The 260,105-nt window shown below is 39.8% G+C and overlaps 6 protein-coding genes across 18 annotated transcripts; 2 read left to right on the forward strand and 4 right to left on the reverse strand.

The window, feature by feature from the left end:
• Positions 1-9,537: 9,537 nt before the first annotated feature.
• On the reverse strand, positions 9,538-10,461 carry LOC113256241 (olfactory receptor 5AC1-like). The gene has a single exon (XM_026499991.3). The coding sequence runs from the start codon at positions 10,459-10,461 to the stop codon at positions 9,538-9,540; it is 924 nt and encodes a 307-aa protein (XP_026355776.2).
• Positions 10,462-20,405: 9,944 nt separating this feature from the next.
• On the reverse strand, positions 20,406-21,329 carry LOC113256231 (olfactory receptor 5AC1-like). The gene has a single exon (XM_026499979.2). It carries the CDS (start codon positions 21,327-21,329, stop codon positions 20,406-20,408), a length of 924 nt encoding a protein of 307 aa, XP_026355764.2.
• Positions 21,330-35,463: 14,134 nt separating this feature from the next.
• LOC113256223 (olfactory receptor 5AC1-like) lies at positions 35,464-36,387 on the reverse strand. The gene has a single exon (XM_026499971.2). It carries the CDS (start codon positions 36,385-36,387, stop codon positions 35,464-35,466), a length of 924 nt encoding a protein of 307 aa, XP_026355756.2.
• Positions 36,388-54,072: 17,685 nt separating this feature from the next.
• GABRR3 (gamma-aminobutyric acid type A receptor subunit rho3) lies at positions 54,073-99,928 on the forward strand. Its single transcript, XM_026499957.3, has 9 exons — positions 54,073-54,197; positions 63,832-63,941; positions 70,878-70,945; positions 73,350-73,573; positions 77,504-77,586; positions 78,599-78,739; positions 85,281-85,430; positions 94,844-95,040; positions 99,614-99,928. The coding sequence occupies exons 1-9, from the start codon at positions 54,073-54,075 to the stop codon at positions 99,926-99,928; spliced, it is 1,413 nt and encodes a 470-aa protein (XP_026355742.2).
• Positions 99,929-112,299: 12,371 nt separating this feature from the next.
• RIOX2 (ribosomal oxygenase 2) lies at positions 112,300-152,346 on the forward strand. 11 transcript variants are annotated; one of them, XR_008957404.1, is made up of 13 exons: positions 112,450-112,612; positions 117,465-117,936; positions 121,719-121,838; positions 122,928-123,056; positions 127,867-127,970; positions 131,152-131,254; positions 131,659-131,827; positions 133,613-133,701; positions 134,941-135,027; positions 135,468-135,617; positions 144,173-144,294; positions 145,399-145,518; positions 151,974-152,346. XR_008957404.1 is itself a non-coding variant. In XM_048214855.2 (11 exons), the coding sequence occupies exons 2-11, from the start codon at positions 117,502-117,504 to the stop codon at positions 145,429-145,431; spliced, it is 1,419 nt and encodes a 472-aa protein (XP_048070812.1). In that variant the 5' UTR covers positions 112,300-112,349; positions 117,465-117,501; the 3' UTR covers positions 145,432-152,346. The 11 variants fall into 11 exon arrangements, 4 of the variants coding, with proteins under 4 accessions (XP_048070812.1, XP_048070814.1, XP_057162892.1 ...); XR_006408737.3 differs by lacking the exon at positions 112,450-112,612 and adding an exon at positions 112,300-112,349 and having other exon boundaries at positions 145,399-152,346; XR_008957407.1 differs by lacking the exons at positions 112,450-112,612; positions 144,173-144,294 and adding an exon at positions 112,300-112,349.
• On the reverse strand, positions 135,842-241,572 carry CRYBG3 (crystallin beta-gamma domain containing 3). Of its 3 annotated transcripts, none has more exons than XM_026491664.4 (22): positions 241,230-241,572; positions 224,631-224,697; positions 209,693-210,123; positions 194,986-201,178; positions 193,583-193,627; positions 192,894-193,009; positions 191,809-191,956; positions 186,818-186,954; positions 185,386-185,500; positions 184,234-184,269; positions 181,796-181,929; positions 178,368-178,494; positions 170,310-170,452; positions 170,074-170,200; positions 169,158-169,190; positions 163,224-163,333; positions 159,495-159,621; positions 146,712-146,851; positions 143,908-144,031; positions 139,492-139,650; positions 138,284-138,443; positions 135,842-137,532 (listed from the first exon to the last, which is right to left on the reverse strand). In XM_026491664.4, exons 1-22 carry the CDS (start codon positions 241,376-241,378, stop codon positions 137,444-137,446), a joined length of 8,910 nt encoding a protein of 2,969 aa, XP_026347449.1. In that variant the 5' UTR covers positions 241,379-241,572; the 3' UTR covers positions 135,842-137,443. The 3 variants fall into 3 exon arrangements, with proteins under 3 accessions (XP_026347449.1, XP_026347459.1, XP_048070810.1); XM_026491674.4 differs by lacking the exon at positions 241,230-241,572 and adding an exon at positions 240,792-241,030; XM_048214853.2 differs by lacking the exons at positions 135,842-137,532; positions 138,284-138,443; positions 139,492-139,650; ... (5 more) ...; positions 170,074-170,200; positions 170,310-170,452 and adding an exon at positions 174,543-175,662.
• Between the last annotated feature and the right edge of the window lie 18,533 nt (positions 241,573-260,105).

Here is a 260,105-nt window from a genome sequence, read left to right on the forward strand (position 1 = left end):
GAGAATAATATTTGCAGTAGGCTTTTCATAGATGGCTTTTATGAGATTGAGAAATGTACCTTCTATTCCTACACTCTGAAGGGTTTTAATCAGGAAAGGATGCTGTATTTTGTCAAATGCTTTTTCGGCATCGATTGAGAGGATCATATGGTTCTTGAGTCTTTTCTTGTTGATATGATGTATCACGCTGATTGATTTGCGAATATTGAACCACGCTTGCATCCCAGGTATGAATCCCACTTGATCGTGGTGGATAATCCTTTTAATGAACTGTTGGATTCTATTAGCAAGTATCTTGTTGAGGATTTTGGCGTCCATATTCATTAGGGAAATCGGTCTGTAATTCTCCTTTTTGTGGGGGTCTTTGCCTGGTTTGGGGATCAAGGTAATATTGGCCTCATAGAATGAGTTTGGTAGCTTTCCTTCTGTTTCTATTTTTTGAAATAGCTTTAGGAGAATAGGTATTATTTCTTCTTTGAATGTTTGGTAGAATTCCCCAGGAAAACCGTCCGGGCCTGGAGTTTTGTTATTTGGAAGGTTGTTTATCACTGACTCAATCTCTTCATAATTAATTGGCCTGTTTAAGAAATCAATTTCTTCCTGTTTCAATCTTGGTAGTTTATAGGTTTCCAGGAAGGATTCCATCTCTTCCAGATTGCTTAGTTTATTGGCATATAGCTGTTGATAAAAATTACTAATAATCCTTCCAATTTCAATGGTGTTCGTCGTGACCTCTCCTTTTTCATTCATAATTTTAATAATCTGGGTCCTTTCTCTTTTCTTTTGGATAAGTCTTGCCAGTGGTCTGTCAATTTTATTGATTCTCTCCAAGAACCAGCTTCTAGTCCTGTTGATCTGCTCTACTGTACTTCTGGTTTCTGCTTGATTGATTTCAGCTCTAATTTTGGTCAACTGCTTCCTCGTGCGTGGATTAGGCCTGTCCCTCTGTTGCTGTTCCAGCTTCTTGAGGTGAGAATATAAAAACTGCATTTTAGATTTTTCTATTCTTTTGAGTGAGGCTTGGATGGCTATGTATTTCCCCCTTAGGACTACCTTTGCAGTATCCCACAGGTTTTGGACTGTTGTATTTTCATTCTCATTGGTCTCCATAAATTGTTTAATTTGATTTTTGATTTCCTGGTTTATGGAGTCATTCCTGAGCAGGATGGTTCTTAGTCTCCAAGTGTTTGAGTTTCTTCCAAATTTTTCCTTGTGGTTGAGTTCCAGTTTCAGAGCGTTGTGGTCTGAGAATATGCAGGGGATAATTTCAATCTTTTGGTATCAGCTGAGACCTGTTTGTGTCCCAGAACATGGTCTATTCTTGAAAATGTTCCATGGGCATTAGAATAGAATGAGTATTCTTTGGTTCTGGGGTGTAGTGTTCTATATATATCTAAGAGGTCCAACTCGTCGAGTATGGCATTCAAAGCCTTTGATTCTTTGCTTAGTTTTTGCCAGGGTGTTCTGTCTATTTCTGAGAGTGGAGTGTTGAGGTCCCCTACTATTAATGTATTTTTATTTATACGTCTCTTTATTCTGGTTAAGAGTTGGCTTGTGTATCTTGCTGCTCCCCTGTTGGGGGCATATATATTTATAATTGTCATATCCACTTGTTGAATACTTCCTTTAAGAATAATATAGTGCCCTTCTGCGTCTCTAACTATAGTCTGTAGTTTAAAATCCAGTTTATCTGATATGAGAATTGCTACCCCAGCTTTCTTTTGAGGTCCATTTGCGTGAAAGATGGTACTCCATCCCCTTACTCTCAGTCTGAATGCATCTTTGGGTTCAAAATGAGTCTCTTGTAGACAGCAAATGGATGGGTCATTTCTTTTTATCCAATCTGCAACCCTGTGGCGTTTAAAGCAAGAATTTAAACCATTAATGTTAAGACTGAACACTGAGAGATATGCTTTTAATTCTGCCATGTTGTCAGTAAAGTCTTTGTTTGTATTGGCTGTGACTTTCTGTTTTGTATCACTCTTGGGGCCTTTTTATTTTTATAGAACCCCCCGTAATACCTCCTGTAGGGCTGGTTTCGTGGTTACGAAATTGGCTAGTGACTGTCAATTCTGAAATGTCTTTATTTCTCCATCAATTCTGAATGACAGCCTTGCTGGATAAAGGATCCTTGGCTGCATGTTTTTCTCTGAAAGAGCTTTAAAAATGCTCCCCCAACCCTTTCTCTCATTCCAGGTCTGTGTAGACAGGTCTGACGTAATTCTGATGCCTTTGCCTTGGTACGTGAGAAATTTCTTTGCCCTGGCCGCTTTCAATACTGTATCCTTGGATCTCATATTTGCGAATTGCACTATGACGTGACGTGGTGTAGGTCTGTCATGGTTGAGCTTGGGAGGGGTCCTCTCTGCCTCTTGGACACGAATGTTTGTTTCCCTTGCTAGATTAGGGAAGTTTTCAGCTACAATTTGTTCAAATATCTCTTCTAGACCTCTGTTTTTCTCCACCCCCTCGGGGATGCCGATGATTCTAACATTGGATCGTTTCATTGAGTCAGTAATCTCCCGCAACCTACATTCGTGGGCGTGGATTTTTTTAAGACCATCTTCTATTTTTATTTTTTCCTCTATTAACCCATCCTCCAATTCACTAACCCTTTCCTCTGCTTCCGTGACCCTGGCCGTCAAAGCCTCTAGTTTTGCCTGCATTTGGCTCATAGAATTTTTAATTTCTGTCAAATTCGCTCTCATTTCCGCCCTTAGGGATTCTATATTCTCAGTAACATTTTCCTTAATACTTTTTTCAAGTCTACTCATTATCTTGACCATTGTTACTCTGAATTCCATTTCTGATAATTTGGTTACATCATTATCCATTACTTCTGTGGCAGAGGCCACAGACTCACTGTCTTTTCTTTGCTGGGGGGGGCTTCTCCTTCTTGTCATTCTAATGAGGAGAGGTTGCGGGGTTCTCCAGAGCCCAAATTATTGACTGGGTCCCAGGCCGTGCCCCTTGTTTTATAGGGATCTTAGAGATGTGGGCTTCTTCTTTAAAGATTTTATTTATTTACTTATCTGAGAGAGGGAGACAGACAGTCAGCAAGAACGGAACAGAAGCAGGGGAGTGGGAGAGGAAGAAGCAGGCTCCCAGCGGAAGAGCCCGATGAGGGACTCCTTTCCGGAACGCCGGGATCACGCCCTAAGCCGGAGACAGGCGCTCAATGACTGCGCCACCCAGGCGCCTCGGGTTGTGGGCTTCTTGATTTTTCAGCCTGCCTTCTGTGTTCTGGGGGAGGGGCCTGCCGCGCCGATACTCAGGCAGCCCTGTTTGGTTAGAGTCTCCGTGTCCCCTGCGAGGGAGGATGGGGATGGGCGCGCTCTGAGCCGGTATTTCCAGGCTTTTGTTCTCTGGCGGCTTTCCCTGGAGGTTTGCTGTGCCTCTTCTGAGGGTCAGAGCAGCAGAGGCTGCATTGTCGCAGAACAGAGGGATTGCGGCCCGTTCTCCACTGATGTTCTGGCCACTTTAACTCTGTTTCTGTTGGTGCTGCTCAACCCTGCGGCGTCCCGGGATGTGCGCCCCACACCCGGCGTCCCTGCCCTCACTTCCAGGGCCGGCGCGTCTCTGTCCTTTGTGTTTCTAACGCCGCCAGCCGCCGGCCGCCCCGCGCGCTCCCGGGTCTCCCGGTCTCAGTCTATGCCCGGTGAGCACACCTCGATTCCGGAGTTCCGTGAGAAGCCTGGTGGCGCGCGCACCCGGTTCAGGGTCTCAGTCTGCTGTTTCGCGGGTGCCGACCGCGAGTCCGCCCGCTCCCCCGTGCAGGTGGCCCACCAGCCGCCAGCCGCCCCGCGCGCGCTCCGGGAGTTCCCGGTCTCAGTCTGGATACCGTGAGCACACCGGGATTCCGGTGTTCCGGGAGATGCCTGGTGGCGCGCGTTCACGGCTCACCGGTCTCAGTCCGCTCGCTCTCTCGCGGTGCCCTCTGTGAGTCCGCCCGCTCCCCCGTGCAGGTGGCTGCCGCTTCCCAGCACCCAAACGCGGCAGCTCCCTCCCCCTTCCGTTTATCTTCTGATATCTGTGCACGGTTTACAGCTCCCCTCTTCGTACCTCAATACTCAGTGCTGGAGATGTTCATTTGTAGAGATCCAGATGCATCATCCTGCGTCTCAGGCTGATTCCGTGGTTATTTAGGCTGGTCTGGTACCTATCCAGCTTGACTCAGGGGACCGGCTGAAAAAGGGGTCCCCTACTCCTCCGCCACTTAACTCCCTCAAGATACGTTTCAAATGAATTTTTTTGAAGTAGAGAAAACCTTCATTCCCTCATTCCTATCTTTATATCTCAGCAACCTGACAAAGGTATCCCCCACTTTACTAAGCCATCATCAATGACTATCCCTATACACACTCTTTCCATTTAATTAATGAGCTCTGTTGAATTGTCTCATTCTGGAGGACATTTCTCTGACATTGCTTATACACAGTAGTTGTCTCAAGTTTTAAAATTATCTGCTGTCTTTCTATTTCCACCAGAGCCTAATAACCAACTGCCTTTAGCTTTCAAAAGGGCTGTTCCTTGCTGTGCATCAAATAATTTCTAATATCCCCAATGGATGCCATTTGTGTGGTAGCATTGATGTTTGCCAGAGACTCCAATCTTCATGTAACTGAATAACAGATACCCCCAAAATCACTTGTGACTTAGGATGATGTGATTCCAGAAAGACTATTTGGGTTCACTTTAAGTCTCAAAGTTTTTTTTTCTCCCAACTCCATTAAAATTCAGATTCCTTTGAGTAACTCAATACAGGGCTTAATAAAATGCTCAAGTGCAGTATATACACTCACCAACTTGGAAATAGCCCTCTTCTTATCTAGAGGTCCTGAAAAGACAGTAATTAATTCTGTACTATCTTTAAAATGTCTATTATGGTCCCAGTTCAAATTATCCTCCCAAATTTTACAGATTGGTCAAGGCCCTATATTTTAGCTGAATAGCTAAAACTGGTTACATTTTACATTTTGGATTAGTCATGTGTCGCCACAATTCGTAGTTCCTAGGTGTCTTCCTCTTCTCAGAGATAAATTATGATAGAATATATTTGCATTGTAATGAGCTAGCATCCTCTTTATAAGGACTGAATCTATATCTTATCTAACCAAGTTGTGTGGCTACACTGGAGTGATTAACCTATTTCAAACATGTATCGAAGGCTTTGTCAAATGAAAGAAAATTGTTTGATTTTCAAAATTCTTCTGAAACTTGAATAAAAACATAAATCCTTGGCCAACTCTATAGTAGTGTACCAGTCACCCTTAGTTCTCTGGATTTCTTCTTAAATGGCTTTTACCATACCTAGTGAAGAGAAGCTTATCAGTGGAACTATTTTATTTAGTCCTCAGTATTCATAGTAGATCTTCATTAACTCTTTTTTCCTAGATACCAGACAGGGCCTTTATATAATTAGTCAATAAGGGATTAGTATCCCTGTTTCTAGCATCTCTTAAAACAGGAATGGATTATTGCCCTCCAAGGGTTTGGTATTGTTTAATATTCACTACAGAGGAGAGTTTCTGCAATTCTATATGTCCTATTTGTGTGTCGATTTAGAAATGGGTGGTGGCAGACTTGACCTGATTAGACATTTGCAGGCAATGACAAAAACCTCCAGTCTTAAAACATATCGAATCTGATAAAACATTCTGATAGAGTTGAAATTTCTACAGGCTATTCTTACACTCACATATTCCAATTTGTAATTTACTATAACTCTGGTACCTACTACCACAGCATCACATTGTCCTCTGAGTCTTATCTTGGGCTCTCCAATGTTGTCCTCTCTCTCTTGCCGATATCATCATGTTCATGTTATAGATTCTGGTAATCCCAGAAAACTCTATTCATCAAATCTTTGGATTTCCATGCTGATATTTTGCAAGTAGAGCTCAATCTTCTTATTCTATTGCCTTAACAAATGGAGTATTCCCACACCTTGCTCACTCACTTTACCAAGTACGCTTTGACATATCCCAAACAACATATTCCTTACAACAAGTCTGTCTGGTTCTTTTTAGCAAGGCAAGTGCAGTTGCCCAAACTATCAGGTGTTTTCCACCTCCCAGCCCGTGATCACCATCAGATTTTATATAGCACCTTCACCAATTTATTTCTTTTTCATCCAACTTTCGTGAGGCACCAAAATAATTCCATGTGACTATGCCATAATTAGTGATTCCTTTTCTTTTGAAAAGCACAGAACTTTTTTCTATCACTGAGATCCAGGAAGAGGAGATTGCTAACAAGTTTTCCATAGCTGTCTGCATATTTTTTTCTCCTACAAGACTGTATAAGGGTACCAAGCATAATGAACTGTCCTTGTCATTGAATTTCTCAAAGGTTGCATGGAGGCATTCTTCATTAGGAGTGATATTATTGTTATCCATATACAACCAAAGTACCTGCAGTTAGAACATTTCTACTACAATTTCTGCAAGAATCTTTTATGTACCATTAAGCGAAAAAATTGGGCAGGTACCCTTTTCAATGTAAGCTTGTTAGATTTCTACCTTAACCGTGGTAGTATCATTATTTGGAAAGAAAAATGTATACTAAAGTCCATACTTGTCAGGCCATTTAATTCTCTCCATTCAGACTCGATGGATTCTCTACCATTGAAATACTATGCCCTTGATCATGTGGTCTGAGTGTCTGGACTAACTAAAACTCATAAGGTTGCTAGCGTTTATTTGTTGGGAAGATGTCGCAATTATTAACAATGTCCCCCCATTTCCATGGTTACCTGGTCTTGTGCTCCATTCTCAAGGACAGTGAGTATGTTGGCTTCTATGGGAATATACTATCTGCCAAGCATAAAACCTCATGACTCATTTTCTATTTTATATATTTATCTCATCTCTTCTAAGTCAGTCTACTCCTTTGTGTTCTGATAGAATTTCCATTTTGTTAATGCTACCGACAACACACGAGCAATGTTTGTAGCCATTTCCCCCTCTGCCTTTGTTTATAAACCACCCATTTTGCTAAATCCTAGATGTCTGAAACCATATAACCTAAATTCCATTGATAAGATATATACTGTAATTTGCCTCAAAAAAACTTCCACTATCATGAATGAGGGATTAGTTTGAGCTATCACAGCACCAAAGTCTCAAAAGACCTTCCCTACCCCATCCTTCTTCACAAAGGCCGTTTAGGTAAATTTCAAATGTAGAATGACACCAAATTCACAAGATGAAACAGGCTTACCCAGTGTTTATTTACCAAAGTTTATCGTCAAGTTCACTTAGCTTTAAGCAAGAATACAGAACACGTAAAGCAGCAGCATGCATAGCAGCAACATGACGGAAGCTTCAGACACTCTGATAGTTTCCGAGGCCTCATTCACTGAATGCAAACTGTTCTATGTACAGATCACTCAGCACAGGGAAGGTGCAGGGTTGGGGTTTCTCAGCTTAAGTAACTGGCTTATAACCTAGCACCTAGAGGGATGTTTGCCTCACATCCAATTTTAGTGCAGCTGCATTCCATAAAAACAAGCTTTACAATAAACAATCTTGGTGTACTTGACACACTTGATACACAACATACTTAGGAACGTTTTGGATCAGCAATCAGTTCATACCAACCTCAGCAAGAATCTAATTTATCCCAAGTTAATGCATCTATTGAGTTGGCTTTGGAAGACTGTATAAATGTCAATTTCTTAGAAGGCCCTCGAGCTGGAATAAAATATTACAGTTCAACTCTTAACCCTTTATTTCCAAAGTAATATAATACCCAGGATATTGCTGAAAATAATCCTGATAAAATCATATATTACTTGTGAAGTTATGAAGCTAGTAAAAGAGTGTAAATATCATAGCATGTAATTGTTTTTGAAGATACTTCAAACAAAACATGTTCTACATACATTAAGAAATAAGTATACTTACACTTACATAAATTTAAAAAAGTACTTTTAAAAGACCAATAGTAATTATAGAAAAAGAGTTTAATCGAAAAGAAAATTAAAATGTTAAAGAAACAGATGTAGTTTACAGTGCTTGTAAAATGAGTCACAAATACTGTGAAATTGCTGAAAATCACCCTAAAAATATAGATGGTTTTTAAAGAGAATAAACTTAATCATGTGGAATATTTTTCAAGAGAGATTTTGTTACTGGGGACCAGTTGGAATTAATTTTAAGACCATACAAACAAGTTGACTTTTTCCAATAATGTTTATATGAGAGATAAATAAATTTAAGTGGTAAGAGATATTTATCATATGTCTACATTTTTAGATAATACTTTTAGTATATTTGTTGGAACTATTGCAAGATCTAAAGTGTTTTAAAAATACTAGAACAACAGGCATAGTTTCATTCTTCTACAACTTAAACTTAGTTCTCATTTTGTATAATTGTTTTTCCTAAGTGAATGTGTTCAAAAAAGAAAAAAAAAAACAGTGTTCAAGAAATATAATTGTTTTGCCAAAAGAAGAATTCAATCACCTTTGCCTATATAATTCTAAAGTAAATTAGATTGTGTATGTATGTGTATATAGGTATATATACATGTACGTATGTGTGCATATGTATATATGCATATATGTATGTGTGTGTATAGATATAGATAGATATAGATATAGATATAGATATAGATATAGATATAGATATATAGATATATTTTTTAAGTGATCACGTCCCTGAATTGGAAGTAAATTAGTGGGAGAGAACTCACTGACAGTTTTATACCCCGACATGCAAAGTCAGATTCTTGTCTTTGATCCAGCCTGCTCGCCTTTTCCCTAGTCAGCTCCTACTAAAACTGATAGGAATAGAAATGCAACCACAAGGCTGATCGAAATTGCTTTTTATTACACTCAAATATTCCTAAGTTTATAAATTTTTAATATCATGCTGCATGAAGTATCCCTTATTTAAAAAAAAAACTGTGCATGGAATTACAACTATGAGCTGTGGTTAATTTTGATGTTTCATTCTTTAACTCATGCCAACTTTCATTTTCTTCCTAACATCCACAAATTTCTTTAGAAATTTTCATTTTTTCCTAACTTTATCACCAAACAGTACATTTCTTCTCAGGAACTATTCTGCCAAGAAGCAGAATTTTATTTTATTAGTCAACTGGAGTTACTGTGTATGGCAGAAAACAACAAAGCCTTATTAACTTGCAGGTCCAGAGAAGTGGGCTGGGCTCATTTATGACAACAAAATGACTAACCCTATATGCCAGGCTCTATTACAGCTATTTCTCACTATAATTGTCTTGTTTCTACCTGGAATTTTGGAAAGCCCTAGAAAATAACTAATTTGCAAAAGCTAAATGCGCAGATAAAAATAAAGCACAATGTTTCTAAATAAGCTAGTTCTATAGGCAATGTTCCCACTTTCACTTTCCAAGAAAGCATAATAGGAAGCTGGGATGCTTCACACAGAACCTATGAACTCTTCTGACCATTAGCCTTCTGGTGGAATGGCAGTCTTGGTTTTATAGGACGTGAGGCTTTTTTCAGCAGATGATTAAAAAGATACATTTTGAAAATTGTCTAGCAACTATTTATTTCTTCATTATTCTTCTCAAGGCACCTATAACTTCTTTGTTCCTCAGGCTGTAAATAAAAGGATTTAGCAGGGGAATTATTATTGTGTAAAATAAAGAATACATTTTGTCATGATCTTCAGTGTGACCAGACCCAGGACGCACATACATGAAGAAGAGAGTACCATAGAACAAGGAAACAGAGAGCAGGTGGGAGCTGCATGTGGAGAAGGTTTTGCTCCTGCCCTTTTCAGACTTCTTTTTCATGATGGCAAAGAGGATACAGATATAAGAAACCACGATGGTCATAAAAGTAAAGACTTGTATAAAGGCTGAAAAGATTAAAACCAGAAGTGTATTAACTGTAGGATCAGTGCAAGAAATTTTGAAAAGTTGTAGAATTTCACAGTAGAAATAATGGATTTCATTGGACCTGCAGAAGGTTAATCTAAATAACAGACCCACATGGATTGCTGAATGTAGAAAACCAATAAAATATGAAACACCAATGAACTGAGTACAGAGGTTATTAGACATCATGACTGGATAAAGCAAAGGGTTGCATATGGCTACGTAGCGGTCATAAGCCATCACTACCAGGAGGAAACACTCTGTGGTGGCACTGGACCCAAAAATGTAAAATTGAGCCATACAGTCAAAAAGTGATATCACATGATTCTTGGATAAAAAATGTGTAAGCATCCTGGGAGTTACAGAGGATGAGGTACAAGCATCTGCAAAGGCCAAACTGCCGAGGGATAAGTACATGGGGGTGTGAAGGTGGGGGTCCTTCCAGATGAGAGCAACCACACCAAGGTTGCCCACCATGGTGGTGAGGTAGATGACCAAGAACACCAGGAACAGGGGGACCTGCAGCCCTGGACGATCTGTAAGGCCGGTGAGAACAAACTCAGCCACAAGTGTCTTATTTTCTTCTGCCATATCTGACCTGGCCAGACAACAAAACAAAAGAAAAAGTGTTGAAACAGTCACAAAAGAATCATAAAAAGAGTATATTTTTTGTGTAACTGATGTATTTCTAAAAGGTGCTTCTCATGGAATTGGCAATTTTTAAATTTTTACCTTTATGTCTACTTTAATATACATTCAAAATTTTCCATAATAAGAAGTTTTAAAATGATAATTCACCTAAAGTAACAAGTAAATTTAATACAAATCCTTCTCAATCCAACAGAGGTTTTAAGAACTATATACGCTCATCTTAAAATTTGTATGAAAGAAAAAATTTTCCCATCCTACCCAAGAAAAATGTATAGTAAGAACAGTCAAGAGTACCTTAATTTCTATTGAACTGTAACATAAAGATATAATAATGAAAACATTAAGATAGTGGAATAAGAATAGACAAGAGGGTCAATGCAATAATAGGCAGCCAGCTCAGAAATAGATTCCATGATATACAGAAATGTGGCATAAGACATATATGATGTTTCAATTCAGCAGGAAAAAGATGATGGATTTAATGGATTGTGCTGCCACTGTTGGTTGTCTGGATATAAATAAGGTTAGGCTCCTACCTCACAGCATAGATGTTTCCTAAGAAATTTAGGAGGCAACAATATAACACAGTGATTAGAGAAATTCTTATCCAAGAGAAGAAAGCCAGTACTAAGCATCGCTACTATGTAATTTTAATGACTAGCAAAAGAGTATTGAACAGAGTCAGAGGGCATATAATAATAGGTCGGGAAATACATTTTACTATGTATATGAACGATAGAGGTTTATGAATAATATAATATGTAAGATAAGAATAAAGTAGATAAGAAAAAGGCAAACAATCTAAAAGAAGAATGAATAAAGGATATGAACAAGCAAGTTTACAGATAAATGAATCAAAATGACCAACAAATAAAATGAAAAGATGCCTCGCTTTCTCTGTGTCGCACATATACACACATGTGCAAGTGCAGGCGTGCACACACACATACAGGTGCTTCCTTTCTCACATATCAGATTAGCAGAAATTAAAATGAATACATACCGCTGACTGAGGTGAGAAAAGTGCTTCTTTTGTGTTACTTGTGGATATATGAACTGCACCAGCTTTTTTGAAAAAGCCATTTTATATGATACCATTTAAATTTTTAATAAATATATATACCCTTCGATTCACCATTTTGCCTTACATATACCCTAGAAATAAAAGCACAACTATACAAAGATAAATATACAAAGAATATCCAATGCATTATTTTTCAAGGTGGCAAAGACCAGACACATCTACAGTGAGATGGTTAAATAAATCATGGTTATGTGCATTCATATTTTGTACCATAATTCAGCCATGAAAAAAAAAGTATTATTCCACTTGAATTGGGAATTTTCACAATGTATTGTTACCTGAGAAGAATATGATACAGAGAAGTGTAAGTAAGATTTCATTACTGTAAAGTAAGCAATGCATTTTTAAATCTTTTACCTGGGGAAAAATGTGGATAATAGAAATTAATTTTATAGCGTTGGTTTTCTAGAATAGAAGTAGAAGTAGAAATGAGGGAAATGGAGAAGAGGAAAAGGGAGAAGTCAAGATAAAAGTTCTACAATTACAGTAGCATATATATTATGATCTCTTTCTCATAAAATTATGTAATTGATTTATTTGTGTGTATATCTATGTAGGTCTTTATACATACGTAAACAGATGTGTGAAAGAATAGTCTCCAACATGTTAATAATGGAGAAAAGAAACAAGAATGATGAAATCCTATCGTTCCCTTTTTCAAGATGTTTTGTCACTGAAAAGTCTGTTGTAAAATTGGGGTGCAATCATCTCTTAATTTTTGCACATAAATATCAGTTAAAGACAGAAATAGCCTTCAGGGAAATCAGCATTTTCTTTTGGAAATTGTCAATGGGAGTCAACTTTTAACCACTGAGAGTAGATAGAATTTTTTTAATACCCCAAAGTTATCGTAATTGTATAAGATAGGGATTCAAATAGAACAAGAGTTTTTTAGAGGGTTTTTTTGTAATTTTAGTAATTTTTTTATTAAACATTTCTCTGTACTTATTCTTTAGTCACTGTTGTGAATTTAACATGTGGTGTTTGCATGACATCTCTGAAAAAAGTCTAAAAAGGAGTTTTCCAGTGAATATGGTTTCTTTTATATTACCATAAAAAGAAAAATAAAAAAATTCAGGTATACAGATTGTTATGGTATTTCCTGGTATGAAAAAACATTTTCATAATTTTGTAGTCATATCTCTCAATACTGATGGAACATAAAATTTTTACCATGAGAATATATTAGAAGAACTGAGTTTGTCTAATGTAGAAATAGGAACAAATGCTCTTTTTCAATGAATCAGTGATCGGCATAAGAGAAGACTGTGAGATATTATTCTATCTCAACTAAAAATAAAGGAAAAATTCATGAGCTTTGGAATTTTTACTTTTGAAAGTATACCCACCAGGAACCCCAATATATATACAACACAGGCAAAATATTAATTGAAAATTAAGAACTTAGATTTTTGCCCTGCATAAACTGGTCCAACTTTCTTTATAACATCGAATAACCAAGTGTTTGTTTTTCCTAGTTTTAGTTCCTACAGTAACTTGGCCAAGAATTATAATCTCTGTGAATTTTGTCTCAAGAGTTATGTGATAAATGAGACAAGGAGCATTTAGAAGTTACCACCAGTGGGGCGCCTGGGTGGCGCAGTCATTAAGCGTCTGCCTTCGGCTCAGGGCGTGATCCTGGTGTTCTGGGATCGAGCCCCACATCAGGCTCCTCTGCTAGGAGCCTGTTTCTTCCTCTCCCACTCCCCCTGCTTGTGTTCCCTCTCTCACTGGCTGTCTCTCTCTGTCAAATAAATAAATAAAATCTTAAAAAAAAAAATGAAGTTACCACCAGTGACTTTAGCCCCTATTCTCGTGATTTCATGAAATTAAAGATTTGTATTGTACTCAGCCACAAACCTTAAACCAGAATTTCCGAGTCTGAAAAAATTACAAATAAGCTAGATTTGAGCTGCATATCTTATTTATCAATTAAGCAAACTTCACATAATGAAATGAACTCTGAATTTTTCTTACCACTATTATTGAATTTTTCTATTTTTCATTCTTCTATTAACCAAAGTTTATTATTTAAAAACTCCCCCCAAAATATGTTATCTACAGAGTAAAAATTCTAACTGAAAAATACATGTTCAGACAGACATTTACTTCTGTCTGTCTAGGTTTTGGTTGCTGGTTTAAAAAAGAAAAAACGCCTGTCCAGGATGTTAATTTCTTACTTAGATGTTTGTTATACAGACAAATTACAACACTATATTAATGAAAATTATGAAAATCTCTGCACTCTCACCTACTTCCTGTAAATCATGGGAAATTGGAAATGTTTTCTCGGAGTAACATAAAAGATACAAAAATGAAGATACAGTATTATTTGTGCATTCGTTTTCCTTGGAAACTCCAAACTGGAGGGAGATAGCATTTCTTCCTTCTATCTGCAAATCTGTTCTTTAAAAAATTCTGAAATTTCCTTAGTGCTTCAAAAGGATTCCCAGGAGGGTGAAGTCAAAGCTGTTCTACTGGGCCTTGTGAGCTCATCATCAAATCATCTATACACAGCCAGTTTTAACAGTTAAAGCTGTACATTGCGTCCTCAGGGCTCACCATAGGGGCATGTTTATAAAATGTCACTGAATGGAGTTTAGAAGAAGCTTGTTTTCCTTCCTCGTCTCTTTTCATGTTCCCACTACCCAAATACCTACTTGTCCACTTGGAAATCCCAAAGGTACATTAGAATTAACATGTCCAAATCAGAAATTAAGATCTTCCTCTATTCCAAACCTGGTATTCTTCCAGTGTTCCCTGTCTCAGGAAATAGGGCCTGCAAACAAGTATTTGTGCACACATAAATCAGGAACATATTCATGAAACTAACTTCTCCCTCAATTCCATTTTTTTGACTACTGCTTCCAGATTTTATGTACTAAAGATGTCTTAAATCTAATTATTTCTTTCTGTTTGTACAGTTAATCTTAAAATCCATAATGCATTCATCTCTTGCCTGGGCTTATTAAATAACTTCCTAACAAACACTATCTGCATCTGCTAACGCAATCATCCACTCCATTTTCCACACTGATTTTTATAAAATGTACACCATTTGACCATCATCCCATACACACTCTCCGCATTTGACATGGATAAATAACTTCTCCTTCCACAAACAGCAACAACTAAAATTGGTAAGCCTAAATATGCATGCCCCTGCACCGAGAAATATACAGTAGAAGAGGGGTTTTTTTGCATTTCATGTATATATTATTTACAGTAACACTAACTGAACTTAAAAATAATTACCAATATTTTAGTGGATCGACATAATAGTTTAGTTCTCCTTTATGGTAAGTATGAAGCACATGTTCTTAACTGAACAAGTGTTCATTCCATTTGGTGATTCAGAGTCCCAAACTCTTTCCAACCTGTCACTCAAGCATTTCCCACACATAATTTCCTTCCGGGTTTGTGTTTTCATCTGGATCAAGCTAGAAGGGGAAAGTTCATGGGGAATTCCAAATGTGGAGTGCTCATGCCAGAAATATAAGTGGTATATATATCACTCTCAATTCTAAACTCAATCATATCACTACAGTCAACTGAAAAGGGCGGCTGTGTGTCTAGGATGAAAAGAAAATAGATTTGTGGTCACCTGACAGTTTCTTCTGATTCTACTACCGTTTCTGATTGTCATTTACCTGTTTTAGCCTCCTTCCCATGTAGACAACACTTTCAGCATCTTCCCAAGGGAGTCAAACCTAATTCCCATCTAGCCTGCAATCCAAGAAAAAGCTAGAATCTCTAGTTGGTACTCTGGTCTCTCCATCAAATCCAGCTATAGCTGTTCTTTGGGAACAAAGAACCCTTTTAGTATTTTACCAAATGTTATAATTACACATGGCAATATGCAAATTTTGTAAGATTTATCTGTCATCATGTGGAAAACACGAACTTTGCAAAGGTATCCAGAGTCTTTATCAACATAATATTATCAATATAAATGAACCAGCCTGCATTCTACAAAATGTCCCCAAAATAAATATTCCTTCTGTCCTCTTAACCATTACCTTCTCTTCTTAGCAAACGTCAGTCCACTCAGAAGACTTACTCTTGGGCATGCCTGGGTGGCTCAGTCAGTTAAGCATCTGCCTTTAGCTCAGGTCATGATCCCAGGGTCTTGGGATCAAGCCCCACACCAGGCTCTCTGCTCAACGTGGAGCCTGCTTCTCCCTCTCCCTCTGTGCTCCCCCTGCTTGTGCTTTCTCCCTCTCTCTCTGTAAAATAAATAAATAAAATATTTAGAAATAAAAGAAAGACTTACTCTTTTTGAGGAATCTATCCACTGCAAGAAGACCTCTGTCCTTAATCTGATTTTCTGACTGTGTTACAGACTATCAGTATTTGGCTAAGTAAAACTGGATTTTGGGTGTTCAGAAGCTGCCTCCATCCCCAGTATTTAGCCTGTTTCTATTCCAGGGATCTCAGCTACACAGCCAGCAAGGCCACCCTTGTGTAGGCATAAATATAGGGTGGGTCTGAAATATCTGGAGATTTGGTGGTTGTTTCTGATAAGGTGTCAGAAAGTGTAGAATGTCACCCCAACCCCAATTTCTCTGTGAGTTCTCCTCTCCTACATGCACATCCCTACCCCCTAGTTGTAACCCCATCTCTGGTTACCTGTATGGATTGAGTGAAAACAGGTGCCAGATGAGCTGATTGTTGGAAGATTCATATGACTTCACTTGCTAATTTCACAGGATTTCCCACACTGGCTTTGGTTCTGCCTGACAAGCTTCAGGTTCTCTTTCAGACTTGTCTAGAGACTCTGGTCCTGCCCTCCCACATCTGGTCTTCACAAATATGTCCCAGGCTGCCTCTTTGAATGGAGCTAACACTGTTGGAATTGGGCTGTTCTCATGAACAAGTGACTCTCAAAAATTCAGTGTCCAAGAAGGGGATTTGATTGGTTGTCCCTTGTCTTGCTATGTCCCATTCTTTCTTGTCATGAGGTCATGTCCTCAGCCTGGAGATGACCTAGGTCTTTAATTCTAGTCAATGATTTGTTGAGCAATCCATGGAATCGGTATAGCAATATCCACTACATCCTACATGGCAGAAAAGAAATTAATTTAAATCTTTTTTGTCTTTGTGTCTGAGATGGTATGTGAAATATGGGGGTGGGGAGATAGCATGTGAGATGTTGGAAGTGGAAAGAAGGTCCCTAAGACCTTCTGTCTTACTAATATCCTCACACTCTAATGGACTGTTCATTTTTTCAGCTTTTGCAGCCAAAGTCAAGGCCTGTTGGAACTTGTGTTCTGGTCTCTTAAATGGAAGAGGGCTTGGCTGTCCTGAAAGGCTTTCTGCCTCTCCCAGATCTCTTTGGTGTGGTAACCCCTTAGGGACTCCATTTTACCCTCTATCTACATGCCGCAGCCCATCCCCTACAGTCACTTTTCTGGAGTGAGTCTCTCAGCCACTCTCAGACACTGTGGGAATTTCCAGGTGTTGGCCACACAATGCAGTAATGGGAAGCAGCCTCCAGAGCTAAACATCAAGGCTGTCCTGCCTGCACACTCTGCAGGACCAAGTTCATTTTGATGTAGCCAGATATGGAAGGAACACAGTCAGAAATAATTTTTTTCCAGTGCCTGAAATGGGAATCTAGGCAGAAATTGTTTTCTTCTAAGGCTACCTATGATAGACAAAATAATGGCCATTGATGCCATGAACCTGAAAATATATTAGGTTGCATGGAAAAGGAGAATGAAGATTGTAGATAGAATTACAGTTGCTTATCAGCTGACCTTAAAATAGATTATCCTGGATCATCTAGAAAGGTCTAATGCAACACAAAGGTCCTTAAAGTGGAAGAGGGAGGCGGAAGAATCAGGGTCTAAGGAAACTGTGACTACAAAAGGCAGAGAAGCAACCTGGCTGGCTTCGAAGGTGCAAGAAAGGGCCCACAAGCCAAAGGATGAAGGCAACTTTTTGAAGTTGGAAAAGGGGAGGAAACAAAGTCTCACCCAAAGCTTCTCACCCTGCTAACACTTTGACTCTAGTCCAATGAGATTCATGACAGACTTCTGCACTACAGAACAATACAATAAATGTGTATTTCTTAAAGCCACTGTTCAAGGGTGTTTGTTAACAGCAATAGAAAACACACTACCTCATCCTATCAATTTGCCTTGCTGTCTTCCAAATCCCAGTCCTCCAGAGGGGGAAATTAAAACCTACACGTCTGATTCTTCCTCTCTGTCTCCCTCATAACCTCCTAGGGCCACAAGAGGTGCCCTTGTCCCCTTTTAGGACATGTCCTCCTTGTAACAGAGTAGCAAGTTTAAGACCCTCTAGTCACAGACAGAAAAAACAAACAAACAAACAAAAAACACCCAAGAAGATGTGAGTTCACCAAATCTGGTATATCTCCGGTGAAAGGAAGGAAATAAATAAATTTAGAAAGTCTCCTCTTAAAGAATCTCTAAAAAGTCAAGTACTAGCTTTTCCCAACTTTAATACCATGAAAACAACCATAAATGGGACATTTACTTATTTATTTTAAAGACTTTATTTATGTATTTTTCAGAGAGAGAGAGCACGCTTATGTGAGAGAGAGAGAGGGCAGGGGGAGCTGCTGGCAGAGGGAGAGAGAAAAGCAGACTCCCCGCTGAGCAAGAAATCCGATGTGGGACTTGATCCCAGGAGCCTGGGGTCACGACCTGAGCCAAAAGCAGATGCTTAACTGACTGAGCCGCCCAGGTGTTCCTAAAATGGGATATTTAAATTACATGGTTTAATATTGGCAAAAAATTTATCGCCACGGACTGTGGAACTTCCTGTGGCTGTTTTTGCAGGGCAACTGTGAAGATGACATCCTGCCGTATATCAGCCTGTGAGGACAACGGCATAGAGAATGTAACGATCTGCTACTGGATTGCACCCCACCTTAGTAACAGTGCTGTTAGAAAAACCAGAGAAGACGAAGAACATCTATATATTGACAGATAGCAATTATACACAGCCAGTACCTAAAACAGTCTGCATGGCACATATGGGGGAAAAGAGAAAGTTCGCCACTGGCCTGGAGTGTAGAGAGGTGGTAACAGAAAGCTAACTGAGACTTGGCACCCAAGGAGAACAACATGGTTCGAATGAGCCCACACAGCAGAAGCAGGGCTCAGATGCAACGAGAGGAGCAGGGTCTGAGGAAACTGAGCCCCAAACACACAGTGCTGAAGCCAGTCAGCCCCGCCATGCGCTTTATTGTTCAATGACTCAACAAATGATGGGCCAGGGGTTAGAGGGATGTGTCATGTATGTGGGGATATCTTTTCATATTTTTCACTACAACAGTCACAAGTCCATATGGAATAGTCAGAAAGCCAGACAGAAAACATAGATAACTTTTGTAAGGAAAAAAAATTGATTTAAGTTACATAGTTATGAAATGATCAAGCATACCTGAGATTCAGGTAGTTGTCAATTCCAGGGGGGAAAGGTATTCAACTGGTATATTTGTGCTGGAAACTAGGTGCCTGCTGAGCTTATTCAATAAATTAAAAAGCACAAATTTTTAAAGAGCTCAGAACCATTCATTATATTGCAGGAAAAGTAATTAAGTATTTAATTGCTAAAGTGTTGTATCAATGAATACAATGCAAATATATGTTAATTGTCAAAATTACTTATTACCTATAAGTTACCTATAAATCTCCTAGATTTATTTGTATTAAATGCCTCACGAGGAATATATGTTGTCATATTTAGGCTAACAGTATTACTTTCACATATATAGTGTTTGCATCATTATAAACATCTATCAAAGATATTATATCTACAAAATCCTGAAAATTATTTGCTGCAACATGGACGGGACTGGAGGAGATAATGCTAAGCGAAATAAGTCAAGCAGAGAAAGACAATTATCATATGGTTTCACTCATTTATGGAACATAAGAAATAGGAAGATCGGTAGGAGAAGAAAGGGAAGAAGAAAGGGGGGTAAACAGAAGGGGGAATGAACCATGAGAGATTATGGACTCTGGGAAACAAACCGAGGGCTTCAGAGGGGAGGGGAGTGGGGGAATGGGATAGGCTGGTGATGGGTATTAAGGAGGGCACGTATTGCATGGTGCACTGGGTGTTATACGCAAGTAATGAATCATCGAACTTTACATCAAAAACCGGGAATGTACTGTATGGTGACTAACACAATATAATAATAATAAAAAAAGAATTATCTAGGAGGGCATTAGTAGTTTTTAAACAGGGGATATATACAGGCTAATTCTTCCTATAAAAGATTATAAGTTCAGGGGTACCTGGGTGGCTCAGTGGGTTGAGTGTCCAACTCTTGATCTTGGCTCAGGCCATGATCTCAGGGTCATGGGATCGAGCCCTGCACTGAGCTCCATGCTCAGTGGGGAGTCTGCTCGAGAGTCTTTCTCTCCTTCTGCCTCTGCCTGTCCCTCCACTTGTGTTCTCTCCCTCCCTCAAAAAAAAAAAAAAGAATATAAGTTCAAAAAGATTTAAAATGTGTGTATCTGGAAACACAAAAGCTCATTCAAGTTACAAAGATACAGTAATTTAGAGATTTCTGTTTCACTTTTATCCATGAGGATAGATTCAAAACAACAGAAGGTAAGTGGAGTCCATCCTTATCATGCTCACTAAATATTTGGATGACCGCAAGAACTTAGGATGAAAACAAGTCTATCTACTCTAAACCTCTTCTTCATTCACCTAACAAGTACATATTAAGGTCCTACTATGTGCAAAACCAGGGACACATGTTTTATTTGAAGAGTAAAATCTAAGGAATAACGAAAGCTTTCCTGAGAAATATTTATTTCTTTATCATTTTTCTCAGTGCACCTAAAACTTCCTTGTTTCTTAGGCTGTAAATAAAGGGGTTGAGCAGGGGGATGATAATCGTGTAAAACAGTGAGTACATTTTATCCTGATATTGATCTGGGCCAGACCCAGGGCGCACATACATGAAGAAGAGAGTGCCATAGAACAAGGAAACAGAGAGCAGGTGGGCGCTGCACGTGGAGAAGGCTTTGCTCCTGCCCTTTTCAGACTTCTTTTTCAGGATGGCAAAGAGGACACGGGTATAAGATACTATGATGGTCATAAATGTAAAAGCTTGTATAAAAGCAGCAAAAATAAAAACCACCAATGCATTAATAGATGGGTCAGTGCAAGAAATTATATATAGTAGCAAAATTTCACAGTAGAAATGGTGTATCATATTGGACCTGCAGAAGGTTAATCTGAATAATAATCCTACATGAATTGTGGGATGCAGAAAACCAATCACATAAGACAAACTTATCAACCAAGCACAGAGCCTGTTGGACATCACCACTGGATAAAGCAAGGGGTTGCATATGGCTACGTAGCGGTCATAGGCCATCACTACCAGGAGAAAACACTCTGTGGTGGCACTGGAACCAAAAAAATAATATTGGGCCATGCATTCAAAGAGGGATATCATTTGACTTTTGTCTAAGATGTTGACAAGCATCCTGGGAATCACAGAGGATGAGGAACAAGCATCTGCAAAGGCCAAACTGCCAAGGAGTAAGTACATGGGGGTGTGAAGATGGGGGTCTTTCCGGATGAGAAAAATCAGTCCGAGGTTGCCCACCATGGTGGTGAGGTAGATGACCAAGAACACCAGGAACAGGGGGACCTGCAGGCCTGGACGATCTGTAAGGCCGGTGAGAACAAACTCAGTCACCTGCGTCTTGTTTGCCTCCATCATATGCACTCGGGCTGATCACTGCCATGAGAGAAGAGGTAAAGGAAAAAAACAATCAAGGGTCAGGAAAACTGGTATTATGTGGAAATGTCATATTCCTCTATTTCAGATGGCCCTTACTCAACAAATACTAAAGTTTAGAGTTTCTCTCTTTTAAAACACACTAATAATGTTAAATATATTATAAGTAATTTCAAGAAGTAAAACTTGGTTAAAAAGACGTGTGTGTGTGTGTGTGTGTGTGTGTGTGTGTGTGTTGTATAATTACTTGAAGGGTGATAGAGACACTGGTTCAGGTTCAAGGGTATTTTCACCTTTTCTCGGAAACTCTTTCATATCTTTTCTACTGAACAAAAACTGGACTATAACTTTGGTATTGATTATACATATCATTCTCTCCCTCTAATACATTATTGTGTAGAATAATATAATAATAATAATTAATAATAAGTTAAAATCCCATTTCATCTATTTTCTGTCCATTACCATTACGTTATTTGATTCTATATTCATCAGAATCTCCTCAAATTCCTAACAGATCCTTTTGGTTATACATTCTTCAAAGCCATTCCAAATTTCTAATACAATCTTTAATTTTCCCAATAAATTGTCATATATGAATTCATTCAGATAACAAGTATTTATCTAGTGACTCCTGCATTAAAGCACTATCATTCTTAGCTCCGTCACAAACAGATCTTCTAATTCTGGTGTTACACTTGAGACGCTAAAATAACCACTCTTTCAAGACTAGAGAAGAAACAAAAACACTAGCCAGCTTATTTGCACATTTGGAATGGATCTGAGAACTCCCATCAAACATGCCAATGGAGACAATTATCATGCAGTTAACCAAGAATGTTTTTAACATTTTAGAGGCTCATAATTCTTTTTTTTAGAGGCTCATAATTCTAAAATGATTAAAAGGATTTTTCTTTTCCTGCCCTTTTTGAGATTGCAAGTGGGACTATCAAAGTCAGGGTGAAAGAAACGTTACAAATGGCACCACAGTTGAAAAAAATAACCAGTGTTTTGAAAAGGTGGATTCAATTTAAATAGTAAAAAAAAAATTATAAATTCTGTTTAAAAGGCAAATCAAATGAGAAAAGATGAATCACAGTAACAGGCAATGACTAACATAAAGACAGTCAAGGCAGATAAGAGCCCCAAACGACAAATGGATCCACGAGTTTTATAAGCCTGGGACGCAAGTGAGAAGGCTAGGTCCTGTGGAGACCCGAGAGAAAAAACCTCAGCCCTCATCATCACAATGTCATCAATGACAAATTATGCACAAGTCTGAACATAAAATATGTCTTATGTATTCCAATCTCTCTCTTAGTATCTAAAGCGGGGTCTACCCATTTACAAACAGCTGATTAAGTATATAACCATTCAAGGGACTATTTACCAGTCTTGGATTCACAGCTCTCAGGCTTTTACGACAAGACCACCCAAGTGGGTGTCATTCCAACACAGACGTTTACTTCTACACCAATTCTGCATAGATGTAGCTGAAGATTCCCTCCCTAAGTCTGTGTTAGCCTGAAATATCTCAAAGCTCCCACTTGGTAATTTCTGAGTTACCAAGAATAACAGTATTTGTGAAAAATTCAATCCTGATGAAAATAATCTTTGAACACTAAAAATATATAGAATTGAGATATTTTCTATAAAAAGGCACCTGGAGTTTTTCCCCTTTAAAAGAGAGGCTATTTTGAGGAGACCAGTTCTTTCTCTCCACTGGAAAAAGCGAAAATTTGGGATTGATTTTAGACATGAAGAAACATCAGCAGAGAGGCTGGTCACAGTGGCAGTAATCATCTAGTAAGCACGCTGCTGTCAAGTCACTGCAAGTACCAGATTATCCTTATTTCACACTCTTCCGAGAATCTGACAGTAAGGTGTGGCTCTCAGCAGATGTGGTGAATTCTTTTCTGCGAATTTCCAGAAAAGTACTACCTAAACAAGAGCCACATGGAAGGAGAAAACATAGACTCTCTTCAAAAGTCCCATAACTCTTTAATTCTTAACTAGTGGAAAATTTCCCTGCTTCTGTGAGGTTTCCATAACAAAGTGAAAGCCAGAGTGAATTTTACTTTTAAAGACACAAATTATTAAATAGATTGACTCTATAATCCATTGTCCTGGCAAAGAAAATGTTAACAGGCATGTAACAAATTTTCAAAAGCTTGAGTCTCAATTCCGCCTCTAAATTACTAAGTGATGGGTCTAAACCACTTTATGGCCTCATTTTAAGGTTCTCTTCTGTAGAGCACTGGATTTTCTGAGGTGCATTTCTGCCCACGGTCTGCGAGACTATAACTAGTCTTTGCTATTCAGTAGGTAGCCTAGCATGGTGGTGAAGCACACAGACAGTATAGTAGCATGAGTTCAAATCTTCATTCTACAAATATATAGCCTTCTATCCACAAGGAGTTAAAGGAGTCAAACATGATTTTTATTTAGCTGTTCAGTTAAGATTCCTTTCTGTTCCATTTGATAGATAAATCATCTCAAAAATTTTTTCAGATATTTTGACAGCTCATGAGAAACTCTTGGTACTAAAGTGATATGTTCTATCATTTTTGGTGGAAAGAATAATGACAATAAAATAAAGCACTGTATTCTCACCCAATCCTTATAAGAAGATGCAGAGATGTCATAAGATACAAATTTTCATGAAGAACTCTTAAGATACAAGAACAAAAATGTCAAAGACAACTATTTGTCTCGTGTTAGTTTTCTTTGAAAAATGCTGTATGGAAAGAAAGATATTTATTTCTTCTCATCTTCAATTCTGTTTGCAAAGAGAATATTGAAATTCCCGCAATGCCACCAAAAGATTCCCTGTAGAATGAAATCAACCTACTGGGCATTAGAGACTAGTCAACAAATCATTTTTAGCCACTCATTTCTAACTGTTATTTTTATAGCTTGTTTCTTCTGCAAACAAAGCAGATTAACTGGAGGAAGAAATGAAAATGTAGAAAAGCACAAAGAAACCAAGTTGTTGTAATCTCACTAATTACTGATAAAGAGAGTTAACTTTTTGGTGTATATTTCTCCTATCATTTACCAATGCATGTAGTTAATATTTATGTATATATATACATAAATAATTTATAGATACATAACTTTATATAAACATTTTTAATAAAATAATGGCTCTGGTATACATAATTTTTCATAAACTATTGTTAACTCAATGATATAACATTTACAGTCTTCGATATCATTAGAGTTGACTCTTGAACAACGTGAGGGTTAGGGGCACTGACCACCCACACAGTTGAAAACCTGTGTATAACTTTCGACTCCTCAAAAATGTAACTACTGTAATAGCTTGCTGTTGACTGTAAGCCTTACCAATAACACACTCAGTTAATTAATACATGTTTTTATATTACATGTATTATATACCATATTCTTACAATAAAATAAGCTAAGAAAAAAGAAAATATTAATAAAATTATGAGAAAATACATTTATAGTACTGTATCGTATATGTTGATATTGCAAGTCGACATCCTGTGTTTACAAAATGAATCGTCTGTCAGTACCTCTATCAACACTGTCTTATGAAACAAAACACTGTAGATGTTATATGTTGACTAACACTAAACATCAAAAATGAAAAAATGTGAAAAAGAAATTCATATTTATTTGCAAGAATACAATTCATGTACTGATACAAAGAAGTAGCAATATGATTGCTTTATGGTAACTTATATAACTAATATGACTGCCTCATGGTAGCCTAGCCTCTGCACTAATGAATGGTTACTAATTTTTTATGGCATACCATATTATAGCCATATTCATAATATAGTATTGGAAACATTGTTTCATTTTTTTAAAAAAAAAAACTTACCTGTGAGGACAGGCTGAGAAGCAGTTTCTCCAATTATGAGAAAGAGACATACTATACAATAATGTAATTCTTTGAAAGCAAAGTTGTAAAACTAACAAGTTATTAATTTTATATTAAATATCACTCACCTGATGCCTGCATAAGGCTAGGCTGTCCACTTCCATACCGGACTTGCACACAATGTGCTACAGGATGAATTCATAGGCGATGATGATGATGACGATGACGGAAAAATGTCTCACACAATTCTTGCTGTCCTGTTATTAAGGTTTTCACACAAAGACACTTATGAAACGGGTTTTTTGACTGTCTGGCATGATGATTATTTACTCTCCATGCAGCAGAGGCAGATCGTCACACAGGTGTTCGTCCTTGTCTTCATGTTGAGTAGGCGGAGGAGAAAGACGAAGAGGGGGGTTGGTCTTGCTGTCCCAGGGTCACAGAGGCAGAAGCAACGGAGGAAGTGGAGGAGGTGGCAGGAGAGTCAGGCCCACTCAGTGTAAATTTATGATACTACTTTGTGATTACGTTCTCACTTTTTTGCTTTTTCATTCCTCTAAAAATGTTTCTACCCAGTACCAATCCTTCTTCTACCAGTTGCTTTATTTTCAATGCCCATATCATGGAAGGGTGCAGACCATTAAAGTCAAAAGCAGTCTTGAATAATCCGAACCCTTCTGCCAGATGGTCTAGTGCTAATTTGTTTTCTAGCACTGCTTCTTCCATGTTTTCTTCCTTATCATCTGGCACAGGTTCAGAAGCACTCATCCCCATCAAGTTGTCTTCTATTAATTCCTCTGGTATGGTGTCTATTAGCTCTTGAATTTCTCCAAGATCCATATCTTGAGACCCTTCATCCACCTTTTTCTTGTTTGTTTGTTTTTTTTTTCCGTATACACAATCTCTTTAATGAATTCCTTGACTGGCTCCGTCATAAATCCTGTTGTGCACAACATCTGAACACAGTTTTGGGCTTGATGGCTTTCATGGCTTTTTCTAGCACAATAATGGCATCTTCAGTGGTATAATTGTTCCAGACTTTCATGATATTTTCTCTATTGGGGTTCTCTTCCAAACTGTTGACAATCCTTTCCATAGATTACTGTGTGTAATGAGCCTTAGAGGTTTTTACGAATCCCTGGTCTAGAGGCTGAACTAGAAGCATTGTGTTTGGGGGCAAATAGATACTTCAGTGTCTTTGGTGTTGAGCTCATGGGGTTCTGGGTGGCTGGGGACATTGTCCATATCAAAAGAACTTTAAATGCAATCCCTTACTAGCAAGGTACTTTCTGCTTTCAGGAACAAAGCCAGGATGGAACCATTTCAGAAAAACTCTTTTCATTGTCTAGGCTTTCTCATATAACCAAAAGACTGGAAGCTCGTGTTTCTCTTTCCCTTCAAGGGTCAGGAGTTAGCAGCTTTATAGATAAGGGCCATCCTAATCATAAACCCAACTGCACTTGCACAAAACAGTAGATTGGCCCATCCCTTTTTGCCTTAAATCATAGTGCTCACTTCTCTTCCTTACTAACGGATATCCTTTGTGGCATTTTCTTTCCAGAATGGGACACTTTCGTCTGCATTAAAAACCTGTTCAGGCAGATATCTTTTCTCCTCGATGATTTTTTAATGGCATCTGGGAACTCATCTGCTGCCTTTTAGTTGGCAGAGCTGCTTCTCCTGTTATCTTGACATCTTTTAAGCCAAACCCTCTTTCTAAAATTATCAAACCATCTTTTGCTGGCATTAAATTCTTCAACTTTAGATCCCTCACCTTCCTTTTGCTTTAAGTTGTCTATGACTTTGCTTTTTCTTGAGTCAAATTAGAGCTTATAGGTAAGCCTTTCTTATAGAAATTCTGCACCCACATAACAGCTGCATTTTTAATATGAGACAAAAAGGTATTTTGCAAAAAATGCAAGGTTTTTGTGCCTGCTGGCATTGCTGCAGTGATGGCTTCAAGAATTCTCTTTTTGGGAGACGCCTGGGTGGCTCAGTCGTTTGAACAACCGATTTCAGCTCAGGTCATGATCTCAGGGCCATGAGATCAAACCCCATGTCCGTCTCTGTGCTGGGTATGGAGCCTGCTTAGGATTCTGTCTCTCCCTCTGCCCCTCCCCAGTTGCACTCTTTCCCTCTCTCTCAAAAAAATAAAATAAAAATAAATAAATAATTTTTCCCCCTGACCTTGGTCCTTACACAGCTTTAAATGGTGGGCAACCACAGCCACAGACCTCAATCTACCACACGTATTAAGCAATTCAACCTTTTCTTGTAATGTCATGACTCTTCTCTGCCTCTTGGGGGCACTAACAGCATCACTAGTTACTTCATACAAGTCCCATAGTTTATTCAAGGTACATGAGAACCATGAGATCAGTTTGTACTGCGATATGCAATTTATTAGAGAAACCAATTGCTCACATAGAGATTAGCACGGTATGTCGTTTTAAGCAGGTACTCAACACTTGAGCTCACCGCGATAGCAAGAGAAGGTGACAAATGACTACAGTGGTGCAGCACGTACTACAGTTAATTTTACGCAGTTAGGACGTAATGCTGCTTTCTCGCAACTGCCATGGTGCCGCGGACAGTCTCTAAGTGTTGGTTTGGATACACTTCAACTTTTTATAATAGATTTTTATATATTTTATGGTAGTAAGTGATAAAATAGACTAGTATCATGTATATTTTATGCATTCATGGCATACCTAACTTTTTCTTAACTTTTTTGATATTTCCAGACTATGAAGTTCATCTGAGAGTTTTTTCAAATTGTCACAGATCTACAAAAAATATTTCTTGGAAAAAAATATATGTACATACACACGTATACATATACATGTATGCATATACATGTATACGTGTGTATCTATATGGATATGATGAAACTTGGCAAGAACTATGCCTGACCTATACATATTTGGTAGAAATGAAAAACTACTGAGGGGTATAAAAATGTGTTTAATGTGTGAAAATTCATCGTTTTATCTAAGCAGAAAGACTTGATCTAGTAAAGGTATTAAGTTTTCTAAATTAATTTATAAATTTGATGCAATATTAAACAAAATCATAGGGAGATAGTTGAACTAGAAAATAAATTCATCTGAAAGAGCAAATAGATATTTTTAATGCCCAAAGAATTCTTCTAAAAGAATAAAGAGGGGAGATGTCCCATGCCAGGTTTGCAATATATCATAAAGTTAGCTGTAATAACCGAAACTATGCTTGACGTTACCAAGGTTCACTATGGGTACAGATTCACTAAAATTTTACTATTTACTTCTATATGTAGGGAAGAAGAGTAGCAACATTGATTAAAAGCATAGACTTTGGAAAGAGACAGACTTTGGTTCATCGGGCTTTACCTCTATGACTTTGATCAATAACTTCAACTCTCTAAGCTTTGAAGACCTCATTTGCAAAATGATGTTAATAATGTGCACTTACAAGGTTGTTGCAAGAATCAGATGAAAGGGTGAATGTCAAGCCCTTAGCACTGTACTTGACAGATAGGAAAGGCTTGTTGAATGATAATTTTAACTATTTGTGATAGTTATTTTAATTATGCAGAAGTAAAGCAGTTAAACTCTTTTGTTAGAGAATGGTTTGGGGGTGAGCAAATTGAGATGTGTCATCATAGTGCCAATTTATAACAATGGCAGTTTAACTTTGTACATAAAATACTTTTACAGTTAGCTCAAGTCATCTGCAGGTTGGCACACAAACCAGGAAGTAGTGTGATTTATGTTGAGACACAACTTCTAGAAGAGAGAAACTATAGGCATACCACATTTTAAAGAGAAACACTTGTTTTAATGAAAATTACAGATACATTTCATAATTAAACATTTCACACTGCATCATGAACAAAGGACATAACACTTGGCTATCAGATAAAATGAATACTATTCTTCCGATACCATCAAATAACAAGTCTATATTCAAATTTCTCCAATTGTTATCAATTTTTTACAGCATTGCATTTGTTTGTTCTATCAAGATTCTTTTAATCCAAAACAGTGTCATTTCTTTCCCCTATCTTTACTTTTTTGTTGATGCCATCAATCATAATGGTTTTCTTGTTTTTCCCCCTAACGAAATGACATGGAGGGAGTGAGCCAGTTGTTCAATTGTCTTGTGAAATTTCCCACATTCAGGATTTGTCTAGCTGCCTTGTTTGACTTGTTCTCCTACTCTTTGAACTTTTCCATTCCCAGTGGAATTTATATCTAAAGGCTTGATTAAACATTTTGGCAAGAATTCTTTATAAATGATGCTATGAATTTTATACTGCATAACATCAGGAAGTGCAGGGAGCCTGTTGGTCTCACTATTGGTGGGGTTCAGTGTGATTCCTGGGTTAAGGTATCAATAGTCACATCTCTCCACTATAAAGTTTATCTGTTTTACCTTACATCTGGCAAGTAACTCATGATATGATAGTTTCCCACCTTGCAGCTATCCAGGTCCCCATCCAGTTTTTAGCTAAGGTTTTTAGCATCCTTTAATGATTCTTGCCAGAACCAATCATATTATTAGGGATTTTTAAATGGTAATTTTGAAATTCTGTCATTTGTTCTACATTTTTTTGAACTGAAATACTTCAATAACACAACTACAAAAAAAGGGGGGGAATAGGACAAAATGTTTTGACATTTATCATGAAAAAATTTATAGAAATGTTTAAACATTAGTTTTATTTGACCTTGCCAGAAGTTCACAGTTTCAGAAGCCCACCTTCTCTCTTGGAGGCAAATTGTTGGTGATTTTAAAAGGCTTACCTTGAATAGCTTAGTAATTCAATCCAAAAATACATTTAAGTGTCTGGCACAGTAGACCCTGGTCAGGAGTTTTCTTTGAAAGGACAAAAATGAGTCAATAAAAATGCAAGTTGCTGCAGGTTCTGTCTAGTCACTGTTTCCTGTTTCTCACACTTTGTACGAAATGGACTTCTCTCTCTCGTGAGTGATCAAACTATTTTTTGCCAGAAATCATCCATTTGTGGCAATGTTGCTTTTTGAAACCTTCCTCCCAAAGAGGGATTTTACAGACACTTGCTTTTTAAGGTCTCCTAAGACTAATTTTTTAATGAACATATTTTTAAAAAATATAATAGTCATTATTATAACTTCTTTTTTACTTTACTTTCAACAAAAACATATTCATATAAACTTTCTTAATTTCTCAACAGTATTGGAGCACCTGCTATTTCTCACATTACCTTACATAATGGAAAGAATTCTGATGCAGTCACACTGGCCACCTGGGACAATGCAGTTTGTAACAGTGTTTCTTGTCTTGGCTTAGCCTCTTATTGGTTATATAACTTTAGAAAAGTTGGACCTTAACTTCCTCATAAAAACAAAACCTGTATTTGTATAGTGATTTATGCTATGTAATGTACCTTCACATATACTGTCTCACCCAATCAGCTAACTAGGGACCCAAGTGCATATTATTATCTCCATTATCTAAATGAAGAAATTGAGGCGCTGTGCATTTAAATACCATCAAACACTTGTTTTTTTTTTTCTCTGTATGACCCAGCAGATTTAACGAAGTCTCTTGTGGTCACTTTAACTTCATCTAAGACTCAGGAATAAAAGAACAGATCTTCTGATTTGACACACTCTGCTTTTCCATTACTCCATGCTGCCTTACTTGTAAATGAAAGAAATGCCACCTCCCTTCCATTTTCCCAAAGTGACTGAAAGGATCAATTAAGATGATTCAGATGAACACACTCGAAGAGTCTAGAAGTAATATTTAAATATGAGGCACTGTCTTAGTCCTTTCAGGCTGCCATAAAACAGATCACAAACTGGCCGGCTTATAAACAACAGAAATTTATTTCTCACAGTTCCGGAGGCTCAAGTCCAAGGTCAAGGTGTCAGCATTGTCGCATTGTGATGACGGTCCTAGTTCCGATTCATATTCAGTGCCTTTTCACTGTGTCCTCACACAGAGGAAGAGGCTGGGTTCTCTCCGGAGCCCCTTTTATAAGGCACTGACCCCATCATGAGGCTCCCCCACATGACCTCAGCAACTTCCATAGGCCCTGCCTTTTCATATCATCATCCCTGGGGATTGGTATTTTAAAATATGAATTTGGGGAGGACACAAATATTCAGACGAGAGCAGGTAGGCTTTCCTATTAAGAAATCAAAATTCAAAGTCTAAAGCGATCATCATATATGTTTGAGCAATTTTACTGCTTTGTGTTTCAAAACACAGCCCAGGCCCACCTGCCTCAGGGTTGCCTGGGCTACTTGTGAATAGTGCAGAGTCTCACACCAACCTACCATCTACTGAATCCGATGCCTGCAGGCTCACGCACACGGAAGTAAGAATGAAAACCTCAGGTGAAAAATCTCCACTTCGTTGGCTCTTCTGCTTAACTAAACCAGTTATAGACATTACATAGAGGCTACACTCTCCAACCAAATAATGTACCTAGTAGACACCTTGTAATAGCTCAGCTGACATTCAGTGGATTGATTATACTACAAGACAATATGGACAAGAACGGAGAACTGTCCAATATAAATAAAATACCTGCTGAAATATGGGACTCTAATAATGCAGGAGAAACATTTGTTAGGAAAGAATTGCAATTAACTTTTTGTGAACTGTCTGGATATGCATAGCCTGTCTCCCCAAACTGATTATCTGGTAGGAATGTGAAAGAAATTAGTGCTATCTACAATTATTTTATGAACGAATTTGTTTTCAGACAGCAACCTGCACTCCCTATTCACTAGCACGTAGATAATTGTGTCAGACTTCCAAAACCAACTAAAGAATCAAGAACCATATGAAGTTTTTACTTTCCCCTTAAACCAGTAGTTTTCAACCTGGGCTATACTTTTATCACCTGGAGGGATAAAGGTCAACAAATAGCTGGGTCACATCTCTGGAGCAGCTGATTTCACTGGTCTGAGATTGGGTCAGAGAATTTTAATTTCTAAGGACCTTAGGTGATTCCACCGAAGATTAAGAATCACTGCCTTAAATTTAAAAAGCCTACTATGCAATAGACATAAAATTTATATATCATTATTCCCTTTGTGCCATCACAAATGGGGGAAATAAAGATAAAAACTTGATCAAAAATTGCATAAACTATGATAAAGTAGTCATTTGACAAAACAGTCATTGTAATGGTCATACAGGGAAGCTTCTCTACTCAATTATCACCTACTCTTCATCGGAAACTTGCCACGTTTCTGATGATTGTCCCTAGTGACTGTCAACACTGGCCGCATATTAGAATCACTCAGAGAGGTTCAGAAAACTACCAAAAGCCTGGGACCCCATCTTAGAGATTCTGGTTTGTTCGGTTTGAAATGAGAAACAAGAGTGAGAACCATTGGGGCGCCTGGGTGGCACAGCGGTTAAGTGTCTGCCTTCGGCTCAGGGCGTGATCCCAGTGTTATGGGATCGAGCCCCACATCAGGCTCCTCCGCTATGAGCCTGCTTCTTCCTCTCCCACTCCCCCTGCTTGTGTTCCCTCTCTCGCTGGCTGTCTCTATCTCTGTCGAATAAATTAAAAAAAAAAAAAAAAGAGTGAGAACCATTGATCCATACCATCTGGGTGAGGAAGAAGAAGATATGCAAGCCTTGATTGGTGACATTTACTCACTACTTCTGCTACTTGTTATCAACGGAGTGTGATGTGTCAAAGAATTATTCAGTTTTACCATATGCTATACTTAAGAAGCTCCTGAAGTGCTGTCATTCTCATGGATTATGCAGCTATTAGTTGGATTCCAAACCATCTTTCGCATAAAATATAAAACCATGAAAAATAAAAGTTTCTACAAAGAACTCACAGTATCCTAAAAAAAGAAAAAAAAAAAAAAAACCAGCACGGCAACCTGAGTTTACAGGAGAGGAAGAAGCCAGGAAGCACATGTAGACAGGGCACACCGTGGAGCAGAAGGAGCTGTCCGGATTCGGCCAGCACCACCTCCTTCCAAGTGCCTCTTCAGCCCTGTGTTGGGTCTCACCTAAGACATTACAGTCACAGCAGCAGCATAGGCAGTGGGTTAAAAGCATGGACTCTGGCTCCGTGCTGCCTGAAATAATAAAGGTATAAAGCAGACAGAGAACATCCATATATCGACAGACAGCAACTGTGTACAGCCAATACCTAAAACAGCTGCATGGCACATAAAGAAAAACAAAAAAGAGAGAGTTTTGCCAGTGGCCTTGACTGTGGAGAGAGGGAGGCAAGAACTCCCACAGAGATTCTGCTCCCACAGGAAGCAGTCTGCTTCCAGGGAGCCCACACAGCAGAAGCAGGGCTCAGAGGCAGTGAGAGGAGCAGAGTCTGAGGAAACTGAGCTCCAGACACAGTCAGCCCCACCTCAGGCCTTGTTGTTCGATGACTCAGCAAATTGTTTCTATCCTCAAAAATAATAGGCTAGGTGTTAGAGGAATGTGTCATGTATACAGAAACACTTTTTTTTTTTTTTCTGGAGTTCGCCAAGGTCACTACTCATGGTTTATATGCTCCTTTTCCCTTGTATGGCCTGTAAGAGACATCTAAGGGTTATGAGAATCGGCTCCATCAATAACATAATGTGGGTCAAACTACCTCTCTTTCCTTTATTTTTGACTAAAATATTCACAGGGCCGTAAATAATAAAGTCAGGATCTCAAAAAATGCAAAAGGACCAGATAAAAAACATACATAGTTTTTATAACGAAAAAGCCAGTTAAGTTGCGTAATTACAAATTGACCAAGCACATCAGCTCTTTTAGGTAGCTGTCCATTCCAAGAGAAAAAAATGCAATTGGTGTATGTGTGTCAGACACAAGATGCTTAGTAAGATTGCTTATAAATTAAAAAATAGATGTTTTTAAAAAACTCAGAACTTTTCATTACATGGCAGGAAAACTACTTCCTCTTAAATACACAATTGTTAAATTTTTATGCCTTTCAATGATTGCAATGCAAATATAATTTTCCAAATTACTTTTAAACCTTGCAGAAATGTTCATTTTTTTTATTATGTTATGTTAGTCACCATACAGTATATCCTTAGTTTTTGATGTAGTGTTCCATGATTCATTGTTTGTGTATAACACCCAGTGCTCCATGCAATACGTGCCTCCTTAATACCCATCACCCGGCTAGACCATCCCCCCACCCCCTCCCCTCTGAAACCTTCAGTTTGTTTCCAGGAGTCCATAGTCTCTCGTGGTTCATTCCGCCTCTGTTTACTCTCCCTTCATTTTTCCCTTCCTTCTCCTACCGATCTCTGCTATGTTCATTTTAAATGCCTCACAAGGTTATATACTGTCATATTCAGTCTAACAATATTACTTTGGTGTACATATTGTTTGAATAATTATAAATACTCAAGAGAAGGTTTTGAAAATTACTTGCTCAGGAATTATTTAAAAGGGCATGAGAACTTTTTAAAAAGAAGTTTTATGCAGATTGAGTCTTCTCTTAAAAAAATATAAGCGCAAAAAAGTTTTAAAGTTTGTGTATCTGGAGAGGCGCCTGGATGGTTCAGTCAGTTGAGTGTCTGCCTTCAGTGCGGGTCATGATCCCGGGTCCTGGACTCGACCCCAAGTTGGGCTCCCTGCTCACCGGAGAGGCTTCTTCTCCCTCTTCCTCTGCCCCTTCACCTGCCTGTGCTCTCACTCTCTCAAAGAAAACAAATAAATAAATAAAATCTTAAAAAAGAAATGTGTGTATATCTGGAAACACAAAGCTCTTTCATGTTACAAAGACACAGTAATTTGAAAATTTCATTCCAGTTCCATCCTTGAGGATAGATTTAAAACAACACAAGGGGGGCACCTGGGTGACTCAGTCATTACGCGTCTGCCTTCGGCCAGGGACGTGACCTCAGTGTCCTGGGATCGAACCCCGCATCGGGCTCTCTGCTCCGCTGGGAGCCTGCTTCTTCTTTCCCACTCCCCCTGCTTGTGTTCCCTCTCTTGCTGGCTGTCTCTCTCTCTGTCAAATAAATAAATAAAATCTTTAAATAAATAAATAAATAAATAAATAAAAATTAAAAAATAAAACAACACAAGGTAAGTGGAGTCCATCCTTATCATGCTCATTAATTATTTGGATGATCACAAAAACTTAGGATGAAAACAAGTCTATCTACTCTAAATTTCTTCTTCATTCACCTAACAAGTACATATTAAGGTCCTACTATGTGCAAAAGCAAGGACACGTGTTTTATTTGACCAGAGTAAAATCTAAGGAATAACGAAAACTTTCCTGAGAAATATTTATTTCTTTATCATTTTTCTCAGTGCACCTAAAACTTCCTTGTTTCTTAGGCTGTAAATAAAGGGGTTGAGCAGGGGGATGATAATCGTGTAAAACAGTGAGTACATTTTATCCTGATATTGATCTGGGCCAGACCCAGGGCGCACATACATGAAGAAGAGAGTGCCATAGAACAAGGAAACAGAGAGCAGGTGGGCGCTGCACGTGGAGAAGGCTTTGCTCCTGCCCTTTTCAGACTTCTTTTTCAGGATGGCAAAGAGGACACGGGTATAAGACACTATGATGGTCATAAATGTAAAAGCTTGTATAAAAGCAGCAAAAATAAAAAGTACCAATGCATTAATAGATGGGTCAGTGCAAGAAATTGTATATAGTGGCAAAATTTCACAGTAGAAATGATGTATCATATTGGACCTGCAGAAGGTTAATCTGAATAATAATCCTACATGAATTGTGGGATGCAGAAAACCAATCACATAAGACAAACTTATCAACCAAGCACAGAGCCTGTTGGACATCACCACTGGATAAAGCAAGGGGTTGCATATGGCTACATAGCGGTCATAGGCCATCACTACCAGGAGAAAACACTCTGTGGTGGCACTGGACGCAAAAATATAAAACTGGGTGATGCACTCAACCAGGGATACCATTTGACTTTTGTCTAAGATGTTGACAAGCATCCTGGGAGTCACAGAGGACGAGGAACAAGCATCTGCAAAGGCCAAACTGCCAAGGAGTAAGTACATGGGGGTGTGAAGATGGGGGTCTTTCCGGATGAGAAAAATCAGTCCGAGGTTGCCCACCATGGTGGTGAGGTAGATGACCAAGAACACCAGGAACAGGGGGACCTGCAGGCCTGGACGATCTGTAAGGCCGGTGAGAACAAACTCAGTCACCTGCGTCTTGTTTGCCTCCATCATATGCACTCGGGCTGATCACTGCCATGAGAGAAGAGGTAAAGGAAAAAAACAATCAAGGGTCAGGAAAACTAGTTTGGGATGGTAATGTCTGTTCCCTATTTCAGATGTCAACTTCTCAACAAATGTGAAGGTACAGGGTTTCCCTTTTTTAGAAACACACTTAAGAGTATTAAGTATATAATAAATAATTTTGAGAAAGATTTTTTAAAGAAGGCTTTTAAGTATATATATCTAAAATTGAATATACTAACAATGAAATGTTTTTCAGAATTAAGATTAAAAAATACTTTTTATATGAAAATCTATAAAAGGAGCGGTGCTCCAGTTTCAAAAGCGTTATCACCCTTTCTCAGAAAATCTTGTGCTTTTCTCTTGAGTGAAAAAGGGACTCTATCTCTGATATCAGCAATATACACCATTCAATCCTTTTAAGACGTTAATAGGTTGAGTAATAAGACCATCAATATCCCATTACTTTTTTACTGTCCATTATCATTATTATTTGCTTATATGTTTATCAAAATCACCCAAATTCCTAATCAAGTCTTTTGATTTTACATTACTCAAAGCCCTTCCAAATTTTTAATTAGTACTTTTTAAATATCCCCAATAAACTCTCATACATGAACAAAAACATTCATTCAGTCAACGCATATTTATGGAGTGCCTCCTGAGTTACAGCACTGCCATCCTTAGCTCATGGAACCTCGACCAGGTGTTACACCCGGGATGATAAAACACCCTTCTTTTAAGAGGAGTGAAGAAAAAAAAATCTACTGTCTTATTTGCAGGTTTGGGAAGGACAGCCCTTAGGCTGTCATTTTCAGGCCAAGTAAGACAACTACCATCCCGGTAACTGAGAATATGTTTTAATATTTCAGAGGCACAAATTCTAAAACTACTGTAGGGGTTTTTCCCGCCCTTTCTGAGATTGCAAGTGAGACTATCAAAATCAAGGCAAATGAAACACTACAAATGGCACCATAGTTGAAAAAAATCACCAGTGTTTTGAAAAGGTGGATTCAATTTAAATAGTAAAAATTATAAATTCTGTTTAAAAGACAAATCAAATGAGAAAAGATGAACCACAGTAACAGGCAATGACTAACGTAAAGACAGTCAAGGCAGGTAAGAGCCCCAAACGACAAGTGGATCCACGAGTTTTATAAGCCTGGGAAGCAAGTGAGAAGGCTAGGTCCTGTGGAGACCCGAAGAAAACACCTCGGTCCTCATCATCACAATGTCATCAATGACAAATTATGCACAAGTCTGAACATAAAATATGTTTTGTGTATTCCAATCTCTCTCTTAGTATCTAAAGCGGGGTCTACCCATTTACAAACAGCTGATTAAGTATATAACCCTTCAAGGAACTATTTCCCAGTCTTGGATTCACAGCTCCCAGGCTTTTACGACAAGACCCCCCCAAGTGGGTGTCATTCCAACACATATGTGTTTTTTTTCTATAACCTAGTCACCAATTCTGTGAAGACTTCATTCCCCAAGTCTGTGCTGGCCTGAAACATTTCCCTAAAGGCCTTGCTTGGTTATTCAAAGACAGGGAACATACAGAAAATTGAGGGAAGACAGAGTTTGTGAAAAATTCAGTTCTAATGATAATAATGTTTGATATAATAATAAAAATATATGGAAGAATTAGAGTATGTTCTATAAAAAGGCACCTGGAGTTTTTTCCCCTGTAAAAGAGAAGCTGTTTTGAGCAAAACTGTTCTTCTCCATCTTCACTGGAAATAGGAAAAGAGAAAATTTGTTTGAGACTTTTACATTAGACATGAAGAAATACCAGCAGAGAGGCTGGTCACAGTGGCAGTAATCATCGAGTAAGCACGCTGCTGTCAAGTCACTGCAAGTACCAGATTATCCTTTACAGCAATGAGCTGTGCCTCTCAGTAGTAGTGGTGAACTTTTTTCTTAAACATATTTCCAGCGAAGTATCATCTTACAGAAGATCCAAATTGAAGGGGAAGTCATAGACTCTCTTAAAAGCCCCATAACTCTATGATTCTTAACAATCAGAATTCTTCCTCATTCTAGTTGTGTTCCAACGAAAATTAAATGCCAGAATGAATTTTAATTTTCAAAGACACAAAAAAAACTAAATACATCGTTTCTATAATTCATTATCCTGGCCAAAAAGAAAAAAAAAGTTAATAAAAATGTAACAAAATTTCAGAGGCTTTGAATCTCAATTCTGTCTCTGAATTACCACATGATTATTAGCTTTATGACCCTTGTTTTGAGGTTCTCCTCTAAAGCACTGGATTGCCTCAAGCACATTCCCACCCACAGCCTGTGTGACTCGGACTCCTCTCTGCTACGTAGTAGGTAGCATGACATGGTGGTGAAGTGCACAACTTGATTGTGCTTGGGTTCGATTCTTCATTCTACAAATATATACTTTATATCCAAAAGTTTTCAGAGGAAATAAACACAATGTTTATTTACCTATTCAATTCAGGGTGTTCCATTTGAAAGATAAGTCATCTGAAAAATATTTTTCACTAATTTTGAGAGCTCACGAAAAACTCTTGGTACTAAAATGGTATTGCCTATCATTTTTCATGGAAAGAATAATTGCAATAAAATAAAGCACTGCATTCTCACCCAATTCTTGTAAGAAGATGCAGAGATGCCATAAAACGTAAATTTTCATGAAGAACTCTGAAGATACAAGAACAAAACGGTCAAAGACGACTATTTGTCTCATGCTATTTTTCCTTGAAAAATGCAGTTTGGAAGGAAAGATATTTATTTCTTCCCATCGGCAAACCTGTTTGCGAAGAGAATGTTGAAACTCCCTCAGTGCCACCAAAATATTCCCTGTAGAATGAAGTCAATCTACTGGGCATTATAGAGTAATCAACAAATCAGTTAAAATCTACTCTTCTGTAACTATTATTTTTGTAGCTTATTCCTTTCTTCTGCAAACAAAAGCATTACAGGTTAATGGTAGGAAAAAATCGAAAATGTAAAAAAGCAAAAAGAAAACAAATTGCTATAATTTCACTAATCATTGATAAGTGTAGTTAACTTTTTAGTATATATTTCTCCTATCATTTACCCATACATGTAGCTATATTTAGGTATACTCTATTCTATGTAATTAATAAATAGATTTATATTTACATAATATATAAACATTTTATACATACATATAACAAAATTATGGCACTGCTATACATAATTTTTCATAAACTACTTTTTACTTAAGTACAGTTAACATACAACATTATATTAGTTTCAGGTGTACAACATAGTGGTTTGACATTTATATGTTATAAAATGATCACCATATAAGTATAGTTAACATCTGTAATCATATATAGTTATTACAATATTATTGACTATATTTCCTATGCTGTACTTTACATCTCCATTACCCATTTATTTTATAACTGGAAATTTGTAGCTCTTAATCGCTACCTATTTTGCCCACCCCCTAACCCTTTTTCTCTGGCAAACACCAGTTTGTTCTCTGTAATTATGAGTCTGTTCTTGTTTTGTTTGTTTGTTTTGCTTTTTTGATTTCACATATAAGTAAAATCATACAGCATTTGTCTTTCTCTGTTAGAATTATTTCACTTAGCATAATATCCTCCAGGTTCATTCATGTCGTAGCAAATAGCAAGATTTCATTCTTTTTTATGGCTAAATAATATTCCATTGTAATACGTGTGTGTATTTGTGTTCATATACACAAATACACATCTTTATCCATTCATCTATTGATGGACACTTAAATTGCTTTCATATCTTGGCTATTGTAAATAATGCTGAACATAAGGGTGTATGTATCTTTTTGAATTAGTGTTTTCATTGTCTTTGAGTAAATATTCAGAAGTGGAATTACTGGATTGTATGGTACTTCTATTTTTATCTTTTTGTGGAAACTCCATACTGTTTTCCACAGTGGCTGCACCAGTTTGCATTCCCACTAATAGTGCATGAGTGTTTCCTTCTCTGCACATCTTTGTCAACACTTGTTATTTCTTGTGTTGTTGATTTTGGCCATTCTGACAGGTATGAAGTAATATCTCACTGTGATTTTGATTTGCATTTCCCTAAGGCTTAGCATTGTTGAGTGTATTTTCATGTATCTGTTGCCCATCTCTATATCTTCTCTGGGAAAATGTCTATTCAGGTCCTCTGCCCATTTTTTAATCAAATTGTTTGGGTTTTTTGAGTTGTGTGAGTTCTTTATACATATTAGATATTAATATCCTACCAGATATGTCATTTGAAAATATCTTCTCCCATTAAGTAGATTCCCTTTTTGTTTTATTGATGGTTTCTTTTGCTGTGTGAAAGCTTCCTAGGTTGACATTGATACAAATGCTTATTTTTGCTTTTGTTGCTCTTGCCTGAAGAGGCAGAACCAAGAAATTACTGCTAAGACCAATGTCCAACACATTACAACACAACCCATGTTTTCTTTTAGGAGATTTATGGTTTCAAGTGTTACATTTAGGTTTTTAATCCATTTTGAGTTTGTTTTGTATATAGTGTAAGAAAATAGTCCAAGTCCATTCTTTTCCATGTAACTGTCCCATTTTCCCAGCTCCATTTATTGAAAAGATTTCTTTTCCCCATTGTATTTTCTTGGTTCCTTTTTGTAGATTAATTGACTGTATAAGTATGGGTTTATTTCTGGGCTCTCCATTGTGTTCCTTTGGTCTATATGTCTATTTTTGTGGCAGTGCCATACTGGTTGGATTATTATAGTTTTATAATATATTTTGAGGGGTGCCCGGGCAGCTCTGACTCTTGATTTCGGCTCAGGTCATGCTCTCACAGTCCTGGGATAGAGCTTCAAGTCAGGCTTCATGCTGGGCTGGGTGTGGAACCTGCCTGGGATTCCCTTTCTCTCCCTCTGCCCACCCCTCCCCCCCATGTGTGTGCACAGTTTCTTGCTTATGCACTTTCTGTCCTAAAAATAAAATAAAATAAAATAAAATAAAATAAAATAAAATAAAATAAAAATATATTTTGAAATCTGGGAGTGTAATATCTCCAACTTTGTTCTTTCTCAAGATTGCTTTATTTGGCGTCTTTTTTGATTTCATACAAATATTAGGATTATTTGTTCTAGTGAAAAATGCCATTGTATTTTGACAGGGATTGCATTGAGTCTACAGATTGCTTTCATAGTATGGACATTTTAATAATATTAATTCTTTCAATCTATGAGCATGGTTTATCTTTCTATTTATTTGTATCATCTTTAATTTCTTTTATCAATGTCTTCCAGTTTTCATAGTATAGGTTTTTCAACTCCTTGGTTAAATTTATTCCTAGGTATTTATTCTTTTTGACTCAATTGTAAATGGAATTGTTTCTTAATTTCTTTTTCTGATAGTTCATTATTAGTGTGAAATACAACAGATTTCTGTATATTAATTTTGTATCCTGCAACTTTAATTCATTTATTAGTTCTAAAGATTTTTGGCGGAATCTTCAGGATTTTCTGTATGGAATATCCTTTCATTTACAAATAGTAACACTTTTGCTTCTTCTTTCCCAATTTGGGTGCTTTTTATTTCTTTTTCTTGTTTGATTTATAAAGTAGACTTTCCTATTAAGAAAAATAATTCAAAATCTAAAGTGATGGTCATGAATGTTTGAGCAACTTTAGTGCTTTGTCTTTCAAAATGTGACCAAAACCCCATCTGCATCAGAACCACCTGGTGTGCTTCTGAATAATGCAGAACCTCAAACCCACCAATGTTCTACCGAATCTAATACCTATGGGCTCACACACACTGAAGTTTAAGAATGAAAATCTCGAACGAAAATCTTTGTACCATTGGCTTCTCTTCTGCTTAGCTGGCCAGTTGTTAATGTTAAATAGAAGCTATTCACTCCAACTGTATGAATTAGGTAACTAGTGTATGCTTTTAATAGCTCAACTGATATTCAAGGGACTTATGTATTATACTACATTATTCTGAAGACCAAAAGGAGAACTGTCCCTCATAAATAAACTACCTGCTGAAATATGAGACTCTTAGAAGGCAAGAGAAATATTTCTTAGGAAAGAATTCCAGTTAGGTTTTTGTGAACTGTCTGTATATGCATAGCCTCTCACCCCAAACTGATTATCTGATGACATATTGAAAGAAATTAGTGTCATCTGTAATTTTTTCATGAATGCTTTGTTTTTAGACAGCAAACTCCGGGTCTAATTCACTACCATAGAGACAGTTGTGCTGGATCTCCAAAAACAATAAAAGAATATTCACATGGGGTAAAATGGTAATGCTATGTATAAATCTTACATCATTAACCACGAAAGACTATGGACTCTGGGAAACAAACTGAGGGTTTCAGAGGGGAGGGAGGCAGGGGGTTGGGATAGGCCATTAATGGGTATTAAGGAGGGCACATATTGCATGGAGCACTGGGTGTTATACGCAAACAATGAATCATGGAACACTGCATCAAAAACTAATGAGGTACTGTATGGTGACTAACATAACATAACAAAACTTTTTTTTAATTATTAAATAAATAAATAAATCTTACACCATTGTATTTAAAACAACTAAGGTCATATATTTCCTTTATCAGACATTTATGTATTTCAGCACTTCCCATATATCAGAGCCTATGCTCTGTGGCTTCATACATATTCAACTCACAATCACCAGTGGTTACTAAAAATAGTAATAGGTTTGCTACATGGTCATAAAGAAATTCAGGAATTGAAATGGTAATGACTGAGAATTTTCCCCCAATTAATGTTAGACACCAACCCACAGATCCATGAGGCTTAGAAAACACCAAACAGAATAAATGCCATAAAACTATACCTACGCATATCATTTTCAAACTATACAAAATCAAAGATAAAGTTCCAAGAGAAGCCAGAGGGAAAAAACACCTCACCTACAGAGGAACAAAGGAAGAATTAGGTCTGTATAGTTCAGTTAAACTATTCCATAATGTCAACGCTGTGGCGTTTATTTTGTGTGGCTAAGTGGTTGCAGGAGTTTTGAAGTGATTCTAGCCCCTTCTGCAAGAGCACACCCTAGATAATAGCCCACACAGTCATGAATGTACATTCCTGTTGGACTTCCCCAAGCCCCTGGTGATAAACAGTCTCTCCTGCTTCCCAGCTACTTCTTGTGTACTCCTCAGATAAAACCCCCTCAGAGCTTATCAAAACCCCAATCTTTTTGGTTTGAATTGACCAATCCAGCCTTAGGTTGGGGACCTTAGAAACACTTTACCTACAGACCTCAAGAAAGGCATATGTCCCAGGTCCCCTTGCTTGCACTCTGCCTGTACCCCGCCTTGATTCCCTTGTGTGGCCCTTCAAGGCAAGTCGTGTACTTCCTCCAGGACCTGTGAGTAATAAACTTTTCTATCTCGCTTTCCCCTGTGGTCTTTGCTGACCGCAGCTCACCATCCAACACTCCACATAAGGCTCTACTTAACAAATGTTAATTTGACCAAATTACAACAATCCAACTTCTCCTCAGAAACCATGCGAGGAATGAGTACGGAGTGAAACATTTTAAGTGTTGAGAGAAAAAACCACCAATCTGTACCCTCCAAAATATCCTTCAAATGTGAAAGAGAAATAAAGACATTCTTAGACAAACAAAAATGGAAGGAATTTGTTCCCAGTAGATCTGCCCTATAAGAGATGTTAAAGAAGTTCTTTAGAGAGAAGGAAAATGATACAGGTCAGAAACTCGTATCTACATAAAGCGAGGAAAAGGATCAAAGAAGGAGTAGGTGAAGGTAAGATAAAAACTTCTATTTTTCTATATATAATTGATCTAACAGATAATAGTGTATTCAAAATATCATCAACAATGTATTTGATTATGTATGCTTAGTATATGTCCTATATGTATTTCATACATATATGAAGTGGATGACAATAATTATATAGGGATGAGAGGCAGGAATAAGGATTATTTTCTTATTGTAAGGTACTCACACCACCCATGACGTGGTATAATGTTATCTGAAAGTGGGCTTGGATTAGTTGTAAATGTATATTGCAAACCCTAGGGCAACCACTAAAAAGTTTTTTTAAAAAAGGAGGGATAATGAAGTATAACCAATAGGCTAAGAAGAATGGATGGAATCATATAAAATGCTCAACTAAAACCACAAAAGCCAGAAAAAGAATGGATGACAAAAGTGGGAAGAACGGCAACAAATAGAAAACAGTTAATGACATGGTAGATTTTTTTTTATTTGAATTCCAGAATAGTTAACATACAGTGTTCTATTACCTTCTGGTGTACAATATAGTGATTCAACAGTTCTGTACATTTCTCAGTGCTCATCATGATAAATATGCTCATAATCCCCTTTACCTATTTGACCTATTCCCCCACCCATCTCCCCCCGCCCCCCCCCCCCCCCCCCCGGTAACCATCTTGCTCTCTATAGTTAAGAGTCTGTTTTTTGGGTTGTTTCTTTTTTCTTTGTTCATTTGTTTTGTTTCCTAAATTCTACATATGAGTGAAACGATGTGGTATTTGTCTTTCTCTGATTTACTTATTTCACTTAGCATTATACCCTCTAGACCCATCTATGTTGCTGCAAATGGCGAGATTTCATTCTTTTTATGGCTGAGTAATAGTCCACTCACTCTATAAATATATCTACAGATATATCTAGCTAGCTAGCTATAGCTAGCTATAGATAGATAGATACATACATATATACATCTTCTTTATCCATTCATCTATCAATGGACACTTGGGTTGCTTTCATAATTTGGCTATTGTAAATAATGCTGCAGTAAACATAAATGTGCATATATCCTTTCAAATTAGTGTTTCATATTCTTTGGGTAAATTTCCAGTAGTGGATTTACTGGATCTTACGGTAATGCTGTTTTTCATTTTTTGAAGAACCTCAAAAATGTTTTCCACAGTAGCTGGACCAGTTTGCATTCCTACCAACAGTGCACAAGTGTTCCTTTTTCTCCACATTCTCACCAGCATGTGTTGTTTCTTGTGTTTTGATTTTATTCATTCTGACAGGTATGACATATCTCATTTTGGTTTTGGTTTGCATTTCCCTGATGAGGAGTGATGGTGAGCATCTTTCCATGTGTCTGTTGGCCATCTGTAGGTCTTCTTTGGAGAAATAACTGTTCATGTCTTCTGCCTATTTTTAACTGGATTATTTGGGGAGGTTTTTGGTGTTAAGTTGTATAAGTTCTTTATATATTTTGGATACTAACCCTTTATTGGACATGTCATTTGCAAATATCTTCTCCCATTCAGTAGATTGTCTTTTAGTTGTTGATTTTTTCCCTTGTTCAGCAGAAGCTTTTTATTTTGATGCGGTTCCAATAGTTTATTTTTGCTTTTGTTTCCCTTGCCAAAGGAGATATCTAGAAAAATTGCTACAGCTGATGTCAGAGAAATTATTGCCTGGGCTCTCTTCTGGGATTTTTATGGTTTTAGGTCTCATGTTTAAGTCTTTAATCCATTTTGAAGTTTTTTTTTTGTGTATGGTGTAAGAAAGTGGTCCAGTTTCATTGAAGAGACTGTCTTTTTCCCATTTCATATTCTTTCCTCCTTTGTTGAAGATTAATTGACATATAATCGTGGGTTCACTTCTGAGCTGTCTATTCTGTTCTATTGATCTGTGTCTATTTTTGTGCCAGTACCATATTGTTTTGATTACTACAGCTTTGTAGTATATCTTGAAATCTGGGATTGCAGTACCTCCTTTTTTCCTTTTTCAAGAATGTTTTGGCTATTTGGGGTCTTTTGTGTTTCCATAGAAATTTTAGGATTATTTGTTCTGTGAAAAATGCTTTTGATTGCTTTGAGTAGTATGGATATTTTAACAATATTTGTTCTTCCAATTCATGAGCATGAATTGACATGGAAGAAATGTAAATGCATATTACGAAGTGAAAGAAGCCAACTGAAAATTCTACATACTGTATGGTCCTAATACATAATACTGTAGAAATACAGAACTATCGAGACAGTAAAAACATCAGGTTGCCGGGGCTTGAGGGGAAAGCGATAAATAGGTAGAGCACAGAGGATTTTTAGGTCAGTGAAAATACTGCATATGATACTATAATGATGGATACATGTCATTATTCATGAGTCCGAACCCAGAGAATGAACAACATCAAGAGTGAAACATGATGTAAACTTTTGGCTTCAGGATATGCCATATCTACTTAGGGGTCTCAGTTGTAACAAATGTCCATCTTCTGGTTGAAGATGTTGATAATAGGGAGGTTATACATGTGTAGGGGAAGTGGCTATGTAGGAATTCTCTGCACTTCCCTCTCAGTTTTGCTGTGAACCTTAAACTTCCTTAAAAAAAATTGTCTTAATTTTTTTAAAAAATGATCTGGACGTGAATAGTGGTGATGGTTGCACAATAATTCCAATGTACTTAATAATTCAGAACTGTACACCAAAACATAGTTAAGAAGGTAAATTTTATGTTATGTGTTTTTTACAACAATTTTAAAAATTGAAGAAAAAATCAATCATTTCTATGTGCTAGCAATGTACAATTGGAAGCCAAAACTTTTAAATCAATCCCATTTATGATAATTCCAAAAACGTAAAATACATAGGTATAAATATAGCATAATATTACTAGATCTATATGCTGAGAACTATAAAACACTGTTAAAAGAAATCATGAAAGACCGAAGTAGAGGACACCATGCACATTGATTGGATGATTCAACGTAGTAAGATGTTCATTCTCACCACATTGATCCAGGTTTAATGCAACGCCATCAAAATCCTAGCAGAATTTTTTTGTAGAGGTAGAAAAGCTGACTCTAAAACTTGTACACAAGGACAAAAGAACGAGAATAACTAAAACAACTTTGAAAAAGAAGAATAAAGTTGGAGGATTTTAAGATTTGTCTACTGTGAAGCTACAATGATCAAGACAGTGTGATATTAGCAAGGGGATAACGTAAGACCAACGTAACAGAATAGAACTTCTCCTACAGGCAAAGGGAAAACATTTTTGCCAGAGAAAAGATATTAGAGAAAGAAGTATCATTAATATATACTGGCAAACTGCATATAGAAGAGAGTAAACTAGAAAGACTTGGGGAAAGAAGGCTGATTTAAATATATATTTATATTAGAGGCAAAAAGGTCTAGTGCCAAAGGGAATACAAAGGAACTGCAAAAGAAGTTTTGAAGCAAAAAATTAATTAAAAAAAAATCAAATCTTGAAAAGGGAAGGATCAAAGATTATTTCAAATGTTTGAGACTGGGCGCCTGGGAGAACGGTGATATCACGATCGAAATCATGATGTTGGAAATGCAAACACTGTATTAGTACAGAGCAATCAGACCTGCAGCTAACACTAATTGTGGTGATTGTTACATTTTCAATGGACCAGGCATTGTGCTGAACGCACTTTGATAGAAAGTTTCTTTTTCCGTAGTGTTCATTTCTACCTCCTAGCGTTCCCAGAGATAAAACAAAATGCTGTTCTTACATGTAGGTAAGAGGTGAAACCTTCAAAATACGCTCAGTATTCAGAGAAACCACATCATCAGTCAATCTACATTCGAGGTAAATAACTGCATTTTCCTCTGATAACACGGTTTCTTTTTGTTGGTTTTTTTTTTTTTTTTTTTTTGCCTGAGTCATTTGGCATTATGTTATTAATCCTTTCCTTTAATTTTGCCTGTGCTGGTAAAAGCAAATCATTGAGATTTTCCTTTCCCCGAGGACAAGGACACTTAAAATAGTGTGGTCTGGCTGGGTATGTGTAGTCTATGCTGCCATCTAGTGGCCATATGGGTACTATTGCACGTTGGCGAAGATGGCTCAACTTTAGCACCACCCACTTTCCTCTAGAGCTGAGCATGATTCTTCAGTTCCCACTCCGATCTCAGCTCATTCTGTATCTCGGAAATGAAGTAGGAGGAGAATAAAAGAGTGGTGAAAAGGAAAGAAGCTTTACTGGGGCCTGGTAATTCTGGGAAACGGAAGAGAAAACACCATTTCTGAATGAGAGCAAAGAATTGGGGGGAGCAAGTGCCCCCTACTGGCTGCTCTTGGCATGGCCAGGTTATATTCTATTTCCAAGGAATCGAAGAAAAATAAATAAGAAAACAAATGCAAATGAATTGTGTATAATCTCTCCAATCTTAGTTTCTCCGTATATTAAAAAGAGGAGGGGGTAGTCTAAACAATCTCCAAAGTTTTTTCCATATCAACATTCTACAACTCTCTGATTTTCACCTCAGGATAGTTTGCATACATGACATGACGCAGATACATCAGGAAATTTCTGGAGGCGTGGACTTTATTGTTGTTTTGTCAGATGTTCTTGATCCAGTCCAAATAAGACTTTCACTTCACTTTCCTTTTCCCTCTTTGTAGGCAAAGTAATCTGTGACCCATGATGGATATATTGAGGACACAACCAGCCTATCTGAATTTTCTTTTTTGGCTCCCTGTCAAAGGGATAGAAGCTGGCTGACATCATCAGGGTGAAAGAAGAATGAACAAGAGGCAATTTATTCAAGGGGGACTTAAACCATTACACAATTCTCCAGTGACCCTGTGATTCATTTTGTTTCCTTGTAGTTGCCACTCTCTAATTTTGACAGATGTGGTTTTCTGCTTTTCCCTTAAGAAGCTTACTGGGCTTGCACAGAGAGTACTACCGGGATAAGGTTAAGGAGCCGATTCAGCATCAACAGAGACAGATGCCTTATTGTAATTGAACTGAAACCCTAAGACCTTCCACAGGCCAACTCTTTGCAGCCTAGGCCTTTGCCTTATTTTTATGCAAACAATTTCCCACTTTAAATTCTTAGCTGACAAAATATAAACTACTTTTATTCCTCCCTCAACGTTACTATTGATATGGGTAGTCAGTCTAGCAAGATTATCCAGTAAAGTGGTCAGAAGGATTCGCACCGTTGATTCACCCCTTCAGTGTGTGGAGAGGGGCACCCTGACTATGATTTCAGTGGTAGTGGAAGGCATGCAATCTGCCAAGTGTGTCTAAAGAACTTGTGCTCCGAAATAGCTCCACCGCTGCCTGAAAAGTGGACCACTTCTGCTTTAGTGCCTCAATCCTTCAGGTCAAAATACTGCTTCAAAATCCCCTTTTAGGGGTGCCTGGGTAGCGCAGTCGTTAAGCATCTGCCTTCGGCTCAGGGCGTGATCCCGGAGTTCTGGGATCGAGCCCCACATTGGGCTTCACTGGGAGCCTGCTTCTTCCTCTCCCACTCCCCCTGCTTGTATTCCTTCTCTCTCTCTGGCTGTCTCTATCTCTGTCAAATAAATAAATAAAATCTTCTAAAAAAAAAATCCCCTTTTAGGGGCGCCTGGGTAGCGCAGTCGTTAAGCATCTACCTTCGGCTCAGGGTGTGATCCCGGAGTTGTGGGATCGAGCCCCACATGGGGCTTCGCTGGGAGCCTGCTTCTTCCTCTCCCACTCTCCCTGCTTGTGTTCCCTCTCTCGCTAGCTGTCTCTCTGTCAAGTAAATAAATAAAATCTTTTTTAAAAAATCCCCTTTTAATGTCTTGTTTGTTTTTTTATCGGCTACCACTATTATGCTGTGAATTTAAAAGTTCAGCAGTCATCAAAAGTAGTCTCAAGATGATCGGACATAGCATTGTGATAGGGAGATGTGTAAAGCCCAGATTTACGTACAAATCAGAACTTCCCGATGGGCGCTCTAGAGGAGCACTTTTTTGAGGAGTATTAGTAAGTACTGCAGATTTTTTTAAAAAGAAGACCTGAGGTCAATTGTGTTTAGGAAACACAGAATTCAGCAGAACTAAACAAGTTTTTTTTACTAAGGCTTTCGATGTGTTAATAATCATTCAACAAATATTTATTAAATGTGGACTATTTGCCAAAAATGGTTATGTGTTTGGAATACTCCAAGGAACAAGAGAAACAAAGACTGCTCTCTTGCATGGCTTACATTCTCGCAGGGTTAGACAGAAAATGAACAATAAACATAATAAGTATACTGTAGAAAACATGCTAAGGGCCATATAAGGTAGATTACAGCACAGGTTGTTGGAGGAAAGGGAGCATACTGCATTTTTTTTAAGAGTGGTCAGGATATGTTCCATTGAGTAAATGACATTTGAGCAAAGATTTAAGCTGGTTCAAGGAGTTACTCATATAGATACCTGGATAGAGAGTGTGTCAGTTAAGGGTAAGAACTGGTTTCCATCTTAGTTTCCCGGGGTGGAAACATGCTTGGTAATGTTCAAGGAACAACAAAGAGGCCAGTGTTTCCGGAACAGCTGGTGGGAGTGGAAGGAACAGTAGGAGAAGTCAGAGAGGCAAAGAGGAGGAGGGATTTGCAGATTATGTAGGGCTTTCCTAGCCATTGGAAAGACTCTGTAAATTGAGAAAAAGGAGAAGCCATTGCAGGGTTTGGGAGAGAGGAGTGACTTGACCTGATCTTTATTTTTAAAGAATCACTGGTTGCTGTGAATCGAATGAAACAGGGCAAGGGAAGAAGCAAGAAGACTAGTTATGGCAGGACTGCAATAATTCAAGCAAGATGGTGACTGAAGACCAGGGAAGGAACTGGGGCGCTGGTGAGAAGCACTCGGATTCTGGATGCATTTTCAAGGTGGATTGGACATGGAGTGTGAGAAAGAGGAGTCGAGAAAGGACAGTACTGTTCTCAGTTGAGATAGAGAGAGTCGTAGGTGAATCGGAGAGAAATATTAACAAGCTTACTTTTGGACATGTTGAACGTAAGATACTTATCAGACATCCAGGTGGAAATATTAAGCAGGCAGCTGGATGTGTGTCTTTGTCCATCTGAGGTGCTGTAACGCAACATCGACGGGGTGCCTTATAAACGACAGAAGCTTGTTTCTCACCGTTCTCGAAGCTGAAAGTCCAAGATCAGGCTGCCAGCCTGGTCAGATGAAGGCCCTCTTCTGGGTTGCAGATTTTTCATTGTATCCTCACTCATGTGGTGGGTGAGGGATCTCTCTGGGGTCCCTTTTATAAGGACACTAATCCCATTTTTTGTGAGGGCTGCATTCTCATGACCTAATTACCTCCCAAAGGACCCACCTACTAAAACTATCACCTTTGGGGGTTAGGATTTTAACATATGAATTTGGGGGACACAAACACTGAGACCATAGCCGTATGAGAGGGAACTTCCAAACTCAGCACACAACACTTTTTCACAAAATATCCCCAGCGTAGCCGTGCGCTGCTTTGGGAAATGTTGGTGTAGATAATGGTACTAAGTGAAGAGAATCGACCTAGGTAGCACAGAGTGCTGGGCTCAGGCGTCAGGCCCCGGATCTCAGGAGAGCACCGAGGTGCAAACCAAACTGTGACCACAAGGCAGTCCTCCAGCAGCCACAGTGACAGTAGTCTAAGACCAACAACTCTTCGTACATGTCTTCTATTGACTGGCTCTTTGCAGAAGAGGAAAGCTTACTGGCCCAGAAATACAAGAGGAAAGTGCTCACTCAGACTACGGTGAACGTGAAAGGAAACCTCCTTTAGAACGGAATCCCGAGGCCAGCAGGGGGAGCTCTCACGCCCCACCACTGCTTGTCAAGCGCAGACCCAACAGGAAGACGTAAACCCTCCCGGAGGATACTACTTTAATAACCCAGCCTGCGGAAGAAACACTTACTTGCCGCCCAGCCAATGAGAGACTGTCACAAGTCAGACAACGAGAAGCCGCTACACTTTGAACTCCCAGGTTATTCCAATGGACCGTTTATAACAGCCCCTCCCAACTTTCCCCTTTCCTCCATAAAGAAGAGTTCCTTTCTTTGCTCTGTGGACTTGCGGATGGCTTGCCATAACTTGCTTGTCCTGGATCACAATCCTGTACTATTCTTGAAGAAACCTGCTTCTGTCGGTCAAATAACCGGCAGTTTTATTTCTAAGGTTGACACTTTTCTAGCCAGTAGGGAAATTAAAATTAAAACTACAACAGTCATTGGATTAGGTAATATTTAAAAACCTGATTATACCAAGCTTAAAAAAGATGTTTAAAAATGAGGACTCGCATTCTTTAAGAGTGGAGTTGTAAATCGGTATACTCACTTTTATGAGCAACATAGTACTTTCCAGTAAATTTTAAGGTATGAAAATTGTTCAGCCTTGCAGTTTTCCTTCTAGGTATGTACCCTAAAGAAACTCGTACATGTGTGCACAAGGAAATACTTACAAACGTTCACTGCAGAATTGTTTACAATAGACTGTTTATGATAGAAAAATAAGAAATAATGTCTACCAATAAAAGAATAAATAAAATGTTAGTTATCCACACGTTGAAATACCATATAGCAATTAAAAATGAATTAACTAGAGCTACATCTATCAACATAATAAATCTCCAAGCATAATGTTAAGAGAAAAAGTAGGTTGCGGAAGTAAAAGTATAATTGGACACCAGTTTTATAAAGTTTTTGAAACATGCAAAAAGTTTGTATGCTAATTATGAATATGTACTTGTGATAGTTTAACTGTATATGATGATAAACACTAGAGGATAAGGGGAGAAGTAAGAATTTATTACGTCATTCTGTATATTTGTAATATTTTATATTGAGCTTATATTTTAAAGAGGAAAGACATGGCTAAGAAGCATACAAGAAGGTTTTAATACATTGGCTAAAAGAAAATGTAACCTAAGTAAAAACAAATTAATGTGCTAAAGCAATAACAGAGGATACAAGGTGTCAAGGAGACAAATCAATTCCAGGAAATTTAAGAATTTCCTTCAACTCTATTTCTGAGAAGAAAATGGTCTTCTTAAGTCCTGGTAAACAGGTCAGCTGTTGCTCTATTGTTCACCTTGTGATATTCCAGTTGGAGAAATTTAATTTCACTGATGTGCTCATTCATTGGAACTTTGCAGACATAGAGGAAATGTTCCCAGGGACTACTTCTACTCTATGGGTGCAGAGAACGTTTAGGAATGTGTGTGGTCATAATTTAACAGTGACAGTGTGGTCCTTACCCACTGCTCAAGGCTAATTTCTTTTTTTATTTATCAGGCCGCTTACAATATTAAATCTTAAACGGAACCACTTCTGCTTTCAAAGGAATACACCATCATCTTAAAATATGATTATTTGCTCAACAAAAATAATAATTTATTTTTTGTATGCACTACAGCAATCTATATGCATTTAGGGAGAGAAAGATTAATTTCTGGCAAAAAGGAGCCATGAGACAAAGGAAACGGTCTTCAAATGTATAATTAAAATTAAATTAATCATCTTTGTTCTTTTTAAGCATATTATTTTGCCAGATCATTAAATATATTCAAATGACATCGTGTTGGGTTAAAGGGATTTATTGCCTAACGTCTCTTCTTTGTCTGCCGAGGACTGGAGCTGAGAGTTTATTGAGTACGGGATCAAGCATCCCACTAAGAACCTTCCCTGGAAAGAGGGACGAAAGGATGCAAACTGAAAATGAAAAGATCTGCTTTGTTTTTCCCTAAACTGCTGATGAGCCAGACAGATGTTTGCCTGCAAGTGACGTGAACCTATTTAATCTACTAAAACAAGACACCGCATTGAAGGCAATGCCTCTCCCTTTGCCTTGATACCTTTACTTGGCGCCCTATTTCCGTTTAAAGAGACGCATGAAGAAGCACTACTGATCCCAGCACTGGTTGCATCCATTTACATTCCTTTCTTTTGGAAGAGATGATCCTGGCTTCCCAGCTGGTCTTCTTCGCCTGCATCTGGATCACCCTGAGGCCAGATGCTTTTGCTGCTTCTGAGATTGAGAAGTCCCACCAGCGGTGCTCCTCTTCAATGAAGAGAACCCGGTAAGATAGAGTATAGTCTCCACAGTCATTGCCCTCCCTCACCAGCTGCCTCAGACCTATGGGGAACCTAGAAACAGGTCTCTGATGGTATCACATATTTGTGGGTGATTGTCTCCCGCGATAGCATTCACCCATCAAAATTAATCACCTCTGGGTAGCTTCCGGAAGAGCAGAGAATCCTGGCTCTCGGCTGGCAATTGTATGCTTATTTTTGGAGAAAACAAGGGCTCGTGTAGGGATCTTCTTTCAGGGAATGTATTTCTTCAAAGAATAATACATTTATTACTAATAATGACACATGTTGAAAATTTCCCCAAATTTCTTTGAGTAGAAATTGGTCTAAGCATCAACTTCTGATGTCGAGGACTTCAAGAGGAGATAGTCCATATATCAATACTATAGTCATGAAAAGCACTAAAGGCATGTGTTGCCTTTCAAGGTGAGTTTCCATACCTTTGAAATATTATCCGAAATGTCAGGACATCATCGTTATTATCTTATCATCAATAATTGAGAGCATGTGTGCACGTGCTAGCAGAGTGTTCATCCTGCTTTACCGGGAACTCCATGCGTTTTAGCACCAAGTGTCCCAGGCAAACAGGGATGGTTAGTCACCATACCACTCAAATGCCTGCAATAACCAAAAAGGGACCTCTTGTCTTGGGGAAAGTCTCTCCTTTTCACCAAGCACAAGATTTTCAAAAATACCCAAGAGGGGAAATTGAGGAATGAAGGTGAGTTATATCACCCAGCCAACCCTGGCAATCAAGGAGGTGACAGCTGTTTCAGCCAGATTGCCCTCACTTCCTGAATATTTATGAGGCACTCCCTATAAGATGGGGAAAGTGAACATAAAATTTTAATAAATCCTTGTGAAGCCTCAGGTTTAATGACCAGAAACAAAAGAGGTGGCGGGGGGGGGGAGGGAAAATTTACTAGACTCCTGATTTCTGCTCTGCTCTTGAAATCAAGAGCCACCTCCCACACATTTCCCGTGCTTCTGTTCCCACACCCAGATCTGAGATAATATGTTTTGTCCAGTTCAGCCACTTTCTGAGTTTTCTTCAAGGCAATTAGACAAGCAATATTTGGGAAACCTGAGGTTACACCACCAGACTGAGGAAAAGGGAGACTGTCGTAGGAGCTAACCCATCACACTGACCCACGACCAGTGGTAGAATTGCTGTAGAAAAATCTACTATGTGTATTTTGTAGGTGTTATTTAAGGGGCAAGAGGAGAACATCAGCTCTTTGTGGTGAGGTGCGAATTTTTTTTTCTTATGTTGGAGATCTCAATGTTAGACCTTATTTATTTATTTTTTTAAAGATTTTATTTATTTATTTGACAGAGAGAGAGACAGCCAGCAGGAGAGGGAACACAAGCAGGGGGAGTGGGAGAGGAAGAAGCAGGCTCCCAGCGGAGCAGGGATACCAATGTGGGGCTCGATCCCAGGACCTGGGATCAAGCCCTGAGCCGAAGGCAGACACTTAAACGACTGAGCCACCCAGGCACCCCTGTTAGACCCCATTTAAACAAAGAGGGAACCTCAGGGTGTCTGCTGCATGGGGCCAAGCCTGTCTTGTTTTCACTTCTCCACATCTTAAGTAAGGTACCCCGCAGCCAGCCGTAAGCTAGAATATGAGTCATTAAAATTTCTATCCGTGTCTTTTGTCCTGCAAAGAAAAATCCTCTAGGGCACTAGGGATTGAGTAAACCACCCACCCTGGTTCAAAAGTAGCCACTTAGAATGAAAGACAGTCATTTTGCCTGAGTGAACCGAGAAATCTAACCAGCCAATTTCTGAGCTGTCACTCACCAGTCTTTCAGGTAGATTTGAAGGCATTTTTGACAAAAACACAGAAGTTACTAATATTAGGGTAGTTTCTAGAGTAAGGAGCCCAGAATTCTTCAGACCTTAGTATGTGAATAAATACTGTGAGTTTCTTTGCCCCACAACCAATCTGATTATCAGCAACTAAATAAGTAATGAATCAGTTAATTAATAATCCATTCTTTTATAACCCAAGAGAACTAATAGAATGAACATGGAAGGCATGCTCTTTCTTTAAAAACTGTGAAGTGGATGGATTTACATTACCAGGCATTCATGTGCATTATTTTGAGCCGGTTTTCATATAATCAGTCCCTTAAATGCTTTGCTATTAATTATTTTCTTTCGGAATATAATCTTACTCTTCACCCAGAAATTCCCCTTTTTATCCAAATATTGTTAAAATCATTTACCTAAAGATACCCTTTGTTTCTTAAAAACAACAACAGGAGAAGGGGAACTGGCAGGTAAAGTAAATTTTGGCAGGTGAAAAATGTCCCCGTTTTGCCTAGGAAAGAGATTTGGCTCCCTGGTGATGCAAAGAGGATTAGACATATAGACTCATTGAATATTTATTCATTCTTCCAACAGTTGTATTGAGTGACCTTTATATGCCAAGTGCCGGGTCCGGGATTAAGGATGCTAGGGGAACAATATACTTTCTCTGGCCTCAAGAATAGTGAGTGTGGAGTCCACCTAAATTGGCTTGCAAGAGCCAAGTGTTACCATTTTCAGGAAATCTATTTGCTAGCTGTTGAAAATAAACATTAAAAATTAAATTATGAATAATTTATAAACATACAATTAAATAATTATTTCTTAAAAAGGTAATAAGGGGTGCCTGGGTGGCTCAGTCAGTTAAACAGCTGCCTTCAGCTCAGGTCATGATCCCAGGGTCCTGGAATCGAGCCCCTTATCGGGCTCCCTGCTTAGCAAGGAGCCTGCTTCTCCCTCTCCGTCTGCCTGCTGCTCCCCCTGCTTGTGCTCTCTCTCTCTCTCTCTCTCTGCCTGTCAAAGAAATAAATAAAATCTTTTTTTAAAAAAAAAGGTAATGAGGGGTGCCTGGGTGGCACAGTTGTTAAGCGTCTGCCTTCGGATCAGGGCGTGATCCCAGCATTCTGGGATCGAGGCCCACATCAGGATCCTCTGCTAGGAGCCTACTTCTTCCTCTCCCACTCCCCTGCTGTGTTCCCTCTCCCGCTGGCTATCTCTGTCAAATAAATAAATAAAATCTTAAAAAAAAAAAAAAAAAGGTAATGAATACTTAAAACTCACCACTTCCTTATTCCTTTACCGTGTTTTACTATTATCTCATTCTTCGGGTTATTTACATCTGTCCTGTCTGTAAGGTAGAAATCCTATCTATTACATTAAATCATGTTAAATTATGTTATGTTATGTTATGTTATGTTATGTTATGTTATGTTATATTTTACGGCACTATACTATGGGCTATGCACATCTCTGTCATGTCAGTACCTTGAAATCAGTCACACGGGAGTATTTACATCATGGAAATAAGCAAACACTACAAATAGGGCTGGTTTTTTTCGTTTTTGTTTTTTTTCCTGGAGAACAATTTGCTAAACATTTACCAGCACATCTGTGAGCCTAACGTAAAAGCCAGGAGGGTCCTAGGGGTGGCAAGTCCACGTGCTCCTGCAGGTAAGACGAAGCCAGTGACACTGGTTGTGCCAGCTACAGACTGGGTGCTCCTCTGGGGGCTGTAGCTGTCAGGTCCAGCCTTTCCTTGTTGTAAGAAAACTTGAGCCCGGTGTTGCTAGATTCTTTGATTTTATAGAAGACGCAGGAAAGTAAGATTTTCATGTGAAATTTTCCAATTTAATATAACATGTGGGCTATCAAAAAAAAAGTATCTGCATCCCAGCTCCTAATCTGGTCTAGTTTCCTTATTTCACAGTTGAGGAACCTGAGGCCTCATCACTGAACTCGTGATCAGATAGAGACCCAAGTAAGACACAGGAACTGTCGGGTCTCGAGTGGCGCCTTCTCTCTGGGTGGCTGGTCCACAGAAATGTTCATCTGTATGGGGTTTTTTTCTTTATAAGAGACGGACTGTTGACTAAAGTCAGCTACGTATTCCCAGAATTGGGGAGTTTAGGAGCAGTTTGGTTAAAGCCACAAGAATTGTTCTATGCACTATATCTTCCCTAAGAAAGAGCAAAAGCATCAGGGACCTAGATATAAACATTGGATCCAGAAGTATGAGGTTGTCTTAGGGATCAGAAACTGGGTCACCTAACTTTCCTACTTTATCGCGTTCTTCGATTTGTATCTACGTAGCCCAATAGAACATTTTTGCTTCATTTGGTATTTTTCTAAAGGAATATTTTTTTATACAAAATTTTTTAAATGTTGCCTACACATTATTTGAGACTGTTGGGTTTCTGTGTGTCCTGGCTCATAATAGAGATCCAGGGAGAAAAAAAGTCCATGTTAAGCAGCAGGACATGCTTCTAGAATGACAAGGAGAATGGAATGATAAGGTAGAGAGCGATGCCTGGATCCTTCTTTGGAAAAGATCCAAGATGGCAAGTCCATCTCGTTCGAGATAATTTATGAAGCATTTATTATACAAAGTCAATAATGGAATGTTACATGGAAATAATACAAAGAATCTCAACTATGCTCTCCCTTTTCCAAGTTCTAATCCTATTCATATAGCTCCATGATTTTTCATGTTTAAAATTATAGTATAGAAACTATTTTATATTTTCTTAACTTAATCATTTTCTACATTGTTTCACAGACATTATAATGGTTGGTGATTTTAATCACTCCATATTATTACTTTGAATTAAAGGACCAATTATTGAACATTTATTTTCGAATTTGCAGTTGTGAATCACAGCAGTAAATATTTTTATGCATGTAATTTTCCCTGTACCAATAAAAATTATAATATTACTGGAAATGAATTATGAGTCAAAGCATATGAATTAGCTCTTGAAATTGATCTCTAAAAGGGTTTTCCCAATATTTGTGCTGTCACCCACAAAGTATAAATGTTTCCATTTTGTCATACCCTTTTAACATGGTTGGCTACTGAGATTTTGTGTTTGGGGCTCACTTAACAGGTATAAAATGGTACTGGTCTTACTTGGTATCTCACTGTTAACTCTCTAGATTAAATGTTTTTCCTTTTTATTTTTTAAAGGTTTATTTATTTAAGAGAGAGAGAGAGAGGGAGTGGACATGCTCACACATGCAGGAGGAGGGCCAGGAGGAGAAGGAGAGAGAATCCAAGCACAATCCCCCCTGAGACCAGAGCCTGACACGGGGCTGGATCCCAGCACCCCGAGGTCATGACCTGAGCTGAAGTCAAAAGTCAGATGCTTAACTGAATGACTCACCCAGGCGCCCCTAGATTAAACATTTTTTACAATATGCTTGTTAATTATATCCTTCCTTGGGTAAATAATCTATTCATGTCAGCCTACTTGTTTTCAACTAGTTTCTAGTAAACTAATCAAATATATAGACCCTTGGGAAAGCACTTTTGTAAAGTAACCTGCTGAGTGTTAGTGGCTCAATTAAAATGAGTTTGTGTCATTCCATTTATTTAATCCCAATACATCAGAATGACTTAGATGTATTTACTTTTCCTCATCTGGTTCTAGTACTTTTTTTTTTTTAAGATTTTATTTATTTATTTGACAGAGATAGAGACAGCCAGCGAGAGAGGGAACACAAGCAGGGAGAGTGGGAGAGGAAGAAGCAGGCTCATAGAGGAAGAGCCTCATGTGGGGCTCGATCCCAGAACGCCAGGATCACGCCCCGAGCCAAAGGCAGATGCTTAACCGCTATGCCACCCAGGCGCCCCTGGTTCTAGTACTTTTTAATTCTTTGCCTAATATGTCCTCCTCAAAGACTCCCTTAATGTCCCTAAAACCACTCAAAACCCAGTCTTTTCTTCCCCCACTTTCTTAGTCACAAAATTATAATAGAGTTTCTAACAACAAGAAGAGGCGGAGCGTGGAAATAGGTTTTGTTTCATCCAGGAAGGAAAAGATTCTAACTCAAAGGGAAAAGTGGTAGCTATTACCAAGACTTACACCTACTATTTCTCACACAATGTTTGTTACACTTTGTGGGCAAAGACAAAGACTGAGAATGCTCACCTAAGTCTCTTCCATGAACTGAGATTTCTTTGCTCTATCCCATCAGGACTCAGCCTTTTAGAAGACCCTCTCCTCAGACAGAAGTTATCCAAAAGCTTTCTTTCAGTAGCTACTAAAAATGAAGTTGCTTTTTCTAGAAGAGGGGAGAGGGAAGAAGACACAAAGTGGTTTAAAATGAGAATATATATTGAATTAGACCAGAAAGCCCTGAGCTAAACCTGATGCTCCATCATCTATCAACCCCCTTATTAAGCATGTTTGCTCCTCTTGCCTTTGTTCTATTTTGGTCTTCGCTTTGTTAACCTTTATATATATCTTTTTATTTTATAAGCCAGGGTCTTCAAGCTAGGGCACCTATACTTCTGAGAGTACCTGTACTCCTACGGGTACGTGCAAGCTATCAGAGGGGCATGAGGGCACAGATGGTTTTAAAACAATCAATTTCTGGATCTGTGACTTCCTCTGACCTCGTTCTTAGAATTAATCTGCCTGGAAACTTGTCTGCAGTCTTCACGACGGCTCTGTCTCATTTGGCAAAATAAAGGCATACCTCTCCCTCCTCCTGAATATGACCTTGTGTATGACCCCAGTGCATAAAATCCTCCTAGGTACAAAGAGATTATAAATATTGTTGTTGGGGGAGTGGGTGACTCTAGTGTAAATAACACATCGTCTTCCAAACTAGGTGATTTTTTTTCTTTGTTTTCAATAAAATCGAAATAAGAACCTAATTAATTTGTCAGGTTACAAGTCACTAGAAATAATTATTGATGATAGATCACAATGTGAGTTTTGGAAAGTAAGTAAGAAAGAATTTAAATAATTAAGTTACATTGCTAAAACAACGCTGAAACAAAATTTCTTCAAATTTCATGTATGTAAAAGTGTATTTAATATTTTCATCTATAAAAGTAAAGAAGAGGGATAGAATTTATGCTAGATCTGGTTTCATTCTAGCAGGATGATATCCATATACATGATGTAATTGGGGAAAATGTACAATTGTTTCATCAAGAAATACATTTCCAATAAATTTTATTCATAACTTTAATAAGTATCAACATTTAAATGAGTTATGTTTTGCTCCATTTGTAATACTCATAGATGCTAAAAAAGTTCATTTCAAAGTGTATACATATATTCTTGCAAAGAAATACGATGAGGTGATAAAATTCTATGAAGAAAATAAAATGAAAATACAAGTTCAAAGAAAACAAGGACTGATATAAAATTTCGTATTTTTAAAGGGGAATTTATTTCATGTATTTTTTTAAAGATTTTATTTATTTGAAAGACAGAGTGAGCACAAGTGGGAGGTGGGGTTGCAAGGAGAAAAAGAGAGAAGCACACTCCCTGATGAGCAAGGAGCCCAGCGTGGGCTGGCATCATGACCCGAGCCAAAGGCAGATGCTTAATCGACTGGAGCCAGCCAGGCGCCCCTATTTCGTGTATTTTAAAATGCATAATGTGAGTATTTAGATTCACTGAATACATTAAGAGGAGGAATATGAGTTTTCTTTTAAATTATCAATATTTAAGTAATTTAAAATTTTATAATGAGAAAATTATAGACATCTATTTAAATGTGTGAGTACATAGATTTTCAAAATTCTTTTAGAGGGTATATAAGCCACATAATCCTTTGTGCAAAATAGATAAGGTACAAATAAAGTCAAAAATAAATAAGTATGGGACAGCTCACTGTGCATCAGAAGAGCCGTCCAGGTAAGAACAGGTGTGTGTACTTTTGGTACCGCCAAGAGTGCTCCTTAAGAGGCTCTGCGTTCAGTGTTCTTGGGATTGTCAATTAAGATTTATCCTTTCCTCCAATCTCATGATGCTTCTGAAAATGTATGCTTCTGAAAAGACACATGAGTGATGGCCATTTAGTTGTATTATATTACCAAAGGAGTTCACAAATTTTCATGAGTTTTCACCCAAAGTTACATTTGATTTTTCCTAAGATAATAATAATTAGCTAGCTCATATTCAATGTCTACTATTTTCCAGACCGGTGGTTCTCCTAAGAAATTGTCATAAATGCAAACTCTGCACATGGGTCCCAGCAAACCAGGTGATTCAGATGCATGCCAAAGAAGATAATATTTAATATTTATCAAACATCCTGGCGTGAGGCCTTGAACATAGTAGGCATTTAATAAACATATTAGCTGCTATTACTTTTTCAATAAATAGTTCATCCCAGCTCCTTAAAAGAAATGTTCTAATTAATTTAAGATCCTTGGAAGAAATAGTCCTATGTATTCAATTATTCGTAGGATATATTGACTTCACATGTTTAGAATCCAACTCATCGTCTTCTACCCAAAACAGATTTCGTCCTCCAATTTTCCCTTTTCTCTCAATGGCAAAAATAAATCCCTGAAGGCCTCGACCAGATACGTCCCCCTTGAAAAACCGTTCTGGAGGCTGCTGGGTTCCCATACACCTGGGCATAGGTCTTCATCCAGCTGCTTCAGGATGTGAAATCCTCACCGTCAAAGTCATTTTACTGAGCTAAGAAATTGCACCCACAAGCCATATGTTAAAGTTCACCCTGCTTTTCTGGAGAAGACATTTATTAAGGCAAAAGCATATCAGGAACTCAGAGTAACTAGAATTCACTTAGTAGACCCTCAGTGTCTGGTGTTGTTGTTGCTGCTGCGGCTGATGATGATGATGACAGTGAGGACGGCCGGCATCTTTCTCTGGAAGGCGCTGAGCAAGGCCGCTAGCTGGCACCCGGGACTAGAGGATCGCTCCATTCCAGGGGAGCTGTGCTTCCACAGACATCCTGCCTCCACACGCAGCAAACCACTCGGAAGTATGGATCCCAGGACAAAAAACGAGTCCAGGAGATCCAGCAACTTTCCCGAGTCTACAGACCCAGGGAGTAACAGAGTGACTCCCAGATCAGACTCTGGAAACACCCGAGAGACCACTCCCCACTTTGCCTTTACCCCAGAGAACTGCAGACGAAAATTAACTTCACCTACTTCACAGTTCAACCAGAGATCAAGTCCAATCAATTGTCAGATCCATCCATTTTCCCTTTGGATTCCCATTGCCACCCCTAGAACCTGCTACAGACATTCTGCTCTCATCTCAACTTGCTCCCATGCTTTCTGAGCATTTTGTCTTTGTAAAGCACTATTTTCATCAGTTTACAGTTTTGCAGTGTTTTTTGTTTTTGTTTTTATTTTTGTGTTTGTTTTACTGTCTTAGTGCAGAAGTAGTTTGACTTCAGTGACCCCAAGAATGACTTAAGTAACATGTTTAATGCAGATTCCTAGGCCCCGTTTCCTTGGGTTCTGGTTTAGGTGATCTGGGGTGGGGTGCACGGACCTAAGGTGGGAGCGACGAGGGTTTTTTCCTGGTCTAACCACCATATTCTGAGAAACATTACCTGCCAAAGCATTACATCCAGACTTGGTTTATCGTCTAAGTTGCTCCAAATTTTGGGTTACCTTACCTGCCCACCCTTACATAACAAAGAGTGAACGTTGGCAGATCTTTAGCTCTGTGTAGCATAAGCCGAGAAAGTGAGCTTTCATGTGTGCATTTCAGAGGATACCAGCTTGAACGCAGAAGGCTAACCTAAATCAAAATACCCAGAAGCTTGTATATCTCAAAAGTATTTCCCCCCCTTTGGAGGGATAGCAAACAAGAAGCCAGAATGAGGAAGGACGACAGTACCAATTGGCTCCGGCAATCCGAGCAACTTCTCCATATACAGGACCATGACTTTGCAATGAGACCTGGATTTGGAGGTGAGTATTATCTTTACAAACCTCTTATGTCACAATCCCTTGTACTGTCAAAATGAAGTTGAAAAGTTGAAGCAATTAAGATCAAAACACAAGTAAAGACCAATTAGAAAAAAAAAAAAAACCTTTTACAATGATCTCTTGAATGAGAACGGATACATTTTAAATTGATCAAAAAAGATAAATATCTTTACTAAATATCTATGCTATTTACTAATTATAAATAGTGTGTGTTCAATAAATAGTGAATGGGTATAAAATGCCTATACAGCAACTTATTCTTTCAACTAAAACCTGTAAATTGGATTCTGTGATGATAGTCATAAAATCTTATTGAATAACTTTATAAGCTGAAATGTCTGGCTTTGATGAAAGGAATAACACACCAAATGCCATGGCTCCCTATGAAACCACCCTGCTCAGGTTTTTCGTTTTATCACTTCCAGCACCTTCTGGAATGTTGGAGTGCCAGGCACTATTCCACCCTCCCAGTGCCTCGTAAGCAGGCACTATCATGCTTCCTAATATTCCAGTGTGGAGACTGGGGCGTAGAGAGGTGAGGAGCTTTGCTCAAAGCCACAAAAAAGCAACAGTGGTGGAACCCAGATGCAAGGGCAGGTAAGCAGGACAGAGGGAGGCCATATAAGGACACACTTGGAACAAGGCCTTTCCTGCCCTCAGATTGTTTAGCGTGCTTCCAGTTGCATCCCTGAGGTACCAAGTTTTCCAGAGACGCACAGGATGTGGTGGAATCAAGCAGTTCATCTGAACTCTCCACTTTACTGCTAAGTCCATCCGGGGACTTCAGTCACTGACCTAAGTCTCCACTCCCACCATTCCTGAGCTAACAACTTTTCAGAATACTAGAGGTGTGGCTATAGCAGAAGTGAGTGTGAGGCTGAGGAAGCAGGAACCCTCAGGTGTAGACCAGGGGCAGCTTTTTCATAAACAACTCATACTTTACATTTTCTGCGTGGGGTGGGGGAAACGTGACACTCGCTCTGTTGTGGTTGCGACCAAGGGAAGCACAGCAGGCGTGTAGGTACCTCAGAGAACTCACTTGTTAGCAGGTAAAATAAAACTGCAGGTCAGGTAGTTGTGATGTTGAGGGATGTTTGTTGTTTTTTAATTTCATGGAATCCATTGGGTTGCAATTCTAAGGGTCTGGCTTTGATTTTATTAGACTCGTGACTAAACCATTAACAAGCATCAAAGTCACCTGGGGGATTCTTAACACCAGAGGGCTGTGCCCCACCCCCACACACCCAGGTTTCTCTAGATCTGGGTGGGGCCAACAGTTTGCGTTTCTAACCAACACCTGGGCGATGCTGATACAGCTGGACTGAAAATCACATTTGATATTAGCTGAATTAGATTATCGGATCAGATTAAATCTTGGGGCGTTTCATTTTTTGTTTTTCCAGAGCATTTATCACATTTATTGAACTTAACAGGATTTTAGAAGCCTCGAAATTAATCAGGTTTAAAAATGTGTTCGTGTTTTACTTCGGAACTTCTTTATCTTGTTTTCTTCACATCACTGCTCCTCAGATGTGTCTTCCTTACTGGAATTCTCCCAAAGATGCCTGAGCCCTCAACTACCATTCCCAACAGACAGTTTTCTTTCCGCCAACCAAAGTTTGCCCAAAGTTTGGATAATATACTGTACAGCTATCACGCAATTATTCTGTACCTTGGTCTCCATGATTCTATAAAAACTTTCTGCAGTCTCCCCTCCCAACATTTAGTTGGAGAAAATTTTACGAAGATAAACTTGCCCTGCCGTGGGCCTTTTTAGGCACTAGAGGGCGCCAGTCGCACGGGAATGGCTTGGACCTGCCCTCTCCTGAACAGCAATTAGAAGCTCAAAATGATGTATGCTCTTCAATACCGATAAAAAAGCTGCCCTAATTCCTGTCAGTTTAGGTTCTTCAATTAAGTGAATTTCTATCGTAGAGGAAAGGGTTTCTACGGGTCTATTTTAGACCATTGAAAGCCAGAAAGATTGAGAGAAAAATGGCTGTCCTTGAATTTGGACCTTGAAACAAGCACTCTAGAAAGGCTTTATCACTCAAAGTGGTTCAAGGACAGGCAGTAGCATCACCTGGGAGCTAGTTAAAAATGCAGAAGCTCAGGCCCCACGCTCAGACTTTCTGAATCAAAATCTGCATTTTAATAAGATCCCAGGTGATTTGAATACACTTCACAATTTGAGAAACACTGTTGGAGATGATTAAGTGAGGACCCTCTGCTATTTACCTTTAAACACTTAAATCTTCATTCTCCCTCCCCGATATCATCCCTGGTCCCCCAGAAAAACAAAATTGACCTTAAATTTCCACTTCTTTTGATCTGCTGGAGATACATGTTAAGATTTTATTTTGAGTGGGAATGCTTTTTTAAAAAGCACTTATTTTTCCTGAGGCTACGCTGTGGGGTTATTAAAAATGCAATTGAAACGTGCTACTTAGTGTCAGGTGACAAATCATTCCACGATGAAGAAATTCTTTCTGACAATCATGGACTGGGGCTAAATGGTGTCCAAATGTCTTATGCGTTCAGTCAGCTCAGGCAGAAAAATCCATAAATTCAGGCAGAAGTGTCAGCCTGGTAGCTCCGTGAAAAACAGTCCTTAACCTTCTCTTGTCTTGGTCAGAACAGCTTCTTCTACAGTGACCCATTTCTCTGTTCTCTCAAGGCTGCCTTCCTGGGGAAATCAGGCGGCAGGATATACAAGACAGGCTTTAATTTATCTTCTCCTTCTTTATACTTGTCCATAACATAAACACATGCGCGTACTTCTTTCCTCTTGAGCTAAATGTAACTTCAGCACTTCTCCTGCCTTAATGTGTTTTCCTAATTAGCTTTAACATTAAAACCAGCTGCTACTGCAGTGTTTTTTACTTTTATAAAGCATTAGAAGATTAATTGACTCATTATGTGGAAACAGGAGGATATAAATTTAGGGGAGCTTTTTGTTTAACTTGGGTTATAAATTGCAGCTCATTTTCTTTATGTTTTTCCTACCCTTTACATCTCTCATCACTGAGGGCTTTTTTGTTTCAGTCTTAGAGATGATGATTTCTTCGTTTCTTTAAAGTGAAATCAATTGAGCATCTAGATACCGGCTCCTGAGTCAAGACAAAAGCTAACGTTGTGTAAGCCGCCTGTATAATCTGTGTTTGTCAAACAAGAGGACTAGCCTGGGAGCCAGAGGGACCTGGCTATATTCCTGCATTAACTAGCTTTGGGTTTCAGGCAAGCTCGCTAACATCTCCGAGTGAGTTATGTCATATGTCAAATGGAGCTAACATCGGTTTTACCTACCTACCTGACAAACGGCTGTAATGATAATATGAGATAGTATATTGTATAATGTATTTTAAGTGCACTATACATGTAAGATATATGACTGTTATTTAACAACCCTTATCCCAGCAAACATAAAAATAGACTGATGGTCTATCTTTATGCATACAAGAGAGACTACAGATGTGTGTGCTGCTACCTGGGTATTGATCCTGGGAAATCAACACGTAATGATAACGGTTAATGTTTATTTGTTTTTACTATATGCCAAATGCTCTATATATGGAATTAATGCGAGTATTCGTGAAATTGTTATTATTTGTGTCGTATACGTTACTGGTCAGTAAGATGTGTGAAGGGGGTTAAGGACTTGACACACATTCTTTCATTTAGTCTCACAGCAAGGCTATTAGGTAAGGACCATAGATTATTTCCCCATTTTACAGATAAGCAAACTGAGAGGAATTAAGGGATTTATGGAAGTTTGGCTTTAATTCGGGTTTAGGAGCTAGAAATTTCATGATTTTTAATCCATCTGCTTTAGTACGACCTTCTCTCTGAGACTGAGCTCCTTACCCATAAAAAGAATGATATTTAGAACTATATCCAGCTCCAGCGTTCTGTAATTTTGCATCTTGCCTTTACATGGCCCTCGCCCTCCACACTGTCCTCGAGATGCATAGATTCCTAGACCCCGGAGTAAGGTACACTTGGGCATGGAATTCAAAGGAGCCAAAAATGAGGTCAGATGGCATCTGAGGGCAAACACTTTTCTTCAGACTGGAAGAGCTCGTTCCCCCAATAATAGAATAAATAGAAAGGAAGAAAAAAGAAATCGAGAATGTTTCCAGGAGTCCATTCCTAATGGACAAGCCATATTTTTACCCCACTCTTTACCCCAGACCAGTCTTCAAACAAGCCTGAGGGTCTAGTGCTTTCCAGCAGTGGCATGAATATCTCCCTGTGCAGTGGCTTTATACCACAGCCCCAGCCTTGCACAAATAGTCATTAGCAACCGGGATCTGCTTACAAGTCACAAGATTCTCCACGGAAATTGTTCTCAGGTTTTGTCATAAAATAAGTGCTCTGTGAGAAGCACTTTTCATTTTCTAGTCAGGAGTGGACTGATTATCTAAATGTTTGAGTGCAGGATTGGGAATAGTAGCTTGCATTCCTACGAGCAGGTTTGCATTTCTGCTGAGTCGCAGTAGCAATAACATTTACTTTGAGCCATTTCTTGAGCACCAATTAAGTTTACTAACTATGTATTATTTCTAGTCTTCAAATAAGTCTCCAAGGTGAGTACTGCTACCAGGATTGTATAGGTGAGGAAACTAAGCTTAGAAATGTTACTTACTCTTGGGGCACCTGGGTGGCTCAGTCGTTAAGCATCTGCCTTCTGCTCAGGGCGTGATCCCAGCGTTCTGGGATCGAGCCCCACATCAGGCTCCTCCGCTGGGAGCCTGCTTCTTCCCCTCCCACTCCCCCTGCTTGTGTTGCCTCTCTCACTAGCTGTCTCTCTCTCTGTCAAACAAATAAAATCTTTACAAAAAAAAAAAAAAGAAAAAAGAAATGTTACTTACTCTGAATCACAGATGAGTGGTAGAGCTGGGTTCAAACTCTAGTCTGTGATTCTAACACCAGAATTTTAACCAGGACATTTCTGCTACATCTTTAAAACCTCGCCAAGCCTTTCAGTCCCTTGGACTATTGGAGTTAATGGGAACATTCATTCATCCTGAAGTGATCCTGAAAGGCCATGAATTTTTATTTTGATATCTCTACTAATTAAAGAAAAAAGTAAAAACAAAACAAAAGTATCAGAGCTGAACCCAGTAATAGAGTAATACTGAAGAGTTCCATAACCATAATTATCATTAAACTATTTTTAATGCATAAACATAATTATCATTAAACAATTTTTAAATACAATTGTCATAATTAATGTATGGAAAATAATTGATTCAATACTGCAGGAAGTCGTTGGTGGTTAAGATGCAAGCAAAGTGTTCCTAAAGCCTGGAGTGGGAAATGTATTTGAGTGACAAGGCCAGGTCCTGTCCAGCTGGAATCCCTGTAAGTAAGGAATGGTATGAGGGTATATCACAGAACATAAAAGGAAATCTGTCTTGGTAAAGTGAAGGTAACTTCAGGCAATTAATGAGGGGAGTCCTAGATGTTAGACAGGGACTGGAGAGGCATAACTTGTTTTATAATGTGTTGTGCATTTATTTATTTTTTTTTTTTAAGATTTTACTTATTTGCCAGAGAGAGAGCGCGAGGGCTCACAAGCAGGGGGGGCAGCAGGCAGAGGGAGAAGCAGACTCCCTGCTGAGCAAGGAGCCAGCCCAGGGACTTGATCCCAGGACCCTGGGATCACAACCTGAGCAGAAGGCAGTCGCGTATACAATTGAGGCACTCAGGCGTCCCACATGTTACGCATTTAAAACACAACAATTAGGCACTTTGTTGTATGATACGCACATGTATGTCACATGTCACACATCCAGACATTGATTAGCCTCAAGGAGGAAGTTTTCTAGCCGACCCTTCTCAGTCTCAGAATCTTGACTAAAACAGCCACCTGGGACCCACCTGGGCAAGACTTCTCTTTCTTCGAAAATAGTTGAACGCATTTTTTTTAAACTCAGAATTCTACAGAGACAATAAAATTTAATGGAGAATTGGTCACTATGAAAAGAAAACCTATGACGTCTACGTGCATAAACATAACTTACGTTAACATATACATACATCGAATTCCATGCCCGTACTAAACAAGAAGTTGTTAACATCCGATTACCTTCACACAGGAACTGCGAAACCCTTTGTGGGGTGGAACAAGGAAACGTCTTGGTCTCGGTCTGCTCTAGATTCTCTTACGGAGCTGTCACCCACAGTCTCTGGACCCATGAACCGGATTCACTGAGACCCAGCTGCAAACAAATCTTAGCACTTGTCTGAGTTTTCCCCAGTCCTGACTTTCACTACATTCTCATCAAACACATTTCTAAGGAAGTTTGCTTCATCCCAACTGCAGGTTGTGGTTACTGATGTCCTGCACAGAGACCTTTGTGACTGTGTGGCGTCCCGGTGTGACACTGTCCCCTCGTCTGTGTTCTTCCAGCCTGCCAGGCCCTGCCCGAGTGAAAGAGGCTGGTTTTTCGGCAAGAGAGAAAAGGCTCCCACATGTTTCAGAGTCATGACCCCCACGACAACTCCACTCCCTGAAGATAAAAGATGATCCTTACCATAGAGAATAGGTACATAGCTCTACCTCCTCTTAGACACGTTTTCGAAACATTGTTCCTTTTTAAAGCGCTACTAGCTAAAACGAAAAACAAAACGGAAATTGAACACACTATTTCTATGCCATGAATATACTGTAAGAAGGAAAATATTGAGTTGTTTCTAAGCAAATGTGTAATAATTATCGAAAGAACATTTATTTACACACATGCCTTTTTATCATAATTGATTATATAATAACATATCAGTAGATAATGGAGAAATTTGTTGTTAAAAAAATTTTAAAGTAATTCACTTGCAACATTGATCTCTCTCTGCTTTGAATGTTACCAAAATAATTTTAATGATTTCTAAGCATATCATTCATTCTTCTTTCGGAAGGGTCTCCAGTGCCAGTAGGTATAGATGTCCAGGTTGAAAGCATTGACAGCATTTCAGAGGTTAACATGGTAAGTTTCTCTATGAGATAGTGGTCTTTTCCTGGCAGGATAGGGAATAGTGTCAAAATCACTGGTGTTTTAATAAACCAATTTAATTATGTATGTTACTATTAATGTATTTTTTCATAGAGTCAAAGTTACTTTGCTCTCTATTCACTTCTTTCTGCTTGAAATTTAGATTTTATATGATACTTTTATCATACGCAAATACCACGATTAAAGATAAAACATAAAAAAAGATAAAGATGTAAAAAAGAGAGAGAAAGAGAGAGAAAACAAATAGCGAATCTCTTAAGGAAACCAGACCTAGAAAATATAAATCAAATAAATTGGAAGATCAAATAATCTTTTTATATATATACTTAATTAATATGTTTATTTTATAGTGATTCCTCCAACTAGTCATTGATATCCAAATGCTAACTGAATGAAAAATTATAGGAAATATAAAAATTCCAGCAAATTCTAAACAAAATTTTTTATGACTTGTTATATTTGGTTCAATCTTCAGTTAATGTTCTTCTAGTCCTTATCACTATCAAATTCGATATTTATTTCAAGTTTCACTATGAAACTTCCTTCATTTTAAGCACCCTACTCCCAAAAGGGAATAGCACCAAGAGTACTCACTGCTCAAAAATGCCTTGTTTAGAAAGTTGCAGCTCTTCCCTGACCAAAACCAGCTTGTACTGACATTTTCTTGAGTCTGTTATACTCCAGGAACAAGTACTCTTTTCCTTTTCCCTGCCCTAATCTCTAAATTATCGCTGAATTACCTAGTCTGCATCTAAAATTTTCACTGTCTCCACCCCACTACCCCTAAAAACCAGACCTCATCCTTCTCTCCTGAATAAGGTGACTCTTGGACTCAATATCAGCTAAAACTGTACTGGGTTCTCCATGCCCAAGGTGAAAAAGCTTTCTAATTATCAGTGACCCCCCAGTGTTGACTTCTTTTGTTTCTCATTTATCACCTTCCCACCCTGAATTCACTTTCAATTCCTTGAAGTTTTATCCCACTCTCCTCTCAACATGGTGTTCAGCCTGCTTTCTCATGATGGTGCCCACTAGTGGTGACGTTGGCGTGTCACTCAAATGTACCAATGTCTGCTATTCGACTTCATAAGCTCAGATCAGACTGAACACCTAATTCTAAATATATGCTTACTAAAGCAATCCACGCAGTAACCCACACAGCTCCCTGTAGAGTAGTGTTATGGGAATGAATGAATCATTCTATTTATTTGCCCTCACCCTAATTCAAAATTACACATGGCCGATACTCCCAGATTAACCTAGAGCAATTATACAATGTACCTTTATTCTGAAACTTAAAAAAAAACAAAAACAAAAAAACTAGCTCATCATTAATTGGTGACTTATCTGTAGTTTACTGAGATTTGTCTTTTGCTTATATAATAAATGTCAAAGTTCTGTCACATGTGTTAGTTCAGGAATAATTTGAGTATTGTTGGGAAATAAATGATAGTAAGAAGTAAACAATTGTTAAAGATGAAACACGTCATCATCGTCCACACCCAGTGACTTGGATATAGAGGGGTTTTTGTTCAGACAAACAAGATGTTAAATGTAGCATATGAGAGCAAACAAAGCTCAAAGTATTGACTAACCAATTTTTCTTCTGCTAAAATAATGTTACTATAGCTCTGCCCGCCCTCCATCTTTATCTCTTTACAATTGGGTTACACACTAACAATTCAGTTCCCCGAGCCATACTGGGACAGAATCTCAGGGTACTAGCTTCTGGGGAATGTGCTGTTTTAACCAATTCACAGGTAAGTCTTTTGCACACTAGTACTTGAGACCCACCTGTTCTTGGTATTCTTTCTCTCTCTCAAGCCAAGGAAAATCGTTACCTCCATGTCAGGATCTCTGACAGCATGCATTCTATTAACAGCTCTTATAAATGCTGTATCCATTTTTGTGGGACTGTAGTGTATTCGACTTGGGGTGGGGTCTTCTTTAACAAAAATAATTCAAATTTATGGATACAGAAACCATTATAAAAGTGAATGTTTATTTACAATGAAACAATAAGTCAGAATAAAATACTGGGCCCTGTAGTTCCAAATCCTTTTCTTCTGAGATCTCTTTAGGTGATTTACCAGCACGTATGTAGAAATATTTCCTAGTTATAACCTGGCTTCCCTTCCCCAACTTGAGTTCTCTCTAGTTGCTAGAAACGCAACATTCACCAGATTTCAGGTGAAGGAGAGGTTCTGCAACTCCAGATCACTGGCTTCATCCTAAATCGACCTGAAAATACAATATAAGCCATTCACTTTATGGGTCATTAACACCCATGCCAATCAGTCTAGGACTCATGGTATTAATGGTCATCCTGACCCGTATTCCTACTGGCTTTGACTTGTCTCTTTTTCTCTCTGCCTAGGAATTTACAATGACTTTTTATCTCAGACATTACTGGAAAGATGAGAGGCTCTCCTTTCCTAGCACAACAAACAAAAGCATGACCTTTGATCATAGATTGATCAAAAAGATTTGGGTGCCCGACATCTTTTTTGTCCATTCTAAAAGATCCTTCATTCATGATACAATCGTGGAGAACCTCATGCTGCGTGTTTACCCTGATGGAAACGTCCTCTTCAGTCTCAGGTAAGGAGGGCTGTGTACCTTCTTTGGCTTCCCTATACCAGGGTTGTCTACACCAAAGCTAGTGGATCTCACTTCTGGCCAAACTCACAATATTACTGTCTGTTTAGTCATGCTGAAGATTGGGACACAAGCAGAAAGTGTAATTTTTCCTTGTTCTACCTTCCAGATTTTAAAGAATAGTTTTCTACTCTTATGTACTCAGCATTTCGTTGGAGAATGATAGAAAATAAGGTTGGACAGAGAGGAGCAGAATCGTGGAAATGCCTAAAAGTCTGGCCCACAATTTTACAGGTGCACAGAATTGCTTTTCTTCTTTACCAACTGCACGTTACCAAGCAGCCTTGGAATCTTGGATTAACTAAATAGTTTTCTTAATTACCTCCTTCATTTTTCACGAGAAGGTATAGTCATCGTTCAGATTATCACTAATTTGTTTACTCCCTTTTCATTTTTTTTTAAAGATTTTATTTATTTGACAGAGAGAGAGACAACAAGGGAGGGAACACAAGCAGGGGGAGTGGGAGAGGGAGAAGCAGGCTTCCCACTGAGCAGGAAGCCTGATGCGGGGCTCGATCCCAGGACCCCAGGATCATGACCTGGGCCAAAGGCAGACACTTAAAGACTGAGCCACCCAGGTGCCCCTCCCTTTTCATTTTTTTAATTCAAAACATTTTTTCTGACACTATGCTGTAACAGCCCTCCAATCTTTAATTCACAATATGTTCTTTTAGCCAAATGAATCCTGTGCATACTGAATGGCTTACCATTGGTAATTCTAAAAATGCTTAGTAAATCCAAGTAATTCAATGTTTTTCATGCCTTACAAATCCCAAAAAGACTCTGTAGTAAGACTCTGGAAAAAAATGGCTCCCCAAAGGATACCCATGTCCTAGTCCTTGGAACATGTGAAAGTTACTTTATTTGGCTTTAACAAGAAAAAAAAAAAAAAGATCTTTGCAGATGTGATCAAGTTAAGGATCTTGAGATAGGAAAATTATCCTGGATCAATTGGTTGGGACCCAAATGCAATCAACCGTAAGTGTCCTTGTTAGAGAAAGACAAGGTGACCATTAGGACAGAGATTGGAGTGATAGAGCCACTAGAGCCGGTATGCCAGCAGCAGCCAGAGCTGTAAGAGGCAAGGAATGAATTTCCCCCCAGCTTCTGGAGGAAACAGGGCCTTTCTGACCCCTTATTTTCAAGGTAGTGATACTAATCGCAGACTTCTGTCCTCCAGCACTGTGAAAGAATAGATCTCTCTTGTTTTAAGCCACCAGTTTGTGGTAATTTGTTACAGTGGCAATAGAAAATTAACACAGATATTTGTGGTTCACTAAAAACACTTGCTCACTTTAGTACCAAGGTGCTATTGCCATATTGCTGTCAATGTTTTTAAAAATGCAAGGAAAGGAAAGTATTACTTTCAACAGAACTTTTAAGTCAGGAGTAACATGGGACTCGAGTATGTACTGGAGACAGGCCTCACTAGGAATCAGAAGCTGAATGGCAGCATCTGGCCAAGGAATCAACTGGTTAAAACTTTTAACTTTTTAAAATTAATTATTTTGATGAAAGAATTAATTCAGTAGATTGTCCTTACCCTGCACATTCCAAAGAATGATTTCTGGCTCCTTGGAGATAATCTCCAGCCCTTGAAATATCCTGCCTGATAAGAGGATCTTTGTTGACCCTGAGGCCTTGGGCCACGTAGATATAGATAGTCTATGCTAACAATGGGATTTATGGAGGAGGCTTTGAGTTACCTGGTATCAGCTTGACCTCTGGACAGGCTAGAGACCAAGGTTAGCCAGACCTATGGGACCAACTCTCGGTCCGCAGGACTCAGGTAGCTTCCCTGGTTGGCAGTACCCCATGGTCACACGTCACTGTTGGGATGGTAGCACTGCCCACATAACTCTACTAGAACCGGAGAGCTGGAAACTTGCTCCTGGTCTCTACTGGACCCTGTCCTCTGCCTATTCCATTGCTGATTATCATCTGTGTCCTTTCATCACAATAAATCATAACTGTTAGCGTAACAGCTTTGATGAGTTCTGTGAGTCCTCCTAGCAAATCATGGAACCTGAGGTTGGTCTTGGGGAATCTCCAAACACAGAAGGACTCAAAATTGTTGTGACACAGCTATTCTAGCTGACAGCAGAGCCAGTCCAAGCCCACAGCCAGGTTACCTGGTTCCAGGCTTGGTTCCGACACTGTCTATTGACAAAGATTCTCTCTTTGACCAACGTCTTCTAGGCTCCTCTGAACTTTCCTCTCACCTAGTCCCTGACTTTTGAGCTTCTGTGTTTGTCTCTGTTAAGTGCATTCAGCCAGAATCCTCCCTCCTCAATATCTGATCACCCTCCAAATCTGATCAGATTCCTCATCTTCCACCACACCCAGGTGATGTCTGATCACCCTGGCCTGCCTTCAGCAAGAATCCTATTAGGTCCTTTTAGCTAGAACCTCTCCCTTCCATGATGTTTCCTCTGAGTAATGTTTCCATCCACTGCCCCCCAACCCTGCTCCTTGGCTATAAATTCCCACTTTTCCTTATTGTATTTGGAGTTGAGCTCACTCCTCTCTCCCTTGTTAATAAACCAAATTATAGTAGTCCCCCTACATAAAATCTTCCTTACTGTTCTTTAACAAGTGTCATGAATAATTTTTTCATTATCACCACGTACTTAACCACTTTGGTTGTTCATTTACTCATGTCCACTATGAAGGAGTCTCAAAGACTTCAGAGGTCCCTTCTGCACACATCTACTTATACGTGGATATTTTTTTTTATAAATACAGTACAGTACTGTGAGTGTATTTTCTCCTATGATTTTCTTAATAACATTTTCTTCTTTCTAGCTTTACTGTAAGAACACAGGATAAAATACGTATACAAAATATGTGTTAATTGACTGTTTATGTTGTCAGTAAGGCATCTGGTCAACAGTAGGCTTTTAGTAGTTAAATTTTGGGGGAGTCAAAAGTTATACATGATTTTCTACTTTGCAGAGGTTGGCGCCCCTAACCCCTGTATTGTTCAAAGGTCAACCACACCAGGAATATACCGAAATGAGTATGTTTTGTGACACAAAGTCATCCGGATACTTCCCTGGCTTGGCATTTTGCTACATGACTATTGACAGTAGTTCAACTCATGGAAGATAAAATGGTTCTACTTCTCTGATTAACTTGAGGGCACCATGGGTAGGAGCAGCTGTTGCTTTGTTTTGTGCAGACGTGCTCAGGGGCCTTTTATAAACCTCTGATCTGCTGTTGTGGATACCAGAGTTTGTACTTTGAGGCGGGATCATAGTACAGCAGCCTTTGCCTAAAGCCAGAAAAATCTAGGAGGATATAAAATTCAAAAAAACAATCCTCATCAGTATGCAAGCCTTAATGGCCCCTGAATTATGCATTGTGCACATAAATCTGTAACTGAAAATGCTCCAGGCTTTCTCCTCACTCTTGGAAAGAGAATTTTCTCAGGTAAACTTGCTTTGAGAGAGAAACCTTTACCCATAGGTTTTTATTACCACCATCTAAGCCCTTTATGACTAGAAATGAAGTTTGGACCTTCCAAAAAGCAGAAAATATTTAAATCTATTTAAAAGTCTTCTCCCTTTGAAGTATGTTTCTCTGAAGACATCAGAGCCAAAAACTACAAAGGGTGCAGACTAGGAAACAGTAAGATCAGGAACAATCTTTAGAGCACACTTCCTACATTAACCCTGTGTCTTCAGCAACCACCCACTTTCGTGGGTTTGCGTCCTTAGACTTTATTTCGATAGCGGATGGTAATGCCTGTTTCGCATTATTCTTCAAAGACACACAAAACAAGCACTACGGAAAGGGGACCTCAATATTGCATGTTGATTTGGCCATATGGTGAAATGAGCTGCAGTTTTTGTTCTCTCTCTTCTTTTACAGGATAACTGTTTCAGCCACGTGCTTTATGGATTTCAGCAGGTTTCCTCTTGACACTCAAAACTGTTCCCTTGAACTGGAAAGCTGTAAGTCTTACTTCCTGAAGGAGTGAGTACTCACAATCTGAACATACCATCACATATCTGCACGTAAATAAGCAGTTCTTAACAAGCATTTAAAAATCTTGATATAAGTTAAATATATTGGTTCAAAATAATTACTTTTTTTTTTTAAACCAAGGATGATGGCAGACTGTCTCTCAAAAGAGAACATCCAGGGAAAGGATGCTTTCATAAGTACATAATCTGTAGTTTCCACTGGGTTATTAAGGAACAAGTTCCCTAAAAGGGTATGTTCTTGCTAATGTTATTAACATAGACTGACATACTTCCCAAATTTGGAAAGCTCTGGAATTCATGTTCCCATATAAGTCACAATCTTCCATTAAATGTGCTTGGGTCCCCCAGAAAAAGGCAGCTCTAGACATAGACCCTCTAATCAAAGTCCTGTCGGAGGGCATCTGAGCCAGCTCCTTGTCAATCACTGTTGCTAACCCATCTGTTGTTTTTGATACAACATCTTAAAAGCTGACTGCTTGTTTTCATAATGTGGCCAAAACGCTGGGAATGTCAGTGGATGTGCCTCCCCAAATGCATTAGAAGCTTTCTATAATGTTATGTGATTTCAGAAGAAAATTCTTTATGAGCTCAGCTCACTTTGGACTTTTCCCAGAGACTACAAAACTAGAGGGGCCTGACGACCTCTGGTCAGGCCTGTGACTTGGGACAGGCAGTGTTGTGACAGGACTCCGTGCACACAGGGACGGGAGCAGCTCTTCGGAGAGTTTTAACTCAACTTGTGGGCACAAGAAAGACCGCCACACTGCGCCAGTGATTAGGGTCCAAGTTTTGGAGATTGTTTTTCCTTTCGGTAGGTATGGGTATCATAAGTCTATCAGCAAACATTTTTCAGGATCTGATATCTACATGTCATTGGACCAGGCACCGGGGATACAGAACTGTATAAAACATGGTCATAGACCTCATGGAGCTCACAAGAACTGCTTCTAGTGACAAGAATATCATTCTCTTGTTTTAGATGCCTACAATGAAGAGGATCTAATGCTGTACTGGAAACAGGGAAACAAGTCCCTAAATACTGATGAGCATATATCCCTTTCTCAGTTCTTCATTGAGGACTTCAGTGCATCCAGTGGATTCGCTTTCTACAGCAGCACAGGTGCATTTTTTTATGTGGACGGTTCATCAGCACTTGCTGAGCACCTACTGTTTGCAAAGCACCACAACATGTGAAGAGACCTGAATCCAAACAAGTGTCCCATTTGGCCAATACCCTCTTTCCTTCTTTTCAGGCAGCCTCCTCCACCTTTCCAGTACATGGCAGTCACCTCTAAATATACACCTTGCTTCCACTCCTGGCCTCTGCAGTCTACTCTTAACACAGCAGACAGAGTGATCTTTGAAAACATAAGGACCACAGTCCTTTCCTGCTTAAAACCCTCTAGTGTGTTTCCACCACACTTAGAACAAAACTCAGGTTTCCCAAATGGCCCTCAAGGCGCACATGATCTACCTCTGAGCTTACCCACTACAGCCACCCCCTCCGCGCTGTCCACGCTGGCCTTCTTGCCCGTCCTCAAACACACCTCTCTCATTCTACCCACACAGCTTCTGCTTTGGCCTTTTCCTCCCTCTGCCTGGAATGAGTTTCCCCCGGCTTTCTCATGACTGGCTCTCTCCTTCCATTCAGGGTGTTGTTGGAACATCATTTCAAAGAGTACTTTCTTCATCATCGTGTCTCAACTAGACCTCCTTCCTCACCATTCCCTGTCTGTGTTTGTCTTCACAGCACTTAACGCTACCTGAAATATATCTCTGGTTGACTGCTTTCTTATCTGAGGGCCTGACTAGAAAGAGTGCAAGAAATCTGTCTGCCTTGTTCACCGTTTCTTCCCCAGCGCCTGGAATGGGCACAGCACATGATAGATACTCAATAAACATCACTGGGCTTGCTTGGGCAGCTCATGCACTCAATAAGTATGGCTGGCTGAATCAGGCAGTAAAACAGGAAGTCCATTAATATCAGGCAGATACTGTATACTCTTTACTATGACAGTTATATTTTTCATTTGATCCACAACACTGTTTAAATTATACTTGATCCCTGTTGATTAAAGTTAGAAGTAGCTTCCTCTTCCCTGGTTATTAGCTTTCTGGGTCATTTCAGGAAGAATCCATATAAAAGGCCATTTTGGATTTTTGAAGCCAGGCTTAGGCTGGAAAATGTATGCTGTCCAGAAGTTTCAGAGCCGCCCTGCCTACAATCTTTTCACCTACTGACTTGTCTCCCTGGAGGTGCTCTGTTCTGCCCTGAGACTCTGGAGAGGCCGTATCAGGTTGTTATCTAAAAGCCTGAATCATTAAGACAAATCAAAATTTACATCACAAGGAAGCTAAAGGACTTTCTAGAACCAACGGCTATTTAGCTATTTAGATCCAGAACAAATGCTCTGTTTCACTTATTTGTCTATAATGCTTGGGATTCAGCAGATAATGCTATTAACGGTATTAATGCTTATGGCCTTTTCTGATTTTATAAGTAACACAGATATTGTTTGTTTTGATCATTGGTATACCCCTGGCACATAGTAGATGCTCAGTAGGTAATCTCTGAATGAATGAATAAAAGGCAGATAATTTGAAAAAAATATTCAGACAAGTTTAAAGAAAAGCCTTAGTAATCCCACCTCCTAGAAATAAACTGTTACTATTTTTATATATTTCCTTCTCCTTTTTCTTTTCTCTTTGTCTTTCTCTATATGAGTAAATACAGTTGACCCTTGAACAACACAAGTTTGAACTGCACTGTTCACTGATATGCAAATTTTTTCGATAAATACAGTATGGTACTGCACATGTATTTTCTCTTCCTTAGGGTTTTTTAACATTTTTTTTCCTCTAGCTTACTTTATTGTAAAAATACAGTACATAGTACCTATAATGTAGAAAATATGTCTTACTCAACTGTTATGTTTATTGAGGCTTCCAGACAGCAGTAGGCTATTAGTAATTAGGTTTGGGGGGACTAGAAATTTCTTTTTTTTTTTTTAAGATTTTATTTATTTATTTGACAGAGATAGAGACAGCCAGCGAGAGAGGAAACACAAGCAGGGGGAGTGGGAGAGGAAGAAGCAGGCTCATAGCGGAAGAGCCTGATGTGGGGCTCAATCCCGGAACGCCGGGATCACGCCCTGAGCTGAAGGCAGACGCTTAACCGCTGTGCCACCCAGGCGCCCCGGACTAGAAATTTCTATACAGATTTTCAACTGCACCAGGGCCATCACTCCTAACCCTTACATTGTTCAAGGGTCAACTGTGTAAGTATGTTTTTATCAGGATTTTTAATGCCGTGAGTCCTACATTTAATTAATATTTAAGCAAAAGAATGCATGCAATGAACAATGATACATGTCAAAGTATAATTTATAGCTAATTTCATTTTGCTGTTGTTATGATGAAATAACTTTGGCACATTGTAGATTGTGAATAAGTCTTCTCAGTGTTTGAAGCTATTACAATGCCATATATATGAAGCATAGAAATCTAAGAGTATTGTTTCCTGAACAGAATATATACTGCACATATAATAATGACAATGACATCTGTTCAGATTTTGAAACACAAGTATCCATTAATACACACCCAACCATCCTCTTAAAAAGAAAAGGTTAAATTTCATTTCCAAATTCTTCACCAATATGCCATCCCATTGGCTTTGCTATCTTTTTATTTGTCCTTGTCCGACTTTTTAAGCCCTACCAGGCAGGTCCAACACTAGCTGATTTTTTTCTTCTTCTGGTCATGTTTTAGAGTCTGCCTATAGCCATATGAAATACTTACATTGAAAAACTTCTTGCTCAGAAAGATGTTTTTAAGTGTTTTAAAATCCACTAAAAATTCTTAACAGGCCAGTGTGGTTACAATTTTAAGAAAAAACATTTTTATTTCTAAGAAAAATTTTAAAAAAATAATTAGGTTTAAATATACATGATTTGTATAGCATGATAGAAAATTATCCATGATAAATTTTAAAAATTTTAAATCATGATATAGAAGAATATATATAATCCCATATTTGTTATTTTAAAAAGGACTTATCTAGGGACACCTGTGTGGCTCAGTCAGTGAAACGTCTGCCGTCAGCTCAGGTCATGATCCTCGGGTCCTGGGATCGAGCCCTGCATCGTGCTCCCTGCTTAGTGGGGAACCTATTTCTCCCTCTCCCTCTGCCACTCTCCCCACTTCTGCTCTCTCACTCTTTCTCTGTCAAATAAATAAATAAAATCTTTTTTAAGAGGATTTATATATATGGTTTTTTAATATCTAGAAAGACTAACAGTTGGTACTTCTGAGAGTTGAGTATAAATTGAGGATATTTTCAATTTTATTTCAACACTTCTGTATTTTTAAATTGTTACAATGTATACATTTTTAATAAGAAAGATTAAAATGGGCTTTAAGATTATAAAAATATAAGAGTAAAGCATTTTGGAAGTTGTAGTCAAATATCAAGTTTTTTTAAGATTTTATTATTTCTTTGAGATGGGGGAGGGCAGAGGCAGAGGGAGAGAGTCTTAAGCAGACTCCTCACTGAGTGTGGAACCTCATGACCCTAAGATCCTGACCTGAGCTGACCTGAGCTGAAACCAAGAGTGGGGTGCTTAACCGACGCACCACCCAGGACCCCCAAATATCAAGTTATTAATCATATCTGGGTTTATTCAATGATTCTTAGGTTTCAGAAATATCAGCATTCAGAAATTTATTTCATCTCACCAGTATATAATAGTTCTGCCTCACATTATCTATGAATTATTAAATATGGTCTCCTGAGACCTAAACCCAAGTGTTTTTCTCAGATTAGTATCCTGTTTAAACATATGAGCTTCATCAAAAATAATTTATGTTTTGTCTTCTTTCCTAGCATTATAACAATTGTATATTATAACAATTATAACCTCTCTATAGACAAATCAGCTATACAGAAAAAAACTGTTCTTCTGGCTCTGGGTAGAAGAGCCAGAAATAAAATTATAATTATACAACTTTAGTTTCCATCTGATAGCTGAACCATCAGGTTCCCACTTTTCCTTGGCAACTTCTTCACTACTCCCTGGCAATATTAAGAAGCAGGTGAGGGCTTCTGCCCTCTCATGCCTTTCAATGTCCTTCACAATCATGCACTGTAAATTTACAAAGGAAAAAACAATGACTCCTGCCCCTCAAGAATGCATTGATAATTATTATTTATCGCAGCATAATGTAGTGGCTAAAAGTACAAGTTCTGGAGACAGACTCCATGAGTTCAAATCCTGGCCCTGCCATTTATTAGAGATGTAGGCAAGTTGCTTAATCTCCCTAAGCCTCAATATCTTCATCTTTAAGTTGATTGTATAACACTCCCTACCTCATAGGGTTGTGAGGATACATGATTTAATACATTTAAATAAGTTAGAATACTGTCTGCCATAAATAACTTCAAGTACTGTTTGCCATATGGTAAGTGCTCAGGAAATATTAGCGAGTAGCTATCATCGTCACTATTGTCATCAACAACACCTGGATCCTTTCAACACAGAATGAGGCCTTTAGTGTCACAGGCCATTGAAGGTGACAGTCTCCAGGTATTAAAACCTTCTTGAACCTTGTCTTGGGACTGACTCCTCAATCACTTCCCCTCTCTTGCATTTTCCTGGCTGCCCACTCTCTAGCCCCCTTCTCCCTTTCATAAATTCCCCCTTCTTTCTATCATGCAGCAACCTGATGGAGGCTGATGGGCCCTTCCACCCAGAATGTGGTTCAACATTGATGAGGCCACACACATTGCACAAGGGTATAAAGAGATTTATTACACACACAATGAGGTTTTCTAAAGAGTGGGGTAGGCTCCCAAGTAGGTCTGAAATAGCTTGAGAAAACAGGGAGGGGTGACTGGCTTGGGGTTTTATGGTGGTTAGAGAGTGGGGCTAGGTGAGGGCTCCCTGGCATGATTTGAACTTCCTATGGGTGCCAAAAGAGGGAGGACCCAGCTTTCTTTTTAGCTTTCCCAGATGTGGGACAGAAAGGGAGGGAAAGTGGGGCTTGGGAGCTACGAGATGTCAAATGTCAAAAGTGGAGTCAGACTCTTTATCATACTTTCCAAAATGAGGGTTCCACATCTTTCCAAGGCAGCACCTCCTTTCCTGGTGGTGGAGAGAGCTTTTCCTGGCCTATAGCTTCAACCACAATACTATCCCTAGACATCCCTGCCCTGAAGAACCACACAACAGAGCAGCATTTCTCCTGCTCGATTGCCAAAAACAAAGTGTTCAGAAAATTATTCAGAAAATTCTGAGTAAAGAAAGGACCCTGTTACCAAAATTTAGTTCATAGTTAAAACCATATATACTAACAGTGTCTTTATAAAATTCTTCCACGACTTTTCCTTATCTCTTTTAATCTCACAATAATTATATGAAGCTATAACATCAGAGAGGCTGTTATTCCACTCTACAGCTATAATCAAAATTCTCCACTGCACACAATAATGAGGTGGGGCTGTAACATGGGTAATACAAGACAATGAGCAGCTCAAAAAATAATGTGTATTCTGACTTTACAGTGCACTATGTAATGTGTCTTTTATTTCCCTTGGGAATGAAATTGTTTGATATTCCTGAAACATATATTAACTGGTGGTGAGAGAGAACCTCAGGACAGATAGGGACGAGAAGGGTCATCAACACGTAATTGAGAATAGAATACTAAGAGGAGAGTCTGCCAATTCAGGGTGGGTTTACTAGGTGTATGTTTTAGGCCAAATGCCTAAATATTAACCTGATCCATCTAATAAGTGTGCCATCTTGAGTTACCTAAGAAATTACAACTGAGGATAGTGGAAGTGTTCTCTAAGCCCTTTTGCAATGTTTATGATTTTATTTTATAATTTTTAATCTATAGTTCCTTATTTTTTGGCTTTAAACTTCCTTTCAGCCAATGTGAAAAGGGAAACCTGAACAAAATTGTGTGGATGTGACCGCAATTGTTGCTTCTGATCAGCATGCATCAATCAATATTACCAACATGAGTTCATATAATTCCAACCGAAGCAAAGACACATCATCATTTGATTACTTTTTCCAGATTTATTATAGGTAAATTAATGGTACCCACCAGACTTTAAAATAATACAAACAGTTTACAGATATTCCTTCCACCCACTCCCTTTATGAATCCCTCGCTGTCTGGATTCCAACTTGGAATCCAATGACTCAGTAGCTATTGTGAATCTTTTCCTTCAGATAAAATGTTCCCTTCCATTTGTTAAAGCTAATAAATGGTTTATTGGCTATTGCACCCAGTCATTAGTCATGTATTGAAGACTTGCCCACTTGCAGAAACAATGCAAACACAATATATTTTGGAGCAAGGTCTTTAAAGGCCATTCCACAAAATATAATTACCAGTCATTCCTGAACAGCAGCTATGAAATTTAAGGAGAATCTTTGAATCACATAACTAAACAGACCAAAGTCAGTTAGTTCAACAAATACTGGTGGAGCGCCAGGCAAAGGCCCTATCCTCCTGCTGGCTAAACAAGGGTGAGTGTGTTCCGTTCCATGTTCCCTTAGAGCTTAGAGTTTAAAGAAGCCGGTGATTTCAAGAAGTGTGATGCTTTCCTGAGGAAGGCTGTTCTAAGGAAAACTGGCTTTTTCTCACAGGTTGGTACAATAGGCTTTTCATCAACTTTGTGCTAAGGAGGCATATCTTCTTCGTGCTGCAAACCTATTTCCCAGCTATGCTGATGGTAATGCTTTTGTGGGTTTCATTTTGGATTGACCGGAGAGCCGTTCCTGCAAGAGTTTCCCTGGGTAAGGCTTTCTGTACCTTTGTGAAATGTTAATATCAGAGAAAGTTCAAGAAGGTAAATAAAAAGGGGTGATAAGTGGAGAGGAAAAGAGTCCTAGTTTAGTAGGGGTAGTTAGAGCTATGCACTCAGGTTACAACATTTATCTTGACAGCCTCGGAGGCAAACTGTACTCGGACTCTTTCCTTGGGAGCTGAGGCATTAAGTAGGAAGCCTGCTCCAGCTGACCAAAGGCAGAATAATAAGGAGAAATTATGAAATTATGAAGCATAAAGAGCCTCACTTTACAAACTTATCTCCTCACTTTCAGGGAAACCTCCCCAATCCCTTGCTCCAGCCCACTTCGCTTTGTGTGACAAACCTTTGCATTATAGAAAAAAGAACCTTCAAACTAATTCACACTGTACTACTGGTATCTTAATACATTACTTCTTGGGATGGGGGCAATGCTAATTAGAAATTGGGGCTTAACCTAAACACCACAATCAGAACCAAGCACAGTGAAATTTCAGTTACTGTGGCTCTTTAGTTGGCAAGAGATTTCACGGGGGAGGCATCGCCAGCTTCAAGTCCTCACACAGGTATGATTACCTACTCCATCTAGCATGCCACATGCCACTGTCACACACACTGATTTATGTGAACGATTTCAGACCCGCTTAGCAGTGACTGAGTTCTTGCAAAGTGGAAGGTGCCCGGCTAAGCACTTGGATAACCTGTTACTTCGTGAAAACCTAAGAGTCAATCCCACTTGCCTTCCTGGGTGTTTCAGGGCAGAACTCCCTCATTTCAGCTGATTTTGTTCTTTCACCTGTAATGCTCTACCTAGAGAGAAGATTGTTATAAGTGCTTCACAATCACTGTAATTATCACACAATTCATTCCAGAAAGGGTGATTTCTAAGCTAATGTTCACAAATTATATGCATACTTCAAAAGATCATTTGAAAGACATAAATTGTCATTAATATTAATAATTTGTTCACCTCTTTCCCCTATTAAAAGCTTCAATCCATAAGCATTTGAGGCTTGACTATCTCATGGGAAAAAAATACCATCTGAATGAGTAATTAAATTATTGCGGCTGTGACTTCACATCAGAGGAGTTGCGCCCTGACCTCAGTACGGCAGTGGGGCAGGGTAGAGCTGAACAGGAGACGAGAGGAACATTTCCAGCCCTCAAGACAGAATGAGAAAGACATTCAGTCTCTAAAGGTTTATGAACATGATTTTCAATCAGATTCCTGAAGCCAACTGTTCAGCTCCTACACTTAGAAAATGACAAGTAATAAAAGCTGGTTCCAGGGTGGGTTGGGGAGAGTAGAGAACACTGGAATGCCTTTAAGTCACCCCTGAAATTCTATGCTTCTTGTATCTACATCTGATTCCCTAGAGGGTTGGGAGATTGCTATGCAGATTTATGAAAAATAATATATAAATCAGAAGTGTCCCTCTCCCTCTTATCTTAATAAAGGGAACTGTAGTAGTCCTATACCACTGCTATCCTCTCAGGCTTTTGCTTCCTAACACCCTCAACTTTTTTCAAAGATACTCTGTGCTCTGGGGGCACCTGGGTGGGTTAGGCGGTTAAGCACCTGACTCTTGATTTCAGCTCACGTCATGATCTCAGGGTCCTGAGATCGAGCCCTGCATCGAACTCCGTGCTGGGCCTGGAGCCTGCTTAAGGTTCTCTCTCTCCCTTCCCCTCCTGCCAGCACTCTCTCTCTCTGTCTCTTAAAAAAATAAAGATATTTTGCACTCTGCTTTACTGGCTGTTTCCAAATACTGGGCTACCTGATTCTCCAGAAGATCCTCTGTCTGTTTATCCCATTTGCCTTTTCTCAGTTGTTTCCCCTTCATCACACTCTGAAATACTTGACACTATTAAGCATCCTCTCCAAATTCAGAACCAAGTGTAGTGGTCAAAAGCCCAGCTTCCTCTTCCTCATCTGCAAAACGAAATGATTAATATCGCCTTCTAAGGTCACTCTATGAAATGAATGGGAGCATTCACGTCAACTGCCTGGGCTGATGCCTGGCCCATAGTGTTGGGTAAAACTAAACAAACAAAAAATAAATGTGTTTGCAGTACTCTGCACTAGTCTAGGTTCTCTCTTCTTTTAAACTTTTCTTTCATTTGTCTTCCTTTTACTCCTTGAGTCTGGGTAACTCCCTCCAAAGGTTTTGCTCACTTTTGATTCTCTCATCAAATAGAGCAAAACTCTCATTTCTGACAACTGTCCTTATGAAAGTAACCCAAATCTAAGTCCTTATCTCAGATCCTTCCCTCAAGTTCCAGATGGTATTCCCAGATGCCTGCTGGACTTCATCCGTACGTACTGCAGGCACTCCACCCCAAATCTAAGTCCTTATCTCAGATCCTTCCCTCAAGTTCCAGATGGTATTCCCAGATGCCTGCTGGACTTCACCCGTACGTACTGCAGGCACTCCACATGTTCAACACCCCACAGGCTACTATCCCCCTCCACCATCCCTGCCCAAACTCTACTTTTTCTCTTGACTTTTCTTGTTCTTTTAAGGGCCCCCAAATGTGTTGAATCTTTCATATTTGGGTCCTCAACTTCCTTCTTAGTCTTTAGCAGTCATTCTTGGGTTCTTAGGACCCACTTACACCTTAAAAATTATCAGGAACCCCAGAGAGCTTTTGTTTTTTGTGGGTTATAACTATCACTATTAGCCATGTTGGATATTAAAACAGAATTTTTAAAAATATGTATTAGTCCATTTAAAATTAGCAATAAACTCATTACAAGTTAACACATTCTATGAAAAATAACTTTTTTCTAAAACAAAAAAACAAGTGAGAAGAGTGGCTTGTTGTACATTTTTGCAAACCTTTACTATCTGGCCTTCTGGAGGGCAGCTGGATTTTCACCTCTGCTTCTTTGTTCAATCTGTTGTAATAAGTTTTAGTTGAAACATAGAAAGAAAACTGGCCTTGCTCAGATATGTGGTTGGAGAAAAGAGTCATATATTTCAATAGTGTTTTCAGATAATTGTGCATAGTCCTCCTTGACATTGCACCAAAACTCAGCAAGTGACAGTTTCTCAACGGTTAGTTACCATGTTGAATCTGAAACCACATCAATGGACTTTTTCTATTCTATTAGACTAAAATGCATTGATCCATTTTGCATTTTGACTAGATCTTTTACCCAAGCATCAGTCATTTGAAAACTGTTGGTACACTGAGCTCTATCTTCTCAACGCTCATGTAATTCACTATACAATGTCAAAAAAATCCCATTTGGGGCATCTGGGTGGGTCAGTCAGTTAAGTGTCTGACCCTTGATTTTGGCTTAGGTCATGATCTCAGAGTTGTGGAATTGAGCCCCATATTGGGCTCTGTGCTCAGTGGGCAGTCTGCTTGAGATTCTGTCTCTCCCTCTCCCTCTGCCCCCCACCCCTGCTCTCACTCAAAATAAATAAAATAAATAAATAAATAAATAAATAAATAAATAAATAAATAAATAGTCTTTTTGAAAATCACATCCATTAATGTCACCATTAATCTCATCAAAAAGTGTTTGAGTAGTGGGAAGTTATCAAGCTCATAGTGATAGATACGTATTTAACATCCTAGTTTTGACTTGAAAGCTCAAATTTTATCATTAGACAACAAATACCATGAGTTGTCTTACTTCAAGTGAGAGGCTTACTTTACTCAGTTTTGAGAAATGTCTGCCAGATAACCAAATCTGAACACCATAGTTTGCCCGTGAGTTGTTCTTTTAAGTGAAAGTGGTGTTCCATTTTTCAAAACGTCTGGTGTTCAGCTTATAACTCAATTGCCTGAGTGCTTTTCCTCCAGATAGCCATTGCTCTTTGGTATGCAGAAGTGCTTTCTACATACCACTCATTTCACCAACCAGAATATTAAGAAGGCATATACACAAGGGCTATAATTTAATAAAATTAACAACTTTTACAGATTTTTTTTTATTGTGATGCTAAAAGCTGAAGAACAGAGTGACTGTTAGATCAGTTGGGTGCTGCTGCCTTAATTCATGCTTAGGCTACAGCAGCTTTTCCCACCAATGCTTCCTACCATTGCAAATATCAACATAACGAAAAATGTCTTAGTATTGTGAAACACATCTTCACTACACAGACCCTCTGAAAATGTCTTGGAGAGCCCAAAGGACCCACTGACCAGACTTCGAGAACCATGGCTTATAAGGAATCTAAATCTTCAGAGTCAGCCTTCTCTGTAATATGTTTATCCTTTCTCTTCCATTCTTCTTGCCTTGACCAGAACTGGGACCCTTGTTAATTTTCTCTGGATTGCTCTAACAGACCCCTACCTGCCCAGGGTCATCTTGCAAGGCTGTGAAATCTGACCCAGATGTGAGTAGGGAGCAGAAATCCAGCCCAAGCTCCATGGGACATGGTTTGGGGTGACATCCTCCAGAAAAAAGGAGTGACATCCTCCAGAAAATTTACTAATTTGCACAAAGCTGTAGTATGGGCTTGTACAGGCCTTATAATTGCTTATTTCACTCCCTAATCTTCTTACCACAGTTCAACCCTGTGATCACAATACTCTGTGATCACAATACTCTGAACTCAACTGTGATCACAATACTCTCTGTGATCACAAAACTCAGCTGCGATCACAATACTCTCATCTCAAATGTCATTGGAATAAATACTCTCAGCTTGGAATCTAAGGTGTCACTTGAGGGTTGCCAAATGAAATAGAGGACACTTGGTTGAGTCTGTGTTTTAGACAAGCACCAAATAATGTTTTGGTATAAGTACATCCTAAATATTGCATGGGATATGCTTATCCTAAAACATTACTTATTGTTTATTTGAAATTCAGATATAACTGAGTGTCCTGTATTTTTATTTGCTAAATCTTCAACCATATTCCTGCCCCACTACAGTTGCCCTAAGCTTCAACCAATTTGAATATTCAGTGTTCTCAAACAGCCACCCATGCCTTACTGCTTATCTTCTCTACAGTACTTCTGTACCTTTGTTCTTGTTCTTACTCTACCTAGGATGCCCTCTCTACCTATCCTTCTCTGTCAAAGTCTTGCCATTTCTCAGTGGCCACAAGCTTTTACTAATGGCTCCAGGCAGACATGGTGTCTCCCATATTTGAGCCACATGGTTCTTCATATCTCTCCTAAGGTATCTCTTCTACCTCACTTCCTCTATTTTGTATGTAGCCGTGGGGCACCTTGGTAGCTTAACTTGTCTTCTCTATTAGAAGGTGAGTTCCTTTAGGACAAGGATCATTTGACCACCTTTTTTGTTCCTGTAGTAACTAGCACAGTACCCTGCACATATTTTGTGCTCAATACATAGTTGTTAAATTGTCAATGTTTAGCCCACCATGTTTTTAATAACTGTATTTTAGTTACTAATTGAAAACAACGATGATTCATTCATTGCTGATGAAGACCTTTCCACATTTGGATTCATTTTCTAATTAAGGATGAATCATTTGCTGGTAAAGATCTTTTCACATTTGTCATGTTTCAAGTGAAAAACGATTGAGGCTGAACAGCATGGAAGTATCACTTGTGACTAGGCAATTCTCATAAAAGATAATAGCTACCATAACTTGGAATGTGGGATACCTTAAAAGTACTAATCTAGCTTTCCATTTGATTTGGTGTGGAGAGGGAGTGAGACTATGATAAAGCCGTTCAAGAGTGTCCTAACCCTCATGGAAGGATGAGTACTATTATACTTTCATTTCTTCCTTCTATGTCTTTCCTTTCCTCACCTCCATCTTTCTCATTTGGCCCCTCTGCATGGAATATGTCATTCATGTATAACATATTAAGTCATGGGGTCATTTACCAGGAAACAGACAACTTAAGTTTTCAGGCATGTCATTGCTGATAAAGAAAAATGTCTCCTAACAGAGAATATGACATATAACTGGAAAAGTAAGTACTTAGGAGCAATTCATTTAACCATCATTGAGGTTCCCAGAACTTCTAGGCACTGGACTCTGGCACCACCTTTGTGGGATAACTGTTGTTGCTTTCTGGCCGTAGAGTGGTGGTGTTAGGATATCCAGCCTACCTTCCTTTCCCTCCCATCACTTAATATTTTCTTTCTGCTTAGGCCTACAGGGAAAGTGTTTTTACTCATTTAAAGGTGAATGTAGATACCTATCCCTTCAAAGAGCTGCCCACACCACAGCTACGGAAGGGATGAACTGACTCAGTAGTTCTAAAAGTGATGCCCACATGCCCTACTGCCATCACACCGGCCCATGAACCTCCCGTTCATATGTGGTGAAAAATGGCCAATGAAACACAAAGCTGAGTAACTCTTTCCAGACCAAAGGGTTTTGTAGGCCCTAGACATGTCCTTAAGAGTTAGTATAGTGTAACGTCATGGGCTCAAGGGAGTTGAGTCCCATAGCAACAGACTAAATATTGTGTCCTAACACTTTCCTGACCATACATAGAAATATCAGTAGGTAAAAAAATAATTTTCTAATCCCAGCATAGAACCTTTCTTTGACTAAATGGTCACTTCATATGTTTAAAATGCCTTTATTGGGATGTTAACTTTAATGGATTTGGAAGGAATACAATTTGTCAAGATAAATGTATATCTAAGGAGTAGCTCAAGACATAAGTGTGTTTAATTAGTGGCTGTAGTACTCCTGACTCAAGTTCTTTTGCATTAAAAATTTATATATCAGCTTTCCCATCCTTTACTTGCAAACTTAAACGATCCCCCCTCCCCACTCTCTATTTTTTTTATTGCTTATTTTAAACAAGGAAAATCTAAAATGCTGGTTTCAAAAAAAATAAAGCTATAGTAAATTACCTGCACTAAGTACACTTTGAAGGAAAATGACTGATAGTTTATTGCTCTTTGGTAAAAAATAGATAATGCAGTTTCCTTTACTGGCCCCATTGTCGTCAATTTAGAATGCATGAACAGACCTGCCTGGCATATATATTCATGTGTTTGTTCTAAATCCTCATTTTGTCCATTAAGCCCCATGTTACTGTCCATTGAAAAAAAGCAAGTTTTATCTTAGAACACCAGTAAGAAAAGACATTTAAAATTTTTTAAATAAGGAAAGCTATTAAATACGAATGTTAGTGTAGGATTCATTTAGTTTTACCAGTGAAGTCCTGAAAAGAATGAGACTTTTAGCTTTTTGAAAAACGCAAAGTACCTTCATGCTTTCTGACATAATTCTACCCTCAGTTTTTTTAAAGATTTTATTTATTTATTTTGAGAGAGAGAGAGAGCATGAGCAGGGGGAGGGAGACAGGGAGAGGGAGAGAATCTCAAGCAGACTCCCCACTGAGTGCAAAGCCCAACACGGGCTCAATCTCATGACCCTGAGATCACGACTTAAGCCAAAAGCAAGAGTCAGACACTTAACTGACTGAACCACCCAGGCGCCCCTATACTCTCAGTTTTGTAGTGTCTTCTCTCAGAGATGCTTCATGTACAGAAAATGGTTTATAATCTTTTAAGTTTTTTATTAATTTATTTTAGAGAAAGAGAGAATGAGAGCAAGTAGGGGGAGGGGCAGAGGGAGAAGGAGAGAATCTCAAGCAGACTGTGTGCTGAGTGTGGAGCCTGAGATGGGGCTTGATCCCACAACCCTGAGATCATGACCTCAGCAGAAATCAAGAGTGGGATGCTCAACCAATGGTGGAGCCACCCAGGTGCCCCGAGATTGGTTTATAATCTTGAGAACAAAAGGAGAATCCCTTTATAGGTCTAGAATGAGAGGCAGCAGGCTTGCATGTAAAAGGCATGGGTTCTACACTCAAACAGAAAGGTTCTGATCCTGTTCCTGACAAAACTCAGGCCAGTTACTTAGCCACTCTCAGCTCATATTTCTTTTCTGCAACGTATGGCTAATAATATTTACCTAGGTTTGTGGTGGGTAAACATTCAGTAAAAGCAAGCAAGCTTTATTTAATAATCTTGGCTTCGGCTACATGTACACCTGTAATGGGAATAAAAAATTCACATCTCCACGCTTATGTAGCAAGGACTGCAAACAGCATCCTCCGATACACGGATTGTCGATATTACCGTTGTTGGGGAAACCCGGGACTCAGTGAGGCCGTGGCCTGCGTTCACCGGTAAGAGCTAGAATAGCACTCAGGTGACTTCTCCTGGAGTTCAGCTCACTGTGAAGGTCCCAGGGCCCTCCTGTGGTGTCTGCCAAATTGCCTAGTCCTGTTGGTCTTGATCAGAGAAACGGAAAAACTTAATTTGAAATTGAATAGCTCCGTAGATTTGTCATTGTCTTTGATATGGGCTCCCTCAGATGAGAACCTTGAAGAATTATTGTAGAAAGGGTAGAAATGTGTTGGTGAAAGCTGTCCACATGCTGCGTCTGTACATTTAGGAGTAAATCATGGTGCTCTTCCTGCTGTTCAGGACTCTGTCTGTTGACATTAAAATGTCCTTACAACTTATAAAAATCATTAAGGACTCCATTTGTGCCTCCCTGGTGGGAAGTTAGGAAATAAAGCCATGCCAGCTAGTGTACATTTCAAATATTTACAATACTGTACTTTCTCTCCAGGCAGCACTCTCGCAGCATCCCTCTGAGAAATTAGTGCAGACACAGACTAGCCCTCCCCCAGGCCAGCATTTTATTAAGGAAATCTCAGAGACAGTCTTTCTCCATTGTCCCCTAGAACCCTGATCTCATCACCTCTGATGCTTATGCCAGAAAATAAAGGAAAGGAACAAAAGAAGGAGGGGAGAGGGGAGAGGTGGGAGGAGGGAAGGGGAGGGTAACTGGCATTTCACAGGTGCATAGTAAGTATTTACACTGAACTGAGCCTCCACCAGCAACACTTCCATTCTAAATCTCACTTGAACTATAGTTTCAGTAACAAGGGACAAAGTAATAGCAATAGTGATGGCTCGTAAGTATTCGATAAGAAAGAAAAATATGGAAAATGACAAGATCACTCCCTGATGAATGAAAGATAAAAGACTGACTCGAAGACAATTTCTTTAACAAGAAAAGTGTAAAATGATGGGAAAAGCTAGTAGGAATGGTTTTAGAATTTATTTCCCAGAGGATTTTTTTAATTAAACACATTTCTACCTTTCTGGGATGGTTTAAAGAGGCCCAATGGAGGACAAAGGAATTCATCCTTAGAGATATGTATGAGTCTGTGAAGTCTTTCCACGGAGGGAAGGAAACGCCATAGACAGTTGGGGTAAAGGCAAGAAGATGGAAAGACAAATCCAAGGAGAGCTTCTCGCTTAGGCTCATGATGTGTACGCGGGTAACGGGCAGGGATTCCTCCCCCACTCCCAGCTTTGCTCACCAGATATTGTGAGCAGATACATCCCCTGGTGTAATCCAGCACCAGATCCCAGAATGGAAGGTTATGTCGCTGAGCTTGTCACTACTCTCCAACGGCAGGAATCACCGTGGTGCTGACCATGTCCACCATCCTCTCTGGCATGAGCGCCTCCATGCCGCAGGTGTCCTACATCAAGGCCGTGGACGTGTACCTGTGGGTCAGCTCCCTGTTTGTGCTCCTGTCAGTCATCGAGTATGCAGCTGTGAACTACCTCACCACCGCGGAAGAGCGGGAGCAATTCAACAAGACAGGCAAGGTACTGCTTGTTCAACTAGTGGATCCCTTTGGAATGTGAAAAAGACTATCCTTACCTATAATCCTCTCCTGACGGTGTCACAGCCCTTGTGTTAAGTCTCTATACCTTGGCCAGATGCAGGTTTACAGGATTTATTATTGAACCGTACTCTGTGTTCGCTGGTCTCCTCAGCATTCTTACTCACCTTTGCCAGGAGTTTTTTTGGAGTGAGGCACTTTGCTCAGTGTGCCCTCCCCACTGACTCTATCCTTTGAAAAGGAAGGGTTGATGTACGAACTATATCCTTTCCAGCAGGTGATGATGATGATGAGAATGGTGAGAACAGCTAACATTAACGTGTGTTTACTATATTGGTATTATACTACCGCTACCATACTGTATGTCACTTCATGCTGAGTGACCCCAAGAGGTCCGTTCTTTATCACCGTCGTTTTACAGAGGTGACATAGGAGCAGATAGGGAGTAACTTGGCCAAGGTCACACAGCCCAAGAGGAATCAGGATTTGATTCTGACCCTCCCTGACTCCAATGGCTGTGCTCTCAATCCATAAATGATGTATTTCTCTCCACCAGAGCTAGGATTTATGTTTCTCTTCTTGTCACTTGGGGGAGTGGAAGAACATAAAGAGAGATTCTTCTCTCCGCAGTATACTGGGAATAAAAGGTGCCTTCTGGGTTCTAAATGTCCTCACATGTTTCTTGTGCCATTATTTAATAAAAATGGATAGATTGATATCTACCGGCTTCATTTCACAAAGGACTGGGGCACCAGTTCACTGTTATTATGAGAACTGACATAAAACCTAATTGATCATATCGATTTGTTTGCTAGCCTACACTTGAGACTATCTGTGTGTGTATATGTGTGTGTGTATATATACACAGATATGCACATAATTTTAATGTAATATATTCACATTGGTTTAAGAAATTCTTACATGCACAATTATACATGCCCAAAACATTATTTAATATTTGTTACACTTATAGCGAGAGCATTCCTTACTTTTCAGAGTGTTTTATATCCTCTTTTCAAATCGAACCTTCATATCAGCTCCGTGAGGTCAGCCTTACAGAGATTATTATCTCTATTTTTTAAATGAAGCAGCAGAGTTTTAGTGAAGGAAGGTGATTTGCCAAAAGATTCACGGCCAACAGAGATGCAGTTGCAGTTCAGATCTCCTGAAACGCTCCTTCATGCTTCTACTATAGAGCCTTTGAGTCAACGCTGTAATAGAAGCTGATTTCGCTTTTTTGCTGATGCTTCCATTTCTTTTGTTGACTGTGTGAGTGTCCTCACCACATACATACCCACAGTGACAGTAGGCAGGTGTGAGGAAACCAGGAGCTTTTAGACAAGTATGCAGTAATGGATGTGCACACATCACCTGGGATTTGTTCAGGTTTTCGTTCAGTAAATCCGGGGTGAGAGAGCGGTGAGTCTGCGTTTCTAACACACCCCCGATGCTGTTGGTCCATACCCACACTGTGAATAGTAATGATTTAGATAATCTGTGAAGTGAAAGATGACAGGGAAAAAATGTGTGATGAGGAAAAGAAGTTTGATGTTTCTCTGTTTTGTTTTTATGTGGAAAGTAGTTAACCCAAGAAAGAGGCATTGTCGTAATCCAGGCCCACCTCTCTCTAGTCTTTTGATTCCAAACTTGTCTACATCTCCGACCCCCACCGGCCATACAACAAATGTGTTCACACTACTGAATTTTCTTTTTCACTGGATGGGGTTGTACAGTCTTCTTATGTACCACTAAGGAGAGAATCTTTTGAGTTAATAAGCATCATACATTTAAAAAAAATTTTTTTATTGGGGTAAAATCCATATAACGTAGAACTTACCATCTTAACTATTTGTAAGTGTGCAGTTCAGTAGTGTTAAGAATATTTACCTGGTTGTGCAAGCAATCTCCAGAACTTCATCTTACAAAACTGAAACACTGTGCCCATTATGCAACTCCCCATTTTCCCCTTTCCCCAGTCTCTGGAAACCACTTCCTTCAGAGGCACAATTATCTCAAAGAAATGTCCTACCTGCCATTCCTAGATTTGTGGGGCAAAATGAAAAAGCACAAGATTTGGAGTCCGAAGAAGTGATGCCAAACCTAACTCCACAACTTCCCAGCTCTGCTTTTTGGGTTGTCTCCTAAACGTCATTCTTCATTTTCCGAATGTTGGCATTTCTTCCTACTTATCTCACAGGGCTGTTGTAAATGGTGGAGTAAATGGGTCTGAAACTTCTGCAAGCTGTAAAATGCTACACAAATGTTAAGTTCTTATTGCGATTAGTGCCCAGAGACGCGGCTCTGAAAGAATAGCAGCTTCAACGAGGATAGTGGGACAGGCTGTCTGAGATGAGACATGGTTAAAGGGGTAGGATGCCCTGGTGAGGTGTAGGGTAGAAAGGCATGTCCATAGGTTTGGGGGATAACCAGTGATACGTCTTTCCTCTATACCTGAGTTTTAGAGAGAGAAAGATGTGGGGACCAGACAGAGAGAGAGGATGATGTCACTTTGTTGTTGATAAAGCAGTTGGGAGTGTCTTAGATACGTGAGCAGGAGGTCTCACTAATGTTTCATCACTGTGCTAAACATACTTGCCCTTTTGGTCACTGGTAAAGCTAGACAATTCAGGACTCTCCCTGTGAGGATGGTCCCCTTTTACCTCATCTCAGAGAACAAACTTGGATACCAATGCAGATCCCAAAGTGAGGACTCAAAAGGAACTGAACCACACATGCTAGTTCCTTCTCCCAAATCTCTAGGGTAGGATGATGGAGGGATAGTGAGAAAGACCAGGAACATGAGGGTTTAGAGCTCCTCCCTATGAAATCATGAAGTTAAGCAAAGCTCACTAACTACCACCGTCACCATCACACTCCTGTCCATACCTCCCCCAGATGCCAAGAGCTGGGAGAACATCAAGGGCCATGGAAAAATCGTCTGTAGTGTTAACGTTTGCCCAGAAAGGAAAAAAGAAGTTATTTTCTTTCTTATACCTTCATCCAAATGTATTCCTACTTCCAGGACTTAGAACTTAATATAAAACAGTCAAATCCCTACTTCAGATATAATATGCCTTGGGTATGTGCTTAGTTGCAGACGAGTGTGAAAAATTAAAGACCCATGCTAAAACTGTTTCTACTAGAACAACAAACTTACACATTAGTGGAGATTAGTACCCTACTGGTAAAATGTATACTGCAAGATTTAATCAGTTATATACACGGTTTTAAATTATCATGATGTCCAGTAGGTTAACCAGTAGTGTTCTGGATGGCTATAATGAAACCACTGAAGAGACTATATTAGTTATTCTATCCTCAGATCCAGAGTAGAATATATTATTAATGTTATTTTTGGCTATCTGAGGTTAGTTTTTTAGTCTTGATCTATTTCATCTTTATATGATGCATTTTCATTCTATTATGAAAAGTTTCTACGGCTAAAACAAAAAAGGACAACATAACTTGAGTATGGGTCTTTGGTTAGTTTACTGACTACATAAGATATTCTCTATGTCTCTTGAATTCAGTAGAATATTAGGTTTTTTAATTGCTATGAACCAAATATGTGTTTTGGCAGAATTTACTCTGTAGCCTCCAATTTGAATTCTGAATAATTTCATCCAGTAGTAGCCTGTTCATATTTGTTTTTTAACTTCACTATAGATCAAGAAGTGATTTTGTTTCCTCAGAAAGAAATTAGTAATAGCTGCTTCATAGACACTGTTCTGTATCAGTGAGAACCACTATCTTCCTCAAAGTAAAACCTTAAAGAAAAATGGTAGTTTAGATTCAATCAGGCACTGGAGCCAGGAAGTATTGATAATTCTCTCCTTCTGAAAAATAAGCCAATTTCAGGTTGTTTAATTGGGCTATGTTGGTATCATTTATAGGTACTTTCCAGCAAAAATGGGAAGGCTTGGCCAATTCACATTTAAAAAGAGCAGCTAAAATCTTTTCCTACCCCTATGCCAAATTTAAGCATAAATGGATCACCAGATGATATTGTTCTGGTTTTGGACAAAAAAACCCACACTGACTGGGTGTATTGCTATGTTTTCTCTAAAGAGGAAAATATGTTGAAAAGCAGATCCAATTGGCTTATATTGCTCTTCTGATAAATCATATTCAATTTCAACTCAAACTTGTGGCAAACAATTCATACTACTCAGAAACAAAGGCAAAACCTGAAACAGTGCTCCTTTCTGGAGGAAAGATGCATTTGAGCATTCCAATCTATCAGGTCAGAACTAAATTAGAAGACATTGACATTATAATTGTGAGACATTTATTTGTATAATGTTCAAATATCTCTATGGAGACAATAATAAACCTTGCTAAATCCCTATTAAAAACAAATCTCTATGATGATGTTTTCCATTTATTACTAAAATGACTTTTAGTCAGATACTAAAGGCAAAACCAGAATTCTATTCTTTAAAATAAGCAAAGCGTTCTTAGCATTTCTTGAAACTATCTATTTTAAAATTCTGATTGTTTAGACTTTTACTGTGATTCCTACCTACAGAACCATATTCATGACTTACTAACAAAAGTCTTTTTGTCGGCTTGCTGGAATGTATAATATTGGTAGAGTTCAAGCCATGGCCTTCGATGGTTGTTATCATGACAGCAAGACTGAAATGGACCAGACTTCCTTTTCTCTACACTCAGAAGAGGACTCTGTTCGAGAAAGATCCACAGGCAGCCCCAGCACAGACTCATCTCAGATAAAGAGAAGGCAATTCTTAAGAGGGCATGTTGGTAGAATCATTCTGGAGAATAACCATGTCATTGACACCTATTCAAGGATTTTCTTTCCCATTGTGTATATTATATTTAATTTGTTTTACTGGGGTATATATGTGTGAGGAGCAATTCCCAACGTATAACACTTGTCTTGGAATCAGACTATGTTACAAACAACAACAGCAACAAACAACTCCTGACTGTCAGTTGGACGGAACCAGATTAAACTGGGAGTCAGCCTCTCCCGGACTACAGAAGATTTGAAAGTTGACCGATTTACATCTCGGAGAGAGGCTAAGGTCCCAGGAGAATTTGACTCCATACATAAGAGTCACAGGCATGCATATGACAGAAAAACAATTTCCATAGGGAAGGGCTTTGTAACTACCTCTGCTAGACCCTCCTTGCTTTCTAAATGTAAAGTTCTTGTATTTACCTGAGGAATAAGGCTATGACAGTAATTCAAGAAACATTTATTCCTTAGTGCTAGTCAAGCACCAGATTACCTAACAGAGTTGAACCCTTGTAAGGACGAACATCAGCGTCAGGGTGGCACCGTGGATACTCACGCAGCTGAGATGCGCGTAAAGAGCCTCCTGTCCAGCTCCAAGCAAGTCTTTTATTTCACTGTTATGTTTCATGTATTACTGACTCCAAGAGCAGAGAATCTGAACTTTGTTCCCATCCTAACGTTAAATTAATACACCAATCTTCAGTAACAGAATCTTGTATTCTGTAGTTGAGTTATAGCTTTTATAGCTCTTGGGAGGCATTTAATTAATTAGTTACTATATTCACCAAATGTTTATTGACCTCCTATGTGTGCCACGCACTTTACTAGGTGTTATGTAAAAAAAAAAAAAAAAAAGAATACAAAATGACATTCCTGCTGTCAGTGAGTACGAAGCCTATCAAGATCAGTGAACTGGTCATAAATCATAAATCATAAACGCAACAGCTATAAAAATAGAGGTTTGTACATGGTGCTGTCTGAGTCCTGAAAAGGGGATACCAAAAGAAGGAAAAGGACATCTATGAAGGGATGTGGACTCTCAATTTATGAGCAACGAAAGATGCTTCCAGACATGGCATTGAGTGAAAAATTGAATGAAATCCCATAGTAATCCCATAGTAACTTTGGTTGAACCAAGTACATCAGGTCAAGTGGGTATTAAATAAATGTTAAGTAGAAAAACCTCCAATGATCAGCATTTACTTCGTAGACTGGCAGTGTGCATGCTTTTGTGTTAAAAATTTTGCAAAAAAGGGGTGCCTCGGTGGCGCAGTCGTTAAGTGTCTGTCTTCAGCTCAGGGCGTGATCTTGACATTCTGGGATCGAGCCCCACATCAGGCTCCTCTGCTGGGAGCCTGCTTCTTCCTCTCCCACTCCCCTTGCTTGTGTTCCCTCTCTTGCTGGCTGTCTCTCTCTGTCAAATAAATAAATAAAAATCTTAAAAAAAAAAAAAAGAATTTTGTGAAAAAGATTCCGTTTAGAGATCAGCCCTCAGTAGGAAGTACAAAATATTCCCCTTCCTATTTTGATTTCTGCCATTGAATTAAGGGAAATAAATTAAACGGTGTGTTACTTTCAGTGTATTGCCATTTATTTCGCCATAAAGTAAACCAAAATCATTTGAATTATTTCAAGCCAGGTGAAGAGATAAGTAACTTCCTGCTTATTTACCAACAACATTGATTTTGGTTCTCTGCTGTGAATAACAGAGGGTTCTAGAAACTTATTTTCCTTTTTGGTGCAAAAGGTTTAAAGGCAAATTCCATCTCTATCATAACTTCTCTCGTAGGCAGGCAAAGTATCTGGGATACTTCATTCTATTTTCTTAATACAACTTTGGCAATTTTTTCAAATCTTTTCAAGGATTATATTTTTCTAGGAAACTCTCCAAATTTGAGCTAATATAATTCATTAAAACCCTTCTCCATATAATTGTAGATAGACCATAAATACATTTTTAAACTATTTACTTAATAGTTTTTAAGCTTGACTTAAGAGGAATAGTAGTTTTGTAGGAATATATTTTCAAAATACAGAACAAGTTAATATCCTAGGTGGTTCTTTGAGAATTGGTAGCTTTATTTGAGCAGAGTACTACAGTTGGGTTAATATTTCTGGTTCTAACATAATCTGTATATAAGTGATGTTAAAAAAAAAAAAACCAAACGGGCGCCTGGATGGCTCAGTCATTAAGCGTCTGCCTTCGGCTCAGGGCGTGATCCCAGCGTTCTGGGATCGAGCCCCACATCAGGCTCCCCCGCTGGGAGCCTGCTTCTTCCTCTCCCACTCCCCCTGCTGTGCTCCCTCTCTCACTGGCTGTCACTCTCTCTGTCAAATAAATAAATAAAATCTTAAAAAAAAAAACAACAAACAAACAGGCAAATCTACAAATGAACAGAACAAATCTACACCATTCCCTTCTAACTCTTTGGTTTTTCAGATAGGACTGTTTTTCTTCTGCTTTGAACTATACCATTCAGGATATCTAAAGCTTCCCCTGGGCATATTTACTTCCCAATTTCAAGTCGAACGTATCCCCAAATACATTTGGCAGTCTAGGCTAGAAGAATGGGTCTCCACCACACTACTCATACACTCGGCATTCCTCCTGAGGAGTGTTAATGCCCAGTTGTTGACTTTTGTTAATGTCTAGAAATGGTCTTCGCATTCTTCAGTAATGTCTAAAATATGTTTGCTGCTCGAGAGAATTACTAGAGTGTTCAGAATGAGCCCCTGGGATTTTGGCCAGTTTTCATCTCCTCAAACCGGTGGCTTGTGAAGATTATGAGGACAGAACTGTTCAGTGAACTTGATTTCTACAGGGGAGCACTGACAGTTCTGGCTCCGTTATTACAAAAAGAATGAAATCACAGTTACCTGAGAAACGTATGAGTGACAGCATATAATAGTTACCTCATTTTGATTTTCACTTCATTTACTGATCACAATCCAAAACAGACGGCGTGTGATCGTTCACTGAGAGATAAGCTTGGATAAAATGTGAGGATTTCAAAAATAAGCTGCTTTCCAAGATTTAAGAAAAAGCCAGACAGCTCTGTAAACTGCCTAAATATAGAAACGGGATATTTTATAGGGACTGCTCTGGAAATCTATGAAAAGATAATATTTTTATTATTGTTTTCTGATTACAAAAGAAATACAATTGCATTATAAAAATTAAAAATACAAACTGGAAAAAAAATCCACTCAGAATTAGTTAACATTTTAATGCATATTCTTAGAGTTTTTCTATGCATAACATATATTTTTCTAATGGAATCATTTTGTATACACTTGCATTTATTAATTTAAACACTTACATCATACCAAACACCATGTTGGGGATACAGTAAATATGGACACTCCCTTACTTATTGAACTTACATTCTAATTGGGAGTGAGTCTGACTTATGCAATTTGCAGCCAGATTTTCTTCTTTGGATCTTAAGCAACATTTCTTTTAATTTATTTATTTTTCATAAACAACTCTCTATGCCATTTTTTCCTGCAAAATAATTTTTATATGCTGCAGAGCAGTCCACTGAGTGAGTATACCAAAGTTTATTTAACCCATCTCCTCTTGTGGAACATTTGCTTTATTTCCTATTGTGTGTGATTATAATGGGCTACAATTAGCAACATAAAGAATATTTAGAAGTAGGGGTGCCTGGGTGGCTCAGTCGGTTGAGCGATTAAGCATCTGCCTTGGCTCAGCTCATGATCTCATTGTCCTGGGATTCAGCGCAGGCACCTTGAGCTCCTTGCTCAGCGGGGAGTCTGCTTCTCCCTCTCCCTCTGCCCCTCCCCACCCCTTGTGCTCTCTCTCTCTCTGTCTCAAATAAATAGATAAAATCTTTTAAAAAAAAGAATATTTAGAAGTAAAATTATTTTAGAAACAAATACAATTTTTAGCCATATCCAAAGTTTAGCATTTATTTCCTTTATAAGAATTCCTTTTTGCCACTAGAATCTGCCATGTCAGGCTCACTTATCTGTCTGTTTAAATGGATATATAGCCATTGGCATTCCCTTTATAAAAGAAGTTTAGACATTGTATAAGATACCTATATTAAAGCAGTCCTATTTATTGAAATTCTGCTTTCTTTCATGACTGTGATTGCCATCACAAGCCCTTTTTGTAGGTAGGAGAGTAACTGAGATTGCAAATATTTGAGTATGAGTTGCTACACAACCATAATTTATGGTTACATTTTCTTAATCCTTGCAGGTGGATTAGTTTTCATGAATAAGGTCTATCATTTTGTATTGTGCCACTCATAAGCCTGTTCAAATCACTCACACCCACACATACAATTTTTTAACCTGGAAATTAATGAGGAAAGGAATTATACCTAATTCTATAGTCATTACTAAGGTGAAAATTCCAATGAGATTAACAACACCCTCAAAGAAGTAAGAGAAAAAAGTGTTAAGGAAATTGTTATTTCAACTGCAGTTCCAGACCTGGTGTGGCTGTTATTTCCTGGCAGGGCCTTAGGCAACAGTCGGTGTTACATCCCATCTACCTCATACCTATTCTTTCCTTGTAAACATTGCTTTAAAACAGTCCAACTGTAATGTTCTGGTCATTTTAAAATCGTATCACTTTCCAACTGCAGTCTGACTTCCCTGAACTTAACAAAGAACATGAACATTTTGTTTTCTCTTGTGAAGAAACTGTGAAAGACAAAATGCACTGGCTAATGGAGACGGTTTTATCAGGTTATCTCAAGAGGGAGGATATTCACTAATGAGGAACATCTCAAAATCAAGGAAGGGGGCCCAGAAGTCCAAACAGACAGAAAGACGAGGGAGTCTTGTTCAGAGATGGAGGTGGGAGACGCAGTTCTTACCTCAGAATATAGGACAGCAAGCTCGTCATTTCTCAGAAGACGGAATGATTGGGGGCAGGGCAGATTTTTTGACTCTTGCTACTTTCCAGGAACACAGGGGCTTCAGATAAAGTTCAACACTGTCACCTGTTTTTCCAATTCTAATCTACTGCTGAATCATAATTTTTTTGATCAATAATGGGGCCAAGTGCGGAAAAGAGATTTCAGTCACTGAGAAAAATTGCCATAGTTTTCTTTTCAATATATTGATACTTAATGTGATGTAGGAAACATTGAACTACATTTTATTATCAATTAGGTCACTTGATGGATGAGCTATTACTTTGATCCCAGGATCGATACAGTTCATTACAGAAACTTATTTTCTACAAGGGTGCTTCAAAGGCTTTCGACAGAATTGTGGGGCTGGTTGCTCACTCCTTGCCTTAGGCCATCAAAAGGAGATGAAGTTGTAATATCATTAGCAAATATTCTGAAACCTATTGGGAAGCAATAACACTTTCTGAAGTTTGATATACAAGCCTGAGTCCTTTAAAAGTGACAGAGAGTTTTCAATATTTCCAAGAAGACTCACTCCTAAACCAGGCACCCTAAGGAAGAAAGTGCTTACACACATTCGTCTCTTCTCTTCTTGAGAGAACATTAATACAGGTGTTTCGAGTGTTTTACACTTTAAAGAAGTGTTATGAACACAAACCTACACATCAAATAAATTTTTAGAGCAATCACACCACCCCAGAATCACTTAAAATAGGTTTTGTTAATTAGGTTGTATCTTAGATGAAGTTATATTTAAATTAAATGGCGAATCAATGGGAAAGAAGCCCCAGGACCTGCTAAAGAGCTTTTAAATGAATATGCAGTTCAGGTACGTAGTGAAGAGAGAGATGGTTTTGTGAAAATGAGCTCTAATAATTTAATGTGACTTAAAAAGATAATGCAGGGGCGCCTGGGTGGCGCAGTCGTTAAGCGTCTGCCTTCGGCTCAGGGCGTGATCCTGGCGTTCCGGGATCGAGCCCCACATCAGGCTCCTCCGCTAGAAGCCTGCTTCTTCCTCTCCCACTCCCCCTGCTTGTGTTCACTCTTGCTGGCTGTCTGTCTCTGTCTAAATAAATAAATAAATAAATAAATAAATAAATAGATAATGTGAATTTGAAGCAGGAGAGAAAAATAAGGCAAAAGAAAGAGAATGGTAGGAGCTAAAATGCTGTTGATTCATAAAATGTGGAGTTCCGTAGTGTGTGTCTTAAGGGAAGATTTGGATTTGAAGGTAGAATTAATTATATTTTATTATTTTGGATAATATCCTGGTCTAGATTAATGCAATCAGATGATTATTGCTCATTTGTACAAAAGATGGTGTGTCTTTGAGCAACCAAAGTAATTAATTGCATGTTGGTCACCACATAATCAATGTAATATGCTATCCTTACCGAAATAATCAAATTATTCAAGTTATTAGGATCATTTGATTCTCTCATGACGTTATCACTTACCTCTTTTATGCAGTAAATTTAGTGGTGGAATTTCTGCTTGATTCATGTGGATTAACCATTTATTATATAGCTGAACCGTATTTTATATGGAATAATCTGAACTTGTTGCGGTACAGATAGACTATGACTTTATTTTTAATCAATGGCTGTTTAATATGCTTTTTTTAAGATTTTATTTATTTATTTGACAGAGAGAGAGACAGCGAGCAAGAGAGGCAACACAAGCAGGGGGAGTGGGAGAGGAAGAAGCAGGCTCCCAGTGGAGGAGCCTGGTGCGGAACTCGATCCCAGGACCCTGGGATCACGCCCTGAGCTGAAGGCAGATGCTTAACAACTGAGCCACCCAGGCGCCCCTGTTTAATATGCTTTATTGGCTACTACTTCTCTGCCCCTTGCTGGCATCTCAGGTAGATCCCACAGCTTTTTGGATACTTTGAGTTATTGATCAATCAGCCAATCAATCAACAACCACATATAGATACACATACATACAGACAAACCATTCACTTTGATGATGGAGATTCATTTTCAGGTATAAACCTGATTTAAGTGTGTTTTCACTTTTTCCACCTTAGGCTTAACCCCTGAACTGTGGAAATTGTACCAGGAAGAAGGTAAAATCTGGTCTAGTACATGCCTCTCTTCTACCCCCTCCATTCCACCAGGTTCAGGGGCAACGAGTGGGTGGGGAGGATCAGGGAAAGAGCTGGCAAATGTCTTTTAACTTAAATGATACATATGTTAGTTCTTTTGGTTGGTTGATGTCCTCTGGGTGGGCAGGTAGGCCTGGTTTCGTGGGCATGAAACCAGTATCCTCACACAAGGCTTCACCCATGGGGGTTAATGTTCTGCAGTTGCCATTTTGAAATTCTTCATAATGTAATCTTTGAACGTGTTTTGTAAGTGAAGTCTGTTGGAACAATGGTGCACATACCAGGGCCTGGCATGAGCAGTTCTGCTTCCTGTCCTGTGGGATGCGTTCTGGACTTCACTTTCCTGCTTCCCTCTTCCAGCCCCACCTGAGACCCACGCTGCCCCCTGCATATCCACACATCCCAAGCATTTCCCTGCCCTGGCCTGGCGGCCCTGCCATGCTGTGTTTGAAGAGTGCCCGGACTGGTGCAAGCCTCTCCCTCCTGAGTTTGGCCAGTCTGCTTTGGGTTGGGGCCCTGATCAGTGTGTCAGGAAGATTGATTTCCCCGCCCCTGGCCTGGGCACAGCAGTGTTGGTCCAGTGGTTAGCAGGAGGGGTACTCAGGAGCCTGTGAGCCATGTGTTTCTGTGCATCTGTGGATGCCGAGTGGCACTGCAGCCCCCTCCCCCCCCGCCGTGCCTGTGAATGTGTGCACTCGCCTCTCCAGTACCCCTGTGTTTCCTACAACATGACATTGGATTGCAAATAAAAACACCACCATTAGAGTGAAGAGGGAAACTGCAAAGGAAAGAAATCATTCTATATTTTAGTATCTTTAACAGCACTTCCCCCTGCTTTTGGAACAAGGAGTTCATTTTGCACTCGGCCCCACCAATTATGTGGCTGTTCCTAGTGGCAGGTGTTCACATATTGAAGCTTTCAAGGGATTCTGGTGAAGGTTCTTTGGAGGGCTACACACTGTGGTTCATTCAAGTTAACCCTGGGATCTCTGAATGGCCCCATGTGAGTTCATGCTCCTTTTCCATCCATGCCAAAGTTTACACGTCTATTTTTATAAATAACAGGAGTCTCTAATTTTCTTTTCTTTTTTTTTTAAAGATTTTATTTATTTATGTGACAGAGAGACAGCCAGTGAGAGAGGGAACACAGCAGGGGAGAGGGAGAGGAAGAAGCAGGCTCCCAGCCGAGGAGCCCGATGTGGGACTCGATCCTGGAACGCTGGGATCACGCCCTGAGCCAAAGGCAGACGCTTAACGACTGTGCTACCCAGGCGCCCCTCTAATTTTCTTTTTTTTGAAAGGGTTATTTTCCTTTTCTACATTCAGAAACAGTTTATGTAAGGTATATTTTCCTCTTCGTTGAAAGTTGAAAAAGATTCATTAGTAGATCTGTCAGTTCCCAACTACTGCCACCTTAGAGATCAATTGATTGGTCATTATGATAAAAATTTTAAAGGAAGATAAGTAAAAGAATGTGCCATCACAATGTGAGGTCCTCTCACTCATCTATACATGCTGTGCTAGTCTCCTGGGAAACACTTTCAGTAGGAGCCTGCTTCTTTTTTAACAAAGCAATCCAAGGAGTATGAACACAAAACACCTGTGCAGGAGTATATCTTATTTTTATAAGAATCATGGACAAGTTTGTTTCGGTGTTTATGGGTAACATATTAAGCAACAAAACATCTCTGAGGAAAAGAGTCACTGGCCAAAACCAGGGTGTATTTTAATCTGCAAGTGCTTGGCTATCGAAGAACGGATGTCTGGAGTATCATTTAATTTAAAAAGTTAAACAGCCTATCACTGACTTTCCTATAGGTGTAGGCTGTAAAAGAGATTAGACTGTAAGCAAGACAAGAAAATGGGAACACTAACCCAATCCAATTCTGTGAACATTGAGTAACTACACTATGCAAAGATCTGTCCTAGTTTTCAGAACAAATGAAAGCAATTTCCTGGCTCCAAAGAGTTTATCTATTTATTTAAGATTTATTAATTTATTTTTAGAGAGAGAGAGTGAGGGAATGCACAAGGGCGCACGAGTCAGGGGAGGCGGAGAGGAAGGGAGGGAATCCTCAGCAGACTCCCTGCTGAGCATGGAGTCCAGTGTGGGGCTAGATCTCAGGACCCTGGGGTTATGACCTTAGCCAAAACCAAGAGTCAGACACTCAACTGACTAAGTCACCCAGGTACCCCATGGCTCCGAAGAGTTTAAAACATGGTTATAGAACTATGTAAAATATAATGCCAAACAGTAATTGTATACTTTTTTCAGGTTAATTAGATTGCTTTCAATGAGATGTATCGCGACTATAATTTTGGAATACCTCAGCATGGGCCATTAAAAGAAAGTGTGGCGCTTCTGAAGTTGCTGTAAGTCCAACCAAGATTATTCCATGACAATATGGCTCAGTTAGAAGGTGACTTCTTGGATGAGTGTAGTCAACGAAGTGAAACATATACGTGTAAAGGTTCAGTTGCATTTAATTCATTCTATGGATCATGTTCAAGATGTTGTAATGGATTTAACAATAATGCCTCTCAGGTGAATAACGGTTTACATTTTAACACTCTTCTGCCTACCCTGTCTCACCCGAGACTCACAGCAGCTTTGTGAGTTGGACAAACAGCAGAACTAACCATTTTTACAGATGAGAAAATGAGGTCCAAAAAGAGGATTAGTCAATAGGCAGCATGGGATTTTGATTTAAGTCCCAGATCTGCCATCCAATGGTTGTATAACTTTGAGCAAGTTATTTAAGCTGGCGATGCTTTGGTTTCCTTATATTAGATATATTGTTTGCAAAAGTTAGGATGATAATAATAATGGCATAGATATTAAATAAAATCATATATAAGAAAGCAATTAGTTAGATCTTTTCTGGACCAAAGTGAATAACAAATACATAGGGGCACTGCTCACACAGTTTAAAATAATATCTGTGCTTCCCGGAATTCTGCAATATGATAACTCTATAAAATAAAAGGAAGTTTGAAAACAAAAATTCCTACTACAAATATTAGTCACTTTACAAGCTCCTCAATGTTTATAGATTGAATGAGTGACTCCAATCAGACTGATTTTTCTCCTAATACCCTGTGGAAATTGGTGCACAGACCCTTAGGCGTATAGAATTTGAGAGCCAATAGGGATAACACAGAATTACCTGGTTCAATCTCACTTTATAAGTGAAGAACTGAGCATTAGCAAAAAGAGGAAGCTAAGTTCATATCCTGGGCATCTCCTCCCTGAGTGAGATCCAGTAACCTTAAATAGTACACTCACACACCATGATTCTAAGATTCTTTGTGCCCAGCACCATCCTGATTGGAGGTGGGGGAAGGACAGAGATGTGCTGCTGCAGCCTCACGCCCAGACAGGCTCCCCGGTGGGGAGTCACAGTGAGGTGGCTAAACCCTAACGCTCTGTAGGAGGAACAGCCTAGGAGATCACAGGAGAGGAAGACAAACTTGGCTTTGAAAGGAGTCTTTTAATGAAGCAACGCAAAGGGCATAAACATAAAGCACCCCTGCAGGAGTAAAGTTTATTTTTGTAAGAATCCTAGACAAGTCTATTGCAGGGTTTCCGTCTAAGACAAGATAAGGACGGAGTCCTCTGCTTGCTCCTGTCATCTTGCCATCTTGCTCGCAGGCTGCACAGGAGGATCTCTAGTCTATTGATGCAGATATCTGGGGGCTTCTGCAGGCTTCCCTGGGCAGGTCTGGGTCCCTGAGCCATCTGCGACTCAGCTACCTATGACTTTGTTTTCATGAGGAAATGGATTACAGACACAAAGTAACTGACTTCTTAATGACTCGGGAATAGATAAGTAGGAAAACTGCGCAGTAGTCTGCTTCTTGTCCTCTGGAAGAACTTTAAACTCAATGGACTAAAAGCAAAAGATGAAAAAAGAAATGACTCAAACAGTATGTTAGGAATGCCATAGATGCTGGAAGCTCTTCTCTCCCCTCCCCTCCTTTTCCTCACTTTCTCTCCCTCCTCCTTTTCCTTCTAGATGTGCCAGCCACTGTGTTTAGGTCTAAAGGAATGAGCATGACTTTCGTTTTGTTTTGTTTTGCTTTCCATGTTAAGAAATCTGGATTATAATGAAAATATCAGAGAGAACACATTGAAAGACTAATTTTGCACCAGGGGAGCTCCTATACAAGATGTATGATTTTCCCTAGAAGAGCTGACTTCAATATGTACTTTTGTTTAGTTAGACATCCTAGGGGCTATTCTGTATTCTGGGAAATGGTTTTTTGTGTTGACACTGAAACTTTTCTTTATGACAAACACAGAGTACTGCTTTTCTGTGTAATGGACATGGGTAAGAATTTACCATTTCCTGAATCCTTGTAACATCAACACTGTGCTTACATTATCTTGAGTAGATGTTATGTAGTCAAAATAAAAAGCAACGTATATTACCAATATAATGTCAAGTGGATGAGAGGGATTTTTTTTGTAGTCTTTTCTGAAAGACAGATCTTTCTGAGAAAGTCTTTCCTGAAAGACTTAGATCTTCCAGATCTAAATGTGATCCTGTGCAAGTTAACCTCTCCAGACTCCGTTTCCCCAACTGTAAATTGAGATAAGCACAAGGTTGTGGTGAGAATGAAGTGAGCAGTACACGAAACACCTGGCATAGTCCGTGCCAGCAAGCACTCAATTCAAGCTTTGCTGTTATTGTTAGTTTTGGACAAGTGTTAGACAAGGGTGTACTTTGTTTCCATCTGCTCCCATGTCACCTGATAATCAGAAATAGGCATTAGTCTCAATCATCTTGACAGAATGAAATAATTTCCTTTGGGTCCTCTTTGGGTGTCTACAGAGCAAAGGACACAGGCCAGAGCAGAGATGTGCCCTTGAACCCCGTGCCCAGTTGGTCCAGCCTCTCCACCCAAACGTTTCCAATAATGAGTCAGAAATAGAACCTTAGGCCGAAATTCAATAATTGCTTTTGTTCTTCTCTTCCATAGCTACAGTCTCAAAGAATTTCCAGTATCCTTTTAAATCAGGATTTACTCTGACTCAGGGAGCAACGCGATATAAATTACAGTTGACAATACAAAACAGCACAGCATAGCTGAGAGCCCAAAAGAAAGCAGTAGGAGAACCTGGACCTCTTGCTCCCTCAACTTGGGCAGTTCACCTCTCCTCTCTGGGCCTCGGTTTCCCCATTCATAAAAAGAACTCTGTCGTACTAGAACTGTTGCCCCAAATCCAAAGGCTCATCCCGCCCCCAATTCAAAAACAAAAACAAAAACAAAACCAAGAACCACGTTATGTCCTTTAACACTAAAGGGAAAAACTTGCGGGAGTGAACACGGAACCCCAGCCGGTACCCTTTGGCGCAGAAGCACGCACCACCCTTACGGCCCGGAGGGGCGGGGAGGCGGCCGCGGGAGCCGGAGCCGGAGCAGGCCGCCCCTCAGCGTGCGCACGCCGCCCGCCACGCCCCGCCCCGCCCCGCCCCCAGCCGCCGCCCCGCCCGCTCGCGGCCGCGCGCAACAGGCCGAGCCGGGTGAGTGGAGTGGTGTCCGCCCGCTGTCCCGTGCTGTCGTCGGCGGGGTCGTGAGCGCCCTCCCGGCGCCAGAGCGCGGGTGTGGGTGGGGTCTGGGGGGAGACCTGAGAGCCGAGCCGAGCCCCCGGGAGCCTCGGGACCGCTGGGCCCGGGCTGGCGGGCGGTGGTGCTTTCGGCACCGCGGACGCGCGCTGACGCGCTCCATGATTCCGGGGACCGGGGCAGGGAGGACACGCCGGGTCTGTTGCTGCCCGGATGGAGGGGTAGGGTCACGAGTGACCTGGGCACCGAGAGGCCCCCGTGAGCCGCCGGTGGTCTGGAGACTGGGGACGAGCGCTCGGAAAGTTTGGGGGCTCGGTAGGGAGGGTGACGCTCGCGCTGGCCCCCGCGGCGGGCTGCCTGGGAGCGCGGCCTCCACGTGGGTTGTGCTTCTGGCGTCAGGTCGGGCCTAGGAGCCAAGCTTTACAGCTGCGGAGCCTGCAGCCCGGGCTGCGGGGCAGGGCAGCTGCGGCCCTCTTGTCCCGCCCTGACTTTAAAATTCCAGCTTCCACTTGCAGTTGCCTCAGCAAGTGTGACTAGCGTGGCAGCCCGACAGTGGGTTGTCCAACAGGTTAGCAGGGCCAGGTTGTTCACTGTGTTTTCAGGAAGGAGGGGCCTGGGAGTCACAGGATGTGATTAGTCCACTAATTAACTGTAAATTAGGCGCCAGGCCATTGATTTCACCGGACTCGCGTTTAAGTGGAGGAGCTTGGTTTTCCCAGCCTCTGCCACAGTCTCTTGGATGGATGGTTTTGCCTCTTTGTCCTCATCCTTTGTAACGTCGTGGGTCACCGAAATACGTAAATGTGGTATCATCTATTTTCTCTTTAAAATACGACTAAGGATAACTACCAGTCACAGCTTTAGGTCAACAGGAGAACCACTTTTCCTTTTGGATAAACATTTCTGTTGGGAAAAAAAAGAAACGTTTTAGGTTGGCCCAGGTAACCTCCTTACAGGTAATATTTCTGTCCTGTGTGTGCGTTTACTTGAGCAGAATTTGACTATCATCCTCTATGTGAATGAATCTAAAATTCCTGTACAGCATTTACTACGTTAATGCGGATTTCTAAGCCCCAGCTACCGGAAGTGCTAATCCGATAGGCTTGATATGGGGCCCAGAAATGTGCATGTCAAGTGCTCTTGGTGATGCACTGTAAAATACTGCTGTGAAGATTATAAAGACACACCTCCCGCCCCTGGTTGGTGATAACCACTGAGAGCCAATGTGCCATTCAGCTCTGACAGTGCAGTCGAATACCCAAGCTACAGCTGCCGTCAGAATAATCCACCCCCCCGAAAAAACTTTGTTTTCCCCAACACTGTTTTGTGTAAGGGTTTTGAGGATTTTTTTTCTCTAAAACTGTCTACAAAAGATGGAAAAGGAAAATTCAGCAAAATTTCTTGGGGAGCCATGTGCCACGTTCTGTGCTAGGCTCTGGGAATGTGCAGATAGCTGTTGCCATCAGGAAGCTGGGTTGGCTTCTTTGTCCGTGAATATTACTACAGAAAAGAAGGTTAGGACACTCACAAATATAAAGGCTCTGTTTATATTTATTGGCTGTGGAATGGTTATCTGTATTGATTTTATTGTAGAGTTCATTCTTTAAAGTTGTTTAGTTTTTTTAAATCTATGGACAGCTAGTAAAATATGAACTGAGTTTTGATTTAATCTTTTTATACTTTAATGTTTATAGTCAACTCAGATTGGAAACATTTGCTTTTACTTTAAAAATTGAAATATAATTGATATATAACATTAGTTTCAGGTATATAAATTGATTTGCTATTTGTATACATTAAGTGATACAAATTGCTTTTTTTTTTTTTTCAAGATTTTAATTTATTTGAGACCGAGAGTGAGCAAGAGAGGAGAGAGCACAAGCCAGAGGAGAAGCAGAGGGAGAAGGAGGAGCGTGCTCCCCACTGAGCAGCGAGCCGGATGTGGGTTAGGGTTAGGGTTAGATGAGCTGAAGGCAGCCGCTTAACCGACTGAGCCACCCAGGCGCCCCCCAATTGCTTTTTTAAAGCCTTTTTTCCTGTAGCTTTATAAAAATATTTACTCTGACTTCTGTTTGGGTGGTCTGTGAGGTTTATGGTCAGGCTTGTGTTGACTTTACTTTTCTAGACAAAGGTTTTCCTTGTTTAATTACTATATTTTTTAGATTCTGAGATAGGCTTTTTTACTTTTTGCTTTCTTTGAAATTGTGATGCATCTTAAAATTTTTACATGTTTAATGTGGTAGAATATGCCATCTCATCTCCCCACCACCCCCAAAGCTGTTAAAAAGAATGGTTGTCTTACAATATGGGTAGTGTGAGAATCAGAGAAATAGAGTATTTGCCCAGTAACCTCTAAGTCAGTTTCCAATTAACTGAGCCTCAAATCGTTTCAATATGAACATAGAGAAACAAGAAATGATGTAACTTTTGGCAATATAAATAGTGAAATTTATATTCTAACAAAAGCATTTGTTATGCAGTGCTGGGTTTATTTTATTAGTGATTGTAGATGGGAAAAATGCTTTAAGTGATTTTATTTTTGACTTAAGTATTTTGTGCACTTTGTTTAACCACACTTCCTGGTGAATGTGCTTATACTGTATTCTTAAATTGTGCTTAAAGAAAAGCCTTTCATTGGCACCTTCCTGCTGTCCATATCCCTTAAATAAATTTTAAACTGACCAGTTGTGAGAGATAAGAGATATACGGCTGAATATGAAATTACTTTTTCATTATAGCGTAGCTTAATGATACAAACCTTCTGAAGCAATTTGACACTTTTAAAAAATTGGGGGCGGTGTGTTGGGGTCTCTAAGACCAACCCTAGGTTCAGTGATTTTCTGGGACTCACAGCTGATTTATTATAGCAAAAGACTAGGTGCTTAATTGGCCCAGCAACTAGTTGTGCCAATACGTATGAAATGTTGCCAACCGGGGAAGCTCATCAGACACCTCAGAACTCAGGGTTTTTATTGGGGGCTGACCACAATAGGCATCCTCTGCCTGGCACCAAGCCCCAACCCAAATTCCAGACTCCCAGAAGGAAAACAGGTGTTCATTATAAATCAGAGTGCACAAACAATTTAGGCACCATGAGTCACTCTTACCAGTTAAAGGTGGTGGGAATGCTCCCGAAGTCTAAGTTCTCAGACAATAGCCATACACGGGGCCTTTCTAAGGATAGGCAGTAACTCTTCTGAACTAGCCACGCTCTTTACTGAATCTGTCTTCATATCTCCTTGTTTCTACACCACATCTGGGTTCCAAGTACTAGCAGTACTTTGTCTCACTGAAGCCTTGATTCTTTAGTTGAGATATCAAACTGGTCTGGGAAACTCAAGAGGAGTAGGGAACATGTTCAGAAAATGTGACTTACGGATGACATATCCTCGAGGAAGGGAAGCTTGAGTCTGGCGCCTTAAACCACTCGGCCATCCTGATGGATGACATATCCTAAAACACCGAAGTTTGGTTTTTTTTTCTAAGCTTAAACCCTTATTCCTCCAATGCGAGCTTTTAGTGTTGGTTGGCTTTCCACCTGGGTCCTGCATTTCCCTATCAAAAGCACTTGATCTGTTTATGGCTGCAAAGTTTAGAAGCTAAAATGAGGCCACCTAGAGTTGTATATTTTGATGTTTCCACTTCCTAAATTGTTCAATTTACATTGAGTTGCATTCATTTATAAATTAGTCACAGTGTGTAACGTGTATTTCCAGGGTTCTTTCTTGCCAGACCAGACCACTAATTCTACTTAGTCCACAGTGTAGCTGAAATATACCTTAGTTATAGTAACAAAAGAGCAGAAAACTGTTCCTACAATTCTGCTAGCCCTACAAAACAAAACCATAACATCTATAAGTTACTGGACTCTGGGAAAAATTGTTTTTTTATAAGCGTAATGGTTCTTAGTCTTTTTTGAGGGGTCAGGGACTCCTTTAAGAATCGGGTGAGATCAATGTGCCCACCCCCCCAAATACATAGATATACATACACTTTGAAATAGAATCTTGCAGTTTCTGGAAATTCATGTAATTTGAAGTACCATTCTTGAACCCCAGGTGAAGGACAGCTGCATTATAAGTGTGACAGTAGTTGTGGTTTGGGGGCAGTTCTGAGAGGCTCAGTGATGCTGGGGAGTGTCGCTCCTCAGATGTGGTCCCTGGACCAGCAGCAGCATTGTTACCTGCGAGCTTGTTAGAAATGCAGAATCTCAGCCCTGCCTCAGATATAGACGCCCAGGTGAGGAGTGTGCGTGTTAAACTTGGGGGCAGCTCTGTGTCCGAAGTTACTGATGTTGGTATTTTATTTTGTCTTCTTTTAGTTTAAAAGTTAAAGGTTTTTAAAGATGGGGTGTAACTATCTTTAGCTTTTACTTTGCAGCCTGTAACTCGTTTGGTTTTTTTAAATGGGGGCAGGGTTTCCGATAAAGTAGTAATTTTCAGTAATCTGTGAATCAAAAGTGAGGAGGTTGATGTGGTGAGGAAGAGACTTGGGAGCAGGCGGCTTCTTGCTCCAGCCAGCAGGTGACGCCACCAGCCCAGGGCACGTTGGCCGCCTTCCTGAACAGCAGTTGGGGGTGGTGCTGTGCTGAGGAGCACCTGGCAGGGGGCCCCTGTTGGTAGTTCTCGAGGCAAGTGTTTGTAACTCAAGAGTACATCTAATTAGGTTTGGGACCTGGTGCTGACTGAAGCCAAATTCAGGATTTTCGATGGCTGTGTCAGTGGCCACCGGCTGAAACTGTGACCAGGAACTGCCAGGATAGCGGAACCATTCATTTGGGATCATTATACCTCCTGGTAAACAAGCAACGAATTTCACGACTTAGTGCTTATGTACAAGAAAAACATGCTTTCCTTTAGACGACTATGTAATCTGAATGGTGTTTGAGGCTGAACCCTGTCTTGGAACACGTGGTGCTGGCTTGAGGTTCTGTCACATCCTGGAGGAGATGGCATTGACTTCAAGCTCTCGTGAAGGTGGAATGGTCACACAAGCTGTGTGTGCATGATCTGCTAACACGAACACAGGCACTCCTAGGAAACCTAACCACGTGTGTGCTTTGTTCTTTGGTAGGTCCCGTTCCTCACTGCTCTGTCCTGAGGACAGAACGATGCCGAAGAAAGCAAAGCCCACAGGGAAGGGGAAGGAAGAGGGACCTGTTCCCTGTAAGCAGTTGAAGATGGAGGCAGCTGGGGGACCCCCCTTCACTTTGAATTTTGAAAGCCCCAGTGACCTCTTTGAAAGTTTAATCTCACCCATCACGACAGAGACTTTTTTCAGGGAATTCTGGGAGAAGAAGCCCCTTCTCATTCAGAGAGATGACCCTGCAGTGGCCACATATTACCAGTCCCTGTTCAGGCTGTCAGATCTGAAGAGTCTATGCAGCCGGGGTATGTACTATGGAAGAGACATAAATGTCTGCCGGTGTGTCAACGGGAAGAAGAAGGTTTTAAATAAAGATGGCAAAGTGCACTTCCTTCAGCTGAGAAAAGATTTTGATCAGAAAAGGGCAACAATTCAGTTTCACCAACCTCAGAGATTTAAGGTAACAGGTGCTCCCCATTACAGACTCGTTTTATGTGTTAAAGTGCTAACATTTGGCCACAGGTCAGCTCAGGGATGAACCTGGGTGATAGCGTCTTGCCAGTTTGAGAAGAGGTACCACCTGTTTGCTCTTTATTTATTTATTTTTTTTAAAGATTTTATTTATTTATTCGACAGAGATAGAGACAGCCAGCGAGAGAGGGAACACAAGCAGGGGGAGTGGGAGAGGAAGAAGCAGGCTCATAGCGGAAGAGCCTGATGTGGGGCTCGATCCCACAACGCCGGGATCACGCCCTGAGCCGAAGGCAGACGCTTAACCGCTGTGCCACCCAGGCGCCCCACCTGTTTGCTCTTTAAATGCATTCCAAATTAGGAGGTCCTGTGTTATCTTTTGGCTAAACTGTTAGAATCGCCCAACAACTCGGGGACATGATTGGGTGTCATTGCACTGCAAAGACTATATTGCACGTTTATAATCAGTAATGTTTCCTATGGCTGAACTCATTCGCCAAATCTAGTGCATGCCTTTTCCTCGCTTGTCTAAAGGATCTTGAGCCTATTTGTGCTCTGGATAAGGTGTAAGTACTCTTAGATATTTCAGTACAAGTCCTGATTCCAGACAGTTCATCTCAGGCAGTCGTTAGAACTTGAAGTGTTCCTGGAATGCCCACCTTTTGGCCCAGACACCCAAAAAGAATTTATAAATAACTTGCCAGACCAAGTCATGATTTGAATTCAGGAAATATGGACACCACGGTGCTTCTCTCTGAGCTAGTCCTTGACTCCTTTCTTGGCTAGAAGCGGCACTTTTTAAAAAGGGGGTTTTAGACACCTAATAACTATGAACATAAAAGGTCAGTGAAGTTGATTACGTGTAATTTGGTCACAAACCAGTAGAGAGTTATTATCTGGCATATGTGTGGTGTCCTCAGTGGCTATCATTTCTGTACTTTAGAATCACCTTGGGCTTTTTCCCTCCTCATCTGCACATTTCTCCTCTCTGATTCCAGGTGGCCGAGAATGTATTTCCTTTGCCTTGTTGACTCCGCTCTTGGCCAGGTTTATGAAAGTGGGAAGGATGAGCTTTCTCAGTCTAAACTCAGCCCCCGGCCAGACTGGGATGCACCCTGCTTTTTCTCTTTCCACCACTTGAGAGACCGATAGGAGCTCACCCTCTTACAGTGTATGCTGGTTCTAAATAGTTTATTATGAGGAGGTTTAGTGTTGTGTGTGTGTTTAGGAATGTGCATATTAATATCAGGATAGAAAAAGTCTAGAGGCAGTTACCCCTGGCTAGGTTGAGAGACTGTTAGAGTAGACAGTGCCTTGTTTATTGGGTTTCAGAATGTGCACAGGTTCTTATCTAGTTGGTCTGGGAGTGAATAGGAGGTAATCAGAGAGCCCTAAGTTGTTCCTCACCTTCTTTGGATAATCCCTATGTCAGAGTCTAGGTGAGTTTACCAAATCACATGTGTTCACTTTTTGGACCTTCTTTTATTATTCAAATTAATATTTATTTGAGAGAGCATGTGCAGAGGGAAGAGTAGAGGAAGAGGGAGAAGCCAACTCTCTGTGGAAATGAGATATCTCAGGAGCCTGAGATATGACCCGAGCTGAAGTCAGACGCTTAACTCACTGAGCCACCCACGCACCCCACTTGGGAACCTTCTAACAGACATTCGAAATAGGGCATTCATTGTGGTCTCTATTTTACATGTGAAAAAACTGGAGTTCCGAGATGTGACTTTTCCACAGCTGCTAAAATAAGGACCCCTGACTCCAAACCTGAGGCATTTTCCTACCGTACTTGTAAAGATGTTAATTGAAATGTCGCAGGGCTTAAGCACGTTTGTTTTTGCCTTCCGTTGGGTGCGTCCACGGACTTCTGGTCTTAGCAGCTGCATTCAGTTGTGGTTTTTATGGGGAGGTCAGGTCAGTGCAGAGAGGAGGTTGTACCCAGCCAGGGCAGAGGCTTCCACCTTCCCTTTTTACCGCTCTGGGGTCCTCCTTGGCATCTCCAGACATAGTTGGGAGTCCTGACTTAAAGCAGACAGGTTTTAAGAGCCTTGTTTGTGCCTAAGTCAATGTCGGTGAAGCAATAACACTTGTGTATTGCTTTGCAATTTAAATAAGTTTGCAGATAAGTTGTTTTACGCTGTTCCCAAAAGACTTTTTGGGGGAGTCCTCCTTTTACAAATAAAGAAGCTAAAGTCATTTAGTTTGTAACTACAACTTGGATTGAGGAGGTTTGACTTCATATCTCTTTCTACTAGGCTATACTTGGCAGATTCAGAAGCTAAAGGTCCAGGAGAAATGGAAAAATTGTGCACCCTTATGGTCCTGAGATACTTCTCAGGCCCTCAGAAGGAGAAGCCCTGGTTTTCTAATGGTTCCAGTTACAGTATAGATGTAATTACAGAGCCAGGTCCTGCTGGCCCCTCCCTGGTATAAACTAGGCTCTTTGGGAGCTCTCTTAACTCTTTGGAGCTATTCAGAAGCCATTAAATTATTCTTCCTCTGTTAAGTAGAACCCTTGATCTATAAATAGAGTAGCCCAGTAGTCTTTATAAAGATGTCTCCCAAAGCTTTTTTCATACTGACCTAATTCTTTCCCACTTGATACTTTTAATACTGTAGATCCTTTTTGAGTCAAATGGTAGGATTGACTCCCAAGCTGTGGTCATTGGTTTACTCACCAAATTTTTAAAAATACATTTTAGTGTCTTGTGTGTGCCAGGCACCGTACATTCGTATACTTGAGACTGAATGTCTTTAATATCCGTTAGTGTCCTTGTCGGTGACTTGTGATTTCTTTAAGATGATTCCTAGAGAGGCAGTACAGGGCCAGGGCTGAAGGGCTCAAGCCAGGCCTCCTGGATTTATGTCCTGGCTCCGTCATGTTTTAGCCGTGTGTTCTCGTGCTTCGGTGTCCTCATCTGTGAACCGGACAGTATGATTTTGCTCCCCTTATGAGATGGGTTGTTGGGAGGGTTATATAATCAGTATACGTAAAGCACTTAGAAACAAGCCTGGCAGAGAAGTGCGAATATCCATGTGGCCTAATTGCTACCTCCCCTCTCTTCATCAGCTTGGGAAAATCAGCATTTATATTCTCTTCCCCTCTCTCTCTCTCTCTCTCTCTCTCTCTCTCACTGCTGTAGAACTCTCCCTGCACACCCCCCACTCCCACCCCTGCACAAAAAGCTTGTTTTTTAAGTCCTTCTCATTTCAGTAAGGTGAACCAGGCACTAACTAATTGCCCAGCCGAAGTCCGGAGGGTTTTAGTCCCCTTCCCCTTGCAACAGCTGTCGTACTTCGTCCCTCACAGGCCGTCCCTGTGCTGCTTCCAGGGTGCGTGTCCACCTCCCCTTCTCCCCCACCTCCCTCCTCATCTCCCGCCTGCGCTGCTTAGTAGCTTCCCGACCTATGTCTCTTGCTTTTCTCCAGGCCACTCTCCACACAGTCGCCAGACTGAGCTTTCCAAACTGTACATTAGATCGTGTCATTGCCCTGCTTAAATTCCTGCATGACTCCTGATTGCCTGCCTTGCCAGTTTCCCAGTTTTCTGTGGTGTTCTGCACTAGGATGGAAGATTCTTGAGGGCAGAGGTGTTGGCTCTTTCCCTGCTGAATTCTCGGGTATCTGGAACATGATAGTGTGCAGTAGAGACTTGCTAAGTGAATAAGAACATGTTCTTCCTCTTGTTCTGATACATTTTTCACCTCTTCTTCCACCCACATCCATCCCTCCCTCCCTCCCTCCCTCCCTCCCTCTCTTTTTAAGGATGAGCTTTGGAGGATCCAGGAGAAGCTAGAATGCTACTTTGGCTCCTTGGTTGGCTCGAATGTATACATAACCCCTGCAGGATCCCAGGGCCTCCCACCCCATTATGATGATGTGGAGGTAAGTGGACGAAAATTGTTCTGCTCGGGGAAGGAGTCACTGCGAGCCTGGGTTAGATGTCAGGGTTCAGGTCGGCTCCCTGTCCTTCTTGCTGTGTGGTCCCCGAGATCTTGAGCCCACCTAGGTGTTGGGTCCGATGAATCCTGCCAAACTGGTTTCCTGCTTTTCCTCAAAGGGGAGAGATGGTTTCTAGCCTTACTGATACAAAGAGCTACACATGCCTGTGAAACAGGTATTTATCGAATTTGTCTACAGAAAAGCATGATTAGTTTTTTCTTTAATTTTACAACATAAGGGTTTTTAGTAAAGTGAGGTCACGAGTAATCCTTACATCTGCGTTCATTTTGTCCTTTGTCAGGAGCTGCCAAAAATAGATAATTTTTTCCATTTGTGAAAATCTTGGGGCAGCTTGAATGAAGGTCATGGTTTCACTTAAAGCGCTGGCACCTTGACAAGTGTGGATTGACTCCCATGTGCCTGCCAGACAAGTCAGCTCTTCGGCCTGGGTGTCCCTCTCTTCATTTTTATGCTGATGCAAGGTTAGGAACACAGAGCTCTTAGTAAAAAGCCCCTTTTCGCCCCTTTGAAAGCAGTTTCATACCAATCCATTTCCCACAAGTTTTTGTTTTTATTGTTAATATTTTAAACAGAGCTTGAATATATCTTTGGCTGAGAGAAGAATAAAAAACGTGAAGTTTTTCTATCTGCCAAGGATGATATTCAGGATTTTAGACCCTGAGGAATATCTGAAACTTGGCTTTTCCATCAGAGATTATGGGCTTTCAGCTGTCTGATAGAAGATTTAAAGGCAGGAGATGGGGGGATATCAAGAACCCAGTGAGGCTTTTTTACAGTGAAGAAAATGAATACCTTCCAGTATCCGGGGTCATGATTACCTGTTTTTAAAAGTGAAAACCAGCAGTGGCAACTTTTAAGTGCAGGGTGAAGTGCAGCACTGATCTCTCATTTATATTTTTTATCTGAAATTTGTAATTCGTCTAAGCCTTTGAGGGCTGGTCCTCTAGCATCACTCTGCCTCACGATTGTCAGGAAGCTCGCTGACACTCCCGGGTCCTGTGCTCTCTGTAGGTCTTCATCCTGCAGCTGGAAGGAGAGAAACACTGGCGTCTCTACCACCCCACTGTGCCCCTGGCACGGGAGTACAGCGTGGAGTCCGAGGACAGGATTGGGAGGCCGGCACACGAATTCACGCTGAAGGTACGGGACCTCCGTCACGGCTGCTGCTCCTGATGCGGGTTCAGGTTTGGGGTTGAGTGTGTGTGCGGTGGTCCCCGTGGGAATATATGCAAGCGCATGGGGTCAGGCTGGCTCTCACTTGTTAGCGCCTGCAGCTTCTAAAGGAGACATGGTGTTTGTACTTGTAGAATTGATATGAGGAAACAAGTTCATTTTACAAACAACCTGTTTCCAGATATAATCCAAGTTCAGCAGGAGTGGATTGTGAATTCATTGACCACCGACTCTAGAGTAGAAGTGGAAGGTTTGGCCTTGGGCAGCTTCACCAAATCTAAGACAGCCGTCGGGACCGGGCTGTAGCTTGCTTAGGCAGACACAGCTAGGGAACCCTTAGTATTTTTGTTGGAAAAATTCTAGCCTGACCCACTTTCCTCCTGATTGTACAGTAGACTCTCTCTGCATGCCCCTTGCTTCCCCCTGTGTATAGTCACCAAAAGAGTAGTAATAATCTTTGTATGTAGTAATTAAGGAATCTTCCTCCAGGAAGCCAGGTGGCTTGATCATGATGACTGGTTCACTGGCTTCTTGCTATAGAGAGTCTGTCTTTGAGCAGTTAGCCTGGATGGGATCACAGCCAATCCCTAGCAGGTGAGATTGCTGAGAAAAAAATCTTAGAGGGGCAAGAATAGGTACATAATTCAACTTTATATGTTGAATTAAGATATAACAGCCCAAATCATTCCAAAAATTCTACCAACCTGATATACTTGCATATAGTTATTATTTTTGTGTTTCTTGTGTCTTGAACTTATAATTAGTTGTAATTACTCAATGTGTTATGGCCCTTTCTTGATTTTAAAAATTTTGCCTGCTTGCCTGTGACTGGGAGAAACAATCTCCCTTTTAGGATGTGTGTTTATATTACAGGAAGATTTGAATAAATACAATAAAGGTACCCTTCATTTTTCTCTAAGTTCTTGGTCAGCAGTCAGCAAATTGTGGCCCATGGGCCAAAAACATGCCCTTCTGCCTGTTTTTGTAAATCAGGTTTACTGGAACACAGCCACCTCCATTCCTTATTTGCCGTCTAGGTCTGCATTCACATTGCTCCTGCCGACTTGGCTGGTCGCCACAGAGACCACGTGGCCCACAGACCACATATTTGCTATGGAGCCCTTTACTGAAAGAGTTCACCAACCCTCCCTCTTGGTGAAGCATGTCTAATAGGCTCTTGGTTGATTATTTTTAGGCCAAAGATTAAGCTATCCATGGTCTCTGAGGTCAGGGCTGAGTGACCTAGCCTGGCTACTTGCCATGCCCAAGGAGGTTGGTCTTCCTAGCGGTCTTCAGGTGTAGATGGTGTGGGTTCTGGGCAGTGGTGCTGGGAGACTGGGAGGAGATGGGGTGATGCCCATTAATCACACCCACCCTATCTCAGTTCATTAAGAGCAGCCCTGAGTCTCCTAGGAGCAGAAAGACCAGCATTGTCTACTGTGGGTTTTTTTCCAAGTTGCACGTTTGTAATACATCTGGGTTTTAAAGCAGCAAAGCTCTTCAAATGAAATCTTGCGTAAATGCCCAGTGTATGAAACAGAAAAGCTGAGTCACTCCGGGTGGGGTGGGCATGAAGGCCACAGTGAGGGTCACTAGAGCCGGGGTCTCGGGATTAAGACCCCTCCTGCAATGGAAACGCCACTCTGGTTTGGGGATCTGATACACGTGGGTCTGAATTTAGCTGCTGTCCCTTAAGAGCTGTGCATTCTTGGGCAAGTTATTTATCTCAGTCTCAGTTTCTCCTTTATTGAAAAGGAGATCGTAATATTTACCTTGTAGGTTATAAGAATTGAAAAGTATGTTTTGATGCCTCCTTTGAAATGCAGTTCCATGGAAGAGATGGCTCTATGTCAGTATATTTATTGCTGCTTATCAAATTCCCACAAATTCAGTGGCTTAAAACAACACAGATTTATTAACTTATAGTTCTGAGGCTCAGCAGTCCAAAAGGGATTTGGTTTCACTTGGCTGAAATCAGGTATTGGCAAGACTGAGTTCCTTCCAGAGCCTCTAGGGAAAAGTCCATTTCCACGCTTTTTCCAGCTTCCAGAGGCCTCCTGCATTCCTTGGCTCACGGCCCTTCCTCCATCTGCAAAGCCAGCAGCATAGAGCCTAGTCTTTCTCCCACTGCCATCGTTGTGGGTCTCTCTTCCCGTTCCCTCTTCCACTTGTAATTACATTGTACCTGCCTGGTTAATCCGGAATAATTCCCCTGTCAGCAGCCTTAATTGGCCTCGTCCGTGTGCCCTAAATATTCATAGGTGCCTGGGGTTAGGACGTAGACATCTTCAGGGACCCTGTCACCATGCCCGGTCTTCTCTCCTGCTCTCAGGCACTCCTCCCAGCAGGTTTTCCTCCCCACCATTCCTCCAACCATTCTCCCCAAGGTTACTGGGGACTCCACGTTGTCAAGTACAGTGCTTACCTCCAAGTTCCCATCTCAGCAGCCCCCCTGTCAGCCTCATTGGACACAGTGGGTCACTCCTGCCGCCTTCACTGGGCTTCCGGGATGCCACCTTCCCTTGTTTCTCTTTCCCACTTACTGACTGTTCCTCTTGATTCTCCTTTGCTGTTTTGTCCTCAGTCTTTGCATCTGTGAAAGTTAGGGTGCCAGGGCTTATTTCCTGGACCTCTTTCCTCAGTCCACACCCACTCCCATGATTTTAAATTCCCTCTAGACTGACATATTTTCAGTGCTGTGTTCTGTCTCTAGTTCACCTCTCTAAACTCTAGACTCATATCCAGCTGCCTACTTAATGTCTCCACTAAAAAGGTAAAAGGTATTGCCAATTTAATATTCTGCAAAGCAGACTCCCACTTCCCACCCTGTCCCCAGCCTCCTTCCCTGTAAATTTCTCGCCATTTTCCTGCTTGTTCAGGACAAAACCCTGGGATGTGGGTCTATACAAAAGCCTCCTATTTGGTATCCCCATTGGAGACTTTTCTGACATAGCAACCATAATGATCCTTTTGAGATGCATTGAACCCTTTGCCCAGATCTCCAGTGGCTTTCTATTAAATCCAGAATAAAAGACAAAGTCCTTAAAACAGCCCAGAAAGCCCTGTAATCTGGCCCCTCTGCTGCCTTCTCCTTCACCTCCCATCATTTCCACCCTCATTACTCTCCTGCCACATTGACCAATGCTTTTCAAAGGTGCCAAGCACATTTTCAACCTCAGGACCTTTGCACTGCTCTTCCCTCTGTTTGGAATCCTTTCTGCCCAGGTAGTCCCATGGCTGGGTTGCTCATTTCCTAAAGTCTCAACTGAAATGTCATGGTAGCAGAGTGAGGTTTCAGTACCCATCCTGGATAAAAATGGCACATCTTACCCCAAACACACCCTGCCCCCCACACCCCTGTATGTATCATTCCTCTCCTTCTTCTGCTTCTTTTGCTTTCATTGCACTTACCACCACTTGACCTTATTTATTTACTGCTTTATTTTATCTGCCTTGCTCCACTAGAATGTTTTTATGGTATCTGTTGTCTCTTCTTTCTTCTTAAAATGTTTGCTGTTGTCTTGAATGAACTACAAAAGGGCAGGTCTTATTTTGTTTAATGCTCTATCTCCAGTGCCTAGCGTGGTACCTGGCTTGGGAGGAGGATGGAGATTGGTTAATCAAATGTTTATGGTATGAATAAATGAATGAATGAAGGTCTCGTTCAGAGGGGTGGTACAGAGACACTCAGCAAGTGATAGCTATAATTGTGAGTAAAACATTTGCCTGAAATAGTAATTTCCCTGTCAGTTTGGTGTCATTTGGGGTGAATGAGCCACCAAGATAGCTGTTATGAATATATTTAATTGTATATTTTTTCTTGCTTTAAGGAAAATCTTAACATTAAAAAAAGCTTTTCTTTTTCTTTTTTTATTTTTTATTTTTTAAAGATTTTATTTTATTTATTCGACAGAGATAGAGACAGCCAGCGAGAGAAGGAACACAAGCAGGGGGAGTGGGAGAGGAAGAAGCAGGCTCATAGCGGAAGAGCCTGATGTGGGGCTCGATCCCAAAACGCCGGGATCATGCCCTGAGCCGAAGGCAGACGCTTAACCGCTGTGCCACCCGGGCGCCCCTTCTTTTTCTTTTTAATCTGCTATTTCTTGAGCTGCCCCTCCAGGGCCCATGCTCTTAACCAGTGAGCCAGAGCCAGACTGCTTCCTGTGGTTGCAGGTTTTTTGGTTTTTCATCTGGGTGGGATTAGGGAGGATGTAGCTTCAGGAGTGATTTAGGAAGGATATTTCTGTCTGAATTTTGGGTCATTGCCTCCATTTTACAGGTGAAGGAACTGAGGCCTTGAGGGGTTCAGTAATTTCCTGGGGTCACTAACCAGTAAGTGGGAACATCTGTTTGACTCTAAAGCTCCTGCCGTTTGCCACTGCACCATTTGAAGGGTGGAGAAGGAGGGTGCAGGCTTCCCAGGATGTCACCTGCTTGATCCCTGGATTGGGGCGGGACAGTTTCAGGTGAACCTACTCTCAGCTCATGAATAAAGAAAGTGACTTCACATACTGAAACCCTCTCCAGGATTGGGGTTCACAGGCACGGTGAAGCTAGACTAGTGGGATCCCAGGAGCCCAGCATACAGACCACCTCAGGAATCACAAAGTAGAAGGTTTCTAGAATGGAGAACTCTTCTATTCTATTCTATTCTATTCTACTCTATTCTATTCTATTCTATTCTATTCTAGGAGAGCCTATTTTTGTCTAAGACACAGAGGATTGAAAGACTTCCTCCTTATTAACTCCCTTCTCCCATTTATTTTTCTTCCTTTAGCCAGGTGATTTCCTGTACTTCCCCAGAGGGACCATTCACCAAGCGGACACCCCTCCAGGGCTGGCCCACTCTACTCACGTGACCATCAGCACCTACCAGAACAAGTAAACACTCTCCTCCCAGCCTAGCATCCCAGGGAAGCTCAAGTTGTGGCCCATGGCAACTGCATTCAGAAGGGAATGAGTGGGTTGGCCACTGCTGTCCAGCTTATCCAGCCTCAGGGGTTCGGGCTCCCTTACTAACTTCTGATTCCTTTAGAGTCCTGTCCATGCCATTGGCCCATCTGGGATTCCTCCCGGGAACGTCATGAACCTACTATATAGTACATTGGGAGTTGCCCAGTGAAGGCTCATAGTTTGGGAAGAAAGAACCACAGCTGTGGCGGTGTGTTAGTGATGCCGGGCTGGACTTGTAGTCTCTCTCTTTTTAACACTTTTTTATTGCAGTAAAATATTTATAACATAGAATATGCCACTTTAACCATTTTTAACTGTACAATTTGGTGACATTAATTACATTCACGCCATTGTGCAACAATCACCACTGTTTGCAAAACATTTTCTTCACCCCACACAGAAACTCTGTATCCATTGAAACTTCCAGATCTCTTTTAAGGTTTCCACTTTTTATACAAGTTCATGAAATTTAGGAAAGGAAGTCTGGAACAGTGAGACCTAAAAGCACATGAGCTGAAAACAGTTCTAATTAAAACCGTGTTCCATTTTGGTGAGCGCCACCTCACAGGGCCTGGGCGGCCGTGGCCTCCCTGTGTGTGGTTTCTCGTTCACACTGCCAGTCGTCGATGTCCTGCAGCATGCAGGCACTAGACCCTGTGCCGTTGCTGGGAATGCAGGCCTGGGACTGCACTTGCACTCTGAAAGTGGTGGTAGGAGGGGAGACGGATCGGGAAGTAGATAGCAGTGGGATAACTCCCATCATGGCTTTGCCAGGGAGACTCCTAAGGAGCACAGATGAATGCACTGAGCCAAGATGGGGCGTGAGGGAAGGCTTCAGAAATGACTTGACCCCCCAGCTGAGTGAGTCTTCAAGGATGAGTCAGCAGAGGTGGGTCAGACGGTCAGTGTAGGAGAGGCATCCCAGTCCCAGTGGACAGCAGGTCCCCTCCTACCTTCAGAGCCATAACTTGCAAGACAAGTTAGTGAGCATTACTTTTGCTTCCTCATCTGGCTTTTCTGGGTGAAATGAACCCCTGTGTTGAGAGGCTGACCAGAGGAACTAGCTGGAGCCTGGCCTACAGTTAGTGTAGTCCTTGCCCACAAGTAGGCCAAAGCTTGTATTAGCTTCCTTTATGAAAAACGCTCTTCTCCCTGTGGGTAGGTAGATTCCTTACATAGCCGGGAACAGAAAGTCACCAAGGCCAGCTCAAGAAGAGCAGGAAAAATTGAGGGAGTGGGGTCGTAAGAACTGGCACAGGGCCCGCCTCGGGGAGGCTGGAACCAGTTCACAGTGGATGCCAAGCAGCTCTGGGACTTGGCAGCCAGTTTGGCCCCAGGAGTGTGCACGTAGCCTCTGGTATCCTCCCATTAATGTGACTCAGCTAATCCCCCTTTCTGTGATTCTCCGTCTTTTGCCTTCAAATGCTTAATGCCCCCAACTGGTTTTCTAGTAAGTGGTTTTTCATGCACTTGTTTTCCTTCCTCACCTTCTTAATTTACTCATAACATTGACTCATCCATAAGCCGTCATCAGTTATTTGTCTGACCTCCCTTTATCTCACTGGATCTAATAGCTTCTACTTCTGCTAAAACTATTTCCCAATCCCAAGATTGAAGATCTGGTGGGCTGCCCCTGGGTCCCACCAGGGGGTGGTGCCTTTTCTGGTCAGCTGGGGAGGTGGACGGGCACCATGATGGATGAGTCTTAGGTCAGGCTCTGACCTGTGCCTTTATCAGTGGTGCTGGAGCTAGAATGGGACAACCAGGAACTCAGGAACCCTTACTCCCCAGAGATGTCCCTGTGCCGTGGTCCTGGTACCCCGGAAGGCACTGTGGCAGGGTGAGGATTTGGAGCCTTTTCCTAACCCCTCTCAAGGGTAGCATTGTTGGGAACGTTTGGGATCTGGGTGTGAAACCCCAGCAGGTTGATTTGGCTATTTTACCAAAGTGAACCCCTCAAGAGATATTAATCTCAAATTTTGGCCCAAGATCCATTCTGACTCTTGCAAGAACACAGAGCTCAGTTTAACTGCAGTGGCATCTCTCTATGAGCTACTGCCACGTGATTTCACCTGTGACCCTGCACAAGAAGAGCTAATTTTTATGCTGGTAAAAGATCTGCAGGAGGAGGTTCATTCAATCAGATGTGAGGTTGGATGTAACATTAAGTTGCAAAGTGTGAGGACACCAAATGGTAGGCGTCTTAGGGAAGGTGTCGCTGATGTGACTTTTGTCCTCGGACACTTTTTCGGAATGGAAGCATAAAGGTGTTAATTTTGCTTACTGAGTGAGGAGCAAAAGTCATACTGTGAATTCCCATTTTTCACATAGCCAGCAATTTGAAATCTGCTGGTGACACAGAAAATTTTAAACAGAATATTTAAAGAGAGCAACCCCACAGAGCGTTTCTTACAGTGGCACACATTTAGGAGCGAGCCAGTTGTACATGCTCCAGAGAAAGTACAGGTAATTGAACACTGATGCTCATCCCTAGATGTTATTTTTGGCCACTGGATTCTACCCTTCTAGCCCTGCTACAGTTTACCAAGTTGTATATCGATCGTTTTGAAATTGTTGATGTTGGATATCTCACTGAGGAAGAGTGCCCCTCTTTTATAAGGGAAAAGGAAAATGTAACGTGTAACAGTTCAGATAATTACACAGTCCAGGGATTTTGCTGTTACCCTAATTGTATTTCTTTTGGAATTTTTGAACATAAACTATTTTTTAGGTCCTATGATTGTTAAAATTTCCTACAAAGCTCCTCTCATAGACACTTGCGTTACCATTGAAAACATTAAAAATAAATTGGGCCCTTGAAATTCCTACTTTACACCTGTATAGGATTGTGTGGTGTCTTTTAAGAGAAGTCGTGAATAAAGCCTACCTTCCCACCTTTACCTTTCCACATGTGTCTGGGAAAGGGGAGGGAGAGAAGCAGTGTGATTGATGAAGGCCTCAGTTTTTTTGTGCTGAGTGATGTCAAATTAATGGAACACTCAGTGCCTGGAGAGTTGGAATGTAGTGTGTGGCTTTGGGATTGACTAGTAATCAGTGTTTTATGTAGATTCTGTGGGTGTTGACTCTTCTTTCTTGGTGCATGTTTCAGTTCATGGGGAGATTTCCTTTTGGACACCATTTCGGGGCTTGTATTTGATACTGCAAAGGAAGATCTGGAGTTCCGGGCTGGCATACCCCGGCAGCTGCTCCTGGTAAGGAGTAAAGGCTTGGGGGGTCAGGGGGACAGTGGCAGCCCAGGCCAGCGGAAGCTGTGGCCTGCCTCCTGGGGACCCCAGGATCCTTCTTCCCACCAGAGTCAAGTCTCCTCCTGGGCTGACTGCAGGGCTGCATGGTTTGCAGAGGACCGTGGCGCTGCACGTTATGTGGGACCCGAAGAGCCAAGGGTGTTGTGCAGACAGCCCTCTTTCCATATGCCGCCGTGGCGGTAGCACTAAGTCACGTGGCCAGGAGAGTCATAGATTCGGCACACAGGCTCACGTAGGAGCGACCCGCTGGAGATGCTGGCTGCTTATGCCCCGTGTACCGCTCTGGAGACCAGGACCTGAGCGGGAAGTCCTGGTGGACTTTGGGCCAGGACTCACTTCTGTGTTTCCAGCAGGTGGACGCCACGGCTGTTGCGACGAGATTAAGTGCCTTTCTGAGGACCCTTGCTGACCGGCTGGAGGGCACCAAAGAGCTGCTTTCAGCTGACATGAAGAAGGATTTTGTTATGAACAGACTCCCCCCTTACTGTATGGGAGACCGAGCAGAGCTTTCAGTGCCAGGTGGGATACTTTGAGCCTTTCCTGGATGGGCTCCTCTTTGGGCAGATGGAGAGTAAGCAGCATTTTAGAATTAAGGTGGACCTAGATCTATCTTTAGCATGTTATGTTTGCATGAGACATGCTGTAGCTTAGGGATCCTGCATCTCACAAGTCTTTTGCAAAGAACTTGCATCCCAGCATGATGGGGAGAAAGCCCCATTGTGGGTAAGAAGTATGTATATTTAGGGCACTCTGGTATTCACCATCTTGAAGTTTTAAGACCTTGAACACTGAAATAATTCCAACAACATTAACTCAGGGATGGGTAAAATGTTGCCATCAGCAGGTGAAATGTAAGAATGCCCAAGGTTGTCACTAATCTTCCCCGAGTCCAAAGTGATTATTTTGTGACCAGTTTAGGCTACAAATGACCTAACACTTGTGGATAGATGGTGATAGCAGACCATCAATACCACACTCCTGCAGTGGGACAAGTGAATTTAGGACTTGTTGCAACAGGGAGGACCACACACTCTGCTGGGAGTTGTGGGGCATCTCAGAGATCAGAGTGTTGGAAGGATTTATAGGGTTTGGGCCTGAGTTAGGTGATTTTTCAGGAGGGCTAAGAAAGCAGGGCTTTGTTCTAGGATGGATGCTGTCAGAAAATAAGGAGTCTGACTGGGTCTCCTGTAGGCAGGAGTGAAATTGCAATTAGTAAGGCAGGAGCAATCTCTCCAATCAGCAGGATAGGGGCCATTTGGTCATTTTTGAGGTTTGGACAGTGTTCTTGCTTTTGCCAGAGTTCTGACATGATGTTGGAGTGGTCTTGTTTTTCTCTTGCCCTCTCACAGAGCGGCCTTGTTGAATGTTGGTGTTCTGTGGAGTTGTCTGTGTTCAACAGAACACCGAGCCATGGCGGTGAGTGCCAGGCCAGCTGTCCGGCTGCTTTTCTCCTTCTGTCAAGTTGAGAGGATTATTTTTACTAATGTTTATAAAAGTCTTCTTTCTCATGGTTGAGACCCACTGAAATAGACAATCTATAAGGTCGCCTTTAACATTGATTCTGCTTATAATTTTAGTTATCATCTTTGGGGGAAGTTTAGAATTAGTTTTTGCACCTATCCAAAATAGCAAATTTTTACCAGCATTTATTTCAGTCTTTAGTAGAACAGTTTTCTGAATATCAGCTTATGGCACAGAATATCTTATCTGAACCCTTCCCTGTCTTAGCCGTTAAGAGTCCGTAACATTATGTTCCCTCAAGACACTTTCTTCAACCAGATGACCCTGTTAAGGCTAGTCTGTTTCTAGTGGCTACTTTTTTATGAAGTTAAATCCAACTTGGAAAAGACTGTTTTTTTCCTGCGAGCTTTATTAGGTGGCTTTCATGACACTGTGCTTGACCTACATGGATGGAGTCAGTTGCTAGGATTACACAACTAGTCACTGGTGAGATGGTGCGGTTTGAACTCAGGTAGTCCGTACTTCCGGGCTCCACGTGGAACCTGGGGAGCGAGTGTTGTGTGCAGAAGGCACGGCGGGGCTGTCTGTTGGGACAGCTGCTCTGCTTGCATGGCATGGTTTAGACCTATCGAACGTACTTACCAACATCTGTTGTTACTGATCTGTTACACGTCTACACTGTAAGAATGAGCTCCATAAGGATGTGAACTGTACTTCGGTATCATTATAAGCCTGGGGTCAGTCAGTACTTGAGTTGGAGGGTACCCCACATTTGGATTCACCACACACAACTTTGAGCCTGGGTTTCCTCTAGTGAAGGCTTTCTCCCTCTGGGTCTTCTAGGTGGACCGTTACCAAGGTTGGACAGCACAGTGAGACTGCAGTTTAAAGACCACACCGTCCTCACAGTAGGGCCGGATCAGGATCAATCTGTGAGTATCCAGAGGGGAGGTTTCCTCTCCTCTCCGGACATTTCCATCACAGGCCTCAAGTTATCAAACTAACAAATGGCTCCTACCTGTTCTCCTTAGTGCCCTGACTTTACATCAGAGGATGCCCAGATCTCACTATGCCCAAGATGCCTGCCTGTTGGGCATCTGAGGCTTGTCCTCATCCCCACAGACCCCTCCTTCATTTCCCTCATGGGATGATGGACACCTGGTCTCTGCCTCCTGGTTCAGGCCATACTGCCCTTGCTCAGACAACTGCAGGCCCTTCCTTGTTCATGCACCTCCCTGTACCTCGCCCAGTCTGTCATTATATATGGTTTTGTTGATGTTCTATCTTCTCCATGATCTAGAAGAAAATTATATTCCATAACCTTGCCACCTAGCCCCATGGTTCCTAAAACTGGCTTACTGGAAAACTTTTAGAAATTATAAAGTCCCAGGCTTCATCTGGTCTGGGTTAGAGCCTCTGTATTTATTACTAAAGCTCCCTGTACAATCCTAAGGACCTGGGGAACTATTCCCTGCCCTGTGGCTTCACCGTCTTCCTTCTAGTCAGCTGTCTTGGGAGGTACTCTGTGAATGGTTGGAGGGGCTGAGAGTTGGGGGCAGCTAGATGTGTCCATAAGCAGACTGTCGTGGCCATCAGGGACTGACCTGGAGAGGCCTGGTTTATAATATACATAGAAAACCTCAAAAGTACACACTCTCTTGTATTTCTCTCTAAAAAAAATCCTAGTAATCCTTACCTAAGAGGTGACAAGGACTGAGTGAGGGTTCTCACTCAGGGTCACTTGTATGGACAGGGAAGTAGACAATTTGGGAGGCTTCTATAACGAAGTTTTGATAGATCCCACAGTTGGTATTTCTCAAGCGGTAATATTCACTCCATGGTGGTCATACATTTCCAGCTTATAACTGGGAATGAATGTCATATATGGATATGCCCAGTGCTGGCTGGGCTAAATGAAACTTGTTTCATTGATAAGCTGATATGTAAGTGGTTGCTTTTTCATTAAGTCACGTTTCTGATGTTGCTCTACGAGCTACACTCTATTTAAAAAAAAAAGACCAGTGCCTATCTGCTACATACAAACAGTAATCTGAGGGATATATAGTTTGTGTGTATATATATCCTAACTTTGTGCCACAAAGATTCTTCGTGTTGAACCTTGTATTGACCTCAATATTGTGTTGTTGACAACTTAACTCTTACCTTTTAAGGATGAAACTCAGGAAAAGATGGTTTACATCTATCATTCCTTGAAGAATAGGAGAGAGACACACATGATGGGAAATGAGGACACAGAGGTCTGTTCCAACCTAAAATGTCTTTCCTGTGATTTGGTGATGGCTGGGAAGAATGTGTTACCTTTGATTTATGGGTGATGTGCTTTCTTATGACTGCAGCATGGGCCTAATGTTTCACACAATTGCCAGAGCCCTTGCACGGGGATGATTAAGTCAGACAGTTCTGTGATATACGTACACATACACCAGCTTTAAAAGCTACAAGCTGGGGCCTGTAGCCTTGTAGGAAATGTGTCATGTAATAAATATGAAGCATTTCAAACGACTAATTTCTTAGGATAGAAACGAGGAGACCTTTCGTGAAGTCTTACGTTGTTATATGGGAATTGGCAAATTAAGTTATCTAGTTGTAAGGGTATCAAAAATACTGAGAACTGTATAAGTTTTTAGGAAAATACCACTTTAGTATTTTTTATCTGACTAAATTTATCCTCTTTCAGTCCCATGGGCTTCGCTTTCCTTTATCACATTTGGATGCACTGAAGCAAATTTGGGGCCACTCAGCGATTCCTGTCAAGGACCTGAGACTGACTACAAATGAGGAGAAGGAAAACCTGGTGTTATCCCTCTGGACAGAATGCTTAATCCAGGTACTCTAGTGCCTTTCCAGAATCAGGGTGTACCGTCTCACAGACACACACATGCGGAAGGAAGAGCAACGATTCATGTGTTGCTTTGAGTCCGCTGACTGGGAATGGTCCTACAGCGGCTTTCCTTACCTGTGCTTCTAACAACACGACCCTACCTGTTTCCGGGAGTTAGGCACACGGAAGAAAGAATGGCCGACTAAGTGTCTCAGAAAGTAACAAAACCGTACTTTTGACAGCCTCATTTAATCCAGTGTGGTAGAAAAGGCACAACTCCAATAAATGTATCATTGAAATTTAAATGTCGTTACCTGGCTTTGTCTTTGTTCTTTGGAAGAAACAACTTCTTTAAAGAGCCTCATCATTGGCTCTACAAAAATCTTTTAAACAATTAACACAAAGAAAAAAAAATTTAAATTGGTTTTTTACAATGAAAATATATATACTTTTGTGTATACACAACCCCCTCCCCCCATTAGAATAAAGTTACCCCGATAACGTAAGTTTCGTTAAATACTGCCACACTAATGAGGGGCGCTCACATCTATGGGCACATGCGAGTTTTACAGATGCTGCTTCAAAGATGACAAAGAGCCTGAGATTGAAGGGGAAAAATTCAGTATTTACATGGAAAGACCAAGTCTCTATAAAAAATGCTCAAAATAGTGGGTCTTTGTGTTTAAACAATTCACTGTTATTTTACATTCTAAAGTGCTTATAGGTTGATATTTAAAAATATCATTGGAGTATTTAATCTTTATATAAAAATAGAGGAGCAGACAGTTTTCTGCTTTCTGGTAAAAGTTTGGGATGAAGGGAACAGTTGTCTCAAATTTAAAACCAACTCAGAAGGGAAAAATACTTAAGAATTATATAATTTTTAAAGGTGGTAATGATTACTTGATATCCTACCTGATTTTGCTTGAAAAACGGAGTTTTCAGCCATTTCATTAAGTAAAATAGTCAAGGCTCGAATACTATTTGGTTTTAATTTAAACATTTGAAATTTCCCTTTACTACTTCAGGCAGACAAAGAATAATTTGACTAAACACTCCTTGAGGGCGGATCAGGCAAAATCTAGGGTGAGGTCTCAGCACCAGGACAGGTGACCACTGGCTTAGAGTCTCGTCACCCGGGAGAGCATCTGTTAGTAAAGAAAGAGAGCAAGGACGGTCACCAGTTATTTGTGCTTTTTTAGTTTGGCCACAGAAAATACGCCAGTACTCGAGCCTTTTTCTCTAACAAAGCCGAGGTCCTTCCCTGGGGTCAGTTACAAGTATGAAGACGTACGGTACTTCAGTTATAAAAGCCTCAGTAGAGAAGAACCTTTAAGGCTTATCTAATACAGCAGCTTAATAGGAAGGTCTATTAAATATGTTTTCAGGCATTGCTAAAAAATTTATTCTTCTTGCAAAAGGATGACTTGACCTAAAGGAATTTGTTTCCCTGTGCTTAGCACTCACACACCCATCTCCTAGGATATTAACAGCTAATAAAGGCTGACAGAGTCACCAGTGTCCTATAATGGCTACCAGGAATAGGACCGAAGTCTGGCGGACAGGAGAGAGAACACACTTGAGGGACTTGCTCACCAAAAAACTGGAGACCAAGCAGGACTAGAACCTTTCGCAGATATCAGAACGTGCTTTTTACAGGAACACGAAACAACTGGCAAGAATACTTGAGTGTTTCCATGGTTAAGAGCAATGGTCTTGGAAGCTGGGAGAAAACTTCATTCTGCTCATGCAGGAGCGTGAGGACAAGTAGCTTCCTTTCCAAGGGACGTGAGGTTCCTTCTTCGCTCCTTCTAGAGATGCTGCAGATTCTCTCACAATATTTCAATGTCCCATTTCTGTGTTTCTTCTCCCTCCAGGGCTTGATTTACAATTACATGAGTCTTGTCATAATAATTTCCTCCTAAAATAGGAATTCCAAAAGAAAAGATTATTTGTTCACACGGGTGCTAAACAGTGTTCAGCCCACTGTGTGGCGGATTAAGACTTCATTTCCAAAGCAGCCTGAAGCGGGAAGCTGAGTTTAAGTAAGCTTAGCTATGATTAACCTCAAATCAGACCTCAGTAGGACTCAGACTGAAAAACTAAGAGGTAGAACAGTCGACTGCAAAAGCCGTGCGCCCAGCAACGCGATTCAGAAGAGCAAAGTGCTTGGAGAGAGCTCGGGCTGAATGTCGGGCACTGTTTCTGTTTCCACACGGACAGCGGCTGTGACTAAGCCACTTAAACCAAAGCCCAGACCTTGCTCAATTCCAAAACAAGTTTAAACGATAACTGCCATCAATTTTAAGTGAGGGCTTTTAAGGACTACAGCAATTCATGGCAAAAAGAGGTTTCTTTCTAAGAAATGGAACATTTTATGGCTGATGAAACTTTAAATTTAGAATTGTTCTCAAAGATCATGTAGCACGTGAGAATTTTACAACTGTCCTAATGAACAAAACCCCTCTCAGACTTTGTCCTTAGGCCTTTCCTGCTTGATCCAAGTAGCTGTTTTGTTCATTAAAACAGCATATCTTTTTTCAAGAGTAAGTAGAAATGACTTAATATTTTTTGCGCATCAGGATTTCTTTTCCCCAGGAGGAGGAGGAGGAGGTTTGGAATTTAAAATTCTATCCAGGGACACAAAACGTTGGGTTTCTTCAAAGGCCCACCTTTAACATCTAGGACAAGCTGATCACTGAGATAGGAGCTGATGGTTCCGTTTCTGTTCAGCCTCCACTTCTGCCGGAACTGTCCGTGTTCAGTCCACAGAGCCACCTTAGCCCCGGGGGTGTCCCGGCCTCCAATCACATCAAGGCACGTGTCACTGGCCTACAGGTTAGGAAGCAGATTGGCAGTACTGTGTTAGCTCCAATCAAGTGAACTGGGTCCCTTTACATGACTCTGATCTAAACGAGAAGACTATAGAGCATAGTTACAATTTCACCAACTGCTCGGTTGTGTTTAGGGCTGCGGGGAGGAGATGGTACAGACCAGACCCACTGAAGCAGAGGTCTGTCTGTTAAAGGACACCTGCGTCTAACAGATGGTCAATGAAGGTTTGCTGAATTACAGTGAAACGTTCAGTCTCTGTTAGCATAAATCTATCAGGTGGACCTTGGTTTTGTTTTTGTTTTTTTTTTAAAGCAGGCTCCACACCCACTGGGGCTTGAACTCAGGACCCTGCAATCAAGACCTGAGCAGAAATCAAAAGTCGGATGCTTAACTGACTGAGCCACCCAGGCGCCCCTGAGCTTGGTTTTCTTATAAAAGTATCGGGTGATGTGCCAGAGAGCCAAACAATAATTAAAGTGCTTTTCATTTTTGTTGATGAGAAAAAAGTGGATAATCCATTGGTGACATAATAGAACTGGTGTTCTAGTCCCCAGAACATCATTGTAATGGAGGCGTCACAAAGAAATGGAAGCTTTATTTTCCAAGCTTTCTCCAATAACAACTTCCTGTACTACTACTTCACTGGGAACTTTGAAAGTTTCAAGATGTTTAGAATCACAAAGACAGCGGATTTTATCTGGGCCGCAGAGTAAGGAATGTGTCACAAGAGCACAATGTCTAGCTGGATCCAGTGAGTTGTCTGTCACTGGATTTTAAACATCATTTAGGCAAGTCATACCATGTGATAAGCTTAGTTTTTACTTTCAAATAGAAATGTAATTTTCTAGATGAAAACATTCTCTGAGTCCATTTCACTTAAAAGCTTTAGTAATATACATGGCAGTATTTATATAATCATACAACAAACTGTTTCTAGGAAGCTGCATTATTTTATAATGCCGTTTGATTTGGCAAGATTCTGGCTTCCAAAAGAAAAAAAAAAGGCCAAAAGGTGGGGCACGGTGTCCGTGGAGGGTCTGCTCACCTTGGATTTAAAGAGTCCCCGACAGTAGTGCCAGATCTGGGTAGTCTTCCCGCTGTAGGGAGAAACGCACACGGATGTGGCCCTTGTGTCAGCAACGTTGCCAGTGACCGTCAGGTACTCATCCTGGGCCCGGTTCTTTATTCTGATGTACACTGCAGGCTAGCACAGGGGAGAAACAGCCATTCAGGAGAAGGACCTGTGAACCTGGAAATCAGTTCCAGAGAAGGCAGGCTTCGAGGCAAGGGGTGAGGGGATCTAGCCTGTTTCACTCTTCCTCCCTTTAGCCAGTATGTGTGCTTTACTGCTTTTCTATTGACAGACCTTAGGCCACTGAGCACAGAGGTTACGTTGTACAATAATCTCTATTATACTTTTCTGAAAAATGCCCTTTTGGAAGGGGAAGAGGGAATAGTTTCATCTACTGGAATGCCATGTGGCAAGGGGTGGTGCGGCGTTCTGGACTTGCGGAGTTTCATTCAGGAAGCACTGTGTCCTAGCTGTGCTGGGGGAAGAAGGGGACGAGCAGGACGGCAAGATACAGCACACCCACCAGGCTCTCACAACCACCTAGCAAACGCTGCAGTCCTCACACACGCTGTTTGAGCTATGGCTAAGTGCCACATGCCTGCTCTGGGAGGTCTTGAAACCCCACGCTAAGCCGAGGGCCTGAGCAGCTGCGGTAATGTCGGTCTACATTTATGCTTTGTAGACCTCTACACTAATTCAAGGGAAGAGACTGCGTATGTGTAATCGCTACGGAGGTATTCAAAACTTGGGTAACAAAGAACGTTACCCCTGGGCTTGAAATACATACCCAAAGTTTACAAATAAAATATTAAATCGAGACTTGCCTCTAAGAATAATAGTTAATATTTATTGAGCCTCTAATGATAGTAGTTAATATTTATTGAGAGCATAGTGTATGTTAAGCAGTGTGCTAAATGCTTTCTGGGCCACTGTATTATCTAAGTTAATAACCAGAAGAACCCTTTAAGTAAGGCCAATCATGACCTGACTTTTACCAAGTTAACACATGTGGAGAAGCCGGGTCAGCCTGCAACAAAACCATTCCTCTTAACCAGGACGCTCTAAGTAAGGTCTGCTGAAATATACTAGTTACCCTCAGACATGTAGGGAGGAGACCAAGTCTGAAGGTGGCAGTGTGAATTAAAGTCCAACAATGAAAGGACACTGCATAGGATGGAAACTCCCCAGAAACCATTCTTTCAGCCTTAAGCTTCCAGTCGTCATGAAATAAAATACAGGACATTCAGCATCCCCACCCCGGGTCATATGTTGGCATCCCAATCAGAACTTTGCTAAATAACTACAATAAACGATTTACTACGGAAGCACTGTCACGCTGAGAAATGTCAGTGCTAGGTAAGTGCAACAATGTATCGTGGTAAGCCCCCCATATTCTACTACTTTGAAACTTAGATCAACAGGAAGCCAGCTGAATTTTGGTACACTGTTGCCATGTCTGGCTTTTCTAAGGAAATCATTTTGGGACAAATGTTTATCTGGTAATTTAAAGCAGGTAAAAAAGACCTCTACTAGGCAAAATGTTTTAAATGTTTCAAAGCACTACTTCCACATTCATAATGCAACAGTAATGTACTTAAATATCTGTGACTGATAGTAAGTCTATATAATTCTGTAAGTCTCCCACTGCAATTATTAATTTCTTGAGGCTTCAGTACATCTTTATTAGTTTCCTTACCTTGAATGTAGAAGAAAACGGGTGTGACCTTCACAGAGGACAGAGTTTCAATTATGTTAGGACCAAACATCACAGTTTTAATCAATTAACTGAAGTAAAGTACTAATTACCCTTATTACACACTTGTAGTCTGACTCTTCTGTAATTATACTTTAAAATACTGGTATGCATTATAAGTGCCTTAGTGACTTCCTAATTCCCAAACTGAAAGAGGATAGCATTTTAATTATTACTGAATTTCCAAACAAGAATATGAACTACAGCAGTACTAGTAGCCTTACCAAAAAGGAAATGACCCATAATACTGTTTTAGGAACCCAGAATTCCTTTGCTGGGTTTTAAAGCTGTGGTGTAAATAAACAAAGGCAAAATAATCTATAAAAATATTATTTTAAAATAAAATGTTAAGCCAGAGTAGGAATCAGATAGTTTCTACATCACAATGCAGAATAACAATGTTAATTGTCAAAAAAACTTATGTAATATTAGAAGCTGTTGTTGTAGCTATCCTGACCCTGAACAATCACAGAGACATCCTTCCCCAGCAAGCAACCACTTTTCAGAAGTGGGGGAAATATTCTCAGCGTCCAGCTTGGCTTCTGAAGTTCCTAACGGCATTATTATATAGTAGGTAAAAGCTGACCTGAATTCCCACTTCTGCCTTGCTTTTTTCCATGGCTTTTCAGTGGGATTACCCATCATCCCATGTGACAGGAGTGAGGAATAAGCAATACGTGAAGGTCATGAAATCCTGTGCTATGACCTCTGCCAGGAAAGCCAGCTAAAGCTTAGTACCCTCAGAAGAGCACCTCTGGTTCTCCCAAGGGACACTCTGAGTAACGAACTTTCAAAATAAATGTGTTACCATAGTAATAATATAAGCCAGATGTTGTGTCAGACTTTCTATACATTTTTCTTATTTAATCCTCACAGCAATACTGAGACGTAAGCAATGCGATCCCTGTTTCACCAGGGAAATCTGAGGTGCCAGGAGGTAAAGTGACTCACCCAGAGTCACACTGCTCACAAGGGGCAGAGCTAGGGTTTGAACCAACAGAACCAAAGAGCGGTGGGCATGAACATGGTGTACAAGTGTGTGTGTGTGTGTGTGTGTGTGTGTGTGTGTGTGTGTGAGAAAAGGGCGGCAAGACCAATCAGGGTAATTCCTTATTGGCTACTATTTATTTAACACTTAACAGGTCCAACCTGAACCTCAGAGCCTTAGCTCTTACATCCACTCTGCTACCCGCAGCTCAGGGCCTGGAATATATGGGGCCGCTCCGTAAATCCTGATCTCATTTTAGAGGAAAGTAGAGTGTGGTTGCTCAACACAAATTTTAGAAAATAAATCTGGGTTCAAATCCTGGTTCTGACACTTGGATGACTTTTGCCGGTCTGCTTTTACCTCTGTGACCCGGGTTTTCCCCTGGAACATGGGGATAGCAACTCCTACCTTAAAGGGCTGGTGGTGAAATCAAGTGAGAAATGCTTTTAATGAGAATTTAAATGGCATTCCACAGACCATTGCGCCCGCCAGCCAGGCTTGGGTTTCTCACCTGTGACACCTTCCACTACTCCGTACACGATGCTCACACTTCCCTTCTGTAAACCAGGCATTGCCTGTGGCCTTTTGATGGTCATACACTGTTTTGCATTTTGTGGTACCAATGTGAGTTGGACTTGTTTTACCCAATAAACATGTAAGCTCCGATAAGGCAGAGACCATGTCTATCCCTTAAATCTTCCACAGTTCTTAGCCTCATATCAAACATCCATTCAATCCATTTATACATTCGTTCCTTCATTAAAGAAACAGTCCCTGAATTCTTACAATGTGCCGGATGTTGTGCTAGATACTAGGGGCAGAGCTATAAGCAAAATGTGCACAGCCCCCGCCTTCCCGGGGCTCGCAGCAGAGCGAGAACGTGCCCAGTCCAACCACAACTGCATGGTTACACACCTCATGCAGCGACTTTGTAGGAAAATAACCAGGTCTTTTAGGATCTAATTTAGACTGGGAGAGAGGGTGAAAGAGGCATCCTGGAAGATCGAACACTTAAATTAGAGGGATGAGTAGAATTAGCCAGGCAAAGAATGAGGGAAGAAACTTCCAGACAGAGGGCACAGCCTGTGTTAAGAGCCTGAGTAGGAAAGCGCTTTGCACGCTGGTGACTGTGTCATGGCCCCACTTGATTGAGGATACCACCAGTGAGAGAAGAGGCTGGAAGCAGCAAGGGGGTCAGAGCACACAGGCACATCGATGAGATCAGATCGTATCCCAAAAGGGTACGGGGAGCTTTTGAACAGAAGACCAACAAGTAGTAAGTGGGTAATGAAGACCAAGATCTATCCTGAGTCTTATGTAAGTAGAGGAAAAAACCCAAATACTTAGAAAGTAGAACTAGGGCAGACGGAGTTCATTGTTTTCTTTGCTTTCCACAGAGCTTATGATACTCATTTTTCCATGAAAAGTCAGAGGTCAATAAGACTTTGGACTCAAAGCTAAAATCCAACATCGACCTTAGATACAACTTAATGAATTGGTTAGTGTCTCTAAGATTCCTCATTCTAATTGGAGCCCCCTGTAACATAAATGTCAAACTAAATGGTCCATATTTCAGAGGCTATGGTTCATGACATTTATACTAGAAAATTAAGCTATTTTGGATCTTACCGTTCTTTTTTCTCCTTACCTGCTTCATAGGACGGAGGGAACCAATTGTTTTCCATCCACTGAATACTGTCCAATTGGGGATCTCATTAGGCTCAAGGAAGATTTGTCTTCCTAAGAAATTGGATCCTTCATAAGCTATCCACCTATATAAGAGCAAGGGGGAAAACAGGGTACTTAAAAAGCAAAACCTTATCAAAATTGCCTTCTTTTATACAAGGTTCATTCTTTAACATTTTTATGTTTATTGATTTTTTTTTTTTTTTTTTTTTTTTTTTTTTTTTAAGGAAAAGAAGTGTAACGAAATGGCAGGAAGAGCTAGGTGAAAGTCCACTGTACTGGGGCTCAGAAGATTTGCATTCCCATTAGGATTCCGGTTTCTAACCTGCTAAAACAAGGTTCCCGCCAGGTCTAAAATTCTGTTTCTTTGATAATGCTGTCTTTTTTCATAACAGTTTAACCTTCGCAGACAGACCATAACCTCTCACTGTTTCCAGTTACACAACACGAGTTCACGCTGCCACTCCTGGGCTCATCCTCCCAGGCATTTTAGGGCCTCTCTAGGTGGCTCCAGTGACCTCCTCCTATCGTTTCTCCAAGGCCACCATGGACAGCCTCAAATTATCCACAGAAATCCCGTCTTGCTTCAAGGCCCAGGCTCTTTCGCAAATCCTTCTCCATAGCCTTGGGGCCTTCGACTCGGGCCAAGTCAGAGCATGTCCCTGCGCACAGGGCCCTGAGGCGAGTCTGAAGCCTGTCTAGCCGCCCGGCGCCGCATCCATTCCTTTACCCCCGGCACCAGCTGCGTTCACTCCGCAATGGCGCCCTGAATAGTTGTGACGGACACAGGATGGCCAACAAACCGAAAACACCATCTGGACCTTTACAGAGAAAGTTTGCCGAGCCCTGATTAGGTGGTTATCAAGCTGCAGGGGAATAAGCTGGGATTGCCAAGAGGATGTGAAATTCTCAGGACTCCGGGTCACCACAAACAGTGCTTTCAGAGCGGATGTGTGGAAGCCAGGGTAGCTACCTTGCTTGGTTCAGACAGAGTACCCTGCTCCCCATAATCAAGATGAGGCTTGGCCTGGTTTCTCATGGATGGATGAGAGGACAGATGGCCTTCCCTCTACCCCTTCCTGCCTACACAAATCTGAGCCAGCAGACTGGTGCCGGGTTAGGACAGCGTTACCGTGGAGATGCTTACCTACCTCTCCAGCTGTGTAGACAACAGGCAGGGAAATTTCAGCTATAAGACCTAGGCAACACTTTAATAAACTACACCTCCCTCTATATTAATCTCAATGAATTCCACAGCCGAAAAGCATTAAAGCTTGACCCTCATTATAATCACAAATCAGAGATGTGGGATAATATGGGGATTAAACAAAACAAAACTTGTCACTGAGGGTAGCTGGCTGTGCATTAAGTCATATTCTGAGCCATCTGTAGCCTAAGAAAATCTTTTGACAGCCTTCCCTATTCCTTACTCTGTGTTCCCATTCTCTTACAGAGAATCCAGGCCGGGGAGAGTGTAGGTGGATAACATGCTGAAGATAAGAAATAATGTCAAGGTAAAACAGTACCAGTTTTCTACAAAAGACTGAAATGAGCTGGTAAGAAATTACAACAGGTGAGTCAGTAATTATCAGTAAGTCTGTAATTATCACATAAGAATATAAAGAAAAGCATAAAAATGCCGTGAAAGTCCTGTACCACATGTCGATCTCAATTCTAAAAGACTTAGTTAAGTGGTAAATAATATACTGGTATATGGTATGAGAATTATTATGCTTAGAGAGAGTAAGTCAATTTATGTTTAAGAAACACCAATGTCAAATGCTCTAAAGAAGAAAAATTAAATTGCTATACATGTGAATAATTCAAAAGCCATTTATTAAAATAGTTGACTTATTTTTCAAATCAATTTATATTCTTGGCTCTCTCTTACGTTAACCCCAGATATTCACACAAGCAGAGCTATCACACAATTTAAAAATCATAAGAAATAAAAACAATCATCTTTACATTAATCATCGAGAGCTATGTGTGTTCTTTTAGTTGACTTTTGGTACCAAAACAGCAACAGTACAGGAGGAGGGAAGGCTTCCGTGCCCGCGCTCTAGAAATGCCCTGAGAGGCAGATCTCCCAGGAGGCCTTCGAGCCCTAACCTCAGGGCCCCTCGCTGGCAGGCCTCTTACCATTTTTGTTCTAAATTAATATTCAAGTTCATACCTAATGTATATATCCATAATTGTTCATATCTTTTTGTAAAGTAGTCTCCCAAACTGTGTAAGTGTAGGCCCCACACACCCCGGATCCACCCCAACAACCTACATGACCAGCAACGCTGGTGGGAGGGCTAGGTCCGCCAGGATCGTCGGCATGAAAATAAGTACCTGGAGCAAGAGCTCTAGAGCAAACAAGATGTCAAATCAAAGGACAACAGAACACTATCAGTCCTACGAACAGTCAGTTGTCTTGGGCAGGCAATGTTGTCAACCAAAGAAGTTACTGATTTCATTCGGTATCTCCCGCAAGGGAAGTGGGCTCAACTGATTAAGGTCATCTGGTACACCTACTCTAAGACGTATGCTCCGAAGGCACGGCAGCCCTTCTGTCCCAGACCACGGCATGCCACTACCTACTGGACGTGGTCCACGGTCTTACCTTAGTGAAACAGAAACAACTATTATTCATTGAGAGAGTTCAGGAGTAACAGTGTCTTCAGATCACACAACAGCAGCAGTGGGGAAAGAAAAAGCCACCGTGCAACTCCCCTAAAACAGTGACTGAACAAGGCCAAGCCCCTGTCCCATACTTACAGTCCACTTTTTACCCAGACAGACTGGGTGTAGAAGTGCAGGTCCTTGTTCAGAACAGAGTTCACAGCCTCTTCTAGATGTAACTCTCTTCCCTCACAGTGCTCCAGAGCAAAGAGGCTAATGGAGGGTTCTTCAAAAACCTAAGAGCACAAAAAAACAAAAGCATCACCATGCATGGTGACCCCACTTCAGTGACCTCCTGTCAGAATCATTGGGTACACTCTGGATCCACCGTACCCTCGAACATATACAGTTTACTGCTCTACCCTCTGACGACATTAGAGTCAAAACTTGCACCGGTGAGATTAAAATCTATTCATAAATTTTGTTCACTTTTTTTGTAAGTTAAAACTGAAGTTCCAGAATAGCAATCTTAATCTCATAATGAAAATGGACACTTGGTTCCAATTAAGGTCCGGCTGTGCTGGGATATGGACATCGTGGTCCTGCCAGTGCTTTCCGCTGGCAACCGAATAAGCGTGGGATGGAATGGCACCCTCGTTCCCCCAGAAAGCCACAGGCGCAGTCACTGAGAATGCAACACGTGATGACTCTAAGCTCTTAAAAACATTCCTACGAGGAAGAAAAAGTTATTTTTAAAATTTAACAGCAACAAAAAGCCAGAATGCACAGGGACAGGAGTGATTTCTACAATAGAAGTTAGTATTCCCCAACCCCTTGTGTCAAAGAACAGAATCACTTTTGCTCTTTTTCATTCTTTGGTATCTGCAAGACCCCATGCTAGAAGATTTTTCAGGGATGAGAGGACAAAGCAAGGCACCATTCCTTGTGTTCGGGGCATTAGTAACTAAATTAGGACAAGTGCACAGACATGGAAATGGAATCCAGGGTAGAAAAGGATATGCCCTGTGAGAGTACTCAGAATCTAGAAGACTCGCTTCTTTTCAGCACAAGGGAGGGAGCAGGAATTGGGCAAGCTTCATGGATGTGGATGTTGCGGTATGTGAGCTCAGTCTTCAAGGAGGCAATGGGTTTGGACAGACCCAGAGAGAATGGAGAGAAGGCACTCTGTACAAAGGAAGGGAGACAGAAATGCCTGGAACATGTTAAGGGAATGACAAGCAGACCCATTTGGCCAGAATCAAGTCCGTCAGAAAACAGTGTCAGCTGCCCCCACTGTTTGCTATGGGGTATTGAATTGTCTGCTTCCCCCTGCCACTGACGGGGCACAGACAGATTTACTGCCAACGGGGAGTCTTTGGGACTTTTGGAAAGGGGCCTAGGAATGGGCTAAAGTGTCTGTAAGTGGTACATAAGAAGCAGAGCACTAGCAGTAGGGACTGTGGATGTTCAAAGAACAGGAAATAAACAACTGAGAGCAAAATGAATTATGAAAGCATTATTCTTTGCAGCAGTGTTTAGAGTAACGAAGGATGGGAAAGGACTTAAATGTCCATCAGAAGGAGACTAGCTAAATAAGTTACGGTACATTCACAGAGAAATACGGCTGTAAAAAAGAATGAGGAGTTCTTTATGAAAGATCTCCAGAATATACTCTTTAGAGGCCAATACACGGTGAAGAGCAGTGTGGAAGAACGTACTTCTTATGCTTCCACTTCGTAGAAAAGAAGGGAGAACTTACACACATGCGCATGTATACACACAATTTTATAAAAAAATAAATAAAGCCCATGAAACTACTCCGTGACTACCCGTCAGGAGGATAGGATCTGAGAAGATAAAAAACACAGTGAGAGCAACATTTTTGACTACATGCCTTTTGTACTTTCTGATTTTTGAATCATAAAAACATTTATTCAGAAATTTAAATTGGTGATTATTATGCACATTTTGCATGCATATGTGTGTTTTTTGTGTTTTTCTTTAAACGGACTTCAAGAAATCAGACAACATGAGTGAAGAAAAAAGAATGGAAATAAATGGAAGTATATGGCAAAAATCCTCTAGTCCAAAGGAAAAGAGAGCCAGACCTAAGGTGTATGTGTGTGGGGGGAAGGGTGGTGGAAGGTTAGCACAGGTGAATAAGGGATGGCCAGAAAACTATCACGGTGATGAAACAGATATGACAAGGCAAACACAGGGAATGAGTAAATACAGAACAAAACGTGAAAAGATGTGGCTGGGGCATGGTGGTATATTATATATGGGGAAATCTGGAAGCAAGACGTGCCCCAAAGCCAAGAACTTCTATTTAGGACTGAATGTTTTAATGCTGAGGTAGACACAGGATAATCTGAACCGAGTGTCCACCAAACACCGGACTGCCTGATGTGGAGTCGGGGGAACAGACCCAGTGTAGGCGTGGTAAGCGTGGGAACCCCCGCATCTGGGAAACAGGAGCCAGTCAGGCGGGGAAACGGAGGAGGCCACAACTGTGAGGGGTCGGGAGTACGCTAGGGGAGGGGAGCCCAAAGAGAAAAGACCACAGAAGTCGAGGGGAAAGGAAAGGATAAGGAAGAGTTGTCCACAGTGTCAAACACTCTCGCCAAGGTGGGGAAGGGGGCGGCTGTGACGAGGCTGCCGCGGGGGGCGATCAGGAGGCAGCTGGAAATCCGCAACAGAACTCTGAATGGCGCGGAGGAGGGGGGTGGAATCCAGGTTGTAAGAATTGTAGCCTGGGTCCACGGGCTGTTTTTCAGAGAACCTTGGGGAAGAGAAGGAGGGAAGTGGGCTAGTGGCGCCTGCCAGTGTGACAGCAGGGTGGGACGGAAAGAAGCTGACTACTGCAAGACAAGAGCGATGGTTCTAGGGACGAAGCGAGCGGTCCAATCCACTGTTCCCCATCAGTTCAGAACCTCTGACCGGAATCAGTCCATGAGGGGAAAGAGCACTCTGAAAGGATGAAATACAAGGAAAGAGAAAAAGAACGCCAAAGAAATTTCCAGATTTTTAAAGTGGGTAAATATATGAGTCATTTTCTCTTTACGTTACGTGGCAAAGGTTGCCTGCTGCTGAGGGAAGGTCTGAAGCACTGTCCGGCAGAACTGTCTGCAGGGAGGGAAACGCTGCGGATCTGTGTTCTTCCACGTGTGGCTCCCGATCATGTGACATGTGGCTTGTGTAGCCAAGGGACTGAATTTGTTCACTTTATGGAAGTAAATATTACATGTAAATATTCTAAATAAATATTAAATAACCACATGTGGCTAGTGCTATGGTGATGGAAAGTACAGACTTAGGGATTAGAGGATACCGGACAAAAATGTAACAATCACTGTGTGCAGTAAGACAATAAGGGAAGCATAAACAGGCTGCCCAGGAGCACTGATTTTCCTTCAGTAAACACCATAAACTGCGTCGGGAATAGAAATTCATCTCTAGTCACTGAGTGACCACAGGCAAGATTCGGCACCTCTTCTGCTGTCTGCGAAATAAAAATCGGAAGCATCCCAAGAGCTTATAGAGGAAACGTCCCTATAGGAGTCCAGAAGAGCAGGTCAGAAATGTGGCCAACGGCAGACTCTGAATTACCCACTAGAACGGGTGACTGAAGGTAGACAATCAAAATTCACAGATAAGCCCCTGACTTTATTGTTGGACTTTCTCCAACACCTTTACCCTTAAGCTTTAAAAGCAAACAAACAAAAACAAAATGCACTTCAGCTTACCGCTTTACACATCTGGTTGAGTTACTATAAGAAGGGCAGACAGGCAAGGAGCCCACACAGGGCTCACAGTCACCCATTAGCAACATTTTCCCTAGTAAAGAGTTCGCTGGGTGAACAGATGCCTGTATTAAAGGCATTTAAGACTTGCATAATGTAACTGTTTTAAACCCAAGAAGGAAAAAATTAAAAGCTTACTATGAGAATGTAATTTAAATGCTAAACATTATTCTAAGAAAAACAGGACCTGTGTACATTTTTCTTCCTCCTTTTGCAAAATGCCCATAAAGGCTTTTTTTAAAAGACTGCCATTATTACTCAAACTGCGTCAAATTCACTCCCCAATTTAAAGACGATCTGGCAATTGTGTGTCTAGAAATTTATCTTTAGGAAACAATGTAAAATTTGATGCAGGGGATCACAGAAAATGGGCTTTAAAATGATGCTGGGAGGAGACTGAGAACAAAATTATAGAAAATGACTGAGACAGCATTTTTTATGAGTATATATAAATCAGTAAAAAATACCCCACTGCTTCGTTAACAACAATGGGATCGTCATGTGGTCCGATCTGTCAGACTTTTCATCTGACTATTATTTCTAAGCTTAAAGGCATCCACCCTCTAGAGGTTTAATATATATTTAACTTGATCTTTCTCTATTTAAACTGTTTAAATTTAAATGGTTTTAGTTTATAAATACACTTAAATTTATAAACGCCCTTGATTTATAAATGTACTTACAGGTTAGGAAGGTCAACATAAGTGCTAATGTGGACGGGATGGTGGAGGGGGGCTGACAGGTAATTAGTCAGAAATAAAGAATGCTGAAGAACTATTTTAAAATCATATTTTTTCTGATACATTTTCCAGACATGAAAGTAGGAATATAAACTATTAATAGTCTTCAAAGCTGCGGACGACAGAATAATCTGAACTTTGCAAAGACAATAGGAAACACCAGAATTTAGCTACAATCTGAGCTCTATGAATGTCTTGGCCTCAGTCCGTATTAACTTAGAAGACAGCCAACCATTTGGGGCCAAAGGCTCTTCTTAGGTGTCAGCACTAACAGGACATTCCTGCTGGGTCAAGTCTAAGCCAGGCAAAGATCAGACACATTTTCTAAAAAGAGGACATGGTTAAAAAAGAAAAGGAATACTTGAACAAATTGTATAAAAGAACTTTTATATATATAAGAAAAAAATCCCTACATCATCTGTCCTCATCCCATCAACTAAAATACATTTTAAATGACAATACTAGTAATAACTAAGACATATAGCACCTTTCTGCATGCCAGGCATTATATATAAAAATATATATCCACAACTCCTTATCCCAAAAAGCTCTAAAACCTCCAATTTCTTTTCCTATTTCAATTGGCAACAAAACCTGACCTGAATAAGTGGAAGGCTACTTATAATATTTCTCCAATATGTGTGGCTATAAATATATTTGCTACAGTGATAGCAAGGAGTTTAATCATGAGGCGCTACCTAGAACCCTTTGGGAGTGTTTCCTTAAAGACTGTATGTGACCCATACCACTGTCTAAAAGGGGAAAAAATCCCAAATCCCAAAATACATTCAGATCAGGGGATTGTGAATTTATTCACTTATTTAATCCGTACAACTCCCACTGATGTGGGTGCTATTTTTATCCCCATTTTACAGATGAAGAATCAAGGCACAGGTGACACACAGCCGCGGAAGAGCGGGCATTTGAAGCTAGACAGCAGGACCTCAGCTGTGTTCCTCACTCCTACACTCCGGCTCTAACATATTCTAAATACCAGTGATTTTAATGCAGAATACTTCTGATTGGCATGTATGATTTTGTCTGGAGCACCTGACTCCAACTTGCTCAGCTGGGGAATATATATGACCCCTAGTCTTACCTCCCCTTTGGCTTAAAAAGTGCGTCAGCCATCTGAATTTGAAGTTCTGAGATCCTGGTGCGAGCACTCTGCTAGAAGGACTACATTTACATCAACGTATTTTTAATATAATTGGATAAATCTAACTAATTTTTGACTAAAAAAGAAAACCCTACAGATCTTTACTTTGGCAACTGTATAGTTCTTTGAGTTTCAAATCACCACCTCTATGGAAAAGATGCTGGCAGTTCCTCAGGATTACATTCATTGGTTAGACTCGAAGTATAACGTACATTTTCAAAATATTCAGCAATCAGCCACTGAAAACAGCCATACCCGTACAGCCCGACAACATCGCTTCATCTCAACTTTTCCAAATGAACCATGGCTAAAACACTAAGTACCAGTGAAAAGAATTAAAGAAAATAACCATAATGCATACCTCTAACACCACTCCACCCCACAGCAATACCAGTGCACCGGGAAAGAGGTATGTGAAATGATACAAATTTAACAGAAGGCTCATAAACCTCTCATAAGACTCTCATCTGGAATCTTTTAAGTTTGGCCCGTTACAAACAAAAACATACAACTTCCTTCAGCCTACCGAGTTCGTGGTAGTCCTGATGTTGCATAACAAACATTGGTTATTGTCTGTGAGCTGTTCTGCCACTGAGTGCTTGGCACGAGCTAAAGGCTGCACGTGTACGAGCTTGTTTAAACCCCACATTTTATGAGATGAGAAAGTTGAGACTTAGGGTAGTCGGAACACGCGCAGGGCCACTCAGCTAATAAGCAAGGGTCTGCCAGGCTCCTAGACCAGACTCTTCACCAGGGAACTCAAATCCTCCTCAGAGAACTGCTTTCATTTGGCTTAGAAAATCAGTTTCGTATGACCCAGCCATTACACTACTGGATATTTACCCCAAAGATACAGACGTAGTAAAGAGAAGGGCCATATGCACCCCAATGTTCATAGCGGCATTGTCCACAATAGCCAAATCGTGGAAGGAGCCGAGATGCCCTTCAACAGATGACTGGATTAAGAAGTTGTGGTCCATATATACAATGGAATATCACTCAGCTATCAGAAAGAACGAGTTCTCAACATTTGCTGCAACATGGACGGCAATGGAGGAGATAATGCTAAGTGAAATAAGTCAAGCAGAGAAAGACAATTATCATATGATTTCTCTCATCTATGGAACATAAGAACTAGGATGATCAGTAGGGGAAGAAAGGGATAAAGAAAGGGGGGGGTAATCAGAAGGGGGAATGAAACATGAGAGACTATGGATTATGAGAAACAAACTGAGGGCTTCAGAGGGGAGGGGGTGGGGGAATGGGATAGGTTGGTGATGGGTAGTAAGGAGGGCACGTATTGCATGGTGCACTGGGTGTTATACGCAACTAATGAATCATCGAACTTTACATCAAAAACCAGGGATGTACTGTATGGTGACTAACATAATAAAAAAACATTAAAAAAAAAAATCAGTTTCAAATTGTTTTTCTTTTCCCTTTAAAAAAAAGTTATGATACATTCTAAAAAGAATACATAGATAACTTATACCCAACACCCAAAACTAATAAATTTTATATTTGTATTGAATTTAATTAATACATAAAACATAACAGGTATAGCTGAATTTGAACCTCTCCTCCTCTGTAAAGGTAACCACTATGCTGAAGATGTGAATCCTTCCAGCTCGTATTTTTATACTTTACTAATGGTTATGCATCCTTTGTTTTTATTTATTTTTTTTAATTTATTTTTTTTTAAAGATTTTTTTATTTATTTATGTGACAGACAGCCAGCGAGAGAGGGAACACAGCAGGGGAGTGGGAGAGGAAGAAGCAGGCTCCCAGCAGAGGAGCCTGATGTGGGACTTGATCCCAGAACACTGGGATCACGCCCTGAGCTGAAGGCAGATGCTTAACGACTGCGCTACCCAGGCGCCCCATGCGTCCTTTGTTTTTAAATATCACTGAAATGTGTCTTACAATAACACCCTTTAGTAATACATGGATCTCACTTTTCATCCAACAGTGCTGCAACAAACATTCTTATGTCACCACCCTGCCCCATTAACTGACACTCCTTCCAAAAACTGTGTAAGAATAATCCCATTTCTTTGCCACCCAACCAAACCTTGGTGTTGTCAGGCATTCAAATGTCTGTATCTCAAGTAAGGTAATGTTACCTAATTATTGTTTTATTTTGCATTTACTTGATCACTAGGTGAGGTTTAGCATTTTTTGCATATCCTTAGCCATTTTTCTCTCTTCTAGGAACTGCCTATGTTTTGAAATAGCTTTTTCTTTTTCCTCAGTTGATTTCAAAGAGTTCTTTTTATATTCTGTACACTAAACCTTTGCAGGTTTTATAAGGGCTGCAAATATATTCTCCCAGTCTATGGCTTGCTGTGGTAGGCTGAATAATTAATATTCCCCCCACACCCACCCCGCACTCCAAACGTTCACATCCTAATCCCTGGAACCTGTAAATATGTTGTTACCTGATGTGGTAAAGGGGACTTTGCAGATGTGATTTAAGAATTAAAAATCTTGAGGTAGGGATTCTAGTCTGGACCATCCAAAGAGGCCTAATATAATCCCAAGGGTCCTCATAAGAGGAAGACAGCAGGGTCAGAGGACAGAGAAGCGGGGGTGATACACCTGGAAGAGAGACAGTGGCCATGAGCCAAGGAATGGTGAGGACCTTGAGAAGCTGGAAAAGGTAAGGAAACAGACTCTCCCCTTAGCATTTTCCAGAAGGAGTGCCGTCCTGCCAGCATCTTAATTTCACCACACTGAGACCGTTTAGACCTCTAGAACGGTAAGACAGTGTGTGGTTTTAAGCCACTAAGTCTGTGCTAATCTGTTACAGCAGCAACAGGAAAGGAACGTCCTTGCCTTTTACCTTTCTCCTATTGACCGGCACATTTTGTTTTAAACCCATCCTACTCCATTATCATTGAGTTTCCATATTTTCTTCTAAGTTTTAAAGCTTGCTTTTCACATTTAGATGGCCATAATCCATCTGGAACTTATTTTTGTGTTTGGAGTAAAGCAAGATTCTAACTCTGTCTTTTTCCGTGTAAAGAGCCAACTGTCCCAACACTGTTTAATAGCTCATGATATCCCCATTGTAATGCTGTTTCAGCCACCTTCCAATTACGTTATTCACGTAGGTCAGTTTCTATGCTCTCCTCCTCCGCTGTTCCGTTGTCTCCTTGCACCAGTCCCTACCATCTTAATTATTACTGCTCTAAGTGCAATATATACTTGGGAGGACAAATGATCCTGCCTGTTGTTCTTAAAAATTATCTTGGCTACTTTGGATCCTTGTGTTTTCCAAATCTAGGATAAGCTTGTCATGTTTTCCTATCCTACCGTAAAAAGACACTCTCCTAGAAAGACAAAAGATTCTGTAAGCATTTTGCCTGAAATTGTATTAATTTGGAGAGGACCGCAACTTCACGATACTAAATCTTCTCAATCTGTAAAAAGTTACATCTCTTCCTCTTTTATGCCCTTCAATAAAATCTTCTAAATAATTTTCCCCATAAAGGACTTACTTGCGCTGTATTAAGATTCTTAAACACCTTGTAGTTTAATTGGCATTTACCTTATATCCAGAAACTTTTTAAAACTTCATATTAACTCTGACAATTTATCTGTACATACTCTTGACAATTTTGTTTCTTCTTTATGTGTTTGTGTTTTGTTTTGTTGGTTTTAATCATATTCAAGTGGCTGGGGCTCCAGATTACTGTTGAATAGAAATGGTCATAGTAGAGACCTTTGTCTTCTGCCTGAATTTAAAGGGAAATGTTCAAATATCTCACTAGGAAGTGTGATGATTACTCTGTAGGGTTTTGCTGGCCTTCATTTTTAAAATGTACAAAAGAGTTCATACTATTAACTCAGTATAGATTCAGCTGAAAAGCTTAATAGTAACCAAACTCTTCTACACTTTATAGACTCATTGCTTCCTTCCATCCTGTGGCTGGACTGATAGTCTTCTGCTATTTAGAGCTGTGGCCCTTACTCAGCACCCTTGCACGGCCTTGCCAATTCTTATTCTACCTCTTAATATCACTTATGTCATCACAGTTACAATTTCATTTGAAGTTTTTCTACAGCCTCTTGTTACAACGTTTCTTTTGCTTTGCCTGCTGATAGCTGCCAGGATCGGATTATGACTTCAAAGGAGGCCAATGTCCATGCCAGGCCACCATGGACACACTACAGAATGCTGCTCGCATGGAAACGCAAGGAAAGCAGGTTACGCCACACATGATGAGGCCAATGCCTGAAGCATTTATGTGGGCTCCGCACTTGCCTCCAGCTCCTACCCAACTGCTCTGGGGACTGTTCCAGGACATAACCTTATTGAAAGCTAAGGTACTATGTTATTCCCTCAGATCCTAGGAGCCCTAATCCTGGATACATTGTTCTTCATGTCCAGTTAGAAATATACCCAGGATACTTATTTGCAACAGCACTAAAGGCTGTCAAAGATTTGAAAATACCTGTTCTAACCGTCTCTTTACAGAAGAGTTAACAAAGGTATAAATAAATGACATGATTTTCCCAATGCCACAGTAGTGAGAAGCGGAACTATCACTATCCTCCCAAGGTCCTTTCACTGTAAAATGACTGCAAATTATCCATGGACCTCTAGAATGTAACATATGCCTGGACAAGTAGAAATCAGCCTGGAGCAAACGGTCATTTGCAAAACATACTGATCTTGTATGAAGATGAAGTCTTTAAGACTCCTCAATATTATACCATTATGACTCTAACAGTAATGCACAATATGTCTGGAAATGCCAACTACAGGCAATACCCTCAGAATTCTGCAGTTGTAACTAATTAAGGCAAAATCAAGGGGTTGGCTCATATATATATATGTAAAGTCAACTCGACTGGACGGAAACATTTCCCAGAATTAATCCAGAATCCCACTGGACTGTGGTCTACGCAGTAGCATTAACAAATCTGGAGAAAAAGCCCAGGGGAGAGGTGACTGAATCAGAGAAGCAGGATAGGTAGAGTGTGTCTAGCATTTTCCAGGGAAGGACAACACAGAATTTGGAGAATGCAAGCAGCTGGGACCCTCAGGAATCTCTTTTGTGGGGAATGTTACTTGAGTAAACTAATCTCAAGATACCTAAGTTCATTTTACCTAAAGTTTATGCTCAACAAATAACCTTTTGAGGATAAATTCAGCTTCCCCTGTTCTTCTCGAGAGGGAGAAAAATGCTCAGGACGTAATTCTCAAGTGTTCAGCCATGAGAATCCACCTGCTACAGATGACTGTACTGACCTGGTTCACATATCAATCTCCTAGGTCTGATCAACTCAGGGCGTCAGGGCCACTGGCGGGCGGGGCGGGGGGGGGCATGGTTGACTTCACCAAGAAAATGCTACCTCTGTTAAGGCCCCTTCATGGTCAGTCTGGGTGTCTCTGCTGGGATGCACACCCTCACCTCACATTCCCTCCATTTCAAAACCAAACCCACTGCCTAAATGTATCTTCAACAAAGACTTTTCAAAGATTTAAAACATACCATGTAAAGGCATTAAGAAGATAAATGTGTTGTCCCTACATAATATATATATATATATATACACACACACACACACACACATAGATATAGATATAGATATAGATATATATATATAGCTCCCACGTCCTTCTCAAGAGACACCTTCACTTATGCTGCTTGGGTTCCACAGAACCAAAAAAGTGACGTGCAACTGCACAGTGAAACTTAAAAACATTTTTTCCTATTTTCATTCTTAATTTTAATTATTCACTTTTAACTTCATGAATGTAAAATTGCATTTCTTCAAAGAAAAATAGTAATACTCATTAATTTTGGCTGTTTCTAAAACACCCTCCCTAGAAATTTAGTTGGTTTAGCTTGCTGAATTAGATAGAAGTCCTGCAAAATCCTTTCAAGATGGAACTTTCATGTTTAGAACTATAGGTTTTGCTTTTAGTTCATACCAAATAAGTATCCGTCTGCTGGTTTGACCACAAAAATTGCTAAGAAAATTCCTTTCCCAGGAAACGTGGACTGCTTTCCAATGCCCTTTTCAGTCTTATCAATACTTTGGAGAGACTGACCGGACCACATTCTTCTTTTTTCCCCCCACTGGTGTTTGTCCAACAGACAGGAAGTATCAGTAGCCACTTAGTCTTTCCCAGTTAGTATCTAAAGGGCCACTGAGAGAGACCACAGACAGTTTCTATTCTTGTTCCTCACCCAAGACTCTATTCTTAGCCTGATACCAAGAATACTCTATCCAGGAATGTCTTGTGAAATATGACTACATTGCTCAGGTTGGGATCAAAGTTTCTGAGTATGATCACCATCTCTGGAGTCAGCTCTGGTTGAAAGGTCCCAGTCACTCCTACCACCATGCAGGGCTTCAAATCATTTCTGTGCAAACCTCAGCTCTGACCAAATGCTCCAAGGGAATGATCATAATTAGACATCTTGAAAATACTCCAGATCTGCATCATTTCCTCTGCACAGGCCCTATAAACATGGAACACAGAACTGATGCTGCGAAGTGGCGATCCTGTTTTGCTCCAATTTCAAATTCTGAGTAAATATGATAGAAAGGAGAAACTACTTACACTATACATGTGGGTCTCCAAGGTGACCCCCATAAGTCTGCACACACCAGGCAAGAAATCCCTAGTTCCCCCAAACGAAGGCTTGAAATCACCACCAGTGGCCATATCAAGACCCGTGTCTTAGAGCAACATTGTACACCTGAGTAACAAATTGTCGGGTGACTCATCTAGTAGAAATAATAAAACCATCGGGTCATTATTTTTGTTAAGCAGCTGCTACAATTACAGCCACCATTTACAGCTAATTAACTGCTGATATTTAATGAGTGCTCACCATGTGCTGGGCATTTTATAACTATCGTTTCATTCAATATCCCAGTGGCCTTACAAAGTACGATTATTTTTCACAGATGAGGAAACGGGAGTTAACTTTACTAAATGTCACCCAAAAATGGTTAAAAATATCAAACTGGGATTTATGCTCAGGTCTATATATATTATTCTAGTTCCTATGTTTTGAATTCTTGCTTAAAAAAAAAAAATACCAATCTACATTTTTGTTGGATTTCATGAGTGAATTCCAATTTTACAGTCTGTGAATAAATTATTCATGTTTATATTTACCCATGTATCACTTCTTCCAACGTCACATCATTCACGGTAATTAACCTGGACAAGAAAAAATCTTGTAATTATGCACTCAAGCAAAGTACTTACATAGCCAATGGGCTTGAGGGCTTTAACTCTCGATGTTGGGCAGCCACAGGAAGTAAGGTCAGCATAGAGGCCTTCCTCCAACACACACTGATTGTTAGAACTGTCCTCTTGGTAATACAGGAGCCAGCTTAAAAACAAGCAGGGAGACATTCAGTCGAATTGCATCAGTTGGCAGTGCGGGCTCATTATCACGCTGTGGGAACCGGGGGAGGAGCCGGACAGAGTCACGGTGCTGACCGGCAGCACACACGTGGCAGCTGTCTAAAGAAACAGCCACGACTATCATTTACTGACTGCCTACCATCTGCATCCAGACACGGGTTAGATACGTACCTACATTATTACACTGTGTTGTCAATCCTATGAAGTAAAACACATCCTTATTTTTATAGGCAACAAAACTAAGAATTAGAAAGGTTAGGTGACTTGCCCAAGGTCTCCTCAACCACTAAATGACAGAGCTGAAATTTGAAACAAGACATCTGCTTTAGGCTAACGATATTACCCTCATTTAGTGCCTTCAAGTACAAAACTCTGGGATCAGATTATAGTGATTATTAAGTACTTGAACAGATTAGAAGTTATTTTAGGAAAAACAATCGCTGGTATCCTTATTTAATGATGGGCTTGCTGTCAGGCTAGGGGAGCACAGAAACTACACTCTTAAAATCACACAACAGTATATAAAATCTCTCACCTGTACATCTGCTAACAGAGATTTTTTTAAAAAAAGAAATAAGCCCATTAGAATCTTTGATAGTGATTATCTTCAATCTATCACTCATCAGAAGTTTGGCTAGGAAATGCCCTTTTGAAAAGGACCCCAAGGGAGAAATGAACGGGCTGTTAGTACTTCAATACCAGTATGTCTAAGTCCTAGCCCTACACTAAGACCACCAGCACAACTCAGGCTAGACCAGGTTAACTCTGGAACACCACCGAGATGCTCTGTAGCATTATAATTTACTGTCACATCTTCTAGTAATTAGGCATTTTATCACACGTTTTCAATGTGTCAGGCATGGACTTAAGCCCTTCTTATGCATCATTTATTTGGTCCTTATAAAAATCCTCCGAGGTAGGTACTGTTATTATCCCTCCTTTACAGATGGATAAACTGATTTCGGATAGTAATCCAATTTGTTTAAGGTTATGTATCTAGGAAGTGGTGGAACTGGGCTTAAATCCAGGTCTTCCAAGTACTCCAGGTACTTAAACAACTGCCAGGGTTCCTGTATTCTTTTGTTAAACTGCAGTTCAATACACACACACACACATACATACATATATAGAATGTATATTTCCTACATAAAGTGAACATATGACTAATTTGTCCTAGATTTCAGTGTCAGGAAAAAACACTTTCCTCCAGAAAACCTCCAATACTTCCCTTTATTAGAAAACGAAAATATGTCTTATAAAATATTTTCTTTTATCTTAGTGGAGAAGAAACTCAGAGCCAAATACTAGCAAAAATATTATTTCAGGTGCCCAGTATAAATTTCTCTCTCACTAAAGAGTTGCAGATAATCTAACTTATAGTGTCCTATTTTATGTGTTTTAATATTATACAAACCTTCATATACTTTTTGGAAGTATAAAAATAACGACATGCACAGAGAAGTTCAAACTAGTAAGAGTTATAGGAAATCTGGGAGGGAAAGACTGTTGGAATTAGGGCTAATCAGGAAGGTTGACAGAGGGCATGGGGATGGACTGCTCCTTAAAGATATACTTGGTTTAGTATTAAATGGGGGCCACAAGCTTACATGCCTATAGAAGGCCAGGCAGGTAATGTTTGTGAGTAGTGTACCAGGTTAAAAAACACAAATAAAAACAAAAACAAAACTGGGAATATATCCTATGGTACTTTGGGATCACATATGCCATTTACTGAACACTAGCTAATTACTGCCAAAGGTGAATGCTTCTCAAAGTTTCCAAATCTTCTGATTTTTTTTTAAATAGGTGAAAAACACTCTAAACCAAAACACTGATATATTTTGTTTAACATAGTGTGTAGGCCAAACAAATAACATCTGCTGGCTAGCTTTCCCTGAAACTTAGAGCCGTTCATAGAGAGCAGCCTGTGGGCCATCTGTCCCACTGCCACTTTCTGTACACATCACAGGCTAAGTCTGCTTTTCACGTGCTTAAATGATCTTAAAAAATTAAAAGAATAGCTTGTGATATGTGAATATGCTATATGATTCAAATTTCAATGCCCATAAACAGAGTTTCACTGAAACACAGTTGTGCCCGTTCACTGATGTACTGTCAGCCGGCTGCTTTTGTGCTCATAATGGCCGTGCTGAGTAGCTGGGACAGAGCCTGTAAGGCTCACAAAGCCAAGAATACTTAGGACCTGGGCGCCTGGGTGGCACAGCGGTTAAGTGTCTGCCTTCAGCTCAGGGCCTGATCCCGGCGTTATGGGATTGAGCCCCACATCAGGCTCTTCTGCTATGAGCCTGCTTCTTCCTCTCCCACTCCCCCTGCTTGTGTTCCCTCTCTCGCTGGCTGTCTCTATCTCTGTCGAATAAATAAATAAAATCTTTAAAAAAAAAAAAAAAAGAATACTTAGGACCTGGCCTGAAAGAAAAGGATTGCCAACCAACCCCTGGTATAGAGGGTAAGGCAGAAAGTACTCAGAGGTGTAAATGTGAGAACAGGGGAAGAGAGGGAGGCAGTGTAAGGCCAGAATGGGGAATGGGTGGGACAGATGAGACTTGACTGATGGACAAGGAGGCATCTGAACTCTATCTGGCTGGTATTGGGGGATGACTGGGGGATGTAAAGCAGAGTAATAAAAATAGTAACCTGGATTTTGGGACAAATAATTGGGCTAGGACCGGTTTGTGGTAAACGACGGAAGGAAGAGAATACTGGAGTGGAGCTAATCGGGAGACTGAAGCTTTCCAAGTAGAAGAACTGATTCAGAGGAAAAGGAGAACTGATGAATCCAAGACATCTTGAGGAATGGACAGAGAGATTCTGATGAGTTATTAGGCAGATACTTGAAACAAACCTACCACTGAACTGCACACTTTAAAATGGTTAAAATGATAAACTGTATTTTATTATTTTACAATATAATAAATTTAGGAAATATGTGTTAGCCTTGGGAATCACATACAGTTCATTTACGTCTGAAAAAGATCTAGTATATGGCTGTAGCTCAAAGAACACAAGATTTAATTTAAATTTAAATTTATTAAAATTAAGTTAGTTAAATTAAAAAAAAAATGACTAAAGCAATCATGGGTCTGACATTTAGCATGTGATCTTGAGAACCCTAACTCTGAAATGAGGAGTCCTCATCTGTGAAATGAGGTTGATACATACTTTAAACTAAATTTTTTTAAAATGTAGGAGTAATATGTCTAATATGGACAAAACATTAGTTTTTATATAGCATTCTATTATGCTATCCAATAAACATAAAATATTAAGCACTCAAAATATTTAGGTAATAATCTAAGATAACAGTGAGAGAATAAAATGGCCACAATGCTCCCAAAGTTAGCTAATCTGCAGTTTTTTCTCTGTATTACATGATGGCCCATAATACAAGCGAGGCAAAATTACTATAGGCTAATTAGGAATTGGCCAATGACTACAAGACTTTTTTTAATTCACTATGAATCAAAAAATAAAAACAAGTCAAATTTCTGTAAATTTAAAGGAAATTAAGTTATTAAATAGTAGAAAACACTCAACAAGCATACTTACCAACCCCGAAGAACTTTAAAAGAACATGGCGTGAATGAAGTCAAATCAGAAATTTCTTCTGTAAAATCTACACATTCACCTTGGAACCCTGGTTTACTGAATGCTTTCAGCTATGAGAACAACACAACAATTTAACAGAAAATAATTGTTTGACGGTATTACAAAAGCAAATGAAAACCTTTTATTTCTTGTATTTATAAAAAATTCAGCAAAATTGGGGAGCCTGAGTGGCTTAGCTGGTTAAGCGTTCAACTCTTGATTTCAGCTCAGGTCATGATCTCAGGGTCATGGTATCAAGCCCCATGTCAGGCTCCACGCTCAGCGGGGAGTCTGAGGACTTCTCTCCCTTTCCCTCTGCCCCTCCCCCTGCTTACACTCTCTCTAAAATAAATAAATCTTCTAAAAAAATAAAAGTTCATCAACATATTAGTGCTTTATCTATTGCCAATGAATCGTTGTTAAGGATGATAGTCTCTTTAAACTTCCATTGTGGTTTCCTTACCCATTTCCGGAAATGTCACCATTTATTTACCATTTTCATCCATTTTTTGCACCAGATTCTGGGCACAGAGGCCCAGAAAACAATTCTACCTGTAAGATTAAATCGGAATCCCTCCTCCACTAAAATGTGGTCCCTGCCCATTGTATCAAACAATTATTATCCCTTGCGTTGAGACTACATGTGTAAGATCAGTGGCAATTCAGCGCTAAGTGTGAAGGCAGTTTCAGTTAGTATGAGGGGTGGCTGGTTAGCCTTTTCTCTTCCCAAGTCTCGCTGCTCCAGTTAATAAAAGGTTGCAGGAGAGCATGAACACATGTGGGCAAGTGGGCCTGAGAGCACAGGAGCAGATGGCAGAGAAGATAACGACAACGAGATTAGCAAAGATTTATGGTGAACAGAGAAAGACATCCATGTCATGTATTTGGCCAACGGGCTCCCGTTTACTGTTAAGACTATCACAAATATAAAGCTTAAGTTACATACAACCATATTTCTACTTTAGTCCTTTTTGTTGACAAATCCATGAAATCTCAACTGTGATTCCCTTCAGACCAGAGACATAATAATGTGCAACGCTAGTGGCCTTGGATCTATATAATAGGGAAGAAAAAATTAATGAGCCCTATAAATATTTCAAAATACACTGGATCCTTGAAATAACATGCCCACAGGTTCACCCTGCATGGACAGGCCCGCATTGTAGCTAAGAATGCATCATACTGAGCGCTGGGCAGCCTTGTCCTTTCTCCCACTCGCGCTGTATCAAGAACAAAGCTGCTTTGAGCCACTGATGTTTGCCTCCTTCATCTTCCCAAGAGTCCTCTTAGAGGCTGATAGCCTCTGAGTTCTGAGGAACTGCTTCTTGACTACCGCCTTCTGCTCTGACATCAAAAGCCGGTGAAAACAGGGAGGTGGGAGAACGAACTCCCCTGGACCCACCATGGCTTGGCACAGCCTGACTTGCTATCATGAAGCCAGTCTGCATTTGAATCATTCAAACACCAAGGGACTCCCTCCCTTAAGGAGGTATGACCCAGCTAGTTTCTATCATGATCCTTCTGGTGGATGCAGAGGGTAGCAACGAAAAGGAAGTCCAAAACGAGACAGACTTCTGAAACAATTCCTCATAGAAGAACAACTCTATGTGTCCAGGAAAACTCATTTCATTGATAAGAGCATGTATTTTTGTTAGTCATTTTCCAAACTAGGTGTTTTAACTTAAGTAAATCATAATTTTACTTCCAAAAAATGTTGAGTAATTTCTTCTACACGCAAATATCTTAATTCACAATTAAGAGTTGGAAAAGCCACAGGAGAAGAGAGGTCACAGCTGTCTTGTTTACTCTGCATCTACCCAGTTTGTTCATTGTTTTTATGTTGCTGAGCTTAAGGTTTATACTTCGTTATTTCACCATGAAGCCATGAAATCCAGACAAATGACAGTGCAAGTTAAGCATATTTCGGATGGTATGTATAGCAGCCAACTCTAGTGTTTAGTCTGTCTTCAGACCCAGGAGCATTAATTAAAATACACACAGACTCACAAACACACACACATTTGCAATAAAGTACCTTTTGGATTTGATGGGTTAATTCTTTGCCCAAACTGAAAAACCAGACTTAATGCTGATGAGCTTTTTTTTATTTTTACTCACCAAATGAGATACAGTGCCATATGGTTCACCCAAAATTTGATCATTTTGATTACCCTACAAATGCCTTAGAATAGAATTCTCATAATGTTCTGAGAATGGTCCATACAGAAACCACTTCTGTGCTTATTGATTAGAATAAACTGTGGTTTCTACTCTTAGTGAATTATGTAACAGTGCCTTGGTAAAATTAAGACCTGGGAAAAGCTAGGTGGATAAGTCATATTCTGGTTTCTTTTCCAATCTCTACCAGCCTCCCAAATGGAACTGTATGGATACAAATACACACACACACACGCACACACGCACACACACGCACACACACGCACACGCACGCACACACGCACGCACACGCACACACGCACACACACACGCGCACACACACACGCACACACGCACACGCACACACACACGCACACACACGCACGCACGCACACACGCACGCACACACGCACGCACGCGCACACACGCACGCACGCACACACGCACGCACACACACACACACGCACACACAGTACCAGTGTTTTGCAGTGCCAACTTCCTTTTCACATACATTATCTTACTTCTTTGAAGTACGGTTTCAGACAGAAACTATCACCAATATATGATGAACTTTTTGTAGAAATGCTTATTATATACTTTTCACTTATGATATATATTAATAAATGTAATCGGTCTTTAATCTGACAAACTGAGAACTCAAAATTTTAATTGCTGACCAAACATATAAGTTGTGCTCAATTTATGTCACAATATCAGAATAATTTTCTCAATGTAACTTTATTCCAATGCTAAGATAATTTCTCTGAGAAACTTTCTATCGTACCTACACAGACTTTCTGCAGCCTTTGGACCTCCCTCACACAAACATGCTCCTTGTTAAACAAGGAACCATCTTGTTTCTATCAGTTTCTGTCCTTTTATTACATCACAGGGTCTCAGACTGTAGTGTTAGGTACTCCACAGTAATTTTACTTCCCTGATTACTCATAGAGGCCTTTCTTTACTTAGAAAAGTAGCTCTTCCTATTTCTGGTCTTTGGATTCTATAAAAATGATGTTTGCAGCACCACAAAGAAGTGTTTTTCCTGTAGTACTCTTCAATCTTACTGATATTTGCCTAAAACTGTCACTTTCCTGTCCCCCATACATGGTAACTGTTAAAGAGCCTGTGACCACTCTAAAATTCAATGTGTCCAAATTATCCAATATAAGAAAATATCTAGTTGCTTTTTTCTCATTTAGAATCATGTATAAAATGGAAGACAGGCTCAACATTCCAAGAACTCAAAACTTCTAATAATATTTGCAAATGGATTTGAAAAATATTCTGGGAAAAAAAAAAAAGGTCCTTAGTTGTATCAAAGGGCGTAACTAGTTAGAATTTCCAGAGTACTGTGCCTCCCTGAAAACTCAACTCACTTTTATAAAATGTAATCTTGTGAGAGGTCTGATCTGCTAAGATAAAGACATGATGACATTACAAACATAACCCATCTTCTGTTCATGTTTTGTTTTCTTTGGGAAAAAAATAAAAACAAAATTAAATGCCAGCTGCTATTATGAAGAACTATATAATGATGCTGTATATTCTGAGTTGGCAATTAGACTTGGTGATTGGTCTTCATCCACAGGAAAAACAAGAATCTTCTCAAAGGAGGTGTTCTGTGTCCCAAATAAGACATCTCATTATAATATGGTGACACAGCAGAATGACAGAGTAACACTCATGACGTATATTTATCTCTATACACACACATATTCTGGCTTTTCCCTTCTTAGGTTGTTTGAGGTTTGCTTTAAAAATCACCAGCATAAAAAACAAACAAAAAACAAAAACACAAAAACCTCCTCTGACTTGAATTCTGAGATGTCATTTCCTCCTTAGTCCTCAGGGAACATAACTATCCCATCTGAACACAGCATCTGAATAATCAATCTATGACAGCTATTTGTGAAGAAGAAAATACCTTCTAGTTACTGAACGGAACCAGAGTTAGCCAAGATCCTCTTTTTCCCCCCTAAGTAAAAACAAGCAAAACAGGGGGCGCCTGGGTGGCACAGCGGTTAAGCGTCTGCCTTCGGCTCCGGGCGTGACCCCGGCGTTGTGGGATCGAGCCCCACGTCAGGCTCCTCCGCTGGGAGCCTGCTTCTTCCTCTCCCACTCCCCCTGCTTGTGTTCCCTCTCTCGCTGGCTGTCTCTATCTCTGTCTAATAAATAAATAAAATCTTTAAAAAAAAAAAACAAAAAACAAAAAAAACAAGCAAAACATTCTGAAATTTTGGTCAATGGAAATAGTAAGAGCTTTGATGCTAGGTAAACTAAGGAGGCTCTGTCTGCATGTTATTAAATATCCAGCTATCCTACACCTGTCAGAAACACTTATTTCACAAGGCGATGGCAGATCCAGATCCAGAAATATGAAGTGGGGCTGATTTCACCGGGTGTTTTCTGCGGCTTCCTCTCTCTTCAAGTTGGACTGGAAATACTATAAAGAAAATCCTCCAAGCAATCTGCCCCAAACAAGGAAGTTCATAAAAAAGAACAGGAATGTAGGAGGGGAAAAAAAACAGAACTTAAAAGAATGTGACTTTTATCTGCACTTAAAACTCAGAAAGTGTGCAGTATGGAATTAACCCTGCTTAACTCTTTGCTCACGTTATGCCGATTCACGCACAAGTGCTTTAAAAGTTCACCGTTGGAGTTTTCAAAGATTTGAAAGAAAGATCTCACAGGAAGTGTCTCCAAATATAACAACTTAATTATATTCAAAAAGGAAATGCTCCCAATAGGGCCTGAGCTAATCAGAAAATAAGAAAACCTAAAAACACTATGAACAGAGACATGGTTACAACTAAGCTGACTTGAAAGATAGAAACACACGAACATGAAAAATAGACATAGTCAAAGAAAAAGATTCAGCATTATGTAAAGCCAGCAAATATCGAATATTTAAAATTAATCACTCAATTGGGTTTTGACAGAAATTTTTCCAAATTGTTTATTTAAAATGAGAGAGAGGCAGCAAGGTCTCATTCCTCTTCCTCCGATGGATGTTCTGATTATATCATGTGTCTTTCTCTGAGGCAAAATCCTGAAAATGGCTGAGTTGACTGGAGTCAGATGCTAAAAAATGCCTGTTTTGCTACTTCTAGCTGTGTGAAATGACACTTAAATTCTAAATCTTTGTTTTCTCATCAACAACTGGGATTAATTTTGACCTCGCAGAGTTTTTAGAAGCATAAAATTAGCACAATTTGCAGCCCTCAATGGATAATAAACGCTAGGCTTCAGAGTATTGCCCAATCCTTCAAACCATTAACACACTAGAAATAAACAAGCAGGGCGGCAATGTTACCAGTCCTTTTAAGAAATATTTGATTTAGGTATTAGAAAGACATTGACATAATAAGCATGATCAGACAGCCATTTCTCCACGTTAGGTTTGCTCCTCCAAAGACAGCAGAACGTGCTGTGCTGAATGAGAATGCGACATTGAAGAATGGACGGGCCATAGGAAAGGAGTGGCAGAGGTTCAAAATGACCCCAAAGTGGTCAGAGCTAAAGCTCTATGGGGAGAAAGCAAATGGAAATGTGACAAGTCCAGGCCAATACAACCCGTAATGGAGATGGGTACTCTTCTGCCCATAGGTAACAAGTACAATATAAACTGCCTGCTTTGTACACACAAGAAACTTATCTGATGGAAAGAGAAAGAATCGAGACAAAGGGCACAAATGCTTTTAGTAAATAGTAAGTTAAGAAAGTTTTGAAACATACCAAATGTGGAGGCTCATTTATTCCAAGTGGTTCCTGAAATATATTAAAACATTTTAAAAATTGTCATCATATAATATTAGTTGTCCTTTTGAAAGTTTTGAAAATACCATTTGAAAAATGAAAAAAAAAAAAAAAGAAGGTCTCATTTACTAGATCTCTTGAACTGGTTATGACCCTGAAATAATTTACAGGATTATCTTATAATTTAGTATTTATTACTTACTAATTCATTTTGAGTAATGGAGCTGGGAAAAAAATATGCTGCTCAATATCCATCAAAAAGATAGAGTCTGAGCTTCCTGGCCTTACCTTTCCCACACTATATCGTGGGCACCCTTCTGGAGGTGTTTATTATCCACACTGGCCATGCGCTTTCATAACTGCGTGACTTTGCACAGGAGTCCTCTTTGAGGACTGCCTTCTCTGCCCCACTTCATTGTCTGGCAGACGTGATTTTATCCCTTAAGATATCACTTCATGCGGGAATGTGGCATGGTGCCCAACTCCCAGGCTCTGAGGGCTCCTTCACTGGCTCCCCCAGCCCTGCCCACACACTCCACCTCCTCACTAATCCCACCACACTCAATCACCTCCACGTCAGTCTCCTCAAAGAGACTGAGGCCTATCAGGGCAACCTTATTCATCTTGTATCTCCAGGGACCAGTAGTGTCTGACACATGAGGCATGTAACAAATACTGTTAAATGAATGAAGTGACCAAATTACAGTCATCTCACTGATGCGCTCCTACCACCTCCCATAGCTCCCTATAGTCCAAGAAAATTCACATGCTATTTCATTTTCTCTGTATATTCACAAAACATAATCCAGCAGTTTCACTTTTAAAAAGCCTGTTCCACATAGTCAATTGTATGCCATTATATGCTCTGGAACTGTTATGGTCATTCTTAACTCACCAGTTGGATAGGTCGTATTGACATGATTATGTTATTTGATCCTCCCCAGTCAAAAAAGCATTTGTATTTCCCTTTCTCTAAAATGTACTGTTCTCCACAGAAGAACTTCTGTTGGTAGGCAACCCATCTAGCAGGGGGGAAAAAGGGAAAAAGAACAGAGGTGATACAGACTCGAGCAATCAACAATTTTAAAACCAAAGAACCTCTTAAGGTTCCCAGGACAGGAGACAACTTACACGCCACTTTTAACGTGAATGGATCTTGTTTCACTGCCAAAGCCAACTTCTTCCAAGTCAGAAATTTCCTGATTTGTAATGTCAATAAACTTCCCACTTTCTAGGTCAGATTCAAACAGTGTGATAGAAGATTCTATAAAATTCTAAAAAGAGGGAGAAGAAAGGTAAGAAAAACATATGGATTTTCTCCTATAGATTGCTATATCTTAGCACAATTTTCACACACTGGGATAATTTCACACAAATAACTCCAGGAAAAATTTTAAATGGAACCGGAAACAATTTTAATAGTTACTACTCTTCAATAGTTCAAAGAAAAAAATAAGTCTGAATTTAATCAGGAAGACATTTTTATATATAAGTGGGAATTAATCGAGAGTTGGTAAATTGCTGGGACTTACAGGCTATTTATTGCATGTTAAACTATAAAGGAAACTAAAGTTTCACTTGTGCTTAAAGAGCAAAAGCCACAACATGAAATAGAGTTAACAAACAATGTGCGATTGGCATTTGGTGACAGAGGATTTTATAAGCTTAAATGTAAAAGAAAAAATGAAACTTCCTTGACAAAGGATTAAAAAATTGAGGGGAAAATTTTAAATTTTTTATAGTTAGATAATATATTTAAAACAAAAATATCAGAAAAATTTTAAGACCCACGTTGATAAGTCAGCAAAAAACACAGATAATTCACAAAAAAATAAGCATTAAAAACAAGTAAGCAAATGTCCAATTTCACCAGTAAAAATAAAGAAATTCAAATTAAAACCGTTAGATACAATTTTCACTTTTTAAAATAAGTTAAGAAGGATCTAAAAATCCAGTTTTGTCTGAGAACATTGCTGGTAGAAATATAAATTGGATAGCTATTTTAGAAATAATTTAGAAATACATTTTAAAAGACTGATATTGTTTAACTCTCATACTGTTGAAATTCTTTTTTTTTAAGCTAGAAAAAATTTCCTAAAACTAAACGATGGGCAATTTACATGCAAAGATGCATTTTTTATAATACTGAAAATCTGTAAACAGTGTAAATGCCCAAACGATGTATAAACATAAACCTTTCTGCATCTTGCCTAACACTTGATGGAATATAATTAAGAAACTAACAGTCAATTCTATACTTACTACTGGCCAGGAGCTTTAAGTGCCTTATTTCCAAAAGAACTACCACATGAGATTATATTACTATCATTCTCATTTCCCAGCTAAGGAAAGTGAGTAATTTGCCTGAGGTTAACGCAGCTACTGAGGGGCAGAAATTGAATTTGAGTCCAACTTTATCTACTTATCTATATACCCTAAGCTCTTAATCACTGTCAGATAGGATGAAAGAACAGGATAAAAACTCAAACTTATAAAGTTGGAAAGATTATAAGCATGCAAAAAACCCCAACTTTTCATATAAGAAAAATTCTAGGAAAAAACCCAAGAGTGGTTATCTTTAGATCCAGGGAAGTTGGCAATTTTAACCTCCTTTTTTTTCGACTCTTTATAATAGATACACTTTCCATTTGGAAAACACAGAATACTTTATTTATTTATTTATTTTTAAAAAGAGACATGGGCGCCTGGGTGGCTCAGTTGGTTAAGCATCTGACTTCAGCTCAGGTCGTGGTCTCAGATCTCAGAGTCCTGGGATCTAGCCCATTTGGGGCTTCCTGCTAAGTGGAAGCTTGTTTCTCTCTCTCCCTCTGGCCCCCCCCCCCCCAACTTGTGCTCTCTCACTCTCTCAAATAAATAAAATCTTAAGAAAAAAGAAACGAAAATCTCTTCCTCTGTCCCTACTACTTTGTTGTTTGTAAGTAAGTTTTAGACCTATGGAAAATGTTATCAACTTCTGTAAGTCTCAACAATATCAATTTCTCCCCCCTCCTTTAAAAATATTATAAATTTGGGATGCCTGGGTGGCTCAGTCAGTTAAACGGCTGCCTTCAGCTTGGGTCATAATCCCAAGGTCCTGAGATCAAGCCCCACATCAGGCTCCCTGCTCCAGTGGGGAGCCTCCTTCTCCCGCTCCCACTGCCACTCCCCATGCCCTTAAAAAAAAAAAAAAAAGATATACATATATATAATTTAATCTAGGAAAAAGATTTCTAGGATAAACATTCACTTTATGAAAAAGCAAAACAGTATTTAAAAATAAAAACCAAAGCATCCATAAGAGGGAAAATACACTTAGAATAATTTTCTCATTTACTACTTACTTGTCAACTTCCAAGGATTTAAAAATTGTTCATCTAACTGGATCAAATTTCATTTGAGACTTTAGGATAGAAGATAAAAAAGGATTTTTACCTGAGATCTTTATTATAATTCATAACCCATAATTATATTTTTAATTTCTCCTTGACAGTAAACCTTTGGAACCTGAGAATATGTGTTACCTTCATTACCTTCATGTGGTTCTTTAAAAAAAAAAAAAAAAAAAGAGGTGGGTGAATTTTTTTACCTGTCACCATCCCTCCTCCTATTAACATAGCACATTATTCTCAAAACACTTATACTTATTATTGAGCTCCCTTAAACCCTGATTTTAGACATGTAATATACATGCATAAACATGTACACATATATACACACATAAGCACACACATATATCTATTTTGACACAGATTTGCTATTTTGCAGATATAAATAAATATCTTAAATCAAGGCTTTAATAGCCCATAAGTGATTTGTCTTAAAGTCCCCAGGACAAGCCTTCCAACTGAAATATGTTTACAGCCTGGGTGCCACACCAGCAAACCTGGTTGTCCTGACAACAAAACTTTCCATCATCTGAAGAACCTGAACATGCCTGTTTCTTGTCACATGCAAGTACATAAAACCAGCTCACGGTGGCTGTGAAGATACGACGTGATGATGAGCTGAACGGGCCCTGTCTGGGTCCTGGCAGGAACCGCTATCAACAGCCACTAACCAATCAGGCCCAACCATAATGGCAGGGTCTTCAGCAGTTCTCATAAAGACATAAAGAGATAAATACAGACACGTGCAGGTGTGCTGTGTTTGTGCCCTTTCATTAAGAAATAACTTGTGTTATGATGTGATGTACTTTACTTGAGCAATGATTTGCATGAGTCCTACTGTGTGCGTTGTGGGAGAGTGAGCTGGGAAGCAGGCTGGGGCTGCCTTGTTAGGCAGGCTGGAGATGAGCAGAAGAGGAGGGATCCGCTATCACAAGACTCAGTGCCAAGTACAAGAGCTGGCAGCATATGACTTCACAAATTTCCTCATGTGACTTGAGTTTGTGTCCCTTCTATTCTGGCTGCTACTTCCAAACACCTGGCTGAGGGCCACAGGAGCCTGTAAGTGGCATCCCTCTCTTCTTTACATCTGCTTTTGTTTAGTCATGCCTTCGCTTGCATTATAGCTTTTGCCTTGTTTCTAGGTACCTTTCTGAGCCATTCTCCTCATTTTCACTCCCTCGACATTTTTCACTCAAACCTACCAAATATACAGTGTCTGAGCTAGTTGACTAGTTACCATCAGCTCTGCTGGGCAGAGCTCTAACTCCAAGCCAAATCCAAACACCTGGGGCTCAATCTCCAGGGATCACATGTATGAAGTGTGATATAAAACATGCGAAAAACTACAAAATCCAGAAACTTCAGGAGGTGACTGCAAAAGACGCTTAGAGTCACGTCCACGGTAAGCACTGTGAGGTTTCCAGGTTACTAGCATCCTAGCTTTCCCAGGCACAATTAAATAATTTTTAAAGTCTTAAGTGGAGCTCTGTTGCTTAAGAATGAATAATGATGGGATGATCTCAAGTCTGTACTCTGCTTTCTATTTTTAAAGCACTTATATGCAAGGGAAAATGTGGATAGCTTACTATGGTCTCTGGTACAGAACTTCCCATTGTCAGAAAAAAAATCCAATGAGCAGGTGCTTCAGGACCAAAGATACATCTTTTTAAGGATTAGTAATTTGGGTGTTTTTAAATTCCACAAAATCTTGCAGCTGATCTGCCCTGGAGCCCTTGTGCTATAACCTTCTGGTGGACAAAGTATTAGGAGACACCAGTGGAAATCTGGTGTACCCATTAATTCAGAAGAAATAATGATCTCCATTGCACCTGGTTTCAAAGATCTGAAAAGAGGCCCCAAGACTGTAAATCTTAATAAAAGCAAATCCAAAAGTTAAGCTAGTATAAAACTGAGGAGAAATAAGCATAGCAAGAAAGTTTTATCAAGGAAGCCAAGGAATAAAAATTCCTTTTTTTAATCCCTGGAGTCTAAATACTCCTATACTCTTCTGGACCTCTCCTTTAAAAAATAAAAAGTTAACTCAAAGTCATTATATATCTGCCTGACTCATTTGGAATTAGAAACATATTTCCTGTTGTCTTCTCCAAGTACTCTGTGACACAGATTACATTAGCCCTCAGGAACATGTCCAGAATTTGACCTTAGTAGATCCAGAATTCTGCATAACGAAGCCAGGACATTAGAAAATTGCATTGTATTATGCAGTATTTCTATCTATCCTCTTGTTCATTTTATATTGTTTCAACTTAGATCTTACATGTAGTGCTTCATTCCTTCCTAGGTCAGGGACACTAGGAGAATCTGTATGGGGAATATATGTCCCACGCCAACTCCACCTGTTAGCTTACATAGGCTATGACAACCACAAGAGCTTTTTTTTTTCTTTTTAAATATTTTATTTATTTATTTGAGAGAGGGATACTAGTGGGGGAGGGAAGAGGGACAGGGAGAAGCAGATTCCTGCTGAGCAAGGAGCCCGATGCGGGACTCAATCCCAGGACCGTGGGATCATGACCTGAGCTGAAGGCAGATGCTTGACTGACTGAGCCACTCAGGCGTCCCAACAACCACAAGAGCTTTTTAAATCCTATGTCTAGCTCTACTGTATCATAAACTTAAAATTTTTGGAGGTAGATCTTGTTATATCTTATCATAAACAAATTAGTACAGGGGGCAGAAGGAAACTTTGGGAGAAGATGGATAGGTCTGTGGCCTGATGGTGGTGATGGCTTCACAGGTGCACACTTATCCACAAAGTCATTGAGTTGTATATACTACATATATACAATTGTTTTATATGTTAATAATATCTCAATAAAGTAAAAAAAAAAAACAACACCAAAACTGCTCCCCAACTCTATGCTGTTTCTGAATATGAAATACTTCATCTGAAAATATTTTAGTGAACATAAATTTAAATTATAAACTGTCTGAAAGTCATGTAAATAATTACTATACATGTGTCTTGGTCTGTGAGGTGTACATATATTTACAGCTACAGATGAAATGCTACTAAGCCTTTGGTTGAATGAGATCCAGTCTTCTGCTGTTAGGATGCTTTTTTTAGTCCAATCATTCTGTAACAACAACAACAAAAATGGATAATTTGACATGGGGTCTAGAGTAAGACAGACTTGCCCTGAAATCACAGCTCTACACTTGGGCCTGGTGCCTAACCTCTCAGATCCTGTTTCTGTACCTGTAAGATGAAGATCATAAGAGTACCTCGTGGTCTTTGTGAGGATTAAGTACAAGTATGCATGTAAGGTCATTAATAAGTACTTGACAAATGTCAAGATTATAATGAGGATTATGATAATATCTTTATAAGCTAACAATTAGTCTTTTAATTGTTAAAAAATCTTATTTTAAGAGAACAGAGGATTTTCTGTAAAGGGCCTTTTCATTTACTTATATAAAAATGGTATCATTTTTGTAAATGCCCAAAACTTTTGTGTGTAGCTATAAACAACATGCCAATTCCTGCTGATTTTTCCGACGTATACATTATCAGACTGTCTATATCAAACATCCTCTATTTAACTATATAGTTATAGTATTTATATCTCTTCACGTTTTCTACTATTGGGAGATTTCACTGAGTGATCTGGGGGTTTTATTATTTGTTTGCTTGTTTTAGTGACAGTCATCCTGGGAAGGTGCCAACACATTCACTGTTAAACATTTCTAGGATCAGCAATGCTTCTATTCAATTTTAAAAAAGGAGGTAAAAATTAAAAATCATTCAATACTACGTGGAAGATGCTTTGAATCATGACCCACAGTTCCCTGAATGCAAGTGGTCATGAAAACCTAAAATATAAGATGAAGGTTCTATCTTGTTTTGTCTTGCGTGCCTTTTAGTGGTCAAGGAAGGAATGACTAGGGAGAGAAAAACCCGTGATCCTTGTATAATAGGACTGTGGACTGAATACCTCAAAAGTTATCTACCCGTTGCTCAAGCAAACTCAGTGCCCAGTCTTCAGTGGACTGTCCTATACGTCTTTCAGGTGGAACTGGTTTCCAACTCACTTTCTAACAAAGATCATTCATGGGGGGGCGGGGGAAGCTTCCTTGTTCCCTGTGCTGCTTCTCCCATTCTGGCCCTTCCTGCCTGACCAGGTGAAGGGCCCCAACAGACAAAAACCTGAAAGGCCAGAGCACACAACCTCCCTGTGCTCACTCAATGTCCCTGCACATCCCATAACCACCCTTCACTTCGTTATCAATTCCTTCGAAGAGAGCTTTGGAAACCATTCCAGACAGTTCAGAGTTTATATGAATACAGACTACTCTGGAAAGAGACTGCAGTGGTAAATCCTGACTCCTAAGAAAGCATGCCCCTCTGAACACATTAAAAAGACTCTAGAGCTGGTCAGGAGAATGAGCAACGTTTGATAAGCCCTGATTTCCTGCAGAACTCTCTAACATTTATCTCTTCTCTGTGACCTCATCAACTTCCACCTGGCATCCTGTAATGTCCAGACTTACCTCCTCCACCTCAAGCATTTCTCGGCAGACTCACCAAAGATCTTCCGAAACTTCTAATCTAATCTTGCTCACTAGGCCTAAAATCCATCATGGGCTCAAGGTCAAACCAAGAAAAAAAAAAAATCTGAACTCCTCAACATATATAAAAGGCCCTTCAGTGTCTGGCCTCATTTTCTCGAAGTTCTGCTTAATATCCTGACTTAACTGCATTTGCCAAACACACCAGTTTCACTTTTGTGAGGGTTTCTCAACCTCTACACTATTAACATTTTGGACCTAATGACATTTTCTTAAAAAGATTTATTTATTTATTTATTTTTACAGAGCGTTAACTAGTGAGAGCGAGAGAGAGGGGGGCATAGAGGGAGGGAGAGGGAGGGAGAGGATGGGAGAGGGTGGGAGAGCACAGGCACACAAGCAAGAGGAGCAGGGGGAGAAGGAGAGTCTCAAGCAGACTGCGTGCTCAGTGCAGAGCCCGATCTGGGGCTCAATCTCATGACCCTGAGATCACAGCCTGAGTGGAAAGAAACCAAGAGCTGGATGCTTAACCGACTGCGCCATCCAGGCGCCCTTGGACCTGAAGACATCTTGTGGTGAGAAGGCCGTCCTGTGAAGTGTGGAGGTTTGCCCTCTACCCACTAGATGTATCACAACCCCCCGCCCCAAACACACACACCTGCCCAAGTCACTACCCCCCAAAATGTCTCCTGACGCTATCAAATGCAATGGGGTAAAGTCACCTCCAGCTGAGAACCACTGGCTTACATCCTTGCCTCTTTATGTTAATCTCTTGCTAAAATAGTACCTACACCTTTCCCCTTCAGGCAGTCCTGGAACCTCTCCACGTGGCTAACTCTTGAACCTGAAATCCTGTTCAACCGTTATCTTTTCCTATTTCCAAGTGGGAGCAATTGACCTTTCTCTGGTGAGTTCTTTGTGCCTAATGCGATCATAGTCAAACATTATCAAGTATTTATAACAGTACTATTTTCCCTATCAGACTGCCAGCTCTGCAAAAGCAAGGACGGAGACTGGCCACTGTATCACCAGCCTCTGACACAACCCAGCTCACGAAGCAGGTGCTCAACAAATAGTATTGATGGGTGAAAAGTTAACCTAAGGGTTCTACAATCATCTTAGCTGTTAAGGAAAGCAGGCAAGCCACATAAGCAGTTCAGCGTAATGCTTTCAGGTATTCGAACAGTTTATAACCTCATGTTCTATTACAACTCATGTCTGATTTTCATGGACAGAAACCAACAGAAAATTAAGAATAATAATGCTAACTCACAGCTTGTAAGAACCGGAAAGACAGGATGGGGCCGCTTAATGCCCCACAGGCGTTACTGTCTTCAAAATCTCCTTCTTCAAGCAAGAATTGCTGGCCTTTAAAATGTTCTTTTTCATAGGCAACCCACCTAGAAATACAAAGGACATCCAATTGAGCCATTAATAAGATTAATTTTAAAAAGAGAAAATCATTATAAAGCACCTACTTGTATATCACATTTTAAAAAGCAACACATTTGTTTTGTTATAAAGACAGACAGATGTTGTACGCTTCATAGGTCAATAGCTTTTATAGTTTGGAGGCTTTTTCCAACAAAAGTTAACTGTTATAGGATTGCAATAGAGCAATGCTCGCTAAATGTTTGCGGTACGACCTGACACCACATCTCAACATGGTCAGAGGATAGTCTGCCAAGTAAAAAATAATGGAAAGCAGAAATAGCCAATGGGAAAAGTTATAAACCCATTTTGAGATTCAAAGATAATTATTCTTATTTTACTGACAAAGCCCTTCTGGAATCATAGAATGATTACTATATTTAACATTTCACTGGGTGTCAGATTTAAAACATATTACTGGTGGGTTTAGCAAAGAGAAATGCAAATGGGCTGACATTAGTCCTGGTGGCCTACACATATAAGAATACTTCTTTAAATATTTGCAGGTGAGCACTGTTGCTCCCACCATTTTATCAGTGGTGATAATGGCAATAGCAAGCACTGTGGCAGAGTATTTTCCAGGGACACAGTTTTTTTGGGTTGTTTTGTTTCATTTTAAGTAGGCTCCACACCCAGCATGGAGCCCAATGCAGGGCTTGAGCTCAAGTGACCCTGAGATCAAGACCTAAGCTGAGGTCAAGAGTTGGACACTTCACTGACTGAGCCACCCAGGAGCCCCTTGGGACACAGGTTACTTGACTTTTAATGGAAAACTATCAGTACAAAACACTGATAAACACCACTAGTCATTAAGCTCTTCCACAAAACCTACCTTTTTAATGAATAATTTACAGTAGCTAATGAATGTAATGTGGGCACAGATGGTTCATAACACAAGCTTCAATCTGCCTTTTGAGGCACTGTGTTGTTAGAATGGGATCCCCTCCAATGGGGTAGATTCTAGGATGACTATTTGGAGCTCCTGGGTTGGGGACTTCTGAATTCTGGGGTTTGACAAATGCAGTTGGATAGGGCTGACTACTATTGTTTTGAGAAAAACAAAACAACAAAACCAAAAAACTACTCCAAAAATTGTTTCCATAGGGTACAAAATAACAGTAGCCACCCAGCAATCATGGGCCCCTCCTTGCCTTCACCATGTAGGTGTGCATATGACGGGGAAGAGGGAGTCCACACGAGTTGGAATAAACCTTTCATACATCTTAGTGTATTTGTAATATGTAACAACATTATTTTATTCTTAAACTATTATGTGAAAATAAATTGCATAGGAAAACTTTCAAATTCTAAATGTGGCTTTCATTTATATAAATGTGGCTACTCAGAACATGCTTTTAATACACCTGAATGAGAAAAAGAGTAAAATACATAGAAGATCTTAATATTAAAGACAGATTAATAAATTACATGATGACAGTTTGAAAATCTGCTCAGCTTTAATAGATTAAGTTTTGTCTAAGACTCAATTTAAATATCCATTTGGGATATTTAAAAGCAGATGTTATCTGAGAAAAATGAAGAAACGTCAACCTCACTCTCCCTAGATTCCTCAAGATGGGACAGAGATGAGTTCCCACTGCCTGCAGATAAAGTTAAACAGTTAACAAAAGTGAAAAATGGTAGAAATAGTGAAAAAAATAAAGTTAACTGTTCACTTTTTTTTTTTTTGTATTTTTTTAGATTGTATTTATTTACTTATTTGACAGAGAGAGCGAGAGCGCACACACATGTGCGAGCCAGGGGAGGGGGAGAAGAGGAAGAAGGACAAGCAGACTATGTGTTGAGCAGGGAGCCCAACGCTGGGCTTGATTCCACAAGCCTGAGATCATAACCTGAGCCAAAATCAAGAGTCAGATGCTTAACCAACTGAGCCACCCAGGCGCCTCTCAACTGTTCACTTTTAAAAGGAGACATGATATTTTTCTCCTGCAGTTGTCATATAATAAAGGAAAGTGTATATGCTGTAATATAAGCGATAATATTTTCTTGAAATTCTTATAAAATAATTACCAAAAACTCAGAAAACAATGCAAATCATGATCTAGTTAATGGGAAAAACATTCAGATCCCAAAGGGAAGAAAAGGCAAAAATATTTAGCGGGGTTAACAAGAAGTGTACGTGTTCACAGATTAGAGAAGACTGTAAATAAATATGACACAACAAAAATTTGTTTATCCAAAACATGTTTGTTGCTTCAAGGGCCTAATAATTTTTTTATATTGAAGGATAAAGAATTAAATGATTACCGATATATCAGACCAATTTTGGATACGTCCTACATATCTAATACATGGCATAATCTCTTTTATTTCCATTTTGGCTAGTGTAGCCATCACTTAATATTTACTGCCAGAAACTGCAGAGTCTAAGTCTCTAAATGTAGGTCTTGAGTGATCTTAGGCCAGTCATTTAATGCCTATGAATAAAATATTTTAGTTGCATCTTTTGCTAGAATTGTATAAACAAGTTTTATGATGTTACTGCAAATAATGAGACATCGATACTTAAATTAAAACCAACCAGTATTCCAAATAAACCATCATATCAACAAAGAGACCAGCAATGTTTCTAGAGAAATCCTAGCACTGGGTTGAAAATGGCAAATAAGCTATGAAGAAAGCTTCTTCTGATTTTTATCTGCCAGGATACAAATACAAAGGCACACCCCAAGGCAGTCACAGATTTTCTGGGGTACTTGCCCCAGAAACTGCTGACTGAGAGTAGGATGGTAGCAATGATTGGTCACAATTGGGTTTATACTGAGAGCTTCTTGGGGGGCTTCCTCAAAAACAGTACAAGGCCAGAGGGCAACCAATGTTAAAAATCCTTGATTTGGGAAACACAACCCAGGCTACTTCTTTAATGAAGGACTCACTACCAAGATCCTCAGCACAGAAGGTCAACTAAGATCCACAGAATAGAGAATAAAAACTGGGGCTCTCATTCATGTTCAAAATTTGTAAAAATAAATAATTTATTTTTAAATTTTTATCTTCTTATTGTGTTTAGAATACTAAGCATTTTAAGTTTAGAAACTATTTTCTACATTCAATCTACCTCAAAATCTCTAATACAAACAAGCATTCACAGAAAAGCCAGTAGTGACTAATATTTTTTATTTTACAGTAACTTCCAGAAGGGATGTAATACTTTTAGATTAAGGCACATTGTTTCTGCTTGGCTTGGAACATTTTTGTGATCTTCAAAAAACAGACTATTCAATCAAATATTGTAAATATAACACTCACACTCCACCGATGACACGAATTGATCCAATTCCATGAAAATCCCCATTATTTTTTAAAAACTTAGGGACAGAATCTATGTGTTCACTAAAGTCTTTGGCCTGTCCACGGAAGTGAGGTTTTTCATAAATAATAACCTGAAAGATATGAAAGAAAATTACTTAACATGCTCGTATTTTGGAATAGACACAAAACTCATTTGAGACTAAAGACCCCAACAGGATGAATAGGGACCACTGTCCTTTTTATTAATACTTATTTACAATATAGCGTGCTGTCTGATATTCATGAGGAATATGTGAGCTATTAGCATAAAGATAAAATATCTTTATGGCATGTTTCTCTCATAATAATATAGTCAATTATGATTCCATTGTTTCGGTTACCCAAATCCTAGGACCAGCTCACAGGGTAAACTGTCTTATAACAGATTCTTGAATTATCTAAGCTTAGCTCTCTGTTTGGAATTTAATACAGACCTGCCCTATATTTATTGAATTTCCCCTATTAGAAATAAAAGCTCTCTATAGAGGTTCTAGGGCACAATAACAAATTATCTACTGGAGTGAGATAACACAGCTGCTTCTTAAACACTAACTGCTTCTATGGCAGTGGCTAGTCACTGAGAAGAGATATGCAAATTCCTGAATTTGAATACAAAACTTTCTAACAAGAAGTGATTGAAAAAATTAGTGTGGTTTTTCTTTTTTCTTTTGGATACTGGATTCATATGGGTGGGGAGTGAGTATAGTGGGAAATCCATTCCTGGCATTTCATTTACTTCACATTTGGACTGGTACAGGTGTGTCTCTCCTGCCATTTTGGTGTTCTTTACTTCCCAAGTATGACCTGCCTGCCGTCAGTATGCAGAAGTGACAAGGGTGATAACGGCACCCATCTATCCACACTCTGTCACCTGGTCCTATTTGTGGCTGATGGCATACGTTTTGTACACCCGGCAAAATAAGGTCCCATGCTTAAACCGAACAAGTTATAGCTCCCCTGTTTCCAAAAATTGATAACATTATACAAACTGAAAAAAATACATAGTACTGCTCCTGTTTTCCACACATTAACTCTTCGCAGGGTACTGTATCTGAAGTGAAGTTTTATTGGGGTTTAGTACTTTCTACATATGCTAAACACAATCAGACTAAGAAGCAGTAGTTCTTTGATGAGTAAGCCATCACCAACATCTAAAAACTTGATGTGACCGTCTGTGATAGCTATTTCATTCATATACTTCTACAACCTGTCAAACTGCAAATGTCTAAGGAAGACCCAGCCTGTCACACCCAGAGAGACTGAGACAGGAGTCACTGAGAAAGTGTCAGAGCTAATTCTGCATCTTTCAGGTCACTGGTCTGAAAACCTTGGCTGCATGTTATTAGAATCACCTGGGGAGCTTCTGAAAGACTTCTGACCACACCCCAGACCAAAACAGTCTCTCTGCGAGTGGAATACAAGCCTAAGTATTTGTTTTTAAACTTGGGTATATAGGACTCCAACAAGGAGCCCAGATGTATTACATATACCAGATACTAAGTTTTAAAAGAGTCCACCTAGGTGAGTAAGAGAATGGTGGTCCATTCGATCAATTAGGAAGCCCCCAGAAATGGGAGGGTTGGAGGAGCTGTGTCCTGTTTTGCAGGACAGGAGAAGGATGGATGAATCCTTCTTCCCACGCCTGCCTCTGGAAGTGCTATAACCTGGTCAAGCAGATAGTGCATCTTTGATCACTACAATGGTTTTCTTCCCATCTCTTGTCACACACATTTTATAATTCCACTTCCTTTTCTTTCCCAAATGTGCTTAATCCTGCCGCCACCACTGCTCCAGTTGTCATTGCCTCTGCTGTCCCTTCTGATACTTATACTTACAAACTGCCATCTCTCCGACAGGAGCTACCTACCCCTCTCTGGTCGTCCTTATTCTCCTTTGTGCGCGTGATTCCCAAGTGTCTGCTTGATACCTCCACTTGAATGCCAAGCTGCCCCCTCCCCACCAAATCAAAAATCAAACCTATCACCTTTCCATCCTGCAGTAGGTGTTCCTCATGTTTGACTGGGTTGTCAGCAAGACTTCCACCCTTCAGATTGAGTCCTCAGGGGCCATTCTGTGCGGTCCCTTCCCTCTACTCCCACATCCACTAATTAGATATTACTGACATGTATTCTGCTAACTATTTTTTTTACTTTTTAGCCTGCTATTAAAGTCTGTTTTTTTTTTTTTAAAGACTTTATTTATTTATTTGACAGAGAGACAGCCAGCAAGAGAGGGAACACAAGCAGGGGGAGTGGGAGAGGAAGAAGCAGGCTCCCAGCGGAAGAGCCCGATGTGGGGCTCGATTCCAGAACTCCGGGATCACGCCCTGAGCCGAAGGCAGATGCTTAACGACTGAGCCACCCAGGCACCCCTTAAAGTCTGTTTTTAAGACTTACCTTTAAGTTCATAGGCATTTCCACTTTTAGTCCACCCTTAAGATAAGAAATTTTAATATTAGATACAGAAACATTTAGATTATTTGGAAGTAACTAAGTGACATGTGTAGGTTGTACCAAAAAATCTGATTAAATACCTGCCAACATTAAGTTGTGGTAAATTTTAAAATTTAAGTACAGAATGCTACAGTAGTCAAAACCAAGTCAGAGGGCTCATCAATGTAGATGGGGCAAGAAATCTTTAAAATATACTTTCCAGATTAAAACCAGTACAAGGAAGGAAACGGAGCTTTTTAGTCCTTAAGCACACATGACTGCATAAAGATTTCATCCCACTGCAGAGAGTCCCAAGAAATAGAGTGGTGTTGCTAGATTTAAAACAACTCATCTGGCAGAGTAGATTTCCAAGCCACTGACCCCTCATTTCCTCCTGACAACTGCTCAGGCTTGCTAAGTTAGAGTGCTTCCCCTTCCAAGTTCCATCAACACTTTTATCATACTTAACTATCTTTGTGACCTCAAGGTTGTAGAGCATAAAAGGTAACCCCTTCTTCATACAAACTAATTCCAGAATTTCCTGTTTTTAATGCTACGCCACATTGTGGTATTTCTTAAAATTTCTTAGTTTTTCCTTGTTTTTATTTTTTAAAGGCGCAGAACCAAAAATGGTTTACCACATAGCTACCATTTATTTGAAGAGTTTGCCCTCAAAATGTTTGCAACAAAAATACTGTATGCACTTATTATCTTTAAGAAAGCAACCACTGACAGAACTGTCCATTTATTATTAATGCTGAGCTTATCATTCATTACTGTGATAGAAAAGCATATTAGAAAAGTGGTTTTCTAATAAGCATCAAAAAAAAATTCGGAACTGTATTCAAAATTTTCACAGAACAGTACTTATAAGGAAACTGCATGCACTGTAATAAACTTAGCACAAAGTAAATTCAGACATCTGTATTCCAGAAAACTTTAAAATGTTTTCATACAGATATTCTCTATAATATAGAGGCACAGAAAAATAACATATAGGTTGCTGATCCAATAATACACATATTCGTTTCTCAGGGTTGAGATGCATAAGAAATCACCATGGTTATTTTAGATTCATGGGCACTTTGGAAAATGCCAGTTTTTAAATTTGCTTACCATTTGAAGTGGATGCAATGATTTCACTTCTGTGGCAGAAATCTCAAAGAGTCCATGGTCTTCCTCCAGAACTGTAGCTTGCCCCTTAAAATTAATATCTGGGTAGGCAAGCCAACTAAATAAGAAATGAATGGTTTGTTAAAGTATAACAGGAACACTTTAGTCTGGTCCTGTAACAGTTAAAAGTAAAACGGGCTATCAAATAAACAAAAACCAAAAAAGCAAAACAAAAGAGAAAACCTTCATGGCAGAATTACAACCAGTAAAACACATTTGAAATGACTTCACCAGACAGCGTGTAACAAGAGTTAATGTGTTACTCAGTACTCATATTCGAACACTGTAAGCCTATTATACATAATCCAAGCAGTACATATTACTTTTCTTAGAATTTTCTAATATTTAGGAGGTGTGACACCTTTGATTCAAACAGAATATAACTGGAAGGAAAAACAAAATTCCACTATATTCTTTCCTTTTTTTTACAGTGGGGCAATCAGAGGTGGGATTCCACAAGGCATTTTACATCTTCTTCCTCCCCCCAATCAAGGTATTCTACATCTCTGACCCACATTTTTAGAATCAATAATCAGTTCGATTGGCTGCCGCAGGAACAGGATCTGAAATAAGATTCCCAAAGACCCACCTACCTTGTATCTAAACTTGGTAATCACAGACATACCTCATGGATAGGGTCACTTAGTGGGTCTGCCCACAGTTCTATTCTGTGGTTGGGAGACACAAAGAAAGATGTCCTACGGTGACCCCCAAATATCTACACCAACCATCATCGGAGCAGATAAAAAAGAGTGAAAGACAGAAAAGGAATCCAAGTTGAACTGGCATCACAGAGTTGCGATTCAAGCTAATCTGGAACTAAGTGAAGACTCGGCGCAGTCACACCCATAGTCCAAAAGATACCTTTGGAATCGGAGAGGCTTGGTATCAGACCCCCGCTTATAAGCTGGCAGCCTGAGACAAATCACGTAACCTCCTCATGTACACAGTGAGTCGCCCCACCTACCCTGCAGGAATACAATCAACGAGAAGAGTCCCACGTGTCTGGCACTGCGGAGGCACTCAGTGACTACCGGCTCTGAGACACTCCCGAAATAGTTCAAGCTCCAGATTTTTAGGCCAGGGACATGCATTTATTCCTCTGTCCCAAGAGGTGCTTGAAAACATGACGAATGCATCTATCAAGAACTATGTCTAAGAACCTCGATCTGCTCCTGCTGGGCCCTACATCAAAGACTTAATCGGATCCAAAGGAAGACAGGATCTGTTTCAATCCCTGCAATGGTCTTTCTCGAGGATCCAGGAGCATAAAAAAAGTTAAAACTTCACAAATACGTATGTCACCCACTGAAATTTGAAGTAAAAAGTTAAATTTGGTGGCCAAACACTGTAATAAGGAGAAACTGATACATACACTCCCGACTTCACAGTGAAGGACACAGATTTGGGGATATTCAGCTCTTCCAAATTGGGGACTGCTCGCTGTATATGGACAGGACAACATGCTGGGTCAGACTGTGGGGAAAGTTCTATCTCTGGAATGCTGCAGTCCTGAAAAAAAAAATTGGCTTTGAAATCATTTGGAGACACACACAACTCAGTATTCTCAATACCCTAGACACACAATTACAATTATTCTCCTTGTTCAGCTGAATTTCTTCACAAAAACAACATGAAGGAAATATTGTTTCACTTTACCAGTTTCTTAAAATGAATTTTTTTCCTAAGAAGTTACATATTGATAACATGAAAATTATAAGTATTGATTGAAAAAGTATTACTCAATTTTCTCTGCTTTGTTTTTAAAAGTCTTGTTCTATTAAGCAATCAATGTTCAGTTACCAAACTCTGTGAGTGCCAAAAGTCTTTAAGCCTTCCTTCTCAGAAGCATAACAAAGCCATAAGGAGGAAGGGAGTTAAATAAAAGCTGATCTCATGGGGGATATAAAAAATAAATAACAGAGAGGCACACTACTCCCTCAGTGTGTTATCTAATTTACATTGACAAAAGAAGTAGGAATTAGAAGTGAGGGTAAAGGAAATCTGTTTTCCTACTTGTGGGATTCTATTTATTTTAGTACAAGTTGGTTTGAAGAAGAAAGGCATTATGAAATTTGACCCTACCCTCCATCACATATCTACTGCCACCATGTCAAACCTTCCTTTAAAATTTCACTTACGTATCTCTTTTCTATTCCCACCGTCAAAGCCTTTCATCAAGGCTAAGACTTCGATTATGGGCCTGTTTCACCAGTCAAGTACTAGCCACGCTTTATATAGTTAGGCTTGTTAGAGAATGCCACTTTCCTCATGACACTTTTTGGCTCAAAACCCAAGCATATCAAATTCACGTTTGCCTTTTTACAACATGGCACCAACCCAGCGACCTGTAGGATCTCCACGCAACTCTTCAGTCATACTGGTATCCATGCTCTCCCCACTCCCTTTTTTTTTTTTTTAAAGATTTTATTTATTTATTTGACAGAGATAGAGACAGCCAGCGAGAGAGGGAACACAAGCAGGGGGAGTGGGAGAGGAAGAAGCAGGCTCATAGCGGAGGAGCCTGATGTGGGGCTCGATCCCATAACGCCGGGATCACGCCCTGAGCCGAAGGCAGATGCTTAACCGCTGTGCCACCCAGGCGCCCCCCCCACTCCCTTTTTTTATATGGCTTTTGTAAATGTTTCCCCCATTGCAACTAAAGAGAGAATTTTCTATATTCTTACCTACGAAAATCTTCTAATAGTCAAGTGCTAACACAAAAAAGAGCTCATTTTTTTCTTAGGGAATCCAAGCTACAATTATTTTTCCCTTCTCTGAAATTACAGATGGGCTTCTGTCTGAGCACCCTAGCTCCGTAATCACGAGTGTTTAATTATACAACTCAAACTTTCGGTAGCATAATTCTCACCTAGGACATTGTGAAATTCAAGCGATTGTGCTTTAATGAAACAGGTAAATGCAGTAACAATCAGAGGTGACATTAGGCTGAACAATTGTATTTTTTATTATAATCAGTTTTGCAATTTATAACTACAATTTTCTGATTTTTTAACCTCCTTCCAAACTGAGTTTTATTATTAATCATTCGTATTAGTATGTATAAGCAAATTAATATATTTTATTTTCAGAAAGCTAGTTCTAAAATGCAAAAGAGTAAAGAGGCATAACCTAAAATATCCTTTATGGTTTAAAAGTATATTTCCATTTAAAATTTCATTTCAAAAAGAGTCAGAAACGTCCACAACAGTCACCTGTCAATCTTCAAGGCTTTTGTTTGCTATGAATAATAGAGTTCTAGTAACATTATTTAAAAGGCTGCCATATTAATGTTCCCCCAGGGATGTAAGGTACAGTAACAGAATACATAACTAAGTGTCTCACACAAATAAGTTTCCTCTGCATTGTGTTATACAAACAATGCATGGGTGGTGTACTTTAAAAGGGAAAAAGCTGAAAGGCATCTGAGTCTGCCACAACACAGAAGGAAACAGCATAATGGAAAAAGCATAATGATGGCTAAAAAATGGAAAACAAAAATACGAAGTCTTATGTCCTCAGCCAGAGGACCAGGTTTTTCTCTAGTTAACTAAAAAAAATTTCACTGGTTAAGTTTTATCTTCTTCATGGTGGCTATTCTCACAGAAATAATGTCTCCTGCAAGACCCGCATCATTCTTGACGGACTGAGGCAGTAAACACCAACGAGTGAAGAACACTTTATAGTCACCTAGCAACAGCGAACAGTTTATTCTTAGCGAAGTTTGTATGGCTTCCTCCCCAACTTTTCTAGTCATAATATACTTTACAAATATCTTGATGAAATTTGCAAGCTTAGCTTTTGCAGGAATGGAGAGCAACAGGCAAAGATGGATTACAGTTAACAAAAACGGTAAGAACATCTAACGGACTCCACCCCACAGAAAATACCTTCAGTCCCTGATCTAACAACAGATCTCTCTCTTCTCGGCAAATTAATGAAGACAAAACTGAAGCAACTTCTGACCATAAGAAAAATGTCATTCCTTTAAAAAAAAAAATTAAATGCACAGTAAGCAGTAATTTGCAATATTCGTTTCTAATATTCGAGAAAAGAAACACCTGACTCAAGAATTACTGCAATGCTGCCTCACCCCCAATCATTTCTGAGAGCAAAGCTGGCCCTCGGGCAGAATCTACACTTGTTGCTAACGGACGATAACCTCCGCCATCTATTCACAGCGAAGTGAAGACATCAGGAAAGTATGATCTTTAAAGAACACTGAAGTTTGTCTGCTCAGATGCAAATAAAAGACGATGAAACAAGATAAAGTTAGCTCCAGGCTTAGGCCTAGGTGAATTTAGAATGGTAACAGTCCCCACGAAAATGAAGCTATCAATAAGTAGAATTTTGATAAGGTTGGAGAAAGGAAGCAGTTCGATGCCTGATTCTTACTTAGTAAAATATTTAGAACAATGCTAATGCCTTTTCCATTCGATGCTCAATGGTTTTTCCTTCCTCACTGAAGGTTGCTAGCCTGTTCAAGACATGAGGGCACGCACACTGCAATTTAAAAAACGACGCCAAGAACAAACACTGGAAGAAGGAAAAAATGCAAGCAACACTTATTCTTTCTTTTAATACAGTCTAAGCAGATGGCAGGTGTGCAAATACCCATTTATATATCCATATTCAACAGAGTTTTTTGCCAGATTTTATTGTGGTTGGATTTTTGGGTGGTGAGAAGGTTGTTGTTTTCAACAACTTATCTTTTTTCCCCCACTGAGCTTGGCATGATGACTGACATTCACAAGAAAAGCACAAAACCATACGTTTCTTAAGTCTTAGAACATTCTACCTACAAACTATTCATCTCAATCAATTTCTAGTGATTTAGCTAATTAAATGAGCACTCGAATGCTGCTTACTGAGCTGAACTGCTTGCAGTTAAATTGTGCAATGAAAACGAACACTGAGCTCAATGCTGCAGCTGTCCATCTCCTCGTAGTACCTCCGACATTCACCTCTGCCTCTAACACAGGGGGCTCTGCCAAGAACGTCCTCTCATTTCCCACCCACCTACCCGTTTCCTCTCTCAAATTCCAATCAGGTGCCTCCCCCATGGCCCTGCAGAGCATTCCCACTTCATATGGTTATGACTCAGCTGTCCCTCCCCTAGACTTTAAGCGATCTGAAGTATGAGATGGTATCTCACTTGTATTTCCATTCCCCGTGCCTATCACAGTACTGGGCCCAAAAGCAGAACACAGATTTGTTAAGACACAGGCTTGTTTGCAGTTTGCCAGGAAGTACTAATTCACATAAAATGCATGCAGATACCCCTTTCATGATGGCTTTTTCTGTATGCTAGCTTTAATTTTTCTGTATGCCATCTGCAACTATCAAGAATTTAATAACATTGACCCAAATCATTGTGATAGGGTCCGCCTTACTTCGTATTTTTAAGCATATAAACAAAATCTCCGTAACCTGAAAAAATACAGGGGCGCCTGGGTGGCTCAGTTGGTTAAGTGTCTGCCTTCGGCTCAGGTTATGATGCTAGGGTCCTGGGATCGAGCCCCGTGTCGGGGCTCCCTGCCCAGGAGGAAGTCTGATGCTACCTCTCCCTCTGCCCCTCCCCCAATCATGCTCATTCGTGCTCACACTCTCTCTCACACACACTTTTTCTGACAAAATAAATAAAATCTTTAAAATAAGAAAAAATATATATCCATGACTGTTATACGCATAACTGCAATAAATCATGTACTATTTTACTACTGAAGGAACTCTTAAGAATACACTGGAAAAATTATGTTCTTATTTGAGATCTGTCCTAATCACTAATTCACTTCTCCTCTAAACCACCACATCACTTCCCACAAAATGTTTTATTATACTGGGAGACCTTCCTCATGCAAGTATTAAATAATACTTTCTAAACAGAAAATAAAAAAGCAATACACCTTCCATTCCTCCCCCCACTCTTCCTTCTCTATGTTTCCCCTAACACTCATCACTCACACTCATACACACACACTCTCCTACACTCAGCAGTGGAGATTACTTAAAAAAAGATATCTGGAAATATCGGCTCTTTTCCTAAAGATGCCTGGATGGTATATTCCTACCACTATTAAAAATATGTATGTGTGTGTGTACACACACACACACACACACACACATATATATATATATATCATGTACCATTTCATTTTATGGCCCAGATTACAGGTAACATTTTAAATTATCACTCATTCTAATACTTCATATGCAGAAGTTCAAAAGATTATCATCAATATAATACAGACTGGTAAAACTAGCACAAATATTAGCAATCACTTCTAAATACTGCTAGGCCAAAGTACAGCTTTCTTACATGACAAACAAAACAAAATAAAATTAGGGAAAATCAGTGTTTGTTACCTTTAAGACACGTTTGATAGACCCCAATACAAAGTCTCTCTGTGGATGCTTCCTGTTCTGAAGGATCCAGTCACGATTTAACACCTTCTCCCCTTCTTCCAACACACATTTCTGACCCTGGAAATGTGGCTTCTCATACAAAATCCAGCTGAAAAAATATAAAAGCATGATCAGTTATAATTAATTTTCTAAGAAATGAGGCATAAAACAAATGATACATAAAACAAATGAGGGTCCACCGACCATCTCACCTACGTTTTAAAACCTGAGCTCATTTCCACCATTAGCATATAACCCTATTTTTGAAACAATCATATATGCTAATTTAAATATAGACAAATAGCATAAGAACAAAGTGCATACAACTTGGAAATATTCCTGAACATAATCTACGCCTACGCTTACATTTATGCTTGCACGCACTTCCTGGATGGTGTATAAACAAAGCTATACACTTCTATTAAAACGGCAGCTTCACAACTTCAAATTTTAAGTAAAATGGGAGCACATGTGTCCCATTTTATGACCTGAAGACAACACTACACCAAGACCACTTCCACCATGAATACTGACCAGGGAGTAACTGAGACACTGGACAAAGAAGTTGTGGCCCTAGCGTGTCCAAGGGAAGCGGTCGACAACAAATGAGGTTTCCGGTCATTTTTACACCATACAAAGAATCCTTCACTTCTTGACCATGTCAGCTATACGAGTGACTCTAAGTATGTGACCCTCACATTCCTCAGCATCCCACAAATTTTTAACTCACTTTCAAAGCTATGCTTCATTCGACTCACGCCTTTAACTCAACTTGCCAAATCTATCCCGCTAATAATGTAGTTTCAGAATGGTATTGATTGTATGTAATATATATATTAGGTCTTGCTACTTATGCCTGGCTTTAAGCACTAAAAACAACCTATATTTTCTGTAACAGTACATAAAGAGAACAATTAAATTACAAAACACTAATGATGTTTCAAAATATTCTGTGACTTCAACAAAAAATGCAAAAAGTGTAAACAGTAAGAAAAACCACTTAGTTGGGGGGCACATGCTACAAAATTTTAAAAGAGATCTCTTACCAGCCCCTTACAACTTTTATCCGCACCCCATTCGGAAAGGACCATGATGTAGCATCAGGAATACTACAGTAGATCTCTTGCTTATATTTCCTTCCATGGAGATCATAGATAACCATCTGCAACATATAGTAAGGAGGCACAATAACTAATTTTAAGAATGCATTTAAAATTCCAAAATGTCCTAGAATGTAGAAAATAAAATATGCTAAATATATAAAATTATTACTTTAGATGCTAAATCTGTAAATAATTCCTTTTAAAGTCAGTTAAAAGTATTTACTTTAAACTCCCCAAACCTGAAAGTAACCTTTTTTTTTTTTAAAAGTCAACTCTGTACCCAATGTGGGGCTTGAACTCACAGCCCTGAGATCAAGAGTAGCACGCCCTCCCAACTGAGCCAGCCAGGCGCCCCTAAATTAACATGATTTTTCATATTTTATCTTAGTCTATAAGAAACTTATGCTTACTGGGGCACCTGGGTGGCTCGGTCCGTTAAGCATCTGCCTTCAGCTTGGGTCATGATCTTAGGGTCCTGGGATCGAGCCCCACTCTGGGCTCCCTGCTCAGTGGTGTCTGGTTCTCCCTCTCCCCCCCAACCATACTCTCTCTTTTGCAAACTCTCTCTCTCTCAAGTAAATAAAATGTTTAAGAAGAAAACCAAACAAACAAGAAAAGAAACTTCTGCTTACCTTCCCAGGTCTTGGGTTACATCTCAAGATTTGTTTGTTAATACTCTGAAATAATAAAAGTGTAAGAAGGAAGCCTTAAGAAACATCAACAGAAAGATACATAGTTCAGTTTCTTAGCAGTCACAAATCTAATTCATCACATATTTACTTAGGGGCCATTACATGCAAAGTAAACCTCTAGGTACTACAAGGGGTGTAAGGGCAAATATAAAGGAAAATAATGTGTTGTTTGTGCCCTCAAGAAGCTTATAGCTACAAAGGGGAAAACAGATTACACTCACATGACTCTTCTCAGTGAAGGACTCAGTGAAACTACAGGTAAAACACAAAAAAGATGCCAAGTGATGGCCATCAAGGGAAATGGCACCATAATGGAGGTCAGGTGACAGCACAGGGAGGCACCCAAAGGCTTGTCTGAGCAAGTGATACGGAGAAGACCTTGAAAAACAGGATTTCAGTAAGTGAAGCAATGTGGCAGGTTGGGGTCAGGGAGTAGAGGAAAAAAATGTCCATGAAGAGAACATATTGAGGAAAAGCACAGTGGCAGGAAACACAGGGTGCATGACCAGGGCATGAGGAGACAAGGCTGGACAAAGAAGACCTGGGTGTGTTGTAATGCAGTGAAGATGTTCCACGTGACTCGGTAGGTGATGGGCAATCATTATAGAAACACTTCTTCAAAAATCCCACCCTTTCTTTTAAAAAGATTCTGCTTTGCAAGTTACTGGTTGATATTCAAGTATATAACTATTTGACACTGGCTGTTCAAGGTGAAGATACAGGTCTTGGGAATCCTAAAGAAAGTTCCATGATCTTAGGGATGCCAGAAAGGAAAGTCCCATGTTAAATGAATATTCTATGTTAGACATTTAAATATCTCTAAGGCAAAGAATACATATAACTGAATTTCAAGGCATTTTCTAGCTATAATGTTTTCACCTTTTTCTTTAAATTAGGCTGTTCATTGCCCTGCTTTGTATGAACAACATGAGCAACTATAGTGAGAAAATACTGTCAGGCAGTCACTTAAAATATTTTAAAATATTATGAAATATTTTACTGAGACACACAGGCTCAATGGTTCCAGTAACAAACTCTCCATACAGTGCCTTCAGAAATTCAGAATGTTGTCACTTAATTTAGCTTGAAAACTAAATATTAACAAAGAACTGCTTCTCCCTTATGACTCTTAAATTCTGACTAGGCAATTTTGTTTTCTCAATTTAATGGTTCAGCTAAAGTACAGGAGTTATGACACACTTCAATTAAAGGATAAAGTAACCTCTGATACATTTTTAAATCAATCTTTACACAACCTCAAAACACTGATTTTCTTAATAAGCTTTCAGATCATTTCATGATCCAAAGTACTACCTCACTAGTTAATAATCAAAATAACTTACCTCTGTGAACGGGCTTAATCTGCCTGAGATGTCCTGAGTACGGAAATATTTTGACACTGGTTCCTGAAAAATCCCACCAAATTGGGCTCCTTTCTCTGAGGAATGGGTTTTGGAAGTCTGCAAATACTGATGATAAGCACTCTTTAAAGAAGAATGTAGTTTGGAAGTAAGGTCAGATTTTTGTAGAAATGAAGCCTTTTCTGGCCACAGACCAACTTGCAGATTGGAGGTAGTAGGTTCATTTGACATTACATATGAATTCTTAGAAATTCCAGTCCTTTCCTCGCTATCATCAGGGTAAAATGCAATGGACGGGTCTGGCCGCTTGAAGGTTTCCTTCCTCCTAGCTCTCAGGCTTCCTTTATGTAATGGTTCCTCCTCTTCCTCTTCTTCCTCCTCTTCCTCTACCCCCTGTCTGTCTTCATCAAAATTCATCTTCAAACGCTCTGATACTGACTGGAGAAGGGATAAAACAGAAGAGGGCTGGCTTGCACTCTCTCTTGATTTTGTGGAGCCATGGTGACCAGGCGAGACCTCGCTGGACAGAATGTCCTCCTGAGAACTGTCATCCTCATAAATGGGAGACAAAGCTAAGGGATAAATTTTGTACCTTTTGGCCTCCACTGATAAGAATGATTCCGAACTATCACTATCAAATGTCTCACCTAATTTAGTATCCTTTTCAAAATGATGCATGAGGTCAGTTCTGCCCTCAGACCTCTCGCATGTGAGAACAGGCATGGTGTCAGCGGATGTCTCAAGAAACAAGAGAGAGTGTGTTCTCCTTACTTCTGTGGTAGCACACCTGTCCTCATCTTGAAGGGGTTCTTCATATAATATAGTGAAGGAAGAATTTTCTTGTTCATCCTGAGAAATGAAGGCTAAATTAGATTCTTCTTTTTCATGTCTGTAATTATCATCTCGTATTAGGTTATCTACTGCAGTAACAGATGTTCTTCTGTCTAGCTTCCCTATGGTGCCCTCAGGTTGAAAATCCGGCATTGCTAAAGCTGGGTAGCCTTCATAATCCTTACTTAATGTTGGTGATTCATATCCCCTGAAATAGGAGGCAAGTCTGTTGTCACACGCTATCAAGCCTTCCTTCCTTTCAGGGGGATCTTTCTCCATTTCTCCAACACTCTCTCCACCAGACCCTTGGGGGGGCTTTTCAGCTTCATATATGGGAGACATGGCCTCTGCATGTGTAACAGGCAATTCCAGGTCTGTTCCATATGTTTTCTGAACGTTTACCATTGTGGATAACACTTTGTGTTTCCTGATAGCCCCATCAGAATCTTCTGGAGAGATTATTTCCATTTCTCTTGGAGAAGGCATGGACGCAATCATGCCGAGGGTCTCTTTAGCCTCTCTCTTACGTGGTTTTTCCATTTCTAAGGAGGCAGGGACTGCCGCCGTGTGTGCGTCTTCCACTTCTATCACTTCAGTTTTCCTAATGCCCTCTCCAGCATCCTTTTGATAAGATATTTCCAACAGATGTCTTGCAGCCTTTCCAGTGATGCCCTTGACATCTTTTTCATAGAGATTTACCACTTCTAACATAATGGGCATAACCTCAGTTTTGCCCAGATCCCCTTCAGCATCCGTTAGGTACGTATCTTCCATTTCTAATCCAACAGGTATCACCTCAGTCTCAATATCCCCTTCAGCATCCTCTGCGTAAATATCTTCCATTTCTAACGTGGCAGGTGTCACTTCAGTCTTTTCAGTAATCCCCTCAAAGTCTTTTTGGTAGACCTCTTCCATTTCTGACATAACTGCTGTGATCCCAGTCTTGCCAACATCCCCTTCAGCATGCTTTTGGTAAATATTTTCCATCTCTAATGTGGGAGGTATCGTTTCAGTCTTTCCAGTAATTACCTCAGCATCTTTTTGGTAGATATTTTTCACTTCTGGAATAACAGGCAGCATGTCAGTTTTGCCAAGGTCTCCTTCAATAGCCGTCTTTTTATAAGCTTTTTTCATTCCTAAAATGGCAGGTAATCCCTCAGTTTTTTCAATATACCTCTCAGCATCTACTTGGTATACCTCTCCCACTTTAAGAATGTCAGCTATTGGCTCAGTTTTTGTGATATTCAATTCAGCCTCCTTTTTATGTGCTCTTCCCACTTCTGACAGAGGAGGGACTGCCTCAGATTTCATGATACTCAATTCAGCATCCTTTTTGTCCGTTTCTCCCAGTTCTAACATGGAAGGTCTAAGCTCCATTTTCCCCATATTTACTTCAGTATCTTTCTTGTGTACTTTCCCTACTTCTGACGTTGTAAGGAGTGTGCTTTTATTACTGTGTCCTAGCAAGCTTTTTTCCGATATACACACAAGACTATCAGACAAACTGCTTTTGGACGTCCCGGGTACATGGAGGTCATCATTTGCAAATGGAGGCCATTTGAAATTTAATACAAGAGTTCTTGTATTCTCCGTCCCAGTTTTGTGATTATCCACACACTCTATTTCCATTTTCTCTTTAGAGTCCTCTTTGAAAAGTAGTTGTGTTTTTACCTTATTATCTAACCCTTTATGGGCTGTGTCTTCAGCTAGTAAAACAGTATCTGATTTCTGCAAATTTATACTACCAGACTGTCCAGCTCCATTTCCAGAAAACGGGGATTTTTGGTAGACAACAATTTCTCTTCCTTTAATTGACTCTGTGTCATTAACTAAGTTACTTACAGAGAAGAATCTACCCAATACTTTATTTTCACTAATTTCACACGTGCTTTGGTTTACTGCCTGTTCAGACACCAAGAACTCCCTTAATGTATCACGTGGCTTAATGCTATCACTGTTCAGAATTTCTGAAGTATTAGCCTGAAGTTCAGAATCCCAGGTATCCTCAGTATCTTCAAAAGCATCATTTGTCAAATTTTCTTGGGCTGAATAAATAATCTCATTGACTAATTTCCTAGCTTGATCTTCTAACAAACAAGATAAATTCATTCTATCAGAATCAAAAAGCAGACTCTTCTCACCAGCTGTAGGTGAAACACAGACCTTTTCTTCCCCTTGGACAGCTGACCTGTTTTCCATGCCCTGCTCTTCCAAACGCTCTGTCAGTTGGATCCCTGCCAGCGTTCCTTCTGATGGGTTTTTCTCAGGGATGTCTTCTTTCAGAGTACCTGGATTCATTATGCCATCTGTGGCTATAAGCTCCTGGCAGGTAGCAACTATGTGTTTGGATTTTAATTCTTCCCTGACAGAGTTAAAAATTTCACTAATCAATGTATCAGCCTTTTCTTGTAAACCACTTTTGAGGTCCAAAAGTTGGTCATGTGCTCTCCTCCTCGCTTCTATGCGCTCGGCAGACGCTTCAGAACACTGCTGGCTTGAGCTGTTAACTGACGCCGGAGCCCCAGCAACTGCTCCAGCCTCTGCTTCCGTGGGATTGTAAAATTGGGCAGCAGTTGGAAAATCAAGAGATCCCTTCCCAGGAGGATTCCCAAAATGTTCCTGAAATGGGGTCACTTCCGACCCTGTTGGGACAGATGTGTCCAATTCCAAATAAGAGCTCTTAGGGTACAGCAGGTTGGTTAAAGAGGCACCTTCGTGTGCAGCATCTCTGGTAACTTGTGCAGAACTGAAATTATTTGGGGGACCACGTGAACTCAAAACCACGCTAACTGCTTCAGAGTTACTGGAGGAAGACATGCTATCAATACTACCACTGAGGAACAGAGTATCCTCTTTCTTTCTATGAGATAAGGCTTTCTTTTCTGATTTCAGCCCAGGAGCATTATGAAAGTGTGAATCCTCAGATGCAAAAGCTTTTTTTTCTGAACTTTTATCAGAATCCAGAAAAGGTGAATTCACTTTTGTGCTGTCAGTTTCTTGGAATTGCAGGGAAGCACTAGTTAGGCCGAGTTTTGCAATTTCTGAGAAACCAGAAATCTTTCTAGTCCCACCAATATCTGAAGGCTGATGAATCTCACAAGCATTGGCTTCATAATTCTGTGCCATTTGCCTAGTGACTTTTTCATTATGAACAGGAGGTAAAATCTCAAATGTATTCCTTTTGGGAAAAGCATGTACATAACCTAAGGCTTCTGCCTCTGTTTCCTGAATACCTTGATATCTGGAGGCAGGAGGAGAAACTTCAGGTTGACAATTCTCTTCAAGGCCAGAAGTTGAGTACTTCTCTTTTATCTCCTTATGATCCATCGATTGAAAACTTTTGTCCTGTTCAACCTCTTGGGAAGTTAATTCCGATAAAATAAGCTTTCCTGGCACATCTGTAACTTCAAACGGAGAAGAAATTTTATCCTGAGAAATGTCTCTGGGCTCTGTTTGGGAAACAGCTATCTTGGAGAGGGCTATAGTTTTTCCTCTTCCAGAATGCAACTCAACAGGAACGCTGTCCTGACCATAAACTTCCATTTTTGATAAAATTTTGGCAATGTTAGGTTTGGTTTCCAAGGAAAGAGAATCAGGCTTCTCTATAGTGCTCTTACTTGCTTGAGCATTTGAAAGCATCAATTCTGCTTTAGTACGGTCTTGAGATGCAGTGGAACTGTGGTCCTCAGAGAGCCTTTCAGACTCCAATCTCGAGTCCACTCCAGTTACATGAACATCTCTGGCTTCAAGATCTAGTGGAACCTGGCATTTTTCGCCTTCAGGAAGAGCTTCCTTGGATTCAAGAGTTGCAGAGGTATGCTCAAGATGAAGGTGAGCAAGAGGACTCTTCCCACCTGCTGCCTCAACACGATTTGCAACATCTTCTTCTTGACAGTTACTAGGCTGACTGGAAATACCAACGATGTTGACATCCCCAGTTTCAGTGAGCACAGAAGAACATTCGTCCTTTAAAACAGGAATATCTAACTTGCTTGGCATACCAACTCTGGAAACAAAGGTAGGAGATGAAATACTGAAATCTGATTTTTTACAGTCAAGGGTAAGAGATGTTCTGACATCAGGGGATGCTTTGGCTCGCTGAAGACTCTCAGAATCAAGAAGAGATTCTGAAATGTGATTTTGGTTAGGTTCAAAACTCAGTTCAGGTGCGATTTTACTTTCTAAGCACGCTACCACGGCTGACTCACTGATGTGCTTTACAGAGGCAGGGTTGTTTTGATTTATTCTAACCGTGTGAGGCATTTTGCCATGTGGCCTAAACTCAGGCTTTCTGGCTTCTGTTACAAACAACTGGTCAGTATCTTTGGGTAATGGCTCAGTTCTGTCTTTCGGAGCTTTTACGAGACTCGGAGCTGTGGGTTCACCAACCAAGGCGCTTTCTGTTTCTTGTCTGATTTTTCTAGCAGCCAAATTTTTCTGTGAGTCTTGGGCAGACAATCTATTTCCTTCATTTACAGGTTCTGTGTCTGTCGCAGCATGTCTCTGAAGAGCAGGGATGCTGGCATGACTGGCAGCCCGCTTTGCTGAGTTATCTACAGTCTGCTTGTCAGAACACTTACTCTCTGGCGACCGTGGCTCTTCAAGCCTAATTGATTTATTTGAACTCGGCAAATCTGTACTTCCCGGTTTGGTAGAGTCACTCCCGTCAGATTTCCTACAAGAGAAGTCAGAAACAGCAGGGTCCACAGGCTCAACATGTTCTCTTTGCACCAAGGTCCCATCGCTCATCACTGAGCTGACTTCCTTCACTGTAGTTTCTGTCGTAGTTATCCTCTGAAAATCTGGACTGCAAGGAACTTCGCTACCGTTACTTCCTGTAAACAACGCTGAACCTACCAAATTTCTGTCAGTCTGAGAAAGTGGTACACCGCTTAAATGGTGTTGTGAGTCAAATTCTCTAACAGTGGAGCTGGAGTTAGTCCCAGAAGAAGGGGATGACCTACTTCTCACAGGTCCCCCAGGATCATGTTTATTTAAGACATCCTTAGAAAAAGCAGAGTTGGGCAATTCTGGGTTTGTCAGATGGCTTTCTGTGTTAAGATTTATTTTGCTGCAGTCAGAGTCTTCTAACAGCCCTTCGAGCAAATGTCCTTTCACAGATACATCTGTGCTAGCTGATGACAATGATGATGCTATCCTCGCCTCCGTCTCGCTTCCAGGGCCAATATGGATGCTGGTACTAGAGTCAGAACTTTCATTTTCTCTGTCTGAGGGAGTCACAGTTTCCAATGCAGTCTGGTGCTTCAAATATTTCCTGATTTGTCTGGGGCCTCGATACGTCGCATACGTTACTGAAGGCCTCTCTGGTTTACCATCTAGTTGCCTGTAAAAAAGCAACAGCACCATAGTATCAGGAAATACAGTAACATTTAATAGTAAATCTAGAAAGTGTGGTAAAGTCTATCTTTCAAATTATTCCTACTTTTAATATGTATTAATTGGAGAAGGAAATCCTAAAATGTTTTAATTAAACCTGTCTTTATTTAAAATAATAATAAAGATTTGACAAGCAGCATGTGAATGTCAAGGCAGCATGAATGTCTGAGCTCCTTAGAACCTTTCCCCCTTACCTGAGTACGTACATCTCTCTCACTGTGGTTAACGGAGAGAACGTGGCCTGAAAAGTCCGAGGCTTGGGTTTTAGTTATAATCTCAAAGGAGTGCTTGACTGGAAGGAACCACACTGCTTCTATGCCTCATACTGGCAAGTTCATGGATATGTCACTGATTTCTCCACCATAACAGAGCATCACAGTGAGCTTCTCTTCCTGTGCTCTTAGATGTGAATTTAAACAGCAACTTTGAGCACACAGGCGGAGAACTTTTAAAGGAAAACAACTGGTGAGATGTCTAGCTCACATCAAGCGCTCATATGTATTAGTTAACTCAATGACAAAATTGCCTTAAAAATCCTCTCGTGTTAAGGTCTTCAAATATTCGATCAGTGTAGTGAGTATTAAACTGCTTGGGTTAAGTGCAGGAATCAAAAGGGACTTCTAGAAAAAGTTCTCTACTTCTTCTCAGACCCCGCACAAAGCTCCTCAGCTCTCTGCATCCAACTTCCTTTGAAGAATCTATCTCTGGGAGTTCTCATGCTGTCTGATGCTGCCTCCCAGCCCTTTACACATACGATTCTCTCCCCTTCAAAAGCTCCAGAGAGAAACTCCAGCGTCTTCTAAGACTCCAGTCACAAGTTATCTCCAGAGCAAACCTATCCCCGGGCCCCTTTCCTGCTAACAGGGCAGTCAGCCTCTGCTCTGTGGGTAGAAAGAACCCTGAGCACACAGCATTTGCCATATTAAATTATAAAGATCTAGGCACTTATTTATCTTCCTTGCTTGCCTGGTGGCTATTTGAGGAAGGCACGGTGTCTTAATCATCTTTATATTTTTAAATGCCCCCCACAAAATTTGGCAAACGGTACATGTTAAGTAACTTTCTGTGGATTAATGAATGACTAAATAAAGCAATAATAGTAAATGCTTAGTGTGATTTATTCCAGACACTCTTAATTATTACAGATGATATAAAAGTACTTTAAATTCTGAACTCTAGTTTCATTTTAGTGTCTCGACTCTAAGGATGGATGGTAGAAAATTTGATGTTCTAATTCTTTCAGGTTAAACATATAATTAACAAAACATGATAGAATCCAGTTACCAGTATCCCAATAAAGAAATCCAGTTACAACTATCCCAATATCTAAAATAATACATTTTCTCCCCAGCTTTAAAGCAGCAGCATTAAGAACACTAGACTTGTCTTCATGATTAAAGAGAAAGCAAACCTCCTTGGACACAATGTCAAATTTTCATCAGTTGTGCCCCTTACATATTTCTTGAATTTTAGCTGAAATAATGTATCTCAATCTATATAATTGCTGGCCCCTCAAACCCTATCACACCACTACTATAAAACCTTGTATTGGTCACATGCATGTTTTTACTGTCCATTATGAAGCACCTGAGGAGAAACAGAAAAAGGCTTTACCTTACAAAAGTGGTTTTAGCTTCAGCATGAGTGTCAGGCTAGATCAAAGACTATTAAGAGACAAACTCAAAAGTGAATAAGGGAACTGTCCATGAAAACACACAAAAAGAGAAAAGTACATATAGGTAAATTAATGTTACTAGTGAGATCTGATATCAAAATATATTAATTATTCAGAAAACACAAGAGCCCTCAGAACAACATATGAAGATCCAGAAGCCTGAATAAATGACAAGAAATTTTACTGGTTTGGTCAGTTTTTCTTTCAAAGCTTTAATGTTTTATACTTAAAACCAGCTTTCACCAGGCTGCAGTATTTTTTTTCCTCAAAAGATCAATAAAATAATTTTGAAGAAATGGCTACACAAAGAAATATACGTGATGTCCATAGAAATAGGCAATGAGACAGGAAGAATTTCATTCTAGTAAACTTAGTTCTCTTACTACCAACTCCCTCCTGAAGAGACATCAAGACATTTTATCCTGCACCAATCCAATAATGTACCTTTTCATCTAAAAGGTCTTCTTATAAAATAAACCATACAGAAAACCCATTAAATTTCAACACCCTCTAATAATGCCTTTTGGTAATTTTGGAGTTCTTCTGGGGGTGAAGGGAATCATTTTCCTCCATATTTTAGGACTTTCTGGGTAGTTTCAACTAAAACGATTAAATTGATTTATACAAACTAGTTTAAATTTCTAACTCAATAATCTCCTGCAGTACCTGGGTGGATGTTATATAATTGTAACTAAAATATATAGTTTATACCGAACAACTATATTATCATGTTTAAAGCACCGAACATCAAAGTTTCAAGCTTAGCTTGATGTACTGTAATTAGTTCTGTCAGGTACTGATGACCGGCACACCCTCTTTTGAAAAGGTTAGTCATGCCAACGTAGTCTATTTTCTACATCATTCTTTCCCAGGTTGCAGCTGAGTCTCCATAACTGAGTAGTATTAAGAATATAAAACTGTCCTTTAATTGCTAATTTTTCCCTAGTAAATAAAGTGGAAATGTCAAAAACGTGTAACTTTAAAAATAAAGATGGAAAATTAAAAAGATTTTTTCATAAGCTGCATAGAGAAAAGGGAGTATTAATTTCATGTATTATGTAAACTGTGTATGGGACCTACAATTCATCCTGTACAACCAAAAGTATGTGATCCTAACAATAGTAAGAACAAAGTAAAACAGGCGCTCTACTCCTCCCCCCTTGACAGAGAGCCACGTCCTCTAGGGCAGTGCCAGCTGCATTCCTAAGACACGATGGTGAAGGTCAGTCTCAAATGGACTGGTTGTCCGATCTCCACAGCTGATTTTAACTCTGGCAAAGTGGATACCTTGCCACCAATGACCCCTTTACTGACCTCAACTCTCTGGTCTACATATTCTGGTATGATTCCACCCACATCAAACTCAATGGCATAGTTAAGGCTGAGAATGGGAAAATTGTCATTAATGGAAAGTCTGCCTCCACCACTCAGGAGCGAGATCCTGCCAACATCAAATGGAGTGATGCTGGTGCTGAGTATGTTGTGGAGTCCACTGGCGCCTTCACCACCATGGAGAAGGCTGGAATTCTCTTGAAGGGTAGAGCCAAGAGGGCCATCATCTCTACCCTTTTTTGCTCATGCCCCCATGTTTGTGATGAGTGTGAACCATGGGAAGTGTAACAACTCCCTCAAGACTGTCAGCAAGGTTTCCTACATCACCAGCTGCTTGGCTTCTCTGGCCAAGGTCATCCATGACAACTTTGGCATTGTGGAGGGACTTGTGACCACAGTTCATGCCATGAGTGCCCCCAGAAGACCATGATGGCTCTTCTGTGAAGCTGTGGTGTTACGGCCAAGGAGCTGCCCAGGACATAATCCCTGCTTCTACTGGCATCACCAAAGTTGTGGGCAAGGTCATCCCTGAGCCGAATGGGAAGCTCCCTGGCATGTAGTTCCATGTCCTCAACCTCAACATGGCAGTTGTGGATCTGACCTGACACCTGGAGAAAGCTGCCAGATATGATGACATCAAGAAGGTAGTAAAATAGGCATCAGAGGGCTGTCTCCTGAAACTTTAATGGTAACCCCCACTCTGCCATCTTTGATGCTGGGACTGGCATTGACCTTAAATACCATTTTGTCCAGCACATTTCCTGGTACAACAATGAAGTTAGCTACAGAAACCAAGTGGTGGACCTTATGGTCTACATGGCCTCCAAGGAATAAGACCCCCTGGACCATCAGCTCTAGTAAGAGCACAAGAGGAAGAGAGAAGCTGTCAGCCACTGGGGAGTCCTTGTCCCTAACTCATCCCCAACACACAGAGACTGTCCCAACCTTGACACTGATGTTTCCATCCCAGGCCCCCTAAAGAACAGGAAGGGCTTAAAAAGTTCTACCTTGTCATAGATCAATAAAAAACACTGTACCCAGACCAAAAAAAGGGGGAGGGGTGAGAACAAAATAACATACCTATACATTTCAAATATTTAAGCAGACATACATACATATTGGAAATCTGAAAGGTTTTATGCATTTTAGCCCAAGACATACCTATCATGTGAAGATTTATTAAGCCTCTAGATACCACACATGGTTGTACACTTTTCTGTATATATTTAATATACCTGATATTTCAAAAGTCAACCAAAGACATGTGTCATTCTTCAAAGAAAATTCTAAATAACAGCCTAAAAATTTAAGCCTTAGAGCAAAGCACCTAGTTCATTTTTAGGAAAGTAGGATTAAGCTACCTTTTCAGCATTAAGATATATTTCCTTTCAAATTACATAGTTAACAATAACTTCTCTTACAATAGGGAAGTCTTTTAACTTTTCCATGTAAAGAAAAGTTGCAAATCCAGCAATCTTTAAATTTTAATTATATTTATTGTTTTGGAGGAGGGTAGAGCTAGGGGGAGAATGAGAGAATCTTAGGCAGGCTCCAATGCCCAACACGGGGAAGGTGATGTGGGACTCGATCTCACAACCCTGAGATCATGACCTGAACCAAAATTAAGAGTCAGAATGAGCCACCCATGTGCCCCTGGCAATTTTTTTTAAAATCACAATAAAGCTTTGATAGACAAAATTTTCATTATGGATATGAATCTGTTGAAAACAAAACTCATAGAATTTTTTTAAAGATTTCAACCCAACAATGAAGTAGCTTCCTAATAAATTACTCTGGAAGCCTAAGTTAATGTATGGAAGACACTCTACAAGTTGTTACCAAACAGGTTTAATGAAAGCCTTTCTGGATATTAAAAATGAATTCTGCATAGTGAACTATACATAAAAACAATTACGAAGCTGTTTATTATTTTTACTTAAGTGAAGATGAAATCATTTATGATGACTTTTGAGAAGGCTTTTTTTAAACACTCTTCAAATTATAGGTCATAACTTGTCTAAATTTTGAAAACTGTAATAGTGATTTCAAATCTATGTTTGATATTATAGTAATGCACAGAATTATACAGCACAGAATACTTTATAAACTTGTCTGAATTATTAACCCTTTTTAATACACTCTGATTATAAAAGATGTATAGAGAAAAAAAGTAGGGGCATTTTTACATGAGAAAGATGATGTAAAATCTTGGTTAATTCACTCTTCCTTATATTAAAAAATTGAGATTTTTTTTGTGACATTGAAATCTCCTACTAATTTCAGAAGTACAGACTCTGATGAGAGAAAACACTCTCTAGAGGCCTGAGATATAAGAGAGGCCATTTCAGATTTCTTTCTAAGTCAGCATGACTGTACTTTAACTTTGTTTAATCCAGAAGCCTGATTCGTGGCTCAGCAAGCATACACCACACACCTGCTTTATAAATGAGTGCCTAACAGAAAACCATCTTACCCTTACAATATTGATCAGTGCTCCTACTCCCTGCATCCCTTGACACTAAAACCTGTGATTCCTGCCTGTATGCTCATCTATAATCTTGAGCTTTACAAGATGTAAAAAAAAGTACATAGCCCTATAAAAACTGTTCATTCCCCAGAGCACTTTCTTCCCTGTGAGATGCATGTTTTCCCGCCAGCTGTTCTAACTTGGGCTTGAATAAAACCCCTTACCTTCAGAGATTCTACAAGGCTTGTTAGTTTTGCATCAACGACTCTTAATTTTAAATAACATTTTATATTTGGAATAGTCTCATAATCTTGATAAAAAAGTAAACATATCCTTGCTTTTAGTAAATTTGTATCACAGAACTAAAACAACTTTAATACTTATAATGCAGTCTTAAAATTATTAGTAAATAACTTCTCCAGACATATTAAATTTCTGAAATTGGTTATAAGTGGTTTTTAATCATATTGTCAAAATAAACTATTATCCAAAATGGTCTTCAACTTTTATACGACAGTTCCTGAACAAACTGACATTTGTCAATAGGAAGTTACTAACTGCAATTCTACACCTGATGATTTGTAGGACTTCTGAAGCTGGGCCAGAGGAAGCTTCTCTATCAGTCACGACAAGAGCTTTGTGGAGCTGGTTCTGGTAATTGCCTTAAGCAATTATTCTATTAATAAGGAGTGCTTTTCCAACAAGAAATAAGAGGCACAGTATCATCTTCCATTTTCTTCTGTCCAATACCAAAGAAATAAACCTGACCTACTAATCGAAATCAAAGGGGGATTAAAAAAAAAGTGGGAGGAAAAAACCACAAACTTCCCAGTCCACCTAATTCCCATATAACAGCCTCAAAATCCCCAACACTTTGAGTACTCTGGTATAAAAAGCCATCTGTAGAGGTTGTTAGAAGATTGCTGCTGGGCCCTACTCCCAGAGACTCTGGTTCAGTGGGGCCGAATCAGATAATTTGTATTTCTAATGATTCCCAGGTGATACTGATGCTGCTAATCCACACATTTGTAAAAAGCAGTACTTCACGGGGCGCCTGGGTGGCAGAGCGGTTAAGCGGCTGCCTTTGGCTCAGGGCGTGATCCCAGCGTTCTGGGATCGAGCCCCACATCAGGCTCCTCCGCTATGAGGCTGCTTCTTCCTCTCCCACTCCCCCTGCTTGTGTTCCCTCTCTCGCTGGCTGTCTCCCTCTGTCAAATAAATAAATAAAATCTTTAAAAAAAATAAATAAAAATAAAATAAAATAAAAAGCAATACTTCAGACAATCCTTTATTACAGAGGTACCCCAATTTAACCATCTTTCTGCTGTTGGACATTTGTTTCTAATGATATGTTCCTGTAAACAAGGTTTCAGCAAACATTCATGTCTATCATCAGAAACACCCTACAAGCTTTTCCAGGTTCTTGATACAAACGTCTCTCAGGAGGGCCTCCACTCCCAGCACTACTGCGTACGGAGCATCAGCTGCATGAGCTCTGAGGAACACAGAACATCATCCTTTACTGCTACTGTCATCAGTTTCATAGGAGAAAGGTTATTCCATTTTAGTTTGCATTTCCTTGATTGCTGGTGAGAGTAAGCCTTTCTTCCACTTATGTATTAGCATTTCATATTTCTTTTATTTGCCCATATAACGTATCATCGTTTATTTTGTTTGACACACGGAGTTTGAAAATTAGAAGGAATCCAATCCACTATTCTCTTTCCTGACACTTTCCACTGCTATCATGCTTAGAAAGCTGTTTCTCACCAACATAGAATAATTCCCATTTAGCTACTTTTCGTTTTGTATTTTTAAAAAAAATTTGTTACTCAATTTTGTTTTAATATAACAATGAGTTAAGTAGCTAGCTTTTATTTGTTTCTCCAAAGTCCTCCTTTCTATAATACAGAAAAAAAAAATTTAAAAAAAAAAAGGACATAAAAATGTCATCACATTCAAGGGTTCAAATCACTTATATACGAGGGTTTTCTGGACAATCCATTCTGTTCCACTTAAATGCTTAGTAAATATTACAACAGTATGACACTGTTTCAAATTCTGTCGCTTAATCAGCACAGTGACATCTGGTAGGGCAAGCCTTACCCCATCGATCTCGATGGGCAAACTCAAATCTAGCTGGGTCTCAGTTTCTCACAAGTGTCAGCTAGGTCTGTGTCTACTCCTGGAGCTTGCTATGAGGAACTAGCTCAAAATATAGACATGAAAATGCTCTGAAACTACAAAGAACTACACAGTTAGCTCTAAGTTATCATCTACACCTGACTATATAATTATTGATGACCTCTTCAAATAATACAACTCACAGGTAGAAGTTAAATTAAAATCAAAACAGAAGCTTATGAGTTATGAATGAATACATCTGTGCTACACAAAATGGCTAATGGACTAAACATTGTTATATACATTTTCTGGGTAGAAAATAATCCTTCTAGCTCATTTGAGTAAAAGAAAAACAGGTTGGTGCCTGTTTGTTAAAGAAAAAAGGGATGGTGAAATAATCTTTACATCTGTGCAAGATTTCAGTTTCTCAGAGCTGTGGAAACAGCTCACAAGGCCAGTTTTACCAGAAGTCAATTTGACTTCTTTCTTTAGCCCCTTTAATTTCATTCCACAAAGAAAAGATATTAACAGAACGTGAATACAAACCTTAGAATCATTTTTGTTCCCAAAATGCAGATCCTGAACTCACTGCCTGTCCTAATACAGGAAGAATTCAGACAACAGAAAACACTCTCATTCAAGGAAGTCTTAAATTTGTTATAAAGACTTATTTCTAAGTTAGCATGTAAAAGGTATCAGTACTGTCCCTTAAAAGAGGTTAAAAGGCCCTAGATTATGACGCACGGAATCATTTATTTTTTTTTAAACTAGTAACGGGAATATTACAGAATACTTAGTAGAACTAAGGTTTAAAAGCTAGGTCCAAAAGCTCACTTTTTTGGCTAAGTAAATTGTAAACTTACTTTAGTAAATCACTGGTTTCCTGTTCACTGTCTTGTGTTGTATCCAAAGAAAAGGCATCTGAGGGTTCAGCTGAGTTGGACTCTGGTTCTTCTGGGGGAAGCGCCTGGGTTCCCAGGGAGCCACTGACAATCTCCCTCTCCCTTCTGACCTCTTCCACAGGACGTTCACTGGGATTTTGTATATCTTTCTCAGTTTTGTCATGGTCATCTTTGAAAGAAGATTGCTTGGCATCACTAAGAGATGATTTTCCTGAGATATTGAATAAGTTACCAAGAAACTGAAAAAAGCTTTCTTTTGGCTGTCTGTCGTTTTCTCCTATTTTGGTGTCCGAGGTGGAACGGGAAAGGTCATTTGGCTTTTTGGAATCTTCCTGCGTTGGAAGAGGGATTCGCTTCTCAGCCTGGTTCCTTTTGTCCTCACTTTGGGGAATCTTTGAAAACACAATAGAGAATAATAAACATCGTCATTTAAAAAAACAACACAGATCGACTAATAACCTATTATATGACACACTTTATGTCAGACGCCAGGGCTACATCTGTGAGCAAGACTGATGGCTTCGGATTCCTCGGGCCATTTACAGTCTAGCGAAGGGCACGGTCAGCACAACTTGAAGCTATACAGCAGATGTCATGAAGGGAGAAATACAGCCCACGTGGGAAGCCAGAACGGGAGTAACCGGTCCAGGATCGGGGGCAGTGACAGCAGAGGATGATTCCTAGAAGTGCCCTATGAAGGACACCGACTGCATGACCGCGTGATGCTTGTGCAACCCCTTCCTTCGCCAGCGCTCCTTCTCCCCCCGCCCCCACTGTAGTCAGTGGTGTGTCAGCTTCTAAGACGTTAAAGATGAATGGAAGTTAGGGCACAAAACGAGAGATGTGTAGGGAGAGATAAGGGACAGATCACGGCAAATTTTATGTATATTTAAATTTAGCCTTCATTATTCAGAGCCAAAGGACAGTACTTTCAAGCACCCTGTACATTAGATAACACCTAAATAGACCTCATTTCAGCACTGTCCTAACCCGAAGAAGCTGCCACACTGTAAAATTGTCTCTCAGTAAGATGAGGAAAGACAGCAACATGGTGTATCGATTCAGAGGAAAAGCCCACCATCCTTAATAGTAAACCACAAAATCCTCCGATGTGCATTCATGCATGCCCTGTGCAGTCCCGGGAATTCTTGCTGATGTCCAGCACTTCCACGGGTGTGTTCTGCCAGCTCATAATGAAGCTCCTAGTAAAACAAACTTGCACTCGTGTGTACTCTCTGTGAGGAGAGGCTGAGCTGCTGCATCGACGAGCTTGCTGGCAACCCCGTCACACTCTTCCCCGAAGCGTCATGAACCGCAGGCCCATGTGCCAGGTCAGCCTGCCTTCCAAGCATGCTGCTCACCTACTCGTACAAGGAATGCCTGTCTGACAGTTTCTGTCAGCTGTCACGCTCACTAGTCCTTACACAAGAAAAGCTCCAGTGTGAGTCAGAAAAAAGATCAGTACAGCAAGGTAAAACCACCTCAGGGCACGGGCGGTTCATGACGGAGTTTGATGAGGCTGATCCCCGAGCAGGCGAGAGCATCATAATTTCAATGTTATTTGTTTACCTCGTTCCATATTTTAATCCAAATTCAAAATAGTTTTAATGGAGCGTTCCTCTAACCACTAATAAAATTTAGCATATGAAAGCATGAGAAAAGTGTAGAACCTATTAGCCCCGGAAATTAAATTCAGGCAATATTTTAAGTCTGTTCCCCACCTTTGGAGTCAGAGGGTATTTTTGAGGAAACACACAGATAGCATTTTTCTGTGTGTTAGGAGCTTAATAAAACTTGTGAGTCTCTACATTTAGAATATGACCAAGCTTCCAGAGTCATTCAACATCTCACCTTTTACTGGTTTCAACTGCAACTCACTCCCACTTGTCTCCACCGCAGTCCTCCAACCTTGCGCTCGTTTTAGGGAGAAAGTGCTGTAAATTAGCTGTGTCCTCTCCTCACATAAAGGGCCTCTCAGTTTGGCAAAAGAGATGCCAGTTGACATTTCAAAAATGCTCACATGTATGAAGATATACATTTTTTGTCCTTCAGCTATGCCATTTAACTTGGTGTAATTAACAGTCACAACATTTCTTCCTGAGTCAGAATGAGCTAAGACTGTAACATGAACAGAACAGTGAATTTTTTTTTCCATAGCTAGTATGAATGTCTGCTCTTCCTGGGTAGCTATCTGAAGGAAGTAAACTATAGGCTATTCATCAGAATATCACAGATATTCTTAAAATGATTCAGAGATTCACAAGAGTCTTATAAAACTGGGGCAATGGTTTAAAAAAGGGGGGGACATTAAAAGAACATGGAGATTACATTTTTGGACATCAGTAAAATCTCAAGATGATTTCTGTCAAAAATACTATTTCACTTCCTCAACTATTTTTTACTTGACAATTCCTTCCAAAATACAATAAACTGCTTTCTAAACAAAAGAGATACATTTTCCTAAACAAGTGAAAACCTTTACATTTAACCTTTTTATTTTTTAAAAAACATTTTATTTCTTTTTGTATTTATTTGAGAGACAGAGAGAGAGGAGAGTGAGCGAGCAGGGGAGCAACAGAGGGAGACAGACAAGCAGACTCCACTGAGAGCATGGAGCCCTATGTGGGGCTTGATCTCACGACCCTGAAGATCATGACCTGAGCTGAAATCAAGAGTCAGAGGCTTAACCGACTGAGCCACCCCGGCGCCCCTAGATTTAACCTTTTTAGAATTATATAATTTAAAAAAAAAAAATATCACTTGTTTTTCCTTCTCTTTAGTTTCAGCTTCTTTGCTATTCCAGAATTTCTGTATCTTCAGTTTACTGAAGAGTGTTTTTTGTCCTTGGATGTCTCCATTTCTTAATTTTTCTCTAATAATCTTCTGAGAAATTTGTGTCAGTGAAATACTCCCAACAAGAAAAAAGTATCTAAATCTAGGAACAAGAACTAGCAGGAAAGAGCACTGCTATTCAAAGTAAGCACAATAAATTCTTTATTTTTATAATTAAAAATTTAAGTCTGATCTAAAACAGCTGGCTCTTTCCCCTCAGCCTAAACAACAATAAAATTCAGCCTGCCACAAGTGAGGGCCAACGCTGCCTGCCAACAGGACCGCCTGCCAATGTTCCAAGGAGTAGAATGAAAGCAGTCAGGATTCAAGCAAACAAAACACCAATTCCAGTTGCTCTCAAAGATGCTGGTATTCCACATACAACAACAAAGGCTACTGATGCAGACATATGTAACTGGGGAATCTGACATTTTTTCCCTTCACACTCAATTTGCTATAATGCAGAGCCCTTGGGTCTCCGTTTCATCCATCTATCTCCTCTCTGTGCGATGTGCCTAATACAGGGCAGCACAGGAAAGCACCAGGGACACCGATTAGTAAGACATAGTTTCAGCTTCAAGGAGCTTACAGTCTAGCAAGATACTCTTTGCCGTGTCTCTGGGTGGGGCTTAGAAGAGAATCCACTACATTGAGGAGGTAACATTTGAGCTTGCTCCTGAAGGGGGAGAAGAGCATCCTGGATAACAGTATAACAGCTACAAAGACACAGAACTATGAACTGTGCTTGTCCTGGCAGGGGTGTGGCTGAGGAAGACCAGGGAACAGAGAATAGAGAATGAGGTGGCTGACTACTAGAAGCAGAGGCTGAGGGATAACAAAGTCACAGATAACTAAGTTTTCTAAATTGGGCAACAATTTGAGTAAAGTAAAAAATGGATATGGGAAATACGAGAAGCAAGACCAGGACCTTTGTGGGGATGGGAGGAGGTAAGGCAACAAATTACTTAGGTGTCAAACATTGAATTTTTAGTCCCCTGCTGATGTACAAGATGAGATGTCTGGAAAGTAGTCAGAAGCACAGTTTAAGAATGCAATTTGGCCATATGCAGAGTATGCAGGATAGAAAGGGGACCCACAAAAGAGCTCTAGGGAAAACAAAAGATTAAACGGAGGTGCAAATTAGAGAAGAAATCAGTGAGATGGAGAAGGCAAAAACCAGACCAGGTCATCCCTCCAGAATACTGGTCTCCAAAGGCAAAGGACAAAGAATATTTCCAAAAGCAAATGGGGAGTAAATTCCAAATGCCATTGTGAGGTCTAGAAAGATGTCTATCCTCCTCCACTGTTCCTCAAAAACATCAGGCACACTCATGCCTCTGGAATTGTACATCGACTCCTCTCTGCTTCGAATGTTCCTCCCCCACATAGCTATATGACTCAGTCCCCCTCACTTCCCTCAGACCTTTACTTACAAGTCATCTCTTCATCGAAAGCTTCCCCAGTCACTCCAAAACTGTCAATTTCTTCACTCTGAAAGTGCCAATACCCTCTCCTTTTTCTCCTCTGTACTTGCGAGTGTCAAATATACACACACACACACTCTCTCTCTCTCTCTTACATCATTTAATATCTGTTTCTTCCTCTAGAAAGTAAAAGCCACCGAGTGCAGGGATTTTTGTGTATTTCATTCAGTGCAGTATCTCTAGCACCTTGAAATGTATCTGACAATAAGAGGTGCTCCAATCATTGTTGGATTCGTAAATAAGGAATGAGGACTCTACAGAAGCCCCAGGAATGCAAGAGAAATGGTTTTACCAGCTTAGGAATTTGTGAGTACAGCCCCAAACTCTAGGTGTTAAGCTATGAGTAGAGAGGCAAGGGAATAGGAATAGTTCGTGAACAGAAGGGATTACTTTGAGAAAATTTTTTAACTAAAAAAAAAATAATAAAAAAAAATGACAGTTTAAGGTCTAAGACAAAATAAATGGCTTTTTGTTCTTGTTTTGGGGATCAGCTCTATACCTATTAGAAAGACAGTAACTGCTGTACAAGACAGGATGAAAGCACAGAGTGAGATAAAGAGACCAGTAGAGTCTCTAATACTTCTTTTAATAATAAAGGGCAAATATTAGCCTTGAAGAGGAGTAGGGACACGTCCTCTTCCAGGTAAAGAGGTAAGGAAGTGGCTAAGGCCTGAGCAGTTCTGCGAATGGAGAAGACAAAGAGCAAGGTCCAACAAGTGGCTCTGACCTCAGCAGAGAGGAGAGATGGCACGCCAAAGGAGGGGCATGCAGGGGCAGCTAGGATTTGGGCTCCCCAAATACAGAAGATCTGGAAAAGTGTCTCTGGCGAATGCAGTAATAGGCTGAAACGGGTAGACCATGTAGCAGTTAGGGTCCATGCAAGCTTGAAAGCATTCATTCACTCAGTAAATAATGAACAGCGCGATACCATTCCAGGTGTTTAGATGCAACACTAAAAAAGGGCTACCAATAGCCCTGTTTTCATGGAGCCCACATTTCAGTGATGTAAGAATTTATTTGCAGGTCAAACTGGTATTAGCTTGTCACCTCCTCGAGTAGCCTAGAGCAGGTGGCAGGTGCTGTGCCAACGTGGTAAGTGGCACAGGGAAGAAGGTCAAAAAGGTCACGGGATAGAGACTATCACCAAAGAGCCTGTTGAGTGGAAAATAATGAAGAGCCAGGTGACTCTTCCTTGACGGTCTCAAGCACCTGGCTCGGTCATCCTTTCTACCTCAGACTCTGCCCTGATTGTGCATAGCAAGGATAATCCTTCAGAACACCCTGACTCCCAGTTCCTTAACACCCTCAACTCTGGTGACCTCCACTTCCATTCTTCTTACCTCTTTCACTAATTCTGACCCTAGTGAGTCATCCATAACTGTGTCACCTCTGAAACTCAATCTCAGGCATTCCCCAGGGTGTACACCCTCTCCTCCTTCCAGCTGTCTTATCCCACTGTCCCAGGTGTACCCACTGTACCACTTCTCCTGTCCCATCACAGCTTCTGTCTTCTCTTACACTGCCCCTTTCAGTTCCCACAACGTTTCCTATCTTCTCTATCCAGACACCAAATATAACCAATAACCTCAAAGTCTCTGTTTTATTCCTCGGCCAACCCCACTCAGAAAAATTACAGCTTTCTCTTTTCTACCTAAGTGAATGAGTCTTGCTTTAAAACACCACAAGGATATGCACAGTACGCAGATTTGGGCTGCTGACAAATTTACAATTTACAGCCCTGGCTGGAAATCTGTCTGGAATCTTTCCTCATTTTCCACAGCAGCTCTTTCACCTTTCCCACCTCCTCCACTATCCCACCCCCTTGCTTAGCAGAGGTCCCTACTCTCTATTTCATGCAGATGTTCCTGCATAGCCCTGACTCCAGCAGCATCGGCACACTTCTTCACTCACCGGCATGCTCACCACGAAGGAAGGACTCCTCCTGAGGTGAATTCTGCCACCAGGGCACCAGTGCAGAGTCCTTGTCTCCTTGGGAACCACAGTTCCTCATCTGCCCCTTCTGGAAGCCCACCATTCAAAAGTCAATGCACAAGGATAGCCCTCTCCTCTCTTTACTACCAACCTCCTCAAAAAAGGGTTCCCAACCCTCACCATCTTCTTTCCCCTTTCCTCCCAATCACTCTCTAAATGCTTACAATCTGGCTTCCTCCCTAGTTGTGCTGACCACAGTCACCAAGAAACACTGTCCCACTTGCTAATCCAATACACTTCTTACATGGTGCGTCTGCAGAATGTGAGACTGAGTCTCTTCCTGATAACCCATCTTCCATTTGCTTCCATGACATTACTCTGAGATTTTCCTTCTTCCCCTCACTTTCTTGACCTCCTTCAAGTTCAAATCATTCTAGCCATCCCTTACAGAACATGCTTCTCAAACTTCTAGCTTGGGCCTGCTTCATCTTCATGATCTTCTTATGAGGTTTCATTTCCCACAGATTAATCAGATGATTCCCAGATTATTTGTGGCTCAGGCAGTATGTTCAACTATCAATCAGGCATCCATATCCACCTGGACATTTCACTGCAACCTCAAGCTCAATACATCCAAAACTGAATGTGACCATGTTCTGTCTTCATTCTGTCATTTTCTGCAAATCTTAACATTTCCACTTGTTAAAAAGTCAAACAAAACCATCACTCGTTTCCTTGCTTGCACTGTCCCCAGTCCATTCTCCAGACAAAAACTAGAGCAATCTTTTAGAGTTCAAATCTGATCATCCTTAAAGGCCTTTAATCACTATGATGGCACTGCTGTCAGGATAAAATCCACACTCTCAAGCATGGCACTCAAGGTCAAGTTGGTGGGTCTAGCCCCCTGGGTCTATCTCCAATTCCATCTCTTGCCACTCACAATGCTCACAAATACCTAATGCCACCGTAGCCATCCTCATTCTCTCCCCAGCTCCCCTCTCCTCTCTCTCTCTTCCTACAGAACGCCTTCGCAATAATGCTGTTTCCACTGCTGAGACCACTTACTCCTTGCCCTCTTTAGGAAATTTCTATTACAACGGAAGTGTTTTCAGAACGGAAATCGCCTACGTACATGTTCTTCCAGTGAACATTTCTAACACCCTGTTTTCCCAGTCACCGCAAGGTGAAGGCAAACAATTTTATACACTTTCGTCCTGAATATGACTATCACTTAAATTATTAACACGTACTAAAATCTGACACTCATAAACTAAAACCAGCTGCTTACTTGAGAATTCTAGTTAGTTTTCTCCTAAGACATCTGGTTGCAACATATTACTTGACAAATTTGTCAATATTTGAAATTCCACCACCAATAGTTAAAATCTCCTCAGTTTTGAGGAAAATAATTATCAGATTATTACTGATATCTTCAGTTAGCTATAGTTTAAGTGGTGCTAAAATTAAGGAGGGCACGTATTGCATGGAGCACTGGGTGTTATACGCAAACAATGAATCATGGAACACTACATGAAAAACTAATGATGTACTGTATGGTGACTAACAGAGCATAATAAAAAAATTTTTTAAATCAAAATCACTACTTACCTTCATCATAATGGATTTAATTTGTGGTGGGATGCCTGTTTAATTCCATATAAACTACTGATACATATTTGCATGAACAAAATTTTTCAGTAAATGGATTTCGGGACTAATGGTAAGGTGCAAAGATGAGTGATTTATACTCCCACTATTAAAGTAATTTTGCTTGAAAGATAACATCACAAATTTATCACAGCATTATTTTTCCACTAAAAAATTAGAACATGCCAGCAGGTTGGCCATCAACTGTTTTGCTCTAAGCTGGTTATTGTTTAACATAACAAATGACCTGCAACTTTTATGTCATGACTCAGTGTTGTGATCACTTCTGAGATGCCACAAATAATTTGTTACTAAAGTTAGTTAAAAAGTTGAAATTTTACTTTTTAAAAATGCTCTAGAATGGAATCAAGATTGAGGTGTTACTTTCAGTTTTTCATTTCCATGTAATTTCTGATAAAGGGATGTATGCCCTTAACCATAAGTGACCCAATACAGTCATCTATCATGTGTGTCAGAGCAAACAACACAGGAGGAAAAACCGTTGACCTAAATAAGAAAAGTCTGAACTATAGGGTAGCGATGGGTATGGACAGGAAGAAAGGGCTTTTGATGGCCCCTGGCACAATGGGGAGAGGGACAAAATGATAGAATCATTTCCAAACATCAAGATTGGGTAATTGGCGGCAACTTTTAGCAGGACAGAGAACACAGAAAGAGAAGAAAATTAGGATAAAATAGTCTGAGTTCAACTCTGACTGTGTCAAATCTTATACCCAGCAACACTGGCAGGAAAGGTGCATCAAAGAATTGGTTCTATTACCCTGATGGTCAGCAAAACACATTGGGCTGCAGGGACAGGTGTGAGCTTTCTCACAGGCTAAGATGTAGGAAGAAATCAAATCAACCAGGGCAGGTGTGTAAGGACAGAAGAAAAAAAGGAGCAAAATGACATAAAGTAGGAGAAAAGCCACTCCTTTCTGTTACAATATAAAGAGTTCTCCAACGAAAACACTGGGCCAGAATAATAAATGCTTTTATTTCTAGGATAGCTTTTCAGAACCCCCTCTAATGTTCCTGAATCAGTATCTGGCACCCACAGAGTAAATGTACTCACAAAAATCTGGAGTATGTACATAACCTTTCATAGTCAGTTTCCATTCTGACAAGGTACTCCACTCCATCATACCACAAAGTAGGACCATTACAGGTCTATGACGGAATGAGCTGCTGCAGATCAAACCAGGTACCTTATCACACATTCAACACCCAGGAACTCTAAGATATCAAGGCCCCAGACCAGCACCAGCCATACTAACAGGCTTCAGCCCTGCCAGTTCCTTTGGGCGTCTGGACCACAGAGCAATACAGCAGGATCTCTACTTTAGGCACCTGGACAGCACTGTCTTTATAGAAGCAATCAAGGGGTGAGAATTTTTTACTTCTAGCTGAATTTCAATATGTATATCTCCATGTATGCCTTTTCAAATGTGATAGAGAATCAATGTTTCTAATAGCTATTTCTACACTATTCACCCAGAAAAAAATCAGCACCATTCTCAAAGACTTATTTCTAAGTTTTAGCCAGACTTTATATGGCAAGAAGTCACCTCCTTCCCTGAGTACCTGTATTGTGTCTGGTATCGTGCTATACATGTTATCTCAACTAATTCCAAAACACTTCTATGAAACAGGATTTGAACACCCCCCCCCCCAATACAGATCAGCAAACCAAAGTTCAAAGAGGTTGAGTAAATTTTCCAAGATTACAAAACTACCACATGGAAAGCTGGGATTTAAGCCCAGATTTGTCTGATTCCAAAGACTGTTCTTTCCATCACTGCATATGTTAATTTTAAAACTTTTCCAAGGGGGCCCATAGTCGGCAGAGGCAGAGAAATAGTGGCTCACTATGAGACAACTCATTCCCGTCATCAACATTCCCATCAATTAAAGCTAATCTATTTATAAATGGGTTCCAAATGCAATTAAGTTGAAATTTCTTAAAAAAAAAAAAAAAGAGTTCCTGTATTTGAAAAGGAAAAATTTGAAAATCTTTATAATAAATGGACATCATGCTGCTGCTATTATCTGTATTGCTGAGAAAAAAGCGATAGCAAGCATTTATTAAGGCCATAATTTATTTAAAAAATTAGTTCAATAATCAATTTTCCTCTAACCTAGCCAAGAAAACATTTAATGCATTTAAATTTGACTATCATTTCACTTTTGGCCAAGAGAAAGTTGAAAAAGACCAATAAGGAAAGAAGAATTACACAAACCAAAAAATGAACAGCTGTATAAATTTAACATACCCATCTTACTAAACAGCACTGTACATTCGATACAGGATTAATATAAAAAACAATGAGTGACTGTTTTTCTTCAGTAAGATATTCTTGAGCTACAATTTTCTATCCTAACCTATCAGTAAACGGAGGCGATAGTTACAAAAAAGTGCGGATCTTTGTTGCAAATGATTTACTTTTAAGATTAAAGATAAGTGTTATAAATCATAAATAAAAATAATACAACTAGATTGATACTCCTTGATTATTCATAGACCATAGACATCTATCAACCACTGCCTCTTGGAAACCACTCCAGAACCTTCATCAAAGTTGTATGATTAGTTATAAGCAACAATTCTAAAATGGGATAAAAGTTAAATTTTATGTAAAGCAGATGTCAAGCTACTGAGAACAAGCCTAATAATCATCAATTTATTTAGGTCTGGGCTGGAGAATATATAACCTCTGGTTCACGTTTAATTCATTTTATTTAGCTCATGACTTGTTTCTAAAATAGATTTACTGCCAGACCTCTTTTAATTTTTTAATAAAATTTCTTTCTGATAAATTTAGTTTATGAATACACCTTATAAATTAAGTTCACAAATGGGAAGCATTATACAGAACTGCATCTCAATTTTCTTGTCTCCTCCCACTAACAGTGTGGGTTTTGTTAAGTGACAATCTCTGAGATTCACTCTCTTCAACTACAAAAAAGAGATAAAAATTCTGATTAACACTGTCGATGAACCACACATACTGACTGCTTCTCTTGTACAAAATATTCTAAAATGACAGTAAAGGAACTGTTTCAGTTATAAATACAAAGAGAGGAAGAGAGTAGATATGAGCGGATAAGAGATTTCAAAAAATCTTTTTTGGAGGCAGAGCCCACAGGAAGCTTCTACCCAGTGGCTGCAAGGGGGAACTCTGATCACAAGGGAAACACTCTACTCCACAGACAGACTGAAAGAGCTCAGGTTTTGAAGACCCTAGGTACCACTCAGGACAGTGTGAGACACGGGATTAAAAGCAGAGAGTTTGACTGAAAATCTCCCGATGGAATATCTGAACCCAGGGCTCTGCTTCCATCCCAAGAAGTTAAACAATCCTCCCTACCTCCCACCACCTCCACCTCCCAACCAAATACATGTAGAGAGAACACCTCTGAAGATACTGAGACTTTTGGGCAGACTGAATGTGAAGTTCCAAAGGCCATCCATACAGAAATGTCTGGAACCCCAACAATTAAGCTTTGAGTTCAAAAGGGATGTCAGGTAGAGATCTGAGAGCCAAAAAATGAAGCAATAAGACTGAAAGAGATTACTTTGGAAGACTGACATTGAGGAAGACTGAGGACCTCAAGAAACATCTACATGAAAAGTAATTTAGCCAGAAAGTCAGAAGGAAACACAAGGAAACACAGAGGCAGGAATTGCAATGAAGTACAATATTAATGGAAACAAAGATAAAAAAGCAAATCTTTGGAAAGAAGACAAGACCTGGAAAAGCAACTGTCTCAACTAGTTGAATAAAATGAGAAATAAGAAAAGACTATTAACTGTGGTTAGCAAGAAATCACTGGTTTCATGGAATGACTTTTACTTATTTAACTACCTACTGAGTACTTATGACACATATATGAGGCACAGTACTAAGTTTCCCATGTCTGAGGGAACTACAGAAGAGACAGCAATCAAATTAGGATGAAGAATTAAACAGTGATTGAAACAGACTTTCATAAGAAATTTTTGGGTAAAAACTGGGAGCGACCTGAAATGATAGACTGAAAGAAAACCAGACCCACCAAAGGGAAAAAAACAACTGTATTTTATTTATTTATTAGAGGGGGGGAGGGGCCAGGGAAAGAGGGAGAGAGAGAATCTTAAGCAGGCTCCACGACCAGCACAGAGTCTGACACGGGGCTAGATCTCACAACCCTAAGATCATGCATGACCTGGGCCAAAATCAAGAGTCGGGTGCTTAATCGACTGAGCCACCCAGGTGCTCCCCAAAACAACTGTGTTTCAGAAAAGAAATAGAAGCCAGTGAAGATGGAGGGATGGATAGTCAAGACAAGGTCTAAGAGAGGGCAGGAAGTAAGAGACCAAAACCACGGAGACCAAAACCAGATCAAAACCAAAAGCAGGGGGCTTTAGGGAGTTTATCCTTGGAAGGCAACAAGGCATGAAAAATTCCTCTGAAGTAAGTAGACGGCAGCAGGAAATTAGAGCATGACTTCCTACTCTTTTAAATAACAGTAGACATGAATGCAACAGGACCAAGTGTTCAAGCCTACCAGACAAAATTGTAGACTCCACAGGAAAAAAAAAAAAAAGGTAGAATATGGACTAAATATCTGGAATTTTTCTCAGCTAGATACAAGAACCTAATTCATATAAAAAAAATTTATCGGTGGAATGATAAATGCTGGCGTTAGAAATGCCTACCCATGTTAGCGAAACAGCAAACCTTGTATAGCATGTAAGTGATAACTAAGAATATAATGATGACCAAAGATAATATAAAGCTTCTATAGTCTCTAGTTGTTCGAAAAACAGAATTAATTTTTGTAGCTTAAACTTACAACCAAACAATCATCAACATCTTGATTTGGCATCTCAAAGTCAAATGCTCACAGAAAGAAATGGGTAAGAACATTTATTATTCATAAATCTGTTATGTTTCAGACTCAACAGGAAAAATGCTGCATATTTTTTCTTATCACAGAAGGCATTATCATAAAATTCAGATTAACAAGATGGAAGCATGGTAACAAATGTCACATTACAGGGGAGTGCTGCTTCAGAAAACTATTCATTAGAAAGAAAACAAATGCATATTTTATCCCAGTTGCTAATGAAAATACTTAAATTGAGACTATTTAGAATAACAAGACCATAAATATTGTTCTAACCTGTTTTCCCCACAAGGTATGGTGCTGACTATCGGTGTTATCAAAATATATATTTCTGATGCCTGGCAACAGGTATCTAAACCACTGGGCCTGCGTGTCTAAGTTAAAGAAATCCTACTAATAGTTTCTGGCAGGTGAAGCAACAATTACAAAGGCCACTACAGAGAGAGTGCCGTGGTGCACTCGCTATTATGAGCTAATTGCACTGCCCACGTATAAGTAATCCAGTGGGCCTCAAATCCTAAGAGAAACAATCTCATGACTATGAGCCATAACTACCTGGGGACCCAGATCCCAAACTGAAATTGTAGGCTGGCTAACAGCTGGCTGAGCTGATAGGAAAAGAGTAGGTAGAAATGTTAAAAAAACCTGAAAGCAGGATTTTTTAAAAATTTTTATTTATTTACTTAAAAGAGAGAGAGAGAGCGCGCGTGCGCCTGGGGGCGGGGGAGGAGGGAAGGGAGAAGCAGACTCTCCACTGAGTAGGGAACCTGACACAGGCCTCAATCCCAGGACCCTGAGATCATGATCTGAGCTGAAGGCAGTTGCTTAAAAGAGTTACCCAGGCACCTATGAAAGCAAGATTTGACAGCCAAATTCAGAAAGGAATGAAGAAAGATAAGGAAAGCAAGGTGATCCTGATTTTTTTTTCAATCAAGTTAAAAACAATCAGATCCTGATATTTTCTCTCAAAAAAATATATTGTTTATTATGATGGGGGAAGAATGAAAACAGCTTTATCTTGACCCTATCTAATGCCTTTGGACCTTATATGTTTAAAAGTCCCCTGTCAGTGATGAAGAATACAGATGACTTTATGGTCCTTCCACTGAACAAGCTAATTTACTCTGAAACTCATGGAAAGCACAAGCATTCGGCTTTAGGGATTGTCACAAATCATGTAAAAAAAAAAAAAAATTGCTGAGACCAAACTCCATGACTGTGGGACAGCTACAAAAGCTCGATCACATACCTGGCATCACATCACCAAACAACACAAACATTCAAGTTCTAGAAAATCACTTATGAGTTAAAAAAAAAAAATATATTACAAGGTTCAGTGATTTTCAAGGATTTTTTTTTTTAAAGATTTATTTATTTTACAGGGAGGGAGGGGCAGAGGGGGGAGAGAGAGAGAGAGAAAATCCTCAAGCAGACTCCCCATTGAGTGGGGAGCCCAATGCGGGGTTCCATCTCAGGACCCTCAGATCGTGACCTGAGCCGAAATCAAGAGTCAGATGCTCAACTGACCAAGCTACACAGGCACCCTGATTTTCAAGGATTTTTAACCACACTTAACAGTAACTACCTAGGGAGGTGTGTAGTTTATACACTTTTCGTGCTTGTCCTGTAGAAGAAAAGGAAAGCTGGTTCATATGTAATCTGACCAAAAATATCCATCACATACTAAGAACATGTAAGAACTTGTTATTAACTTCTACCTGCCAAAAGCACTATTAGATGTCAGCAGCATTTGAGGAAACACAATATAAATCAAAGAATGTCGTAGGGAAAAGAAACTATGGAGGTCAAGCGATCCAATTCACAGATTAGAAAACCAAGAACAAAGACATTAAATGCCTCAGGTGAAGGCCCCACAGCTGGTTAGTGGCAAAGCTGGGATAAGAACACTCCACTCTCCCAACTCTCCCTAGTGCCCCTTCCCCCTCTCCCCACCCTACCTAAATACAACATCCAACAGAGCTGAGCTGGATTTCCACATAAATAATACAGCGCTCTTTTAGAAATGTAAAATAAGATGACAGAATCTAAAAGAAGTAGGAACAGAAATTAAAAGAAATATTTGCTTAATATAAAATATTAATTTAAAACTATACCTTCACTGCTTCTGATGAAAGTACATTTTCCTTTTTCTGACTCGTGCTCATGGGCTCATTTTCAACACTGAAAAAAAAAAAAACCACAGTTTCTTTGAAATTAAAAGAGAATTACTAAAATCATACAGTTCCTGAGTTCAAAGTAAAAATTAAAAGGTCTTTTATATGCAATGCTCAAAGGATTCATGTACAAAATGTAAAAGAGTATGTCGATCTGATTTGAATCTCTACACTTGAAAAACACATCCAAAAGTACTCATCCAGGCCTCAGAAAGCTTTGTAAGCCTATCACGGGCCACATTTTCTTCTGTTGATAATCAGCATCACAGCGATGATGCAGCTGAACAAAGAAGCAACAGTGGATAGCTATCAAGGCTGGAAGTGATTAACACTCTACGATCTTATTTATATTAAGTTCTCCAGAGCCTGCTCCATACTGTGTACTATACAGAATAGAATATGTTTCTCCTCAGCAAGTCCTTATCAACAGACAGGATCATCCAGTGAATTTTGGGAATATTCAAACGTACATGCAGCCTTATCTAGACCCAACTGTGTCCCAGATGGCACCTAAGAACCTGATTTTCCAGACTGTCTCCTGTAATTGTCCAGAATACCTTCACAGATGCCTTATGAGATGTCATAATAAACTATGCTTCCTATTAGGCACACATACATTTCAAATACAAAATTTTATATTTCTATGTTTATACATGATCTTGTTTTCATACTTTCTAATGCTAGACAACCTGAACAGCTTCCCACTCAAGATTATCGTGACTGTCTGCCATGCCCCAGGGATCGCGCTCGGCCTTGAGGATGTAAGAACAAGAACTGATGTAAAACTCAGTCTAGTAGGGAAGACTGATAAACAAATCATACAGTTTGATAAAAGTTACAGCTGTTAAATGAACAAAATACTATGGAGACCAGAGGAAGCAAGGAACAGCAATTCTGCCTCTTCAGTAAAATGCCCCCAGAGGAGGTACAAAGGAGGCCGTGATAGAGAAAATGGCATTTTCAGGAAACCATGTTTTGTTTGTTTTACTCTAAGACTGGAGCACAACAACTGGGCAGACGTAACTCTGCTGGATATGAGAAGGATACCAGAGGTAGTGCCTGCCCACTATAAAGAACCTGCCTGACCCGTTTCAGAACCTGATCTTGTCCTACTAGGAAGCCCTTAGCCAGGGGACAAGCGTAAAGCAGGCGGAATGACAGAGTGGGAAAACACAGGGCATCGCGGTGGCTGGTGGCAGTGCGAATGAAAAGGAGCGGTCTCAATAGCTCAGATTGAACAGGATAGAAAGAGAAAACATGATTTCTGCTACTTTTAGGTTTCCTATTCATAAAGCCCAGTGCAATTATGTAGACTATCCAGGGAACAAACGGTAATAGTAAAAACACAGAAAGATGGATCATGAACATGTGGAAAATACAATGAAATTAAAATTTCATTAAGTCTCAGACTCTCTGCAGAAATACACAGACCAACAAGACTCAGTCATATTCATAAGCCTTTTAAATGTAAATAGGAAAAGCAACCAAGTAAAGAAGATGAATACATGAGCTGTGTGCTTAACACATGAAAATTCCATGCGAAAACCCAGGGACAGAAATGGAAGACATTGTACAATTCAGAATTGTAACCAAATACATCTATACATCTATAAAATAAGACTGTCTCTAATACCGCTATTTTAAAAGTGAGTGAGTTCTTACCTCCATTTTCTATTTTAGCTTTATTTTTTGTCATGAGTTTGTTTGCAATTCTTTTTTTTAAATTAGATGTCAAGAGTGGTCTATTTAAGCTCAATTCAAAAAAAAAAAGAGACTGGCAAAATACATGTAAAAAGAGCATATTATAAGAACTTGGAGTATAATCAAGGATAATACTGATCTTAATGATTTTATAAGTATATTCTCTAACTACAACCTATTTTGAATGACCTAAAAACTAAACACACAAATATTTTAGTCTCCTAGTTCTTGTTCAAGATTCCTGAAATTCTACTTTAGAGTGTTTACAGTGCTTTCTTAGTGAGATTGGAAATGAAAATGGTAAAAGTTTCCTTTCCAATACAAAACCTCTGTAGAAAACGTAGCTCCAGATTCATGGGATTAACACAGATATCGGTATTTTCAAGCAGCTATAATTATATCCACTCTACAAACACACACCAAATGCCAGAAAAATGTAGTTGTAGGTTGGCACACAAGTATTCCATATTAAGCAAACTAAAGCATTTAAAGCTTAAAAAAAAAAAAAAAAAAGGAATATTTGACACTTCATAAAACTTCCTAAAACTTACAGCCTATGTTTAAGTCTCATGAATCTTACTGCTACACCCAAATTTCAAAATGTGTTGAGTTCTAAAGTGAACAACGCATTTTAAAATTCTGGCTTAGCTATAAAACTCTCTGTTTCAATTAAAGCTTTCCCCAACTTTTTTCTAGTTTACTAAAGAGTCCTTCTTAACTGATCTCTGGCATTTTCAGGATTGATTTTGTTTCAACCCCTTCCTCCTGTCAAAATGATTATTAATCTGATATCTCACTTTCCAGTTTAAAAATCCCTTCAGTAAATCTCTATCAGTTGATTAATAAAATGAAGAGTCCTTAGGATACAGAAAGTTATTCACGTGGCCCCAGGTACACCTGCCACATAGAACCACTTCACGTTCTCAGAATATGCCAGCAAACCGCTTTCTTCTGCTGTCTGCAACATCCTTCGACACTTTGCCCAACTCTTAATCCTTTACAATTTAGCCCCAGCTTTATCTTTATTTTGGGGGGTCCTTATTGAACCCAGTGATACCACTCACATTTCTGCTCCTCACCATAGCGTCAAGCTATCTAACTAGAATGTGAACTCAAATTCAGAAATTATATCATTCATGTCTGTATTCCAGAGCCAAGCACTGTGCCTGGTGCTCAAATATTCATTTAATTTTTAAAAAATGATATCAAACAGGTTCTCCATTTGTGCCTGCTTAATAAAAAAAAGTGTTCCATTGGGAATAATGTAATGCAAAACACACACAAAAATAAAACAGAGTAGATGAAAATACTGAAAACACTGGACTTACATGTCTGCTTAATTTAAAAAAAAAAAGACTCGAAAACTTCGAATAGTATTCTCACACTCTTTAATATACGAGGGAAAGAGAAACATGTTCAAATTCAGATGATCTCAAACCTTATGAAAGTCGACAATCCGTTCGTACTGTTCTTTCACAATTTAACCCCCTTTGGGACCTGGGAATAGCTCAATAGCAGTATTTTTAGAAAGTACACGTTTTGTTCATGGCAGGGGGTGAGGGGCAGGAATCATAACCACAGGTAGGCAAGTAAGGCTACCTTGCATTTCTAAATAGCCTCATCTCACTAGCTAACAGAACTCTGGAAATTATCCGGCAAAACAGCCCAGAAAAATATCAAGATCAAACTAACACTGAAGTTCCTCATTTTTGAAGCAACTTATTTAGACCCTACCTGAAAACCAGGAATCCAGCACGCAGCCATTAACTGTTTACTTTCCAGACAAACTAAACGAAAACTCTGGGCCAAGAAAAAAATGGAGCATATTAACATTCTAAAGTTCAAATAATTTACAAAGAGGAAAGCCCCTATCCTGTCACTGTATCTTACACTCTTATTTTTTATTAAATTATAACAAGGTTCCCCAACCCATAGCAAATAAGAAGCAGAAAACTGGGCACAAGAACTTACTCACCAGGTAAGTACTGCCCCCTCTGTTTTTAAGTCCCCTTTAAGTGCCAGGCACTGTTCTCGGTGCTGGGGGTTGAGCAATCAACACATCACATGAAATCCTTGCCCTCACTGCTTCAGAATCCCTTCTTAGATGCACCACACTCAGCTGGGCTATCTTATTGATAAAGCAAATGTATGTGCCTAATCGTCAAGGATTCCAGTTGGAGAGGGTCCCAGGAATACACATTTCAATAACCACCTCCCTCTTCCCAGCCTTGTTCTGAAGCAGGTGGCCCTCTGACCACACTCTTGATAAACAATGGTCTGAGAGCTTCTCTACATTCAGCAGAAGCCAACACTGAGAGTTGTATAAGAAAGAGAATGGTCTAGTCTGAGAGTCTCCACTTAATATTATCTAAATGTGTTAGGTGTTAATAAAGGGTAGGTATCCATTATGTAGAAAACTCAGTCATGTAAACCATTACCCATTTTCCAACACCCAGGCCCTGCAGAGCTCCCAGCCCCTCGAAAAGAGCTGTTGCCCTAATGAGCGCGCTGAGCATTGCAAGTCCAGAGTGGGACCAACAAGAAAAAATACCCGTTCGTTGTACATCACAGCCTGAAGCACAGGGGATGCTGTTGGGCCTCTCCCAGATTCAGTTCCTCATGTGGTAAGAACGCAGCTTCCTGGATGGTCAGCAGAGACACACAGGGACAGCACACAGACTTGGAGGACGGGTGGAGAGGCAGTGAGGGAGGGTAAGGCTCTCCACTCCTCCCCCTCCTGGAGCACAGCTGCTGGGCATTGCCTCTTACTCTGCCTTTTCTCTCACACATCATTCCTGTGGCTGGATCAGAAAAATCTGGAAATGTTAAAGAACTGAATACAGCTTTCATAACTGTCTTCTGGAGGCTTGCCCACTTCTCTACAGATGCAGAAGTCTATCATTTCTTGCCATTTTTAGAAAGGAGGCAGTATTTGGTGTTAAAGACGTCACTGGCAGTAGTTCTGACCATTTCTAAACACAAAGCCTCTTAATAATAAAACATAGTCCCCAATTTGGGAACGCCCTATACATCTAAACAGTCCCCAGGATTCACTGTCCACGGGCACTTTCCACTGTCCCTAGGGAAATGAAGGATTTCCCTTCTCTCCTTCCTCTCCATCCCGCTCCGCCTGATGCTGCCTGAAATCACCTTCCCACTCTGATTTTCACTTCCATTGTATGAGGTATGGTCTGCAACAGAGCAACCAGCAGGGCTGAGGACAGGGAAAGAGAGTCGAGGCAGATCTATTGTTTCCTCTTCCTCTACTAACTCAAAACTCTTCTGGTCCATTAAACAGTATCACCCTCTCCACCACAACTCCACCAGGCCTCCTGCCTGGCATGTTGATCCTCACCTCCGAGCCTACTTGACACCATTCCTTTGATGAAACTCTAGAAGCAGCCAAAAGGTGGCCTTCCTCTGAAATGTGGTCAAATCATACTCAGTCCTCCAGGTGTGACTCTGCCTTGGAGAACTAAATGAAAAAACAATATGGAACAAGAAGGGGTCTTTTACCCATCCACACCTTTGCCTGCTGTTATTAGTAGCAAAATGCTCTGTCAAATGGACTTACATCTGTTTCAGGGACAGATCTTAGGGACAAAGGTCACTTCAGTCAAAATGCACCTTTCTGGATCCGATTTTTCAAATATGTAAAATGAAAGCATCAGACCAGCTCTCTGCCAGCTCTAAAATCCCATATGATCCTCCAGGAAAAGGAAACAGGTAGACTAACCTTTAAGTTTTTATGGTGAAGGAACAGAGAGACTCTGACCAAGAAACCAAGTCGGTATCAAAATTAATATCAGGACATTCTAAGAAAGAGGCGGAAACTTGTACAGTCCTTGTTTCCAACGGGCCTGTCCTGTATTCCCTTAGACTCCACCCTCTCAGCCCGCACCTGGGTCCTTAAATACAGGATGGGCTTGTTTACCCCCACAACTCTCAAAGGGTCTGCTGTGGCCTTGGGGGCATCTACCTTGGAATTTTTTCTTACAAACACAGCTTCATACAACAAGCCTAGAGGTTCTCTTTGTTCAATATTATCCTGCAGGCCCATTACGGATTAAACTGACTTTTGTGCATCGGCCTGGAAACCGCCACCTACCGCTTCCCGTCCAGCTTCTGTGGGGACAGAGTTCCACACTGACGATTTACAAACAGCATCTGGAAAACTGTCCATTCATAAGCAGCGACTGCCCGCAGGAGAGCAGCACTTGTATTTTTTAAGTGACCGTTAACAGAATATAAAACAGGTGGTTATGGCACTATTTCTGGGCTTCAAATTAAAAGTTAACTAAAAGCTGCAATTTTAAGGCAGTCGAACAGCATGTATTTTAGCTCAAACATCTGGCATTTGAATTTCAGAACTCTTTGGAGAAAAACTGGGAGAAGGGAGGAAAGGTAACAGACATGGTTATGAAGCTCTGCTCCTTTGCAATCTTAGACTCTCTGACAGCCTTTCCCCCATCACGTCAGCCTTCTCCTGTAATTTATGTACCCACTTGGAAGCTGATTTACTTCCTGTCCCCCATCTCATGCCCCCAAAACAAGACCTATAATTGCAGTTCATTCACAGGCTAGAGAGAAGGTTGGTGTGTTTGGTGTGTATCTGAGCCGTCTGTATGCGACAACAGTAACTGCTCTCCTCTCCCACAGTCCTCTACCCCATACCCTTCAGATTCGGAACATTTATAACCTACCTCACATGACTCAACACCCTCAATTTTTGCTGTGACATGAACTCAAAACAATGTTCTGGCTGCCCTCTAAACTGGGCACCCATTCATGCAGTATACATCAAACTGTCCTAAAGAATGGGCACTGGAGATCCAAGAACAGCTGAGACTGTGCCTCCCCAGAGCCTGACCAGCTGACCTCACTTCCAACCTCCAACTCAAATTCTTTCTCGCTGCAAATTCTTCCAGACATCAATAAACCAATGATCTTTGCGAGACTATATAAACATGCACACACATAAACCTGCACCCAAATGATACTTTCAAAAAGCAAATATCTCAACTCCCTACCTTGGCCTACCTCCTCTGGCCCCCCACTCACTTTCCCCATGTCACTGACGGCCGCTCTCCCTTCCATTCTGTTGTCTCTGCTCACTCTGGCATCTGTGCCAACATGATCCTGCCCCAGGGCCCTGAAACTGGCTCTTCCTTCTGCCTGGAAAGTTCTCTTCTCAGATTTCTGTCCCACTCCCAAGTATCATCAAGGTCTTTTCTCAAATGTTACCCAAGAAAGGGGCTCTTCATGACCATTCTATCTAAACCTTACTCCTGACTCATTACCTCCATCATGTCCCATTCCCTCACCCTGCTTTATTGTACTTCAGGGCACATTATACATCATACAATTTGTTAATTTTCTACCCTCTCCCATTTGAATGCAAACCCTATACAAGCAGAGGCACATTTAGATATTCAAACTGAATTCTGAAAAATGATGACAAAACAAAGATTTTTTTAAAAGACTAAATTTAGAATTTTTATAATCTGTATAAACATATATACTATTGTAGAAAATGTTAAAGCATCATTGTTGAGTGGGGAAAAAAAAAGCTCAAAATCCTGAAGAGAACTTCCACTTTTTGTAAAAATACATATATATGCAGAAATGCACAGAGGAAATGATCTGAAAGAATAGTATTTGTCTGAGTGGGTAGGGTTATGAGTTGTACTTTTTTTCTTTTTGATTTTATAATTTCATGCCTGTTTTACAAAAGCCTATATTACCATTAAAAGGACAAAAAAAATACAAAGTATTGTAGTTGATTTCAAAAACCAAACAAATGCAAGTTAGTGGAAATGAACATAATACTAACACTACAAATTGCATAATGGTAATTCCTTTGTATCATAATATATACAATATTGCCAAATGAGATGCTTATTTGCCTTCCCCAAACAATGAAATAATCAAAATTATTACAGAATACATTTTCCGTTTAGACTAACAGGCACAATGCCACGCCTCCGGCCAGGGTATACTCCTCAGTGATGTGACAGAACAAAAGGCTGAGAATTTACATCTTACCTAACCTGTCCCCAGTTAATAAAATGGAAAACTCACAGTATTTCATTCCTTGTCATAAGAAGCATGGCAATTAAAAAAAAAAATTACCCTCTGCTACTAAGGTAGTATCTGTGCTCTGTATAAATTTTAATACAAAGACTAAAGCACAAATTTCTAACATATATCTTCAGAAATTACATGAAACTACTATTTGTGAGGGCACTCAAGCACCCTTTCCACATCATTTCTCGCATTCCCATCTGTGCTACTTGTGACAAGGAAGATAGAGAAGCTAGTGTGTTGTGTTAATGAAACCAAAATTGTATTTCATAAAAATCTAAAGATTGGCTTTTGATTTAATTCCAAAATAATAAAATTATGTTGGCTGGATGAGTAAAGGGAAGTGAGAAGAGGTATAAAATAGCTAAGTTCTCATCTACCACAGCCAGAAGTCAGTATAAGTTACCTAAGGCTTATATTATAAATCAAGAAAAAATAGTAAGCCATTGTTTAGGCACATGTACAAAAATACCAGAAGAAACAGATTAAGCAAAATAAAAGTTTCCACCAGGGGCGCCTGGGTGGCTCAGGAGGTTAGACGACTGACTCTGGGTTTGGCTTAGGTCATGATCTCAGGGAGGGGGGTGAGGTCAAGCCCCCACCCCACGTGAGTTCTGCGCTCAGGGGAGTCTGCTTGAGGTTCTCTCCCTCTGCCCCTGCCACACGTGTGTACGCACACTCTCTTAAATCTTTAAAAAGTTTCCTCTAAACAGTGTGTCAAGAATGGGCCCACACCTGTTAAATGCTCCTACAGCCCTGAGTGTCACCTCAGCACTTATTTACGGGAAGGAAGATTTGTGGTATATCTGCCTTCTCCAGGAAACTGCATGTATGCTTTGAGCCAAAGACCATGTTGCAGTGTGTTCACGCCCGGATTCGCAGAGCCCAGCACAGTACCTGGTACGAGGGGTACTAAATGAATTCTTGGTAAACATGGGCGAAGTTTTCATACATGACTTTCCCAGTAAAACAAAGGCTTCCTAATACACAGGCACTGATTTTGTACACACCTATTACTCCATGGAGTTCTGGCTGGCATGCTAAATCTGAAAGAGACTTTGGAGTTGAGAGCCACCTGCCTCGATTTTTGATAAAAAGATTGAAAGTGTTAATGACATGCCAGGGTCATGCCATTATTCCAAGTGTATGATGGGTGATCTCAAAAAAATGAGTTGATAAGCAACCCCACCCAGTTTCACATTACAGATTAAGAATACAGAAGCCTCACTCAATACTTAACAGAAAATGTCAAAATATCAAATTTCTCTGCATTATAACTATTACTTTATTTACAGCCTAAATTATAACTTTCTCATTCGAACAAGTTAATGTCGTTCATTCATTCTTTGGAAGATCTCTGCCAAGTCAGGATCCTAAAGTCTCTTGATTTTTACTCACTTATACACAGATATTCACCAGGTCTTAAACTAGTCTTTCTTCCCCTGCAGTAGGTAATTCACAATTTTTTTATGTATAAAATGGTATAAAATGACAAGTCTCCCTCTTGTTCCTAATTTCTTGAGCCAGTCTCCCATTCCCCCTTGTTAACACAGCACAGAGTAACAGACTTAGTTCACACTCCCCCATTTATATAGGAATGGGAGCATACTACACACAATGATTTCCCGCTTGCTTTTTTTTTTTTCCTTAATGAATCGTGGAGTTATTTCCCTATCAGTACATAAAAAGCTCTGTTGTTTTTTGGCAGCTGTGTAATATTCTATTCTATGATTGGACCATGATTTATCACTTAGTCCATTTGATAGGACACAAGTCTATTCCTTCTTTTGCTATTAAAGCAACACTGCAAAGGCTAGCCTTGCACAGGCAATGTCGGGCCTATCTGCAAACCGTTTACATCTGATGGAATTTCTACAGGGCAAGTACTGAATCAGAGTATGTGAACCTGTAATACTGAGAGAACCTGTCCAAGGTAGGGTACCAGTTTACTTTCCCACCAGTCACTACTTCCAGTTTACCCACATCTAACTCAAGTTTTGCTTATCAATTAGGTGGACTATGGTAGCTTGCTATACTTTCAGTTTGCATGTCTTTTAGAGGAGATGGACCCTTTTCATGTGATTAAATATAAATTTGTCATTTGCTAGATATACACACTTGTTAACTTTTCTCAGTTGTCAGGACCACAAACTCTTTATTGTACAGAGTGTTGACCCAAGCCATCTGGGCAAACGTCCAGCTGCATGCCATTGTTTTTTATTTCCATTCGAAACCATTTTCTGGGGCCAGCTTTCTTTTACGGGTCTTCCTAAGTTAAGCAGAGGAAGCAATCACATAATGCTGTGGACTCTGAGTTCAGGAGGGAGAACTTGACTCTGACTCTACCACAGAGGCTGTGAGACTTCTGATTAACTACTGGACCTCTCCAACCCTTAAATTATAGATCTGTAAGACAGTGTAAAGATACCTCTCTCAAAGGTTACTAAGGATTAAGTATGTATATATTTAAAGTCCAAAGCACAGGGCTTGGGTCTGATTAGGGCCTTAATAAAGGACGATTTAGTTTTGTCATCACCAACCTATCAGGCAAACAACAACAACAACAACAACCCACTTGACTAAGCAAACAGTTGTTTCACTGCTTTGGAATACCTGCAATTAAATACCCCCAGGGATTACACATTGAAGGACAGCCCTGCTGGAGTTGTACCACTGGCCATTCACAACTGCCAACCAAACATTAAGAATGAGTTGTTTCTGGTTGCAAAGCTTCGACTTGTTTCTCTATCAACATGAAGCTATTTTGTGTAAGGGTCTCCACTCATGCGAAATGTTACTTCCCAAGAGGATGTGCTTTTCTGCCTCCATCTAGAACTTGCCAAACCTGTGGAGTCTAGGAAGAACAAGAGGAATCGAAGAAAAGCACTTACCACTCATCCTGCTGGTCCAGTATTCTGATTAGCAAAGGATGTTAATCAAACCACGCTCAGCTAGAAGTTAATAATGGGGGAGGAGATCTTGAAAGCCCAAATAAAGCTCTCATACAATATTTGACAGTCGTGAAACAGTAAGTATGTTCTAAACCAAACAAGTCACATATCCCACAAACATTTTTGGCTTATAATGAGCTCTTCTTAAGAACAGAGAGGTACACGTTTATCTCCTCCGTTAATTTACGACCTCTTTGAGGGCACTTTTGGTCATTCACTCATCTTTATCCCACTGCGTAGTACCATATTTGACACATAGCAGCCATTCAAATTTATGGAATGAACAGACTCCAAATAAATGGCATTTTAAGCTTTTATTTCATGCTGATCTTTTCTTTTCAGGAGATAGCCCAGATTATTTTTCTGAGTTTAAATTTACACCAACCTATGTGTTCTTGCTACCACAGTTGTATCAGCATTTCTGGCATATCTAGGCTGCAGTGTGTTTCATCAGAACTCTGGTTAGGAAATGAAATATTTTATCTTGAAGGGAACATTATTTTCCTTTTTACAAAATTTGTTAATATCCCTTTACATATTTTCCTCTGAGATGAAAAAAATGCTATCATTGTTTCAATACAGTTAGAAATTCTGATGACATAAGTTTATTGTGGGACAACGTGAGGCACTTGCAACTTTAACATTTAGAATGTACAACTGAGTTAGCATACAAGGAATGCCCTCACCGAGAAACAGAATCCCCAAATTAGGCATCTGGCAGACACCCTGTGAAACCCCAAAGATAGAAATCTCACTTGAAAGATAATACAGTTTCAACACCCTAAAACAGTCTATATTTCTACCCTACCTTCAAAAGTAGCTTCTAGGCTTTCAGTCAACCTGGTAGTTCAAGATTCTCAGAAAATACATGCTGCGGAGGACTTCTGGAATTTTCCAGTCATCTTTATTACAATGGGTATGAACTGCTGATGTGGTCCTTCAAGACCACACAGGTTATCTCCCGTTCAAATGAACTAGTTACCAGTTAATTATTTTCTATAGTGCTTTCAAATCAATGAAAATACAACCACCATGAAGATTCAGAGAACAAAGCTCCCTCTCTTCATAGCTGATGCTGTGGTCAGCACTGGGTCTTTAACCTGAAGGCCAGCGGCTCTCAGGCATCTGGGGTACTGCTCACATTTTTTATGAGAGTATCTCCTGTAGCAATTAAGTAGCATCCTGGCTCCACCCATTTAACACCCCCAGCCATGGTGACAAGCAAAAATTCTGTGAACCTTAAACAGAGAGCCAAACACTGTAGAAACCTTTTAAGATCCCTCGCATCTCTAAATGCCCAAATCGAGAGGGAGGGTACTACTGGTAGCTGAAAACCACTAATAGGCGCTTTAATGCTCCATCAACAGTGATACACTCCTCACTTGAGCTAGGTAAAGGGGACACCAAGAGAAATAAGACACAGCCCCTGTCCTTGGTCTAGTGAGTCTGTTATTTCTATCGATAACAATATACTAGAATACTGAAAGGAACAGTATTTAAAAAAAAAAAAAGAGTATATCTGAAATGGGCCACATTTCTGCCACCCATTCCAGAACAAAGAACGAAATATTCCCATTGACTTATAGATTCAAATGTGCTTTGAATGAGCGTAGTTCAGAAGGGTGGTGGGCAAGATGGTACGGAAAAAAAGAACCAGAGTTTTAGAGCCAGAGAAACCGAGGTTCAAATCTCACCCCTGAAACTTATTACTCTCATGATTTGGGCTAAATCATTCTCCATTGGGAGTGGCATCCTACTCCCATCCACCTGGGTGGAGGTGTCTGGATTATCCCAATTAGTGGAGGATGCTACTGGCAATTAGTGGGTGGGGTCATGGATGTGAAATGTCCTGCAAAGGACAGCAGAGTCCAGTTCAACCAAGAATTGTTCCACCCAAGATGCCAATAGTGTTCACCATTAAGAACTCTCCACCCTCAGTTTCCTCAATTGTCAGAACAGTGATAAGCATACCAACCTTCAAGGCTAAGGGTGAGATTTAAATGAGATGCTGCAAGTAAAAGTACGCAGCCCAGCAATACAGGCAAAATCAGCCCTTGGTAAATGCTGATCTCACCTTACTATGCCCTGGCCTGAGTTAAAATGTCTTGGTAAATGCTGATCTCACCTTACTATGCCCTGGCCTGAGTTAAAATGTCATACAGAGCTCCTTTTAAACAGGTCCATCATGTGTGATATAGCAAAGAAACAAAAGTGAGCAAACATTTTCTCAAAGTGGAGAACATTAATAGACAGGTATCCTCTAAATTTCACATTCTAGCAGTGTCTGTTTAACAGGCTTTCACAAAAGTAGTCTAAACTTTAAATCAAGAGCAAAATATTATCTTGAGACCTCAGTGACCTAACTCTAATCTTTCCCACTGCCTCTTTCACTCTGTCCCACTGATGTATATAGTCCCCAACAGATCATAACGTCCTATAGGCCTCTGCTTAGCACAGAATACTACCTGTTCCCTATTTCTATCTTCCTGGCTAAGTTCTCTACTAAAATACTACCAATGTCTTGAAGAACCAGGTAAAACTCCCTTGACTGTGAAGCCCTCCCTGTTGTTCCCTACCACTTTTTAAAAAAGATTTTATTTATTTATTTGATAGAAAGAGAGAGAGCAAGCACAAGCAGGGGAGCAGCAGCAGGAGAGGGAGAAGCAGACTCCCCTGCTGAGCAGGGAGCCCAACGCAGGGCTCAATCCCAGGACCCTGGCATCATGACCTGAGCTGAAGGCAGATGCTTAACTGACTGAGCCACCCAGGTGCCCCCATCCCTTACCACTTCTAATGAGTCTATCCTGTGTGCTCATAAATTGGGTTAAACATTATAGCAGTGATTCTGAAACTGGGATCCACAGAACTCGGAGTTCTCAAGTTTCCTGTGAAAGCTTCAGTTACACTTTTCATTTCTATATGATCTAAAATAAATATAAGCAGCTCCTGGATCTGGTCAGTCACCCAAGAAGAGTACTAACAAGCAATTCAAGTGTCCATACCTGAATCCTCAATGTTGTTATAAACAGACTTCTTTAACTGCCAAAGTTGAATGAGAATAGAATAGCAGCAAACTCAATACATAAATGATGTGTTCACACCAAATGAAGCCCAAATAACTTAGAGCACACCACAAAAGCAAAGGTTTTCCTATGGTTCAAATAAGGAAATACTGGAAAACCTGAATCATGGCAGCGTACAGAGTTGTAGTCATGGCAACCACCAAGGACCCTGTGTTTGTCCCATTTGCATTTTGTGAGTAGCCAAAAAAGAGTTTTCAGGTAATGCTTAAAAATTGACTTTTATTGGTCTTATGGTTATGTTTAATTTTGATTCATACATGCATAAGTTATATAATAAAATTCATATAAGCCACACTAAGAATGCAGAAAAGGAGACTGTACAAGTTTAAAGTCTGAGAGAATGCATTTCAAGTACACTGAAAAATCAGAAAGTGGATATTAATCCTTAACATATTTTAAGAGGCTTCAGAGTTGCAGGCACAGGGTCTGACTTAATTCCTGTTCATGGACTGAAAAGTAGCTATGTGACTTTATGCAAGTTTAACTCTGTTTTTTACAGTAAAATGAGGACATTGATCACAAAGGTTTGTCCAACCTCAAGTGTAATATTGTTAAAACTACTTTTATAAATTAAGTGCTAGATACATGCATGAAATGTACTAGTATTACTCTTTTCAAGTGGTCTTCTCAGCTTCTTACAGTTCCTTGAGAGAAAGGACCCTTTTTTTTCCGTCGTATTTACATCCCTACCACAGTACATGTCTGCTGTGGGGGTCACCAGTGTAAAAGGTAAACCCGGCTCCCATTATAAATGACAAGTTTTCACTGCCTCTAAGAGAAACAGCCAAAATACCCTTTCATTTTGAAATAAGAGCACAGTGACAGATCGCAATTCTGTTTCCAATCTTGTTAACACCACGGTGTTGTGTTACTAGGACACTGGGTACTACTAAGAGTTTCCATTTGTTTCGTTAAACTTTCAATATAGGCTTTGTGTGTGTTTATATTCTTGAAAAGAAAGATGTAAGCTCATTTAAAAGGTAAAACACCCACAGAAAGGATTACTGCTATTCCCTTAACAGCTGGCAAGTTCTAAAAAGACGAGGACAAAATTAGTGTTCATGTAAGCACAGTTAAAATTCTCAGTGTCAAAACGTCACAGCCTGCGCTTATCTGGAGATAATGAGAATGGAGAAGTGCTAAGTAGACAAGAGGCTGGTTGCTAGAGAGGTTATTCAGAGAGAGAGGAGATTAGATTTGAGAAGTGTCTAAAGAGTCAAATTAGGGCAGGAAGGCAGGCAGTTTCTGCACAATTCTGTTATGAACCTGAAACTGGCCAGCCTATTCCTTTCTAACAGTGACTCAAGTTGCCAACTTTTGCTGAGTCTACTTGGGATTTCTTTTAAACACTGCTCCCATATTATCCAAGATGATTAGTGTTGTTGCAGTGATGGCAGGCACCTCACTCAGGCTGTCTGCCCACACCAGCAGATCTGACATTCTGGTGAACCCTGTCAGACTTCAAAACTATTTTTAACTACTGTGTAACTTTGAATTTTAAATTCTCCCTTAACAGGGCAACAATAACTGAAGCTTCCCAGGAAAAGTTTACCAATTACAGGTGCTTTCTTGGAGAGATGTGGTATTAACAGAGGTTCATAATGGAAATGTTTCACAAGTGGGGAAACTGAGGAACACATAACCGCCCAGAATCATATCACAAGACCTGAATACTAATGACACCAGCACAGTCACACAGTTCTGCCTATTCATTTTTTCTCTGAAGTCGTCCCCGAAGTCTTTAAAATCTGAAGTAAATGTAGTTTTATAGAAAGTCTCCTTCCAATCAAAACGGATTACACAATTTCGGTGCAATCTGGGAGAGGAGGGAGTATAAACCTGTCTTCTCAGCAAAAGTTTACAAGAGTGAGATGTATTTCATTTGACCCCTCCTCCTCCCTCAAAATGGATGAAAAGACTCAGGAACGGGCATTTTAAGGAGACCCGTCTAAAAATATATATACTCTGTTTTACAGCAGGTGGAGGAAGGACCAAAGACTGTAGAGAAGGGGCACGTTTTCCCTGCTGAAACCAAGACAGAGGAGTCCTGGTTTTTGGAATCTGTCGGGGAACTTGAGATGTTTCCAAAGAAACAAGGGGAAGGAGGGCGGCATCATTTAAATGCCCAGGCAATGGTAAATAAAACTAGGGAGGTTTTTGTATTTTGACAAAGTCCTGGGAAATCATTATCACAATTCTTAAAAAAAAAAAAAAATCATTTCGAATAAATCTAAATAGGATGGCGAAACACCAGCTGAGGGGGTGGCGCTCCAACGCTTTACCTTCCGTCCCAGTGGTTTCGGATCGCGCCCGCTCTGCCCCGGCTCGCTCTCAACTGTTTCCCATTACGGCCGGCAGCACGCCGGGGGACTCGCTTCTGCCACAGAACTTGAAGCGCAGACGCCAGTGTGGAACGGGAACAGAATCACGTACCGGGAGGGGGAGGTGGAAGGAAGAGCGCCGCGCCGGCTGGGCCCGGTGGGAACGCACCCCGCGGCGGGTCACGAACTTCACCCGGATTTAACTAACCGAGGAAAAGGGAGTGAAGCGGCACGGAAACTGGGCGAGGAGCAGGAAACCTTAGCAAAGGAGAACAGAAAGTGGAGAGCGGAACGCAGCGTGGCCCCAGAACCGCTGGCTGCAGGCGGTCGGGCTAGGTGCCCCTATCAAGCGAGTTCGCGCAGCCCCCCCCCCACCCCGACGTCCCCCGCGGCTCCCACCTGGCAGCGCCCTGGCCTGGAGCGGGCGGCTGGCTCGTCCCTGGCCTCTCCTCCTCTTCCTCTTCCTTGTCCCGGGAAGGGCTTCGGGGAGCGAAGAACCGGGAGAAGGTGTGCCAGGGGGCGCCGCCCCTCCTCCGGCCGCCAGACATCTCCCCGGCGCGGCTGCCGGTCCGGGGCCGTCCGCGGGGAACGGGCGAGGCGCTGTCCTGCGCCCGGAGCCCGGCGTGGCGGGACCCGGCGAAGGCAAGACGGACTCGGCGCCGGCCGCCAGCGCGGCTCAGTTCATCCCCGGCGGGAGAGGCGCGGGCGCGACGCGCTCCCCGCGCGGCTGCTGCTCTCGCGGCGCCCGGCTCCTCCTACCGCCCGCGATTAGCCCGCCCCCGGGAGGAGCCAGAGGCCGCGGCCCCGCCCGGAGTTCGGGCCCAGCCACGGTTTGCCTGGCTGGCGGGGTCCCCGCGGGAGGCGGGAGGCTGAGACCCTGGGTGGAGGGAACGCTCAGCCCGAAATGCCGGGCTGCCGGTTTCCCGCCCAAACGAGTTCAGGCTGCAGCCCATTTAGCCTTTCGCTCAGTTTTCACCCTGTATTACTGATTTGTTTTCGAGCGAAAACAGTACTCACACTTTTTGAAAGAAGTTGATGAACTAGGGTTTGTGAAAACACCTGGTAAAGTGCGGTATCAGAGTGCCTTGGGCTGTCTTTCAGCTAGTAGCTACTCCAAAAACACTGTCTACCAGCCACCAAGACTGCAAAAGAGGGTACTCCAGGGCGAAGTCCTAATAGCGAAGGTGGGGGCATAGGTGTCCCGTAGGTCTGTTAACTCATTTCTTGTTCAGCTCCCTTACGTGTGGAGTTAACTTTTCCTAACCCAGAGGCGCTTTAAATTTCTCACACTCCATGTTATCTACTACTCTGCGAACCTCCTACAAAATGACACTGATCAAAAACAAGTAATTTTAACTTGTAAGTGCTGAAACATATTTTGTAGTCGTTAAACAGACTTAACCGAAATCTGGAAACCAGAGTCTTTAAGAATACTTAAAAACAAGGACAGTCTAAATACAGTAGTATGGGATTTAATTTTTTTTCATGTTTTAAATACAGAAAGCCCTACATAATTAATGTATACATCTTGATGAGTTTGGGGAGAAACATACACCCGTGAAACTGTCATCACAATCTATGCCATACACCTCCAGAAGTTTTCTCCTGCCCTCTTATTATTTAAGAACACTTAACATAAAGTGTGCCTTTTTAGGAAATTTTTAAGTGTACAATACAGTGTTGTTAAATATAGGCACAATGCTGTACAGTAGAACTCTAGGAAGTACCCATTTTTCATAACTGAAACTGTACCCTTTGACTAAGAGCTCTGTTTCCCCCTCCATTCCACTGTACTATGAATTTGCCTATATTAGATTGATCATATAAGTGGTATCACGTAGTATTTTTCTTGTGTCCAACTTATTTCACTAATACAGTAGTATGGAATTTCTTAGTTTTTTTATACCGTAGTAGTTGGCACAGAAAACATCAAGGCCTCTTCACCTCAGGTGTTTTTTGTTTGCTTGTTTTAAAACTAAATTTCTACACTGAGACCGTGTAGAAATCAGAGATATTTACAGAGATACCAGACATTTACTTGTATAAAAATTGTATACAAGTAAATGAAATGCCCAAGGTAGTTTTGGCTTGGGGGAAGGAAGGAGGCTACCTTGGGGGTCGTCCCTCCTCTACTTTGGGGTGCTGGAGAAGAGAAGGTTGTTTATGACTAAATCAGACATCTATAAGCCCCAGTCGTTTCAGCATCAGCCGGTGGCTGTTGAGCTTCCCTGCCATCCTACAGCTGCCTCCTCGAAGCACTCCCACCCCTGCTAACTGTAGCGGAGCCCAAGGCACTCATCCTAATTTGTTCTGGCTTTGATTCAACCCACCAAAGCTAAATCAGCCCAGTTTCCTTCAACTTGGATTCAAGACTTACCAGTGCTTTCTCATTTGGAAATATTTCTTCCTTCTCTGTGAGTCTGAGAAAATAGGAAAAAGCTAGAGTCCATAGGACAAATAAAGTTCCCAATTCTTGCTTTATTATTTTAGGGGAGAATCTCCATTAAATGCCAACTTACCAGAAAGCCCAGAGAACAAGAGAACAAAGAGAAAATGAAGCAAACTGTTCCCTCCAGCTAGAAGGCCCAGAGAATAATTAATCTCCCCAAAGAAAGTTAAGAGACTACCAGAGGTATCCCCCATTTGTACTGTGAAAAGTGGGCCCTATACCCTAATGCCCACCCAGCAGGTGAATTGTTTGGGAAATCTTTCTGGGGATAAAAGTGGGTGGGACCCAGCAAGATTTAGTACTGAATTATGGATTTGACTAACAATAATAGTTTTTTAAGAATAAGAATTTCTCTGAAAAATACCTCTCAAGGAAAATGTTGTGATGGTAACATTTCTTCAATAGCCACTATCCTGCATAAGTGAGAAGGCATCAGAATCATAATGTGTAACGTCTGTCATAAAAATTTTCTACAGTGTTGGTGAGGAAAGTCTAAGTAGTGGAAATAATGCTACTATTCATCTGGCTACAATTCCTTCTAATGATGAACAGCTTGGAAAGGTATAAGATATTGTAGATGTTATTAAAGGCCCCTAAAGTGAACAGTTGGGCCAATTCAGATCTATGGTAGATTTTTTTTTCTCCAAAGCAACTACTTCATGAAGGAAACGATATCTAATGATACTCTAATCTCCACTCTGTGGTAGAACAAAGCAGCACTTTGATTGAATTGTAAATACCAAATGGTGCCCTGCCTCCATTAAGGCAAACTTTGTCTATGAAAGATTAGTTTAAAACCATAAAACAATGACAACTAAATTTTCATCGATTTACTTTTCTAGTATTAGTTTCTAGATATCCTACATCCTTAAATTCTGACTCATAACTTCTGAATACTACTAAGTTATGAGTATTCCTTGCATTAGGAAGTCTGTAAAAATGTTGAATTTTAGAGTTGTGAGGATGTTAGAGATGAAAATTTAGCAAAGTTGTCTTCATTCGATCATTCAGTTGTTCCCCAGGCATTTAGTGAAGGCCTACGGTAGAAGCATATTTACTGTGAAGCTAACAAAGCTGAAGTCTCAAGGCCCCTGATTGGCACAATCTCTTCCAACGTGCACTTGGGAATGTGATCACACGGGCATGTGTCTTCGTGAAATTTATAAAAGTAAATGTTTTAACTGTAATCGATTAAGACCACGGTTACTTTCCACTTGGATTCCCACACCCCTGATCCCAGTATCCCACTTCTCCTAAAGTCACTTGGTGTTGAATTTATTGGAGACATTTTAGCATCTTCTGGGGAATTTGAGTAGGAAATATATTTAGTTTAGATTTAGTGGGGTATATTTATGTGGGTGTCAGTGTCTTCAAAATTTAGTTAAGTTATTGCTTAAATTCCAGGTTGTCTATTGTGCCTCTCACTAATTATTATATCCAAGATGCAAGACCAGAGGTCCTATTAAGACATAAACATATCCTAAGACCCCTGACACTGAAAATATGTGGGTAGTACAGGTAAAACAAGATTTGAAATGTATAATAGCAAAAAGGGACGGTGGAATATTATTCTAGGCATCCAAAGACAAAATACAAGAGGAAGAACCACTTCTAATTGATGTAATTTCTCTCATAGCAGTAATATGTTCAATACTGCAGTATAGGGGCTCTTGGGTGGCTCAATAGGTTAAATGTCTGCCTTTGGCTCAGGACACGATCCCAGGGTCATCGGGATTGCTGCTCAGGGGGGAGTCTGCTTCTCCCTCTCCCTCCCCCACCACTTGTGCTCGCTCACTCACTCTCTCTCTTGAAAAAATAAAATCTTTTAAAAATAATGCAGTATATACAATTTTTATAAGTGTAAACGCATCAAACTTTTTAAATGAAAATCATGTAACATAGAATTTAACAGAATTCTTCATTGTAGGGCACAAACCTGTAGCAGCAGTATAGTGAGTATATGTGTGAGAATGTTACATGTTTACATAGTCCTTCCATCAATAACACACTCAATCAAATGTATAGAAAATGATATTAGAAAATCTTCATCAGGGCGCCTGGCTTGTTTAGTCAGTAAAGCGTGTGACTCTTAATCTTGGGGTCATGAGTTTGAGTTCCATGTTGGGTATAAAGTTTACTTTTAAAAATTAAAAAAAAATCATTGTCATGAAAGGCTATCAAAGAGTACACTATAAAAATTAAAAGAAAAAAGTAATAGAGGTATGCCAAGAAATTAATGGAAAATATATTGGTTTTCTAGATTTTGTGATGTTTGTTTTTTAGTCAACTTTTTAAATTTGGTAATTTGCATGATTTATTTTTTCACTCATTTATCTAATTTTTATTCTTATTTTTAAATCATTTTTCTTTAAAAAGAACCCAAGTTGTAAAAATCTTCAGATACCTCCAAACCTGGATCTGTCCCTGAGTGCCACCTATATGTCAGATGCATGCTCATTCTTAGAGATACAGTGATGAGGAAGATACTTGCCCTCAAGGGGCAAGTTTGATGGGGGAAACAGATGAGCAAAGCGGGTATAACAGGGGAAAGCTCTCTATGAGCATACATATAGGATGGACCCAAATTATGCTCTAGAGAGCCTTCCAGGAAGGCTCAAAGAGGAAATAACTGTCAGGATGCTCTATCTTCTCCACCTCCTGTGGCCAGCATGACTTCCACAGAAAGCCTGTAATTCGATAGCTTATTTGATACAGAAGAAAACCTGAAATTCATCACACTGTTTCCCAAAGCATAAGCACTAAACTCCTCAAAAGTATGAGAATAGACTAAAAGTGCTGATCCCGAAGCATTTAAACAAGGATGCAAGTGTAGTCTAGAAATGCTAAGCTTCTTGTTCTGAAAGGTCCACCAGAGGGATAAGCTTCTGTATATATCTTAGAACACAGCATTTACTATGTGGCAGGTGGCCCAGGAATATTAAGACAGCTGTCAACATCAAGGAGAGCACCAGCCCATGAAAAGCAAGCAGATGGATTGGGGCACTTCACTAGCTGCGTCCTAGAGTAATAGCTGTGCGTGGCCAAATGAGGCAATGTCATGCTGCCCAGGGCAGCAAAAAGCTATTACTGGATGTAAGCGCTCAATTAGGAGATGGGGCGGAGGAATATCCTCCCCTTCCCTTTGTTTGCATAGCTCAAGTTTTCATTAAGAACCACAACAGCAAATAAGAAAGGGAGGGAAATGATGCTAGCATTTTTCATTCTGTTACATTCTGATTATCATGGTTTGTAGCATGGGAAAATGCCTCAGTCTTGCTGCTTCAATGAGAGCAGATGGTGAAATTTTTAAGTAATTGGTTATTCAGACTTCTATGGGATGCATGAAGTTGTATTGTTTGTCTCTGGCTTTTATTTCTAGAACATGTGGAGACTGAGATCTTTCAAACACACATCTTTCAATATTTAAATTGAGATGTGTTAGCCTGACCTAAATTACATTTACTGTTTTCTTCTCTTGATATAATAATTGCAAAGAGAAATGAATTCTATACAAAAATATAACATTAACAATTCAGTTATGTATTTCTTAAATAGTGCAAAAGCTGGTAATACTAAATACTAAATAATATAAATAAAAGAAGGATTTCTTTGGCAAGCATAGATTATGAGATGTATTCCAAAATAGTAATTCGTACCAATTCACTTTGATACGTCTTTTGAGTCAAATGCTATCTAAAATATAAAGTCATATGTAGAATATTAACTTTTATTAATGCAGCTCCATAAGCATGACACACATAATGGCTCAGAATAAGAATTTACTATTGTATGAGAAACTCAATTCCTATGTTGTTTTCCCTAAATATTTCTTCTAAGTACATAAGCTTGACTATATTGTGCATACCTGACATACAATTTTATTTATTTATTTATTTTTAAGATTTTATTTACGTATTTGACAGAGAGAGACAGCCAGTGAGAGAGGGAACACAAGCAGGGGCAGTGGGAGAGGAAGATGCAGGCTCTGAGCGGAGGAGCCTGATGTGGGGCCCGATCCCAGAACACCAGGATCACGCCCTGAGCCGAAGGCAGACACTTAACGACTGCGCCACCCAGGCGCCCCTGACATACAATTTTAAATAGAGCTATTCTGTGAAGAATAATTATAAATTTCTGAACACTGTATTAGTGTTGATTGCAAATTTTATTAGGGCTTCATGAAACAAAGCTTTAAAGTAAAATGATAATTGGCTTGTGAATTGGCTCTCTTTTTTTCTTATTAGGAACATACATGTCCCAGAATCCTGAGTTCTCTTATAATGGGCATGTTGTTCTCAGTTTAATTTGTTGCAAATGGCTTAAAAACAAGGCATAGAGGCAGCTGATATTGTGAGCAAATGTTTTGATTAGAGAGAGAAAGCAGCTGGAAATGATACACGCTGTCATGTAAGATGAACCACTTTTCACATAGGGACTTTACCTAGCTTAAAATTGAGATTAGCATTATTTCATTTACATGCGTTTTCTTTGTATAGAATGGACTAGAAATCTATTAACTTTGCTTATAATCTGTGGTGATGACATACTGAAGAGAGGGCTGAATATAAATTTGACATACTTATCTATGGAAATATTACATGATCCATTATGAAATATCATTGACAAACTTTCAAAGAATTTCATTTAAAAATACTGCTCAATGAAGTAACAAAAAACTCTGCATGGAGTTTATAAAACCAAGTGCTACTGTAGTGAATATAATTTTGGTTTTTTTAGAAATGTAGCAAGTACCTTTTTTAATAACTCCATTTGGAAAGATATGTATAAATTCATCAAACTATAATTTAACTAGTTTTGCAAATAATGAACAAAAGCATCCTATATCAAATATTTCCATCAGTTTATCCTTGCAACTGAATTTCTTCTTCATCTCTTCCAGTCAACTTTTCACTGGTAAAGAGAAAAAGGAGTAACCTATGACAAAGGTAAAACAGAAGTCAAGAAGTTATAATAGGAATATTTTGACTCAATTATGGAAGTAAAAAGATAATTCTCATAATTGACCTCATATTAATAACCATTTTTAAATATCAATCATGCCTGTATTCTATCTTATATTTTATTTTTCGTTCAGCTTCTCAGATAAGCACTTCTGGGTAGTTTCCTTATAAATCATTTGGTTCAGCTCTCATAAGTGTGTTGATATGTGTGTTGACATACTTCTTTGAACTACCAAATCTGGAAGACAATTAAGTGAACAAATGGTTTTTTGAACCTCACAGTTGGTATTAAGTAACTAAAAAAAAAAAAAATGATTCCATTTCCATCTGGTTCAACAGGAACTCCACTTCAAACGATCACTCCCGTATATCATCAAATGAAGCAGCTAACCACACCACAGTAGAGAAGTTGTCTCTATAAAACTATCAACCACATGCGGCCTGAGGGGAACGGAAATTAACTTACTCATTTGAAATTCTGCCCTTCTCATTCCAGTTCTTCCTACCACTGAAGTACATTCTGTAGGTATATTTGGTTTGGATAGCTTAAATAAAACACAATCTAGCTTAGAAAAAAAATGTATCTTTAAATAAAATTTAATGAGTAGCTACTTGTTGGCAAAACTCCTCCTTAGTTGGTCAGGAAGGAATCAGAAAACTTAAAAAAATTTACATAGTTATTGAAAAATCTATTAATCTGTCTACATTTCGGAAAAACAAACCAAAAAAAACCAAGAAAATGGAAAATTCTGAAATTTGTAAACAGAATCAAAGGTCACTGACCTAATACTCATTACTCCAGTGTTACCTGCTTCAAACTTGATTAGGAGATTTGGTGGAAGAAATATATATTAAAAAAATAAAAGAAAGAAAAATAATATCTCATTTACAAAAATTATTTTATAGTCTTCTGCCCACTCAATAATCTCTTATTGAATACTTCCAGTATTGGTGATTGGAATATAATACTGATTTACCACCAAGAAGCTCAGTCTCAGAGAAGGAAACAGAACTAAGCAAAAGTTACAAATTATAAGACAATGTGATCATGGAAACGAATACGGAGGCAAAGGGAGAAGAAAGTGCCTGTGTCACTTGGGCAGGCTATACTTGGGGTCCAGGATAGATTTCTCAAATCACAGCTCCAGAAGTCCTGCAACTACAACCAGTTAAAACACCTATTGACACATATTCATATTAGAAATCTAGATTAGATAAAATTAGATACATTTATAATCAATTGAATTTACAATTAGACAAAATCTATGTTAGATAAAAAGCAATATCAAAGTCCAATAGGAGTGCACAAAATACTGGGCCAACAATAGACATATAATTAATATATACTGTCTGATTTAGTGAGAAAATATTGCAATATATGGGCGCTACTACATAGTGAATCATCAAATACTATGTGTAACATAAGAATATTCAAGGACTTTGGTATGTTAATATGAAACTACCTTTAAGTGAACTCTGCTACATTCTTCAAAAAAAATTGCGTAATTAAACGTAAATGACAAAGATAAGGTATGAGAAATATGCAGGTAGAGAAACTGCTACACTGATTCTAACATGACCTACATAATTTGAGTTTACAGCTGCCAATTATTGACCAAGACAGGTCAGACCAGTAGTTCAGGCAGGAGAAGTCTTACTACTAACCAAATGCCTAATTTAGGACCAAGAGAAAGTATATGCAAAAACGAGTTTGACATGTTTGATATTCTTATATAAATTGTCTTTCTCATAGCTATTACCTTGGATTCACTCTAAAAGTTGTCAGGTCGATGTTATTACTATTATGAAATCCAGAAAGTCACCTGGTCCATCTTTATGATTATGGTTAAAGAGTTCCCACCCTCCTAAAAATTGGCAGCAGTACTGTATTTTCTAGTATATATCTGTAAATTTCAAGAATTCTGTAATTAATATAATAAGTATATCCATATTCCCATAATGGTTGCAATTATCAACATATTCAGGTACTTCATTTTTATGAGTGAAACAATTTCAGACTTTCTTTTATGAAAATAAATTACTCATCTACTGGATTCTGTTCTGGGTACTCTCATGGAGAATGCCATTTGCTTTATACTGCTATTTCATATAAAATTATTTTTACCTATAATTTTTATTTTGAAATTATTTCATACTTATTGAAAAATTACAGTAGTACAAAGAACCTCTTTCATTTAATGAACCATTTGAAAGTATGTTGTCAAAATGATGTCCTATCACCCCTAGTTTGATGTGTTACTTAATAAACATGACCATTGTCCTAAAATCCTAAATAACCAAAATATAACCCTTAAAATCAAGAAATTAATGTTAATAAGTACTACCATCTTATCCTCAGACCCTATTCATGTTTTGCCAATTGTCTTTCATGGCAAAGTGATCCAATCCAGAATCACATATTACATTTATTTGTCATGTCTCTGTAGTCTCCTTCATTCTGGAAAAGTTCCTCAATCTCTTCTTGACTTTCATGGTTGTGACACTTTTGAATGTTAAGGGCCAGTTTTTTGTTTGTTTGTTTGTTTGGTTTTGTTGGCTGGCGGTAATGGAGACATCTATTTGGTATGTCTGGTGTTTCCTCATGGTTAAATTCAGGCTATGTTTTTTGGCAAAAATACCACAAAAGTAATGTTATGTTCCTGTGGCTGGTGAAACATGATTTTCATTTGTCCTATTATGGATGTTTACTTGGATCAGTTGATGAATTCCATTTTAATTTATTGGCATTTTAACATACCTTTTTACATTCTTAAAATAGTTGCTATAGGGATTATAATATACATTTTTAATTTACACTGCCTACTAGAATTGATATTCTATCACTTCACATACAGTGTAGTTTTACAACTGTTTAGATCCTTTATGATCCACCCTGTTATAATGAAGTTGCCATATGTCATTTGTATTACATATATATACACATATGTATATATATATACAAATATATATATACACATATGTATATATAATACAAATATATATATAATACAAATATATATGTAATTATATATATAATACAAATATATATGTAATTATATATATATGTGTGTGTATATTATATATATATAATGAAGTTGCCATGTCATTTGTATTACATATATATACACATATGTATATATATACAAATATATATATACACATATGTATATATAATACAAATATATATATATAAATATATAATACAAATATATATGTAATTATATATATATAATACAAATATATATGTAATTACATATATATGTGTGTGTGTGTGTGTGTGTGTATATATATATATATATATATATATATATATATATATATATAATTATAAACCCTGTAAGAATATGCCCACTTTTTGCCTTAGACATTCACACATACTTTAAGGACATTAAAGCAAAAAAAAAAAATCTTTTATATTGACCCAAATATTTGCTATTTCATTGGTTTTTATTGTTTCCTGAAAATTAGTTTCCCTTTAGTATCATTTCCTTTCAGCCTGAAGAACTTTCTTATGGTAGTGCAGAACTGCTGGTAAAATTTTTTCTTAGTGTTCTATCTTATTATTCCAGATAATTTTTTTTTCTTTCAACACTTTAAAGATATCATACTACAGTCTTCCAGCATAGAACATTTCTGATAAGAAATCCAATAGTTTATATCACTCAGTATATAAGATGGATTCCTTCCATCCGACTCTGGATATTTCTGAAATTCTCCTTGGTTTTCAACAATTTGCTATGATGTACCTAGGGGGCTTGTTTGTTTTGTTTTGTATTAACTCTGTTGGGGGGTTTGCTCAGCTTTTTCAATGTATAAATTATGTCTTTCATTCAGTTTGGGAAATTTTCAGACATTATTTCTTTAAAAATGTATTCTGCTCCAATCTCCTGTCCTGTGGGACTCCCAACTATATATATGCAAAAAATACTTTTGATATTACCCCACAGGATCCTGAGGCTCTGTTTGTTTTTTTTCATATTTCTTTCTCGCTTCTTCAGATGGGAAAATATCTATTGATCTAGGTCTTCAAGTTTGATGATTTTTCTCTTCTGCCATTTTCATTCTACAGTTAGTCTATGCAGTGATTTTTAAATGTCAGACATTATATTTTTCTAGTTCTAGAATTTCATTTAGTTTTCTTTAATATTTTCTATTTTTCTGCTGAAAATTCCTATATATAGGCATTTCTCCCTTTATCTCATTGAGATAAGTTACTACAGCTGCCTTAGAGTCCTTATTTGATCGTTCCATTTGAGTCATCTCAGTGTTGACCTCTTATCTTTTCCTTTGAAAATGGTTTTCTGGTCATAGTTTTCTGGTTTTTCATATGTCAAGTAAATTTGGATTGTCAGATATTTTGTCTCTTAGATATTTTGAATACCATGCTGTAGAGATTGTGGATTCTATTATATAATTCCAAGTTCTATTATAGATATCCATTTTTATTTTATAGAGCCATTAAGTTGTTCAAACTTACACTGCAAACTTGGCCTTGCTGATGATGGTGGACAGCAGATCAAATCTCATTATTGTAGCCCTAGCTATAACCTGCTTTGAGTCTGCCTTGCTTGTTCCTGGTTTGGGACTTAGCCAGACACTTGGGAATGTTTATATCTAGAATTTTAGACTCCCATTCTCTGGATCTATCCTTTACCAAATGTTCTTCCCTCCACTTTGCAATGGCTTTGGTTGTCCCATGCTCTGTCCTCTTTTCTTCAGGGCAAAAATATGGCAAGTTTTCTGTCAGAGGCTTAGCAGCCCAGAGTTTTAGTTATCACTGAGGCCTGTTCTCAGACCAAAAGCCTCAAAACAGGGAGGCACTTGGCTGGCTCAACTGGTAGAACATGTGACTCTTGATCTCAGGGTTGTGAATTCAAGCTCCATGATGGGCATAGAGCTTACTAAAAAAATTAAAAAAAAAAAAAGCCTCAGAATGGGAAACTCACCCATGCACTGCCACCTTCTAAGTTTCAACTTCCCTCCAAAATATGCCTGCTTCTGTTCATTCTCAAGAACCTTCAAATAAGTGGAATTGTTTGTTGCTGCCCAGCATTTACAGTTATCTGTAGGAGGGCTGGTCTATCAGAAACTTATTCCATTCTACCAGCCAGAAGCATACTTCAGTCTCAACTTATTTTTAAAACAATGAAAAAGATCATATATTACTAGCCCAGTCCTCATGGTTAGAAGCTTAAGAATATCTTTAGGAATAGAAATGAACATATAAAAATAGTTAATAACTGAATAATTTAATATTTTGTTTAAATTAACACAGTATTAACCTTCACTAACATTCCAATATTATTTCCTTATTATGCTCCCAAAATTTGTGGCCCATGGCAAAAATTACATGTAATATTGGCTTACATACTAACTAATTCGATAAATATGGGCCTAATATGTACCACACAATGTCCTAGGCACTTGGAATGCAGTGTGTGAACACATTTTCTGCACTCATGGGGTTTATATTCTAGTGTGAAAGACCAACAATGAATATATATATAAGTAAGAATATCAGGTCATGATAAAGTGCAATAAGAAAAAATATAGCAGAATAGAATAGGGGAGAGGGATGGATTCGCTAGTTTGAATATAATAGTCAGGGATGACATTTCTGAGGGAATGACTTGAGTGAAATGAGGGAGCGAGGCATGCCAGGATCCAAGGAAAGGCATTCCAGATAGAGAGAATATAATGGTCTTATAGAGGAAGAGTTTGGCTCATTTGAGAAATAGTAAGCTGGAATGCAGTAAGTGAGAGCAACCAGTTATTAGGAAGGAGGCTAAAGACAGAGCTAGAACATGTTAGGTAGGAACGCCTGTAGGCTCTGGTAATATTTTGGATTTTATGTGATGGAAGCTATTGAAAGGTTAAAGATAGAGTGACAGGTTTTATTTTTCAAAAACAAAACGACACTGGTTGCTGTGTAGACACGGAGAACACTGTTGTTGAGGTAGAAGGGAAGCAGAGGGACTAAACAGGAAATGAGTTTAGAGGTCCAAACAGGAGTTTACTGTAGTTTGGACCAGAGCAGTACTAATGGAGGGGGTGTGAGGTCAGATTCTGGATTTTCTTTTTTTAAAACAGAATTTGCTGATGGATTGCAAGAGGGACACGAGAGAAATTATATCCTTCTTCAATATTTTAATTGTTATGAGTTTGATCATTGATTTTTGGCATAATGGATAATTTGCATTCAGCATCATTTTTATCACTTTGTTTTGCTATCAATGAACCCATTTTTAGTCACTGATATCTTATTTTAGTTGGCTAAATGAACTAATGCAAGTTAGTACATATAGGATATTACTACATTCATTTGCAAATTGAATGGGATATTGATTATAATGGGTAAGTTCTGATTTTGGCATGCTTATATAACTTAATACTGTGATTACTCAATTCTCCCACTTTTGTTATATACTTTACTGTAAACTTTAGTATTGGGTACAACATGATGCCATTTGCCTTTACTTAACAGCAGGAAATGAAATTGGCTATCAATACTATTGAAATACAGCCACCCCAGGTTTCCAAAATGTGCATATGTGAAATTTGGCACAAAATTAAAAAATTTTTGGAAACCTCACTGACAGTTTTAAATATATTATCTTGGTATTTTCAGACAATGAATGTTCTATGAAACCTTAAGGTATCACTTGTATTAGTAAGTTATAATTTCTAAGTAGAAATACAAATGATATTCTTTAAAATTAATTTTGTAAAAGATCATCTATTTTTTCAGTTTCCTAAATCTGTCTTGATTCAAACATATAAACAAACATGTGTGTTTACATTGGTATCTACACACACCCACGTGGTCAAAACAGTAAGAGAATAAGAATACAATACTGTGATGTACTACCCGTTTTCAGTTCTTAGGTCTAGCTTCTAAATAGTTCATTTTACCATGGCTGGTCAAGTTCCTATCCCCCAACCTCCTGAATACTGGCTGGTTGCCACAAAAGGTTGGTTTTACAATATAGAGTGTCTTCTATTTCTAGTAGTGAGACTTACCTAATAATTCAATCAGGATCTGGAGACAAGAGAATATGTTTATCAAAGCAAGATCCAACCAAGACCTAGAACCCATTTCAAAGCTATGGTAGTTTTTCTTTTGTTTTGAAAGAATCAGCTTTTGCTTTTATTGATTTTCTCTATTTTCAGTTATCGTTGGTTTCTATTTTAATCTTTATTATTTCTTTCAATCTGCTTGCTTTAGGTTTGCTCCTCTTTTTCTATTTAACATGGAAACATAGATTATTGACTTGAAATATTTTTTTCTAATTTAATGCTGTATATTTGATGCTTTACCCTTATATATATTCTGCGAGCTGCATCCCCCAAATTTTGATATGGTGCATTTTAATTTTTGTTTAGTTTTAATATTTCCTAATTTCCCTTGAATCATTCTCTTTGACCTATGGATTATTTAGATGTGTGTTAATTTCTAAGTGTTTGATGATTTCTTAACGTGTTACTGATTTCTAACTTAATTCTTCCATGGTCAGACAACACACTTTGAATGGTTTCAATTGTTTTAAATCTATTAAGGTTTGTTTTATGACTTATGGTATGGCCTTGGTGAATATTCCATATACACTTGAGAAAAAAGTACTATTCATGATGTTGTTGGATTGAGTGTTCTATGAATATCGTTTAGATCTAGCAGGTTGGTGATATTTTGGTTCCACTATATCCTTGCTGATTATCGGTCTACAGGGTCTATCCATTATTAAGAGAAAAGTACTGAAGTACCCAACTATAATCATGGACATACTTATTTCAGTTCTGTGAATTTTTCTTTATGTATTCTTAAGAGGTTTTTATGTGAATGCACATTTAAAATTGTTGTCTTCTTGGTGACTTGACCATTTTATTATTGCACAGTACTCATCATTATTCCTGGTGATTTTCTTTGCTCAGAAATCTACTTGGTCTGATGTTAATATTGTTACTCCAGCTTTCTTCTGAGTAGCGTTTGTATAGTAAATATTTTCTCATTTTTTTTTTACCTACAATCACTATATTTGCAGTGAATTACTTACAGAGATCATATATAGTTCAGTAATGCTTTTATCCACTCAATTCTTTTCTTTTAATTAGTATGATTACACCATTTAGATTTAATGGATTATTGATATGTTTGGATTTAGATTAGGTCTACCATTCTGTCATGTTTCCTACATTTTTTTTGTTTTGTTACTTTGCTTCTTCCTCTTCTGTGCTTTCTTTGGATCATTTGAACATATTCCAGTATTTCATTTTAACTTATTTATTTTTGACTATATTTCTTTATATAATTTTTTAGTGCCTCTTTGAGATATTACAACAACCAGGGACAACTGATTGGCTCAGCTGATAGAATGTGTGGCTCTTGATCTCGGGATTGTTAGTTTGAGCCCTGCACTGGGTGTGGAGATCACTTTTAAAAAATCTTTAAAAGCAATTTAAAAAAATCTTTAAAAGCAATTTAAAAAAATCTTTAAAAGCAACCATACTTTTCATGGTCTACTTAGAAAAAAATAGTTTTTTCATTTCAAGAATTATGTAGAAAGAACCATATTTGACCCTGTATTCTCCCCCTTTATTTTGTAATTATATTGCATATTACAGGTATATAAATTGAAACCCCCATAACACAATTTTTTACTGTTAAATATGTTTTATTTTAATTTTTTTTAAGATTCTATTTATTTATTCAACAGAGATAGAGACAGCCAGCGTGAGAGGGAACACAAGCAGGGGGAGTGGGAGAGGAAGAAGCAGGCTCATAGCGGAGGAGCCTGATGTGGGGCTCGATCCCATAACGCCGGGATCACGCCCTGAGCCGAAGGCAGACGCTCAACCGCTATGCCACCCAGGCGCCCCTGTTAAATATGTTTTAAAGAACACAGGATGTTAAGTTTCCTTCTGGTACCGTTTACCTTCTGTTTAAAGAACTTCCTTTAGCAATTCTTTTAGAGCAGCTTTGGTGGCAATAAATGCTTTTGCTTTCCATAATTCTGAGAGTATCTTTATTTCATCTTTATTCTTGAAGGATATTCTTGCTGAAATAGTATTATTCCAACATTGATACTTCTTTTAAAAAGCATTTAAAAAATGGTGTGCCATTTTCTTATGGCCTCAGTGATTTCTGAAGAGAAATCAGCAGTCATTTGAAATGATGTTTCCCTATAAATTATGTGTCATTTTCTCTGGATGCTTTCAAACTGAGCTTCTGAAATCTGTATGCTACACCCTTCACAAAATTTGGGAAGTTTTTAGCTATTATTACTTAAAATACTTCTTATGCTCTTTACTCTTTTCTACTTCTAGGGATATTACTTACATGACACTGGACTTTTTGATATTGCCCTACAGTTCCATAAGGCTCTGTTCATTTTTTAAATTCAATCTTTTTTTTTCTTTTTTTCAAACTGTATGACTTCTATTAATTTACCTTCACATCCATGGAGTCTTTCCTCTGTCATTTTCATTCATTTTTTTAAGTTTTTATTTTAATTCCAGTTAGTTAACATACAGTATTGTATTAGTTTCAGGTGTACAATATAGTGATTCAACAGTTTCATATGTCACCCAGTGCTCATCATAAGTGAGCACTATTACTTATCACCTATTTAACCCAAGCCCCTATGCCCCTCCCCTCTGGTAACCATCAGTTTGTTCTCTATAAATAAAATCTGTCTTTTTCATTTGTCTATTTCCCTTTGCTCATTTGTTTTGTTTCTTAAATTCCACATATGGGTGAAATTGTATGGTATTTGTCTTTCTCTGACTTATTTCACCTAGCATTATACTCTCTGGCTTCATCCATGTCATTGCAACGGGCAAGATTTCATTCTTTTTTATGGCTGAATAGTATTCCATTATATATACACAAACCCCACATCTTTACTGATGGACACTGGGCTGCTTCCATATCTTGGCTATTATAAACAATGATGTTATAAACATAGGGGTGCATGTATCATTTTGAATTAGTACTCTTGTATTCTTTGGATAAATACCCAATAGTGCAATTGCTGGATTGTAGGGTAGTTCTATTTTTAACTCTTTGAGGAAACTCCATACTGTTTTCCAAGTGGCTGCACAAGTTTGTATTCCCTACCAACAGTGTAAGAGGGCTAATTTTTTTCCACAATCTTGCCCACACCAATTGTTTCTTGTGTTGTTGATTTTAGCTCTTCTGACACGTGTGAGGTGATAGCTCATTGTAATTTTAATTTGCATCTCCCTGATGGTAAGTGATGATGAGCATCTTTTCACGTGTCTGTTGGTAATGTGTATGTTTTCTTTGGAGAAATATCCCATTGTGTTTTCTGCCCATTTTTTAACTGGATTATTTGTTTTTAGGTTGTCAAGTTCTTTAAGTATTTTGGATACTAATGCTTTGTTGTTTATGTCATTTGCAAATATTTTGTCCCATTCCATAGGTTGTCTTTTAGTTTTGTTGATGGCTTCCTTCACTGTGCAGAAGCTTTTCATTTTGATATAGTCCCAACAGTTTATTTTTTGCTTTTGTTTCCCTTGCCTCTGGAGACATATCTGGAAAAAAGTTGCTATGGCTGATGTCAAAGAAGTTACTGCCTGTGTTCTAGAATTTTAATGGTTTCAGGTATCACCTTTGGGTCTTTAATTCATTTTGAATGTATTTTTGTTCTTACATGGTATAAGAAAGCGGTCCGGTTTCTTTCTTTTGCTTGTTGCTATCCAGTTTCCCCACCATTTGTTGAAGAAACTTTTTCCCATTATGTATTCTTTCCTGCTTTGTTAAAGATTAATTGACTATACAGTTGTGGGTTTATTTCTGATTTTTCTATTCGGTTCCATTGATCTATTTTTGTGCCAGTACCATATTATTCTGATTACTACAGCTTTGTAACAAAACTTGAAGTCCAGAATTGTGATGTCTCCAGCTTTGCTTTTCTTTTTTCAAGATGGTTTTGGCTATTCAAGGTCTTTTCTGGTTCCACACAAATTTTAGAATTATTTGTTCAAGTTCTGTGAAAAATGCTGCTGGTATTTCGATAGGGATTGCATTAAATGTGTAGATTTCTTTGGGTAGTATAGACATTTTAATGATATTTGTTCTTTCAATCCATGAGCATGGGATGCCTTTCCATTTCTTTGTGTCATCTTCCATTTCTTTCATCAGTGTTCTAAGTTTTCAGAGTACATGTCTTTCACCTCTTTGGTTAGGTTTATTCCTAGGTATCTTATTATTTTTGGTACAATTGTAAGTGGGACGGTTTTGTTAATTTCTCTTTCTGCTACTTCATTATTAGTGTATAGAAATGCAACAGATTTCCGTACATTGATTTTGTGTCCTGCAACTTTACTGAATTTGGTTATCAGTCCCAGTACTTTTTTGGTGGGGTCGTTTGGGTTTTCTATATATAGTATCATGTCATCTGCAAATAGTAAAAGTTTTTCTTCTTCCTTACCTTTACTTCTTTCTTTACCTTTAATACCCCACTTACATCAATGGACAGATCATCTAAATAGAAAATCAACAAGGAAACAATGGCTTTGAATGACACAGAGGAACAGATGAATTTAACAGATATATTCAGAATATTCTATCCTAAAACAGCAGAATATGCATTCTTTTCAAGCGTACATGGAAATTCCCCCCAATAGATCACATATTAGCCCACAAACCCAGCCTCAACAAATTCAAGAAGATCAAAGTCATACCATGCATGTTTTCTGACTACATACTATAAAACTAGATGTCATCCCCAAGAAAAAATCTGGAAAGACCACAAATATATGGACATTAAATAACATGCTACTAAACAATGAATGGGTCAACCAGGAAGTAAAAGAAATAAAAAGGTACATGGAAACAAATGAAAA

This window comes from Ursus arctos, unplaced genomic scaffold, assembly GCF_023065955.2.
Source record: "Ursus arctos isolate Adak ecotype North America unplaced genomic scaffold, UrsArc2.0 scaffold_4, whole genome shotgun sequence".
NCBI classification, from domain to species: domain Eukaryota; kingdom Metazoa; phylum Chordata; class Mammalia; order Carnivora; family Ursidae; genus Ursus; species Ursus arctos.

Bases quoted from the DNA above. Each gene is read 5' to 3' on its own strand.
- LOC113256241 (XM_026499991.3), bottom strand. From the start codon at position 10,461: ATGGCAGAAGAAAATAAGACACTTGTGGCTGAGTTTGTTCTCACCGGC.
- LOC113256231 (XM_026499979.2), bottom strand. From the start codon at position 21,329: ATGATGGAGGCAAACAAGACGCAGGTGACTGAGTTTGTTCTCACCGGC.
- LOC113256223 (XM_026499971.2), bottom strand. From the start codon at position 36,387: ATGATGGAGGCAAACAAGACGCAGGTGACTGAGTTTGTTCTCACCGGC.
- GABRR3 (XM_026499957.3), top strand. From the start codon at position 54,073: ATGATCCTGGCTTCCCAGCTGGTCTTCTTCGCCTGCATCTGGATCACC. The intron at 70,946-73,349 runs GTAAGTTTCTCT...CTCTCTGCCTAG, and splicing joins GCATTTCAGAGGTTAACATG to GAATTTACAATGACTTTTTA. The intron at 73,574-77,503 runs GTAAGGAGGGCT...CTTCTTTTACAG, and splicing joins AACGTCCTCTTCAGTCTCAG to GATAACTGTTTCAGCCACGT.
- RIOX2 (XM_057306909.1), top strand. The intron at 127,971-131,151 runs GTAAACACTCTC...TGCATGTTTCAG, and splicing joins ATCAGCACCTACCAGAACAA to TTCATGGGGAGATTTCCTTT. The intron at 135,618-145,398 runs GTACTCTAGTGC...ATTCTCTTACAG, and splicing joins GGACAGAATGCTTAATCCAG to AGAATCCAGGCCGGGGAGAG.
- CRYBG3 (XM_026491664.4), bottom strand. From the start codon at position 241,378: ATGTCTGGCGGCCGGAGGAGGGGCGGCGCCCCCTGGCACACCTTCTCC. The intron at 193,010-193,582 runs GTAAGCAGAAGT...TATATGTTGCAG, and splicing joins GTAACCCAAGACCTGGGAAG to ATGGTTATCTATGATCTCCA. The intron at 138,444-139,491 runs GTGAGCAGACCC...CCTAACCTGTAG, and splicing joins GGGGACTCTTTAAATCCAAG to GCCAGTGACACGTGCCTTGA.